At 54.6% G+C, this 278,037-nt stretch overlaps 7 protein-coding genes and 1 pseudogene across 20 annotated transcripts in view; 4 read left to right on the plus strand and 4 right to left on the minus strand.

Moving 5' to 3' along the window:
* Window positions 1–2,421: 2,421 nt before the first annotated feature.
* On the minus strand, window positions 2,422–120,087 carry Katnip (katanin interacting protein). 5 transcript variants are annotated; one of them, XM_070004277.1, is made up of 27 exons: window positions 120,002–120,043; window positions 95,006–95,061; window positions 76,206–76,282; window positions 68,310–68,479; window positions 66,386–66,483; window positions 59,933–60,064; window positions 49,315–49,585; window positions 47,622–47,753; window positions 39,589–39,761; window positions 38,589–38,674; window positions 36,811–36,913; window positions 32,311–32,526; window positions 30,919–31,056; window positions 24,951–25,818; window positions 19,574–20,326; window positions 18,522–18,733; window positions 17,274–17,352; window positions 14,238–14,415; window positions 10,669–10,834; window positions 9,198–9,355; window positions 8,394–8,458; window positions 7,404–7,514; window positions 6,709–6,848; window positions 5,577–5,678; window positions 4,115–4,272; window positions 3,933–4,021; window positions 2,422–3,831 (listed from the first exon to the last, which is right to left on the minus strand). In XM_070004277.1, the coding sequence occupies exons 1-27, from the start codon at window positions 120,006–120,008 to the stop codon at window positions 3,776–3,778; spliced, it is 4,794 nt and encodes a 1,597-aa protein (XP_069860378.1). In that variant the 5' UTR covers window positions 120,009–120,043; the 3' UTR covers window positions 2,422–3,775. The 5 variants fall into 5 exon arrangements, with proteins under 5 accessions (XP_069860378.1, XP_069860379.1, XP_069860380.1 ...); XM_070004278.1 differs by lacking the exon at window positions 95,006–95,061 and having other exon boundaries at window positions 120,002–120,087; XM_070004279.1 differs by lacking the exon at window positions 47,622–47,753.
* A 162-nt stretch (window positions 120,088–120,249) lies between these two features.
* Window positions 120,250–173,631, plus strand: Gtf3c1 (general transcription factor IIIC subunit 1). 4 transcript variants are annotated; one of them, XM_070004285.1, is made up of 37 exons: window positions 120,250–120,517; window positions 125,097–125,306; window positions 128,647–128,823; window positions 129,069–129,212; window positions 131,363–131,459; window positions 134,690–134,813; window positions 142,701–142,862; window positions 144,841–144,956; window positions 146,107–146,422; window positions 146,739–146,932; window positions 148,903–149,039; window positions 150,588–150,741; window positions 152,028–152,131; window positions 152,761–152,945; window positions 153,972–154,229; window positions 154,348–154,493; window positions 155,658–155,755; window positions 156,413–156,509; window positions 156,603–156,780; window positions 157,289–157,427; window positions 158,293–158,428; window positions 158,594–158,675; window positions 158,759–158,947; window positions 159,837–159,994; window positions 160,455–160,597; window positions 161,577–161,658; window positions 162,164–162,276; window positions 164,244–164,306; window positions 165,474–165,567; window positions 166,534–166,784; window positions 167,768–168,055; window positions 168,387–168,646; window positions 169,849–170,129; window positions 170,826–171,246; window positions 171,339–171,372; window positions 171,680–171,872; window positions 172,818–173,631. In XM_070004285.1, the coding sequence occupies exons 1-37, from the start codon at window positions 120,264–120,266 to the stop codon at window positions 173,028–173,030; spliced, it is 6,291 nt and encodes a 2,096-aa protein (XP_069860386.1). In that variant the 5' UTR covers window positions 120,250–120,263; the 3' UTR covers window positions 173,031–173,631. The 4 variants fall into 4 exon arrangements, with proteins under 4 accessions (XP_069860386.1, XP_069860387.1, XP_069860389.1 ...); XM_070004286.1 differs by having other exon boundaries at window positions 158,597–158,675; XM_070004288.1 differs by having other exon boundaries at window positions 158,597–158,675; window positions 166,612–166,784.
* A 929-nt stretch (window positions 173,632–174,560) lies between these two features.
* On the minus strand, window positions 174,561–188,078 carry Il21r (interleukin 21 receptor). Its single transcript, XM_070004289.1, has 9 exons — window positions 187,721–188,078; window positions 182,698–182,759; window positions 180,713–180,815; window positions 179,245–179,441; window positions 178,877–179,043; window positions 177,636–177,810; window positions 177,236–177,332; window positions 176,468–176,552; window positions 174,561–176,042 (listed from the first exon to the last, which is right to left on the minus strand). Exons 2-9 carry the CDS (start codon window positions 182,744–182,746, stop codon window positions 175,410–175,412), a joined length of 1,506 nt encoding a protein of 501 aa, XP_069860390.1. The 5' UTR covers window positions 182,747–182,759; window positions 187,721–188,078; the 3' UTR covers window positions 174,561–175,409.
* An 18,400-nt stretch (window positions 188,079–206,478) lies between these two features.
* On the minus strand, window positions 206,479–223,029 carry Il4r (interleukin 4 receptor). Its single transcript, XM_070004290.1, has 10 exons — window positions 222,945–223,029; window positions 215,986–216,058; window positions 215,622–215,760; window positions 214,798–214,949; window positions 213,138–213,289; window positions 211,713–211,869; window positions 210,374–210,473; window positions 209,948–210,026; window positions 209,025–209,074; window positions 206,479–208,650 (listed from the first exon to the last, which is right to left on the minus strand). Exons 2-10 carry the CDS (start codon window positions 216,038–216,040, stop codon window positions 207,717–207,719), a joined length of 1,818 nt encoding a protein of 605 aa, XP_069860391.1. The 5' UTR covers window positions 216,041–216,058; window positions 222,945–223,029; the 3' UTR covers window positions 206,479–207,716.
* On the plus strand, window positions 220,684–223,587 carry LOC138814875 (uncharacterized). Its single transcript, XM_070003967.1, has 3 exons — window positions 220,684–220,739; window positions 222,273–223,186; window positions 223,442–223,587. Exons 1-3 carry the CDS (start codon window positions 220,684–220,686, stop codon window positions 223,585–223,587), a joined length of 1,116 nt encoding a protein of 371 aa, XP_069860068.1.
* An 11,961-nt stretch (window positions 223,588–235,548) lies between these two features.
* LOC138814899 (DNA/RNA-binding protein KIN17 pseudogene) lies at window positions 235,549–236,707 on the plus strand (annotated as a pseudogene).
* Window positions 236,708–261,302: 24,595 nt separating this feature from the next.
* On the plus strand, window positions 261,303–272,970 carry Nsmce1 (NSE1 homolog, SMC5-SMC6 complex component). 4 transcript variants are annotated; one of them, XM_070004298.1, is made up of 10 exons: window positions 261,349–261,387; window positions 263,528–263,602; window positions 264,191–264,236; window positions 264,612–264,773; window positions 270,304–270,425; window positions 270,586–270,663; window positions 270,877–271,023; window positions 271,832–271,948; window positions 272,556–272,676; window positions 272,799–272,970. In XM_070004298.1, exons 2-10 carry the CDS (start codon window positions 263,531–263,533, stop codon window positions 272,876–272,878), a joined length of 945 nt encoding a protein of 314 aa, XP_069860399.1. In that variant the 5' UTR covers window positions 261,349–261,387; window positions 263,528–263,530; the 3' UTR covers window positions 272,879–272,970. The 4 variants fall into 4 exon arrangements, with proteins under 4 accessions (XP_069860396.1, XP_069860397.1, XP_069860399.1 ...); XM_070004295.1 differs by lacking the exon at window positions 263,528–263,602 and having other exon boundaries at window positions 261,303–261,387; XM_070004296.1 differs by lacking the exon at window positions 263,528–263,602 and having other exon boundaries at window positions 261,309–261,387; window positions 264,596–264,773.
* Window positions 272,971–274,086: 1,116 nt separating this feature from the next.
* Window positions 274,087–278,037, minus strand: part of Kdm8 (lysine demethylase 8) — a 7,311-nt gene continuing 3,360 nt past the window's right edge. For all 4 annotated transcript variants that reach the window (XM_070004291.1, XM_070004292.1, XM_070004294.1 and 1 more), the window contains exons 5-8: window positions 276,309–276,353; window positions 275,438–275,587; window positions 274,708–274,800; window positions 274,087–274,625 (exon numbers count right to left, since the gene is read on the minus strand). In XM_070004291.1, the coding sequence (XP_069860392.1) occupies window positions 274,461–274,625; window positions 274,708–274,800; window positions 275,438–275,587; window positions 276,309–276,353 (453 nt within the window). In that variant the 3' untranslated portion in view covers window positions 274,087–274,460. The remainder of the gene's footprint in view (window positions 274,626–274,707; window positions 274,801–275,437; window positions 275,588–276,308; window positions 276,354–278,037) is intronic.

Below are 278,037 nucleotides of genomic sequence, written 5' to 3' on the forward strand. Positions count from 1 at the left end.
GCAGTCACCCCGCAGCGCCCGGCCTGCCACCCGGTCCCAGCCACAAGCTGGTCTCCGGGTAATGGAAACGTCAGTGTGATTCATGGGTTTGTCTACAACAGCCAGGCTGGAAGACAGAGCCAGCAGGGAGCCTCGTCTGCAAAGAGGACACGGAACCATCGCTGGGGAGGGAGAGAAGCCGCCCAGAGCACCCTGAGCTGCCAAGAGGGGTGTGGGTTCAGACCTCCATTCAAGCTCTAGTTAATGGAGAGCCATGCATGCTTCTGGGGCCAGGCGGCTGCCTGGTACACACACAACCCCATACAAGAAGTTATCACTTCAGATTGGGTGAGTGCCCTGTAGATTAGGGCGGGAAGGGTGAAGCAGGTAAAATGTGTGGAGGCAAGGGCATGTGCAAAGGCCCTGGGGTTGGTAGTGGTTTGGTGTGGACCGTGCAACACTAAGCAGGAGAGTATGCTTGAAACCCTGGTGAGGATAGGAAGGCTTGGGGGAGGGGGGCTCTGCCGGCTAAGGAAAGGGGGGGGGCTCCTCATCTTGAGGGGTACTGGAAGCCTTGGGTAGAAGGGTTCTTAAAGGCAGACATTTGGGAAGGTCGGATGGAGAGGCCACTTGGAGGCCACAGAGGCCTTGTGGGACGCCGAGTGAATGACTGAAGTGTGGAAGAAATGCAGGGTGGGGGCCTACACGTGCACTGGAGGACAGGGACCCAGGCTCCACTGCCCGTGGGACAGAGGGCCACAGCAAAGCTGCTGATCCTGGGGAGAAGAGGCCCATCCCGTCCACCCGGGGCCAACGGCACACACGGACAGGAAGGTCCCCAGGGAGGCCCAGTGCCCCATCCCCTGGTCGCCTCTCAAGACACATTTCACGGGCCCGGCCCTGGCCCCGCTGATGGCTGTGGTTTGGCAGGGGCATGGCCACCTCTCGGGACAGCTGGGGTCCAGGGAACAGTAGAGGTAGTTTGTCCCATGAGCCAACTGGAGGCCTGGGGGAAGGAGGGAGAAATGAGGAGGGTGGTGTTTGGAATCCTAGGGACAAGGAATGAGGACATAGAGGAGGAGGAGTTTGCAGTGAAGGGGTGGGGCATTAACGTCTACTCAGCCAATGGGCAGCTCTAAAGCCAGTGCCCTTCACGGGCCAATCAGCCAGGGGGCGGGGCAGGGGCGGAGCCTGCCATGGTCACTTCCAGCCCCTGGGCAGCCCCGTCTTCCTGTCTCCGTGGGTGCCCCCAGAAAACAAGGGCCATTTTGAGGCTCTGCTTCTCCGAGGGCTGGGCGTCCTCCAGGATGCCCCTGCTACCTGGACAAGGAAGCCTGGGCCAGGGCACTATCCCAGGTCACATGTCCAGGAAGTGATGGAACCTACGCCTGCTGACGACCCCAGGACCATCGCACATCACCGCCAACACGCCAGGGAAGCCAGTGTGCCTTCCGCCATGGAGCTTGTGCGTGAGGTGAAGGCTGTTGGGTAGTGAGCCGGGCGTGACGACAAGATTGGTGTGCGATGCACCCCTGGGCTCAGGGGGGAAATCAGATTCTATCCTGAAAGCCGACAGCAGATGAAGACAGCCGATTATGAGCCCTAGGCATCGCCAGTGTGAAGAGCCGAGCCTGTGAGCCCCGCCTGGACGAGGGATGGCCTGGTACTTGTGCCCAGGAGGGACCTCCAGGCTCTCGGGCTATCTCTGCTTGGAGATGAACCCCCAGGCCTGTGCCCAGACAGCCACCTGCCCACCCTGCCCTGGGCACCCAGGGGAAGCCCCACCCGGCCCCCCCCCCCCCGGCGCTACCAGTGGGAGGGAGGCAGATGTCCAGGCTGGCCTGAGGGGCCACAGCAGGACGGCTGTCTGGCCAGGCTGCCTGCTCCCGGTGGTGCTGGGATCCTGCCGGGTGCTTGCCTGGGTTGAGCCAACTCTGAGACGTTCCATTTAGCATTGCAAACAGACCACCTGGGTGTCTGGCAGATGTGGGCTGGGACCGGGGGTCACTGGGGTAGTGGTACTCTAGTGACCCCTTGAAGGGCCTGTCTGCCCTGGGACCACGGCCTTCCGGGATAGCCTAGACCCCTGACATCGCTCAGCTGGCTCTGGTGGCCCCGGCTGAACCGGGTCCCCCTCCTCCCCTGCCCCACAGAAGCCCCTCGTCTCTGGCATGGGGTTGGTGGCAGTCTGTGACTCCCGCCTAAGACTTTGCTGCACCTTTTGTTGTTGTTGTTAAGTGCGTCCCTCAGCTCTTCAGCTCAAGGCTAGCGCTCTACTACTTGAGCCACAGCGCCACTTCCAGCTTTTTCTGCTTATGTGGTGTTGTGGAATCGAACTCAGGACCTTATGCATGCAAGGCAACTGCTCTACTACTGAGCCGCCTTCCCAGCCCCAGACTCTATTCTTAGTAACATTTTTTTTTTATTGATTTGCAAGAGGAAAAAAAAATAGAAATTTATTACAAAGTTATACCTGTCTAGTTCCCTTCCTTCCTCCTAGATTGTATGGTACCAGAGTTATTAGACACATCAACAGGGGTCCTGGATGTGTGTGAACCCCGATGGCTGCCCCACCCCCACCCCCCGTGAATCCAGCCGGGAGCCGAGGCCTTGGCCTTGCTGGGGCTCAGAGGCTCCCAGGAAAGCAGGCTCTGGATTTGGTCCTAGGAGCTGGTTTGATTGGCCTCTGGCTTTCTGGGAATGGCAGCAGCTCTCCAGGGCGCCCAGAGGAAGAGCTTGGTGGATCTGGGAGCTGAACAGAGGAGCTGGGGGGCCTCGATGGCTGCTGGATCGTCTCCCCCAAAACACAACTCCCGTCTCTGTTGTCGGCCCTGCCTTCTGGACAAAAAGCGCATTTGCATAGTGGCTCTACACTCGGGCCCCTTCACAAAGCCATCTCTGGGCTCTGGGTTGCGTAGAAACAAACGCACAGAGTACAGTACCCAGGCCGGGCTGCACCAGGCCGAGTGCCAGCCCGAAAACGGATTAGAAGTTGGAACAATAAATTACCCACCACTGGGAAACCAATTAGGTCCCTGATCCGAGCTTGTGACAGAGATGGAAATAGATGCGTTCCGGGCTCCCTTTGGCTAGGGGGGACTGCGGGGGTGGGGGGTGGGGTCCAGGGTACCTTTCCAGCTCACTGGGAGGAGGCGGAGCTTCAGGAGGGGGGAAGAGAGGGGCTGACCCTCACAAGGGAAAGGAAGGAGGAAGGGGTGCTAGGCTGGAGGGGTAGGGGAGTTGGGTCCCCCACCTAAGTTTGCTTCCTCTGCTCAGATCATGCACTTTTGGCCAACCTGGTCTTAGGCTTAGCAAGAGGTGAGAGGCCTTTATAAAACCAGCCCCTGCCCCCCCCCCCCGCCCCTCTCCCCAACAAGGCCTGGGCAGGACCAAGGGCAAGCCAGCGTGCCTTCGCAGTCCTGAGCTCAGGCCCAGAGGCCCCTCAGCCAGCAGGGGGTGTGGCCACCTCAGCCAATGAGGGCCAATGAGGGCCCAGCCTGCTGGTGGGAGTATAGCCTGGCCCCGCCTACTGGGCTTGCTCCGGGCCTGAGATGCTGCTGGACCAGGCCTACCTGCCTGGACCTAGGAGAGGTCCAGGGCCCAGTGTGCCCAGCTTCTGTGGCCAGCCCTGTCCTCCATGGGAGTCCTGTGGCTCCCACGGCTGTCGCCCCCCCCCTTCCGCCCCCATGTCCCTCTATGCCGAGTTCTCTTCCAGCCTCTGGGGTCCTGGCCAGCTGACACAGGTCTGAGACACACTGGGGTGGAGCCGGGCCAGGCTGGGGCCCACCGAGCACCTTCAGCACCGCCGCTGCCTGGCTGGCTCCTCGCTTATGCAGGTCTTGGGGCGCAGAGCTGAGGGAGAGGAACACAAAGGGCCCCGTTACCCAGCTGTGATGCCCCCTGGCGGGGAAACGCATGGGGGAGGGGGAGCACCACCGCGGGCGGTCGCTGACCTGGATCCGCGACGCCCGGCCTCCTCTTGGAGTTGGTGATGATCTGGTTCTCGTTCATCATCTGGACGTCCTGGTCCTCGCCCCAGTGGCTGTGGGGAGGAGGGGGCGGGAGGGACCATGAGACCCGGGGTGCGGCCGGGGTCCCCCCCACCGCCTCCTCCCGCGGGCAGGCCGGGGCGCACCTGAGGACGGGGTGTCTCTGGTGAGCGGCATCGGCGTCCTCGGTGAAGAGGATGGTGTGGTAGGGCACCGTGGGCTCGCAGGTGGGCAGGATGCCGCCCACCAGGTGGTTCACCATGGCCAGGACGCCGTTGTACACCAGCAAGTCGTCCACCAGGAGCTGGGTGGACACACGAGGCTCCAGATCCCGCGTCCACCCACCACCTGGGCAAGGCTGAGCCCTGCCTGTTCTAAGTGAAAGTTTCTCCTGTGGGAGTCAATGCCGGCAGCAAGTACAGACCTACTGTGTGCCTGGTCAACATGATCCCAGCAAGTACAGACCAGCTGTGTGCCTGGTCAACATGATCCCAGCAAGTACAGACCAGCTGTGTGCCTGGTCAACATGATCCCAGCAAGTACAGACCAGCTGTGTGCCTGGTCAACATGATCCCAGCAAGTACAGACCAGCTGTGTGCCTGGTCAACATGATCCCAGCAAGTACAGACCTACTGTGTGCCTGGTCAACATGATTCCAGCAAGTACAGACCTACTGTGTGCCTGGTCAACATGATCCCAGCAAGTACAGACCAGCTGTGTGCCTGGTCAACATGATCCCAGCAAGTACAGACCTACTGTGTGCCTGGTCAACATGATCCCAGCAAGTACAGACCAGCTGTGTGCCTGGTCAACATGATCCCAGCAAGTACAGACCTACTGTGTGCCTGGTCAACATGATCCCAGCAAGTACAGACCTACTGTGTGCCTGGTCAACATGATCCCAGCAAGTACAGACCTACTGTGTGCCTGGTCAACATGATCCCAGCAAGTACAGACCTACTGTGTGCCTGGTCAACATGATCCCAGCAAGTACAGCCCTACTGTGTGCCTGGTCAACATGATTCCAGCAAGTATGGACCTACTGTGTGCCTGCCTGCATGATATCTTCAGCAAGTACAGACCTACTGTGTGCCTGCCTGCATGATGATCCCAGCAGATATGGACCTACTGTGTGTCTGGCCAACATGATCGCAGCAAATATGGACCTACTCTGTGCCGGCCTGCACGATGACCCCAGCAAATATGGACCTACTGTGTGCTGGTCTGCATGAAGACCCTAGCAAGTACCCACCCACAAGCTGTGTGCCTGGCTTGCACAATGATCCCATTTATTACTAAAGGGAAAGATGTATGCTCTTAGCCAGGGCCACAAAGAAGAAACTGAGGCTGGAGGCAAACTGGGGTCTCTGTCCCCAAGCCCTGCTTTCCCAGTCACCTCCTGGAGCTGGAGGGAATGGGGAGCCACCAAAGGAAAGCCGAATTCAGGGGGACCCCGCAGCAGGCTCAGGTGGTCCAGATCTCCCCACGTCTGCCTAAGCACAAGACATGTGCAAGGTTACAGCAGAGGAAAGGAAATGGCGTCACAGCTGGCCGCCTCATTGCCAGCGAGCACCGTTACCTCTGGAGGCTCGGCTAGTGAGTACTCACACCAAATTCCTTCACCCCTCGGAGGGGGGTTTTCGCGTAATTCCACAGCTTGACCATGGACACCGTGGTGGGCAGGTCGAAGATGACGTAGACTCGGTTCACCTACGGGACAGCGCGGGTGAGGTGGGCGTGGAAGCAAGGGGGGGTGGAGCCCCGGGGCTGTCCCGGCGCTGCCTGCCGCAGCACTGCCCCATCAAGCCCACTGGGCCGCCGGCTGCCAGCCTGGAGCCCTGCGGCCTGGCGTCTCTAGCAAGCCCATCGGGAGTCAGGTCACGTGTGGCCGTGTTTGCAACAAACTGCTGAGCTGGCTCTCGCCGGGCGGCTTCCTTGGGTGGCTGGGGAGTTGGGGACATCTTGGCCAGTGGGCTCTGTGGGGTCCCCGACTCGAGTCAGGAGCCTGAGCCCCGGGGAAGTCTGCAGGGTCCTCCCCCCTTTTTGTCCCTTGGCTGAATCAGAGAAGCACGGTCTGGGTCCTAACTGACACCCCCCAAGGGAGGGCCGCTGATCAGGGCAGATCCCCACAGCCCCAAAGACCCTTCTCTCTCCGGCCCCAGACAGCCACCCTGGGCAGCTTAGAGAAACTTGGAAGCCGAAAGAAACTCTGGGCATCAGCAGGGGCCGTGGTCCTGGTCTGTGGCTTCCTTAGAGCCCTGGAGGCTGGGGGGGGGGTGGTAGGGGGAGGAGGGAGTCCGTGGGGGGGGGCGGGTTCAGGCTCATGGCCACCTGGAAGTCTGCCTCTGCCCTCAGATGCCACAGGCCTGGCAGTGAAGGCTGGAGGGACATGGCCAACCTGTGCCTATCCCGGCCTCCTCCATCCCCACCTCGGCCAGTCAGGCCCAGTGGTGGTGGGGGTCACCTCTCAGCTCATGGGGCATTCTTAGGGCCACGGGCTGGAGTGCAAGGAAACCGAGTCCGCAGCTGGATCAGCTGACCAGACCGATTTGGGGCTAGAGGGAAGGCAGGGCATCCATGCTGGGGCATTGGGGAAGGGCAGAAGTGGCCAGGGGACGGACAGGAGGAGGAGGGCAGGGCGGCTGGCCCACTGCGAGGGGCAGGCGGGGGGTGGGGGAGACAGGGCAATGGCAGTGTCTACCCCGTGCCGGGTGGGGGGGATGGCGGCACAGGCACCCACCAGGCCAGGCAGGACTGGTGCCAGCCACATGTGTCTGCCGTCGCTGGTGTCGTTCACGCCATCGATGAGCTTGTCTGGGGTGCGCACGTCCCCGTGCACGGCCTCCAGCACATTCACGCTGTCGGGGAACGCAGCGATGTCTGAGGGGCGCTAAGGTCACAGTGCAGAGCAGGGAGTGGGGGTCGCCACCAGGGCTGAGGGACCGGGGGGGGGGGGGGGGAGTTTCTGCACTGCAGATCTGGTGCTGGTGGCTCACGTCTGTAATCCTAGCCACTCAGGAGGCTGAGACCTGAAGGTCGTAGTTTGAAGCCAGCCCAGGGCAGACTCTCGTGGGCAATTAAACCACTCAAAAACCGGAAGTGGTGCTGTGGCTCAAATGGTAGAGCACTAGCCTTGAGCAGCTCAGACTGACTTAGATGAAGGCCATGACCCAAGGCAAGGGGCAGCCTGGCCCAGCAGGGGCCACCGGGCAGAGAAGCCCGTGGACCAGCCCTGGCTCAGAGCATGGCACAGAGCCGGCCCCCGGTAAGCATTCACCGTGCATCCATTCCAACCAGGTCTGAGTTGGACTGGAAGGGGAGAAACTGCCCTGGCTATTCACGGCCACAGGCGCCCTGAGCTCCAGTCCTTCCAGAGAAGCTGGACAGGGTGCGTCCAGCGCTGCCCTGCGGGCCAGGCTTCCGTGGGGAGGATACTGTTTTCCGACAGGGGGATTTTGTCTCCTCGCTCGTCGTACAGCTCCAGTCCGGTGAGGCCGATGTAGTAGGGGTCCCCCCAGCTGGTCAGAAGCCGGAACTGGAAGACGACTAGCCATGGGGTTAAGGAAGATAGTTAAGGACTAAGATAACAGGGATTTTTTTTCCCCCTCTTGTCAGCTTATAGGAATCAAAGAGGAACAATGGACCCAAGTCCATCAGAATGCGTACGATGCCCGCTTCTCTTTAATGTGAACTGGCCGATCGGAACCTTCCTCCAGCCCCGGGGCACGGGGTACAGGTTAAGACAGTGTCAGGCACGGGCAAACATGGGTGCCATGAGCCGAGCTGGCTGTGGGACTGGAGGTAGGGGGAGGGGAGTACACAGACTTGTGCCTCAGTTTCCCTGGCTGTGAAATGACAAGCAGCACAGCAGATCTTTCTCCCCCTTCTCTCTGGAGCCCAGTGTCGGGGAGGCCCCTGGGGGCCCATGCCAGCAGAGCGGGCCACGTTAGGGCCACCAGGCCAAGTCACAGCCAGGCCAGTCATTTCCAGGACAGCCAGCTGGGCCACGGGGGGCGGGCTCTCTAGGCAGGCCTGCCCTCCCAAGCTGGGAATGCTGGGAGCACGGGTCTAGGCCTCTGTAATTCCTTCTCCCTCCTTTCTTTTTGAGACAGGATCTGGCTAGTAGCCCAGGCTGGGCCCCCCTGGCTCTGTGCTCCGAACGCTGGGATTACCAGCGGGACCACTGTGCCCAGCCCCTGTACCCCATGTCCTCTGCTGTGACAGGGGAAAATGATAGACCCATGTACAGGCTGACAGGGTTCCGGGCGCCGCCAGGAGGGTGGAGAGCTGGTGGGTGCAGCCATGGTCCTGTGTGGCGGGTGTCTCGGAACCCTGAGTCTGTCTGTCTCTGCCTTAGTTTCCCTGCTGGACCCCTGGCTGCCCAGCGTCGGCTGCCTATGGACTGGCTGGCCACAGAGAGGATACAGCCACAGGGCATGAGCGGGGCCTCGTAGTCCATGCTGGAACGTTCCAGGCTTTTCCAGTCCAGCCTGGAAAGACAAATCGGCATGTGAAAAAAGCTTCCCGCAGCCGGGTACTGCCTAGACGCGTCTCGGCCACGAATGTTGAAGAAACCAGCCATCCTCCCACCCCGCCCACCAGGAAGGCCCAGCACCCTGGAGGGGGCCACAGCCAAGGCTCCCGGAGGCTGGGCCAGGAGTCGGAAAAGATCTAGAAGCTTCCCGGCGGGGACCCTTGCCTGCTTCAGAGCAACGCAGGGGACAGAACTTCCTGTCCTGTGTGGGTAAGGCCACTGGGCACAGAGTGGGCAAGTCACCTGCCCAAGGCCACAGAGCTGGCAGGGAGCAATAGTACTATGTGCCTGCTCTCTCTCCCTGGTCACCTCCATCCATCTGTGGCCCAGGTCTCCTGGATGCCAAGGCCAGTGTCACACCGGAGTGGCTGTTCGGAGGGCTGGGGAGGAGGCGGGCTGGTTTGTGTCGGAGCTGGCCTGGGGGCGCTGGATGTGGACGCACTGAGTGAATGTGACATTTACAAACTTACAAACTTCATGCAACAGCATGGAATCCCAGCGCACCAGACCACCGCATGGCTCTGGGTTTTTTTTTTTTTTCTCTTTTGAAGCTTTGTGGATCAGGAGCGAGGTGGCAGAGGAGGGGAGCCCTGGCCTGAACCAGTCAGCAGCTGCTTCTGAACGGCTGGGCTTTCCCAAACATCCGATCGGTCCTATCCAAACGCCACGGGGGCCGGGGGGAGGGGGCAGCTCACCTCCGGGCTGGTGGGGGCGGCAGGGGGGCCCGCAGGTGGTCCACAAAGAGGATTTCTTGTGCAAAATCAAAGTGGCAGTTGCCTGGCCCCTTCCGGATGAGGAATCCTTCGGGAGGGGAGACGCACAGGCCGTCCAGAAACACGTGGACAATCTTGGCCTGGCGGATGACGGACACAAGCGGCCTGAGCCGGGGAATGGCCGTGAAGCCCTGTCAGGGCGCCCTCAGCATTTCTGGGGTCTCCTGAGGGCAGAAGCCATCCCAGCCGGACTCGGGATCCACCAGCAAATCTCAAAGGCCCCATGGCAGTCTGGGGTGATGGCGTGGGGTGGGAAGTGGGGAGCAGGTAGACAGCCCTCGTCCCCCCCCCGCCCCGCCCCAGCATCTCCCTCCCTCCCGGGGTCCCTTCCACCAGCCAGCAGTGATGGCTGCGGCCCAGGCAGCCGCTGAGTTCCTGCCAGCAGCAGAGAGGAGGGGGCGCCCAGGACCCCGGCACCTCACAGGTGCCCCCCCCCCCGCACCCCGCAGCCCTGTCTCTGCTCATGCAGGCCCAGCGCTCGGGGAGCACATGGCTGGACACGGGTGGGGCAGCCCACGTCGGGTGTGGCTGTCTCTTGAGTCCTGGCCTCTGTGCCCCCTCCCCCCCGCCTCTTCCCCTGCCTAGGGAGCTACCAGGACACAGGCCTTGCAATTGCCAGGCTCACCTGGCACACCAGTCCCCAAACGCCATTCTGTGCCCCTCACAACACCCAGGGCACGCTGGTTCCCTGCCCATTCCTAGGGTTGAGAGAATCTTAGCCATGCGCCCCCAGAGCCTGGGGGGACGTGAGGGAGGTTAGGTAAACCTACCTCAAGAGTCCCAGGTCCTGCCTTTTGGGTTGTTTCTTTTTGTTTTTTTGTCAGTCGTGGGGCCTGAACTCTGGGCCTGGGCGCTGCCCCTGAGCTCTTCAGCTCAAGGCGAGCGCTCTACCACTTGAGCCACAGCGCCACTTCCGGTTTTCTGGTGGTTCATTGGAGATAGGAGTCTCACGGGCTTTCCTTACTCGGGCTGGCTTTGAACCGTGATCCTCAGATCTCAGCCTCCTGAGTAGCTAGGATTACAGGCTTGAGCCACGGGCGCCCGGCAGGTCCTGGCTTTTATCCCTATGTGGGGTCCCGTACCCAGAGTACTTTGGGGTGTGTGGGGGAGACCAGGGCCACCGGCCCGTCTTGCAGTGGCCAGGCCAGTCCCTAAGACCCTATGGGAGCCCGTGGGGGAGCTGCTGTGTGGCCCACAGAGGAAGCCCAGGTCTGGATCCCAGAGCTCAAGCTCCGGTTGACCAAGTCAACGCGGCGTGGCAGAGCTGCCAACCCTCCTGAGGTACCTGGCACCCCCGCACCCCTGCAGCCCTGCTCAGCTTTCCCCAGTGCTGCTGGCCATTCCCCGAGGCGCTTGCTGGAGCTGGGCCCTCTCTCCCCCACCGCCCACTCACCCCTCGATAGGTGTCTTCAGGAGATTTGTTGTAGTTCCAGAAACGCACGCCGGCGATGCTCTCGGCTCTGTCGAAGCGGATCGTGACCACGTGGTCCAGGCTGGGCGAGAAGGGGATCAGCCACATGTGCTCGTCCTCTGTGGTGACGTTGACGCTGTCGATCAGCCTGCAGGTGGCAGGGGAGGGTCAGGGTGGGGAGGGCCGCCATCCCAAAGACCCTCGCCTGGCCGCCAGGCCCCTTCAGAGCAGGTGACCGGGGCCAGCTCTGTGACACCAGAGGGCTCTTGCAGCAGGGAAAAACCAGGGTGACAATCCCCCTGCCCTGCCGAAGGTGCCTTGACAGAACAGTGACCCCACTTCTGGGGTGTTCTATTTCTCCTAAGGAAAATATACTCCATCCACTGGGAAGGCGCTCTGTACAAAGATACTTGTTACAGAACTGTTCGTACTGCAACAAACAAGCTCAAAAGGAAACAGAGACAGCAACATTTCTATTTTCTGGAATTCATTTTTTTTTGCTCTTTTCTTTTTATTATTCAAAAGTCCAATGTTTTTTTAAATCATCCATCCTCAATTTTTTGGAGTTCATTTCTTTAATAAGTATTATTTTAAATAATCAGATGCACATTGTGCCTCTGTGCTCCTCTCCTAAGAGCGTCCACCTCTGGTCTCACTGTGTGTGAATGCCTAGAGACCTGTACATTTATATTGGTATGGTTTTCTGTTTCTTTTGTCTTGTTTGTTCATTTATCTGTCTTTGACAGGGTAAGGGGGGGTGGCACAGAAATGGAGGGACGAAGGGTGAACAAATGCAGAAAGCGGTTCTCAATAGACACTATGTTGAAAAATGAACTATGCAACTTGTAGGTGGGGACGGGAGGGGGAAACACAGAGCGAGGGAACGGGTGACATTGCCCAAAAAGAAATGTACTCACTATCTGACTCACGTAACTGTAACCCTCTGTACATCACCTTTATAATAGCAATTTTAAAATGCATGGGGGGGGGGGGAAACCCAACCTCACAAAATGAAAAGCTAAAAGAGGGCTGGCAAGGTGGCTCAGTGGTAGAGCGCTTGCCTTGCATGCCTGAGGCCCTGGGTTTGATTCCTCAGCACCACATAAGCAAAAAGAAAAAAAGCCGGAAGTGGCGCTATGGCTCAAGTGGTAGAGCGCTAGCCTTGAGCTGAAGAGCTGAGGGACAGTGCCCAGGCCCAGAGTTCAGGCCCCATGACTGACAAAAAAGGAAAAAGAAAAGCAAAGCTAAAAGACCTCAAAGTGAACAATTTAGGGAAGAAAATCTGTCATTGACAGGGCAGGGCGGGCAGGGCGGACACGGGGGCAGGGGCACGGATGGAAGTGCATGGAGATGAGGACGGTACCAGGCAAGAGCGGGTGGAAGGGACTCAGGCCTGCACTGAGAGGCGAGTGGCCTCCCTTCTTCTTCCTGGTGGAACCGGAGCACCAGAGGAACGTGGCGGCTCTGGGCTGGGGACGGGTATAAGAGGAGGGCAGCCATGGCTGCAAATGGCCAGATCGAGGGGGTGGGGATCCTCAATGTGGGTATCACTGGACGCCCTAGCCAGTAGGAGAGAGCCACCCACAGCCTGACCTCTCATTACCTTAGCCCTGTCGGCCCACAGTACTCCATCTTTGTGGTCTCTTGTTCCCTGGGCTCCACCCACCTCAACTTCCTGCCCTAGCCTCCTTCCTCAGCCTCTCTGCCCTAGCCTCCTGCCTCAGCCTCCTTATGACTTCCCCGGATCGTCTAGCACACTCAGCCCCAAGGCCCCTCTTGGCTCTGCAGGGGCGGCTAGCGGTCAGCCTTCTGAACCTGCCCCCGCCCTGGATCCTGGCCACACTGGGACAGACCCAGGCTCAGGCTACTCCCCTGCTTCCTAGATCTGAAAATCAACTTTCTGGTTCTTTTACATCTTCAAATTGGGGGCTTGAAATAAATCTTACAATCTAAGTGTTCATCCAAGGAGGTAATGTTTTTTTTTTCTTCTTTTTCTTTCCTCTCTCTCTAAAAGGCTGTTATTAAATTGATGGATGGTGTGTCTCACAATTGCTGGCATCTTAAAACGGAGGAAGCTCGGCAGTCGGGGCCGGGTGTTTGTGGCGCTGAGCTAGCTAGCTGACTGGGGACAAAAGCAATTACCGTCCTGTCCTAGGGACGGGCCAGCTCGGCAGCACAGCTGTCGCCATTCCTCAGCCCTGCTGACCCACCAGGACATCCAAGAGACCTCCAGGCCCTGTCCTCCAACAGGCTGAGAAGCAGGGGCCGCACCAGGCCTGCCCCAGCGGCAGCGAACACACCGTGCCCAGGTCTGAGGCTCAAGAAACAGACTAGACGAGCCTGGAGCGCCCCCCCACCAGCCCCCGAGAAGAAAGCTGCCAAGACAGGTGTTTCTGCTTCCTCTTCCTCCCCCTCCTCTTTCTCCTCTTCCTCCTCCTCTCTTCCCACTCTTCCTCTTTCTTCTTCCCCCTTTTTCCTTCTCCTCCTCTTCCTCCTCCTTCTTCTTTTTCTTCTCTTCTTGCTCCTCTTCCTCCTCCTCCTGCTACTGCTTTCTTCTTCTCCTCCCCCTTCACTGCTCCTCCATCCCCCCTTCTTCTCCTCCTCTTTTGGTGCTAGCAGTGGGGCTTGAACTCAGGGCCTCAGGCTCTTACTTAACTTATTCTCTCAAGGCTGGCACCCTACCATTTGAGCCATAGCTCTACTTCGGGCTTTGTAGCAGTTTAATAGAGATAATTAAGCACTGCTGTGGCCCACCTGTTTGACTTGTACACAGAGAAAGGAAGTCACGGACAGGGCCTCGCCCTTCAGCAAATACACAAGATGAGAAAGAAGGGAGCCGGAGTGCCCCCGCCCTCCCCCACCGGCTCACAGCCCTGCGGCCCAGGATGGAGGAGCAGCGGGGAGCTGAGATCGGAGACTTGGGGTCAGCCCAGGAAGAAAAGTCTGTGAGACTCTATCTCTAATTAACCACCGAAGTGAAGCTGTGGCTCTAATGATAGCGTGCTAGCTAGCCTGGACAAAGAAAAAAACAACCAGAAAACCCTTAGATAGTGCCCAGGCCCTGAGTTCGAGCCTCAGGACCAACACACACATACACACACAGAAGACAGAAGACAGAGACAGGATTCTACCTCCCAGCCCTGTTCCCTGGCCGCGGGTCCCAGGTCCCTGTGCATGCGTGCTGTGGCCGAGGCTTGTCCCTCGTGGAACCTGACCCAGTCTTGGTTCACAGCACGTGGCAAAAGCCAGGGCGGTGCAGCCACGGCCGTGCGAGCCCTCCTTGGTGATCGCACTGGTGCCCGTGCAGGGGAGAGACCCAGGGGGCTCAGGGGCACACATGGGGAGCTGCGCACGACGCAGCCATTTCCAGCTGGCCCTGCTAGGCCCGGGCAGGGGATGGCCAGCATACCCAGCATGGCAGCCTGCCTGCCCCCTCCCACCCTGAGGCCCGGGCCTGGCTTGCCTCCCGCACTGCGTCCGGGACAGTGAAGTCTAAGCCGTAGGCCAGACGTAAACCCCTGTGCTGGAGCCGAGCCCTGACGCGCACTCACTTGTCCAGGGTCCGGGAGTCGTCCGTGTACTCGGGAAGGTCGTTGAGGTCTCTGGGGGAAGCGGACAGCTGGTGCGGGCGGATGGGCAGGGCCTGGCCGTCCCTACCCACCACTTCCAGGCCAGTGAGCCCCAGGTAGTGCAGGTCCCCCCAGGAGGCGGTGAAATTGAGCCGAAGGCCTGCAACCGGGAGCCGAGGAGACCGGTCAATCCCAGAGGCTCCAGGGAACTGAGTGAGGGGGAGGAGGGAGTTGGGGGGGAGGGACGCCTTGGGCTTCTCCACTGTCCTATGGGGAATCCAGGCTTGTTCACAGCCAAGGCTCAGGACATGCCACAGGCCGAATGGACCAGTGCTACTGAAGCTGCTCGTGGCCCAGGCTCAAGGGTCCTGGGACCCCATCCCATCTTAACACTGCACCTGGCTCCCATGTGGCCAACAGGCTCTCCTCAACCGGCTTCTGCCACCTATCCCAATGTCATGGCCACCAGGGGCCCTCTGGTCCACCCAGATCTTGTGTGTATGTGCTGGTGCGCGCACACACACAGTCACCCGTACTAGGGCTTTGAACTCAAAGCCTGGGCTCTGTCCCTGGGCTTTTGTGCTCAAGGCTGGCACTCTGCCACTTGAGCCACAGATCCACGTCAGACTTTTTGGTGGGTAACTGGAGATTGATATGGGTACTCTCCTGCCTGGGCTGACTTTGAACCCTGATCCTCAGATCTCAGCTCCCTGCCACCAGCACCTGGCTGGCTCTCCACCCAGATCTTTCTGCTCTAATTCCATTCCATCCATCCACAGTACCCGGCACATAATTGGGGCTCAGAGCCTCCAAAACACTGGACAAGGAAGGAAGGGAGGCGGTTCCACCAACCAGCCCTCAGTATGGGGACGTGAGGCTTCATTCCCCTGCACTCAGGGTAGGGGAAGCGGCTGTCAGAGCACTCTACCCTGCCCCCTGACCTCGCCCGGACTCCATCAGGGCCCACTCGGAGGTGACCTTCTTGGCCCTGAGGCCAACAGGCCAGATGACTCACTGGGCTGCCCGGAAAGCTCAGACTGGGTTGAATGTCTTGGCCAGGCCCAGCCACACCGAGCCCAGTGGCTCACGGGCACCCCCCCTCCCCTGGGCCTTTCCCAGCATCCATTTCGCGGCTCAGCCCTCGGCCATGCTGCCAAAGTCACCCTGAGCATCTCGGGGCGGCACACGCATCCCCAGGCACCAGCGGGGGGTGGGGGGGGAATAACACCCCTCACCCCGTGACATCGCTAATGCTGCTGCACACAGAGGTCCCTGTCTGGGCCACAGAGCCAGCCTTAGTCCACAGGCTAGAAGCAAACCTCAGGCCAGCAGGAGGCTATACTTTAGACTGTCCTACCTTTCTTTTCTCTTCTTTTTGTCCAACCTGGGGCTTGAACGTTGGGTCTGGGCGCTGTGTCTGAGCTTCTCTGGCTCAGGGCTAGGGCTCTACCACTTGAGCCATCGCTCCATTTCTGGCTTTAAATTTCATAATAGTTTATTGGAGACTAAGGGTCTCGTGGGCTTTCCTGCCCTGGCTGGCTTCGAACTGTGATCCTCAGATGGATCTCAGTCTCTGAGTAGCTAGGATTACAGGCATGACCCACTGGTGCCTGTCTTCTTTTCTTTCTTTTCTTTTCTTTTCTGGTGGTACTGGAGCTGGAAGTCCAGCTTGTTAGACAAGTGAACCATGTCCCCCCCCCTTCCCCGCTTCTTTTTGCTTTAGTTATTTTTCAGATAGGGTCTTGAACTTTTGCCTGGCCTGGCCTTGAGCCATGAGCTTCCTATCTTGCTTCCTGCGTAGCTGGGGACTATAGGCTGCATCACCATGTCCTGCCCAGGTAAAGAATGAGTTTAAGCAGGAGATGACTAAGCAGTGACTTACAAAGCTCAGCAGCCCAGCCTCTCCTGCCTGGCATAACGTACAGTTCCATCTAATCTGCTTCTGTGTTGGAAGGCGATTCTTTTCCTTTTGGAGCTGATTCCTCATTCCATATTCATTTTCCTCGGGTATCAATTAGTATTTATACAAATGGAAATTAATTTTGTTATTTCTCTCCTGTGTTTCAACCCCCTCAGCTCTTTTCCTATTCATCACGGCTGATATTTGCAAACTTCCAAAATTAGAGTCATCTGCAAATTAGCAAGTCAGAGATTCCTTTCAAAGCACAAATAGGCTTGGCCATCTCTCCTACCCGGTGCGCCCCAGCCCTGGCCCCACATCAAACCCTATCCGCTTGCATAGGCTGGAGAAGGAGGTGGAGAATTTGGGGTGCAGAGGGAGGGAGGCAAAAGTTCAGAGAGGAAGGATGCAAAATCTCAGGCCTCAAAACGTACAGAGAAGCTGGGTGCCGGTGGCTCATGCCTGTAATCCTAACTACTCAGGAGGCTGAGATCTGAGGATCGAGGTTCAAAGCCAGCCCAGGCAGGAAAAGTCTGAGAGACTCTTCTCTCCAATTAACCATCACAATTATGGAAGTGAAGGTTGGCTTACATGGTAGAACACTAGCCTTGAGAAGAAAAAACAAAAGCCAAAAGAAAGCACGCAGGCCCTGAGCTCAAGCCTAGTACTGGCCACACAGATGCACAGACACATCTATGCACAGACACATGTATGACAATAGAGCTGGGTGGAGATGCCTGCTAACTGATGAGAGGCTTGGAAATGGCTCGTCTTGCAGGGTAGAGGGCCCTGAGCTCTCTCAGAACCTGCTTTGAGAAAGGGGAGGGGCCATTTTGGTGGGAGACATCCAGAGGACAATCAGCACATGGAGGGGGCGGTGGCCACTCTGCCCGGCTGGCGCTCCTGGGCAGACTGTACCACCTGACCTCTCCCAGGGAACGCTCTGGCTCTGGGTCGGCCTCCAGCACTACCCTGGCTGGCAGGTGAGCCCAGCAGAGGCCTGACCCTCCTTGTGGCCTGGTGTCTCTGTGTAGGACCCAACCCACACAGCCACACACCCCTCAACCCAAAGTCAGTGTCTTCCCACTGGCCACCCCCAAGCCCCAGAGTGCACTCACAGATGCCATGGTAGATGCCAGGCTCCGGTGTGGTGACTTCGGGGCTGGGGGAGCTGGGGGGCAGCTCCAGCCCCAGGATCTGTATGGGGGGTGGGGGAAGAAACAAAGGAAAGGGGAGAGGTTTATATGTGTGTGTGTGTGCGCGTGCGTGCGTGTGTGTGTGTGTGTGTGTGTGTGTGTGTGTGTGTGTGTGTGTGTACTAGGGCTTGAACAGGACCTAGGAACTGTCCCTGAAGGTTTCTTTTTTTTTTTTTTTACTCAAGGCTGGTGCTCCTACTGCTTGAGTCACAGCTCTACTTCTGGCTTTTTGGTGGTTAATTGGAGATAAGAATCTCACAGACTTTTCCGTCCTGGCTGGCTTCAAACCATGATCTGGGATCTCAGTGTCCTGAGAGGCTAGGGTTACAGGTGTGAGCCACCAGTGCCTGAACACCTGAACTGCCAACATGCCTCCTCCCCATCCTTGCCTGCTTCCCTGGGCTCTGCTGCCCCGGGGGGATGAGCTCTGTGGGGTCCACTGGCTTCCTTCCCATGCTGTGGGCCTCTGTGGTCACGTCCTTCCCGTAGCCTGCCTTCCCTCCTACCCTCACCTCCCCTTTTACATTCCCTTCCTTCTCTGGAAACCAGCAGTGACACCTTTCTGGGTCACCAGTATTCAGAACCGGTGGCCTTGCTGATCTGTGCTTTGGTTTATCCTCCTCCCCCCCCCCCCCCCCGCCTTCCTTCTTGGCAGTGCTGGTGTTCAAACTCAGTACTGAGCCACATCCCCTTCCCGCCCCAACCACCCCCCCCCCGCAGTCCTTTTTTGGTGCAATTTTTCAGGCAGGGTCTCCTGCTTTTGCCCAGACAGCCTGGACTGTAAACCTCCTGATTTCTGCCTCTCAAGTCGCTGGGGTTACAGGTGTGAGCCATAGCAATAGGCCTTGAGCATTCAAGGTATTTCTAGTTTTTACATCAACTGACAATGAGGGATCTAACGCCACCCCATGCCTCCCTCCCCCCAAATCCAACCTTTAAATCATACAGACGATGGAAAAAGTTCATTTCTCTTGGCTTTGATAAAAATTTGAATACTTTGTTCACTTGGATTTTAAGAGAAATAATTAGAGAATGAAGTATGACATACGGGACCAACAATGAAGTAGAGAAGTGGGAAATGTGAAGCTGGCAGCCCCCGGGGCATCCTCTCTGTCCCCGCTCTGCTTCCCCTCCCCGCCCCCCCCCCCCCCCCCCCCGCTCCTGTCCTACCCGGTCGTCGGCGCTGGAGCCAGCCTGGGTGAAAGGCCGCTCCTGGCCCTCGCTGTCAGCCGTGCTAGGCCTCCTTGGGGCCTGACCGAGCTGCAGGCTGCACAGCCCGTCTGTGTCCACATCCACGTCAAACGTGTCATCGGAACAGAAGATGGCCTCCAGGATGTCCTCGTCGGTGGTGAATAAGATGGTGTCTCCAAAGTGCTCCGGGGCTGGGCATCACCGGAAAGATAGGAGGGTCAAGTCTGGCCCCGGGGCCCCGGATCTGAGCGTCCACGGCCACGCCCATCATCCACCCGTGGGCTAGGCCAGCCCAGTCACCAAACAGCCCGTGCTCCGGGTGTGAATCTGCTTTGTTCTCATGTGGGCAAATCCCTGCCGTCTGTCACCGAACAAGTGACAACTGTTGCTGCAGATACACATCTGATCTCTGTGGGTGCTTTTCCCCTGGTACCTGGCTGTGAGGGTATGATGCTTGCCCTTTCCCCAGGAGCAGGCTCTAGTGGCTGGCTTATGGGGGCGCATAGCCCTACTCTTTTTGCCTTAAGCAGGAAAAGAGCCTGCAATTTGGGGTCCAGAGCACCCCAGAATGAGGCTGAGATTGCACCTGCCTAACCAGGCCCAGGCTTCTTGTAAGAGTCCCCCCTCGAACGGCCCCTTGGCAAAGGTGGGCAAAGTCGATGGAGGTGGAGTGGGGCCGGCCCAGGGTGAGGGGACAGGCCGCAAGGGCGTGTTGTCCTAGCTCCTGGCCATCCCATCCATTGGGTTGGAGACCCACCCGGGGGACTCTTAGGAGCAAAACAACTCTCTTAGACTCTAGCCCCCCCCCACCCCATGAAGACAGGCAAGCAGCAAAGGGAAAAGCATGCAGTCAGCTCTGAACAGTCTCCCGCAGGTCATGGGGAGTGGGGGTGGGGGGACCGGGTAAAGTGAAGTGACCCTATCTGTCATGGGCCAGCCTGGGGGTTCATTCTTTTTCTTCTCATGAACTTCAGACAGAACATTCTCCTCTCCCCTCCTGCTCCCCCCTGACCCGCACACACACACCGTACCTCCAGTCAGGGTCCCTGAAGCCTTGGCAATCTCCCCTTCGAAGATGCGCTGCCCGTCTAGCAGCATGGTGATGTCTTTCACGCCTCGGAACGAGTGGATCCGGGACTTGTTGTAGTTCCAAATCCTGATCATGGCTACTTGGCAAGGGTGGGCAAAGTCGATGGAGATGGAGTGGGACCGGCCTGGCGTGAAGGGCGCCAGCCACACGTGCATGTCGTCCTGGGTCCTGTTCACCCCGTCCACCAGGTTGGCGACCACGCGGGGGTCCTTCCCGTAGGCCGGCAAGACGTTGATGTCAGGGGGCTCGGCGCGGATGTCGGCAACCTGCACCGGCTCCCCCTGGGAGCTGAAGATCTCTACCCCGTTCAGGCCCACGTAGTGTCTGTCGCCCCACGTGGAGGCGATGTGGATGACCAAGTGCTGGCCGTAGGGCAGGACGGGGATTTTGAAGTCGCCGTCGCCGCTGCCGCCTTTGGTCTCGGGGGAGCAGTCGCCCTGGCCCCTGCCTGGCCCTGGCTGTGGCTCCGGCCGTGGCTCCCCGTCCCTCCGTGGGGGCGGCTGGCCCTGCCGCCCGCCCGCCCTCTGCAGCTGGAGGAACTCGTCCAGGATGTCGCTCTGCTGCTCCGGCCGGGGGATGCGGCCCAGGTGGAAGCGGTCGAAGGCGCTGAGGGAGTCCCAGGACTCACGCAGCCAGTGTTCCTGCTCCCCACGCCACCGCAGGCGGGGCGGCGTGTGGGCTGCCCCGGGATCTTCTGAAGGGAGGAGATGGGGAGACAGTCTGTTAATGGCGTGCACGCATGCGTGCGCGCGCGCACACACACACACACACACACACACACACACAAAGTGGGATTCCTCATAGACCCTTAACCGGGGTCTTAAAAGCTGAGGCTACCATGGCCAGTTCCCTGCCCAAGAGGCCCCTCCTGGCATGTGAGGGCCAGAGGTGACAGTAGCTGGCTTTGTCTGGGACAGTCCCTGCACACAGCAGTGACCTGGTGCCCATAGCCTACGACTACGCTACTGGACACGTGCGTCGCCATGACGGGCTTTCTTGCCAGGCCTGGCTTTGAACCATGATCATCAGAGCTCAGTGTCCTGCGTAGCTAGGATTACAGGCGTGAGCCACAGGCACAGGCTGAACTTTGGACTTATTTATTTATTTGGTTGTAAGGCTTGAACTCGGAGCCTGGGCGCTGTCCCTGAGCTCTTTTGCTCAAGGATAGTGCTCTACCTTTTTGAGCCACAGCTCCCACTTCTGGTTTTCTGAGTGGCTAACTGGCGATAAGAGTCTCTTGGACTTTCTTGTCCCAGCCGGCTTCAAACTGCAATCCTCAGATCTCAGCCTCCTGAGTAGCTAGGATTATAGGTGGGAGCCACCGGCTCCCAGCTCTAGACTTTGAACTTTCTAAGGCAACTACCTTGCAAATCAGGAGAAATGGCAAGGTGTGAATCTGGAATGTTCCCCAAAGGCCCATGTGCTAAAGGCTGGGTCTCCTGCCCAGGACACCATGGGGAGGGGTGGGGCCTGCAGGAGGCCAGTGGAGCTGGATTGTGGGGGCCTTGGACAGGGACCCTGAATCAGGCCCATGCGCTTTCTCTCTCCATACCTCAGCCACCAGCAGCTTCCTCCACCCCCACAATCCCATCATGCCCTTCTGACTCGCCACAGGCCCAGACCAATGGGGGCCAACGACACACCTTCCTTCCTTTCTCCGTGATAAATCTTTCTTCCTTTGAAGTCGTTTACCTCGGGTCTTTTGTCACAATGATGGAAAGCTGGCACGGGAAGACTACTTGGTCGGGTTAGGGACTGGCTAATGGTCGTTCTGTTTAGACATTCCCATGGCCAGGCAAGTAACGAGTCAGCCACATGAGCGGCTGTGCTCAGGCTGCCCAGCCCCGGGCTCGGATGGTATCCCAAGGGCCTCATGGTAGAAGAAGGCTCACAAAAGAACAGTTGGGGCTGGCTGCTGCTAGTATAACCCCAACACTCCGGAGGCTGAGCAGGAGGATTGAGAGTTTGAGGCTAACCTGGGTTACATAGCAAGAACTTCTCCAAAAGACTAAGGGCTGGAGATATATTTCAGTCTAGCATGTGTAAGGCTCTGGGTTCCACCACCAGACACACACACACACACACACACACACACACACACACACACACACACACACACACACACACACACACACACACACACTCTAAAGGAAGGAAAAGCCAGACAGTGTAGCACATCCTAGCATGAGTGACACTCACGTGCATTAATAGTGATCCACAATGGAAGGACTTTTATTTCCTTCTTTATAATTCTATCTCCTATGTTCCTTGAACTCAGGGCCTCATGCTTGCTTGGCTTGCTTGCTTGCCTGGTACTCTACCGCTTGAGCCATCTCTCCAAATCCAGTTTTGATGGTTCATTGGAGATAAGAATCTCACAGATAAGGTGGCTCAGTGGTAGAGTGCTTGCCTTGCATGCCTGAGGCCCTGGGTTCGATTCCTCAGCACCACATAAGCAGAAAAAAAAAAAGCCGGAAGTGGCGCTGTGGCTCAAGTGGTAGAGCACTAGCCTTGAGCTGAAGAGCTGAGGGACAGCGCCCAGGCCCAGAGTTCAGGCCCCACAACTGGACCCCCCCCCCCTAAAAAAAAAAAAGAATCTCACAGACTTTCCTGCCCAGGCTGGTTCTGAAGTGAGATCTCAGCCTGGGGTAGCTAGAACACTATAGGCTCCCAGATTATTTATTACTTTTATAATCTGGGGGGCGGGGGGGGGGGGTGGGAGGGAGAAAGGTTAGTAAAAGAGTGAACAAGGCATGAATATCATGAGTTCAAGGCTAGCCTGGACTACATAGATAGATCTTGGAAGGAAGGAAGGAAGGAAGGAAGGAAGAAAGGAAGGGAGGAAGGAAGGAAGGAAGGGAGGAGGGAGGGAGGCAGGGAGGAAGGAGGGAAGAGGAGGGTAGGAGGAGGGAGAGAGACACAGAGGGGGGAGGGAGGGAGCAGGAGAGAGAGGTAAAAAAAACAAAGAGCAAGCCAGCGTGTACAGTACAGGCTGAGGGCTCTACCTGCTTGTGTCCCGAGGTACAGGGTACAGGCAAGCGCCCCCCCTCCCAGGCCCTGTGCTCACAAAGACTCTAAAAGTGGAGGTGTGAGCAAAGGCAGTGGCGGGACATGGCGGCTGAGTGACGGCCAACCACGATCTCAAAATGTCACTCTGGAAAAACAACAGCCGGTGCCCCCGACGCTCAGCTCTGTCATCACACACCGGTGCCCTGCACTCCGTTTCCTGCCTGTCTCCTCGGGGCCGGGCTCCATCCATCATCTCCTCGCTCGCCTCCCCCCACGCCGCCTCTCGCTCTGCCTGCAGACGGGCATAAATCTCTCCTGCCCAGAAGCGGAGGCAGAGGGGAAGGGAAGCTGATGTGGTCCCAGGACTCCTTCCAAAGGGGATTGCTCCCCAACCGCCCTTATCCCTGCCCCAGGCCCTCCCAGGAAAAGCCGTTCTTTTGTCTAACCCCCCCCCCACTCGGCTCCCCCTTCTCGATGTCCTGTGGGCGTCCCTCCTCTCAGGCGGGCCAGGGAGGGCGACTGGGGGACACAGCCCTCCCAGCGGAGCTTAGCGAGCAGCCCTCTTTAAACTGCCCAGCTATGCAGGCAGCAGTGGCACCCGCCTATAATCCTAGCTACTCAGGAGGCTGAGATCTAAGGATGGCGGTTCCAAACCAGCCCCAAGAAAAAAAAGCCATGAGACTGTTAACCTCAAATTAATCACCAAAAACAAAACAAAACAAAAGCTGGAAGGAGAGCTGTGTGGCTCAAGTGGTAGAATGTCAGTGGAAAATCTCAGGGACAGTGCCTAGGCCCCGGGTGCAAGCCCCAGTACTAGGACCAAAGATGGGGCCACTTTGCTCAACTCCAGCCAGATCCTTCTGGAAAATGGAGCCAGCAGGGGAACATGAACAAGAGGTGGAGACCTGGCATTATTCCCTCCGTTTTATTTTCTCTTTATTTTTGTAACAAGGGTTTACTATACAGCCCTGAGTGGTCTCCACCAATCACCCCCCTAGTCCTCCCGCTGGGCTGATATTTTGGCCACATGCGGGTACTTCTGGAATGTTCTGCATGGACACTGGTCCTCGGGTTCTCTTAAGGTCACAGTACAGTGAGACCTCAGAGCAGAGCTCAGGCAGTGTCCCCCAGTTCGTAGTTCATGCACCCATGGGAGGCGGGGGGGGGGTGGCGGGGGGAGGAATCACGCTACATGTTTCTTCAGGGCTGAGACTGGGATTTGCCTTCCGGGAGTGAGTAATTTGAATTTTCTAAGCAACTTTCCTTTTTAGCATGACTAGCTTAACAAGCATTAAATCTCAAGGGCTCCGCTCTTAATGTGTCATCGAGCCAGGCAGCAAAATGTCTGGAAAGAAATTAAAGCGAGACGACGTCTTTGAACTTGGGCGGGCAGGGAAGACACCGTAATCCGTTCATGGGGAGGCTTGGGGTCACCTGGCTGGCAGCAGGCAGGTGAGAGGTGACAGGCCCTGGGGAGTCCTGTGTGTGGTGGTGTGGCACCATGACGGTCACCTCAACCTCAGCTTCTGTCTCTGTAAAAGTGGGGGGGGGGTGCCACCAGCTCTGATGTCACCCAGGAAAAGCGCCACCGGCCTCTTCTTGGCACAGAACTTGATTAACAGCCTGCAGGCCACAAACCTAGCCAACATGGCTGCTTTGCCCATTGTCCTCCCCCACCCCAGCACAGAGTCCCCTCCCTGTGCTCCACCCTCCATGCTGAGTCTCTGAAGGAGGTGGGCAGAAGGTGCTCAGAGCCACAGGGACTTGCTCTTTGAGGAGAATGGGAGAGGAGGTGGGGGAGGAGAGGGGAGGGACAGAGAGGAGATGGGAATAAAAGAAGGAGGAGGAGAAAGAAGAAAAGAAAATGAAGGAGGAGGAGGAGGAGGAGGAAGAGAAGGAAGGAGAGGTAGAAGAAGGCTGGGGACAGAGAAAAAGAAGAGAAGAAAAAAGCCAGCCTGGCACACACCTGTAATCCTAGCTACTCAGGAGGCTAAGATCATAGTTCAAAGTCAATCTGGGCAGGAAAGTTTGTGAGACTCTTATCTCCCATAAGCCACCGAAAAGCCAGAAGTGGAGCTGTGGCTCAAGTGGCAGAGCAGTAACCCTAAGCACAAATGGTCAGGAACAGTTGCCCAGGCCCTGAGTTCAAGCCCTAGGACTGGCACTTACATGTGTGTATGCCTGCACACACGCACACACGCACGCGCGCACACACACACACACACAGAGTTCTAGAATAGCCCAGGTTATTGAATATTTTCACACCAATTGGGAGCATCTGGGCAGTGGCAGTGGGTCAGATTGCTTACCTCTGCTGGCTGTCTGGCTGTCACCATGACGACAGAGGACAGCATCCATCTTCGGGCCCCTCCTCCCACTGGCAGGGCGCTCCCTGTTGGGAGGTTGGTTAAAAATGTCTAAGTCGTCGCTGCAGACTTTGGGGGCTGCTCTGTGGGGACGCTCCCCAGCAATGGCATTCCAGCTGCTTGTCCTCCGGGGACCTTTGCCCTCGCCGGTCTCTCCAGGACCCTGGTCCATGACCTGGGCTGATGGGAGCCCGCCCTTCCCATCCGGCGGCTTCTCAAAGCTCAGCCAGGAGGGTTGGGGCTTGCATTTCTTACTCCCCGGTTGCCTGCCCTTGTCTGGAGAAGTCTGTAACCAGCATGGGGGGTTCCCAGGAGGCTCGGAGATCTTCCTGCCCGTGAGGGTTTCCAGCTGTTTGGCCAGAGAAGGCTCTTCTTCCGGGGCGGCCCCGCTCCCAGGTGGGGAGGAGGGAGGGATGCGGGGCTCACTGTCCATTGAAAGAGGGGGTCCCTGAGGTGCTCCGCCTTCCTCTAACTTGGAGGAACTGTCTTTCATGCAGTTAGTGGAATTCTCCGTGTCATCAAGGAAACTGGCTTGGGAAGAGATCTTCTCAACAGCCAGAGCTTCGGCGGGCTGTGAGCTACTGAGACCGGGGTCCTCGTCCCCGGTGGCTGGAGCCACTGCCAGGCGAGGGGCAGCCATGCTTCCTTCCCCGCCAGCACCCAGGGCCTTGTGGGTAATCTCCTCGCTGTGCAGGTGAGCAGCAATGGTGAGGCCGGAGGGGACCTCTCCCCTGCCTTTGTCTAGCTCACCATCGAAGATGCACCTGTGGTTGACGTACACCCTCACGTGCTTGGCCCCGATGTTAAGGTCCTGAAATCACAAAAAACGGAACGGAATGAGGATACCCTCCAGGGCAGCAGCCTCACAGGCTAAGTTTGGGGAAGAGAAGATCCCCGAAGCAAAGGTGAAGTACTAGAAGGGTGAGGTTCCAAACCAGGCAACTGGGGGCTCATGCCTAGAGTCCCAGCTCCTCAGGAGGCTTAGATCTGAGGATCACGGTTCGAAGCTACCCCAGGCAGGAAAGTCCATGAGGCTTTTGTCTCCCATTAACCACCAGAAAACTGAAAGTGGGACTGTGGCTCAAAGTGGTAGAGCACAGTAGTTCAGGGACAGCGCCCAGGCCCTGAGTTCAAGCCCTACAACTGACAAAAAAAGAAAAAGAAAGTGGAGCCTGAGACCAGGATGTGGTACGGGCCAAGGGAGAGAAAGGACACAGCTGGAGGAGCCACGTCCTCATGTGCTGGACACGGCTGCGGGTCCCCGGGGCCCTTCCTGCACCTCCCCACAGCCCTTTAAAGGCCCGGGGTAGTTGAAGGCTGTCCCTGGGGCACCAACCCCCCCATCCCGGCCACACAAGCTGCAGCAGACAAGAGACTGTCCAACCTCTGTCACCGAGATAGGGGAGAAGCCCGAGGGAGGGGGAGGGGATTGCCCCGGTGGTTCTAGGTTTTCCAGAAGATTCCATCAACATGGAGAGATGGAGAACACAGGCCCATCATGTGACCTATAGTGACCTCCACCAAAGCCCCCCCCCTACCCTGGCCAGCTCCCCTCCCCTCCCCCCATGGGCCCGTGTCATGGTACTCTTCATATTCTCTACTGTCACGGCTCACGTGAAAGCCAGATTGAGCCTCCTCTGGCCACCGGTCTCTTTCTGTCTAGGGAAGAGTTTTATCCTCCAGCTCGAATGCCAGACATAATGAACAGTATAATAAGCTAGTGTACAGAGATGAACGTTTGCATCCGGGCCACACCCAGGGAACCAGCTCCAAACTCCAGCCCAGCCCACCCAGAGCTTTCTCCCGCCCTCGCCAGCCCTCCTCTCCTCCCCTGGCTCAGTCCCCACCCCACTGGCCATCCTTACAGACCAGGTCAACCCTCATGGTCAATATTACAGACCGGGTGCATTTCCTAGAAGTTTTACATAGAAAGGGATCCTGGAGTGTGTGCGGGCTTCACCCAAGTCCTATGCATCAAGTTGTCTTCCCTTTTATTGTTGGGAAGCATTTGACTTTACAGAGGTGTCCCATGAGTTGCCCGTCACCCCTACAATAAAACTCAGGGAGTAGCTGTCCTATTGGGACCAGAAGCCACCTGACCAGGGGACGAGGAGCCAAGGTGATGGAGGGCCCTGTTTGTCGGGGCTGAGGCTGATTTATACTGCTGTCTGGCAGCATCACTAACAGAGCCCTCTTCTCGCCTGCATGCGTTTCCTGACGGGGACAATAAATGACAGAGTCTGTCAGAGAGCCACAGCCCGTGGGGAATGTTGGCTCGCCTGTCAGGCTGGGCAGCAGGCAGGCAGGATCTGAGCTGCCGACCGCTCCTCCTCCTTCTCCACTCTCCTGCTCTCTGTGTCTGCTTGCTCACTGCCACGGGCCTGGGCTTCCTGAGTGGTCTCAGCCCCTTCTGCTCTCTCACCTGCTGGGGTTCAGGCTGTCTCCTATGGCGCATGCTCACAGGATTCCTGGTTATCTAAATGTTCAGCCCTGACCCCTCCACCAGCCCCAGACACAGCCTGACTTCTCCTCCTGATACCTCACACTTCACGCAGCCTCAGTAGAAGAAATTGGGTTTTTTTTTTTTGTCAGTCATGGCGCTGGAATTCAGGGCCTGGATACTGTCTGAGCGTCTTTTGCTCAAGGCTAGAGCTCTACCGCTTTGAGCCATAGTACCATTTCTGGTTTTCTAGTGGTTAATTGGAGATAAGAGTCTCACAGGGACTTTCCTGCTAAGGTTGAACCTCGATCCTCAGACCTCAGTCTCCTGAGTAGTTAGGGTGACAGGTGTGAGCCACCAGCATCTGGCCCAGTTGGAATTGTTCACTGCTTTCCCCAGGCCTGGTCTGCTCCAGATGCCCAGTCCTGCACCTCCCCGAACCCTCTCTCAAGCCACTCAGCCACCAAGTCCTTGGGTTCGCTCCAAAGACAGCACTGCTTGGCCCCTCTGGCCTCCCCAGAATGCTCCCCCCACCCCAACCAGTCTCTCTGTTCCCACGTTACATTGTCCACACACACACCCTTGACACCCCCCGCCCCCCCCTCTTATTTTCTACACAGCAGCCAAAGTCTTTTTAAAAACAACGTTGCTAACCTAGCTACTCTGGAGGCTGAGATCTGGGGATTGCAGTTCAAAGGCAGGAAAGTTCCTGAGATGTATCTCCAATGAACTACCAGAAAGCCAGAGCGTAGAGCTGTAGCTCAAGTGGTACAGTGCCAAACTTGACCAAACCGCACTAGGCCCTGAGTTCAAGCCCTAGTACAGGAACAGGGGGAAAAAAAGTGCCACATTTCCTCTCAGGGCCTCTCTGCTCTCTCCCAGAGTGATCAGAAAGACAGTGAGTGGTCCATCCCTTCACCCCAAGTCACTCCTTTCCTTCTGTGGCTTTGGATCTGCTCTTGGCCTGGGGATCTGAGACCCCAGAGATGTCCACAGCCTCGTGCTCACCCCCAAGCCCTCCTGCACAAAGGTGAGTGCACACTAACTAAACCTCTAGATCACTGTGTTACAAGGTGTGCAGGACAACTTAGCATGAGAGCCGCCAAGCCTGCCACCATGGTGGGAGCTGGGCTTCAATCATCCAATTGCAGTGTGGCAGGCTACTATTTGCTGGGGGCCAGGCATGCCGATCCCAAAGCACTGGTGTGTGTGTGTGTGTGTGTGTGTGTGTGTGTGTGTGTGTGTGTGTGTGTGTGTGTGTGTGTGTGTGTGTGTGTGTGTGTGTGTGTGTGTGTGTGTGTGTGTGTGTGTGTGTGTGTGCGCGCGCGCACGCGCACACGCGCACTCAGTTTAGCAGAGCACAGGGTAAGCATGTGCTGGGAATTCATCAGGAAATAACTATTCAAGGCCAGCACAGGCAGCTGTCAGTGACTACTTCTGCAAAACCACCACCCGGTAAACATCTGGTGAGGCAGATTTGAAGAGGTGTCTGTGTGGGGGGGATAGCCTGCCCATCCAGCCCAGGTGTGAGGGATGTGTCTAGCTTCCCAATAAGACAGCTGGCCTCCAAAACATGTCTACTTCCTTTCCATGACCAGCTGGCCTCCCTCATCTGGCCTCTACAGCTGTCCTCTGGTGCCTAGTGCTCCCCTGAAAGTCTGGCTAGGAGGGGTCTGGGGTTGGGAGCTGAGGCAGGGGAGGGGGGAAAGGGGCTCCAAGACCATGCAGGGGGCCAGGGGAAGGGGAGATTACTGCCCTGCTGGGTAGCACTGAGATCAGAGGTATTTCTAGCATACCCCGCCTATGGGGAGATTTGGCCTGAAGATCACCCAGAGAGGGATTTCTGGTAAGGAATACATGTGTTTGGCACTTTTCTGAGGATTACAAGTTCAAATAGTAAAAGCCTGCATCACCCCACGCCATCCTGAAACAATCCTGCGAGGTAAATATTAAACCTGAGCCAGGCACCAGTGGCTCACGCCTGTCATCCTAGCTCCTCAGGAGGCTGAGACCTGGGGAGTGCAATCTGAAGCCAGCCTGGGCAGGAAAGTCCGTGAGACTCTGATCTCCAATAAACTACTCAGAAAAAGCCAGAATCAGTGGTGCTGTGGCTCAAGTGGTAGAGCGCTAGCCTTGAGCACAAAGAGGCTCAGGGATAGTGCTCAGGTCCTGAGGCCAAGCCCGAGGACCAGCAAAGTAACAAATAAAAAAGTAAGCCTGTGCCTTCTCTGTCACTCAGCTGGCTGACCTACTCAGGGTCAAATGGCCACCTGTGCCTGGGCATGGCTGGTCCCCGGTCTTGTCCCCGGGGTCTCTACCCTCTGGCTGCTTCATGGGGGGGAACCTGAAAGGTTCTGGTGTTTTTCCTGCCTCTCTCCTCCTCTTCCTCCAGAGCCAGATGTTGGCCAATCACAGTGAGCCTGGATGACCTAGAAGGAAGGTTCCAAGATCATCTGGGAGGTCTCACCTTTCCTGGGGAGCCCTTGTGGAGTTTTTTGGGGGGGATGGAATGAGATGTCTTCCTCTGTTACCTGTGCATACCCCGGGTCCACGCGGAGCACCCGCGGGGATTCGCACAGGCCTGGTCTGCAGGAGTTACCTGCAGTCACAAGGCCCACGCGTGGCATCGGGACCTCGCTCTGCTTCCCCAGGGCCCTGTTCCTGGGGCCGTTTACAATCCCCGGCCGCCTACATGAGGGGGAAAGCGCCCGGAAATGTTAACCGGACCCATTCCCAGCCTAAAAGTCTCCTCGCTTTCCGGCACCTTCTTTTCCTTCCTGCTTAAAGAAGGCTTGGTTGGATTATTTTTCCCATTTAACTTTTCCTTCCTCCGATTCCCATACACAAAACACTGTATTAACAAGCCGCGTCTACCGGGCTGAGCTATATTTCCTATAAACTCCACATTTTATCTCCTCCAAAACACACAGTAATAACGTTCTCTGGAGAATATTAAATCAAATCAACCTACAGCTGTATTTGCTTGCGCTTTTCTGCCCCCAGTAAATTGTGCCAACAGATGGCTGGGCCTTACGTAGGCAGTGGCTTGGTGGGGGAGGGGAAGGGGTAGGCCAATGTCCCCCACTGGCAATGTATCTTAGGCCTGGGATCCCCGCTCCCTCTCACATGAGCTCTTAGAAACTGCTTGGTATGCTGGATATTGTGGCTCACGCCTGTAATCCTAGCTACTTAAGAGGCTGAGATCTGAGGATCCCAGTTCAAAGCCCACACAGGCAGGAAAATCCCTAAGACTCTTATCTCCAAGGAACCAGCCAAGAGTCAGAAGTGGAGCTGTGGTTCAAGTGGAAGAGCACCAGCTTGGAGTGAAAATGCTAAGGGGGAGAGTATAAGGCCTTGAGTTCAAGCCTCAGAAAAAGGAAGAAAAAGAAAAGAAATCCTTGAGTGCTCATTGGCCAATCAATCAATCAATCAATCAATCAATCACTCACTCACTCCAAGCTGGCTACTCACCCCTTCAGCCACCCAGTAATTCCAGAGCTTCATCTCTGCCAGCCTGAAGTCTGGCAGCTGCAGCGTGTTGCGGATCACGAACCGGAGCTGGAGTGGCGGGTGGAAGTGGCATGTCCACACGGCAGGGTCCTTCTTGCTCTGCAAGGCCAGCGGGAGAGGGGAGCCATCAGACAACGCCACCGCCTCTTCCCACAGACAACCCGCAGGGACTCCTGTGTCGCGTCTCCGGGGCGGAGGACACTTCCAATCTCACCCATCTGGATGGCTCTTCTTGTCCCTGCATAAAGCTGCCACCCGGGCCCCAGGGTGATCTGCCAACCCATTGGAATTCAAAACGCAGCGGGCTTTATTTTAATCAACTTAATCAGCTTTGAGGAGATGGCTGGGGGCAGGAGGGACGCTGGGAGGGGGAAAGAGCGAGGAGAGGAGAGGAAGCAGACCTCGCCACGGCACCTGCTCTTGGATTAACCTGGCAACAAGAGCATTGGATTTCCTTTTGTCAAACCCTGTTGAATTTTTAAATTCTCCAACAGAAAAGGAACTGGCTCGGGCTTTGGCTGGGACTGGGGCCAGGGCACTCAGCCGTGGGATCTGTCTCGTTCCTTTCAGGATTTCAAGGCATGGAGGCACAGGATGGCAGCTCCCTGTCCAGGCTGGGAGCGGCCTGGGGCGGCCAGCTTTACCACTGGAAGCCAGGGACGGGGCAGGGGCCCTGCCGCATGTTTATGGGAGGCGGGTGGCATGAAGCCACATCGGGGACATCTTGGCTCAGATAACTTGATCTTCTCTCCCCTTGGATGCTTCTAGAAGCCAGCAAAACAAAACCCAAGCCGGGCCCTGGTGGCACATGCCTGTAATCTCGGGAGGCTGAGATCTGAGGACCGCAGTTCAAAGCCAGCCCGGGGCAGGAAAGCCTGTGAGACTCGTTTCTCCAATTAAACCACTGAAAAAGTCAGATGTGGAGGGATGGCTCCAGTGGCAGAGCACCCGTCTTGGGTGAAAAAGCCAAGTGAGAACACAAGGCCCTTAGTTGAAGCCCCAGTACGGGGGTCCCCCTTAGGTATAGAAAGGGCAGGAGGCAAACTCCTCTGGGCATGCACCCATGCCAGCCTCGGGGCTGTGACCACGCCCCTGCCCTTCTTTATCCTCAGAATAAGGGCACGAGGATCTGTGGAAAGCAGGTGGACAAAGGGGGCCATGGGGGCCTGGGGAAGAGTTTGGGGTGCATCAGAGGCTCCTGTGGGGGCACCACTCACTCTGGCACAGCTGGAAAGGAGGATGGTGACCCCTGGCCTCCTTCACCGCACCCCAGGGCAGACTCCACATGGACAGAGAAAGCTGCCCCGGCAACCCCAGCTCACAGCCCAACGGGGCAGGGCGCCTTCTACTCACAGCCAAGTTCCTGTTGACCAGGCAGCCCAGCTCTCCGGGTGATGCCGAGTTCCACACATCCACATCCTGAGGGGACACGTACAGCTTTGTGCGGCTCAGGTCGAAGAACTCGACCTCCGTGAGTCCCACCTGCGAGGCGCTGCCCCAGGTGGACAGGATCTCCAGGGTCACGTGGATGGCATCCTTCGTCTCTTCTCTATTCAAGCTCCCGGTGTCCTGAAGAGACAAATATGCCACGGGATGAAGAAGAGATGGGCCCCAGGTCAGCTCCCCCCCTCCTGGAGGCCCTGCACTGGCTTATTTCTCAGGCTTAGAATAGCACCTCCAACCAGGTATGGTAGCTCATGCCTCTAATCCCTGCTCCTTGGGAGATGGGGATCAGGAGCGTGGTTTGAGGCCCAGGCAAAACCAATCTCCAATAAAGCTGGGTATGTGGGGAGTGCACCTTCATCCCATTTATGTGGGAGGCAGACAGGAGGATGAAGGTCCCAGACCAAAAAGCAGGAGACCTTACCTTAAAAAATAACTCAAAGCTAGCTGGGCACTGGTGGCTCATGCCTGTAATCCTAGCGACTCAGGAGGCTGAGATCTGAGGACTGTGGTTCAAGGCTAGCCTGGGCAGGAAAGTCTGTGAGACTCTTATCTCCAATTAACACTAGAAAACCAGAAGTGGCGCTATGGCTCAAGTGGTGGAGGGCTAGCCTTCAGCTGAAGAGCTGAGGGACAGCACCCAGGCCCAGAGTTCAAGTCCCATGGCCCAGAGTTCAAGTCCCATGGCCCAGAGTTCAAGCCCCACAACCGACAAAACAACAACAACAATAAACCAAATAAAAACAAAAAGAGCTGGGGACATGGCTCCAATGGTAGAGCTCCTGTCTAGCAAGCCCCAAGGGCCTGAGTTCAACTCACAGAACCACCAAAACAGAAACCCCTTGCCACCTATGACTACTAAGAAGCCCGCATGGACTCCTAGTAAGGCACGGAAAGCCATCTTAGCCCGGGGCAGGTGGCTCACACCTGTAATCCTACCTACTAAGGAGGCTGAGATCCAAGGATGGAGGTTCAAAGTCAGCCTGGGAAGACCCATCTGAGGGACTCTTACCTACAATTAACCAGCAAAAATCTGGCAGTAGAGAGCTGTGGCTCAAGTAGTAGAATGCCAGCCTTGAGAAGAAAAAGCAAGCAAGGTCCTGAGTTCGAGTTCCAGTGCTAACATGTGTATACACAGACACAGACACAGACACAGACACACACACACACACTTTAATAAGTATATACGTAGTAGTGACTAGGCCAGGGGTGGAAGGGGGGCAGCTCAGTGTGAAGAGCTTTGCCTAGCACACGTAAAGCTCTGGGTTTCAACCTCATCACCACAACAAAATAAAAACACGAAAGCAAAGATCATCTGAGAAGCCTCAGGTCTGACCAGAGAGGCACCTGGCTTTGCATGCGCAACCAGCTGTCCCACAGCAGCTGCGGGGTTCTAGGCTGTGCAGTGCCCGCCCTGCCCCCCAACTCAAGGGTGAAGCCCTAATGTATGGAACACATAGAACTGTGTCGGGGGCGGGGGCAGGGCTTTTAACAGGGTGAATAAATTAAAATGAGGCCTTGGGGGTGGACCCCAGTCCAATCTCAATGGTGCTCCCTGTAAATGATTGCACCCACAGAGGCCCAGCAGGATGCTGGCCCAGGACCTGAGGGAAGACTAAGGGAAGGCACCATCCACCTACGGGGGGGAGGGGGGAGGCAGAAGCAAGCCCCGCCTACACCCGGAACTGGACAAATCAGCGGCTCTGGCTGTCTATGTATAGTAAGACAACTTGGCACCCTCCACCTGGTCAGGAAAATAAGGGCCATGGGCAACCATTTCCACCCTAAGCCAAAGATCAGCATTGAGGAGGTCCCTTGTGTGCCCAGCCCGTGCCCACCCCAAGGGGTCTGCTTCATCTCATGTTCTTCTTAGCCCTGTGTGTGTGTATACACGTGCGTGCGTGCACGCGAGCTAGACGAAGGCTTGTGTGTGCATGTGTGCACATGAGCTAGACGAAGGCTTGAACTCAGGGCCTAGGTACTATCCCTTAGCGCTTTTTTTGCTCAAGGCTGGCGCTCTACCACTTGAGTCACAGCTCCGCTTCCAGCTTTTTTTTTTTCTTCTGGTTAACTAGAGATTAGAGTCTCTTGGACTTTGCTGCCCGGGCTAGCTTTGAAACACGATTCTCAGATCTCAGCTGAGTAGCTGGGATTACAGACTTGAGCTACTGGCGCCTGGCTTCCCTGGCTGGCTTAGATGGCAGCCCCCTTCCCGGGGAAGGCTGTGCATCTGCCATCAGGAGCAGTGGGCCTGCGCCATGACTCCCTGTGACCCCTCGGGGCTGCGGGCGCAGGTCGCCACGAATCATTCCAAGATGGTGCATCCCTGAGTGACGGGGCCCTCTGTTAATTAGCATTGAAAATCTGCGCTGGTTTGTGAGCAGGAAGTCTGGAAAATGAACAGCAACTGTTCCCCACTTAGATTTTAATTAATAGCCAGCGAGACGCGTGATGGCTCCCGGCATGGGCCTGCCTGCTCCCGGCATGGGTCTGCCTGGGTGCGGGGCACAGATCTATGTGCCCATGTGTGCGTGGGGGGGGGGTGTAGGGGGGGAGGAGAGACAGGTGGAGGAGGGCAGAGCGGCTCCATGGTGCTCCCAGCAGGAGCACCGCATCCCTTTAGATCCCCTGGGCTCCCTCCTCCTCTGTCTGTCCCTCCTTCATTCCCTGGGCCTGCAGGACAAGGACAAATGTCCCCAGCACACACAGGCGGAGCGCTGGGGGGCTGGGAGTGGCTGCTGTTTGTCTAGGTCCGCTGGTGGGGGAGGGGAGAGGCCTGCAGAGGGGGTTCCTGGCCCGGCCACCCCCTGCTGTGCAGACTGCAAGTTTCTAAATGGAGCAAGTCCAGGAGTGGACTCACTGGAGAGCCATCAGCTCCTGGAACGCCGCGGTAGGATGGCGCCTTGGCGTGGCGCTGCTCTCTGACCAGGACCACCTGGCCATCTTCCAGGCAAGTCGCTCATCCCTTTTCTTTCCTCAGCCACCCTGACAGGGTGGCTCAGGGCTGGGCATGCCCCCCAGCTTGGAACAGGGTGCACCGACCAACGTGCCCAGGTAAGCTTTAACCTGTGGTCCTCCCAAACGCTGCCTGTCAAGTAGGTGGGATTACAGGCATGAGCTACCATACCTGGCCCCGTGGTTGTCATCGGGGGTAGTTCCTGTCCCAGCTCCAGGCACACCTTCACAGGCCGTACTAGGTCAATGACAATCAGTACCGCCATTTGCAGTGAGCTTTATTTGCTTCCTATCTGTCTAATCCTCTTAGCCATCGATCCTTTGTCCTCTAGTGTGGTGTGTGGAGGTGTGGCATTGTTCCCACACTAGCTTGGCTCTCTGGAGATTTGTGGGCGACTCCTACATTCCCCTGCATTCGGCCTTTCTGTACACACAGCTGTGCAGAGAATCAAGGCCCAGGCAGCAGGTCGCCGGCCCGGGACACCTACACCTTCCTAAGGCCTTCGGGTCCAGCCGTTCTGCTTCAAGTGCACTCTGTCCGGCTCTGCGGCTGTCCGACCCTGTGACGCTCGCCCAGCTTCCCTGCGACCTTGACAGCATTAGAGGTCATCGCCCAAAGTAACTTGCTAAGGCGGATGTCAGAGAGCACTAAAGCTGCTCTAGTCTTTCGTTCCTGCCTTCTTCCAACCCTCGTTCCTTCCCTCCCTCTCTTCTTCCTTAGTGGTTCTAGGATTTGAACTCAAGGCCTTGGACTTGCTAGGTGGGTAGATGCTCTACCACAAGGCACACCCCTAGCCCTTTTTTTCTTTGCCAGTCCTAGAGCTTGAACTCAGGGCCTGGACACTTGAGCCTCTCTGTGCTCAAGGTTAGCACTCTACCACTTGAGCCACGGCGCCACTTCCAGTTTTTTTCTGTTTATGTGGTACTGAGGAATCGAACCCAGGGCTTCATGCATGCAAGGCAAGCACTCTACCGTTTAAGCCACATTCCCAGCCTTCTTTGGTTATTTTTCCAACAAGGTCTCTTGATGTTTGTCTGAATTGCCCGTAAGACTGTGATACCTATGCTTCCCAAGCACTGGGACTACAGACCTGGACCGCCATGCCTGGCTTATTTGTTGACATAAGGGTCTTTTTTTTTTTTTTTTTTTTTTTTTGCCTGGGCTGATCTTGAGCCATGATCCTCCTGCTCTCCACTTCTTAGGTGGCTGTGATTATAGGTATGCACCACTGGCCCCACTCAGACATAATTTCTATTACTTGAAAGTGTGTGTTGGGTTTGTTTGGAGGGGTGGAGTATGGGTTTATGTACGCACTATTTATGTTTCCTCTGGTTCACACTGGCTGACTCTAGAAACTTCGGGCTCAAGCTTTCTTTCTCTGCGTCCATTACCCCAAATGAGGAGGCGGGGAGACTGCACCAAGGGGCCTGGGCGCCTCTGGGATTGGCCCTTACCTGTGGGACCAGTGCTTGCTTGTCTGTCGCTGCACCAGCCCTGGGCAGAGGGGCAGAGTCACTGTCAGCAGCCTGCAGGACTTCCAGAAGGTTCTGCGGTTGCCTGAAATGAGATTTGGTTTCAGCAAAAGGCAGCAGCAAACAACCCACAAAGGAGAACAACGTCTCCCAAGGTGACTGGCTGACTCTTCTCCGCTAGGAGAAGTGGCCATTACTGAGCGAGACCATGTCCTACACGCAGCTCTGAGCGGCCAGATACCCGGCCCCTAGCTTAAGAAACAGCTGCATGGCTGGGTATTGGTGGCTCACGCCTGGAATCCTGGCTACTCAGGAGGCTGAGACCCGAGGATCACGGTTGGAAACCAGCTTGGTAGGAAAGTCTGTGCGACTCTTATCTCCAGTGAACCACCCAAATGCCAGAAATGGAGCTGTGGCTCAAGTGGTAGAGCGCTAGCCTTGAGTAAAAAAGCTCAGGGACAGTGCCCAGGGCCTGAGATCAAGTCCCAGGACCAGCCCCCCAAAGTAAGCAATGAACAGCTGCATCATTAGAAGGAGATCAGAGCACCATGGAAGCAAGGTGACAAACTGATGCCTGCAGGCCAAACCCAGCCTGCAAGGATTGTTTCTGTAGGACCTGCCAGCTATGAACAGCTTTTGTTTGTTTTTGGTCAGTAGTGTGGCTTGAACTCTGGGCCTGGGAGCTGTCCCTCAGCTCTTCAGCTCAAGGCAAGCACTCTACCACTTGAGCCACAGTGCCACTTCTGGTTTTCCCCGTGGTTTATTGGAGGTAAGAGTGTCAGGGACTTTCCTGTCCGGGCTGGCTTTGGTCCGCGATCTTTCAGATCTCAGCCTCCTGAGTAGCTAGGATGACAGGCGTGAGCTAGCGGCACCTGCCTGGCTTTTACGTGTTTTACGGGGCTGTTAAAATCTACCCAGGGCCTGGGGATTGTGAGCCCTTATTTATGTCGGCAGCTGCGTGCGCGAGCGCGTGGTAAGTGCGATTTCCACTTGGGGGTCTGTGAGAATGTCTGGCTCTGCCTCGCGCCTACTTATGTTTTTGACACGTAGTAAACAGCGGGGGGGGGGGGGGGCCTCCGCTCAGGGCCAGTAAATTCCTCCTTCATGCTGAGGGAGAGCAGCTCCCTAACATTCTGGACCACCGCAGCCGCGGGTCAGGACTCTGGGTGACCAGCGTGCCGGCTGCACCGCGGCCCCCTTTCTCCCCCTCTGCCGGGCACTCTGCACCGTGCACAGCCTGCTCCGTTGTGCATGGCGGCCCCAGCAGTGCGCCTGCGTGCCCAGATGAGAGCGGGCCTACAGGCCCCAGCTGGTGCATCATTCTGAGGATGAACGTTCCCCGAAGATCTGGCAGGGGGTGGGGGGCGGTGTCTATCTTGATAAGGAGGCCTGGTGACCCCTCGGCCTGAGGTTGGACGTGAACGGGCCCGGGTGTTACGTCTGATCACACTACACTAGAGAAAAAATGAGTTTAAAGAACCGTTCGGGGCCACTGTGGCCCACGTCTGCTGGGGAGCCAGTTCACCACCCTGCCGTGGAAGCCTCGAGTGGGCTTGGGGGTCTTCCTGGGTGAGACCAAAATGAGGGGGCCACAGGCCATTTGCCTTAATGAAATCAAACACACACTCCTTGCTTTGGGGCTCAAGTCTGTGAGGGAGGGCAGGTCATGTGGAAAAGAGAAGCAAAGCAAAGGAGACCCCGGGTACTGCCTGCCCGCTGCCCTGCCCTGCTGCCCTCCCTGGGCTCCGAGGGGCGGGTACCTGCTTCCCAGGAGGCTGATGGCTTGGGCGCCTCCAGCTGCCCTGGCTGGCTCCTGGGCTGTGGTCATCGGCGTGGAGCGAGGCAGCTGAGAAGGAGAAAAAGCCTGTGAAACCTAGGTTAGCAGCCTGGGTGTTGTGGTACATGCTGCAGTCCCAGCGACTTGGGAAGACTGTGAGTCCAGAGCAGGCTACATGTAAATGTGAGACCCTAGCTTAAAAACAAAAACAAAACTTGGGGCTGGGAAGGTGGCTTGGTGGTAGAGTGCTTGCATTGCATGCATGAGGCCCTGGGTTCGATTCCTCAGCACCACATAAGCAGAAAAGGCCGGAAGTGGCGCTGTGGTTCGAGTGGTAGAGTGCTAGCCTTGAGCTGAAGAGCTGAGGGACGGTGTCCAGGCCCAGAGTTCAGGACCCACGACCGACAAAAACAAACAAAAAAAAACTAAAGCAAAAAGGGCTGGAGGCATGGCTCAAGGGGTAGAGCACCAGCCTTGAATAGAAAAGCCAAGCTGAATATGAGGCTCTGAGTTCAAATCCCAATACTGGGGTTTGAAAACAAAAACACAAGCAAAAAAAAAAAAAAAAAAAAAAAGTCTGTAACCTTGGACAAAGCACTCCAGCCCTGGTCTCTGCCTGCAAAAGGTACAGAAAGATCTAGACACACAGGGGCCCGAGGACCCACTGGGACCACATGAAGGGACGCACCCAGAGACAGCGGGGCTCTGTGCATGTGGCACTGGACTTTGGTTCATGCTGTTTGCTGATGGCGTCCAGCATCCTGGCCCATGGTCTGGATGCGAGGAGGGGACCAGACCTCCACTGCACGCTCTCAGGGGAAGATCTAGCAGCCCGGCTTTCTCTGTTCCTCCTAGGCCACATCTGGAGCGAGGGGCTCCAGGAACCAGGGAATCGGGCCAGGGCCTGGGCCTCAGGAGTGCAGAGCGGAACCTGGCCTTGCTCTTCCCCATCTTCCATGGCTCTGGGGCCTGGGTGCACGCACCTGCGGAGGGCTGCCGGGGGGCTCGGCCTTCCTGCCCAGGAAGGCCTGATGCAGGGCGGCGTTCTCCACCTGGATGGCTCTCAGCACGGCTGACGCCTCCTCCTGGCGGTCCTCCGCCGTGCACGTGGCTTTGCGGGTTGCTGACAGGGGCCTCTCCCGCCGGCTGCTGGGTCCTGGGGAAGCAAACAGCAGGAACTTCCCTTTGGAGAGTGTCCTCTAGCCCTGGACTGTGTGCGAAGACACAGCGCCCTCCAGAATGACTAGGTCAGGGCCGGAAAGACAGAGATCCTGGAGGACTGGTCTAGATGGAAGGAGACTGACGGGCCTGTGGGCCGTGCAGTGGATGCCCAGACCAGCACCCTGAGCTGTCAGGAGCCTTTCATGGGTGGGTGTGGGCGTTCAGAACTGTGGTTTAGCTACTAGGGAGGAAGAGATCCAGGGATCAAAGTTCAAGGTTAGCCAATGGCTGGGTTCTGCTGTGGGCAGCTGTCATCTCCAGAGACAAGGGACAGCACTATAGAAGGGTCACAGTGTGGCTTGTGTGGCAGCGGCAGGGCCCACATGTTAGGGGTGTGGCTCTGCTCCAGGGGTGTGGTTCCCACAGCAGGGCGTGGCTGGAGTGGCCAGGGTGTGGCCTGCCTAGGAAGTGGAGGTCCCCAGTTCAGTCCTCGGTACCCCAAAAAACAAGACAAAACAAAAAAAGGATGCGGTCGTAAGCTGGGCACTGATGGTGCACACTTGTCATCCTAGCTACTCAGCAGGCTGAGATCTGAGGATCGTGGGTCAAAGCCAACCTGGGTAGGAAAATGGTGAGACTCTGATCTCCAATGAACCACCGGAAAACCAGAAGTGGAGGTGTGGCTCAAGTGTAGAGAGCTCGCCTTGAGCAAAAGAGCTCAGGGACAGCGCTCAGGCTCTGAGTTCAAGCCCTATGACAGAATGTTGTTGTAGGTCACGGAGAAATTCCAGTAGTGTTGGTGCCTAGGTGACAATGCTGCATTAATGCTGAGCATCCCGAATTTCACCCGTGGACCGTGGCCCTGCAGAATGGCTGCCGTTCTTTGGCTCTGAGAACTGCTAGGGCCAGAGAGAAGAGAGCTGTGTGTACACGCACAGATGTGTGTCTATCAATGTGTATGTAAGCTACTCCCAACCAATATTACAAATATGACATCAAACTCGCACAGAACATACTTTCACATGAACATACGTTCACGTGGCTCTTGCAAGAATTCCGGCTCTGCCAGCTGCCCCTGCACCTTCGCACCCTCCCGCGTGCCCCACCTCCTCTCTAAGTGACTCTGTACCCCCCACGGGCGAATGCCAGGTAAACAGCTGCTCTGGATTCTGGAGGGAGAGGCCCCGAGCCACAGCACGGCCATGGCTGCCCAGGGGCAGGGCTGGGAAGTGACTCTGTCCAGCAGAGCCTGGCAAAGCCAACTACAGCCACTCAGATTCCCGTGGACAGTCCCGCACCGAGCTCGGCTTTGAACGGCGGCGTGGGAACAGCACTGTTCCCTCCTGCCTGCAATCCTAGCTACTCGGGAGGCTGAGATCGGAGGATCGTGGTTCTCTAACCCTGACTAAACAACAAAAAACCAGAAGAGGGGCTATGGCTCGAGTAGTAGAGTGCCGGCCTTGAGTAAAAAAAGCTCAGGGATGGCGCCTGGGTATGGAGTTCAAGCCCCAGTGCTGGCATCCTCCCTCCCTGGCCTCCAGGACTGGCTGGTAAAGGGAGGGGTGCAAGCTGAGGGCCGGGCCTGAGATGCTCCCGTGAGCACGGGGCTACTGAGGTGGGCACCGCCAGCCCAGGCCTGGCCCTCATTGACCTCACGCTCCTAGGCAGAGGGGGCCAGGCACGAGCACAGGGTAAAGCTGGCAGCAGAGTGGGGGGTGACAACAGGGGACACAGCCACCATTTGAGAAGAGGACGTGGGAGCGGAGGCCTACAGGCGTGGAGTCCTGTGAGTATCTGCCGCACCTGTCATCATCCCGTTTGTCAGACGGGAAGATGGGAAGTGACTTCCCTTGCAGACCTGGACCCGGGAGCACTTGTAAGCATGTAAAACACACATCTGCCCGGAGCAGCTGTACCCGGGCACGGCGGCCCCCGCAGAAGACAGCGGTGCCCAGCACCCTTGGCACTGCTCTAGTGAGGGAAGGAGGGAGGGAGGGAGGGGAGAAGGAGGGAGGGAGGCTCGGCGGCGCCAGGATGAGCAGAATGTGAAATTCATGAGCTCCTCTCCATTTCCCACGCATCACAACTGATCAAACCAGCTCCCCAAAAGAGCAACAAGCTGACCCTGGCCTTCTCCCCCCCCCCCGCTGATTTGCAGGGCGAGGGGCCTTTCTCCAGGGTAGGGGTACAGAGGTCCACAGCTGGGCAGAGAGACAGTGGCCCCGAGATGACCGGGGACGCCCTGGGCGCCCGAGGGGCGGGGGACGCTCTGTCCTTGGCCACGGGCCCTGCACTCAGCCCTTCTCAGCGAGGACCATGGACAAGCCACCTCCCCTGTCAGCATCTTTCTTGTGTGTGTGCCAGGGCGGCAGCGGCCCGGGGTTGGGGGTGGAGGGGGCTGCGTGTGCTGAGTTATAATATGCTAAGATGATGTGCTTCCAAATGAAATCACCCTTTCTCGGAGTGAAGGTCAGCTCTGCGGCTCAGGCCCCGTGCTGTCCCCGCTCCCAGATTCCCAGAAACAACCCCCCCCTTCCTTCACACATGGTCCACCCCACATGGCCATTCCCCACCCCCCACGCCCCCCTCCTGCAGTGCCTGTTCCTGCAAGGCGGCCTGTTAACTCTTTCTGACACCCTCGTACCTCACCCGGGGGCGAGCGCCAGGGAAAGCGGATTGATTTTCCCCGCAGATGGGCACAATGGCCGATTTATGCACGCGGTGAATTTGAGCCACCAGCCACCGCCAAATTGCACATTTTAATTTATCCCCGACTGCTCTTTTCTGGTTGTGAAGCATCCCTCTCTCATAACTGCACTGTGCTTTGCTTTCCTGGTGCTGGGCCTTCTCCTGTCTCACAGGCGAACAACAGGCCGATCGATCGGGGACATTTACCATGAATGCAACACGGGGTCACTAAGAAGATGAGGTCACAAACCCACGGGGTGAGCCGCCCCTCTCCCAAGCTGTGACTGCCAAAGCTCCAATTCAGAGTCCCAGAGTCTCCCCCACCCCCGGCCCCCTCTACCACCCCAGAGATCAAAACGGCCAATGTGAAATCTGAGTACTGGGGGGAAACCGCCTGTTGTATGTCTTTTATACTTTTCTTTTTTTTGGAGTGTGTGTGTGTGTGTGTGTGTGTGTGTGTGTGTGTGTGTGTGTGTGTGTGTGTGTGCTTTACTGGGGTGTGAACTCAGAGCCTCATACTTGCTAGGCAACCACAAGCTTCAAAACACAAAAACAAAAATGAAATCCAAAAAACTGGGATAAAATGAGGTTCCTGACATCTCCCGAAAAGCTGCCTGAAACTGGGCAGGGTAGCGCATGCCCGTAGTCCCAGCACTGGGAAGGCTGAGGCAGGATTGGGAGTTTTCGGGCCAGCTCGCTAGGGAACTGTCACCGTGGAGTCCGGTGTGAGGTTCATAAGGGCCGTGGGTGGCGCAGCCCCATCGTGGGCACAGGCCCTGCCCGTCGTGGGCAGGTGGCTGGCTTACTTGGCTCTTGCCATTGTTTGGGGTCTCTGTGCAGGCAGCTGCCTGTTAACCCTGACCTATGAAGCCAAGAGCAGCAGGAGCGGCTGGGGCTGCTCTGATCCCCACACCACACCGCGGGTGCTTCTTTGCCATGGTGGCCAGGGAGCTCATGGGCCATCTTCGCATAGGGAGGGATCGTCCTTTTCCCTCTGGGAAAGCCTCTCGGGCCACGGCCATGGAGGCGATGCCCGGCTGACAGCAGAGGGGCCTGCGGCTCCCCGAGCATCTCAGGGTCAGAAAAGTCAGGGAGCTTGTGAGATGCTGAAGATGCGCGTCACACCCCACTTCCAGGCCCACTTCCAGGCGTGGGGCTTCGATCCCGTCCTTGGTGTTTTCCTTGGCTTTGCTGATAATTCTCATGCAGGTCCAGATCTGAGAACCACCGGCCTTGAAGCGGCCTCCCAGCGACACTGCGCGTGCACTGGATCCCACCATGCCTGAGGCTGCATCGACAGTGCGGGGACTTCTGCGGTCCTGAGTGATCTGTGTCCTCTGTGACCTGAGCCCGTTCAAATTTCCATCACCAGCTGCTAGTGGACATTGACCGGTGCATTGGGAGACACTGGGTTTTGAGAGCATGCTGGCTGCGCTGCAGGAATGCTGATTCTGCCGCTGAGGGCCTAATTCCACTTCGCCACGCCACGAGTGTGCCTCTGTACCTAAGGATGGCAGCTTCCAGTCCATCATTCCCCCACAACCCCGAGTGCAGGCCTTCTGCATCACATACGGCCATCCCTCTCCCTGCCCCACACAACGCGGTCCCTCCCCAGAAGGAAGTTGCTCCAAAGGCTTGGGGACAAAGACTGGGCACCACAGGACATTGGATCTCGAGAGAGGACTGGGGATGGTGACATTCCCCTCCTCCCCCGCCCCAGGGAAAGTCGAGATCACAGCTCTGAGAAAGTAAAGGCGTCCAAGACTCTGAGGGGACCCCCTCAGGGGCTAGGGTCCCCTCCTCGTGGAGTGGGGGGGGGTGAACTCAACCAGATGCCAGATCCTCTGAGATTTGCCTAAGGACTAAATAAGAGGACCCCCACGAGCTGACAGGGGCGGGGGGAGTCCCCGAGTTCCAGGCCTCACTACTCACTCTCTTACACCTAAAAGTCTGAACCCTCCTCCCCCTGCCTCATCGTCTTCCTCCTCTCCCTCTTCCTCCTCCTGGGAAGCCAGAGGCACAAGGCGGCTCTCCCAGTCAGAAGTCCAGGTTGGGGGCTTATACTAACCCGCCAATAGCTAAGAGGCTTTTCCTCCATTTCCCCAGGCCTCCCCTCTCCTCCCGACTCTTCCTGCCTGGTTGGGGAGCGGGAGTCCAGCCTTTGGAGGAGGAGTCGGAGTCGGAGTCAGAGTCGGTGACTTTCTCTCCCCGACTTTGGCTCCTGTGGTGAAGCTCTCTGCTTCTTACCCTGTGTTCCATATTCTTCCTTGCAATTCTTTACTGGACTGAGACAGTGAACCTGAGCCCTAGGCGGTACCCATGGAGAGAAAGAGAGACAGAGACAGAGAGAGACAGAGAGGAGAGATGGAGTGATTGTAGGGGTCACACACACTTCACAGACGCTAGTGGAACTGCTGAGAAAGGGGGTGGGGGGAAGAACTCTTTGGAGAGTGCAGGTGACAGGTGACACTTGTGGAATGGCAGGTGGTCTCATTCACACGAATCCTTCTTTGGAGCGCAAGAAGGAAACCTAAACCAAATACTACACAACTCTGGCAGCAAGGTGTTAAAAAGGAAATAGGCCAGGTGCCAGCGGCTCATGCCTGTGATCCTAGCTTACTCGGGAGGCTGAGACCTGAGGATCGCAGTTTGAAGCCAGCCCTGCCAGGAAAGTCCATGAGACTCTCATCTCTAATAAACCACCAGAAAAGCAGAAGTGGCACTGTGGCTCCAAGTGGTAGAGTGCTAGCCTTGAGTCAAAGAGCTCAGGGTCAGCGCCTAGGCCCTGAGTTCAAGCCCAACAATCGGGGAGGAGGGTGGAGAGGGGGAGGAAGCAATAGGCAGGCAGTGGAGGGGAGAGGAGCAGGCAGGAGAGGGGAACCAGCACCTGACACTTCCCAGTGCCAGGGATTCTGGTGATGGCAGTTGTAGAGCTGGGAAATGAAGCAGACTTTGTCACAATCTCTGGGGTGAGGGGCACATGACTGTAATAATATAATAATGATGATGATGACGATGATAATAATAATTACAACGATGGAATGAAAACCCCTGGCAATGCATTTAAGTTGGGAGGGGGAAATGGGAGCTGTCTGGGAGATGGTAAATTTGTGAATCCCAAGGAGACTCCAATAAGCCCAACAGGCATGGTGTGGTCTCTGGTGACGACTAAAAGAATAATAAAAGAATGCATAACTAACAAGGAATAAACCACGGCCACTGGTGCAGAAGGAGGCAGGCAAGAGAGGGGGGCAGGAGGGAAGTGAACCAGGCGGGACGAACGCAAAGCAGACAGGAAGACAGTGGATGCACACGCAGAGAGAGAGAGATGGGCAATTACATTAAACGTAAATGGACTAAATGCTCCCGTGGAAAGCACACAGATTGTCAGAGGAGAAAAATAAAAGCCATTAGGCGCGGCTCACACAGTGACAGGCCTTACCAGAGAGAGATGAGAACTCCGCTTGATGTGAAAGTGAAAAGACAGGGGAAAAAGTAGTAGCACCAAGGAGAGCTGAGTTGCTCTGCCTCGAAGAGTACTAAGGCGGAAGCCATTCCAAAGTAGACTACACTTACGGAGGAGGGGAGGCGCCATGTGCCAGGTCTAATTGTGAGGGCATCAAACCCCACAGCCCTTCCCCCAGTACAAAGCAGGGTGTGAGCAGCCCCCCAGCCCAGCCCCCCATCTGCCCAGAGGAGAGTGTGGGCGGAGCTGTTCTCAGACATCTCAGGGCCCCAGTCCTCCAGTGCCTGGACCATCTCGGCTCCCTCCACACCGTGTCCCAACTTCAACTCACACTTCCCTCCAAACCAGACCCCTGACCCCAGGGAAACCCAGCCATGACCTGATTCTCCACCCTGGAGGGGCAAGGTTGCCCCTAGCCGAAGGAGACACTGCATCCGCTGCCCAGCCTTCAGGAAGGTCCAGGAGAGTCTCCAATTAACTATCTAAAAGCTGGGAGTGGAGCTGTGGCTCACGTGGTAGAGTGCTAGCTTTGAGTGAAAAAGCTCAGGGCTAGAGCTCAGGCCCTGAGTTCAAGTCCCAGGACTGGAACAGAAATAAAAGGAAAAATAAAAACCAAACAGACATTTCCTCTCAGGGCCTCTCCGCTCCCTCCCACTGTGATCAGAAAGATAGTGAGCGGTGAGTGGTTCATCCCTTTACCCCAAGTCACTCCTACCTTGCTGTGGCTTTTGTTTTTGTCGGTCTTGGGGCTTGAACTCTGGGCCTGATTGCTGTCCCTCAGCTCTTCAGCTCAAGGCTAGCACTCTACCAACTTGAGCCACTGCGCCACTTCCAGTTTCCTGAGTGGTTTATTGGAGATAAGAGTCTCATGGGCTTTCCTGCCCAGGCTGGCTTTGAACCACGATCCTCAGATCTCAGCCTCCTGAGCAGCTAGGATGACAGGCATAAGCCACCAGCACCCGGCAATGTTCTTCTTTTTTTCTTTTTTGTCAGTTGTGGGGCTTGAACTCTGGGCCTGGGCGCTGTCCCTCAGCTCTTCGGCTCAAGGCTAGGGCTCTAACACTTGAGCCACACCGCCACTTGCTATTTGCTGTGGGTTTTGATCCGCTCTTGGCACAGGGATTTGAGACCCCAGAGATGTCCACATCCTTGTGTGCCCCTTCTCCCCCCGCCGAGCCCTCCCACCCAAAGGTGAGTGAACACCAACACCTCTGTGACCTGCCAAGGTCATGACCTTGATCCACCTCCTCCCAGGCACCAGCCTGCTGCTTGACTGGTCTCACCAGGCACCGGCTCACAGGGACTGAACCACCCTGCCGGGCTGAGGCCCACAAGCCCTGTCCATGCACAGATCCCATACCTCCAGGACTGGCTGCCTTCCTGTCTCCTTGGTTAGTGACAGACTCAGGACCTGCGCCAGCCACACAACAAGCCAGAGTCCCCAGTGGCTGAGCCCTGGCTCTCCTGCCCCAGCCCAGAGGCTCCCCTCACCTGCCAGCTGGCCCTTCAGTCTCAGACTGGCGCTAACCAGGGGAGAGAGGAGAACTCTGACATACTATAATCACCTGGATCCAACTGTACCTGAAGGCCTTCCCACAATCTCCTTCTCTTTATACAGGCCAAGGAAGTGGGGCCTCCCACCACAGCACCCCATTGTGAGTCTCCAGCCCCAGATCAGCCCCCGCCCCCAACCATTCTTACTAGAGCTTGGCCTCTCCTGGTTGGGGAACACAGTGGGGGACTGTGCATTCCCGCTGGGCTCAGGTTTGCTAGGAACAAAGACCTCGGCATTGTCTTTCCGCTTGGCAGACAAATTCCTTTCCCTTTTATTACCTGGGGGGTGGGGGGGAAGGAGACAATTGTTTACATGTTAACCACGTGACTATTGTTCCTTCAGTCATTCATTCATTCAACAAACACTTACTGCCCTACTCCTTATCAGGGGCCTGGAATCCAGATTAGGGGAAAACTGAAGACCGTTGGACCGGTTTGCCCGCTGTGCCCCACGAGACGGTAAATAAAAATAAATGCCATCTGCAAGTGGATGTGTGGTTCAAGTGGTAGCGTCGTACCAGCCTTGAGTGGAAAAAGTCAAGCAAGAATGCAGGGCCCTGAGTTCAAGTCCCAGTACTAGCACAAAAATCCACAAACGAAATGAATGACATAGTCTAGAACACACCAAGGTGTTCATTTTTTGTACATTCTAAATAGGGCAAGTGTTAGAATGGGTGGGTTACAATCTGGTGGGCTAAATGGGGGGGGCGGGGTGCCACTCTGAGGAGCAGGGTAACCCAGGGCATCTGATTTTTATTTTTTTAGCTGTCCTGGGGCTTGAACTCAGGTCTGGGCACTGTCCCTGAGGTTCTTTTGCTCAAGGATAGCACTCTACCACTTGAGCCACAGCGCCACTATGGCTTTTTCTGTGTATGTGGTTCTGAGGAATAGAACCCAAGGCTTCATGCATGCTAGGCAAGCACTCTACCACTAAGCCATCTTCCCAGCTCAACTCAGAGCATCTGAAAGCACAGAGCAGTCAGATGGATTTGCTGCCTCCAGGCTCTCCCAGCCCAGCTGTGTCCAGAAGACTGTGATTTGAGATACACCCAGGCAAAAAAAAAAAAAAGCCCACGAGACCTCATCTTAACCAATATAAAGCTGGGCCTGGTGGTGTGTGCCTGTCATCCCAACCACACTGGAGGTGCAAGCAGGAGGACCCTGCTCAAGGCCACTCCAGGCAAAAAGTGAGACCTTATCTGAGAAAGAACCAGAGCACCGAGGACTTTTGTGCCCTTTATGGCTCAAGTGGCAGAGCACCTTCTGAGCAAGCACCAGGCCCCAAGTTTGAACCTTGGGTGCCACCAGTGTCTAGCCCTGATGCAGTCTTGAGAGGTGGGCCTGGGACTTTGGCTGGAACCGGGGAGGGTAGGGAAGGGAAACAGTCCCTTTGTGATGGGGTCCCACGGCCACCACCTCGGCCACCACCTCCCGACGAGGCCTCTCGGTGTTTGGATCTGATGCCAAGGAAAGCAGAGGCGGTGGGCAAGAAAGGTGGGGGAGGAGAGGGGAGGGGAGGGGAGAGGCAGGAGGGGAGGAGAGAAGAAGGTGGGGAGGGAAGGAGAGGGGAGTCTGGAGTGTCAGATACCAAAGCCAATCAACAGCCCTTGTAGCATCAGCCACCCTGCATTTGCCAACTGGCAACAGAGGCGGCACTGGGCAGCCCTGCAGGCCCTGGCACAAGATCGCCACCTGAAATTTCAGGGCCGCTGGGAAGCCTCTAGGTCTCGTGATCACAGACGCCTGGTGGACCCCTGTCCCTGACCAGAGCTGACACTGAACCCCCCCACACACACACAGACTGGGACGCCCCCTGATTAGCCACACAGCCGGAGCTCACTTATGGAGGGCGGGTTCGATTCCAGCACCACCAGTGTCTCGGCCCTGGGAAGCCATCCTTCCAGCTCCTGGTCCTCCAGATGGACTTCGGGGGCGGGGTCCCCACTGGACAGAGGGACATCATCTCCAGGCCAGGCCACGGGCTCTGGATCCTCAGGCTCCGTCTCTGAAGAAAGGACCTCTTCTTCGATCGAGTCGCCCTCATCGCTGGAGCGATCCTCGAGCTGCTGTGGGGGATCCAAGCCGCAGGCTTCCAGGCTTTTCCTCAGCTCCTGCCAAAGCCAAGGAGAGAGATGAAGCCTAACATATGATGCTTGATGGAAGAAAAACAAAAATTGATTTGGAAGTACATGAACGGAAAACCGATTCCCCACCAAAGGCACATTTAATGATGAAAAACATCTCCACCCATGAGCTGTCGTGTCTTTGAAGATGAGCAAGGGCAGGGCCGGGAAACGGGCTCAGCTCTGTGGGGGAGTGGTGGTGATGTGATAATTACGATGTTTGCATCCCCAAGATGTCTCTATGTGTGTGCGCATACGTGTGTATGCATGCCCAAGTGCATGTGTATGTCCACAGGTGTGTCTGTGTATATGCACGTGTATGTGTGTGTGGCCACATATGCTTCATGCATGTGTGTGTGTGTGTGTGTGTGTGTGTGTGTGTGTGTGTGCCTGTGGTTATGGGCATGCAACTGTACACAAGCAGGCACAAATATACATTTGTGGGTGAGTACACGCATGTGTGAGTTTCATATATATATATATATATATATATATATCTGTGTGTGTGTGTGTGAAACTGTCTGCATGTACGTATGTGAGAGACATTCTGGCTCTTGGGCTGTGAACACAGACAGTGGAGTCAGTCGCCTGCCAAGATTTTTCTGACTGAGTGAACCTGAAACAGGCCTGAGAGTGTGCAGGCCCGACAGGCCCCAGACCACATTTTGAATATGAAATCCCAAAGAAGCCAGGCACCACTGGCTCACACCTATAATTCTAGCTAGTCAGGAGGCTGAGAACTGAAAAATCGCAGTTCAAAGCAAGCCCAGTCCAAGACACTGTGATCTCCAATTAACCACCAAAAGATGGAAGTGGAGCTGTGGCTCAAAGTGGTAGAGCACTAACCTTGAACAAAAAAGCTTAGGGACAGCATCCAGGCCCTGAGTTCAAGCCTCAGGATGGACACATACACAAAAATAATTCCTACCTCTTCCTATTAGTTCATAATTTAAGAAGCTGCTGGGTATTTTCACAAAGACTACTTCTCATGAAAAGGAAATCTGAACTTCTCTAATTCCTTCTGTCTCAACTTGATTTCTTTTGCTTCTATTAATGTAAATTTAGAGGTATAACTGTATTTACAAAATACACATTAAAAAAAAACACCAAAAAACCAAGCCTAGGTTCCATATACCTAGTGCCTTCTTTTTTTTTTTTTAATAATTTTTTGTTGAGATTAAGTGATTACATAAATTTCACAGTATTGTAGGATAGTGATACTTAGTTAAAGTCACAAACACATTTTCACCTTCACAAGGCAAATTGTCATTTATCTAGGTCTATAAAGTTTGTGAATTCTATGAGCTTTGACAACACAGCTATTTCTTCTGCATCGGGTGATATGTACATTTCTTTCCTTTTGCTTAGTGTTAGCTGTTCCCTCTTTCCCTCTCATTCCCTCCCTCCCATCGCTGCCCTTGAGTTGCTTAGTTCATTTCTATCAACATCCAGTAGAGTTGATGGACCCCTCTGTTGTATTTTTCTCCCTGGTTAGTGTCTTCTTTACAAAGGAAAAGAATCTACTGGCTCACACAAGGTGAGTGAGACTTTGGGAACAGAGGCCCTGGAGATGCTCACGTGACAGAAAGCCATCTGTTCCAAGGGCAGAGGAGAAGAGCTGGGCAAAGAAGCAATATGAGAGAGAGAGAGAGAGAGAGAGAGAGAGAGAGAGAGAGAGAGAGAGAGAGAGAGAGAGAGAGAGAGAGAGAGAGAGAGGAGATACAGATACAGAGACAGACAGAGAAACAAAGACAGAGAGACAGAGAAACAGAAGCAGACAGACAGTTCTGTCTGCAAAGAGAAGGACCAGGAGTTGGTGGCTTTGAAACCAGTGCACCCCCCACTTCAAAGGGGCCCCACGCTGTGGGACCCACGGGGTGCTTGGATGTCATCTTCCAGAAATTTCTCTGAAAACTGACTTCACAAGGTTTGCTTTGAAACCTTGTTCTACGCCGTGTCAGTGTTTCAAACGCTAAGTGCACGTCGTCTCCACGTTGAAAACCCTCTATGGACGAGGGGGGGGCAGGCAGGTGGCTGGCCTGGATGCCACCTGTCCTCCCCCCCGCCCCCCCCCCCCCCGTCCACCTCCACATGGAGGGTGAGAACAAGGCTTAAGGAAATTGCTAGAAGAGCTGCTCCTGAAAAGCAGCCTAAGCGGAGACTGGATGGACAGGCGCTGCCTACCTGTCATCTGTGCTGCTGCCGGGCCCAGAACGGGCGATCAGCAAAAGCCAGGTGTTTGCGAACGCAGCTGTGCCATCCATTCTGAGACAGCCACCGAGTGCCAGCCTCTGTCACAACGGACAGAGGGCCTCGAACTAGAGGATGAGCTCCATGGCCAGCTGGCTAATTTTATTCTTATACTGGGGACTTGGGGGCTGAGCTTGCCAGGCAGCTGCTCTACCAGTTGAGCCACTCCACTTGCGCTGCTCACCCAAGGCCCAAGCTGTCATATGGGCACCAGGGTAGGAGGGAACCATCCCAGAGTTAGGGGGAAGCCCCCACCCCTGGAGGAGGGGCCGAGCCCCCCACCTACCCCGGGACAGGAAGAGGTCATGGGATTCCCCCCTCATGCAGAGTCAAGCAAGCAACTGAGACTCACCAAACACCCCGGGAAATCACCACCCTGAAATGTAGACACCAAATGTAACTGATTTAATTACAAGACAACTAATACCCAGTGAAAGAGAGTTTAGTAGAAGACAACTCGAGCACACAGAAAATGAACACCCTAGGGACGCAGGAGAGCGTCTATGACCTGTGAAAAAGGAACAGGAAAACTTTGTAGCGTGAACATTTGTACAAAAATAAATTAAGTAGCAGAGAGAGCCACAGGGTACGCAAACTGAGTCTAATAAGGGCATAGTACGAAAAAAAACAAATTATCTTAAAGACAAAAAGTCTGAAGGAAAAGCTAAGAGATGTAAAGTAGAGCTCCTGTCCAATAGGAGGATACACAGAAATGAAAACAGAAAATAGTAAGAATAACAAATGAAAGGTTTCCAGGGTTAAAGAAAGACCCAAGACCTAAAAGGTTCACCTACTCTCTTATCTCTTTTTCTGTTTGGTTTGGCGATATGGCTTTGCTATGGAACACTGGGTAGCCCTGACCTGACCATGTAGCCCTGGCTGGACTTGAACTTAAAATTCTCCTACCTCAGCCCTCTGAGTGCTAGGATTACAGGTGTGTGCCACCATGCCCGGCTGCCACCGATTTTTTAAAATTGGAATAAATGATACTGAGAGTGATACATTCATATCGGTAAAAGGTACACGCCATGGGAAAAGGATCATGACACTGTTATGCACAGAATGATGGAGATTTCAAACACACAGAGCAAAGCTAGAAAAATAAAAGGGAAATATAAGTTCCCAGAAATCAATCTAACCAAATAGAGAAAAAAGAAAAAAAGAAGTACAGACCTATTCCAGAAGTCACTAATGAGCATTTCCCAGCCAGACTCATTAAAAATGCAAATCCTGCCAGACTCTGGCAGGATTATGTCTGTAATCCTAGCTACTCAGGAGGCTGTGATCCAGAGGATCAAGGTATGAAGCTGGCCTGGGCAGAAACTAGGAAAAAATTCTAGGAAACTGCATGTCCAAAAAAATCAGTAAGAAGTCAGGCTATAAATGGTAGAGCACTAGCAAGTCAAATGAGCTGGAGGCCCAGAGTTAAAACCCTAGTGGGGGGGCGGCGGGGGGGGGGGGGAGGAGGGGGAAGAAATGTAAAGTCCTTCCTATCTCCTCTAGATCTAGTTCTGCACCTTGGGGTATGATATGAAAATCTGCACTTTTTGTTTTTCTTTTTGGCCAATCATGGGGCTTGAACTCAGGGCCTCAGCGCTGTCCCTGAGTTTCTGTTCTGCTTTTTTTTTTTTTTTTTGGGGGGGGGTCCGGTCGTGGGGCCTGAACTCTGGGCCTGGGTGCTGTCCCTCAGCTCTTCAGCTCAAGGCTAGCGCTCTACCACTTGAGCCACAGCGCCACTTACGGCTTTTTTCTTTTTGCTTATGTGGTGCTGAGGAATCGAACCCAGGGCCTCAGGCATGCAAGGCTAGCACTCTACCACTGAGCCACCTTCCCAGCCCTGTCCCTGAGTTTCTGTGCTCAAGGCTAGGGCTCTACCTCTTTTGAGCCACAGTTCCACTTCTGGCTTTTTTGGTGGCTAATTGGAGATAAGAGTCTCTCACAGATTTTCCTTCCCAGGTTGACCTCGAACCACGATCCTCTGATCTCAGCCTTCTGAGCTGCAGCCTCCTGCGTAGCTAGGACTACAGGTGTGAGCCACCAGTGCCTAGCAGGATTTGCACGCTTAATAAGCAGAACAGATTATTCTGATACAGGTTTAACAAGTTAAAGCCTGGCATGATGGATCACACCTGTAATCCCAGCTATGTGGGAAAGAGAGATTGGGAGGATCATAGTTTCAGAAGACCTTGGACATAAAATTGTTGGTGAGACGTCACCTCTATCAATGAGCTGAGCATGGTGGTGCACATCTGTAATCCTAGCTATGCAGGAGGCTGCAGGTAGGAAGATCACAGTCCGGACCTGGTCAGGCAAAACCATGAAACCTAAGATGGAAAGTAACTAAAGCACAAAAGGGCTGAAGGTATGGCTCAAGTAATAGAGCACCTGCCTAGCCAGCCCTGAGTTCAAACCCCAGCACTGCCAAAATGAAAACAGGACTGGCCGGGCACTGGTGGCTCACACCTGTAATTCTAGCTACTCAAGAGGCTCAGATCTGAGGATCACTCTTCAAAGTGGGTAGAAAAGTCTATGAGACTCTTACCTCCAATTAACCACTACTACCAAAAAAAAAAAAAAAAAAAAAAAAAGCCAGAAGTGGACCTGTGGCTCAAGGGGTAGAATGCTCCTCTTGAGTAAAAAGGCTCAGGGACAGTGCCCAGGCCCTGAGTTTAAGCCCCAGGACTGGTCTCTCCTCCCTCTCTCCCTCCCAGGCTGGGCTGAGACCAAGTGAGGACTTGCTTCTCCCCTGCCCGATCATGGATGTCAATATTCTTCAAACTAAACACCGAATGCCAGAAACCCTAGAGTCTCGGCCATTGCGTGCAAGTGCACACAAACTCTTTGTCGGCTTACTTGTCCTGACTCATGGTTGGGAAAACACTGACCCCGTAAATTACAACTTAGTGATGTGCTGAATGAAGGGGTGGCCAGGAGCCTTGCCTACCTCTTAGGCTGCCCTCCCCTGGGTATCTCCCCATCTGCCTCAGCCCCCCTCAACCCCCCAACCCCCCAGCTCCCTCCTCAGCCCACCTTCAACCCACCCCTTCCCTCCCTCATTCACATAATCCAGCCATTGTTCCTTTACTTGGATTGTGGCGGTGGAGAGCAAGATTCAACCCCGGCAGCCTAGTGACATACACAAAGTCTGGGGGTGACGGAGACCCCATCAGTTACGCACGCCCTCTGTTCCCATGGTGTGTGTGACACAGGAACAGGGCTTTCTAGTAACTCTTCCCAGCGGGAAGAGAAAATATTGAATCTACCAAATCCACTCTTCCTCCTCTCTTTCTCCCTCCTCCTCCTCCTCCTCCTCCTCCTCCTCCTCCTCCTCTTCCTCTTCTTCTCCTCTTTGGTACTGGGGCTTGAACTCAGGGCCTTGCACACTCACTTGGCTTTTTCGCTCCAGGCTAGTGCTCGACCACTTGAGCCTCACCTGCACTTTTGGCTTTTTAGTGGTTAACTGAACATAAGAGTCTCAGGAACTTGCCTGCCCGGGCTGGCTTCTAATCTCAATCCTCAGCTCTGAGCCTCCTGAGTAGCTAGGATTACAGGCATGAACTACCAGTGCCAGCCAGCCCCCCTCTTCTAGTGGGATGAGGAAATAGGCGCTAAAGGCTGATGGCTTCAGACCCCCAGTCCTTTGTGGAAAGGCCCAGAGACCACTCCTGGTTTAGCGAACCTCAGCCACTCTTTCAACTCCCGCCAGAGGCCGACAAGCTCCAGCCTCTTCAGAAGAGGGGATGTAGGTATTTGTAGGGCTGAGGATCGAACCCATGGCTTCACTGTCCGTGCTACGTTCCTGGTCCAGAATACGGAATATAAAACACCATGGGCAAGAGCAGTTTCCTACTCAAAATGAAACAGAGCAAGGATGAGGTGAGCAGAGCGAGGGGTGGGGTGATTGCTCCCCCCCATAGGAGCTGACCCCGCCCAGGAGTCGCAATCAGGCTGTGGCGGCCCCCCTCCCCCCCCCCGCCCGTGCTCCTCTCCCTCCCTCCCAGCATGCAACCTGGGTTTTCATGTCTTAACATGAAAGCCTTTGCTGCCTACCTCTATCTTCCCAAGTTTTGGGTTTTCTCTCTCAAATCTGACAAAGTAGGAAAAAACCACAGCTAAAGGGTTTATGTATTCATTTGCATTTATATAGTAATGTCTTTATAGATCACAACACAAATCCAATTTCTAGCTCTCAAAATTTCACCTCCTTAGTAAAAAATCCCTTTCTATGATAAGCTAAGTGAATAGATGTAGATATATTATCTATATATCTCTCTATATCCATTCCTTTATCTATTTTCGGTGCTGGGGATTGAACCCTGGGCCTTGGGAGCTGCACCTTGGGCAGACTATCTCAGCTTCTCCTGAGACCTGCCCCTGCCCCGCCCCAGGCTGCAGAATGTCTCTAACTCCCTAAGAATGTCTGTGTCCCCCACTCCTTCTGTATACCCTTTAATTCACCCCATCTCTTTCTTACGTCTTACAACCGCGTCATCGCCCTTTTCACTGTGGTTTTTGCTTCTGAAACTTCACTGAAGCCAGGTGTGGTGGCACACACCTGTAATCCCAACACTCCAGAGACTGAGGCTGGGAGGATCTCAAGTTCCAGGCCAGGTCGGACTACATAGTGAGATCCTGTCTCATACAAATAGAAAGTCCGTTGTGGGGGGGGGGGGGGAGGGGGTCCATAAATCGATAGAGGATAGAAAATAAAACATGTTGAAGTCTATGGGACATCAGTGTAGACTTGCAATCTACCTGAATCTGTATCTCACGACTACGATTATATTGGTGTCTTGCAGACTGGGACCGCTTCACTATTGATACTTAACATGGCGCATGCTCCAAGGACAGCGGCTATGACTGCGAGAGGACCCGTTGGTGGAACTGTCTAGTTGTAAAATGGCTCAAAACCCTAGGGTTTTCGGCAAGGAAAAATCCCTCATGTTTATGATGGTCCCAACTCCAATGCACTCTTGTCTTCCCATCTTTTCCTCCTCTTTCCCTTCTCCGCCTCGGCTCCTCACCCCAGGGCCTTTGCATCTGCCCCAGCTCCCTTTGTCTAGGGCACTTTGTACCACATGGCTGCCTCCTTCCCTCTTGTAAGGTCTACTTAACCAGGAACCCCACATCTGCCGCCCATGAGAAATAGCAGCCGCCGACCCTCTCCCTCCAGCCCTTACTCTGCAGTTTCCAGAAGCCCCCTTACCTCCCCCAAAGTAACTATCTCATGCTTTATCCTCCGCATCTGGTTCTGAAGTGTGGACCATACCTGTCCATGGAGACAGCAGTGGTCCTGTAAAAGGATGGACCCCTAAGGCTGGGAAGGTGGCTCGGTGGTAGAGTGCTTGCCTCGCATGCATAAGGCCCTGGGTTTGATTCCTCAACACCACAAAAACAGAAAAGGCTGGAAGTGGTACTGTGGCTTAAGTGGTAGAGTGCTAGCCTTGAGCTGAAGAGCTAAGGGACAGCGCGCCCAGGCCCAGAGTTCAAACTCCACAACCAACAACAAAAAAAAAGATGGTACCCCTAGCTAGGAGCTGGTACCTGTAAGCCTAGCTACTTGGAGGCTGAGATCTGAAGATCTTGGTTCAAAGTCAATCCAGACAGAAAAGTCTATGAGAGTCTTATCTCCAATTAACCAGCAAAATGCCAAAGTGGATCTGTGGGTCAAGTGGTAGAGTGCCAACCTTGAGTGAAAAATCTAAGGGGTAATGCCCAGGCCCTCAGTTGAAGCCCCAGGACCAGCACTCGAAAACAAATAAACAAACATGTGGACTCCAAAATTTCACGTTTGCAAAGAATCCCCCATCCCCAATTCAGACTGTTGCATGGACATCCTGATCGGCTAAGGTGATTCAGATGGTCACACAGGCATCCTGATGGGCTAAGGTGATTCAGATGGTCACACAGGCATCCTGATTGGCTAAGGTGATTCAGATGGTCACACAGGCATCCTGATTGGCTAAGGTGACTCAGATGGTCACACAGGCATCCTGATTGGCTAAGGTGATTCAGATGGTCACACAGGCATCCTGATTGGCTAAGGTGACTCAGATGGTCACACAGGCATCCTGATTGGCTAAGGTGATTCAGATGGTCACACAGGCATCCTGATTGGCTAATGCCAGCCTGCAGTTCACACCTTTGACGTGTGGTCTTTGAACTCGGAGCAACCAGGAAATGTCAGTTCACCGGGGAAGGGAGGAAGGGAGAGGCTGGTCAGTTTCAACAGTGAAGGTCAGGTTTACCCAGGCGCCTTTCTCTATTCTTTGCCTGTTCAGATCGCGTCTGGTAATGCGACTGCCTTTGCGGGGAAAGCTGGCATTGCCATTTCCCTCTTTCTTTTTGCAGGAAAATAACTCGAAGGGGAAATTGAGTGTGAAGCCTTGGGGAGAGCCCCTCAAGATGGGGAGAAAAGGGAGAGACAGAGAAACAATCAGGCGCTCGCGGTGGAGGAAATGAACCGCGCTGGAACCAGCAGCAGCTACGCTGGCCCTGGGCACGGGCAGGGAAGCTAATGGCTCTTAAAAGCCTGTGAGGGACGTGGCTGCCTGGTGTTGGAGGAGCTGGGCAGCCTGGGCAGGAAGAATTAAGTGTTCATTGAATAACGTGCCGGGTGCCTGATCAAAGGCAAACTAGCAGAGCCCCTGACTTGAAGGGCATCCTCACACACACACACACACACTGGGACACGGTGGAGGAACTGAACATGGCTGAAATCCAGCTAAAAGAAAGGAGAGGGTTTGTTTGGTAATGACAGCTCCAGCAGAGTCCTCCTTAGCAGATGTAAAATCGAATGAGCGGCACGGTAGTACATGCCTGTAATCCCGCTAATTCCCGAGATGGAGACTGGAGGGCTGTCAGTTTGAGGCCAGCCTGTGTTACACAGAGATCCTGACTCAATAACAAACAAAACAAGCAAACAAAAGCAAGCTCTCTGGGTATATGGAAGGCAATAAGACCTACCATTTTACCCAGTGTTCATTCTCTCCTATGGATGGCGTTTGGTTCACTGAAAGCAAGTATTACCAGGGCACTGGCGGATAATATCATAACCAGTATGTGAGGCACAGACACCCTTGCTCCTGACCTTCCCCCCTTGTGAGTAAAATGCACCCCAGAAAGGGAGGAATGAGGCCTTGGGTAGCACTTGCTCCTCCTTCCCAAGACACTGCTGTTTCATGAAGCAGTTTTCTGGCCAGAAGCCATGGTCAGGACCTCTGCCCTGTAGGCTCTGAGATCGAGGCTGGAACAAGGGCGGAGGAACTTAGCAACTTGACTTTGACCTGTTACTTCTCAAGAATTTTGCCTAGCTGGGCACCGATGACTCACACCTGTCATCCTAGCTACTCAGGAGGCTGAGATCTGAGGATCAAAGTTCAAAGCCAGCCCAGGCAGGAAAGTCTGTGAGACTCTTCAATAAACCACTCAGAAAACCAGAAGTGGAGCTGTGGCTCAAGTGGTAGAGCGATAGCCTTGAGCTGAAGAGGTGAGGGACAGCATCCAGGTTCAGAGTTCAAGCCCCACGACCAACAACAACAAACCAATACTTTGGTGGGGGGCGGGGGGGGATCGGGTAGGGGGAGGTGGGGGGGTAGATGGGAAGGGATGGGAAGGGAAAACAAAGAGGAGGCAGCAACGCTTGATAAGAAATGTACTCATTATCTTGCCCATGTAATTGTTAACTCCTCGGTATGATATTCTCACAATTAAAAAAAAAAAGCAATACCCTTATCAGCAAGCCCAGCTGCGTATGCATGCTTCTCACTGACGTCCACTGTGCTCAGCCTCACCTCAACCTCATTCTCCTTGTTCGCGCCATGCCTGCACCCTGATCTGTGAACAAGTCAGCCCTCTGCAAATGGCTGTTCCTTCTGCCTGGGATGCTTTCCCATGAATCCTTGCCACAATGCCCCTTCTTGTCCACCAGGCTTCTCCCTGACTAGGACAGCAGGTGCCTGGCACAGGCTCCGCTCTCTTCACATCAGGATTGAGAGATGAGCCGTGAGGGGTGGGTGAGGGGCAGCGTGGGTCAGGGCTGGCAAGGGCCCCCGGAGGGCCACAGCGCCCTGCAGCGGGTCCTACCTGTGGGTGGTCCCCTGAAGCCTCGTTGGCTTCGCCAGCCATTTCCCCACAGGGCTCAAAGTCTTCCAAGTAGTCCACAGGAGGCTCGATGTGGAGGCGCGAGCCGGCTTCTGTTCTGATCTGCACGGATTTCTGCACATAGGAGAGAGATTGGGGATGTTGGGCAGGGTGGAAACGCCCACCTTCCCACCTGACCACAGCTTTGTGGTCCCGGCCGCCCCAGGTAGCTTGCCAGCCTCGTGCAGTGACTCCCAGGTCTTTACTTTCCCTCTTTAGACTTGCACATATTAGAATTTTTTTTTTTTTTTGGTCGGTCATGGGGCTTGAACTCTGGGCCTGGCCGCTGTCCCTCAGCTCTTCAGTTCAAGGCGAACAACGCTCTACCACTTGAGCCACAGCACCACCTCCAGTTGTCTGAGTGGTTTATTAGGGATAAGAGTCTCACAGACGTTCCTGCCTGGGCTGGCTTTGAACCTCGATCCTCAGATCTCAGCCTCCTGAGTAGCTAGGCGTAAGCCATCGGTGCCTGGCTAACATATCAGAATTTCTACAAGTGTTAAACATCACACATACACACACACACACACACACACACACACACACACACACACACACACACACACACACACACACACACACACACACACACACACACACACACACACACACACACACGCCCTGTTGACCGAACTGATCCCAGATTTGGGCAACCCTGGCCTGCACATACACACACTGGATATCCTAAATCGTGCACAGCAGGGGACAAGTCTGGGAGGTTCTGGAGGCTCTCTTCTCCCTAGCGTTCCCAATCCGTGTCTGGGAAACACACGCATAGGCCTAGGAGGGGGTGGCAGGCCACCCCCCACTTCTCTCCATGATCCCTTCTCTAGTGTCCACTTTCCAGTTGGCCCAGTCTTTGCGGAGAACTTCAGAGCGGCGTTCTCACCAAAGGATACGGCGCCAGGCCACGGACACGGGAGGAAAAGCCCGTGGAGAGGCCACTTCGCCAGGCCCTGCCGACTCTTCTCGCTGCCTCGCTACTCTGCTCGCGCTTAGTGTTTGAGTGGGGTCCACACAGGGAAACAGCAGGGAACCCTACCCCTGGAGTTCACCACGAGCCCTGGATTTCCATGCCAGGCTCCTCCCCTCCCCAGCTGGGAGAGAGGGCAGAGAGGAGGAAGAGGCAAGTGGCAGACTGCTGGGCGTGGCCCAGGAAGAGGCTGAATCCTCACACCCAGCCCTTCAGGGGGGCAGGTTCTGACCAGGGCCCACAGACAAGCTGCGCTGGCCTCCCCTAGAACCCTGAGAGGTGAAGGAAGCTGGTCCCACCTCCGCTCTCATCATCGGCCAGCACACTTCACTGTCTGTCTAGCATGTAGTCCCTGGTGCCAGGAACGACACCCTGGTCCCATTTTGGGAAACCCTCCCGCCTGCCTCTAGTCCTCATGTCCTTGTGGTTCAGTGGAACTGAGTCCCTGCCAGGGAGAGATGGAGCGTGTGACCCAGGCGGGCCAATCAGAGCATGAGGCCCACCCCTGGCCTGCCATGATTGGATGAATGTTTCTAAGGTGGCAGAAGAGATGCAGGAGCAGGAGACAGAGGTGCTGGGGAATTGTGGTGGCCACGTGGCCCCCGTGGACACACAGCGCGTGCAGCTGAGAAGAGAGCGTGGTTTGGGTTCCCAGGCGAGCTGAGCCTGGCTGTAAGCTAACAAGTGGGAGGACTGGGGTGAATGGGCTCTGCTGGCCTTTGAATTGAATCTCAGAACGTCTGAAGGGCTCCAGCCTGGCACAGGGGAGCCCCCAGGTACAGCGCTCTCCTGCAGCTCACAGTAGCACAACGCTCATCTCACCAAGACCTCCAAGATGCCAACGCGGGGCCTCTCACGGGGTCAAGCAAGGCCTTCCCAAGCACTGGCTACAGGCTGGTCCTGTGCCCTCGTTCCCACGGTACCCACAGAGGAAGACGATGAAGCCACTGGGCACCACACGAACGCGGGCACCAAAGCACTGGTAATGCTGAGTGGGTGTCCACCCGCCCAAGAGGGGAATAAATAGGCCCTCCATCTGGCCTGCTCTCCCGCCCCCAGGCCCAGGGAGCCTCCTCTGCCCCCCCCCTCCCGCTGGGAGGAGATGGAGAGCAGCCCCGCCCACACCAAGGCTGGCAGGTTCCAGCCCAGCCCCCAGCCCCGCTCAGCACAGCACGGCACGGCTCCCTGCCTCCCACCTGCCCGCCCTTACACGGGAGGGGAGGGCGGCTGCCTCTCACTTGGCTCCTTTTTGTTTTGTTTCTTAACCAGGAGTGGGTGTCCCAAAGCGGTGCTCTTTCCATGCCCAGACCTGGGAAGACCTCCCCTCCAGCTGGATTTCAACTCCACGTTGTCACCTGCCAGCCCCCAGCCAGCTGATTTCATCAGCAGCCTACACTCCGCCCCGTCCACGCACGGCCAGAGTTATTTGTGTGTATCTGCCACCTCCCAGAATGCACGAGCCGCCTCGGCTGGCCGGGCCGGGTGTGCACTGCGTCTCTGGCTCCCTCTAGAGGTGGGTGAGCTCTGCTGGTTTCTGCAAAGGAAGGCAAGGGGTGGGGGGAGCAGCCTGGCCTTCCTGAAGGGCTCTCCCTGGACGAGTGAGGAGGAGGATGCAGAGGGGAACCCCCTGCTGCACAGACCCCGCTCAGGCCACCCAGGAAGCAGCTGCGTGGGGTGAGGGGGAGCTGAGCCCCAGCTTTCATAGGTAGTGAGCCTGCTGTGGGCTTCTTTCGGGATGGCTTCGGCCCACGGTCAACTGCGAGCAGGCCAATCCCTTCCCCGCCGATTTAATGCTGAGAGGCCGTGACGTTCATCAAACCTGACAGCATTTTGGTAAACGGCGGCTCTGTTGATTAGGCCGCTGTCCACCCAAGTATTACAAGGCTGAGGAAGCCATAAATCTTAATCCACTGATGGCGGCACAAAGATCTAAGGGCCAGGAGTGGGGGGAGGAGGGGGACAGTAGGAACAGACGCTGTAGATCTATCACCAGCAACCGCCCCGCGGCCGAGGCGGGCGGCACAGGCGCCCAGCGTCCACCGCCAACGGCCACCAGACCCCCAAGACAGACGGTTTAGGAGGGGTGTGGGGGGGTCATGACATGTCACCCACGAGTGGGTGGCTCTGTGATACCCTGGCCGAAGGAACTTCCATCCTGTGTGCCTGCGGCAGCCCCTTCCCCTTGAACGGTGGGTGCTGTACCCCCAAAGTGCTGCCTGCTTGCTGGGCGGGATGGTGACCCCACAGGAAGAGGAAGAGGGATTGTGTGGAGTCAGAGGACATGGCGGGGAGATGTAAGGTGGGGGGGGCAGGGAGAAGGATGAGGACAAGACTTTCTTCCTCTGTACCCCAGGGAGCCAGAGGTCTGTCTCAATGGACTTAGGACTTAATTCTACTGCGTGGGGCCAAAGGACACCATCTTGCCCCTCTCCGTTGTGAGAGTAATGGCAGTGTCGCTGACATGGTCTGCGCACTTGACCAGCAACTGAGAATCACAGTTCTCATGGTGGCTCCCACTGAAGGCAGGCTGCACGAGGGGCCCTGTTCAAGCACAGACACACGGAGGCAGGTGTGGGCACCTCCTCCAGGCTGGCTGCCACAACCCAGGCCCAGAGTTATGTAACAAGGGGAACTCAGAAGCTGGGCGCCGGTGGTTCACACCTGTAATCCTAGCTGCTCAGGAGGCTGAAATCTGAGGATCCTGGTTCAAAGCCAGACCAAGCAGGATTGTGCTAGCCTTGAGCACAGAGAGGCTTAGGGTCAGTGCCCAGGCCCAGAGATCAAGCCCCAGGACCAGGGGGAAAAAAAAAAAAAGCTCAGGAACAGTGTATAGGCCTTGACTTCAAGAAACCCCAGGAGAGGGCTGGGAAGGTGGTTCAGTGGTAGAGCAGTTGTCTTGCATGCATGAGGCCCTGGGTTCCATTCCTCAGCACCACATAAGCAAAAAGAAAAAATAAAAAAAAAAGAAAGAAACCCCAGGAGTTACACAAAGAAAATGGGGTGCGGAGGGAGGCTGAGAGATTCAAAATTCTTCTTTTTTGGGGGGGGGGTCCGGTCGTGGGGCCTGAACTCTGGGCCTGGGCGCTGTCCCTCAGCTCTTCAGCTCAAGGCTAGCGCTCTACCACTGAGCCACCTTCCCAGCCCCTCAAAATTCTCTTAGTACACTTTGGCCTGAGCCAACACTGAGGGAGTGAGGCCAGGTTTGGATGGGGATGGGTCCAGACAGGTGGGACCAGCGCCCCCCCTCCCCATTCCACTTCACCCCAGGCTGCCTCTGTTTGGCTGAGGCTGAGAAGCAAAGCACTAATTTGCTGATTTTTGGGGGTGGTGATCATGAGGCTTGAACCCAGAGCCTGAGCTCTTTTGCTCAAGGCTAGCACTCTACTACTTCGAGACACAGCTTCACTTCCTGATTTCTGGTGGTTCACTGGAGAAGTGTCATGGACTTTCCTGCCTGGGCTGGCTTTGAACCACAATCCTCAGATCTGAACTCTTGAGTAGGTAGGATTAAGATATAAGCCACTGGTATCTGGTGCTGATTTCCTTTCCTTCCTTCCTTCCTTCCTTCCTTCCTTCCTTCCTTCCTTCCTTCCTTCCTTCCTTCCTTCCTTCCTTTCTTTCAATTCTCTTTTCTTGGGATGAACTCAGAACCTGGGCACTGTCCCTGATCCTCTCTGTGCTCAAGACTAGTGCTATACCACTTGAGCCGCAGCTCCACTTTCTGGTTTTCTGGTGGTTCACTGGAGATAAGAGTCTTGCAGACCTTTCTGCCTGGGCTGGCTTCAAACCATGATCCTCAAGATCTCATCCTCCTGAGTAGCTAGGATTACAGGCGTGAACCTGGCAATGACAAGGTTTTGGGGTGTGTTTTTTTTTTGTTGTTGTTCTTTGTTTTCCAACATTAGGGATTGAAGCTGATTTCTTTTATGGTTCAGGCTCTGGGTGCAAATTTGGTTCCACCCAGTACATGCACCCCAGCCACAATGAGGGAGGAAAAGCGGGACAGCCAGGGGGAAGATGGTGGGCTTGTCAAGATGTCCCACGGGTACTAGGGTCTTCCTTGGAATGCCTGAGCTCCATCTTCCAAACTGTCCTGGGCAGCGGCTCTCCTGGCAGGCCACAGCCAAGCAGCCTTACTCCCTGGACGTTGTACCTGGACGCCCAGCTCCACACTCACGCCTTACCGCCAGCCCAAGCACTGTCTCTGAATGGTCTCAGTTGTTAGGCACCGAGTGACCCCTGACTGACGGGACTACAGAAGGGCAATGAGCACACGGGGCTTTGGGAAGCTAGGAAATTAGCCATGATTAGGCCCTGCAAAGTACAGAACCCCAGGAGAGACTGGGAGGGGATGCTAATTAATCTTAGGCTGAGTCTCTTCAGTTGTGTGGACTCTGAGACCAGCCGCTTAACGCAGAGACAGAAATGTAATTCTTGATCACAGAAGACATCAAAACAACCCAGAGATGCGTCTGTGGGAGCTGGGGAGGAAGGCCTCGCGGACGAGAGAGGAGCAGAGGCGGCCAAAGGCAGTGCTCTTCCTGTCCCTCTGTTCATCATGATGCCCGGGCTCCTCAGACATCCCTGAGTGCCAGCCTCAGTTCAAATCCCAGCCTTCCCTGCTTTCCTGAGGAGCCCTGGGGCCCCTGCCTCTCTGGCCTCGACTTCCCCAGCAGCACAATGAGGACTCATGGTGATCCCTGGATTCCTGCAATGGCAGGCTCACAAGGGCTCTACCAGCTGTGCCAAGGCCTGGGCCAAGGTGATGGACCCAGCTTCTGATCCTGCTAGCCACAGGTTCAATAACCATGGTCAAAACAACCCCTAGCTGGGCACCGGTGGCCCACACCTGTAATCCCAGCTACTCAGGAGGCAGAGATCTGGGGATCGTGGTTCAAAGCCAGCCCGGGCAGGAAAGTCTGTGAGACTCTTATCTTCAATAAACCATCAGAAAACCGGAAGTGGTGCTGTGGCTCAAGTGGTAGAACACTTGCCTTGAGCTGAAGAGCTCAGGGACAGAGCCCAGGTCCAGAGTTCAAGCCCCATGACAGACAAAAAAAAAAGAGCAGCTGACACCTGACCTCCTTCCTTCCCCTGAGGGGCCACCACCTCAGCTTCAGCCAAAGCCTGCACACTGTAGCCTTGGCAGCTAAGACCAGGGCTGGCACATAGTAGGTGCTCATTTAACACCTGCTGGAGGGGTGAGTCAGCCCACAGAGGCTGTGAGTCTGCCCCTCCGTGGCTCTCCAGTGGGGTCAGGCTGGCTCTGGGTCCCCCCGAGCAGCCGCACATACACAGAGGGCATCATGGTGGCCCAGGGACGCCCCACCCTCCACCCCCAGCCTACCCGGGCTCGTGTTCTGTCTCCCACATTCTAAAGTTCAAGCCAGGGCCGCGCCTGACTCTGTCCTGAGTGTCCAGACCTGGTGCCATCCTCGGCGCTGCACCTTGCTGGGCGCCGTCCTCGAACTGCGTCTTAACATCTCTTCTGCTTCTCCAAACAAGGGTCTGCGTCCATAATCTACGAGCAGAGGGCGGCTGGTGAAGCACAGTGACAGCCTCTCTGAAATCTACACCCGCCGCCAGGCCGCCATGCCCACGGCCTGGACACCCTCCCCCTCCACTCCCCCCCCTCCCCCCCCCCCCGCCCATGACAGCCACGGCAGCACACGCCAGCGAACAGCCAGAGCTGAGCCTGGTGACTCACGCCGACAATACCAGCCCTTGGGAGGTTGGGGCAGGCAGGAGGACCCCAAGTTCCAAGTCAGTCTGGGGGTAACTCAGGGAGAGGAAAGGAAGGAAGAAGGGAAGAGGGGAGGGAGGGAGTCAAATGCCCAGCAAAACGCCTGGAAGATGAGTGGGGGGGGGGCAGGCCTGTGGGAGCTGGGGATACTCTCTAGACACAGATGCGGTCCAGGGAAGTTCATCCATCTGTGTAGTAGAGACGGGGGGGGGCTGTGTTCGGGGGACCCATGTGTGGGGAGTCCTCTGATATGTTCCTCCCAACGACCCGCCTGTCCACGGTGAAAGGCAGGGGAGTCGTGGGCTTCCCTCTTTGCTCTGCCCGCTAGGAAGCTCTGTGTTCGTGTACCACAGCTCTCCCAGGAGAACGTCCAGGCCCCGCTTCCTGGAAACACAGCTGTGAAATACTGAGTTAGACTAACACTAATCAAGGTCACTGGAAGCCGTGTAGCATTTCCCTTTCTCCTCACCTTTCTTGTTTTCCCCCTTTGTGTCGGTCCTGAGACTTGAACTCAGGGCCTGGGTATTGTTCCTTTTTTTGTTTTTGTTTTTGCTCAACACTGGCATTCTAATGCTTGATTCAGAGCTCCTCTTCTGACTTGCTGCTTTTGGTGCTTAATTTGGTGGTGAATTTTCCGTCCTGGGGTTGGCCTCAAACTCCGATCCTCAGATCTCAGCCTCCTGAGCAGCTAGGATCACAGGCATTGGCCATTGGTGTCTGGCGTGACATTTCTTAGGTCGTTGAATCCTCTGTGGCCAGCCGGTCATTTTACAGAAGAGGAACCTGGGGATAGGAGATGTCCCCAGCAGCCTGAGATCTCAGAGCCAGACAGGGCAGAATGGGGCTCGGTGGAAGCTAGCTCTGTCTCTTTCCAGGCTGAGTAGCCCGAGCCACACCCTGGAGCGAAGCAGCCCTTGCCTGGAGGGGTCCTCTGATCCTCTACGGATGGGCTCCCTTGCTGATTCCATTTTAAAGAGAAGATGATGACGGAGGCCCAGAGGGACCAAAAAGCTTCCCCACAGTGAACAGTAAACTGGGTGGGGCCTGATTCCATCTGCCCTGCCTTCTCACTTGGCTGACGGCTGTCTTGGACCAGATAAAATCAAAGATGCTCTATTACACTCATGAGGGGTCCTGTGCTCTTACAAGGTGCATTTGAGCCGGTCAGAGAGGGAGAGGTGTGGATGAACAAAATGCCTGAATGAGTGGCGGGCTCAAGGATCTCCATCACTCGAGCTCCAGGAAAGGTCAATCTGGAATTTACTACTCTCTTGGCTTTTCCCAAGAGCAGAGAGGCCAAGACCAGTTTAAAAAAAAAGGAAGAAAAAGCTGGGAGCCGGTGGCTCTCACCTGTAATCCTAGCTACTCAGGAGGCTGAGATCTGAGGATCGTGATTCAAAGCCAGCCCAGGCAGGAAAGTTCCAAAGAACTCTTATCTCCAATTAACCACCAGAAAACCGGAAGTAGCACTGTGGCTCAAGTGGTAGAGTGCTAGCCTTGAGCAAAAGAAGCCCAGGGACAATACCCAGGCTCTGAGTTCAAGCCCCAGGACTTGCAATAATAATAACAACAACAGAGGCAGGCCTGGAGGGGGCTGGGCTCACCGAGTGCACCCTCAGCCTGCGAGGTGCTTCTGGAGAAGTCGGCGTGCACGACTTTGCGTGGGGATGGCCTCGGCTCAGAATTGGCCCCGTTGACGTAGACAGAGAAGCCCTGCTCCAGGTACTCCAGCCTGCGCTGCACGGGGTCCTTGGCCTTCAAATGCTTCAATATCCTGGAAGATAAGGGGCACCTCACTTCTGGTCACTGGAGTGCGGAGTCCCCGGCAGCTCCCCAGCCGGCCCTGAACAGCATCTCCAGTCAGAAGCCGGGTGCCTCGTGCCCCCCTGCTTGCCCACCCGGGCCCATGATGCTCATGGAGACGCTGGGGGTGAGGGGCGGGCTGAGCCGTTGCTGCCCAAGGGATATGAGCTGCGAAACTGAGCACACACTGTTCCTGCCCCGTGGGAGCTGAGGCAGGAAGGAGGCTGGAACGTTGTGCCGGTGTCTGACAGCCTGGGCTTTGTGACACGATCTCAATTTCATGCAATTTTTCCTCTGTGTGAACAGTGATGCTTTGATACACACCAAAACGTGGTCAAAAGCTTTGTAGCAGCCATTTCCAATAACACATCCACAGAACACAGCCACGCGTGGTGGCTGACACGTAGCTAATCCTAGTTACTCAGGGGGCTGCCATCTGAGGAGCAAAGTTCAAAGCCAGCCCAGGCAGGGAAGTCTACTAGTGAGACTCTTATCTTCAATCGATCAGCAAAAAGCCAGAAATGGAGCTGTGAGTCGAGAATGCCAGGGGCTGGGAATGTGGCTTGCTGGTAGAGTGCTTGCCCAGCATGCATGAAGCCCTAGGTTCAATTCCTCCGTATTACGTTAACAGAAAAACCCAGAAGTGGCGCTGTGACTCAGGTGGTAAGAGTTCTAGCCTTGAGCACAGAGAGACTCAGGACTTTTGGAAAAAAAAAAAAAAAGTGTCAGCCTTGAACACAAAAACTCAGATAGTGCTTAGGCCCTGAATTCAAACCACAAAAATCAATATGAGTCAAAGATCACAATGAAAGACCTGAATCTTTGAAACTACTACAGGAGAACAGAGAAAACACTTGACAATGCAAACACAGGCAATTCCTTCCTAAGAAAGACTCTAAATGCTCAGGCTATAACAGCAAAAAAAAAATTGATACATGGGACTATATCAAATTAAAAAGTGTCTGGGGTGGGAAGGTGGCTTAGTAGTACAGTGCTTGCCTAGCATTCATGAAGCCCTGGGTTCGATTCCTCAGTACCACACAAACAGAAAAAGTCAGAAGTGGCACTGTGGCTCAGGTGGTAGAGCGCTAGCTTTGAGCACAGAGAGGCTCAGGGACAGAGCCTAGGGCCTGAGTTCAAGCCCCAGGACTGGAAAAAAAAAGTGTCTGCATAGCAAAAGAAACAATTTCCAGAATCAAGAGACAATCCACAAATGGGAGAAAGTCTTTGTTCACCATTTATCTGACCAAGGATTCATAACCAAAGGATGGTGCTCCAAAAATTAAACACCAAAAGAACAAATAATCCAGTAATTACGTGGGCAAGCAAATTAAACAGATAGTTCTCAAAAGAAGGAGAACAAATGGCCAGTAAGTACATGAAGAAATGCTTAGCATCCTTAGCCATAAAGGACATGCACATCAATACCACATGAACCCTGACTCCATTCTACCTCCTCCCAGTCACAATGGCTGTCATTAAGAAAACAGGGCTGGGGCTGCAGCCCAAGTGGTAAGGCTCTGAGTTTAAATGAAGGAAGGAAAGAAGGAAGGAAGGAAGGAAGGAAGAAAGGAAGGAAGGAAGGAAGGAAGGAAGGAAGGAAGGAAGGGAGGGAGGGAGGGAGGAAGCGAGGGAGGGAGGAAGGGTGAGAGGGAGGGAGGGAAGAAGGGAAAAAAGAAAGAGAAAGGAAAAGAAACAAAGAAAGAGGGATGGAGAGAGGAAGAGAGAGAAACAGACAACTAATGCTCACATGGTGTGATTCAAATGGTGGAGCGCCTACCTAGCGTGCAAGGCCCTGGTTAAAGCTCAGTACTGCTTGCCGGGCGCTGGTGGCTCACGCCTGTCATCCTAGCTACACAGGAGGCTGAGTTCTGAGGATCGCAGTTCAAAGCCAGCCCAGGCAGGAAAGTCCATGAGACTTATCTCCAATGAAGCACCAGAAAACCGGAAGTGACACTGTGCTTCAAGTGGCAGAGCGCTCGCCCTGACCAACTACAACAACAAGAAAAGCTCACTACTGCCAACAGAATAAAGAAGAAGCAACAATGACAACAAAAGCAGTGAAAACCGGAACTACATGCATACATAAATCAGTATACGAGAGCGTGGCGGGCCCTGCTGAGAGCAGTGCTGCTCCAAGCTACGGAACCGAAAATGTGGTTCATATACACAATGGCATATTATTTGGCCATGAAGAAGAAGGGAGTTGTGTCACTGGCAGCAAAATGGCTGGCACTGGAAACCATCCGTTAAGTGACACAAGGTCAAAAGCTCAGAAGGACCAACGTCACCATGTGCTTTGCTCAAATGTGGAATCTTGCCCTGAAAAAAGATATGAGGGGATTATAAAATAGAGAGGGGAAATCAGGAGTGGGAGGGGAGGGAGGAGGAAATGAAAAGGGCAAATGAACTGAGAAATGGGATGGGGGTGGCGAGAGGGTGGCTAATTGGATCAGAGCACATTATATACAGGCTGTACAAAGCATACTGAAGTCCCTTTCTACAATTACTTTAAGCTCGTAATACATTAAAAAAAAAAAAACCCTCAACAATCAGATACCACAACACACTGGAAGAAAGTGAGGGTCCTACAGCCAGGAAAATAGAAGGCGGGACATCAGACAGGACTGTCATGATAAAAGAACCCCCCCCCACACACACACATACACACACACCACACCGGGCACCAGTGGCTCACGCCTGTAATCCTAGCTATTCAGGAGGCTGAAATCTGAGGATCACGGTTCAAAGCCAGCCCAGGCAGGAAAAGTCTGTGAGACTCTTATCTCCAATAAACCACTCAGAAAACTGTAAATGGCGCTGTGGTAGAGCGCTAGCCTGGAGCTGAAGAGCTCAGGGAGAGCATCCAGGCCCAGAGTTCAAGCCCCATGACTGACAAAAAAAAAAAAAAAGAACTCCTCCACCCCAGAAAGAGGAGGGATTGCTTGTGAGCACTTGGTGAGGGGCTGGGCAGGAAGGGTTGAAATGCAAAGGTAGGGTAAGTGCATGTGAAGGTGACGGAGGAAGAAAGGAAATGTGTTGGGAGGGGAGGCAGGGCTGCCCAGGTTGAGTGTCTTGGTTTATTTTTGATTGTTTGCTTCCTGGGTGAGACATCCATCTACTGCACAATCGTGGCAGGAACATTTATTATACACACTGCTTATCTTTGCCAGCGTTGGGAGCCTGTGAGATGCTGGATTGTTGAACAACAACAGAAAACACAAGTAACTAAGAGACCGTTTTCAGGCACGAGCCACGCTCAGGGGATGCTCTGGGGGGCAGGGAAGCCTGAGAAACCTGCTCAGCTGGGCAAGCAGCCTGCCTCAACTTCCCCTTCCAGAGATTGCCCAGTCTCCAGACATTTGAGGTGTGGGGCTGGCGCTGTGTGTGGCCCTCTACTTAAGCAGGGTGATAGATGCAAAGGTGGACTTAGGCGAGTGATAGACAAGGAGGTAATTATTCAGACTGTGAAAGGAATTGCTACAGGAACTCCCGCAGGGGAGCACATCCGGGTGCATTCTGGTGGAGGGGATCTGCAACACCTCCACTTAGTTCCAGCACTGTCTGAGACTGATGCGCACATGTGGCCCAGGGCCCTGTATGTGCTTGCTGGCTGACCCGCCTCCTTAGTCATGATGCTGTGATTTATCTGTTCCTCCGCCCTCCTTCTCCCATAGGAATCTGAGCCATGGACTAAAGGCGTCACCTGGCCACGGGCCCGACGAGGAGCGCTGTGTCCCTGTCTCGGAACAAGGTGGCCGAACAGGGACAGTGATGGGTCCCCTATCATCCACAGGCAGCTCAGTTACCTGAGTTCCCATGCTGACCCCAGCGGTCACCTGCGCCCAGCTCTCAAGGCTCAGCGGGGAGCAGGGCTGGTGAGTGGGAGGGCCTGGGAAACACCTTCTTCCTCCTCTCGGGCCATCAGAGCAGGGCCCAGCGTGAGGAGGTACTGAGCACAAAGGAGGTCCACCGTGGGACGGTGGCATGAGGGGACAGCCATGCTGTGTGAGCTGTGTGGCTTCTCCACCTTTGGCTACTTAAGGGTCTACCCCGCCAGGGCCTCTGTTTGTCCTGGGAGGGGCGGGGCTGGCAGGAGGAGGGGCCCGTGGCCCAGGGGTGGCCCACTGTGCCTTCAGGGGCCTGTGTCAGTTTGTCACGGTTGTCCAGCACCCAAGGAGAGGGAGAAGGGCGTGGCGGTGGCTGCCCCCTGGGCCTCCAGGCTGTGGGGCCGGGGCCTGCCGAGGGCGGAGGAGTGGAAGCCCGCAGCGGGCCAGCGCTGTCTTCTCAGTGGTCGCCCTGGAAGAATGGCTGCTCGGGCCGGGCTGGCGCTGGGTGGAGGGGGACTGGATACTGCGGATTCTGCTATTCCCCAGCATGTGTGAATCTAGCAGGTCCTTGAGCCCCTGGCAGACCCATTTCCTCTTCTGTGAAAGGAGGCTGGGATTGCCCGCACTGGATGGAACATGGCACTGGTCTTCCCTCCCTCCCTCCCTCCCTCCCTCCCTCCCTCCCTCCCTCCCTTCCTCCTTCCTTCCTTCCTCCCTTCCTTCCCTCCTTCCTTCCTTCCTTCCTTCCTTCCTTCCTTCCTTCCTTCCTTCCTTCCTTCCCTCCTTCCTTCCTTCCTTCCTTCCTCTCTCCCTCCCACCATCTCATCTTGGGGTAGTGGGTCCCCTTCTCTGTTCCTCCATGGCCCTTTCTCAAGGACTGAATGACAATGTGGTGACAGTCTGTGTCATCCTCCCCCACCCCCCCCCATCACGCAGCCGCGCTCTCTCATCTCTCCAGTCCGGCCACGTTGCCTGCTCCTCTGATCACTCCTCGGGAGTGATTACATCTTGCGTGGGCCCAGTGAGCAGAATCACTAAGAGTCAGTCTGGCTGGACGAGGCTCGGCAGCCCCTCCCCGGCACAGGGCGGCCTCGGGCCTCTTCTGCTAGAGCTATGGGGCCTCAGGCTCAGCCTGCCATACCCAACGGGTCAAAATGCAGCTGCTGAGGCTGGGGGGGGAGTCCCCCAGGAGCAGTGACATTTGGGGGACTGAATCCACTGCTCAGTTGGGGGGAGGCAGTACTGTGTCAGTCCCCAGACCGAGGGAGGGGCTGGCCCAGGATGGGGACAAAAGGGAGGACCAGGGAGCCTGCCTCAGCACTTGGGCTAGGATCCAGAAGGCACTGCGCTCTCCTTTGAGGGGAAGCTGGAAGGAGGGACTTCCTTTGACCACCTCAGCCACAGTGGGAGATGCACACACCTGAGAGCAACTCTCACAGGAAAACAGAGGGAAGAGATGGAGAAGGACTGATTTTAGTGACAGAACTTAAACACCTAGATCCAGCCATGCCTGAAGCCAGATTATATGAGTATCGTGTTGGGTTCCTTTCTCTTCTGCCTCTCTGTCTCTCTGTCTCTCTCTGTCTCTGTCTCTCTCTGTCTCTCTCTGTCTCTGTCTCTGTCTCCCTCTCTCTCTCATGAGATTCCCTTCGTGTTAAAAATAACAAAAACTACTCAGGAGGCTGAGATCTAAGAACCATGGTTCAAAGCCAGCTGGGCAGGAAAGTCATCCATGGGACTCTGATCTCCAAGGAGCCACCGGAAAGACCAAAGAGGAGCTGTGGCTCAAGTGGTAGAGCACCATCCTTGTACAAAAAACTAAGAGACAGTATCCAGGCCTTGAGTTCAAGCCAAAGGACTGGTGTGCATGCGTGCACGCACACACACATACACACACACAGAGAAATATTTTATGCCACTGCACCTGGTACATGACTGGCATGCTGCAAAAGACCCAACTTTTCCAACACAAGGGGACCACATTCCTCACAGGCCTCTAGGTAAGGAATTTCTCTCGCGCTCTCCTCTCTCATTTCCCCCCATCCATGGGCTCCGTCTTGGTACAGCGCCCCTCCCCCACCCCTCCACAACTGATGGCGACTCAGTTTTGATATATTTTTAATTGCCTTGGTGCTAGATAACCTTGTCTCTGGAAATCCTCATATATGCCATCAGCCGGTACCTCTTGGATCGCACGCGTATCGATCGTCCGATTAATGAGAAACAATTTGCTCGTAAGGAGCCGTGACACTCTCTCCCCTGACAAGTCGCATGGAGATATTAAACAATCATCCAGGTGTTCGATGGCACCATCAGCCTGCCAGCAATCGAATAAAAACATCCCCTTCCCCCCCTCTCCCTGCCCCCTGCGTTAATAAGGGTAAAAGCTCGCCGTGGGTCTAATGGGCTGGAGCTTTCGGGGATGGCTACTTTGATGGTCAGGAGCCAGGAGCCCCTGGGAAGTTGAGCACTGAGGAGGGGGCCTGGCCTGGGCTTCTGGCTCATCCTAGAGAGGGAAGGAGAGAGACCCCAAAGTTCTCCACTGAGACAGAAGACAGCCCATAGCAGTGTTTGAAAACCCAGCCATCAGGATCCCCCCGCTACCTCCCACCCCCCTGCAGTGTGCGTACCAGGCAAGGGCTGCATCCATCTACTCCCAAGGTCAGGGTGACCTTCCCCTGGGTGGCCAGCAAACCCCACCCACCCCTCCGCCCACAGATGGAAGCGAGGACCAAAAATCAGGGCCCAGCCCCCTCCCCAGCAGGGCACACCTGCTTTGCAGAGATGCAGGATGCTTCTGTCTGCCTTGGGCTTGAATTTGAATTCATTACCAATGTTTTCAAACTCACAAATCCAGACTTCTAGCTTCCCCGTGAGACCCTGGGGATTGGTGGGGGGTGAGGGGGCGCTCCACAAACAAACGCAAGCTAGTTTGAGCAGACATAGGAGGATAGGAAAATTCCAGGTGCCCTCTGTCCCCCGAGGCGGCTCTCTTCCTGGCCAGGCCCCTCCAGGCTTGAGTTTGCAAATGCAGCTTAGTGCAAGACTCCGGCCTGAAGAGAAAACCACAATGGAATTGGCAATGAGCTTGCTCAGACTGCTGAGGAATCCAACCCGGGCCTCAACGCTGGCCCCTCTCAAATCACACTGATGGCCCCACACTGCCCCAACGTAGCCCTCCAGAGGCCCAAGCAGCCCTACCCAACCTTCCGGTGACGCCCTGCCCAGGTGCAGACCCAAGTGTAATCGAACTCCACTCAGCATCCCTTGGCATGAAGATACTCAGGAGGCTCTGAGGATCGAGGTTCAAAGCCAGCCTGGGCAGGAAAATCTGTGAGACTCTTATCCAATAAACCACCAGAAAACCGTGAGTGGCGCTGTGGCTCAAGTGGTAGAGCGCTAGCCTTGAGCTGAAGAGTTGAGGGACAGCGCCCAGGCCCAGAGTTCAAGACCCATGACTGACAAAAAAGAAAAAGATTCAATGGGCTGGGTGCCAGTGGCCCACACCTGTAAGCCTAGCTACTCAGGAAGCTGAGATCTGGGGATCAATTCCAAACCAGTCCAGAAGACTCTTATTGCCAATGAACCACAAGAAAGCCGGAAGTGGAGCTGTGGCTCAAGTGGTAGAGCACCAGCTTTGAGTGAAAAAGCTCAGGGAGCAACACCCAGGCCCTAGCACGGACACAAAAAGTAAATAAATAAAGATCCAGATCCAATTTCACCAATGGATGGAGAACTAGGAGCAGAAAACACACTCTCCATTCCTCCGTGAATCAAAGCCTCCGTGCTGTTAATAAATGCAAGCAGATATTTATTTCTCTAATAACAAGGGCTGCGGGGGGGGGGGGGGGGAGGGCCTCCTCTTACCGGTTTCTCTGCTGAAGCAATATTAAATACTCATCATGTTTCTCATCAAAGTCTGTCACCATGTCCTTAGAGTACTCCTGCAATGAAGAAACAGAGCGGTGTGACAGCCGATCGCGGGTAGGCCTCTCTGAGAGCCAGGCGCCTGACTCACTGACACTGGAGGTCAGGAGGCGGAGGCCAACCTTGACGAAGGCCCGGTTCCCCGGGCGCATCCCTCTGGCGACCCAGCACCCCAGAGGCTGTCTGTGGCCCACTGGGGTTTGGAGACGCTGGGCTTTGCTACTCTAGGAGAGGTAGATCCCCAGCCTCGCTGCTGCTCTGGCCTCCCGTGGCTTGCAAGGGATCTGGGCCTCCATGAATGGCTCAGCGTTCGTTAATTATGGCTGGGCTTCGGAAGCAGAGGCACCCAGAGCCGGCTGTTCTAAAGCAGACCCCAGGGGTGCAGGTCCATTATAACCAACGCGGTCCTCACAGATCACATGACCCCAGGAGCGGAGGCCCTTGGGGGGGGTGATGCTGGGGAAGACACTCTGCACCTCCTCTTCTGTGCAGGGCCCTGCACTGCCCCTGGGGCTCCATCAGCCCCACCAAGCAGCTCCTCCTGCTGCCTGGTGAGTCCCTCGAGTGCCCCTTGGGCCACAGGAACTCAGCTTGGAAGCCGGATTTACACGGTGCTTTCCTGAGGCCAGGTGATGCATTGGTTTGTGGGGTGAAGAGGACTCAGGTGAGCCCTGGAGTTCGCACATTCTCTGGGGGAAAGAGCTGTCCTTTCCCACTGAAGGACTGGAGCAGAGGAGCTGGGGCTTGAACCTGCCTGGAATGAGGCTGCTGTTCCCAGATGGGTAGAGGGGGCTCCTGGCCACCATTCCACTTGCTGGATACCCCTGTGCCTGTATTAAGCAGACAACTGAGCTGTTGCTTTAGAAGTCTCCACTGAGCCTCTGACCTCTGTGGCCAAACGCATAACCTGACCATCAGAGATAACGCCTATTACAAGTGATTGGTTTCATGGAAACACAATGAACGTATAATAAACTGCACACATTTCAAGTGGCACATGTGCAGACCGGGAAAACAATGACGGCAACCCCACATACTCCTTAGGGCCCACCTCCTAAAATAAAAACCGAAGCTGGGAGCCAGTGGCTCACACCTGTAACCTAGCTACTCAGGAGACTTGAGATGCAGAAGATCGGGGTTTGAAACCATCCCGGGCAGAAATGTCCATGAGATTCCATCTCTAAACATCTAGCAAAAAGCTGGCTAGAAGTGGGACTCCAGTAGTAGAGCACCAGCTGAGCACATGCAAGGTTTTGAGTTCAAGTCCCCGTACAGCCACAAAACAAACTGAGTTAATGTGTTGCAATTTACTGTTTGCTAAATAACTTTTTTTTTTTTTGCCAAGGAATAGATCAGAGATACACAGCCCCTGGTCCTGGGTCACAAATCACAGCAAGTTAAAGATCTAGGACATCTGAGACAGAAATGCGATTGGAAAAGAGTCTGAACAATCACCATGGAGAAAAGAGAAGAACACTCTCCATCCCTTTCTTCTTTTCACTTTTCCAGTACCAGCATTTGAACTCAAGGCGTGATGCTAGCTTGGCCCTCTATTACTTGAGTCATGCCTCTAACCCAGCCTTTTGCTGGTTGTTGTTTTTTTCCGATCCTAGGGCTTGAACTCAGGGCTTGGGCTCTATCCCCTGAGCCTCTCTGTACTCAAGGCTAGTACTCTACCACTTGAGCCACAGCGTCACTTGCAGCTTTTTCTGTGTATGTGGTACTGAGGAATCGAACCCAGGGCTTCATGCATGCTAAGCAAGCACTCTACCACTAAGCCACATTCCCAGCCTTTGCTGGTTACTTTGAAGGAGTCGTGAGGACTTTTCTGCCTAGGCTGACTATGAACTGGATCCTTTGGATCTCAGCCTCCTGCATAGTGAGGACTTACATGCGTGAGCAACCAGAGCCCAGCTAGCCCTTCTTGCTAGGGAATCTAGCCAGCAGTAAGAAAGGATGAGATGATAGAATTATATAAAAAATGTTTTCTTTAAGAAAAAATAGATTAACAATAGCTAGCCCTACTCTTTTATTTCTCTGGCTTCCCGATCATCCCACAGAAGCTCACTAGCTCCCTGGGAACAGAGGACAGAGGCCTGACTCCCTTGACAGCCGCCCTTGGGAGAGTTAGCTTACAGGCTACCAGCTCCATTCCTCCCAGGGCAACAACACAGGGACCTGCGAAGCGTTTCCGTAGCATTTCCATAGACATTATTTGCTTTTGATCTTCACGGCAGCTCGTGGGCTGGTGATTATTATCCCATTTAAGATACAAGGAAACGCAGCCCAGGTATCTTTGCCTGGGCTCCACGGCGATTTTACATAACTATTTTGAAATATTAAGGTGACCGTTGATATATTATGCTAGGGAATGAAACATTTCATGGCACTTTGAGAAGATATATGGACTTCAAAGAAATTGAAGTTTGTGCAAGGTTGTGCTGGCTGTCACCTCCCATCCTCGGGAGAATGCGTCACGCTACGGGGAGGCAGCGTCGCCAGGAAGACCGGAGCAAGGTCATGAGGCAACCTAGCCCCTCCTTGGATTCCAATGGGATCTGCACATCAATCATCCAGAAACGGTGATGGCTCACGCCTGTCATCCCATCTCCTCAGGAGACTGAGATGTGAGGATCGTGGTTCAAAGCCGGCCCAGGTAAGAAGGTCCAGTGAAACTTTCATCTCCAATAAACCACCAAAAAAGCCAGAAGTAGAGCTGTGGCTCAAAGTGGTAGAGCACTGACCTTGAACCCAAAAGCTCAAAGGCACTGTCCAGGCTCTCAGTGCAAGCCCCAGGACTGGCCCCAAAACAAAAACAAACAAAAGTGAGTGCTGGTGTCTCATGTCCTAGATATGCAGGAGGCTGAGATGTGAGGATCTCAGTTTGAAGTCAGCTCAGGCAGAAAAGTCCCTGTAAGCCGGGCACCAGTGCCTCATGCCTGTAATCCTAGCTGCTCAGGCGGCTGGGATCTGAGGATGGCGGTTCAAAGCCAGCCTGGGCAGGAAAGTCCCTGAGACTCCTATCTCCAATAAACCACCAGAAAACCAGAAGTGGCAGTGTGGCTCAAGTGGTTGAGTGCTTGCCTTGAGCTGAAGAGCTCAGGAACAGTACCCAGGCCCAGAGTTCAAGACCCACGACCAACAACAACAACAAGAAGTCCCTGCAAGACTCTTATCTGCAATTAATCACCAGAAAACTGGAAGTAGCACTGTGGCTCAAAGTGGTAGAGCTCTAGCCTTGAGCAAAACAGCTCAGGGACAGCACCCAGGTCCTGAGTTCAAGTCCCACGACATGGTGAGATGTGGGCTTGGACTCTCTAGGACCAGGAGGACTGGTTTGTATCTCAGCTCCTGGCTGAGGCCCGTGGAGCAGTGCTGAAATGAGGGGGCCTCTCTCCCCAGGGGCTCTCAACCCTCCCCCCCAGAGCCTGAGCTGGGAACCTGCACAGCGAGCCCAGGCCTGGCTCTGGGCCACACCCTTGACTCTTCTTGTATCTCCCAGGTGGACTTCGGGTCCCCGCAGCCTTGGTTTGGAAGTGGTTTGTCGTCTGCAAAATTCATGTTGGCTAAGAGTGTAGAGCGGGGGCCGCTTTGCTCTTGAGGGAGTGGAGTGATCCTTGCAGGCAGTGAAGGATGGTTGGGTTGGTATCCCTGGGCTGGACTAATTACAGCCATCGTGGGTCAGCTTTGGTCTCCTCCCACGTGCTCCACTGCCCTGCCTCTTCCCAAAATGTGACTCATGACACTCCTTGCCCAAACTTGCCACCATGCTTGTGGACTTCTGGGGACCCAGTCTCCCAAGGGCCAAAGAAGCAACTTATTTTTTTTTTTTTTTTAATTGACAAATGACCCAGGCTCGGGCCTGCTGTGACAGTCACAGGAAACAGACTGAGGTAAGGTGAAATGTGGATGGGGCACAGTAACCAGCAGGGAGGACCAAGCCTCTCTCCAGCCTGCCCTGAGGACCACGTTCCTCCCTTGGCCGGGGGGGGGGGGGGGGGGGAGGGGGGGGAGGGGGGGAGGGGGGAGGGGGAGGGCACACAGCTCCTCTCCCTGCAGCCTCACTCACATCCCTGAGACTGGAGCTCAGTCTCCACACAGTCTTCGCTTACCCCCGGACCCCCAACACAGCAGCGGTTCATTCTGGAAAGCCTGCAATTAGTATTAAATTATATACGCCGCAGTGTATCATTAGGGGCTATCATTAGGGGCTATGTTGTTAGCACTTAACTACATAGCTAGGGCTCACTAATTAACTGCGGATTGGGAGCCGTGCGGGTGAGCCCCTGAACTCTGTTTACCACCTGTGGGCCTCAGTTTCCCCATCTGTGAAAAGGGAAGGTGAAGAAGGTGATTGTGCCTGCTGTGTGGCTAGCCCCTTCTACGCTTGCTCGGCTTCACCAATCGCTCTGCCCTGGGCCAGGGGGAGGGGAGAGGACCTGCGGATATCAACTTAGCTGGGCTGGAATTCGGAAGAAAAGACAAAGAAGGTGGGTGCCCGTGGCTCACGCCTGTCATCTAGCTACTCAGGAGGCTGAGGCAGGAGGATCATGGCTCAAAGCCAGCCTGGACAGGAAAGTCCATGAGACTCTTATCTCCGAAAAGCCAGAAGTGGAGCAGAAAGCTCAAGTGGTAGAGTGCCAACCTTGAGCAAAAAAGGTCAGGGACACTGCGCATGCCCTGAGCCCAAGCCCCAGTACAGGCATAACAATTAATTAATTGAAAATCCAGACGCGACCACAGCGCCCTCAGCCGTCACCCCCGTGCCGCCCAGCTCTGCCTCTGACCAAGGGACATTTTATGAGTATCAAGCACATGCTTGTTCTGGGTCTCAGGGATTCCGTGTGTCTTGTTCTCGGTTTCCAAAGTAACCCCAGGTTCTGGGAGCATTACCCCATCTTCTGGGGAGAAACTGAGGCAGCACAAGACTGAAAACAACTGCAACAACTTACTGAGGACCACCAAGCCTGCAGGGATGGACAGACAGGGGACATCTCCCTTGCTCCTCCTGTCAGCTCACAGTCTAGCTCTTTTATTCTGGTCATGGCACCTGGATTTCCCTTTGAGAAAGCACCTCTCCCCTCTCCATCCATCCATGTGGTGTGGGTATGGTGATGCATGCTGGTAATCCCAGGTACTCCACTGGGAGGTGGGAAGCAAGATCACAGTCTGAGAATGAGCCTGTGAAAAGTTAGTAAGAGACTCTATTGGAAAAAAAACTAAACTAAAGGCAAAAGGACAGGGGGCATGGCTCAAATGGCAGAGCACCCACTTAGGAAGTGAAAGGACCAAAGTTCAATCTCTAGCACCATTGAAAAAAAAGGGAGGGAGGGAGGGAGGGAGGGAGGAAGGAAGGAAGGAAGGAAGGAAAGAAGGAAGGAAGGAAGGAAGGAAGGAAGGAAGGAAGGAAGGAAGGAAGGAAGGAAGGAAGGAAGGAAAGGTGTTTTTCTACATTGCTGGACAGACAGGCGATTGTGCTGGCACAGTACTAGAAAGATAATCTGAGCTAGATCAACAGGGACTGGCAACGTCCCTGTTCCTCTTCCCCTGAATTTCCAAGAACTACCAAAGGAAAGAAGAAGTTTCTTCACATACCAAGCAAGAAGTATGTTTTTATCACCTCACTGGGCTCCTGGACTGTGCATGTCCTTAAACGATGTCGCATGGAGGATTCTACCCAACAGTGACACATGCACAGGCAGAAGGCTTGAGAGCAGTGAGGGCCAGACCAAACAGAAGCCAGACCCTTTAACAGTAACTAGCCCCTGGATCCGGCCATGCCTAAAACCAGTTTCATCTTGTATTTTTTTTCAGTTGCATGAACAATATACCTCTGTCTACAGAGCCAATCTGAACTCTGCGTGGTGTGTGCAGTTTCCAGCTAAGTTGGAGATAACTTAGCAAAGAGCTAACGCTCAGCTCTGTTTGAATCCAAAGTCTTCCAAGTCCAAAGGCTCAGATAAGCAGCTAATAGAGAAATAAGTGATACTTTAATAGCCTGCATATAGTGGTGCCAGAAAACAAAGTCAAGTTGTTGCACACACCTGGCAAATGTACTGTTACACCCAAGCTCCCAAATGAATACTTTTTTGTGTGTGTGTCTATTGTGGAGTTGAACTCAAGGCCTGGGCACTGCTCCTGAGCTGTTTTGTTCAAGGCTAGCACTCTACCACTTTGAGGCACAGCTCCACTTCCTGTTTTCTGGAGGTTAATTAGAGATAAGAGTCTCGTGGACTTCCCTGCCTGAGCTGGCTTTGAACTGTGATCCTTAGATCTCAGCCTCCTGAGTAGTCAGGATGACAGGCGTGAGCCACCAGCTCCCAGCTCCAATGGACATCCTTTTTTTCTTTTCTGTTGGTAATACTGGGGTTTGAACTCCGAGCACCTGCTTGAACTCAAGCACAAGGCTCTATCACCTGACCCACACCCACAAACCCCTCAAATAAGTGTTCTCATACCCACAATAAAGACAACCCACGGTATCTTATTCTTCCTTCAAAACCCAGCTAGCTGAGTGCAGCTCTGCTGTTTGTGCAGTGATTCCGTGCATTCCAGTGCTGGGTGCTAAGTCTTTTGTGCATATGGGATGAGGGCAGAAAGACAGTTCAGAGCCGACTCCCCACGCATTTGCTAACATCCCAGACAGACTCTCATCTTCAAAAGACAAACGACCAACGCTATATTCAAAGTTTACGTACTGCAAACTGAAGCCAAGCAACGCAGGACTTAATGCAATGCTGAGACTGCCCCCTAGAGGCCAAGTGGCGCACAGCAACCGCTGCAGAAGCATCTGGGCTTCTCATGCCCAGGATCCTGGGCAGGCGCAAAAGCAAAGCGGTAAGTGTGGGCACACGCCAGGTGACCAAGGGGGTGGAGTGGATTATTTCCCAAAAGTCTGAAGCGTTCAAGGCCGCCTTGCACGCTGCTGTGTCCAGCAGTGGCCCTGGCCCACACTTGGTTTCAGGGTTTGCAAATTCTGCCCAGAGCCAGCGCTTTCTCCTGAATTCCAAGCACCGCCTGTTATCTTTACAAACCCTTGGATTTTTCTTTTCCTTCCTTCCTTTCTTTCTCTCCTTCTCTCCTCTTCCTTCTTTCCTTCCTTCCTCCCTTCCTTTTTCTCTCTCTCTCTCTTTCTCTCTCTCTTTCTTTCTTTCCTTTCTTTTCTTTCTGCCAGTCCTGTGGCTTAAACTCAGGGTCTAGGCACTGTCCCTTGAGCTTCTTTTGCTCAAGGCTAGCACTCTACCACTTGAGCCACAGTGCCACTTCTGGCTTTTTTTTTTTTCCTGTGTATGTGGTACTGAGGAATGGAACCCAGGGCTTCATGCATGCTAGGCAAGCACTCTACCGCTAGGCCACATTCCCAGCCCACGTCCTTGGATTTTTCAAGGCATGCTTCATTGGGGGGAAAAAAATTAGGATTGCCTTTCATTCTCAGAAAAGTCTTCTTGTCAAAGGGCCACAAGCATTCTAAAGGACCTTCTAGGCTGGCAAATGCAAAAGGCTTTTTAGAATCTTGAAAGCTGGGCACTAATAGCTCACGCCTGTCATCCTAGCTATGCAGGAGGCGAAGATCTAAGGATCACAGTTCAAAGCCAGCCTAGGCATCAAAGTCCCCGAGAGTCTTATCTCCAATTAAACCCACTAAAAATTAAAAAAAAAAAAAAAGAACAACAAAACTAGAAGTGAATCTGTGGCTCCAATCGAAGAGCACTAGCCTTAAGCAGAAAAGCTCAGGAACAGCACCCAGGCCCTGAGTTCAAGCCTTAGTAGAGAGTGAACTGTCTCAGTGGGGAGGGCTGGGCTGGGCAGGGGGGAGGGAGATGAGGAGGGGACTGAAAGCCCTGTGTGGCCAGGCAAGCCAGAGGAAGCACTGGCTGATCTGGGAGCCTGGCACACACAGTGGTGCATTTTGTGCTACATGAATTCTATCTCAATAAAAATGCTGGAAGGAATGGGATGATAAAAAGCAAGCACTATATAAATATAACAGGCGTGGAAGGCTGGCGCGATGTAACACTTGCTCTGTAAAGGTTAGCGGCCATACGATGCTCACTGGGACATTTTGCTGCTGGAATTTGCATTCGGAGCCGACCCCAGCTCCCTGAACTAAGCCGGAAGCCGCTTGGCATCTAGGCAGGAGAAAGATGGCCTAACTTTCCCTTCTTCGATGTTGAGGATGGAATCCAGGCCCGGCACACAGCTGGGCCTGTGCCCAGCCATGGGAGCCATATCCCCGGCCCATGGCGGGGGGGGGGGGGGGGGGTGCTGAGCCGGCCTGTCTCCAGGGGAAACAGCTGGTGTGGATTCCAGCGAGTCTCCGAAGCGGAGTGGCTTTCACACTCTCCCAACAGGCAGCCGGCCGACGACAATCACAACCTGGGTTGTGCACCAACCCCTGAAAGCACAGTCGCGGGAGACAGGCCTTAAAGAATGGTGGCGGGCTGGTGGCAGGAGGAAGGATCTGGAATGTCGGGAAATAAGGGCCCTGGCAGTGGTCCACTGAGATCAAAACAGCGGTTCTATGTCACTTCCAGGGACTCTATTAATGCGGATGATCAGGCTGGTGGGGAGCTTAGGACAAACACGGAGGACAGGGAGCAGTGAACTTTGTGGTGCTCCGTCTGCAGGAGGGAGGAAGGGACTGGGGGGCTGCCCCCCATAGTCCATGTCTTCTCCAAATGTATGTCCACAACAGATGTCAAGTGCCATTGCTCACGCCTGTAAGCTTGGCCACTCAGGAGGCTGAGAGCTGAGGATCACAGTTCCAACACAACCAGGACAGGAATGTCTGTGAGACTCTTATCGCCAATAAACTACACACACACACACACAAAAAGGCCAGAAGTGGATTTGTGGTTCAAGTGGTAGAGCACTAGCCTTGTGCAAAAATAAATAAATAAAGTACAGCGGCACCCAGGCTCTGAGTTCAAGCCTCAAGAAGGCACCAAAAATAAACAATTGGAGCAAAAAGGGCTGGGGATGTGGCTCCAGTGGGAAAGCCCCTACCTAGCAAGTGAGAGGCTCTAAGTTCTTTTTTTTTTTTGGTCAGTTATGGGGCTTGAACTCTGGGCCTGGGTGCTGTCCCTGAGCTCTTCAGCTCAAGGTGAGTGCTCTACCACTTTAGCCACAGCGCCACTTCTGGTTTTCTAGTAGTTTATTGGAGATAAGAGTCTCATGGACTTTCCTGCCTGGGCTGGCTTTGAACTGTGATCCTCAGATCTCAGCCTCCTGAGCAGCTAGGATTACAGGCTCTAAGTTCAAAACCTAGTACTGCCAAAAGAGGAGAGGAGGAGGAGGAGGCGGGGGGGGGGGGGGAGAAGACAGTGTAAGGAAAGGTCTGGAAAGGTACAGCCAGCTAGGCTTCTCCAGCAGCAACAGTTACTCCAGGAAGCCACGCTGGGGCTCCGGGAGGGAGTGGATCGGTGAAAAGGGGGGTTTAGCCTTATCTAGAAGGCTAAAAATAGTTTTTAATCTCCTGGATTGCTTGCGTAGCTCATCACCCTCCCTCCTCCAGAGAGGTGGGAAGCGCCCAGGTTCCTGGTTCCAGGCCCCCTCGGCTTTCCCTGGCACTCCTACCTGACTTCAGCCCCCACTGGGTCTTCTCCAGCTTCCAGCACATTCCTCACACTTCCCGGCTTCATCACTGACAAACTTTCCCTCCTTTCTTGGTCCCCCCCTCTCCCACTTATACCCAATATCCAACCCAGCAACAAAGTTCCACACCTCACTGCTCTTCCAAACCCAGCCCATCACCTCTACCTGAGTCTGCGACGCCCCTGCGCCCCCCCCCCCATCGCTCACCACGTAATAGATGAATTATTATTCTGTGTGTGTAGGTACTGCTACTCAAGACTTGAACTCGGGGCCAGGGCACTATCCCTGAACGTCATAATTTTTTTATTTTTTTGCTCAAGACTAGTGCTCTGCTACTTGAGTCACAGCTCTGCTTCTGGCTTTTTGGTGGTTCATGGAGATAAGAGTCTCACAGACTTTCCTGCCCAGGCTAGTTTCGAACTGTGACCCTCAGCTCTCAGCTTCCTGAATAGCTAGGATCACAGGTGTGCTGGCTGAGGTACACGCTTTCCTTCCTACTTCCTCTCCCTTGAAGGGAAGTGTCCAAGCCCCTAGGAGCAGCCCCAGGCCTGGACTCCTCTGTCACCCCCCCCCCCCGGCCTTGCTGCCCACTCCCAGGGCTCTGCATAGCTTCTCACACGAATCCAGGGGTCTTCCTGAGTTCCTGCACTCTGCCACCCCTGCAGGCCTCGACCACGAGCACCCACACTCCATGGGGGTGACGTTCGGTCTGTCAGTCCTTGGTGGGGACTAGGGGCGGGCACACAGCAGGCAGGTGACAAGCCCAGTGAGTGGCCAGCCACGCCCACAGGCCCCTCTCCCCCACGGGTGCCCCTGGTATCTCAGGTCCCCACCCTGGCCAGGCTTCCGTGTCATCTGCTCCTGAGTCCTGGCCGGTGGGCTCTGGTCCCTGTCCCTGTCCCCCTGACCCCCTCCCCTTTCCCACTGTCACTGCTGGTCTCTCCATCAGGGGCTGTGGGCTGGCCTTTACTGTCCCTGTTTGCCAGTTAAGGATGCTGAGGCAGAGTCCTCCAACTCAAAGTGGCAGAGCTGGCACCCGTGCCCGGCTGGCCTGGACCCCAGCGTCTGCCCTGTGCTTTACAATGAGGTCTGTCCTCGAAGCTACGAGGGCAGGAGTCAGAGAACTCCAGGCGTCGTCTGCAGGGGTGTCAAGGACATAGGAACCCAATGGAGACCCCTGGAGGGGTGGGGGGGAGGGGGAGAGGTCCTCATGACATCAGAGGCTGTGTCCCTGCCACCCCAAGCAAAGCAGGGTGGGACAGACAGCCCCTACCCCGCCACTCTCTCCGTCCCCTCCTCTCCTCCTCTCCCCTCTCCCCTCTGTCTCCTCCGTTTCACTATGAGTCTAGAATGCCTAGCACTCCAGATACTTCTGTCTCTACTTCCCGAGGCTGAGACGGCCAGGCTGGCTCTGCTCTTGAAAGCAGGACGTGAGTCTGGGGGAGCACGTTCTGCCAGGTGAGCAGAGAAAGTGGGACAGCTGGCTGGTCGCATGTGAGCAGGCTACAGAAGCAGGAAACTATCAAGACAGACAGGGAAGAGCCTTCATCTGGTTCTTGGTTTTTGAGACAGGCTTGCTGTGTAGCCCAGACGGGCCTGGAACTCACGCTCCTCCTGCCTCAGCCTTCCCAGCGTTGGGATTACAGGCATGCACCACCACACCCGCCCCCTTCATCTGTTCTTGGCCCTGGGTGCCATCCTGGCTCTTGGCTCTGGAGAAGCAGCTCCCTCCCCTAGTCAGAGCCTTGAGCTGAAGTGACACAGGCGCCCTTCTGCTGCTGAGCTTATTTACTTCTTTAGCCAAGTCCTAATCTGTGCAGTGGCGCTATAAAAAATAAAAGTAGTATGTGAAAAATGCTTACCGCAGCGCCTGGCCCATGGTAAATAACACCCTCGCATAGTGGCTGATACTTTTATGATAATCCAGCCACAGGATAGGCCAGTGTGGGAAGTGGACATATCAGTACCACCCCACCCCCATCTCTTCCTCTCTGCCTGAGCTGGCATGCTGTGGGGTCAGTCTAGTCTCCATCCCAGGCCACAATTTTGTCAGTGGCTATTAAGAAGTTGTCTCTGATGTCTGTGAATGACATTGAGGTGGGACACACACACACACACACACACACACACACACACACACACACACACACACACACACACACACACACACACACACACACACACAAACTGGTGACGGAATCTAGGTTGAGAACTATTTTGACAGGCTAAAGATGGACCAGGGAAAGCCTGGTAGAATGTAACAAGCCAAGGTAATAATGGAGGGGCACTGGGGAAGGGGTACACGGTCACAGGGGGTGCCTGTCTGGATAAACCTCTCCCTGGGTGGAGGAACCTTCACTGGCTCCCGAAACCCCTGTCTCCTCTGCCTGAGAAAACCCAGGGAAGCCTGTAGGCGTGCACCCCAAATCTCTGCAAATAACAGGGAGCTCTGTGTGTGTGTGTGTATGTGTGTGAAAAGAGGTGGTTTAAAGGCATTTTCTAGGCAGGCGAGTTAAATGCTTTCGCCATTCTTTACAAAGTGAGCTCTTCAGCCAAGCACACCGTCAAGAGTGGACTGTTCAAACCTCCACTCCACTGCAAAAGATGAAACCCATTACCACGCAGGCTCGCCCAGAGGTGAAGAACAGGCCTGGAGATGACCTGCCTGGGGACACTTGCCTGGGGACACTCAGCCAGGATCAGGACTTCTGGAGCCCCCCAAGGTCCAGGATCCTCCAGGATCGAGTGGGATGGCTCAGCCTCCCCCTCCCCACTCCACCCCCACACCACACTGAATCCCCAGGCCCAGAGGAAGTCAAGAGATACTAGCTGCAATCTAGCACTGCTCCAGGCACTGTAATACACCACCACCTCCAAAGAGGGCGCTGTGGAGCCCACCGGGAGGGCAAGGGTGGGTCCAGGGGCACCTGGCTTGTGGGGGGGGGGGGGGGAGGAGAGGGGAAGGGGCAGATCTGATGTCTCAAAGCCCTTTAGGGCCCAGGAGAGATGAAGCTCCTCAGAGCTCAGGAGCCCCATGTCCCCGAGTGCTGGGTGTCCTGGTCACCTGTGTGGACACTTAGGGTGTTGTGCTGGGTGAATTCTCTGCCATCTTCCTTTTTTTTTTTTTTTAAAGCATGGTATGATAAATTTGCCTTCTAATGATTTTTGAGTAAACCACAATGACCACAATTTCAAAGTCATTAATAATTCATGACCGGGGGCCATAAACACTATATAATCTCTACAGGCAGGAACCATGAATACTTGTTAGAGACGACCTGAGAATATTTTTACCAGCTGAACTGAAAGTATTTACTGACTTCCAGCCGAGACCAGCACAGTTAGATTTTTCAGAAATGACCGTTAACCCTTCCCGTGCCTGTCCAAGCCACCTCTTCCAGGAAGTCCTTTCCCTCTCTCTCTCTCAAGTCCTTAGGTCTTGACCTGGGGATATATGATTGGGGTCTGGTGAGGTCTGGAGGGGTGGGGGAGGAGGGACCTTTGGTGCTGGGCAGGTTGGTCACTAATTAGATCTGTCTGTCTGTCTGTCTGTCTGTCTGTCTGTCTGTCTCTGAGTACTGGGGCTTGTACTCAGGGCCTGGGCACTGTCCTTTAACTTTTTATACTCAAGGCTGGCCCTCTACCACTTGAGCCACAGCTCCATTCCTGGCTTTTTGGTAGTTAATTGCAGATAAGAGTCTCATGGAGGGACTGGGAAGGTGGCTCAGTGGTAGAGCACTTGCCTTGCATGCATGAGGCCCTGGGTTCGATTCCTCAGCACCACATAAGCAAAAAGAAAAAAGCCGGAAGTGGCACTGTAGCTCAAGTGGTAGAGCGCTAGCCTTGAGCTGAAGAGCTGAGGGACAGCGCCCAGGCCCAGAGTTCAGGCCCCACGACCGGACCCCCCCCTAAAAAAAAAAAAAAGAGTCTCATGGACTTTCCTGCCTGGGTTGGCTTCAAACTTTGGATCCTCAAGTCTCAGCTTCCTGAGTAACTAGGATTACAGGTATGAGCCACAATGCCCAGTTGAGGGAGACTTCTCTACTTCTCTACTTACTTATTGGGGCTTGAACTGAGGGCCTAGATGCTGTTCCTGAAGGTTTTTGTTTTCATTTTTTGTTTTTTGGTTTTTTTTTAGCTGAAGGCTAGTACTCCACTTCTTACTTTCTTGGTAGTTAATTGTAGATAAGAGTTGCCTGGATTTGTCTTCCCCCGGGGACTTCAAACCACGGTTCCTCAGATCTCAGCTTCGCCAGTGGCTAGGATTACAAGTGTGAGCTACCAGACCTATTTAAGGCGAGGGAAGCGCTGTTTCCCACCGCACCCTGGTGTCTGGCCCCACCCTCGCTCTGCCATTAGTGGTTTGGACGGACGGACGGACGGAGCTGTTAGGAGAATTGTAACACGGGGGGTTGAAGCTGTTGCTGTGCACCTGCTACTATCAAGCAGGTGGGAGCCCAGGGGTGGCAAACTGGGGTGTCCCCTCTAAAGGAGACAGCTACACTAACAACAGCTCTGCTTGCTGCTGCCTCATCGGACAAGGACTGTTCTGTAGTTCTTGTCCTCAGAGAAGCCGGAAGCCCCTTTAGGGGCACACTGTTGAAGACCTGTAACAGGGTGTGGACTAGACACAATTTCTTTGGGACTTAATGTCATCAAGCAAGCTCTCGGGGCGCAGCACCCTACCCTGGCTCTGTCATCAGTTTCCCCCCCCCCCCCCAGGGAGGAGCTTACACAACCTCAACAGGGAAAAGCAGCAGAATGCAGGTCTAGTCAGCTCTGAAACCAGACCTCTGGTCTGTCCCCTGCCTTTCGTGGTGACACAGCCCGGCCTACACCTGACATCCTGTGTACAGCGCACAGTGCCAGCAAGAGAGATTTCAACAGGTGAGGGAGCCATGCCAGACAGAGGAGGAGAAGCAGTGAGGGGAGAAGGAGAAGGGGAGGGGGAGGGGGGCAAGGGAGGAGATCTGGGCAGCTTCCTTTGTTTTTCTAACCAAACCAAAGCCTGTAGGGAAAGCCTGTCTCAGAGGGCCTGCAGCCATCTTAAACATCTTTCAGGATTAACCCTGGGTATGGAGATAAACAGCTTTGCCCTTTGTTTTCCTGCTCCAAGCACTTTTTAGAAGAGGAATGATCTGAAATGCTCTCAGGCAACTGGCACTAGGGGAGTAGCTGGCAATGTGGAAATTAGGAGTCGTGTTGTCAAGGAGAGCCAGCCAGCAAGTGAGAGAGAGAGAGAGAGAGAGAGAGAGAGAGAGAGAGAGAGAGAGAGAGAGAGAGAGAGAGAGAGACAACAGAGACAGAGACACAGAGACACAGACAGAGAGACAGAGAGAGAGAAACAGAGACAGAGAGACAGAGACAGAGAGACAGGAGACAGGGAGAGAGAGAGAGAGGGAGAGAGAGAGCACACGCTTAAGTCCTTCATAACCTTGCTTTATTGTTTATTATTGTCTTTCTTTCCTTCCTTATTTCCTTTCTTCCTTTTTTCTCTTTCTCTCCCTCCTTCTTTCTTTCCTTTTTTTTATGCCAGTATTAGGGTTTAAATTCAAGGTGTGCATTTACTCAAATTGCTTGTTCATGGCTGGCACTCTACCACTTAAGACATGCCTCCAACCAGGTTTTTTGCAGGATGTTTTGGAGATAGAATCTCATGGACTTTGCTGCCCAGGCTTCAATCTTGGAGTTGGGAATGTGGCCTACTGGCAGAGTGCTTGCCTAGCATGCATGAAGCCCTGGGTTCCATTCCTCAGTACCACATACACAGAAAAAGCCAGAAGTAGCACTGTGGCTCAAGTAGTAGAGTGCTAGCCTTGAGCAAACGAAGCTCAGGGACAGTGCCCAGGCCCTGAGTTAAAGTTCCAGGACTGGCAAAAACAAAAACAAACCCACAATCTTCCAGATCTCAGCCTAAGTAGTGAGAATTATAGCCATGAGCCACCACCAGTGCCTGGGGAATTTATTTTATTTCTGAGTTAACTTTTGAACATGGATAGGTGGGATGCTGCAATTTTGTGTCCTAGCTTGGGGTGGGTGGACACAACGGGTCCAGGTCTGGATGCTTCTCTCTGCCCTTGGTCCTTATCCCAGGAAGAAGGCCTGGGCTCACCCTTACCTCCGTACAGGAAGACAGACCCCTGCTCTTGCCTTCTAGCCCGGCACTAGTAGCTCACACTTGTAATCCTAGCTACTCAGGAGGCTGAGATCTGAAGATCACGGTTCAAAGCCAGTCCGGGCAGGAAAGCCTATGAGACTCTTCTCGCCAATAAACCACCAGAAAAGCGGAAGTGGCGCTGTAGCTCAAGTGGTAGAACGCTTCCCTTGAGCTGAAGAGCTGAGGTGCAGCGCCCAAGCCTCATGACCGACAAAAAAAAAGTCCCTTCTAGAAGGAACTGCCATCTCCACCTAGTCTGCCCCCTCAGACCACCCGAGCCAAGCATGCCACAGCATGCCAGCCTTCATCCTAGGTAGATGGATGGAAACAGGAGGAAATTCAAACTGCCTGTGTGTCCAGCTGAGAAAGGAGACTAGAGGACAGGGTGACCATCACAGCCCAGCACCCAGGCCCAGCAGAGCACTGCCCCCCCTCATACTCTAAGCCGAGCTGCAGAGAGCCCCTCCAGGAAATGAGCTAAGGGATGGGGGAGAGAGAGCAGTCATGTGGCCATCTGGCCCAGCCTGGCCTGGGAAATGCCCTTTGTCACCTGGCAATTCACTGCGCCAGTGTGGAAGCCGTGACGCACTGGTGGGCACCTGCTAGGAGCCTCGTGCTTTCATTGGCCAGCCCCCACCCGCTACCCAGTTAAGACTCCACATTAACCTCCCCTGGGGGTGGGGCGTGGTCAGAGGACCCCCAGGTCACCTCTGGCCTCTGCTGCCACTTCTCAGCTCTCCCACTGAGAACAAGCTGTTTTCTTGGCCTAGAAAAAGTGACTCCTCATTCTTCCAAGGACACCTGCCCTAACCAGCTCCTTCCTTCTTCCTTTTCTTTCCGCTTTTTTTTCTTTGTCTCCCCCCCCCCCCCACTCCCGGTCCTAGAGCTTGAACTCCGGCTCTAGGCTCTGTCCCTCAGCCTCCCCGCGCTCAAAGCTAGCGCTCTACCACTTGAGCCACAGCGCCACTTGCAGCTTTTTCTCTGTCTGTGGTACTGAGGAATCGAACCCAGGGCTTCATGCATGCTAGGTAAGCACTCTACCACTGAGCCACATCCCCAGCCCCCCTTGTCTTTTCTACCTTCTTTCTCTCCTCCCTACCCCCCTCCCTCTTTCCCTTTTTTTTTCTTTGTTTTCAACTGGTCTCCCTATGTAGCCCAGATTAGCCTCAAACTTATGAGCTCTTACCTTGGTCTTCTGATTGCTGGGATTACAGGCATGCACCACCATGCACCTGGCTTGATACTGCTAGTGGAGTTGACTGACCTGCACCTTGCTTCCTGAGTCCATCTGTAAGGGCACTTCTCATGCTGTCCCAATGAGTTATAGCACCCAGAGTTCTCCCAGCCCTGCAGTCCCCAGAACACCTGGCCTTGCTCACCCCTTGGTGCTCAGCACAGATCAATGTACACCATGGGGTAGGTTTCAAGAATGGCTACAGCATTTTGAAGCTGTTCCCACCCATCAAGAAGTGAGGCCAGCCAGGTGCTGGTGGCGCACACCTGTAATCCTAGCTACTCAGGAAGCTGAGACCTGAGGATCAAGGTTCAAAGCCAGCCCAAGCAGGAAAGTCCATGAGATTTTTTTTTTTTTCCTCAGTTGTAGGGCTTGAACTCTGGGTCTGGGCACTGTCCCTGAGCTCTTCAGCTCAAGACGAGCTCTCTACCACTTGAGCCATAGTGCCACTTCCAGTTTTCTGGTAGTTAATTGGAGATAAGGGTCTCACAGACTTTCCTGTCTGGGCTGGTTTTTAACTGCAATCCTCAGATCTCAGCCTCCTGAGTAGCTAGGATTACAGGCGTGAGCCACCAGCACCCAGCTTCTAAGAGGTTCGTATCTCCAATTAACTAGCAAAAATCCGGAAGTGGAGCTGTGGCTTAAGTGGTAGCATCCAGCCTGGAGTGAAAAAAAAGCTAAGGGACAGTGCCCAAGCTCTAAATTCAAGCCCTAGGACTAGCACATGCATGCACACACACGCATACACACACACTGTGAGGTCTTGTACTGGGCATGGTGGCACACACCTGCCACCCCAGCCCTCAGGAGGTAGAGGTAGGAGGAATGCAAGTTCGGGGCCAGCCTTACCTGTAAGTCCCTATTGCCACAAAACCAAAAACAACCAAGAAACAAAAAGCCTTCTCCAAAACAAGTCCTGCCTACTGCCCTCCAACCCCACCCATTGTTTTCTTTCTTCTTCTTTTTATTTTGGCCAGTCCTGGGGCTTGAACTCAGGGCCTGAGCACTGTCCCCTGAGCTTCTTTTGCTCAGGGCTAACACTCTACTACTTGAGACACAGCATCACTCCGGCCTTTTCTTACGTGGTACGGAGGAATCGAACCCAGGGCTTCATGCGTGCTAGGCAAGCACTAAGCCACCTTCCTAGCTCCTCTTCCTTTTTTTTTAATTGTTCATTTTCTCCATCCCCTGAGCATGGGCTGGCCCTGATGATGGCTCGCATTGAGGCCCCAGGCCCCAGCTTGACAGATGCCCCTTCACTTGAGGCGGGAGGGACACTATGGAAGCTATGGACCTGCAGCTGGCTGTCTCCTACTCTTGGATGCTGGAACACAGCCTGGGTGAAATTGCCTTTCTTGCTGGAGGCTGAGCCCGCCCATGGAGGAGAAGCGGGGCGCCCCGGCGAATCCCCCAGCCAGCCCTAGGTGACACCAGTCAACTACAGATGTTACCAGGGGCCCAGATCACAGCAGCTGGTCCTGGCCCATCTGCAGGTGGAAGCCCCAGGAAGTCTAAATGGCTCCAGAAAGCAAGGGTCTGAATGCCCGGATGCTGGTTCAAGACACAGGGACACAAAGCTAACTTATCCACTCTGTTGGAGAGTGTTATTTACAAGTGACACTGGCCGGCAGGTCCTGCTGTCAGCTCTCTTCTGGTCTGAGAGGGGAAAAAGGAAGTCCTGGAATGCCCATTCACCAAGCTGAACCCCTCAAGTCCTTTCAAACAGAGTTGTTTCCCGCCCCCCAAGTCTGTTACCTCTTTTCTTTCCTGGGAGCAGGATCGGATTCTTTCCAGCTTCCTCAGGGTCTGACCTGTAGCAGTTCAAAACAGAATCAGAGCTTCAGGCTGTTTGGGAACAGGGAGTTGAGTGCTGCAAAAGCTTTTTATTTGCAAACTGAATAGACAGGACCAATCATAATCAAATAATTTTAAGAAAATGTAGCCTATTATTATAATGGGAAAAATGGCCCACTTTTGAAATAGACCATCGGCAAAGAAAATGGTAATTCACACACTCATGTTATTTGACTATAATGAACACAGCTTTGGCTTTTAATCTGCAACATTATCTACACTCTGAAAGGGCTGACGGACCACGATTCTCCCCGTTGAATTACATTTCTATTAAATTGTTTGGAATTAGACAAAATGCTTTCCACAAAAATGCCTTCCGCTGTGTGCATACACATAAACTTTAATGGGTGCCAAATGGGTGCAGGGGGCGTGGAACCCCCAAACTTCCCACACAGGTGATGCTACAGATGTGAACTAGCAGCAATCACCCCTGTTATAGAAAATGGGCAAATTGAGAGAGAATTGTTGTTTTCCTTGGCAAATCTAGCATTTGAAGGGAGACCTTGATTCTGCAGGGAGTCTTGTTTAACGTCACTGTCATGGAGGAGTTGAACCACAGTGCTTTGGTTTTAAGTTCTAAAACCAGGAGGCTGAGATTTGAGGTTCATGGATGGAAGCCAGCCCGGATAGACAAATACAAGAGACCCTTATCTCTAATTAGCCATCAGAATGCTGGAAGTGGAGGTGTGACTCAAATGGTAGAGCACCAGCCTTGAGTGGGAAAAAGCTAAGGGACAATGTTCAGGCCCTGAGTTCAAGCCCCAGTACTAGCACATCACACACACACACACACACACACACACACACACACACACACACACACACACACACACACACACACACACACACACACACACACACACAGACACACGATATAAAATGGAGTCACTGCATACTGTTACTCTCACTGTATCTTCTAAGCTGCCCAATGACACGCTCAGGGAGCCATTTGTGAGAATGCTACAGCACGTGGCCTGTGAGCAGGGAACACTCAGAGTCAGGAGCAGAAGGCAGCTTGCTGAAAGGCAGGTAGTGGGGACTGAGTCTCCCCAGGCAGGAACCTGAGCTCTCAGTCTGCTCAACAAGAGATGGACTTCCTCCTCCTGACCCAGAACCAGCTAATCAGAATGGCAGACCCCAGGAACACGGGGTGGGTTCTGGGAGGCAGAGCAGAGAGAGGGCGGGCAGGGCTAATCCCGGCTGAGTAGTCAGAGCTATTTGCTGGGGGGTTAGACTCCTGGATGGAGCAGGATGCCAGAAGGGATGGATGTGAAATTGACTTCATGTGATCCAGTGACAACCACTCACAACGGTACGTGTGTGCGTGCGTGCATGTGCACGTACACACGCACGCACCTGTGTTCTTTTCCACTTTAAAACACAGAACTGGAAGCAGAGCTGTGGTTCAAGTGGAAGAGTACCAGACTTGAATTAAAAAAAAAAAAAAAAAGCCAAGCCAAGAATCCAGGGCCCTGAGTTTAAACCCCTGTACTGGCACCAAAAATATTTTTTTGGGGAAAAAAAAAAAAAAGAACTGAAGATTTGGCTGGCTCAAGTGGTAGAATGTCAGCCTTGGCCCTGAGTTCAACCCCTAATACCAGCATACACACACACACACACACACACACACACACACACACACACACACACACACACACACACACACACACACACGGCAACCCCTAATACCAGCATACACACACACACACACACACACACACACACACACACACACACAAACACACACACACACACACAAGGCAAGCAGCCTAGGGTTTAAGGGTGAGAAAGAACCCAAGCCAATATGTCTCCCTGTGATGTGCAGTAGGTTTAAAACTTGCTCTAATGTGAAAGCTTATTAATTTAAACACACAAACAAAACCAACCAACCCGAAGAGCCAAAGTCGAGGGCTCGGGAGATCTGGTTGATGAAGTCCTTGTGATTCCCGATGCTTTAGGAGCAGGAGCTAGAAAACAGCTCTCCCATTCCAATCAACCCCACTCTGGCTGTTGGCCTGAGGAGTCAGAGTAGACCCAGAGGCTGGTTACAGACACGCACAGTGGAAGGGATTGAGAGGGGCTAGACCAGGCTACCTCCCCGGCAGGAGCAGCACTGGGGCAGGTGAGAGATGGTGGGGCCTGAGCTGCAGGGAGGGGAGGGCGCAGGAGGGAAGCAGAACCAGTCCAAGCGATGGCACCAATCTGGCAAGGCCCTTCCTTTGTTGGTGATGCCAACGGCTAGGGATCCAGTCCCAGGGGACAGCAGAGCAGCTGTGGTCCCTTGGGTAAGGCACAGAATCTCTCAGAAGGCCAGTTACCCCAGATGTTTTGTTTGAAATGAGTGTTCAGCCGTACACGGATGGTTTATGCTTGTAATCCTAGCTATTCGGGAGGCTAAGATCTGAGGGTCCAGGTTCAAAAACAGCCGTGCAGAAAAGTCTGTAAGACTCTTATCTCCAATTAACCTCAATAAAAAGAGCCACATGTGGAGCTATGGCTTCAAGTTGTACAGCACTAGCCTCGAGCAAAAAAAGCTAAGGGACAGCACTCAAGTTCTAAGTGAAAGCCTTGATCCAGGCGCGTGCGCACACGTGCGCGCACACACACACACACACACACACACACACACACACACACACACACACACACACACACACACCGTTTATCTGAATCATCTCAGTGTTTGTATCTCATATCCTAAAATTCCCTCACATGAAGACAGTAAAATAAACCATGAAGGTAGAACATTAAAAAAAAACACACTAACACACAGCCCACAGAGTTTAAACTACTGAAATTTGAAAGCAGATCTCTCTCCTGGAGCTAATTAGAAGTGTCTTTATTCATTAAATTGGAAAATAATTTGCTTATTTTCCAAGGAAGATAATTCGCTCTAATTATGAGCATTTGTTACCTTACCTCCCTAGGAGGCTGCTCAGCCCCAGCCTCATACCCTGGAGCCAAGACAGCTGCCTGCTGCCACGGGCAGGCATGTGTCTGGTGACTGCCCTTGGCCTCTGCACCTCTTCCTCCCTGTCTCTCATTTATCCTCACTACACCTCAGCGAGGGGAGTTGGAAGACGTCGACATTAGTATGGATACATGCTGTTCCTCTGCATTTTACAAGGTGACATGCTTGCCTCGGCTTTGAGGCCGTAAATAAGGCCTGATGCAAAGGCTTCTTGTGTATCTGCTTTAGAGAATGGAAATGTGTCTGGGCGGATGAAAAGAGTAGGGGATGCAACGGGCTTTTGTAACTTATACCACTGTTCTTCCATTGGTGATCACAAGGCTTTTCTTTTTGCCTTAGGTTTCTCCTCCGTGATTGGGGGTGACATTCCCATTTTTCTCTGCTCTGTGTAGATGATATTCATTGTTACAGCTTTGAGGGAGAGGAGACATGGATGTTAATTTCTGAGGCCAGCAGGCAAGGGAGAATCCTTGTCAAAACCACCCTTGACAAGGAGAATTAAATACCTATCAAGTACAGCATAGGACACGTCTATGACTATTGTAGACTAATGTGTGGATTCAAATCCTGGGCAAATGTAAATGTGGACTGTGTGCGCTGGTGGCTCACGCCTGTAATCCTCCCTATTGAAGTCTGAGGATCACAGTTCAAAGCCAGCCCGGGCAGGAAAGTCCAGGAGACTCTTATCTCCAATTAACTATCAAACAAACAAATGAACAATAACAACAACAACAAAAACAAAACCAGGGGCTGGGAAGGTGGCTCAGTGGTAGAGTGCTTGCCTTGCATGTATGAGGCCCTGGGTTCGATTCCTCAGCACCACATAAGCAGAAAAGGCCGGAAGTGGCGTTGTGGCTCAAGTGGTAGAGAGCTAGCCTTGAGCTGAAGAGCTGAGGGACAGTGCCCAGGCTCAGAGATCAGGCCCCACGACCAGCAAAAAACAAAACAAAAAACAAAACAAAACAACCCACCCTCCCCCCAGGAACTCAAGTGGTAAAGCACCAGCTTTGAGCACAAAAGCTCAGGAACGGTGCCCAGGCTTGAGCTCAAGCCCTAGAACTCGCATGTGTGCATGCCCACACGCACACACGTGCACACACACACACACACACACACACACAGAGTATGTGACACTCTTATCTCCAATAAACCAGCAAAAAGCCAGAAGCAGAGAAGCAGCTCAAGTGGTAGAGCACTATCCTTGAACAAAAAGGCTAAGCAAGAGTAGGAGACCCTGAGTTCAAGCCCCAGTCCTGGCACACACATACAAAAAGTATGTGCAGGGCCGAGAATGTGGCTTGGTGGTAGAGCGCTTGCCTAGCATGCAGGAAGCCCTGGGTTTGATTTCTCAGCACCACATAAACAGAAAAGGCCAGAACTGGCACTGTGGCTCAAGTCGTAAAGTGCTAGCCTTGAGAAAAGAAGCTCAGAGACAAAGACCAGGCCCTGAGTTCAAGCCCCAGGACTGGCAAAGAAAAAAAAAGAAAAAAGCATATGCAAAATACCATTTCAGGGTATTCTTAGTTATTCATATTGTAACAAAGGCACTATGAACTGTAACTAGGAGTCCAGGGACGCCTAGCCAGGGTTACTCTCATCAGTCTGCTTGCAGCACAAGCCCTCCTTCCCATGATGGGACAGTGTCTGCCAGGGTCAGAACCCCACCATAGAGCAAGGACTGAGCTCACATAAACAGGTCCCCAGGCTCTGTAGCCTCACTGGCCTGCAGTTGCTGCTGTTCTGCCCTTAGGTGGAGCTCTAGTCCACACTGCTGCTGTGGACCTAGAGCCACATAAAGGGAGAATTGGTAGGTGGGGGTTGGTGGCTCAGGGGAGGGGGGTTCCAGAGATATGGACCAGACATGCAGTGCTCTGTAAGTAACCCTTATTAGAACTCTTTTCCACTTTCAAGCTGGGCTTGAGTCTCTTTGGGCTATATATATGGTGTGTGGGCCACACCAGACGTGGGCCACAGACTAACCTGCTAGCTCTCGCTTTTTAATTTATTTTGTTCTTCGCACTAAAAATGGAATACTCTTGCTTTAGATGAACAGTATAGTTCTCATTGATCAAAAACAAACAAAAAATAGATGAGAAACAAATAAATCAAGGGTGAGCAATTAACCTGCTTGTTCCTGGTCACAAAAATGTACCTTGGAAGTATCAGGGCTCAAGAAGTGCCAAACTGCCACCATCACTATCATCACCACCACCATCATCACCATCATTACTATCTTGATTTTTGTTTTTTGTGGGTCCTGGGGCTTGAACTCAGGGACTGAACGCTGTCCCTGAGCTCTTTTTTGCTCAAGGCTAGTGCTCTACCATTTTCATCCACAGCGTCACTTCTGATTTTCTGGGAGTTAATTGGAGATAGGAAGTCTCACTGATTTTCTTGCCCCAGCTGGCTTTGAGCCACGATCTCAGATCTCAGCCTCCTAAGTGGCTAGGATTATAGGCATGAGCCACCAGTGCCTGGCTCTTTGATTTTGTTTTGAGAGGACTTTTAGGCTGTGTTGAGAGTTGCACGCAGGGCCTCGTATTTGCAAGGCAGATTCTCAACTACTTGAACCACAGCTCCATTCATCATCATTACTACCTTCTTCATTACCTTCACCACCACCACCATTACTACCATCACCACCACCATCACCTTCACCTTCATCATCACCAACACTATTATTATTACCATTGGCATCACCACTATTATCACCATCACCACCACCATCAGCTATCACCATCATCGCCATCACCCCAGTTGGCATTACTGATGGAGCTCACCTTCAGTCAAGGAGGGGCATGCTCTAGGCTCCAGGCTAAGTACATACAGCACCTCCCTCCTTCCCACTCCTCGATGCACTGAGGGTGCTCACACCCCCAGCCCCAGAAGTAAAAATGAAAACTTGCTAATGTCACCCAGCTGGTGGATCAGGGAGTGCTGACTGAGCCCCAGCAATGGGGCGCCAGAGACCAGCCCTCCAAACCACAGAGCATCGCTGTCCCGCAGCTAGCTCACTGAAGTCTAGTAGGAGAATAAAGGCAGATCAAGAATGTGCTGGAGCTGGGAGCCTGTGGTGCACACCTGTCATCCTAGTTACTCAGGAGGCTGAGATCCGAGGATCTCGGTTCAAAGCCAGCCTGGGTGGGAAAGTCCAGGAGACTCTTATCTCCAATAAACAGCAAAGAAAGAAAGAAAGAAAGAAAGAAAGAAAGAAAGAAAGAAAGAAAGAAAGAAAGAAAGAAAGAAAGAAAGAAAGAAAGAAAGAAAGAAAGAAAGAAAGAAAGAAAGAAGAAGAAAGAAAGGAAGAAAGAGAGAAAGAAAGAGAGAAAGAAAGAGAGAAAGAAAGAGAGAGAGAGAGAGAGAGAGAAAGAGAGAGAGAGAGAGAGAAAGAGAGAGAGAGAAAGAGAGAGAGAGAGAGAGAGAGAGAGAGAGAGAGAGAAAGAAGAGAGAAAGGAAGGAAGGAAGGAAGGAAGGAAGGAAGGAAGGCAGGCAGTCAAACAAACTGGAAGTGTGGCTCAAGTGATGGAGCACCAGCTGGGAATGAAAAGGTTAAGGGAGGGCTGGAGGCCCTAAGTTCGAGCCCCAGCATGGTGAAGGGCTGGGGGTGAATGTGCTGGAGACTATTTGCCTTTCAGAACTCTTTCTGGGATCTGTCTTTCACGGTGCTGTGAGCTCCAAGCCATGGATAAGGAGATTAGAAGAAAGGCTTCCCGGTGGCAGGCGGGGCCTGCCTGTCCGATGGCTTTATGAGGTGCCAGATGAGGGGAGGCAGGTTTCACTGGGGCCTCTCCCCTCGCCAGGCTTTGGAGCCCACGGGTAGCCAGGTGAAACCCACCCTGGCCCCCCATCCATCCCACGGGTGCAGGTCAAAGGACACCCTGGTTCCCCGTGGGGTAACTTATTTCTTCTGCTGTCTCAGTGTGAGGGCCCCTGGGGCACCTGCTTCTTCTACCTCCGCAAGGCAACGTCATTTCCACCTCATGTCCATGGCAGACATCCCACCTGCGCTGGCCACCAGCAGGGGTCTGCAGCCGCCCTGGCAGGGGCTGGGAGACAACACAGCTGTCAATGTCATTGCTGGGAGCCGCTGCACAGCTTCCGTGCCCAACCCCGCGCCTTCTCCTCATACTCTACACTTCATAGTGTTTCCTTTACTTATTTATTTATTCTTGTCAGTCCTGGGGCTTGAGCTCAGGGCCTGAGCACTGTCCCTGAGCTTCTCTTACTCAGGGCTAGCACTCTACCCCTCGAGTCACAGCACCACTCCCGGCTTTTTCTGTGTATGTGGAGAATCGAACCCAGGGCTTCATGCATGCAAGGCAAGCACTCTACCACTAAGCCACCTTCCCAGCCCTGTCTCCATTTTTTTAACTGTGTTTTTTTTTTTTTTCCTTTTCTTTTCTTTTTTGGTACTGGGGATCAAACCCAGGACGTTGCACTTGCTAGGCAAGAGCTTTGTTGCTATATCCCACTCCTAAATTGTTTTCATTTTTGAATGACTTATTTGGATCTATTTCTCACCCAAAAAACCAAAATGAGCAACATATTAACAGTTCCAAGGAAGCTGACACCAGTAGCTCATGCCAATAATCCTAACTACTCACAAGGCTGAGATCTTGAGGGTGATGTTGCAAAGGCAGCCTGGGCAGAGAAGTGAGTCTCCATCTCCAATTAACCAGCAAAAAGCTGGGCTAGAGGTATGGTTCAAGTGGTAGAATCCCAGCTTTGAATGGAAAAAGCTGAGGAACAACACCCAAGCCCTGAATTCAAGCTCCTGTACTACCACAATAAGCAACAACAACAACACAACGGGAGACGAGAAGAAACGCAATAAACTTTCCCCTCCCAGGCCTAGAGGGGACACAGACTGTCAACCCGAGGCGGAGTGACCTCTACCACCCGCGGGGCCTCCCAGAGTCTCCAGAAGAGACCGCGGGATATTTTCAGAAGACAATCATCACTTTTTAGAGAAATTGATCTGTAAAGGATGAGAGATAAGAATGGAGGACAAAATGTAGCGTCTGGAAATGGAAACAAGTTTCTGAGCGAGACCAGCAGCCTGCGGGTGAGCTGAGATTTTACTTAAGGGTGAAGGTTTTAAGAAATGTCTAGATAAGATAGAGAAGGCAAAGGAGACAGGAGGAAAGAGGAAAGCACAGCCGTGTCTGGACAAGTCATGGGAGAAGCATGTGTCCATCCTAACGCAGATCGCCTGCCAGCCTTCGGCAAAGTCTTCTGTGAATAGTATCTCCCACTTTCAATTGCAATGCTGCTGGCTCAGAGAAGTAAAGCAAGCTACCCAAGGCCACACAGCAAATAGGGGAAGGATTTGAGACAGCCTGGCTGCTATCCCGCTACTCAGGGTGCTTTACCCACTGCCTGCCTACCTGTGTACCCCTCTTCAAGGACAGGAGCACCCCCAAATCCACCTGTGGTGCTTGTATACATGCAGATCAAGTGTAGGGGGGAGGTGGCAGGGCGGGCTGCAGGGCTGCTACCTCACCTAAGGGCAACTTCAGTGTTCTGTTTTGTGCAACTTCAGTAATGTTTTGTACTGGTCCTTGAACTTCAAGGCCTGGGTGCTGTCCCTGGGCTTTTGTGCTTAAGGCTAGTGCTCTACCACCTGACTCGCAACTTTTTGCTGGTTAGCTGAAGAGCCTCATGGTCTTTTCTGCTCTGGTTGGCTTTCAACCATGATCTTAGCTCAGCCTCCTGAGCAGGGTTACAGGCGTGAGCCACTGGTGCCCAGCAGCTATGCGTATCTTGACAGCGTGGACCCCCTTCCAGTTGACTTAAGGACCTCCCATCAAAGTCACAGAAGTTCAATAGATAAAGAGCAAGGCTGAGAGGCAGGGAGAGGCTGGCTTACAGCTCAGCTCCCAGCCCGCCGCAGATGTGTCTCCAGGCAGGCCTGGGCCTGTAAGTTCCATTTACTGTGGGAAGCAGGGAACAGTGTTGCAGCCACACTCCCTTAGCACTGGCCATGGAATTCTAACTCCAGGGCCCAGTTTACAACTGTTACCCCCAGCAAACGCTTCGTGCAAAGGCCCCTTGCAGACCCAACAGCAGCTAGCAACTAGAAATGATTGTTTATAACTTGCTCACTGGTCCTTGCTTGGTTGAGAGAGAGAGAGAGAGAGAGAGAGAGAGAGAGAGAGAGAGAGAGAGAGAGAGAGAGAGAGAGAGAGTGCTGGTACTTGAACTTAGGGCCTGAGCATTGTCCTTTAGCTTTTTCCTTCAAGGCTGGTGCTCTAACATTTCAGCCATGGCTCCATTTCTGGCTTTTTGGTGGTTAACTGGAAGTAAGAGTCTCATGGGATTTCCTGCCCAGGCTGGCTTTGAACTATGACCCTAAGATCTCAGCCTCCTGAGCAGTGAGCCACTGGACTGCCCTACTTTTCTTCTTTCTTTTTTTTTTTTTGTCGGTTGTGGGCCTTGAACTCTGGGCCTGGGCGCTGTCCCTCAGCTCTTCAGCTCAAAGCTAGCACTCTACCACAGCGCCACTAGCTGAGCCACAGCACCACTTCTGGTTTTCTGGTGGTTTATTGGAGAAAAGAGTTTTATGGACTTTCCTGCCCGGGCTGGCTTTGAGCAGCGATCCTCAGATCTCAGCCTCCTGAGTAGCTAGGATTACAGGTGTGAGCTACCACCACCCTGCTTCTTTCTACTCTTTTCCAATAGCTGCCTTAACTGTCTGTCTGGTCTATCACCAGAACAATATTAGCCTGGATTTTTCCCAAGGTGACCAAATAGGAATTGGGGGTGTGACTCGATAGCATTCTGGTTGCCTAACATGTATGCACTAGGTTCCATCCTTAGCACTGAAAACAGACAGACAAAAACCATGGATGCCAAATGACAAAAGCCAGATGTGGTAGTGCATGCCTAGAATCTCAGCACTTCGCGGAGCTGAGGCTACCTAGCAAGATCCTGTCAATAAAACCCAGCCTAGCCGGCTAGATCCCCCAAACACATTCGAGTGTAGCAGAGAATCCAAGCCCTCAGGCTCTGCTATTATCTGGGCTCCACCCCACAGGCTTAGACTCCCCAGTCAGCTCCCTCTCCCTTCTCCTCTCCAGTCCCCTATCTGCCCCAGGGCCTAGGCAGGTTACATTCCCTCTTCCCAGAGCACTCCCATCTCCGAGAATTGCCAGACTCCTCCAATCAGCTCTCAGCTTACACAAACCTGCCTTTCCCCCCCACCCCCCAACTCACCCTCAGGCCCCGGACTTTAACCTTCTGCAGAGCGTTTATCTGACCATTTTCCCAGGAAAGTCTTTCTGTCCTATCTGCCCCCAGGCTGCTGTGTGGCTTCTTTACACCTGGGCGGGTGTAGAGAATGTAGCCCTGCGTGCAGAATGAGCCACAGACTCATCCCTGAATGGGCAAGCTGGAAGGGACCGCAGGCACAGCTATGAATGCAGTGAAGACGTCTTCCCCTCTGCCAGGCGCCGCGCCGTCCTCACCCCTTCCCCAGCTCTCTCTGGGATGGCAAAAGGAAATACAACGCGGTAAGTTTGATACTCCATTGGAGATAATTGGAAAATATTGATTCCTTTCCATTTGAAATAGTAAAGCGAAGTAAACGCCACGCTTCTGTAATCTAATCAGTGGCCTGGGTGACAACATACTTCCCTGCCCGAAATGGATGGGGAGCTATCTTCACATTCATCACCGAAGCTCCTCGACTCGCCCTGCCTCCCCCTCCCACCCCAGTGCACTACACAGCACACAGGAGGACTCTGTACTTGTGAAAACACACGTGCATCCAAGTTCAAGCACCTTTAGAGCATCTATATTGCCCCTTCCTCCCCCCCTCCCCCCAAGCCCCAACCATCTGCTGAGCTGCCTTGAAAAAATATGGGAAGTAGTACCAGAGAGCTTTCAGAGTTCTAAGGAAGTAGAGCTGGGTGTGGTAGCACGCGCCTAGACTTCTAGCGCTCAGGAGTTGAAGAGGTGGAGACCGGAGGTTCAAGGGCTGAGGTCAGTCAGTCTGGGTGAGAACTTGTCTCAAGAAAACAAAACAGGGCTGGGAAGGTGGCTCAGTGGTAGAGCACTTGCCTTGCATGCTTGAGGCCCTGGGTTTGATTCCTCAGCACCACATAAGAAAAAAGCCGGAAGTGGCACTGTGGCTCAAGTGGAGAGTGCTAGCCTTGAGCTGAAGAGCTGAGGGACAGTGCCCAGGCCCAGAGTTCAGACCCCACGACTGGACCCCCCCCCCAAAAAAAAAGAAAAAAAAGAAAAAGAAAACAAAACAAGGAGCCAGGCCAGTGATTCAAACCTGTAATTCTAGCTACTCAGAAGGCTGAGATCTGAAGATCTTGGTTCCAACCAGCCCAGGCAGGAAAGTGCATGAGACTCTCTAATTAACCAACAGAAAACCAGTAGTGGTGTTGTGGCTCAAAGTGGTAAAGTGCTAGCCTTGAGCTAAAAGAACTCAGGGGACCTGAGTTCAAGCCCCACAACTGACACCACCACCCGCCCGCCAAAAAAAAAATGGGAATGTGAGAGAGAGAGAGAGAGGAAGGAAGGAAGGAAGGAAGGAAGGAAGGAAGGAAGGAAGGAAGGAAGGCCAGGCAGGCCAGGCAGGCCAGGCAGGCCAAGGCATAAGTAGCTCACATCTATAATCCCACCCAGGAAGCTGAATCTGCGGATTGAGGTTTGAAGCCAGCCTGGGTAGGAAAGTCTGTGAGACTCTTATTTCCAATTAATCACAGAAAAAGGCAGAAGTGGATCTGTGGCTTGTGGCAGAGCACTAACCTTGAGAAAAAAAGCTCAGGGGCAGTGCCCAGGCCCTGAGTTCAAGCCCCAATACCAGCATACAAAAATAAGTCCAATTTGGGGCCTGGTGGAGTGCTTGTTTAGCAGGTGTAAGATCCTGAGTTCAAACCCTAGGACCAGGGCTGAGAAGGTGGCTCAGTGGTGCTTGCCTTGCATGCATGAGGCCCTGGGTTTGATTCCTCAGCACCACATAAGCAAAGAAAAAAGCCAGAAGTGGCGCTGTGGCTCAAGTGGAGAGTGCTAGCCTTGAGCTGAAGAGCTGAGGGACAGCGCCCAGGCCCAGAGTTCAGGCCCCATGACCGGACCAAAAAAAACCAAAGCAGTACCACCACCATAAAGGAAAACAAGGCAGCATTTGAAAACTGGGCATGTTGACACATGCCTATAATTCTAGCAACACAGGCAGGAAGAGCAAAGCCCCTGGCCAGCCCAAGTAGAGTTAGTTAAGACCATTTCTAAGCCAGGTGCCAGTGGCTCATGCCTGTAATCCTAGCTACTCAGGAGGCTGAGATCTGAGGATTTCAGTTCTAAGCCAGCCAGGGAAGGAAAGTTCCAGAGACTCTTATCTCCAATTAATCACAGAAAAAGCCAGAAATGGCACTGTGACTCAAGTGGTAGAGTACTAGCCTTGAGCAAAGGAGCTCAAGGTCAGTGCCCAGGCCCAGAGTTCAAGCCCCCCCCCCACTTTCCCCCAAAAAAGACTGTCTCTAAAAGCACAAACAAAAGGCTCTTGAATAGCAAAACCTGTGTTCCAGCCCTAGTACCACAAGAAGTCCGAATTTAACATTCCCACCCCCATCGCTGCCCAAGTCTAGTACGTCTACTCCCAACTTCTGTTCCCTGGCTCTCTGTGCAGAATCAGGAAGTGGGTTGGTGAACTGAGCCACAAGAGGAAACAGGGAGAGAGGGTGGTCCTTTACCCTGGGGTGTGTGCGTGCATGCATGTGTGTGTGCGTGTGTGTGCGTGTGTGTGTGTGTGTGTGTGAGTTCTAGGGTTTGAAACCAGAGCTTGGGTGCTGTCCCTTAGCTTTTTTGCTCAAGGCTGATACCTGATCATTTGAGCCACAGCTCCAGCTCTGGCTTTTTGCTGGTTAATTAGAGATGAGTCACTTGGACTCGTTTTGAGCCTCAGTCCTCGTATCTCAGCCTTCTGAGTGGCTATGATTACAGGCGCAAGTCACTGGCATGGGGCAAAGGGTCTCAGTTTTACAATGCAGAGTTCTGGATTCTTGTGAATGAGGGACAGATCTGACCATGCAGGGCCCTGCCTGGCCACCTTAGGAGACTCTGAGGGAAGCAGCCAGCCAGATGGCAGAGGCATCTCGCATACTGCCCACCTTTTCCAAGGGCCTCAGGTCAAGTCCAAATAGACAGAGAAGTTTCTCCCTATAGCAGAAATGAGATGGACGGTTCAGGTGTCTAGCTGAGAGCTGTCATCTTCATCCTTGTCATCATCACCACCACCACCACCGGAAACACATTAACTGCCTTCACTCAATGCCAGGTCCTGATCAAAGGGCTTTAGGCATCTAATTCTCACAGCTACCCACGTAGATAAAATTATCATTGTGTGTGTGTGTGTGTGTGTGTGTGTGTGTATGTGTGTGTGTGTGTGTTTGGATAGGGTCTCCCTAGGTAGCCCAAACTGGCCTAGAACTCTAGATCTTCCTAGCTCAGCCTCCAAAAATGGGATTCTAGGCATGAACTACAACATCTGGCTATCCATTTGCTAGACAGAGTAGGTCACGTGCCTTAAGAAATTGACAGTTGTTGGGAATGGAATCCTAGCTATTCTGGAGGCTGAGGTTCAAAGCCAGCCTGGGCAGGAAAATCCGTGGAGACTCTTATCTCCAATTAACCACCAGAAAACCAGCAGTGGAGCTATAGCTCAAAGTAGTAGAGTGCTAGCCTTGAGCAAAAGAGCTCAGGGACATCGCCTCGTTTAAGTTCCTGAGTTCAAGCCCTACAGCCAACAAAAGAAATTGACAATCCACAGATATCTTTCTGAAATTGAATATCCCTGTGTACATTTGGATGTGGAAAGGAGCAGCACCTGAAATAATTTTAGCCCAAGACATCATTTGTTATCTGGACCAGCAGTCCTCCAGATTTGTTACTCCTGCATGGGTTCCCTTCAAGGGGTCGAGGTACTTGAGGTTCCCCAAATGGGATCGTGTCCCCGATCTGCCAAGTGCTGCCAGCTCTAACCTGGGACTGTAGGTGGGTTTGCAAATGTATCTAAGTAGGTTGGGTTTCTTTCCTTCTCCCTTTATTTAACTCACTCCCTTCCTCACTTTCCTTCCTTCCTTCCTTCTTTTCTCTTTTTATTTTTTCTTTCTTTCTTTCTTTCTTTCCTTCCTTCCTTCCTTCCTTCCTTCCTTCCTTCCTTCCTTCCTTCCTTCCTTCCTTCCTTCCCTCCCTCCCTCCCTCCCTTCCTTTCTCATGGCTAGCCCTCTACCACTTGAGCTACACCTGCACTTCTGGCTTCTTGCTGGTTAACTGAGGATAAGAAGAGTCTCATGGACTTTTTTCCTCTATCCTCAGACCTCAGCTTCCTGAGTGATTAGGATTACAGGCATGAGCTACTAGCACCCAGCCTCTGGTTTTAGTGGGAAAACAAAGGAAACCCGCAAGCTCTTAGAATTTAGAACTGTGTGGCTGTCCCTGCAGGTGACCATTCTATCCCTTCCTCCCTGCCTGGCCCATCAAGGAGTGGAGGCCGGGAGCACGTCTGACTGCACAGGGATGGGTGTGCGGGGAAAGCAGGTGGTAGCTGGAAAGTCGGGGAGAGGCTGCAGTGGTCATACATGGAGCTCTGCCAAGGGTGTCACGTCTGGGCTGAGCTGTGTCTGAGAAAGGGAGGAAGTAAGCAAGGGGCTCTGGGAACGGCTCTGAGGCTTGGCCCCAAGAACCATTTCGGTCTACTTTATGGAGATTTGCCAATAATTTACCGGGAGACAAATAGGCTAATCTCTTTCCCGGTTAGAGTCAACCCAGAAACCATTTGTGTGCCAGGCCTTAGGCATGCAAAAGAAGGAGAGAAGCCAGGCCTTGGTGGCTCACACCTGCAAGCCTAACCACTCAAGAGGCTGAGATCTGGGGTGCTTGGTCCAAAGCCAGCTGGGGCAGGAAAATCCAGAGACTCTCATTTCCAAGAAACCACCCAAAAAAGCCCGAAGTGGACGTGTGGCTCAAGTGGTAGAGCACTAGCCTTGGGACAGCACACAGGCTCTGAGTTCAAGCCCCAGTACTGGCACACACCGTGCCAGTAGAGTGCCTTCACAGAGGGAGAAACGTACAGGCAGAGGCACAGCTGTTGCAGGGGTGGTACCTGTCACCCTGTCTATAGGCTGAAGTGACGTGAAAGGCCCCGGCTGGCAGAAAGCACAGCATGGGTGAGGCAGGGACATGGGGAAGAACAGGCTTTGGCCAAGCCAGATGGCTTGGGCAGGGTTGAAATCTCAGCTGCTGAGGGAGGCCAATACACTCAGTGCCAGACACAGGCCCTTGACGACGGGCCCAGAGCCCTGAGCAAGAAGAGGCCCAAATCACCATCACGGGCCCAAAGTCTGCTTAGTTCTATATGGCAACATGGCCAAAGATCTTATCGAGGAGCCTAAGCCTAGATTTCTTTGTGAAGTCAGTGGTCAGTGTGTGTGGGGGGGGGGGGGAGAGGAGGGGGGAAAGGAAGGGAGAGAGGGAGAAAGAGTGATTGAACTCACAGCTGGGCACTGATTCTTAGCTCTTCTGCTCAACGTTAGCCTTCTAAAACGTGAGCCATGTAATTCTGTCCTTTTGGTGGTTATCTGGGAATAAGAGTTCCACAGAATTTTCTGCCTGAGCTGGCTTCAAACTATGATCCTCAGATCTCAAGTCTCCTAAGTAGTTAAGGTTACAGTCATGAACCACTAGCCTTGAAGTCCCAGCTTTGTATATGGAAAGACTCATCTACAGACCAAACCCAAAATAAAACCTTAGGGCAGGGCAATAACAGTTTTATGAGGAGTCTGGGATTGGGGGACTGCTGCCCCAGAGCTGTTCAAGTCAGGGGGATCTGTCTGTGCACAGCTATTACAAATGCAAAGAGCCACAAGTGTTTGCACCCCATGAGACATGCGGCTCAAGACTTTTTTTTTTTTTTTTTTTTTGGTCCTGGGGCTTGAACTCAGGGCCTGGCACTATCCATGTCTTTTGCTCAAGGCTAGCCTCAACCACTTTGAGCCACAGCGCCACTTCTGGTTTTCTGGTGGTTCACTGGAGATAAGAATTTCATGGATTTTCCTACCCTGCCCGTGATCCTCAGATCTGACTCCTGGGAGGCTAGGATTACAGGCTTGAGCCAGCAAGGCCTGGCAAGACTTTCCTATTTAAAAAAAAAAAAAAATTATTGTAAAAATACTGTACAGAGGGGTTACAGTTACATGAGCAAGGTAATGAGTACATTTCCTATCAAGCATTGTTGCCTCCTCCTTTGTTTTTCCCTACCATCCCTTCCTTCCCACCTCCACAACTACACTCCCCCCCCCCCTTTGTTTTTCAACAGTGTCTTGTGCATCTCATTGTTACAATGGGTCAACCCTGTATCCCTATTTAAACATTTTGTTTTTTTCCCTTCAAGACTTTTCCTATTCTTGTAAAAGGAGCTCAGCAAACAGCCCCAAGCTCCTTCCAGCTGGCAGGACCCCCACCCCCCACCCCAGCCTTCTACTAAGGAATAGAGGCAAGCACAGGGCTTTAGCTCTGGGAGCCAAGGATGGGGGTTTGCTCATTCTGTCCTGGAACCTTTGACCTCTTCTTCCACAGCCCAATGGGAATGCCAGGCCTTAGGCTCACCCCCACCCATGGGGACAGCTAGCTCTGCTGTCTTTGAGCTGTGCTGGCTAAAATTAGCACCAGCACAGTGCCACGCTGGGCTGTCCTCATGGCAGCAGTTGGCAAACTGACTCTGTAAAGGGCCCAGCTGAAGTATTAGTGGCTTTGTGGGCCATGAGGTCTTTGCCAAGGTATGAGGGCAGCCCTTTCCTACAGGGATATGAATGGGCACAGCTGTGTTTCAATAAAACTTTATTTACAAAGGCAGGCAATGGGCCAGAGTGCTTTGGGAAAGAAATGACTTTTACAAATGTGATGGGAGTGTGTGTGTGTGTGTGTGTGTGTGTGTGTGTGTGTGTGCATGCGTGCATGTGTGTGTGTGTGTGGGTAGTGGTATACTGGTACTTGAACTCAGGGCCCGAGTGATGTCCCACAGTTTTTTCACTCAGGACCGGCACTCTACCGCTGGAGTCACAGCTTTACTTCGGACTTTGTGGTGTTTAATTGTAGAGAGAAGTGTTTCATGGAGTGTTCTGCCTGGGCTGGCTTCAATCAGCAATCCTCAGACCTCAGCCTCCTGACTTGCTAGGATTACAGGTGTGAGCCACGAGTCCCTGGCTTACAAATGTTTTCTTCTAGGTACTGCCATGTTGGGTTGGAGGCATTTATCTTTTTTTTTTGGGGGGGGGTCCAGTCGTGGGGCCTGAACTCTGGGCCTGGGCGCTGTCCCTCAGCTCTTCAGCTCAAGGCTAGCGCTCTACCACTTGAGCCACAGCACCACTTCCGGCTTTTTTTCTTTCTGCTTATGTGGTGCTGAGGAATCGAACCCAGGGCCTCAGGCATGCAAGGCAAGCGCTCTACCACTGAGCCACCTTCCCAGCCCAGAGGCATTTATCTTTACAGTCTGGTCTTATTACCAGACTATGGACGTTTTTCTGGAGGCTAGCCTCCCCCTATTTCAGATAGGATGACATTGTACAGAACAAATACAGTCCGTGGGAGTTTCAGAATCGCCCAAGTTAATATTAGAGCAGGATACAGAGGGAAGCTGGCTGGTGGGCTCTGCGGGGTGCTGCAAAGATACCACCCCTCTAGGCCAACCCCTTCCCTCCCAACAGCGGGGAATTATTCCCACACAGAATCCTGCTCCTGGGGTACCAGACTTTATTGAGGTTTTCCAGAAAACACCACAATCAGATATTTAGGAGAAATCTGCCAATGTTTCAGTTCCAACAACTAATTCAGAGATTAAAGAACTGATGTTATGAGCTAAATTAACTGTCTACAGGCTGATTTGACCAGGAAGTTGTTTTGGTTGCAACCTCTCATATGAAGAACTGATCTTCTTTTACATTTACTGTTACACCTATTTTTTTTTTTCAGATTTTCTTTTTTCAGTACTGGGGTTTGAACTCGGGATCTTCAGCTTGCTAGGCAAGTACTCTTATCATTTGAGCCATGCATGAACCTAGCCCTTTTCAGTTTAGTTTTTTTTTGAATAGGGTGGTTTTTTTACCCAGCCCAGCCAGGATCAACATCCTTCTATCAACTCTTGCACAGCTGGGATGGCAGGCACACACCACCATGTGGAGCTTTGCACTGGATGAAGTAGGGCCTTATGAACTTTTTCTTTTTCCTTTCTTTTGGTCAGCCTTGGGGCTTGAAATCTGGGCTTGGGTGCTGTCTGTGAGCTTTTCAAGCTCAAGGCTAGCACTCTACTACTTCAGCCACAGTGCCACTTTCAGCTTTCTGGTGGTTCAGTGGAGATGAGTCTCATGGGGACTTTCCTACCCTGGCTGGCTTTGAACCCGTGATCCTCAGATCTCAGCCTCCTGAGTAGCTAAGATTACAGGCCTGAGCCACTGATGGGCTTCAAGAACTTTTTCTTGTGACTAGCCTTGAAATCTCCTCTCAATTAGGGAGGTTGGATTATAGGCTTTTTTCTTTTTGCTTATGTGGTGCTGAGGAATCGAACCTAGGGCCCCATGCATGCAAGGCAAGCACTCTACCACTGAGCCACCTTCCCAGCCCCAGCCCTGGATTTTTTTAAACAGCTCTTCTCTCTCTCTCTCTCTGCTCTCTTCTCTCTTTTTCTTTCTTTCTCTTTCTTTTTTGCCAGTCCCGGGGCTTGAACTCAGCCTGGGCTCTGTCCCTCAGCTCTTCAGCTCAAAGCTAGCATTCTACCACTTGAGCCACAATGCCACTTCCAGCTGGCCTTTTCTGTTTATGTGGTGCTGAGGAATTGAACCCAGAAGAGCTGAGGAAGCAAGCCCAGGCCCAGAGTTCAGGCCCCATGACCGCAAAAAAATAAAAATAAATAAATAAAAAATAAAATAAAATAAAATAAAATAAAATAAAATAATGCGGAGTCCCTAAATAACATCCATATGGAAAAACAAGCACAGTACAGTGTGCAAAATTCCTGTCCACTACGGTGACAGTGTGAAATGCAAAGAAATAAACCAGATGGAAAAGAGGAAGGGTTGGAGGGACTGGGGGACAGTGAGGAAGGAAGGGAACAGAGGAAGGGAGGGAAGTAAGGTGGGAAGAGAGGCAAGAAGGAAGGAAGGGAGACAATAGAGGGAGGGAGGAAAGGAGGGAACAGAAGAGAGGGAGGAAGGTAAGAGGGAAGGAAGGAATTGGAGGAAGGAAGGAAAAAAGGGGAGAGGGAGGGAGGGAGGGAGGGAGGGAGGGAAGGAGGGAGGGAGGGAGGGAGGGAGGGAAGGAGGGAAGGAAGGAAGGAAGGAAGGAAGGAAGGAAGGAAGGAAGGAAGGAAGGAAAGAAAAAAAGGGAGGGAGGAAAGGAGGGAGGGAAGGGAAAGTGCCAACAAATAGAAGCTAAGATTCCAGGTTTTGTTTGCTTGCTAAATGCTTGGTGATTTTTCCAGTAAAAGAGCCAGGTGTCCCAGAGCCCAGGCAAACAGCACACAGGGCAGAAGAGGAAAGATGCACCGACAGCACACTAACAGCAAAGCCCTCGGGATCCTACCATGGTCTATTTTGCAGTTTGGAGTTATTTGGACAAGCCAGGCTAAATTTCATCTTGTCATTATTAATTCTTCCAGAAAGTTTGCTAAGCAAATGAACAGTATAAACGGGAAGTGTTGAATATTTGCTCTGGGGGCAGCAAAAGCAAGTGAACAATTTTTAAATTCCCTTCTAATTATACTGATGTGCTGAACTTTTGTCTAATTATTATGTTCCCCAAAACCTGAGTGGAATTTCTTTTCTAAACCATCTCCCTAGAGGGAACTTGACTTTAATGCAAAGGTGATCAATTCCATGGGCAGGTGCCTGCCTGTAAATAAAAAGGCAGATGTGGGCTTCATTCTAAACAAAGAGAGAGCAATTACCAAGATCCCAGTGCTGGTGACTCAGACCTATAATCTTAACTACTTAGGAGGTTGAGATCCGAAGATTATGTTTCAAACCCAGCCCAAGCAAGGAAGTGAGACACATCTCCAATTAACCACCAAAAAGCCAAAAGTGGAGCTGTGGCTCAAATGACAGAGCATCAGCCTTGAGTGAAAAAGCCAAACAAGGCCCCAAGTTCAATCCCCACTTCTCTCTCTCTGTCTCTCTGTCTCTCTCTCACACACACACACAAATACAGTTAGTTGCCTAGAGCTTTATCTGAAGTGACTTCTGTTCTACCAGCAGCTTGAGAAAAGGCTGCTGGTTTACAGGTATCCACACCCTCGCTACATTCTCCTGATTGCCAGACAGTGTACTAAACACTTTCAGCCATGACTTTAACAAAGCAGGCTTCACCATCTTTTATTGACAAGAAAACTGAGGCTCACAGATGAACCTCAAAGATTCCAATCTACAGCCCTTCTCCCAACCCAGGAGTGTTAATCGTACTGCTCCAGAGACTGCCAGGATGGGCCCCAAGTCAAAAAACCAAGAGAAAAGCTCTAGTGTTTGCAGAAGAAACCAGTTTGTCCAGTTTGGGGTCACTTGTTCCTACATGAGCTGAGGAAATGAGCCATTGCCCTAGTAAGGCAGCCTTGCTCTATTTAGTTGACTACAATCAAATTCATTAAGGCATATTTTGCTCTAACCAATAGATATGTCTCTATAAATATTTGAGAGAAATCACGGTGTGTGTCTTTTTGTTTGTTTTGGCCAATCCTGGGGCTTGAACTCAGGGCCTGGGCACTATCCCTAGTTCCTTTTGCTCAAGGCTAGCATTCTACCACTTGAGCCATAGCTCCACTTCTGGCTTTTCTGTTTATGTGGTACTGAAGAATTGAACCCAGGGCTTCATGCATGCTAGGTAAGCACTCTACCACTAGGCCACATTCCCAGCCTGGTTTTAAAATTTGGAATGGTATCAGGGCACTGGTGGTTCGTGCTTGTAATCCTAGCTACTCAAGTGGCTGAGATCTGAGGATGGAGGTTCAAAGCCAGCCAGGGCAGGAAAATTCATGAGACTCTAAATCTCCAATTAACAACCAGAAAACAAGTGGGCGCTGTGGTTCAAAGTGGTAGAGTTCTAGCCTTGATCAAAAGAGCTCAGAGACAGCACCCAGGCACTACATTCGAACCCCACAACTGACAAAAAATAAAATAAAATTGAATGGACAATGGGATTCCCTAAAGCTTAAATCTAATCTTAGGGTAAATAATGCTTTCTTAGACTAAAGGTTTCTTTTCACAACCAATTTGTGTTGTGTGTAGGCCTGCATGTGTGCATGCGCTGGTACTGGGGTTTGAACTCTGGGCCAAGGCTAGAGCCTCAGGCTGTCTTTTGGCTTCTTTGTTCAAGACTGGCTCTCTACCAATTGAGTTACACCTCCACTTCCAGCTCCTTGGTGGTTAAATGGGGTAAGTCTCATGGACATTCCTTACTGGGATGGCTTCAAATATCCTTAGATATCAGCCTTTGGAGTAGCCTCCTTTTGTAACCAATCTGAAAACAAAGAGATTCTTTCACGAGACTGTATCATGCTTTCAGTACAGAGATGGTCAGCAGCCGGATGGAACAACACAGGCTTCCTGGAGGTAGTCTGCAGCCCGATTTCTGAGGGTGTTTTGCCTCCAGTCTTGTTTTTTGCTGGTTAATTGGAGACAGAATCTCTCAGATTTAGCCATCTGAGTAGCTAGCATTACAGGCATGAGTCAATAACATCCAGCCTTAGGTATTGAAATTTTTGAAAAATCTCAACCTATAATTATATATTTTTTCAAAGTATTTTTACTTACATGAACTACAAGTGATGAGTGATAGATACTCAGTTAGGTATTTGGTGGGTATTTTCTTAAATGAAGAGAGCCTGTCGATTCAAGAAAATATTGACAATACTGACAGTATTTGTTGCTAATGATTAAAAGATGTTTTCAAGCGAAAATAGTGGAAAACTTAATTCTACTACTTTAATAGTTTCCCCGATCTTAAGTTCTTTTTAAAAATCCAAATAGGTAATGATGTTAACTGGGCCACTGACATTAGGTAATAACTCTTCCAATGGCACCTCTTGATGGATTTGTGTAACTTATTGATTTCACATTTTCCAATTGACCTATGGCTACTATAGCCAGTCAAAAGGCAGGAAACACCAAAGGAATTCCTCTGTGTGAGGCCAAATCTTCATAACCTATGAGCTCACAAAAAGCTGGCACTAGAGCAGGGAAGGTGGCTCAGTGGTAGTGTGCTCGCCTTGCATGCATGAGGCCCTGGTTCAATTCCTCAGCACCACATAAACAGAAAAAGTCAGAAGTGGCACTGTAGCTCAAGTGATGGAGCGCTAGCCTTGAGCTGAAGAGGGCCCAGGCCCATGAATGACAAAAAAAAAAAAACCACCACCAACCACAAAAACAAAAACCCAAAAAGCTGGCATGCCAAAATGAGACTCAAGCTGTTTTCTATTATGAAGAACATGGAAGAGATTTAAGAAAGCAAAAAAAAAAGCTTTTTTTTTTTTTTGGTTGGTTGTGGGCCTTGAACTCTTAGCCTGGGCACTGTTCTTCAGCTCTTCAGCTCCAGGTTAGTGCTCTACCACTTAAGCTACAACTCCACTTCTGGTTTTCTGAGTGGTTTATTGGAGATAAGTCTCACAGGGACTTTCCTGCCCAGGCTGGCTTTGAACTGCCATCCTCAGATCTCAGCCTCCTGAGAAGCTAGGATTACAGGTGTGAACCACCAGAGCCTAGCTAGCAATACCACTCTTGCAGTGGGAAATATATCCATTAAAATATTTATATTCAGAAGTAAATGGGTCTGTTATTTTTTTTTAATAAATTAACTGTTTAAAGACTTTCTCAGTGTTGGTGTTTTTTTTTTTCTTCTGGTAGTAGTTGAGTCTGAACTCAGGGCTTTCTACTAGCTCAGCTTGCTGACTGACTGACTACCACTTGAGTCATACTTCCAGTTTTTTTTTACTGTTTTTGTCGGGTGGGGGTGTGGGACTTGAACTCTGGGCCTGAGTGCTGTCCCTGAGCTCTTCAGCGCCAGGCTAGCACTCTACTACTTGAGCCACAGCGCCACTTCTGGTTTTCTGGAAGTAAGAATCTCATGGATGTTCTTGCCTGGGCTGGCTTTGAACTCAGATCTCCGCCTCCTGAGTAGCTAGGATTACAGGCATGAACCACCAGCACCTGGCTTTACTGGTTATTTTAAAGACAGAGTCTCACAGACTCTTCTTCCCTATTGGCTTCAAACTTCAATCCTCTGGTTATAAACCTTCAGACCAGTAAGGATTATGAGTGGGGCACAGCTCAGGGTTTATTTCTGATAAACATAGCTGGAACACACACAAAGCTCTGTGTGTGTGTGTGTGTGTGTGTGTGTGTGTGTGTGAGAGAGAGAGAGAGAGAGAGAGAGAGAGAGAGAGAGAGAGAGAGAGAGAAAGAAAGAAAGAAAGAAAGAAAGAATGTGCCCCCAGCTCAATAAAGCTCTTTTAAGCGTGGAAGAGCTAAAGATGACTGCAGGCTTAAAAAGTTTAAGAACTGTTGTTTGATAGCTACTTTACATTGACCTTTCCACAGGGTAAAATGCCAAAAGCCATTTGTGTAGTGTCTCCAAGTACAGAGGGCAAAGGTGCCTTTTAAGCACAAGACACAATGGTCAACAAAAAACACTGGGGGTGGGGAACAAGTAAGTGCCTATACTTCCAGCTACTCAGGAGGTGGCGGGAAAAGGGAGAAAGATCAAAACCAGAGGCCCTCCCAGGCAGAATCACTAAAACCCTATCAAAAGGAAAGAAAAAAAAGAGGGAGAGAGAGAAACTAGCACAGCAAAAGTGACTAGGGAATGGCTAAAGTGACAGAGCTCTTGCCTAACAAGTGAGAGGCTCTGGGTTTAAACCCCAGTACCTTTCGAAAGAAATCCAATCCCTCATCCCCAACACCCCCACCACCACACACACACACTCCATTTATGGGAATATAAGAGCCAAAAGTGAAATTTGGAAAAAGGTCTGGATTCTATCACAGACTATACCAGTCTCTGGACATTAGCCTTTCCATTTGCAAAGGGAGAGATCAGAGAAGCCATTCGACATCAATGATGTGTTCTAATGGGGGGGGGGGGGGGGGAGGTCCCTCCGTGGCGGCCCAAGACGACCACTGGCTGCAGGTTGATTGGCTGCAGTTGATCGTTTTGAGAAATGCTCCAAGGAGACGATTGGCTGGAACTTGAAAAGGGAGCATCTCCTCTTTCAGATGGGGTGGGGACTGACTTTCAGCCGCGGCCTCCTTAGACCTGACCCCGCAGACGGAGTGCATCAGCAAGCTCGGGGAGAAAGGGCCCCCTCCACCATTCCTCTCGTCATCTAGGGGCATCTGGGCTCCTCGAGTCATTCTGCCATTCTGCTGCTGGCTTGTTGGCGGGGGAATCTGGGCAAGACACTTAACTCCAAGGAATCGGTTTCCTTCACTGTAAAACAACGTAACGGTGCCCCTCAAAAGTACTCAGGAGAGTTGCCCGGGTGTGGGCCGGGGCGCGCCCCGAGTTCCCGGCCCGGAGCCAGACTCTCTCTAGACGCGGGTTACTGACCGCCAAAGCACCCGGGGGAGAAGAGAGCGTTTTCTGAGCTCCCCGAGTCCCCAGGTCCCCGCTTCTGCCTGTTCCGCAGAACCCATCACTGAACGTGCGTCCAGAACCGGGGTCCCCCGCGACCTCGGCCGGGCAGGGAGGCCGGTCCGCGGCCGCCCCTCCACGCCTCCGCTCCCCGTCCGACACGCCCAGCCCGCCCTTTCCCTCACGCCGGACACCACCACGCGGCCGACGGCCATCCGAGAGGCCTACGGCCTGGCATCCCGCCTCGGGAGGACTCCAGACGGACGAGAGGATAACCGCCCGACCTCCCGGTGGGGCCCGAGGACACTCACCGTCCATCCCTACAGGTGGCGGTTCCGGGTGCTCGGACCGGAAGTGGCTCCTACAATGTTTGCAGTTCCCCTGGTTACAGCGGGACTCCCCACCAATGGCGGCCGAGGTCCAACTCACGGATCCCGCCCCTACGCGCGTGACGTCACCTCGGCGCGCGACTCCTCCTCCTAGTCTGCGTCCGACCCGCCTCCCCGCGCCGCCGATCGTTCTGCGCAGGCGCCCTGAGTCGGGAGAGGGTAGTTCTCGGGCGGCGAGGCGCGCATGCGCCCCGGGGCTCTGCCAACTGAGGCAGCCATGGACGCGCTGGAGTCGTTGTTGGACGAGGTGGCCCTGGAGGGACTCGATGGCTTATGTCTGCCCGCTCTGTGGAGTCGTCTGGAGACCCGGGTGCCCCCCTTCCCACTCATTCTGGAGCCGTACACGCAGGAGTTCCTGTGGCGGGCCCTGGCCACGCACCCGGGCATCAGCTTCTACGAGGAGCCTCGCGAGCGACCCGACCTGCAGCTCCAGGACCGGTCAGCCTCCAGGCCGGGGGCCCGGGCCTCGGGGGCCGGGGGGCCGGCGGGGAGCGCGGGGGGGGGGGGCCCGCGGGGCGCGGGGGCCGCCGGGCACGCGGGTCTGGAGCCTCCCGGGGCTGGCAAGGCCCGGGAATCTGCTCCGGTAGGGCTTGGTGTCCCATTACGCCCGGTGCGGTGGGGCTCGGGACGGAGCGGGACTGGGGCCCTGGGCGGGGCGTGGGGGCGGGGGGGGGTGCTGGAGCCCCCAGAGTCTTTCCTTTACATCCGAGCAGGAAGGCCCGATCAGGGATCAGGGGTTGGGAGCGCCCTCAAAGCTTTGTGAGGCATTCGGGGGGTCGAGTCTGGAGTAGAAAGCTGAAGCAGCGAAATCTGCATGGCTGCAGGTTTTTACAGCCTCGGGTTTTTAGCTGCTGGGCTGCAGGCGGTGCTGACAATGAGCTGCTGTTCTGAGAGCTGGACTGACCGAGCTCACCTGATCCGCACCATGCATGACTCTGTGAGGACAAAAAAAAAGGAACTGTTTTCTTTTTCAAGACAGAGGAAGAAACTAAGCCACCGACAGAGCCCGAGGTTTTGGTAGTTTGTTTTTTTTTTTTTTGCATGATATTAAGCTTGAACTAGTGTTCCACACGAGCTAAGTGAACACTGTACCACTTGACCTACATCCCCTAACCCTTAAAAAATTTTTTTTCTTAAATTCAGGACCTGGGCACTGTCCCCATAGCGTTTCCCACTTAAAGGTTAGTAGTAGTGCTCTACCATTTGAACCACAACTCCGCTTCTGGCTTTTTGCTAGTTATTAATTGGAGATGAGTCTCATGGACTTTTCCTGCATAGGCTGGCTTTAAACCTCGATCCTCAGATTTCAGCCTTGTGAAGTAGCTGAGATTTATAGGCGTGAACTGTTAACACCAGTCTCCCCCTCCCCCCCTTTGGTGCGGGGGGGGGGGGGGGGTGGGGGCGTCATGGGGCATGAACTCAGTCTGGGCACTGTCCCTGAGTGTTTTTGTTCAAGGCTAGCACTCTACCAGTTTGATCCACAGTGCTACTTCTGGTTTTTGGGTTGTTACTTCCTACGAGTCTCATAGACTTTCCTGCCTGGTCTCTCCTTAGACCACAATCCTCAGATTTCAGCACCCTTAAAAATTAATGTGTACCCAGCTTTTTTTTTTTTTTAATTAATGTGTGCAGGTTCTGGAGCTTGAACTCAGTGCCTGGGCTATGTCCCTGAGCTTTGTTGTTGTTGTTGTTTTGTTTTGTTTATTTTTATCTGTCATGGGGCTTAAACTCTGGGCCTAGGCAGGCCCTGTCCCTCAGCTCTTCAAGGCAAGCGCTCTACCACTTGAGCCACAGTGCCACTTCTGGTTTTCTGGTGGTTTATTGGAGATAAGAGTCTCACAGACTTTTCCTGCCCAGGCTGGCTTTGAACCATGATCCTCAGATCTCAGCCTCCTGAGTAGCTAGGATTACAGGCATGAGCCACCTGCACCTGGCTTGTTTTATTTATTTTTTTGTCAGTCGTGGAGCCTGAACTTTGGGCCTGGGCACTGTCCCTCAGCTCTTCAGCTCAAGGCTAGTGGTCTACCACTTGAACCACAGCACCACTTCTGGCTTTTTCTGCTTATGTGATGCTGAGGAATTGAAGCCAGGGCCTCTTGCAGGCAAGACAAACACTCTACCACTGAGCCACTTTCCCAGCCCTGTCTTTGAGCTCTTTTTGCTCAGGGCTAGTGCTGTCTACTTCCAGCTCTTTGATGGTTATTTAGAGATAAGAATTTCATGGACTTTCCTGCCTGGGCTGGCTTTGAACTGTGATTCCCTGATCTTAGCCTCCTGAGTATATAAGATTATAGGTGTGAGACACTGACACCTGGCAGAATTTTTATTTTTATTTTCATGGGGCTTGAACTCTGGGCCTGGGCACTGTCCCTGAACTCTTCAGCTCAAGGCTAGCGCTCTACCACTTGAACCACAGCGCCACTTCTGGTTTTCTGGTGGTTCATTGGAGATATGAGTCTAACAGAGTATTCTGCCTGGGCTGACTTTGAACTGCAATCCTCAGATCTCAGCCTCCTGAGTAGCTAGAATTACAGGTGTGAGCCACCAGTACCCAGTTCAGAATTTTTTATTTTGAGACAGTCTTGTTATGTTAGTCAAGACTGGCCTGCAACTCTCAATCCTCCTGCTTCAGCCTCCCGAGTAGCAGGGATTACAGGAGTGTAGTACCACTCCAGGCAAGTGTTCTTAAGCCATATTGTAAAGGTCTCAGGGGAGGGTCCCTGAGTTAATAATATCCAGGAAAGGGATGGGAAGGTGGCTCAGTGGTAGAGCACTCGCCTTGCATGCCTGAGGTCCTGGGTTCGATTCCTCAGCACCACATAAGCAAAAAGAACAAAGCCGGAAGTGGTGCTGTGGCTCAAGTGGTAGAGCGCTAGCCTTGAGCTGAAGAGCTGAGGGGCAGCGCCCAGGCCCAGAGTTCAGGCCCCACAACTGGACCCAAAAAAAACCTTAAACGTTGGATAAAGATTATTCCAAACAAAACAGCAAACATGAAAGAGAAAAGAAATCAGCTGAATTTGGCTTTAGCATGTAGAATCAGAAGTAGAGAACGAGGAATATTAGTTGCCACTGAAACATAAGTGTCATTTCTTAAGTGGAGCAAGGTTTTTTACAACAGCCTGTTGAGAGGGGTATTATCTCATTTTTATGGAGAGAGAATTCAGGGTGGGGGGCAGGCATGATAAGGCGACACGCTTAAGGCCATCAACTAGCAAGAATAGATTGCAGAATTGGAGCTTAAGAGATCTGGATCCAGAATCCACTTTTAATCATTTCACAGAGAGGTAATCAGTGATCATTTTTTTCCTCTCGGGGTGTTTGCCCTTTATTACAAAGCCCCAGGAGGGGGGCCCAGTCTGGAATGAGAAGATGCTGGGAGATTTGTGGGAAACCAGTCTAGTTAGTTTGAATGTGGAAATGAAGAGAAGGGTTGGAGACATTAGGTAAGACAGCCAAGAGGGATTGGTAACTGGTGGGAAGTGAAGTGGGAGGAAAGGTAGGGATCTAAGCTCATGCCCCAGGTGTTCGTGGCTTGGGCAGCAGGTGAGAGTACTCATTCCCTTCTCTGAGGCTGAGGAAACTGGAGCCTTGTGGAGCTGAGGGAGATGCTAAAAGAACTTTGAGACTCATTGACTCTGAGCTTCCTTTAGGTTGGCCAAGTTAAGATTGTTTAGTAAACATCTGGCTTCCTGGGAAGGAGGCTGGCTGGAGGGAGGGACTGAGCTAGACCTCTCTGAGTCATCCAGAGAACTTGGTCATTAAGGCGGCTGGCCTTGATCCTCCCTCAGAGAGAGTGCTTTGTGATTGGAGGGCTCCAGGCTCCTCCCGGGCCACTGCACCTGCATTTCCAGGCTGGAGAGAGAAGGCAGAGTCTTCAACCCACTACTAAAGCGCCTTGACATGGCTAGGAAGGTGGCTTAGTGGTAGAGTGCTTGCCTAGCATGCATGAAGCCCTGGGTTTGATTTCTCAGTACTACATACACAGAAAAAGCTGGAAGTGGTGCTGTGGCTCAAGTGGTAGAGTGCTAGCCTTGAGTAAAAAAGAAGCTCAGGGACAGCACCCAGCTCTGAGTTCAAGCCCTAGGACTGGCAAAACAAAAAACAAAAAAAACTGACAGGCTATGTGAATGGAGGGATGAATAGTGCAGTGAATCGTCCCAGAAAGACTAGAAAGAAAGCTTGAAAGGGCTGTCAGATAAGCCTGAGTATTGATGGTGCGTGGTGGAAGAGCTTGGCATTGAGGAAAATCATACAAGCTCAGGATGGCATATGGAGTACAGTCAGGGGGCTTGGTTTCTTTGTGAGTGTGTGTTTGTGTGCACATGTACGTATATCGTGTGTGTATGTAGCATGCATGCTGGTAGTTGAGCCGTGAGCTCTCACCTAGCGTTTCTTGGTCAAGGCTGCCACTCTACCTTTTCACACACACCTCCACATCTGGAATGTTGCTGATTGACTAGAAATAAGAGTCTCATCTACTTTCCTGTGTAGACCAGCTTCTAGGGTCCAACCTTGGTCCTCAGATCTCAGCCTTCTAAGTGACTAGGGTTACAGGCATGAGTCACCAGTGCCCGGCTTCTGCCTGGCATTTAGGAAAGTAAACAGGACTGAGGACTCACGTGAGAGCTGTCCATGACCATGATAAGGGAAGCCATTCAAATGAACAAGGGTGCCAGCAAGCTACCTACACAGAGATGGAAAGATGTCAGCTTAGAGGGAGAAAGTCTTGATACTGCAAGTTCAAGTTCCCTCCAAACTCAGGCATCTGGGGCCTGGGCCCACATGGGGAAAGAAACCAAAAGGTCATGGCCCAGGCCAGTCAGATAGTTTGGGTCGAGTATCCAGTTCTCAAGGTGTTTTAGAGGATTATGGGAAGGGCAGGAACCCACTTGCCCACCTGTCCTGGTAGGACATGAAGTCAGAGCAGACCAACCTCTTCTCTGTGGTCTCTGCTGGGGTCAGCATTATTTCTGGAGCTGGGGGGGGGAGGTGTTTCATGTGCACGCTCTGCCCCTAGGTATGAAGAAATTGATCTGGAGACTGGGATTCTGGAGTCCAGGCGGGACCCGGTGCCTCTGGAGGATGTCTATCCCATCCATATGATCCTGGAGAACAAGGACGGCATCCAGGGCTCATGCCGCTACTTCAAGGAGAGAAAGAACATCACCAGCAGCATCAGGACCAAGACGCTGCAACCCCGTTGTACCATGGCCGAAGCCTTTGACAGGTAATGGAGTTGCGCCCTCAGAAACTGCCCTGGGGAAGTCTGGGGTATATCCTGGGCCTCCTTCGCTCCCTCCACCCCGTGGGCTGCCCCTGTCCTTCATGCCTGCAGTCCTGCGCATTTGGGGATGGTGGACAAGCCAGCATTTACACAGGGCCTTTGGCTCTCTCTGTAGTCAAGCCCGCTTCTCCCCAGCTGTCCTGTGAGCTCTCAGGCAGAGAGCCTCTCCCAGCAGAGGCCAATTCAAATTGTGATTTTCCTCAAGTCCCCAGCCCGGTTATACCCCTTCTTCCTGCTTAAAAGGATGTGGAGAGCTGCCAGTGTGAGCCCCCTGCAGTACCCCTTTGTCTTCCAGTGCAGTATTGCCATATGTCCCTTCTCAGGAAACAAGAAATGGTAGCCCCCCCCCCCGAGGCTTGATCTAGATGCTTCCATTTCCTTCTCCAGAAGCCCAGTTCCCCACCCCATGTTCTTTCTCACCTCTGACCTTCACTCCTTTAAAAAAAAATCTTTTAAAATTGTTATTATAAAGATGATATATAGGCTGGGTGCCAGTGGCTCATGCCTGTAATCTTAGCTACTCAGGAGGCTGAAATCTGAGGATCGTGATTCAAAGCCAGCCTGGGCAGGAAAGTCCATGAGACTTTTTTTTTTTCCGGTCGGTCATGGGGCTTGAATTCCAGGCCTGGGCGCTGTCCCTGAGCTCTTCAGCTCAAGGTTAGCGCCCTACCACTTGAGCCACAGTGCCACTTCTGGTTTTCCGAGTGGTTTATTGGTGATAAGAGTCTCATGGATTTTCCTGGGCTGGCTTCGAACTGCAATCCTTAGATATCAGCCTTCTGAGTAACTAGGATCACAGGCATGAGCTACTGCCTCCCAGCCCTGTGTTTGCTTTTAATTGTAACTCACTGCTAATACTTAGATACATGGAGTTCCAGTTTCTCTTCAAAATAGCAAGAACAGCTACACTAGTATGGCTGATTTTTTCTTAGCATATGTAAGGCACGCAGATACAGTGTATTCTAGCCAGTGCCCCCTTCCCCACCGTTGTCCCCTACCCGCTCCTGGGCCTCCTGTTCCCAGGGCTCTGTGGACTCTGCAGATGAGCCTGAGCTGGACACCTAAGCTTGTGTTCAGGTCTGCTCCCTGGCCCTGGCCCTGGCCACCTTGGGCCTCCCAGCGTGCCTGTTCCCTACCATGCTTCAGCAGCACTCAGTACCCCCTTGTTTCTGAGGACAAAGGCCTGTGTGGGGTGCTTTTCCTTCTGCTCAGAATGCCCAGTCACAACCTCCTCCTCCCAGCTTTACCTTGACTGCCACCCAGGCACCAGCCACCCCTCTTTTTAGGCCACGCAGGAGCGTGCCTCAGTGACTTCCGACCTGGGCGCTGAGCATTTAGGCCTGGCAGGTGGCGTTGCTTGGCACTAGAATGCTTTCAAGTGTTTGCGCTCTGCACCCACTCCTCCTAGGCCACACAGGGAGCGGGCTGTGTGTGGCAGATGGCAGTTTAATCTGCACGCAGCTCTGGCCTCCAGCCGGAAGCTGCAGCCAGGGGGCCAGGAGTCTCACCAACAGAACAGATCTGTGACAGTTTAAAGCACCCAGCTAGGAAGTGCTCTGGACCTCTTTAAGGCATAATTTCTGCTAACACAGCCAGTAGGATTTAGAACTAATCTTTTGTGCAAAGCCTGGTCATTATCAATTAAGTGAAAGTTAGACTTCAGTCCACTGATGACCACAGTGTAGTGTGGGTTGGATTTTTGTTTGTTTGTGTGTTTTGTTTTGTTTATAGTACTGGAATTTGAACAAGCACTATACCACTGAGCCATGCTCCAGACTTGCTTTTTGTTGGTCATATTTGAGATAGAGTCTAGCTCCCTTGTCTGGCACATACCTGGACCTTGAACCACTTAATTTATTAGGCCTTCTGTTGTTGCTTGGAGTGATAAGTGTGTGCCAGCCAGCCCCGCTTCCTCTGTGGAGATAAGAGTCCTGGAGCACTTTCTGCCTGGGCTGGCCGGGAAACTCAATCCGCCCCATCTCAGCTTACCATGAAACTTGAGGTTGATAAGCACATCTTGGTACCCAGCTATGGACTGAGAAGAGGGTCCCCTAAACTTTTTTTTTTTTTTTTTTTTGTCGGTCGTGGGGCTTGAACTCTGGGCCTGGGCACTGTCCCTCAGCTCTTCAGCTCAAGGCAAGCGCTCTACCACTTGAGCTACAGCGCCACTTCCGGTTTTCTGGTGGTTTATTGGAGATAGGAGTCTCACGGTCTCTCCTGCCCGGGCTGGCTTTGAACCGCGATCCTCAGATCTCAGCCTCCTGAGTAGCTAGGATTACAGGCGTGAGCCACCAGCGCCCGGCTTCCCCTAAACTTTTGTGCTGAGGCTAGCCTTGAACATGCTCATCCCAATGTGCTAGGGGTATAGGATGGGCCACCGGCTCCAGTTCGGTGTTGTAGACCCTGAGGTTGGTTTTGATCAAAGCAGCTTAGCTCACTAGCAAAGTTCATTCACTTAACACAGGAATCTAGGCACTAAGGGTCTCTGCCTGCTCATGTTTGAGTGAGGGGGAACAGAGAAGTGTCCAAAAAACAAAACTTCCGTTCTAGGAGTGCTAAGTGACAGGGTAGGAGCGGTTAGAACGCTGGTTAGTATTTTTCTGGAAGTTGGCCACTGAGCTGTGACCTGAAAGATAAGGAACATTTCTTAGAAGGTCCAGGAGGAAAGCAGCTGGCAGAGAGCCTGGGCAGCAGCCCCACAGCTCTGCAGCGTGTTTAGAAAGAAGAGGGCCGTGTGGGTGTGCTGGCGGGGGAGGCAGGGAGGCCCCGTCTGGGACGGGCTCGCCGACCATGGGGAGCGCCTGGCCTGGTTCTGACACTGAAATTTTACTTAGTTAATTTGGGGGGATTGTGAACCTCTCAGAAGCAAGAGGAAATGATGACTCGTGTTTCCGTTTGCTGGTAGTTGAGTGTGTGTGTGTGTGTGTGTGTGTGTGTGTGTGTGTGTGTGTGTGTGTGTGTGTGTGTGTGTGTGTGTGTGTGTGTGTGTGTGTGTGTGTGTGTGTGTGTGTGTGTGTGTGTGTGTGTGTGTGTGTGTGTTAATTCAGGGCCTTGAGCTCTTGCTTAGCTTTTCTGTTCAAGGCTGGTGCTCTCCCATACCTCCACGTGTGGCGTTTTGCTGGTTAGCTAGAGATTAGAGTCCCTCAGCTTTGTCTGTCCAGGCTGCCTTTGAACCTCCTTTCTCAGGTCTCAGCTTCCTGAGCAGCCAGATTGCAGGGGTGAGCCACCAGTGCCGGCTCCTTGGCACTTTTAACTTCTGCTCGCGGCTGTTTCTGACTTGTAGGTGGGGCAAGAAGCTGATCATTGTCGCCTCCCAGGACATGCGCTACAGAGCTCTGATAGGCATGGAGGGGGACCCCGACCTCAAGCTCCCCGACTTCTCCTACTGCATTTTGGAGCGGTTAGGCCGGTCCAGGTGGCAAGGCGAGCTGCAGCGAGACCTTCACACCTCTGCTTTTAAGTAAGCCAGGAGAGTCTTCTCCACTTTGAATTTGAGGCATGGCCTGTACCCCACGTACAGGGGCCAGCTGCCTTGTCTTCCCTGAGCATGGCTTTGTGCTCCAAGGCTGTCATCTCCCGACGACACCTCGCAGCCTGGCTGGGTGGGAGGCATGTGGCTCTGCCTTAGGTCCAAGTGAGAGCCCTTGTCCTTGCTGGAGGTCAGCGAGCAGCTGCATAGAAGGGCCCAACCGCTCTTCCCCGCAGGGTGGATGCTGGAAAGCTTCATTATCACCGGAAAATTCTCAACAAAAACGGACTGATCACCATGCAGTCGCACGTGATCCGATTGCCCACCGGAGCCCAGCAGCACTCCATCCTCCTCCTCCTGAACCGGTTCCACGTGGACAGGTATGGGCAGGCGCAGAGAGCAGAGCACTGGGCTGCTTTCCCACACTGCGCGTTCTAACAGCCTGAAACGCAAGTTAGAAAATGACCGTAGCTTTTAAAAAGACTGGATTCCCCCACTCACCCTGGGGCTTAAACTCAGGGCAGGGCCTGGGCACTGTCCCTGAGCCTCTCTGTGCTCAAGGCTCTACCACTTGGAGTCATAGCTTCACTTCCCCATTTCTGGTGGTTAATTGGAGATAAGAGTCTCATGGGACTTTCCTGCCCGGACTGGCTTAGAACCTTGATCCTCAGATCGCAGCCTCCTGAGTAGCTAGGATTATAGGCATGAGCCACAGTACCCAGCTTGAATTTTTTTTTTTAGTCGGTCCTGGGTCTTGAACTCTGGGCCTGGGCGCTGTCCCTCAGCTCTTCAGCTCAAGGCTGGCACTCTCCTACTTGAGCCACAGTGCCACTTCGGCTTTTTCTGTTTATGTGGTGCTGAGGAATCAAACCCAGGGCCTCAGGGCATGCTAAGCAAGCACTCTACCACTGAGCCACCTTTCCAGCCCTTGAATTTGTTTGTTTATTTGTTTTGGTCTGTTGTGGGGCCTGAACTCTGGGGGTGGGCACTGTCCTTCAGCTCAAGGCTAGCATTCTACCACTTGAATCACAGTGCCACTTCTGGCTTTTTCTGTTTATGTGGTGCTGAGGAATCGAACCCAGGGTCTCGTGCATGCAAGGCAAGCACTCTACCACTGAGCCACCTTCCCAGCCCCTTGATTTTTTTTTTTTTTTTTTTTTTTGTCGGTCATGGGTCTTGAACTCTGGGCCTGGGTGCTGTCCCTCAGCTCTTCAGCTCAAGGCGAGCACTCTACCGCTTGAGCCACAGTGCCACTTCCGGTTTTCTGGTGGTTTATTGGAGATAAGAGTCTCACGGACTTTTCCTGCCCGGGCTGGCTTTGAATCGCAATCCTCAGATCTCAGCCTCCTCAGTAACTAGGATTACAGGCATGAGCCACCGGCGCCTGGCTTTGAATTTGTTTTTAAATGATGAAAATATGCCCCAGCTTGATAAGCAGGACCATATCCTGCACATATGAGAATTGAGACTCTGCCTCAAAAATAGCCCAAAAAAGCTGGAGGCATGGTTCAAGTGATAGTACCTGCCTAGCAAGCATAAAGGCCTGAATCCCCAGTACCACCAAAAATAAAGAAAAAGAAAAGCAGCCCCGGGAGATGGTGATTAAGCTCTATGTCCTCTGTGCCTGACCACTAGCCCCCCATGGAAGGCTATGGGCAGTGATGAAGTTTCCACCACCCATTCCCTTGGGTGTGGCTCGACTCAAAGAAAATGCTGGACACCCAGGGATGGGCTGGCTACTGACTGCAGATGTCTAGGAGTAAAAGTCATCTTCCAGCTGAGCTGTCAGATGTCCTGTGGTCCTCACTGAAGACTGTCCAAGTACCCTAAGTTTCTAATTCCATCTTTTGTTTTTGTTTTTTGTGCCCATCCTAGGGCTTGAACTCAGGGCCTGAATGCTGTCTCTGTGCTAAAAGCTCAAGGCTCACCACTATTGAGCCACAGTGCCACTTCTTGTTTTCTCTTCTGGTTTTCTCTTGGTTAGTTAGAGATGAGAGTCTCACAGGCTTCCCTGGGGCTGGTTTTAAACTGCAATCCTCAGATCTCAGCCCCCTGAGTAGCTAGGATTACCGGTGTGAGCCACCAACTATGTGATCATTTAATTAAAGTTTTACTGGTGAAAACTCTGAAAACTCAAACAGGAGCACTGGTGGCTCACACCGGTAATCCTAGCTACTCAGGAGGTTGAGATCTGAGGATCGCTGTTTAATGCCAGATAGGAAAGTTCGCAAAACCCTTATCTCTAATTCACTAATGCCAGATAGGAAAGTTCGCAAAACCCTTATCTCTAATTCACTACCAGAAAATCAGAAGTGGTGCTGTGGCTCAAAGTGGAAAAGCACTAGCCTTGAGTTGAACTCAGGGACAGCGCCCAGACCCAGAGTTTAGGCCCCACAACCTACCAAAAACCACACACAGACACACACACAGACACACACAGACACACACACACACAGACACACACACACACACACACACACACACGTTTTTTAGTGGTCCTCTGAACTCTGACTGCACTGGCTCATTGCAGGAGGAGCAAGTATGACATTCTCATGGAGAAGCTGTCCATGATGCTGAGCACCCGCAGCAACCAGATGGAGACACTGGGCAAGCTACGGGAGGAGCTGGTAAGCCACCTTCCCTTCCCCTCCCCTTCTGTCCCCCACTGAGTGCTGGCTGGGTGTGGGCTGCATGCTCATGGGGCGCAGCCTGTCGGGCTGGAATCCAGCACAGTGAGCACCAAGGCAGTGATGGAGCGATGTGTAGACAGCACTGCTCTACACAGTTCTCAGTGATCATTGGGGCACAACCAGCATCATAAGATCTGTAGGCTAGCCATAGCACTTTCAGCTTAAAATTGGAAGTCAGGTTTCCTGGGTACTTGTAATTGTTCCCCAAAAGGACGTGGTCTGTGACTCTAGTCCTCTTGTGTCACCTGTGCCACACAGGTGGAGTGGTAGTCTCCATCTTCTTAGCTGGGGGGAGGGGAGGGGTCTGAGGCAGCAGATTTCGGTGTGGCGTTGATCAGTGTTTTCCTGGTCATTCAGACATTCCCTATACTGAGATGGCCTGTGGAGATCTGGACTCTCAGCTCCCCCTGAAGTCAGAGGCCCCAGGCCTGGTCCTGCAATCCCACATGATAACAGTTAGCTGTATTTCTTGCACACTGAGCAGCCCCTCTCCGCTCCCACTTCCGGTCTCAGACAGTGAGCAGAGTCAGTGCCCTGCTCATCCCTGTGCTCTCCCTGCTGTTTGGGTAGGAGAGTGTGTCTCCCGTGTCTCAGTCTCTATTGAATGTGGAAAATGGAAGGTCTGAGTAGAAATGCAGAAACTTGTGGCCCCTTTTACATGTCTGCTTTGTGTGGTCTATGTGGATTTTGGAAGATCAGGCTTCTGCTCTGCAGAGTCCCTTGGGGCCAGGGCCCCGGCTGGGGCCCGGGTCAGGGCCAGCCTGCACTTTGATCAGCCATGTGGATTGTGTATGCTCCAAGGCCACTATTCCGTTTATTCATTCAGCAGATGGTGCGGTGGGTTCTGATTAAGTTAGAACTGTGTTCTGCAGGAAGGTGACAGAACTGGGGGCCGGGGGGAGGGGGCAGGTCCCACAGTCACCGTCACTGGGTGAGCTGAGAGCAGTGGGGACATGGCAGCAGTGGCGGTACAGCCAGGAAGGAAGGTGGGGCTGGGCTGAGGAGCTGGGACGGGAGCCTGGGCACCACCGTCTCGACAGTGCCCACGGTGGTGTGTGCGCAGAGAAGCTACAGGTGCCTGTGGTGGGCCAGGTCTGGTGCCATCTGCCTAGGGCTGGGTGTAGTGGATGGGCGTCCACAGGGCTTTCCCTGGTGCTGGGGGCACAGCTAGATTAACTGTAGGTGCCATGTGCAAGCCGGTGGTTCCAATGAGCCAGCTGGGACTCATCTGTATTTTTGGATATCCATATGTTCTGCTGCCCAGCAGCAAGAGTGCCAGCCCATCTGAGCATTGATCACAGATGGGTGCCAGCGACAGCCCAGAGCCGCTGGCTGCTGTCTCTCCCCCAGCGTGAGAACAGACCTTGAACACTGAGCAGTGTACTTACTCCAGGGCCAGAACCAGGCTTGCCGCTTCCTGCAGCTTTGTAGCCAGGGGTGTGGCAGGAAGCTTGGAGGAATAGGTACCTGGGGTGACCCCCCCTCCCCTCCCCCTGCTGCAGGGGCGTGGTCTTCTGTCTGCTGCCTGGTGCCCAGAGCAGCTAGCTGCCTTCCTCACAGTGCTGGTGGTTAGACCAGCCTGGTTTAGGGGCCAGGGTCTGGCTTCTCTTTGCAGGAAAATGTGTTCTTTTCACTGGCAGCAAGGAAGTTCCTTTAGAAAGGTCACCTGTGGGCCATGGAGGCTGCCTTCCGGTGGCCCCGCAGCAAGGACCTCCACAGGGCCTCGGCTACGTCAGCCTGGCAGCAGTGGAATGATAACACGCATTCCTTCTGCACCACATTCTAAACAAGCTTATCAGTGATTTTAAAAATCTTTTGTTCCTCTCTGTACCAGTGCCTGTCAGATACCAGGATACAAAACAGTGCAGCAAACTAATTTATGTTCATTAAAATAGCAAAAGGGGATATTTATTAAGTTGCAGCCAGATTAAAGTATATAAACTGAGCAAAGAGAAATGAGCCATATTAAAGAGCAGCCATATGCAGACTTACCTACCATTTGGCCCAAATTTAGCCCTTTTTCACTCACCTGGGCTGCAATGGTTTGAGTGACTCAGAATGTGTGTGTGTGTGTGTGTGTGTGTGTTTGTTTAATAATCCATGTCACGGTTAAAAAACAATATAAGAGGTCTGTGGTAAAACATCTTCTTGCTCTCTTACTTTCCTCAACCCCACCCTATATATACTTTAAGGGTCTCTTTCCCCCTCAATAGCCAGGATGATTTCATTTAGGTATAATGCCTATAATTCAGCTAACTCAGGAGTCGAGATGGTGATTGGATTGTGGTTCAAGGCCAGCCTAGGCAAAAAGTTGATGAGACCTTGGTGGTCTGGGCCTGTGATCCTAGCTATGTAAGGAAGCACAGTAGGAGGATCATAGTCCAAGGCCAGGCTCAAGCAAAAGCAGTTGGAGATGTGGCTTAAGTGGTAGAGCACTTGCCCAGTCAAGGGACAGACCCTGAGTTCAAATCCCAATACCAGGAAAAGAAAAAGGCAGGGTTATTTCTATGCTGGTCTGGATTTTTTGGGTGTGTGATTTGTGGGATTGAACTCAGGGCCTCGGCTGTGTCCCTAAGCTCTTTGATTCAAGGCTAGCACTCTATCACTTTGAGATATAGCTCCACTTGTGGTCTTCTGATGGTTAATTGAAGATAAGAATCTCGCAGATGGGCTGGGAAAGTGGCTCAGTGGTAGAGTGCTTGCCTTGCATGCATGAGGCCCTGGGTTCAATGCCTCAGTACCACATAAACAGAAAAAGCCAGAAGTGGTGCTGTGGCTCAAGTGGTAGAGAGCTAGCCTTGAGCTGAAGAGCTGAGGGACAGCGCCCAGGCCCAGAGTTCAGACTCCACGGCAGACAAAAAAAAAGGAAGGAAGGAAGGAAGGAAAGAAAGAAAGAAAAAGAAAGGAATCTCACAGATTTTCCTGCCGCAGCTGGCATTGAACCGTGATTCTTAGATCTCAGCCTCTTGAGTAGCTAGGATTACAGGTGTGAGCCTCCAGCACCTGGCCTGGTCTGGCTCTTGTTCTGTGTCCCTGACAACATAGCATGACCTTCTTTGCTCCTGACACCGTGTGTTTCCTCAACAGATTCAGGCCTGAACCTGTGCTCCCTTGGCTTTCAGTTTCGCAGCCTGCTTGATGGTGGCTGTTACCTTGTGTCTTGGCAGGGGCTGTGTGAAAGGACATTTAAACGTCTCTACCAGTACATGCTGAATGCTGGGCTGGCCAAGGTGGTGTCTTTGCCCTTACAGGAGATTCACCCTGAATGTGGACCGTGTAAGACCAAAAAAGGTAAAGACAGAGCCTCGCCCCTCCTCCACCCCACCCCCCCCACGTGGGCCAGTGGTTTCCCCTTGTCTCCTCTTCCGTCAGGCTGGGCCTTGCACACACTTTCTCATCTCTACACTCAGGGTCTGGCTAGGGACCTTCTGTCATTACCTGTCAACATCCCTGTGTGTGACTCAAACCAGCATCTCAAACCTCCCCCCTTCCACCAAGCCACCACCTGCCTCGGTCAGCACAGTCGTGTGTCACGCGCACAAAGGTGTGACCACCACGCAGAGCCAGATGATAAAGGTCGATCATGTGGCCTTGTGGTGCAGCCTGGGATGCTGTAAACACAGACGAGCTGTCGCGGGTTACCAGGACACCCTGAGGACAGCACACTTTATGTACCTAGAAGGAACAGCGCCTGAAATGAGCATAAACATGTAGCAGGTGCATCAACCAGTAACTCATTGTTTGCCACGATCAGGTGTTGTGCACTGTGTAAATGTTACATGCCTGGGCACACCGTAGGTGTGTTGGAGATGTGGGAGAAATGTGCTGTGGTGCTCCCAGGACAGGGTACCCTAACACAGGGTGTTTCTGGCTCTGTGAGAACCCTGGTGTCTGCACCCACCTTCGCCAGAATCTCCTGGGCGGTGCACAAGCGTGTGTATTGTGTGCCACAGGATCTCCTCTGGTAACCAGACAAGCCAGGAATACGGTTGTTGGTGTTTCACACATGAGCGAATTGAACTTAGAAGGTGCAGAGTAACTTGTGTTACCAGCGAGCAGCTGGTGTGCGCAGAGGGAGCGTCGGGGTCCACTAGCGACTTTAGGCAACAGGCTATAATTTCAAAGCCATCCCTAGTCCTAGATTACCCCCCCATCCCCTCGGTTTTTCCTAGTTGTCTTCCCCGATTAACCAAAACCATCTTTAACAGCCGAGAGTCACAGCCCCGTGAGTACAGTTCAGTAGACAGCACGTCTTTTTCTCCATTCTGCCTGGAGATCGGAGATGAGGTATACAGAGGGGACAGGAAATGGGAGCAGAGGGCCGTTGGCAACCTGGGGCTGCTCAGAGCAGACAGACAGATGGCTGTGGACTGAGCAGACCAGGAAGGCCAGATGTGAGAGGTGAGGGCCAAGAACCAACACCTCCAAATTCAAACTGAGGAGTTGGGGTATCACTGAGGCAAGAGTACGGGGGGGGGCTTTGAGGCCAGAAGAGTGGGTAACAGTCTTCTGGGGGAGCAATTGGTCCCCCTCCTACGGTGCCCAGCCAGATAAGAAGCCCCTTCCCCAAAATGAATGGCTTGAAACTGACAGCTGACTCCTGGTGGACCTGGAGCCAGGAGGTCCTGACCTAGAATTCTAGCACCGTCACTTCCCAGGCCCGGGGCGGGGGGCTCTACCCCTCAGATGCCTTCCTGGCTTCTGAGCAGCCACAAATGAGGACGTGCAGGCCAAGTGTAGCTCTGTGGTTTGTTTGGTTCACAGCATGCTATTGCTGAATTCGTTGCTGGCACTTAAAAAAAATCAGTCATTTTCACTGGAGTCTGACTTTCTGTCCAGGTGTAAAAGTCAAAGTAGGCGACAGTGACGTGTGTCCTTGAGTGGCGGCCAGCTGGGCAGGTGTTCATCTGTGCACCTTGCCTGGGGCTGGGAAGATGGGACTTCCTGGAAGAAGGCTCGTAGAGTGGTGACTTTGGCTCCTGCATGGGGTGAAGAGGCAGGCACCCCCAGACCACTCAGGACATTTAAGTTACATGTCATACCTGTGTGTGCTGAGGGCCCCTCCCCCAGTTTGTTCATAAGAACCACATCTCTTTCCTGCCATGGCCCCTGCACTACACACTCATCCTTTCCCCCCCTCGCCCCCCTCTCCTGCTCAGGCTCAAACCCAGGGCGCCACCCCTTCCCTCCTGTCCTGAAGTGTTTTCTGTCTCAGTCACGTGCCTTGACCTGCTAGGTCAGGAGCTCCTTGAGCTGTGGCCACGCCCCCTGCTTATGATATTCTTAGTGTTTAGAACTGAGTGGGCGCTGAGTACCTACCTGTTTAGAGAATCAGTTTAACCCAGGCCACTTTGTTCCTTTACTTGTGCAGACTAGGGGGTGCTGTGCCTTCTATACTTTGTGAAATTAATGTTAACATCTTCCCTCTAAGCCAAGGCGCCATGGACCAGAGAAGGCGTTACTCTGTGAATTCACAGGTGTCCCTGGGTGTGTAGGAATTCCAGTTTGTATGTAAGGTGTATTTTACATGCATATTTCACTGCACAGAAAACCGCAGTGACCTATTTAGGAAAAAGCAAAATACCCTTAGTATCTTGTTCAGATGCCCTGAATTGCACTTTTTTACAAATTTGAGTGATTTTTTTTCAGTGTTTACCAGCCATCCTGCATTTATTAAATCGTTCTGAGACAAAGAATGAAGAGATGGGAGGTAAACTGTTAGCCTCTCCCAACTCCTTCACTGCTGAAGCATGCCAGTGGAGTTGCTAGTTCAGTGTGTCAGGGTGTATTCAGCACTGAATGGCGTGGCTGGGGGGTTGAATGAGGGACCCCTCCTATACCCAACAGCCCTTCAGAGATAAACAAGCCAACTGCCAGTGGCTCCTACCTATAATCCTAGCTACTTAGGAGGCTGAGCTCCTGTCAGAAGCCAGCCGAGGCAGCTAAATCCATCAGACTTTTACTTCCAATTAACTTGCAGAAAACCTGAAGTGGAGATGTGTCTCAATTGGTAGAGTACCAGCCTCGAGCAAAAAACTTAAGGGACAGCCAGGTGCTGGTGGCTCATGCCTATAATCCTGACTACTCAGGAAGCTGAGCTCCGAGGATCACGGTTTGAAGCCAGCCTTGAAGCCAACCCAAGGAAAGAAAGTCCTTGAGATTCTTATCTCCATTTAATCACCAAAAAGCCAAAGTAGAGATGTGGCTCAAGTAGTAGAGTGCTGACCTTGAGCAAATAAAGCTCAGGGACAGTGCCCAGCCTTAGGACTTGTAAAAAAAAAAGGGGGGGGGTGGGAGTAGTTGGAAGGGTGGGGAAGGGAGGGATGGTAGGGGAAAAACAAAGGAGGAGGTAATAATGCTCAATAGGAAATGTACTCATTACCTTACTCATGGAACTGTAACCCCTCTGTACAGTATTTTTACAATTAAAAAAAAACATAAAATAAAGAAAAACAAAACAAAAAACAAAAAGAGGAAGGAAGGAAGGACCGCACCCTGTCCCTGAGTTCAAGCCCCAGTACTGGGGGCAAGGGGGAAGGACAGATTCAGCAAGATTGCAGGACATAAGATCTATACGTAAAAAACACCAAAATCAACCTGAATTTCTATATATTGATAATAATCTGAAGATCAAATTGAGAAAGCATTTCTGTTTATGGCAACATGAGAATAAAATTAACAAAAAAGTGCAAACTATACTTTGAAAATATAAACCTCTGCCCAGTGAGGTTTTAGATTAAATGAATGGGAGAGTATCACATATGCCTGGATTGAGAGACTTCACATTATTAAGGTAATACTCTTCCCCAGACTAGTCTGATTTCACAGTGGTGTCTGATTTCCAGCCAACATGGGGTAAATTGACACCAGTCCTAAACTTGGAAGGAATTGCCAGGGAGCCAAAACAATCTGGAGAAAAGAGCTTGCAAGAGCACTGGCCCACAACAGAATTGAAGGCCTGGAACAAACACACACAAGCTTGCTCACAGGAGGCCCACAAGGCCAGTCCTGATGTCTGTACTTGCAGGCCAGGCCAGGTTGGCTAAAGAAATAAATCTAAGCTGAGTCCAAGTACTGGGGAGGGGTGTTGGGCCTCCAGGCCTGTGAACACACTAAGATTCCTGACACCTATACACTTAATGTGTGAATGGTGTGATAGGTTAATTAAACCTCAAGTTTAAGTTTTGGAAAAAAAAAAAAAACTGAACCAGGAGACAAAACAGTGCAGAAAACTAATTTCTGATCATTAAAATAGCAAAAGACGATATTTATTCAATTGCAGTCAGATTAAAGTATATAAACTATGAGCAAAGAGAAATGAGCCATAGTAAGAGCAGCCATATGCAATACAATCAGGTGTCAGAGCTTCAGAACCAAAGAACTGCAATTAAAAAAAGAACGAAGCCAGGGAAACAAAAACTAAGGGCAAATGTAAACATAGAATAGAACGAGATTGTGAGAAATTTTAATAGTGTGGAAAATTAACAGCACGGGGAAAGTTATTAAAACAGTTAAAAGTATGCAAAACTGATTAAAGGGCACCAAGTAAAAATGAAAAGCAATCACGATTGTTAATAACTAAGCCACATGAGTAAAAGAAGCAAGGACATTTTAATATAGCAAGACTGCTATGAGCAAAACTTAGATCTCAGAAGCGGGGGTCAGATTTACCGGAGTGTAAATTCCTGCACGGGAGAAACTTCTCTAGGGGCAGGAGCCACTCTAGAGGAGGCTCCTGTATTTTCTGGAACAATTCTTTCTCCTCCGGTACAGCTTCCCCTCAGGCAGTGCCCCATCCGCCTCCCTCAGGAAGCATACTCATCCGAAGTCCATCCAGGCTGGGCTGTGCAAGAGTGTCCTTGGGTGAAGGCTCCCGAGAACCCCACTTGGGGCGGACGCTATTTGGGGCCGGTGTCTGAGCATGCGCTGGGGGAGGAGGGCAGGGGACTTCCTCTCAGCCCCTTTCTAGGGCTTTGCTCACCAACTGCTTAGTGAACGTGGGACATCCACACCAGGGGACCAGCTGGGGAGCAGGAGTGGAGGCCGGCCGGCCTCAGCCTGCTGCATGGGCGCGGGGTATGGAGGCCGCCATCTGCGCTGGGTGTTTAATGAGATTTGGGAACTGTTGACCAGGAGCAGCACACAGGTTTCCTAACCTATGTCCTATGACTTCCTGACTTCCAACCCCCCTGGGCTTGTCCTAAGACAAGGAAAGAGGCAAGGACCAGGCAGGCTGATACCCTGTTATTTTCCCACTTGTGGCTAGCCTTGGGGGAGGGGAAGGTTAAAAACTTAGCATTCCTTTTCTCTCTCTCCCCCCCCCCCCCCATTTGTCTGCTAGGAGACTGGGCCTCAGTCTCGTCTGAGGTTGCAGAGCCAGTCATGTGGTGTGGAATCTGAGTCGCCGCTGCAGACTGCTGTCTGGGCGACTAGGAGAAAAGGCAGGGGTTGCTAGCACCTGGGGCCTGAGCAAGGGACAGGGGGGAAAGGCAGCTGAGGACAGATCCTGGGGTGCCAGCATCCCCTCTTCCTGCCTAGCCGTTCTCCATGTTCACTGCAGGCACAGCTTGCAAAATCCAACTACAGCGTGCTCTGCCTGGACAGACCTGCACTCCGCTGCCCCTTCGCCAGGCCCTGTCCCGTTCCATGCTCTGCCTTCACTCAGCCTGGCATGTCTGTCCTCGTCTTCCTAATGTGCCTCCTGCGTGTGTCCTTGCCCATCCAGGCAAATTGCCACTCCCTTCTCCTTCCCCCAGCACCAGCTTGGGTCCAGTGCATGCTGGGAGTGGAAGCCGGTGGCATGTATCGGGGTGTGGATGTCCGCAGAGCCCTCCGTGTCTTCCAGGGTTAGCAGTGCCAAGGCTGAGGCTCAGGGAGGAAAGGAGCGTCTCCCTTTGGTGGAGCCACAGCTCAAACCCAGGCTTGAAAACCAGGCCCATGGCCGTGCCAGTTCCTCCCGACTCGACCAGGCAGCTTTCTGAGGTCCAGAATAAATGTTTGTGGAATCGAATGGATCTGGAGTCCCCAAGCAATCGGGCGACCTTTTCAGCCCTGTTGACAGGGTTTGACATTTGATCCTCAGCTGTGTTTTTCTAGTTGTCATGGGAACGATAGTGATGGTAGATACAGTAGCAAGTGTTAATTGACCACTGTTCAATGGCGGACAGTCTAGGTGATCTCTGAAGCTGGTGGGAGGAAACGGAGTCACAGAGAGCAGACATCATCCAGCCAGGGTTAGATAGTGGATTCCAGAGCCCACGCTCCTCCCCATTCCTGCCCTGCTCTGAAATTCCCTCGCCAGGCCCCTCAAAAACCACCTAAGCACACTTCTTTTGTTTTCTTTTGGGGGCCTTGCTTGGTGATGGGCCCAGGGCCCCCAGCACCGTGGGCCAGTGCCGTCCCACTGAGCCCTGGAAATCTGAATCCTGAGGCTAGGACTGTGGCATGGCTGGCCGGGTGGATGGTAGAGAATTGGGCTGTGCTGTGAGCCACAGACAGAACTACACAGCTCCTAACACGGCCCAGTCCTTGGCGAAGGTGCTCTGTCCTCCTGAAGCAGCGCTGCCTCCCTAGGCCGAGCCTCCGGGCTGCCTGGGAAGTCCAGCCCAGCACTGCCCGTGCAGAGCAGCGGGCCAGCCTCTCCCCGGTGCTGGGACTGGTGGTTCTGCTAAGAGCGGCTGTCACGGGCCAGGGCCGGCAGCTACTCAGGGTGGTGAGACCTGGAGGGTTACACTGTAAATCCATCCCGGGCAGAAAAATCCACGAGACCCCCATCTCCAACCAGCTAGCAAGCAGTTTTGGGTTGGAGCAGGCAAGCCGAAGGGAGTTCAAGGTCCTGAGTTCAATGCCCCAGTACCTCACTGCCTTCCTGGCTCAGTGCTAGTCTGCCTTTGCATAGCTCGGTTACTCACCACGCACCCGAGCAAGTCTGTCCCTCAGCATCCATAAGTTGAGAGTGTGGCTCGCTGGGGGGACCTGCCCGCCTCAGGCTGTGAGGTTTTCTGGGTTCTGGTCCACAGCCTCAGAACAGACCCCAGCCCTGGGGGGTTGTTCCCCAGCCTCTTCCTGATTCTGGAAGCTGCGGGACTCAACTGTGGTTCTGTCTCACCTCTACCTTCAGGCTTGTAGATGCCACCCAGACTCTGAATCTCCCGCCCGTAAGGACTGGGCCTCCCAGGCCAGCCAGAACCATCTCCTCACTTCACAGTCCTTCACGCCGGAGCAGGACCCACAAATCCCTAACTTAAGCATGCCTGCAAAGTCACTTAGATGCCACCTAGATAGTGTGGTCACTACTGGGGGGTGGAGGACATCGCTCTGCTTCCCATGGTGCTGTGGGACGTAGAATGTCTCAGCCCTGCCCTGCCCTCCTGAGTGCCTTCCACTGCCCCTCATGAGCTGGTTAAGTGTCACTGCCTAGGCCCTCGTTGCTGATCTCTGTCACTCATTGAGCGTCTGCCATAAAAGTGCCATCAGGGGCCCCTCAGCCCTGGCGGCCTTTGGCTCTTCTAGTTATTTTTATGAGACAAAATCCCATTCAGGATCACTCCAATGGTCCCAGAATGTACTAGAAGGGTTGGAGTAGGGGATCCGTGCTGCTCTCCCTTCCCCCTTATCGGGAGTCAGCCAGTTCTGCCAGTGCCACTCTTGAGTGCCCCCTGCTGGCTTGGGGACAAAAGTGAGGAGGGACAGGTCCTGACCCATAGCGGCTCTCTGCAGGAAGTGGCCTAGTGGGCCACTTCCTCTCTCCTGTCCACATTCCTTGTTGTGTTCTTCTATTTTGAATGCCAGCACTGGGGCTTGAACTCAGGACCTTACAACTCTCACTTTTCACTGGCATTTCACTTAAGGTTAATACTACCTCGGGCTTTTTGCTGGTTAATTGGAGATAGGAGTCTCATGGACTTTCCTGCCCAGGCTGGCTTTGAATCGCAATTCTCAGATGTCAGCTTCCTGAGTAGCTGGGATTATGAATGTGAGCCATCAGCTCCCTGCTCATTTTCACGTCTTTATTTACCCACTTTGTTACCAAAAAGTGCCCCAGTGGAGTAAGTTCTCAGGTTTGTGAACCTTGGGGGGGGGGGAGTAGGGAGGCTTAGGCTGGGATCTTCCAGGGCCATTCCTGTCCCTCACCACTGGCCATTTCCATACGACACGACCAATGTGCTGTGTTCCCAGGGACGGACGTCATGGTGCGGTGCCTCAGGCTGCGGAAGGAGTTCAAGCGGAAGGTGGACGATGACCACGATGATGACGATGACGAGGAGGTCATCTCCAAGGGCGTGCCCCCGGTGGACATCGTGTTTGAGCGGGACATGCTCACACAGACCTACGAGCTCAGTGAGTCCTGAGCGTGTTGCTTGGGAACGCAACACCACTCCCAAGGCCACTGCCTTCCAGGGGCTTTGGCTTTGGGACTGGCCTGTGGCCACCTTGGCCCGGTAACTTTAGCAAGGTCTCTCATCTGTAAAGCAGGCGTATTCTTGGAGGTTCTTAGACAGGTGGGAAGCATTAGTGCCTAGAGAGGCGCCCATGTGAAGGGGTTTAGTAGGGGATGCCTTTCATGGCCTTCCATATCCTGTATAGACAGGGCTGGGGATGGAGAAGGCTTCCCAGCTCCAGGAGAGAAATAGTGCTTGACCAGCTATCCCTAATTCGCCCAAGTGTACATCTGAACTTAGCCACGCTAGCACATTGTGAGCACAAACAATAGGAGACTAAAATGTCTAGAGCCGTGCCTAGTGTGTAGAAAGCACCCAGAAGACTCACTCTTTGTCCTAGCCCATGTTCTGGGACTTCAACAAAGTGCCTGAAACTGAGTAATGTATAAAGAAAAGATGTTTGTGCTGGTCCTGGGGCTTGAACCTCGGGTCCTGAGCACTGTCCTTGAGCTTTTGTGCTCAGGGCTAATACTCTGCCATTTTGAGCCACAGCTCCACTTCTGGCTGTTTAGTAGTTATTTGAAGACAGTCTCGTGGATTTTTCTGCCCCAGCTGACTTTGAACTGTGACCCTCAGATCTCAGCCTCCTGAGTGGCTAGTATTACAGGCGTGAGCTACAGACGCCTGGCAAGGAGTTTATCTGGACTTGGCGTTCTAGAGGCTTAGGTTGGGTGCTGGCACTGGCTTCTGGTCACGGCCTTGTCTTGTGCCCCTTGGTGGAGGAAAAGCAGGAGGGCAGCCAACACATGAAAAAGTGGCCACACAAAGGGCATCCGAGGGCTTGGCAAAACCTGCTCTGGAAGTAACTAAGCCTCCACCCTTATCCCAGAGCTCCCAGCAGCCTTACATCGAGGAGTCAGACTCCACTGGGGAGCCATCTCCGGTCTCCTAGAGTTCCTGCTAGGTGAGGTGAATGGCTTTGTCCCTTAGAGGTAGTTGGGACGACAGCAGTGAGAAACAACGGGGCCTGCCACTGAAAGCGATGGCAGCGAGGCGCCCGCCAGTCCTTCCCTTAAGCTGATTGGCATCCATTTCCTTTCTCGTCCCTGCCCATGGGGCAGGACAGTGTCTGGAGCCCCAGTGCCTGTGTATCCACACGGGCGTGTAGAGAGTGCACACCTGTGCAGGGAAGGCCAACGCACAAGGATCGCGTCTCCAGGACAAGTTTCTCAGCTAATTATTTTGATTCTTTTTAAAAGGGTCACTTTTGCTGGGTGCCAGTAGCTCACGCCTGTCATCCTAGCTACAGAGGAGGCTGGGATCTGAGGATCGCAGTTCAAAGCCAGCCCAGAAAGTCCAGAGACTCGTATCTCCAGTTCACCACCCCAAAACCAGAAGTGGAGCCATGGCTTAAAGTGGTAGAGCACTAGCCTTGAGCAAAAGAGCTCAGGGATAGCACCCAGGCCCTAAATTCAATCCCCATGACCAACAAAAGAAGAAAGAAGGGGCTGGGAAGGTGGCTCAGTGGTAGAGTGCTTGCCTTGCATGCATGAGGCCCTGAGTTTGATTCCTCAGCACCACATACACAGAAAAAGCTGGTAGTGGGCGCTGTGGCTCAAGTGGTAGAGCGCTAGCCTTGAGCTGAAGAGTTGAGGGACAGCACCCAGGCCCAGAGTTCAGGCCCAACAACCAGACTCCCCCCCCCCCCCCAAAAAAAAAGAAAAGCGGTGGAGGGGGAGTGTGTCACCTTGATGTGTGTGGAAAACAGATGGGAAAGTCATCTTCCCATGCATGATGAAGTGCTAGTCATGGGTGGGTGGTCACTGGTACCTAGGTAGGAGCATGGAGACCAGACAGTGAGGAGGAGAGAGGCCTGGTAGGCAGGGGGCAGGGCCTGGGCCCGACTGGGTGGGGCTCAAGTGTGTTGTTCCTCCCAGTTGAGCGCAGAGGCACGAAAGGAATTTCCCAGGCTGAGATCCGAGTGGCCATGAACGTGGGGAAGCTGGAAGCCAGAATGCTGTGTCGACTTCTTCAGAGGTTCAAGGTTGTCAAGGTAATGTCCCGAGCCTTCCCCTTTGTACCAGAGGCAAACCGCGGGCTGCCTGCCCGTGCTGTCGCCACTCACTGGGGCTCTTGTTGGCTTTTGCTTTTGAAAAAGTGAGAGTGTGCTGGGTGCTGATGGCTCACACCTGCAATCCTAGCTATTCAGGAGGCTGAGATCTGAGGACCGCAGTTCCAAGCCAATCCTGGCAGGAAAGTCTGTGAGGCCCAATAACTACTGATAAACTACCCAAAAAGCCGGAAATGTTGCTGTGGCACAAGTGCTAGAGTGCTAGTCTTGAGCGAAAGAGCTCAGGGACAGTGCCCAGGCCCTGAGTTCAAGCCCCAGGACTGGCCAAAAAAAAAAAAACAAAGAAGTGAAGGAGTTCTTAGCAGTGAAAAGTCAGAAGTCACCCTCGTGGGGGAGCAGTCGGCCCACCCTCTCACGTGATTGCCTGACACATAGACACCCCTAGCAATGTGGTGTGCCTGGTGCGCCCTTCGCCATCTCAGCCCTGATGGTTGTGTTAGCTTTTCACAACCATAATGAAATCCTGAGGTTCTACTCCATGATCGAGTAGCCCGCATTGCCTTGGGCCCCTGGTTAGGGGAGCACATGGCGGAGCAAACGGCCCCTTACATCACGAGCCAGGAAGGGGAGAGGAGAGGTGATCAGTCCCGGAGTCCCCTTGAAAGAGCACACACCACGGGGACCTCAGCCCCTCCCACTAGGCCACACCTCAAGATGCTGACACCCTGGGGAGCTCACTTCTGCCACCTGGACCTTCTGGGGCCAGGCATGCAAACCTCAGCAGGCCGCACCCACTCCTGCTGTGCGTTTTGGACGTTTTGTGGGAAGGCGGGATCATAGTTGACCCAATGACAGCAGGCACTTAGCACCATCCCTGGCTGCAGGGGGGTGGGGGGAGCAGGGGAGGGACACACGTGAGACCTGGAAAGCCCATGGAAAGTGAAGCTGGACCCTGCCTCCCAGCCCTGCCTCCCAGGGTGCTCCACGGATGTCCGAGCCGGGCCCGCTGCAAGATCCTGGCGGCCTCAGCACACATACTCAAGGTCACAGTTGAGGAAAGTGTCCTGGCAGGAAAAGGGCCACCAGCCTTGAGGGTGCTGAGCATTCCTCTCCCCCCCCCCCCCCACCCCAGGGCTTCATGGAAGACGAGGGCCGGCAGCGGACCACCAAGTACATCACGTGCGCGTTCGCTGAGGAGAGTGACCTGAGCCGCCAGTACGCGCGGGAGAAGGCCCGCGGCGAGCTGCTCACCACGGTGAGCCTGGCCTCGGTGCTGGAGGACGCGCTGCTGCCCGAGCCCGAAGGAGAGGACGCCTTCCTCTCCGAGTCGGACAGCGAGGAGGAGCGCCACACCACCAAGCGCAAGGGCCGCGCGCCCCGGGGCCAGGCCAGGGCGTCCGCGGACGCGGGGCCTGGCTCTCAGCCCCACCACTCCACACCAGGCAAAGGTAGGGCGCGTGCGTGCGCATGGGGACCCCCGGGCCCGACCCACATCCCATAGGGGAGCTGTGGAGAGCCTGGTCCTGCGATCCCCATCCTCCCTGCGAGTGCCGTGTGTTGAAGGAACTTGCATGAGCTCCCTCTGTCCCCTAGATGACTAGCGATCTGCTTCAGGGTTTGCATTTAGAAAGCGTGGGTTGTTGGGGCTGGTCTTGCCGGGAGGTGTATGTGCTGAGTGGTGTGGTGAGGTCTCGCCACAGGCCGCAGTGAGCCCTCCCAGCCTCCCCCCAGACCACCCCCTCCTCCGATTTGCCCTCCTCGCAGGTGGATGGAAGGCCGGAAACATGAACGCGATGAAGGCCCAGCCATCTTCTTCCCTGGGGGCAGCTGAGGAGAAGGGGGCCAGAGACGGCCTCGGGGACACCAGCAGCTCCTCGGACCTCGTGTCCTTCGGCTCTCACTGCGTGGAGAGCAATGGCGGGGACATCGCTGTGATCGAGGAGGTCCGGCTAGATAAGGTCAGTGGTCATGGGGAGCGGATGCGAGGGCCACGAGGACAGTGGCAGCCAGTAATAAGAGTGCCAGGGGCCTGGGAAGGTGGCTCAGTGGTAGAACGCTTGCCTTGCATGCATGAGGCCCTGGGTTCGATTCTTCAGCACCCCATAAGCAGAAAAAGCCAGAAGTGGTGCTATGGCTCAAGTGGTAGAGCGCTTCGCCTTGTGCTGAAGAACTGAGGGACAGCGCCCAGGCCCAGAGTTCAGGCCCCACGTGCCTACTCCATGCCCGGCACCGGACAGTCCCAAGCCTCCCCTGCCCTGCCTGAACCCTGCACAGATTGGCCCTGGTCTCCCAACACCACTCATTGCCCGCACACGCCTTTTCCAGAGTGGCCGCGGTGCATAGATTGGTGACGTGCCCCTCCTCCTCCCTCCTCGAATTTGATGGTCCCTGCTGAGGGAGGGCCTACAAGGGTGGTGAGCGGATACAGAGCAGGACATTGAGGCAAGATCTCGCTTTGTTGCTCAGGCTGGCCTTGAACTCCTGAGCCCAAGCCATCCTCATGCCTCAGCCCCGCCAGGTGGTGTGCATCACCATGCCCCCAGGGTGCTGTTACCCATCTCCCAGTAGTGAGCCATCTGGCTGAGGATGTCAGCTCTGCCAGGGTTAGGAACCTGCTTCAGGTGGGCGTTGGTGCCTCACACTTGTAATTCAAGCTACTCAGGAGGCTGAGAGCTGAGGTTCGTAGTTCAAAGCCAGCCCAGGTAGAAAAGTCACCATGAGATTTTTTTTTTTTTTTGGTCAGTCATGGGGCTTGAATTCTGGGCCTGGGCGCTGTCCCTCAGCTCTTCAGTTCAATGCTAGCGCTCTGCCTCTTGAGCGACAGTGCAACTTCTGGTTTTCTGGTGGTTTATTGGAGATAGGAGTTTCACAGTCTTTCCTGCCCGGGCTGGCTTTGAACCGCGATCCTCAGATCTCAGCCTCCTGAGTAGCTAGGATTACAGGCGTGAGCCACCGGCGCCCGGCTTCGTCATGAGAGTTTTATCTCCAGTTAACCACTCAAAAACTGGAAATGGTGCTGTGGCTTAGGTGGTAGACCCCTAGTCTTGAGCACAGAGAGACTCAGGGCAAGTGTCCAGGCCCTGAGTTCAAGCCCTACACCGACAGAAAAAGAAAGAAACCTGCTTCAGGTGCAAGGCCATTATAAACATATTAAAATACACGTATAGAAGCAGGAAACAGTTAGTTCTGTTCAGACACTATCGAATGTCCAGTGACATGTAGGCAGAGCAGCCCTGCCACGTGGAGAGTGAGCCGCTTTGCACAGGAGAGCCTTTCCTGGTACAGGGGTCATGACCCTGGGTGCCTAGCACAGAGCTCGGCCCCTGCTGCAATGACCCCTGTGTTGAGGCCCCACGGCCCCAAAAGAGAGCTGTAGCCCCTGAGGAGTTGTCATTTTCCCAGAGTGCCTCCCGTGGGCAGAAGTCAAGCTGCTCGGAGTTCCGCCAGTCAGACTCTCCTTTCCATTCGGGTCTCACTGGGGGCAGATGCCACAGGGTTGCGCTCCTGAGGACGGGAAGGAGGCATTTAGGGGCCATGGGCTTCTGGGCAGAGGTCACAGGTCCTTCCACCTCCACTGGGCCCCAGACTTGTGCCCCCCCCCCCCCCCCCCGGGGAACCCAATCTGGACTCCTCCCCCTTCCCCCTCCCCTCGGGCCCTGTTGCCCTGGCCGGCAAGGCGGGGCTTGCTGGGAGATGAGAACAGAATTAGGAAGCTTGAGGGTGCTGGTCTCCCATCCACAGGGACAGCTGAGCCCAGGAACAGCACCGGCTGCTGGCCCCCCCTCACCTGAGAGCCCAGAAAAGGGCTGGGGGGACGGGATCCTATCCACTGCTGACCTGGCTTCTTGAGCTGGAGGGGAGCACACCCCTCGGGTGGGTGGTGCCCGAGCCTGGCTGAGCCCCCCACCCCTGCCTCTGGCTCCTGCAGGAGATCAGCAGTTCCCAGAAGAGCGGCAGGCACGGCGGGGGCCAGGACAACTCCCACAAGACCTACCGCCTGCTGAAGCGCCGCAACCTGATCATCGAGGCCGTCACCAACCTCCGCCTCATCGAGAGCCTCTTCACGTGAGCCTCTCCCCGGTCCCTCGCCGGCCGCTGCCGTGTGCCTTCTGCTCTCCTTGTGGGGTTGCAGGGCTTGCATGGTGGGGTAGCCACTTCAGGGCTCAGCACGCCTGCTGTGCAGCCACTGGCTGAGGGAGAAGCAGCCGTGCCCTGCAGTCAGGGATGTGGGGGTTTTGCTTTGTCTGTGGCCAGAGTGTGTGAGGGGCAGGGCCCCGTGCAGGTCCCCTGTCACTATGGTCCCCTCCTCTGTGTGGTGGTAGCTGACCTAGGTGTTCCTGATTGCCCTTTTTGTTTTGGGGTAGTTTTTTTGGTCAGGCATGGAGATTGAACTCAGGGCCTGGGCGCCGTCCCTGAGCTGCTTTTACTCAAAGCTAGCACTCTACCACTTGAGCCACAGAATCACTTCTAGCTTTTTCTGAGTAGTTTATTGGTGATACCAATCTCATGGACTTTGCTGACCGGGCTGGCTTCAAACTTCAATCCTCAAATCTCAGCCTCCTGAGGAGCTAGGATTATAGGCGTGAACCACCAGCACCCGTTTTGAGTGTGTGTAGTACTAAGGTTTGAACTCAGGACATGAAGCCTGCTGGTAGGCAGGTGCTGTATCACTTGAGCCATGCCCACAGCCCCTTTGTGCTTTAGTGATTTTTGTGATAGGGACTTGTTTTTTATCCAGGCTGGCCTGAACTCTGATCCTCCTATTTATATCTTCTGCATAAATGGGATGGCAGGCATGCACCACAGCTAGTCTTTTCTATTTTCCTTTTTTTCTCTTTGTTTTCTGCACTGCTGGAGTTCCAACTCAAGGCCTCCTGCTTGCCAGGAAAGCATTCTTTTCACTGAGCCACGTTGCCAGTTGTGATGGTCGTGGGGCTTGAACTCTGGGCCTGGGCGCTGTCCCTGTGCTCTTCAGCTCAAGGTGAGCGCTCTACCTCTTGAGCCACCAGCACCACTTCCAGTTTTCTAGTGCTTTATTGGAGATCAGAGTCTCATGGACTTTTCTGCCTGGGCTGACTTTGAACTGTGATCCTCAGACCTCAGCCTCCTGAGTAGCTAGGATTACAGGTGTGAGCCACCTGGGCTGGCCTGAAACCACCATATTGATCTCAGCCTTCTGTGTGGCTAGGATGACAGACACGAGCCACGATGCCTGTCCCTAATGTCCCCTTTGGCCCTAGCGTTTTGTGATTGGTGGTCTAGCTATGCCATAGTGACCCGGTAAGATCCAGAGAAGGGGAGACATGGGGAGGACCGAGGCTCAGGGCGAGGAGGCGGTAGTTACCCGGGACACCCTTGGCTGGAGTGACAGTCCCCTCCACGCCACTCGTGTTCTTCCTGCCACCACAAATCGGGGTTTCTGCTTGCTGGTGAGGGGGCTTGCCTTCCACTTCCTTGCTCAGCCTAGGAGAGAGATCTTCCTGGATGCTCTAAGGCGTCAGCCCCTGCAGGGTGTGGGAAACCCCCGTGATTCTGCTCTGGTGTGCACCTGCTCTGACTGCGTGGCCTTCCGCGTGGAGAGGGGGAGAACGGCCCGCTTACTTTGTAACGCAGGATTCAGAAAATGATCATGGACCAGGAGAAGCAGGAGGGCGTGGCCACCAAGTGCTGTAAGAAGTCCATCGTGCGCCTGGTGAGGAACCTGTCTGAGGAGGGGCTCCTGAGGCTCTACCGGACCACTGTGGTCCAGGACGGCATCAAGAAGAAGGTAGCCTTGGGTCTTGTTCTCGTTTTCTAATTAATTCATTGCCTCCTGTGAGTCTTTGAGTGAAAATTCTTTTATTCTACTAGGGGTTTTTTTTGTTGTTGTTGTTCTATTTTAATTTTAGTTGCCTAGTTAATTATTCTAGATTTTTCTGGGGCATATCCATTATAAATATGCGTTAAAAGAATCACAGAAAACATAGGCTTTAATGTTATGTTAGCTGCCTGAAAAAAAAAAAAAACCCTGAAGCATCTGTTACACCCTCTCAACCTTGGAGAGAAAAAAAGCTTTGGCTTTCATCATTTAATCTTTAGTTGTATTGTATCTATGTCGCTAATTATGTAATTGTGTCAATATTCTGTTGACAGAAGACAACTTACTTCCCAAAACAATGCAGTGTGTATTTGTTAAATATTGAGTTATAAGTACAGTGCAGCTCCAATGTCATTCCTTCAATTGTTCTTTCCCATCTTGCTATGGATTTTTTTTTTTTTTGCTCATTTTTTGCTCAAGGCTAACACTCTACCACTTGGGGCCACAGTTCCACTTCTGCTTTTCTAACTGGAGATAAGAGTCTTGGAACTTTCCTGCCCAGGCTGGCTTTGAACCACAAGCCTCAGATCTCGGCCTCCTGAGTAGCTAGGATGACAGGTGTGAGCCACCAGCACAATGGTTATTTTAAAAAGAAACCACTTTGCCTTATTTTCTGGCTCCAATAATATTTCTACATCAGAGTAATATAAAAATGAAGTAAAATTTTACTTCAAAAACAAAAAAGGAAGAAGGTGGTAGTGGGCCTAGCTCCCCAGACCCACTCATTTGTCTCCATCCCATAGCCTTAGTTCCTGAGGGAAAGCCAAATCAGAAGCAACTCCTCTTAGAGGAGTTTGTTTAGGGCCCCGCCATTCAGGGGAAAAGAGAGCGCCAGGGAAGGCAGCCACCTGCCTCGCGACTCAAGGCACAGGAGAGGCAGGCACAGGATTTAGCAGAGCAGGTACGGGTACAGCTCCAGGCAGAAGGGATGCCCCGCAGGCAATGATGAAGGCCTAGCCAGGGTACCGTAGGCGGACAGCTGTGTCCAGAGCTTGACCCTGTGATCTCCTGAACAGTTGTGGTATAGCACCTATAGACTGTGGAGAGCCCACGTTTGGCTTGCTTCTTGGGATTGCCTGCTGGAGATGTTGGACACACAGCATTGTTCTGCTAAGGAATTTGCTATAGACACAAGTTGGCTTCTTCAGCCCTGCCCTCCCCGGCTCCGCCCTCCCTCATGTCTCTCCGCTCTGTAGGTGGACCTGGTTGTACACCCGTCCATGGATCAGAACGACCCTCTGGTCAGAAGTGCCATCGAGCAGGTCCGATTCCGCATCTCCAACTCAAGCACCGCCAACAGGTAAGGGCCTGCCACACCCAGGGGTTGCCCTAGCAACTCACCGCTCCTGCTAAACCCTCCCACCATCAATGGCCTTGGGTTCAAGCACGTAGCATGGTCCCCCAGCCCGAGGGTCCCTCAGGCCCTAGATCTTAGGACGTGATGTGTGTCTTCACCCTAGGCCCCTGTCCCAGGTAGGGGCATCTCTGTTCAGTCTCATCATAGCACTGAGCGGCTCTTCTCCCTGAGCTTCAGGCATCGGGTACAGGCTGAGGGAAAACTCAGACATGGGAGAAATTCTCAGCAGACCAGAGGTGGCCCATGGTAGCTGAGCTGCAAGCTGGAATTGGTGGTATCTGCATGTCCTGCCACAGTGATTGAACCAGTTGCCCAAGTTCCTGGTTGCTGTCGTGTGTAACGGCAGAGACCCAGGACTCTATGCTTCTACCTCAGGTGGCTTCTACCTGCAGGCAGGCATGTGCTCACGGGGACCCCCACCCCCCATGTCTCAGTCACCCAGAGAAAATGGTATTAGTTTGCATCATTAGTCTGCGCCCATGATGAGTGAGTGTGAACAATGCCAGGCCCCACAAGCTTGGTCTGACCCACCATTCCCCCAGCCCTTGAGTTTCCTCATGACCCATTTGCAGGGTGAAGGTGCCCCAACCCCCAGCACCCCAAGAGGAGATTGAAGAAGAAAGTCACGAGGCAGAGGGCCCAAGCGGCCCAGGAGACTCTTACCTAACCAGCCCCTCCAAGGCTGACAGCGCTCGGGCAAAGAAGGCCGAGGAGAAAATGGGCGTGCCTCCACTTAAAAATTACAAGCCCGTTGTAGGTAAGGAGCGATGGCTTGCATTTATTTGTCTTGGATCTGGCTTCTCTGAACTCGCGGGTGTGGTCCGTTCTGTGTTCCCCACCAAGCTCTGTCAGTTCTGAATTACCAGCTGGCCCCTTACAGGGTGTTCACATAATCTCTGTCACCCTTGTGTCCCTGTCTGCAAGATGGAGACTGTTCTTGTCTGGTGTACTGTACCAGGTTGGTGGGAGGCCCGGCTGAGACAATGCGCGACCCCAGCCCAAGGACTTTGCGCTCAGGATGAGTTGCTTCTCCTCAGTACACTTAGTTGGGACACTCCACAAGCCACAGGCACTCCCTCCGTCACTACGTGCCTGTGTGCTTTTCCTGGCTCTCACAGGGCCACCGCTTCCCCAGCAAGCTGCTCCAGCAGCTGGCCAGGGCTCTGTAGTCAGGGTGCTGTTGGGGAAGGAGGGCTGCCTTGATACCACAGGGCCCCAACCTCCACCAGCCGTGTCTGGCGTGGGGCATGGCAGGCGTGGGTTCCAAGCCACAGCAGCCGTGTGCGTGGTTTCCCTCCACGGGCGCCCCTTGGGCAGCACTGCCCTGGCACAGGTCAGACGGCGTCAGGCACCAGCCGCGTGGTGTGCACTCGAGCGGGCAGGGCCAGCAGGCGTCTCCCCTCCCCGCGGGACACCCGGCCTCTGCTGCTAGGGAGTCAGGGTCCTTCTGGAGCAACAAAGAAATGAAGAAGAGGTTGGGAATAGTTCGCCCAGGCCTCATCAAGTCACAAGTCTTCATCTGGTGGCCCTCTGTGATGCCTACTTTCTCCATCCCCCCCAGCCCCCCTTGCTTTCGATCCTGCCTTTCAGGCCAGTGTCCTCCCCAGGGAGGTCTTTCCCCACCTCTAGGACTCCAGCCTCCTCCTTCCTTTCGGTATTTCTGTGCTTGTTTCCCACCAGGGAGGGAACATGTTTGCCATCTCTTGGGCAGTGGTTTGAGGTGAATTGAGCTGAATTTTATCGGCGATTTCTCAAGCCCCCACCCACCCCCTTTCTCCTTCAGTTCCAGGGCTTGGGCGGTCCCTTGGGTTTCTGCCCAAAATGCCTCGGCTGCGGGTGATCCACACGTTCCTGTGGTACCTGATCTACGGGCACCCAGCCAGCCACTCGGTGGAGAAGATGGGCTTTAGCAGCGAGAGGAGGGCAGGCAAAGCAGGAGCCCAGCGCTCCTCCCTGGGAAGTGACTGGGAGGCCTCAGAAGCCAAGGACCGCCTCGAAGGCATTGCCCGGGAGACTGAAGTGGAGCGCACCCCGGAGACAGGTGGGGAGGCTCCCAGAGCACTTCCTGACCCGGCTTCCCATCTGATGGCTGGAGACAGCCTCACACTTATAAGTGGATCCCGTCCGCCGAGAGTGACTCCCTCTGCTTTCCTTCCTAGTGTACGTGGATGACGCCTCATGGATGCGCTACGTCCCTCCCATCCCAATTCACAGAGACTTTGGCTTTGGCTGGGCTCTCGTCAGTGACATTCTTCTCTGCCTGCCCCTCTCCATCTTCGTCCAGATTGTGCAAGTCAGCTACAAGGTACCGTAACAATGGGGGATGCACTCAGCTGGTGAAGGGGAAGAACTGGAGCAGCAGGGATGGGTGGGTGGGTGGATGGATGATGGGTAGATGGATTGGTGGATAAATGGATGGATGCATGGATGGATGGGTAGATGGGCAGGTGGATGGGTAGGTAGGTGGGTGAGGTGGGTGGGTGGATTGGTAGAAGAATGGTAAGATGAAAAGTATTTCCAAGATACTTTTCTACTAGATAGATTAGAGTAGAAATAGATAATAGGATGGATGGATGAATGGATGGATGGATGGTCAGTGGCTTGTTCTTCTAAATGGATCTGTCTTTAGATAGGCAGAAAGATAATTGCAGTGTAACAACAAAACATGGCTTTAGAAATTCAGTATAATAGAGACTAGCTATAGCCATATCACTTCTAGAGGGAATCATTGCTCATGTTTTTGATACATTTTCTTCTAGTCTTTTTTTTTTTTTTTAACTGTGCTATGTGTGATCTCTCTTTTTTGTATTTTTTTTTTTTGGGGGGGGGGGTCCGGTTGTGGGGCCTGAACTCTGGGCCTGTGCGCTGTCCCTCAGCTCTTCAGCTCAAGGCTAGCACTCTACCACTTGAGCCACAGCACCACTTCCGGCTTTTTTTCTTTTTGTATATGTGGTGCTGAGGAATCGAACCCAGGGCCTCATGCATCATGCATGCAAGGCAAGCATTTTGCCACTGGGCCATCTTCCCAGCTCTGTGATCTCTTGTTTTAAAAAAGGAGTTGGGATGCTTACTTTCATTAACTGTTCTTTCCATGGAACATTGTTAAACTTTTCACATCACTAGAATTTTTAATTTGATGTTAAGTAGTTCATTGTATTCGTTCTTAAGCATGTCCCATAACTAACACCGACTTCTGTTTTTTGGCATCTAAAACTGGTTTCTTTGCTGATGACATGTGGTAGACAGACATGCAGACAGCTGCAGAATCCCTATTTTGTGTAAATCTCCACTGTTTGCCTCCTGATGTCCCCAGAGCACAAGGATGCTGTCTGTCACCCACGCGACGTGACCAGTGGCTGCCAGGGCAGAGAGGCAGGAGGCGTGGGGGGGGGGGGGGTCAGTCATTCCCCTGAGGCTTGCAGCTGCCCCTGGCCTCGTGCCAGGCTCACCCTCCCGATGGCCTCTGTAGGTGGAAAACCTTGAGGAGTACCTGAACGACCCTCTGAAGAAACACACGCTCATCCGCTGCCTCCCCAGGTCCATCCGGCAGCAGCTCCTATACAAGAGGTGAGGCCTGGGACCCCACAGCTCACGTCCCAGCCAGCCCTGGGAGACAGGGCCCTGAACCCTCCCCCCCATCCCCATCCCCACCCCCTCCCCCCAAGAGGAAGAGGTGCCACCTTCTTGGTTGGAAAGCCTCAAGGTTTTCCATTAACTGAACCACCAAAGAAATAGGAGCTGGAAGTGGCGCCTGTGGCTCAAGTGGTAGAGCGCTAGCCTTGAGCAGAAGAGCTGAGGGACAGCGCCCAGGCCCAGAGTTCAAGCCCCACGACGAAAGAAAGAAAGGAAGGAAGGAAGGGAAGGAGGGATGGAGGGAGGGAAGAAGGGAGGGAAGGAGAAAGAGAAAGAAAAGAAATAGGAGCTGCCGGTACATTTTAAGTGAAAGTCAAGTCAAATTTTACTGCTAGGGACCACAACTACTGGAGTATTGTATTTCGGGTTTTGATTCCTTCTGTTGCATTTGCTGTCCAAATCAAGCCCAGTTGTGGGTCAGCCTTCCCTTGCCCCGCTTAGGGGTAGGAAGGGAGGCGGCCAGGCCTTTCCCAGTACCAGCTGGAGGCAGCCCAGCTAGGGAAGAGAAGTACGCATGCGCCTGCTGAGAACCCACCCCCTGCCAATGGCTGCATTCCGGGCGGTGAATCTCCCCTCTCTGTTCTGTTGCAGGCGGTACATCTTCTCGGTGGTGGAGAACCTTCAGAGGCTGTGCTACATGGGGCTTCTGCAGTTTGGCCCCACAGAAAAGTTCCAGGACAAAGACCAGGTAATGTCCCCCCGGTACCAACCCAAGAATCCTGGTGACCAAGCAGCCGGGATGCTGACCCCCACGCCTCTCTCCCGTGGGGATCTCCTGCAGGTGTTCGTGTTCCTGAAGAAGAATGCGGTCATCATCGACACCACCATCTGTGACCCGCATTACAACATGGCCCACAGCACACGGCCCTTCGAGAGGCGTCTGTACGTGCTGGACTCGATGCAGGACGTGGAGAGTTACTGGTTTGACCTGCAGTGTGTGTGCCTCAACACCCCACTAGGTGCGTCCCTCCCCTCCCTCTGTAATCAGCCTTCAGAGCCCGAAGAGGCTCGATGGTTTTTAGGCTGCTCCCTGGGGCCAGCTTTGAAGTGGGGGCGCTGTGTCTTCACCTCAGTGGGTTTAAGTGTAGCTTATGGGCAAGAAATAGGATTTTCTTTCTTGCGGAGTAATTAAAAATGACTTGTCCTTACGTAGGCGCACACCCTGTACGCACTTAGGGAATTTCCCACCCGCTGCTCCCGGGGCCTCGTAGGGGCTGAGGAGCCAGTGTGCTGCCCACCCCACTGCCCCGCCACACCCCGCCCCCTGCTGGCCCCAAGGGCAGGACTTCCTGCTGCTTGTCGCAGCTGCACCCACCCACAGCTTCCAGGAGGAAGGTGGCTTTTCCCCAGAAACCAGCCCACCTTGCCCTTCACAGACTCTGCTCAGCAAACCCCCTCTTTTGGGGTTCACTCACTGGTGGTTTAGCATCCTTCCCTTTGCCCCCCGTCTTCCTCTTGCTTTTCCAGGCGTGGTGCGCTGCCCCTGCGTCCAGAAGAGCAGCCAGGGGCAGGGCGAGGAGCAGGGAGGCAGCCTGCCGAAGGAGCAGGAAAACGCCATCGACAAGCACAACCTGGAGCGCAAGTGTGCCATGCTGGAGTACACCACGTGCGTGCCCTTCCCCCGCGCTGTCCCCAAGCCCCGGCAGCCATGCCCGGTGGCCTTATGCCATCGGAGCCCAGGGTCAAGGCCCTGCAGAAGCAGCCGTTGGTGACTCCTGAACACATGTAGCACTGAGCACACTTATTCATTAGCCTCCATATTTTTCCTGAGTTGTGTGTGCATGCGTACTGGAACTCAGGTCCTGGGCACTGTCCCTAAGCTTTCTCTGCTCCAGGCTGGCGCTCTACCACTGGATTTTTGTTAGGTAATTAGAAAATAAGTCTCTAGGACTTTTCTTGCCTAGGCTACCTCTGAACTTCAATGTTCAGATCTCAGCCTCCTGGGTAGCTAGGATTATGGGCATGGAGCACCAGCGTCCAGCTCACATATGGTTGCTTTTTATTTATTTTTTAAGATTTATGTGGTACTGTGCAGTTGAACCCAGGGCTTCATGCTTCATGCATGCTAGGCAAGCACTCTACCACTAAACCACATTCCCAGCCCCATATATTGTGTATTCTACCTGTTGGAACTTAGAAGTTGGTAATCGTATGTAACTGTGTGGATTGTGTGTGTGTGTGTGTGTGTGTGTGCGCGTGCGTGCGTGCTGGTACTGGGGCTTGAACTCAGGGAGTCTTGCCCTCATTTGACATTTTTGCTTAAGGCTAATTCTGCCACTTTCCCCAAAGCTCGGCTTCCATCTTTGACTTCGGGGAAAGTGACCATCTGCCAACACTAAAGCCCTTCACTTCTATCTGTTGGGTGCTTTATGGGGGAGGTAAACTCTGGGCACACACACAGAGTATCCCCCACCCCGCGCCCCCCACATATACTATAGTCTCTTGGTTTACACTTCCGTTTCCTGTCTCAGCGGGAGCCGAGAGGTTGTGGATGAAGGTGTGGTGCCCGGTGACGGGCTGGGAGCCGCTGGCCTCGATTCTAGTTTCTATGCCCACCTCAAGCGCAACTGGATCTGGACCAGCTACATCATCAACAAAGCCAGAAAGGTGGGTGGGCTCTGGGCAGGAAGGGGGGGGGAGTCCCCCTGCCGCGCATGCCCTCCCACACACCCCACCCCCGTTTCACTGCTCCCGAGTGGGCACACAGAGCCCCAGCAGGGCTGGACAGGCTGCCGGGGCCCCGGTGACTTCAGTGCCGTGCTTGTCTCTCAGGAGAACATCGTCGCCGAGAGCGGGTTCACCGTGAGGCTGCAGACCTTCCTGTCCAGGCGCCCCATCCCGCTGGCTGCCGGAGGTGGGTGCTGAGCCTGGGGCCGGCGGGGCACGCTGAGCCTCACCGCTCCATCCTGAGGCCGCTGTGTCTTACGTGCTTTCCAGGCACAGGCCGGCTGCCCGTCTGGGGAGACGCGAAGACAAGCATGGACTTCTATGCCGAGCGGGAGGAGCTGTTGCAGCTGGAGCAGGAGCCGCTGCTGGGCCGCAACCACCGCGTGCAGGGCGGCCGGAGCCAGAAGCGGCGGCGGCTGAAGAAGGATCCCGGGAAGAGGACGAAGAGGAGCAAGAAAGGTCCTGCAGAATCCTTGCTGCTTCTGGGCTTCAGGATGGCGTGTCAGGGCTGTGCAGGGGCCGCAGCACATGCGGGCTCTGCCCCAGACCCGGAGGGCTGCGCACAGACTCCCCGTGTGTGCCCTGCCTCGGGCCCCGTGTGCCTTCCCTTAGCTACCCCCCAAAAGTCCTCCCCCCTGACTGAACCGTGTTCGGCTTTGGGAGTCCTCAGATCCACACAGCCCTCGGGGCATCCTCTGGTTCTTACTGGGACAAGAAGTGTCAGCGTTTAGGCCCACTTGCCTGGTCCATGTATTGTAAAACAGCACGTAGGCAGGGCCTGCCTTCAGTGGCTTGTTCTGAGGGTGCTCCATGGGGGGCGGGGGGCGGGGGGAACCTCTCAGTTTGCTGGATTGTGGTAATCTGGAAGGGTAAGGCCCCCTCAGAGGACTCGCCATCCAAGGGGAGCAAGCACAAGCCAAGATCAGCAGACGAATAACAAGGGGCTACCTTCCGCTTGCCCAGCCCGTCACCTGGAAGTGTAGCCAGAGGAAGATGCCTGGGGTAATGAGGAGGGCCAAGTCTTATGTGGGCACCATGAAAATGTGGAGCCTCTTTTTTTTTTTTTCCCTTTCCCCCCAGTTCTGGGGCTTGAACTCAGGGCCTGGGCGCTGTCCCTGAGTTTCTTTTGCTCAAGGCTAGTACTCTTATCACTTGAGCCACAGCACCACATCCAGCCTTTTCTGTGTATGTGGTGCTGAGGACTCGAACCCAGAGCTTCATGCATGCTAGGCAAGCGCTCCACCACTGAGCCCCCTGCCCAACCCCTGTGGAGACTTGAATGGCAGCTCCCCACCCGTCACCTGAGGCGCCCTCTCCCCCCCACCCCCCCCCCCCCCGCGGTTCCTAGGGGAGCTCCCAGAACCTGCAGACAAACGGCTGCGCTACCACGACGAGGCCGACCAGAGCGCCCTGCAGAGGATGACACGGCTGCGTGTGTCCTGGTCCACGCAGGAGGACGGGCTGCTCATGCTGTGCCGCATCGCCAGCAACGTCCTCAACGCCAAGGTGACGTCACCACGGCCAGACTCTTCCCATCTGCCCCGCTCCCCCGGGGCTGGCTGGCGACACTGCCTGGCCTGGCTTGTTGGGTGTCTCCCCCTTTTACTCCCTGCCTGTGTCCCAGGGGACCCCCCCCCATCCCCACGCCAGGCCCGTCCTCCACACCCCCACCGGCATCCCTAAAGCTCCTCATCAGCTCCTTTGTCCTTCGGCTTGGTGCTGCCCCGTCGTGTCCATGTGCAGCGGCGCGGTGCTCTCGGCCCGCGGTGGGCCCAGGCCCCTTGCCTGTGCGCTGGTACCAGCAGAGCTGGTGTGTGACCCGTCTCCATGTTGGCCACAGCGGCCAGTGAGGGTCCCAGCTGCAGGCTCGTCAGTCCCACCCGAGGGACATGTGTTCTCCCCAAACCTTGGCCGCGGCTCAGTCCCCCTGCGGGCACTGAATTCCCATCTCTGCTCTTGGGTGCAGGTGAAGGGCCCCTTCGTCACGTGGCAGGTGGTGCGGGACATTCTGCACTCCACCTTCGAGGAGTCTCTGGATAAGACGTCTCACTCCGTTGGCCGGAGAGCCCGCTACATAGTCAAAAACCCCCAAGCCTATCTCAACTACAAGTAAGCGGAAGGGGGGGTTCTGGGTTATCCCTAGGCTTCTAGGTCATTCTCTCCAGCCGTGCGCATGTCTCAGCTGGGGGGAGCCAGCGTTCCAGGGCTCTATCCAGGTGTGGATCTGCCAGCCGCTTGCCCTTGGCTTTCCCCAGGCCCGGTGTGCACTGGGCAGGTGCTTTCCCACACGCGCTTTTAAGTGCTGTCACCCACTGAGTGGTCTCGGAGTCCACCACGGAAGGGGATGGAGGCCAGTTTGCCTTCAGAAGCTTCCACTGCAGCTCCTGTGCTGGCTGTGAGCAGCCCATCTGTAGCTCATTCACAAGAAACTAGGGCCTGGGTCATGGATCCCATCCCCAGCAGAACTGTGTCCCCCCACGGAGCTGAGTGTCCCGAAGCCACAGCCCGTGGCTGGGCTGTTAGCAGCAGGGTCACCCCTCTGCCCTCTGCACAAGTGAGAGGGGTGGGGACAGGAAAACCACCCCCAGAGAGCCTGACACTCCTAGGGCCTGGGCGCTGGACTGCCTGCAGTTAGCTATGCCGTGGCTGAGCGGCCTTGACACTTCATGCCGGGACTAGCTCCTTGCCTCTGCGCGCTAGATGCCAGCGTGACAGCTAGACAGTGACACCTGGGGGGCGGAATCTTGATCAGCAGGCCTTTTGCCATGTCTCCCTCCCTCTGGAGTCTTCCCTGGAGGACCTTCCCAATCCAGACTTTGTCCCGAAAAAGAAGCAGGTCTGGATAAGAGAGGGTGTGACGCTATGCAGCGAGTTCTGAAACCTGGGCTGCCTGGCCCAGGCTGTGAAGTAAGTGACAGCCACCCAGCCAGGGCCAGCATCTCAGACACCGGGGACCTGTGGGTGGATGTTGAAAGGGCAGTGGAGTGGACAGCTGTGGCTTTGGGCCACCAGTTCCAGACACGTGCTGCTGGCCAACCCCTGGACACGGGCCCAGATCCAGACTTGCTTCTCCCCTGTCTTTGCACAGGGTCTGCCTGGCCGAGGTGTACCAGGACAAAGCTCTTGTTGGAGACTTCATGAACCGAAGGTGTGACTACGAAGACCCAAAGGTGGGTCCCGGGAGGCAGCGAGGCCAGCCTGCTTTATGCCTGGTAGCCGGTGCTGGCCTGGTCTCCTCACTGCTCTGCCAGCCCCACAAGCTCCTTTGGGAAATGAGCTTGTCAGCCCTTTTTCCCTGAACTCCATTTTGTCAAGAATACAGGGCAGCTCTTTAGACGTGAAGCCATCCAGACTTCCCCGGGGTGCTGCTTTGGTGTTTTGAGGATGGCTGGTGGGGAGGGAGCGGGAGAGGAAGGCTGGTTTGGGGCCTGCAGGTGAGAGGGGCTGGAGGAGGAAGAGGCCACCTGCCAGCTCCTAGTGCTGGCACACTGCGGGCACAGAGCGGGACGTGTGGGGCAGGGAGAGCGGGCATCAGCATGCCTGCTGGGCTCCTGGCAGGGTGCTGAGCGTCTGCCACCTCCCCTATGGACGTGGGAGGGAGGTTGTCACAAGTTGTGTCTTGATGCATCTGTGTGGAGGGGAAGGGCTCTCACATCGCTCCCCACTTTGCCAAAGGTTTGTGCCGACGAGTTTAAAGAATTTGTGGAGAAGCTGAAGGAGAAGTTCAGTTCGGCACTGAAGAACACGAACCTGGAGATCCCCGACACGCTGCGTGAGCTGTTCTCCAGGTGAGCTCTGGCAGAGAGGCAGCGGGGCTTCGCACGTGAGGCGTGGGGGTGGGGGCGGGGAAGAGAGCGTGGTGAGGAGCTCCTTGCTCGAGCGTAGCTGAAGCCACAGGCACAGGAGGAGCTGGCACTCAGCCACGCGCAGCAGCACGCACGCGCCCCGGGGCTGGACCCGAGCCGCTCCACACCAGAGCTCTGCACTGTCCAGCTCAGCCACTCAGCCTAAGAACTCACTTGGAGCTGGGCGCTGGTGGCTCACACCTGTCATCCTAGCTACCCAGGAGCCTGAGGTCTGAGGATCATGGTTCAAAGCCAGTCCAGGTAGGAAAGTCCATGAGACTCTTAGCTACAATTAACCACCAAAAAACCAGAAGTGGCACTGTGGCTCAAGTGGTAGAGTGCTAGCCTTGAGCTGAAGCGCTGAGGGAAAGTGCCCAGGCCCAGAGTTCAGGCCCCAAGACCCAAAACAAAAAAGAACTCACTTGGCTTTCAACACAGAACCCAGTGAAACAGTGCAGTCCTCTGTAAGTTCTGCAAACAAGGCCTGTAGGCTGGACATGGGCGCCCTTCTCACCATCCACATGGAGAGGGGCCTCCTGGACAGTGTTCATTGGGCAGCTCCTGCTCGTGAATTGATGATGCCTTTGCTTACTGCATGCCCATTGGCTGTTACCCTTCCACCTGCCCAGCAGGTCATTCCCATGGTCCGAGCGCCAGGCCCAGGTAGTGATCTTGGACTCCGCTGCCTTTAGCCCTCTGCTGGGCTTTGCTTTATTTCTGCAGTAAACTGTTTCCTAGAATCCCACGTGGCACAGTTATGTTCAGTTTTAAGCGTGTCTCTGGCCTGTTGGCCTGCTTGTCATTTATGTCCCCACATTTGCAGTGAAGTAGGTCCAGCTTCTCATCCCGGAAGGCAGCAGTAACAGTAAAGCCTCTAACAGGCAGGCGCTCCTGATCCATCTTGAGGATTGAACACGTGGCACTTGAGAGTTTAACTAACACTGGCTTTGGCCCTGAGCCTTCTGGCAGGCCAGGCAGACTAGAAAAGAGTTCCCTACTTTCCCACCTCAGCTAAAAGTACTTTGCACACTTCTCTGAAAAGGGGCTTCTTCTTGGCACTGCGTTTCAGGAGGGAATATCTTACAAATGACCATGTTCTTAAAATGGCCACTGTTTATACATACTTGCTTGGGATGAACCTAGTACAATGACCCTTATGGAGCTCACTGAAGTAGAGTAGTCACTATTCTACCACCGAATGCAGCAACTCTCCCTTGGGCTTTTCATTCATTCGGTAATTCAGTACCGGGGCTGGATGCCCCGGTTTCAAGCGCTGTACCACTGAGTCACATCCCAGCCCTTGGTTTTTGGAGGCAGGGTCTTACTCTTTAGCCCAGGCCGGCCTTCTAAATCTCCCTGTTCAGCCACCCCCCCCCCCAAGTGCTGGAGCTACAGGCATGTGTCACTGTGTCCAACTTACTTGTTATGTTTTTGTGGCATACGTTTATGGTGTGTGATGGTTTGATACATACAGTGTTGTTGTTAACTGGTCACTGGGCAATATAAGATCACTGGAACTTGAGATTCTGTTCCTTTATCTCTTTCTCAGTCCCAGCTGCCTTCTGCTTGGTTTCTCTTAGATTAGCCTTCTCAGAATCCTTTTGGAATCTTCCAGGCTCCTCTGGTGTCTCGTTTTCTAATCACAGTGGGCCCAGTTCCACATCCTGCTCTGTTCGCTAGGAGCTGGGTCCGGGTCAGCCCGTTGCCTCTGGGTTAGCCAACTTCTCTACCCTGCTCCTTCAGACAGGCGCACTGGACGCGCACAGCGTGGCACAGTGTGGTTGAGTTAAATGTGCAGTGTTTGGCTTTGGGTGAGCATGGTGTTTCCCCGCCCCTTCTCAGCAGTAAGTGGCCATCTCAGGAGCATCAGCCGGGCCATCGGCACTGCTGTGCTCTCCTGTCCCCCGCAGGTACCGAGTGTTGGCAATCGGGGATGAGAAAGATCGCATCAGGAAGGAGGATGTCCTTCACAGGTGAGGGGCACGTGCCTTTCCCGCAGCTGCACCCGGCCAGGCGAGGGGAGGCGGCGCTCAGGTCCAGACCACACCTGACTGTGTAAATGAAAGGTTCATTGGAACGCAGGTCATGCCCATTCTGTGTATCCTCCCCCAAGCTGCCTGTGTGCTATGGCGTGCATGGTGCATCATCTCAGGAATCTATAGAGCCCAAAAGACTACGGCATGGCTTATGGCCCTGTACAGAAAAGGCTTGCCAGCCCCTGGGCTCCCCTCACGCTGCCTTAAGGTGGCCTGGGGGGGGGACATTTGAGCTTCCTCCCCCCTTTTTCTCTACACATTGCTTTTAGCTCTGTAATTCATTGAGAGACTACTGTCTTTGGAGACAAACTCACTTTAACAAGAGGGAAATCCAGTGCCATTTGTCTGCTGTCATAGTCTACCGCAGCCCACTGTCTGTAGCCAGTTTTAGCTATGGCATCCATTGCCCACTGGGGCAAACCCTTCTTCCCCCAGAGAAACTTGTTAGTGAGTCCTAACAGTGCCTGGTGATTAGGTTTGTTTGGTATGGCTTTGTCACTGGCTTTGGTGCTCCTGTCACTTGGAGGAGATTGGGCCTCTTTTTAAAACTGGGAATGGTCTGGAACCTCCAAAGTCAAACATGGCCTTGAGGACAGGCCGAAAGAGGCCCCTCCAGCCCCCGTGCAGCCCCACCTCAGCTCTTGCTGCCCGGCCCGGCCCTGCCCCTTGGTGCCCAGCGCCACCCCACCCCATGCTGCCCGGCCCTGCCCCTTGGGGCCTGGCCCCACCCCACCCCATGCTGCCTGGCCCCACCCCACCCCATGCTGCCCGGCCCCGCCCCTTGGGGCCTGGCCCCACCCCACCCCATGCTGCCCGGCCCCGCCCCTTGGGGCCTGGCCCCACCCCACCCATGCTGCCCGGCCCCGCCCCTTGGGGCCTGGCCCCACCACACCCCATGCTGCCCGGCCCCGCCCCTTGGGGCCTGGCCCCACCCCACCCCATGCTGCCTGGCCCCACCCCACCCCATGCTGCCTGGCCCCACCCCACCCCATGCTGCCCGGCCCCGCCCCTTGGGGCCTGGCCCCACCCCACCCCATGCTGCCCAGCCCCGCCCCTTGGGGCCTGGCCCCACCCCACCCCATGCAGCCCTGCTGTCTCTTCCAGTGTGGACGACATTCACTTACTGGTGCTGCAGAACCTGATCCAGAGCACGCTGTCCCTGTCCAACAGCCAGATGAAGTCCTGCCAGTCCTTCCAGGTGGGTCCTGGCCGTGCCTGCGCCACCCGGGCCTGGCGGCTTGAGCTCTCATCTCCCGGGAGGTTCTGTTTGCTCATTTGCGGTGCTGATGGAACCCAGGGTCTTGTATACACTAGGCAAATGTTCTTACCACAGGGCTAGGCCCATGTCTTTTCTCTCCTTTTGCTTTCTTTTCTTTCATGCCTGGCCTGGGGCTTGAGTCAGGGGACACAGACTGCAGGCCAAACCGACAGCTAAGGCTGGGGGAGGTGACGGAAGAGTGACGGCAGGCATCGCCCTATGTTGACTCCCATAGGCTCTGCCCAAAGAGATAGACTTGGAGCGGGCGCTGGGGGCTCGTTCTTGTAATCCTGGCTCCTCGGAGGCTGAGATCTGAGAGGATGTTAAGCCAGCCTGGGCAGACAAATCCCAGACCTTTTTTTTGACAATTGTGGGGCTTGAACTCAGGGCCTGGACTCTCTACCTGGGCTTTTTTGCTCAAGGGGAGCATTCTACCACTTGGAGTCACAGCTCCACTTCCCGTTTGCTGGTGGTGCATTGGACATGACTCTCACAAACGGCGATCCTCAGATCTCAGCCTCCTGGATAGCACCTGGCTTCTGAGAGACTTTTTATCTCCAGTTAGCCAGCAAAAAAAAAAAAAAAAAAGCCAGAAGTAGAGATGTGGCTCCAGCCTTAAGCGGAAAAAGATAAGGAAAAGCACAAGGCCCTGAGTTCCATCCCCAGTATATACACACACACACACACACACACACACACACACACACACACACACACACACACACACACACACACACACACACACACACACACACACACACACACACGAGAGGCTTTGATGTTAGCTGCCCCTTTTTGCAGTCTGGTAGGCGGGGCATGGGAGAAGTGCCATCTGAGAGCCAGCCCCTCTAGGTTCACTCCACACTGTGCTCCGCCTCCCCGCCCATGGCCTGTCTGTCCACCCAGGTCCCGGGACTGATTCCTAGTGCTTCCATGCATCCTGGGCCTCGGCGCCTCCCTCACCCGCCTAGTGCCTTATTGCAGACCTTCCACCTCTACCGGAAGTACCGGGAGCCCGTGCTTGTCAAGGCCTTTGTGGATTGCCAGAAGAGGGGCCTGGTCAACCGGCGCCGGGTCAATCACCTGATGGGCCCCAAGAAAAACCGGGCCTTGCCCTTTGTGCCCATGTCCTACCAGCTGTCACAGTCCTACTACAGGTGAGCTCCCCGCCGGTCCCCGGGCAGGGCAGCCCTGGCCCTCGGCCTCGCCCCGGGAGCCCGGTGCACCCTGGGAAGGAGGGAGAAGGTCAGGCAGGGCAGCCATGGCCATCGGCCTCACCCCGGGAGCCCAGTGCACCCTGGGAAGGAGGGAGAAAGTCAGGCAGGGCGGCCATGGCCATCGGCCTCACCCGATGAGCACGGTGCACCCTGGGAAGGAGGGAGGAGGCCAGGCAGGGCGGCCATGGCTGTCAGCCTCACCCCAGGAGTACAGTGCATCCCAGAACGGAGGAGGTTAGGGCCCGCAGGGTTTGGGGTTAGGGTGTCGCCCTGTTAGAGTTTGTCTTCCTCTGGCCACGTGGGAATAGAGTTGGTTCCAAGCTTCTCAGTGGTCCAGGGGGGAGCCCCTCCAGGTCGGGGTGGGACCCCAAGTTCCTTCCTCAGGACACTCACGCGCTGGCCCAGGGAGGCGGGGGCATGGTGGCTCACCTCACAGTCCTCGGCCAGCCAGAGCAGCACTTTCCGAGCTCCTCCACGAAGCCCCCAGCAGCCTCAGGCTGGCCCAGCCGCCCTCCAAGACGGGCACACAGCCCCCGTGGCTCCGTTCAGTTCCTGTGCCCCTTGGCCTTGCTGGACATATTTGTGGGTGCAGCAGCGCCATCTGACCTTGAGCCGCTTTCTGGGCTTTGGGGGCCAGAGTTCCCGGGTCAGAGGATGGGGTGCGCTCTGGAGTTGTCCCAGGCCACGGGGGGGGGGGGGACACTTCTGACCAGGCTGGCCACTGCACAGCACATGCGAGGTGAGGCACGGGCTCGGGCTAGGCGAAGAGACAGAGCTGCTGTGGGAGTGGCCCTGGGACTGCAGGAGAAGGACAGACACCCGGCTCCACAGCCTCCACCTGGGAGGAGGAAGGGCAGCTTGCCCCGGTCCTCACGGCCGCCAGGGCCCAAGGCTGCTAGTCCTTCTTGCTCTTGTACCTGCAGGCTCTTCACCTGGCGCTTTCCTGGAGCACTGTGCACCGAGTCCTTCCATTTCTTCCACCGGGTCCTGGCCGCCGGCAAGCTGGACCAGCCTGACTATTTTGCCTTCAAAGACCAGGATGGCAGCGAGCCCGTCGACCACGTGGTGCCCTTCGCCCTGGACGGGCCCGGAGGCCACTGCGTGACAGCCCTGGTCCTCTTCTCCCTGGGCCTGCTCTCTGTGGACGTCCGGATCCCAGAGCAGATCGTGGTGGTGGACAGTTTGGTGACAGAGAGTGAGGACATGAAGAGGTGAGCCGGGGGCCCGGCGTGGCCGCTGGGCCGGCGTCCGGGCCGTGGGGCCTGGCACCCCTGGCTTGGTTCCTTTGCCCAGCCAGCTCGTGTTTCTTCATTCCACACACGCGTGCTGAGTTCTGTTTTGCCTCTCAGTCTGTGTGGGAGGAGCTGGGGGCCTTGGGGAGCTTGTAAGGATTGGGGGAGCCAGGCTGCCCCCGCAGGCCTGCTGACACCTCCCGCGAAGAGGACCTAGAAAGCCGGGCCCGGCGGGGAGCATGGCTGGCCGCGTGGGAAATGCCAGGGCCACCCCTGCGTCCGGCCAGCAAGCTCTGCTCCTCTGCCACAGCCTGGCGAAGGACGGGGGCTTGGATGACGACGAGGATGAGGAGGAAGACTTGGACGACGGCTCGGGAACCAAGCGCCAGGGCGCGGAGGTGAAGGCCGGGCAGGCCTCGCACACCAAGTACCTGCTGATGCGGGGCTGCTGCGCGCCCGGCAGCATCAGCACGCGCAGCCTCAACCCCAACGACAGCGTGGTGGTGAACTCGTGCCAGGTGAAGATGCGGCTCCGCAGCACCCCGGTGCCCGCCCGCCTCGGGCCTCTCGGTGAGTGGCCGCCTCCGGCTGGGGTGTCCCCCGACTTCCCCGCTACTAGCCAGCCGCACGCAGCCACCTAGAGATGGGGACCCCGCCCCGCAGTGCGCGGCCCCCTCCCCAGCCGCCCGCGGAGCCTTTCCCAGATGACAGTCAGTGCTGTCCACTTCCTGCAGGTAACCCCTCTTTTCTAGCTTGGGAGGTCACCTCAGAACCCCGCGTTTGGCACTTCCCGACTTTTGCCGGCGCTGGGCCCTGGGCGCCTTGTTGACGGGTAAAAAAGCGACCTCCCCCCCTCTTCCTTCACACTCAGCTCTGGAAACACTAAGTTCTTGAACCTCTGTTTCCTGTGCTCAGCTTGAGGCCTGTCCCCTTTCCCTCCTCATCTGGGCCCCTGGCTGGCCGGCCTCCATGCCTGTATGGTCCAAGCTGAGGATGTTTGCTCTCAATGTGTTGCCATAGTCAAAATTCTATGCTTGCCGGGTGCCCGTGGCTCACGCCTGTCATCCTAGCCACTCAGGAGGCTGAGATCTGAGGATCACAGTTCAAAGCCAGACCAGACAGGAAAGCCTGTGAAACCCTTATCTCCAATTAACCACCAGAAAACCAGAAGTGGCGCTGTGGCTCAAAGTGGTGGAGCACCAGCCCTGATCCACAAAGCTCAGGGACAATGCCCAAGCTCCACGTTCAAGCCCCTGACTGTCACACAAGAAAATTCCGGGGCTGGGAATGTGGCTTAGTGGTAGAGTGCTTGCCTAGCATGCATGAAGCCCTGGGTTCCATTCCACATAAAACAGGAAAAGCCAGAAGTGATGGTGTGGCTCAAGTGGTAGAGTGCTAGCCTTGAGCAAATGAAGCTCAGGCACAGTGCCCAAGCCCTGAGTTCAAGCCCCAGGACTGGCAAACGAAAAATAACACACACACATACACACACACAAAATCCTACACTTATATCTAGAGTTTTTGGACCCTGCACAAATGTAATCAGCACCTCTAGACCTGTGGTCTAGCTGAGTTGCGTTTCACAGGGGCCCACGGAGGCAGAAGCTGGAATGTACTGGAAGGAGCTGCGCTCGCTCCGCAGGGAGCCGGGCTGGCCTGGGGAAAAAAGGGAGGGGATCCGTGCACCCAGCGGCAGCGTTGTGCGTGCGCCGGTCTGGAAAGCAGGGTTTCCCAGGCTGGCTCCGTTATCCCCCTGATCAATATCCCCGCAGCCATGCCTCTGGAAGAGCTCCCCACCGGAACCTCCTGCCTCCCGGACACCTTCACCCGGCTGGCGTGCCCCCCAGAGCAGGCCTCCAGCGTGGAGGACTTTGCCCACCAGATGGCGCTGGCGGGGTACAGCTCGGAGGACGTGTGCGCCGCCCTGGAGATCCGCAGCACGGTGGCCGCCGCGGGCGCCTTCGGGGTGGACAGGGACAGGCTGAGCCGAAGCTTCGCCGCCTTGCAGAGGCCCGGCGGCCAGCGCACCAAGACCTTCCCAGACTACGTCCAGGTAGGCCCCGCCGCAGGCGGGCGCGGCAGGGTCAGGAGGTCAAGTGGCCAACGTTGAAAATCGAGGACTTCTCCCCACACCCCGCTTCCCCTGCGCATCAGCATTGGCTGAGTCCAGCCGCTGCCCTGCCCTCCCCTCCTCACCCCTGCCGGCCCCCTGCACAGTGCCCCGCCCACCTGCCCCCTCCAGCCCAGGGACCCTGAGCCCCAAGAATGGTGTACCGTTTGTGCCCTGGCCTGGCCTGTCGCCCTGCGCTGTGTTCGACAGCTGCTGGGGATCGGGCTGGGGGTCAGCATCCACGTGGCCTTCCTGTGGGACAGGACAGACCTGTGGCCTCTGAGGGGACCGTGTGTCCCAGGCTATCCCCTGGGCCCTCAGTGCCAGGAGGTGACGCAGAGCCACAGCCATGGTGGCAGAGCCCAGACCCCACCGCCAAGGCCAGGCCAGGCCAGAGCCGGACTCGTGGGGTCCCCAGGTCTGCCCTGGACAGGGTCAGGACAAGGGAGTGGCGCGTGGCTGAGCATGAGGGAGTGCCCGACCCTTGTGGACAGGACAGCGCCAAATCCAGAGAGGGACTTGGTGCTTGGGGTCAGGTCCCGTGGGAGGCACAGTGACGGTCTAAGAGCGGCCTGGTGGGGAGACGTGGAGACGCGTGGGGTCCCGCCAGCGATGGCCCCGCGTCCCGCTCTCCCCCAGGAGCTCCTGGAGCAGCAGCAGGTGCTGGAGGTGGGCGGGAACACGGTGCGCCTGGTGGCCGCGGCCCACGCCGACCCCTGGCTGCTGCACTCGGTGCGGCCCAGAGACGAGGAGGAGCAAGCCACGCCGAGGAAGCAGGCGCAGCCCCCCGAGAGCCCGGGCCCTGCGCACAGCCCCCCCGGTGGCAAGCGGCGTGCCCATCTGGACGGCCAGAGCGGTGACCCCTGCGCCCGGGACGCCCGGAGCCCCCCTGCCAAGAGGCCCACGCTCCAGGACGTGCGTCTGGCCTCGGCTCCTGAGAACACGGGGGCAGGCGTCCCCGGGCAGGAGGGCCCAGAAGCTGCCAGCGCCCCCAGCGCCGCAGGCCCCGAGCCGCTGAGCTGTCCCGTCCACCCTCCGGAGGATGCTGGAGGCCCCCGAGGTACCCGGGACGCCCCGCCGGCCCCGCCCCCAGGCCTCCGGGCCACGCCCGCAACCCCGCCGCCCTCACCGCCCTCTCCCCTGCTCCCCCAGGGCCCGCCAAGAGCTGCACGGCCGCACAGGAACGGTAGGTGGGGATTCCTTCCCGGGCCTGCGGATAAGCGGGGACCCTGGGTTCCCCGACACAGGAGGGCTCGCCCTCGCCCACCCCTCCCGGGCGCTCAGAGTCCACCAGCTCCGGGTGCAGCTGCCACCTGCCCGGAGCCCGCATGTCAGCAGCGGCTCTGTGCAGCGTGGTGCGCATGCGCCCAGTGGGCGGGGGGGGGCACCAGGACCCCGGTCCTCCGTCCTGTCCCCTGCGGGGGCCCCCAGCCCCCCCAAGCCCTGCCTGCGGCTGAGCGCACGCCCCCGGCCGGCCCGCCCCTCTCCCGCAGAAGGCACGAGAACATCTGCTTCGTCAGCCGCCCGTGGCGCGGCGTGGACGGCCACCTGAACGTGCCGGTGTGCAAGGGCATGATGGAGGCCATGCTGTACCACATCATGAGCCGGCCCGGCGTCCCCGAGAGCGGCCTGATGGAGTACTACGAGGGCGTGCTGCAGCCCGTGGCCGTGCTGGAGCTGCTCCAGGTGGGCGGGGCCTGGGCGGGGCCTGGGCGGGGGGCGGGGCCTACGAGGGCGTGCTGCAGCCCGTGGCCGTGCTGGAGCTGCTCCAGGTGGGGGCGGGGCCTGGACGGGGGGCGGGGCCTACGAGGGCGTGCTGCAGCCCGTGGCCGTGCTGGAGCTGCTCCAGGTGGGCGGGGCCGGGGGCGGGGCCTGGCCGGGGGCGGGGACTACGAGGGCGTGCTGCAGCCTGTGGCTGTGCTGGAGCTGCTCCAGGTGGGCGGGGCCGGGGGCGGGGCCTGGCCGGGGGCTGGGACTACGAGGGCGTGCTGCAGCCTGTGGCCGTGCTGGAGCTGCTCCAGGTGGGCGGGGCCTGGGCGGGGGCGGGGCCTACGAGGGTGTGCTGCAGCCCGTGGCCGTGCTGGAGCTGCTCCAGGTGGGCGGGGCCGGGGGCGGGGCCTGGCCGGGGGCTGGGACTACGAGGGCGTGCTGCAGCCTGTGGCTGTGCTGGAGCTGCTCCAGGTGGGCGGGGGCGGGGCCTGGGCGGGGGGCTGGGACTACGAGGGCGTGCTGCAGCCTGTGGCTGTGCTGGAGCTGCTCCAGGTGGGCGGGGCCTGGGCGGGGGGCTGGGACTACGAGGGCGTGCTGCAGCCTGTGGCTGTGCTGGAGCTGCTCCAGGTGGGCAGGGGCGGGGGGCGGGGCCTACGAGGGTGTGCTGCAGCCCGTGGCCGTGCTGGAGCTGCTCCAGGTGGGGGGCGGGGCCTGGGCAGGGGGCGGGGCCTACAAGGGTGTGCTGCAGCCGTGGCCGCGCTGGAGCTGCTCCAGGTGGGGGCGGGGCCTGGGCAGGGGGCGGGGCCTGGGCAGGGGGCGGGGCCTACGAGGGCGTGCTGCAGCCGTGGCTGCGCTGGAGCTGCTCCAGGTGGCGGCGGGGCCGGGCCGGGGGCTGCCGGGCTCACGCATCCTCCTCCGCAGAGCCTCGAGTCCCTGGGCTGCATACGGAGACGGGTGCTGCGCAAGCCGGCGACGGCCGTGTCGCTCTTCTCGAGGCCCGTCGGGGAGCAGGTGCAGGAGGCCCCCGGGCCCGGGGACTGCGCGGCCTTCTACGAGCCCACGCTGGACTGCACCATCCGGCTGGGCCGCGTGTTCCCCCGCGACGTCAACTGGAACAAGTGGAGCCACTTTTAGAAACTCCGGAGCGGGGCGCGCGGGGCGCCGGACCCCCGGGCTCGGGTGGCTGGGACCCCCCCCTCCCTCCGCAGAGGGGGTCCCTGACCCACCGGGGGGTGTGCCCAGCGCACAGACTCCGCGTGCCACCAACGGAGGGCCCTGGGGACGAGCGGCGGGGCCCGGGACCCCACCCCGGCCCGGCGGGGCGCCTCCCTCTACCCGCGCCCAGCAGGGAGCTCTGCGGGCCGGGGGATCGTTTGGTTTAGTGTGTTCTTTTCCTTGTTTAGAGGTCAGTCCCCTAGCATGTTTGTATTTATTTTTAATTCAGAGGCACGTAGTGTATTTCCTGAGCCATCGTGGGCGCCCGGGGTCGCGAGGGCCCCCGCATGGCTGCTGACCGCCGCGTCCCGGCACAGGGCCCCCGGGCCCCGGCCCCACCCGCCGGGCCCACCCCCCGGGCCCCACCCCCCGGGCCCCGGCCCCACCCGCCGGCCCCACCCGCCGGGCCCACCCGCCGGGCTCCTGCAGTTCTCGTCAGTTCGTGTTTAAATTTTTAGTTCATTCCCAACATGTTAAAAATGTAGAGTTTTTACATCTTGAAAAAGCAATCCGAATGCTATCTTTTGAAAAATGGAAAGTTCTGGTAACAGGGGACTTGCGCTCTGTAGGACGCCCAGAAGTGTGGGGCCGAGTTCCCCCCTCCCGCCTCGTATGGTGTAGGGGTCCCCACCAGCACCCCCAGCTCCCTGCGCACGGGTCTTGTTCTGTGTGTGTGTGTGTCCATGTGTGCACACACGTGTGTGGGGTTTGAACCCAGGGCCTGGGCGCTGTCCCTGAGCTTCTTCACTCAAGGCTGGCGCTCTACCGCTGAGCCCCAGCTCCACTTTCTCGCCTTTGCTGCCCAGGCTGGCCTCAGTCCTCGTGTGATCTCAGATCCCGGCCTCCTGAGTGGCTGGGATTGCAGGCGTGGGCCACCCGCCCGGCTGGGATCGCATCGCAGTGAGCCCAGACAGGGCTCAGGAGCCAGCGCCCGCGTCCCTCCGCCCCTCACCCGCGGGAGCCTGGCAGCGCCTGCCTCGCCTGCCTCCCCTCGCGGGGCAGCGCCGTCCGCGGGCCCCGGCCCCGGCCCCGGCCTCCAACGCTGCTCCCAGATCGGGTTCTGTCTTCGGGGCCCGGACCCACTGTGCGCGTGCGTGCGTGCGCGAGCTGCCCCGCGTCGTGGACGCTCCCAGTGCCCTCCCCGCCCCCCGCCTGCTGGACAGCCGGAGCCCAGAGGCCCTGCAGCTCCCGCGCCGGGCAGCAGGGGGCAGCCGCGGCCCGTGTGGAGGGGTGAGCCCGGCGGCCGGGCCCTCGCCGCGGAGGAGCACCCCAGGGCGCTGCCCTGGGAGTCGGGGGGCTGGGAAGGGGCCCACCGTGGACCTGGCAGCCTGGGGCTCCCCTTGGGAGGAACACACAGCCAGCGTGCGCCACCGCTGCAAACTAGGCTTTATTGAGGGCCTACTAAGCGGACACGGGCCCCGCCCCGCCCCGCCCCGCCTGCGCCCCCGGCCTCCGGTCCACGCCGAGCTTCCCACACATGCCTCTGCCCCACTGGGAAAAACACCAGTGCTCTAGAACTTTCCCTCCAGGGGGGTCTCCGGCACCCCCCCTTTCCAGGGGCAGCCGGGCACTCCCTTTCGGGCCCCAGGTGCCCCCCATGACCCAGGGCCAACCTGTGCCTGGGGCGGGGCCTCCAGGGGAAAATGGCAATGGCGGCTCAGGCCTGCGATCCCAGCTCTGAGACCCTAAACCGCCCCTGAGCCGCCAGCAGCGGCCCTAGAGAGCGCTGGCCTGGAGGGGAGCGGCCAGAGCGCGTGAGCCCCGGGCTCCAGCCCGGCCCCGGCCCGTGCCGCCCCGGCGCCCCGCTCCTCTGCGTGGGCTGCCCCCCCCAGCCAGGGAAGGCCCCGGCGGGGCCGTGGGGCCTCCGGGGGCCAAGGCCGAGTGACGGGGGGAACCCCCAGAGCCCCCCGCCGGTGCCCGCTGCCCGCGGGGTGGCTTCCTCCCCTGCCCACCTGCACCTGCTCTCCGCAGACCTCAGACAGGCCGGAAGCCGATGCGCCCCGGGGGGCCAGCTGGGGGCCGTGGACTGCGCAGGGGTGGGGGTGGGGGCTCCCCGAGTTCTTCAGAGCTGGCTATGACGCCCCCATATCCAGAGAAATGACGGCACCGGAAGGTGAGGGGCTTAGCCCAGAAGGCCTCCGGGCTGGCATCGGACCTGTGTCCCTGGGTCCCCTAACTTGTCCCAGCTCCTGGCCGCCGTGGCTGGCTCTGCTCCACCCCTTCCTCCCCTGGGGCAGAACTGAAGGACCTGGGCTCCGTCCCAGCCTCCGGCACGTGCAAAGGTCCTGGGGCCCCTGCTCAAGCATGCACACACCAGCTCTGGCCCGATGAACTGGCCAGCTCTTGAGGGCAGCCATCCTGGCTGGGTGGCCTGGGGTCCCTGCCCGCGGGGGGGGACCCCACGATCACCCACTGGCGGATGTAGCTTCTGGGGGGGCCCTCCTCCCGGACGCCCACGAAGTCACTCTCCACGGGGCTGCCGCAGTCCGAGCCCGCGAAGCCGCTGTCGAACGTGTCCATGTCCAGGCCGGCCGGGGGGGAGTCCGCCTCGCTGTCGGAGGGCCAGGGCGGCCCCGCGGCCCAGCGCCCCTCACCCGGGGGCGGCCCCGGCCCGCCCAGCCCGGGGCCGCGCGCGGAGACGCAGCCGCAGGGGAGGGGCGCGGCCGGGTAGCCGTCGTCGCTGCGGGGCCGGGCGCGCGGGCCGTCGGCGCCCGTCACCGTCACCGTGTCGATGGACACCAGGCCGTAGGGCCGCTCCCCGTCCTCGCCGGCCGCGCCCCCCTCCGGGGCCCCGTCGCGCCCCGGCGGCCCCGGCGGCGTCTCGGGCGGACTCCGGGCCCGGCCCGCGGGCTGAAGCTGCAGCGCCGAGGGCGCCGGACCCCCGGACCCCAGCTCCAGGCTGGAGGCCGTGAAGGAGGCCCCCACCCACTTCTGCGAGGGAGAAAGAGGGCGGCGTCACGGAGGGGCAGCCTCCCCTCCCCGGGCGGTGTGTGTGACACGGCGCCTCCCTTCGCTGTGTGGCCTTGAGTTAGCTGCTTGCCCTCTCTGTGTCTGGGGGGTAGACACGCCTGCGTCGCTGTGAGAAGGGGCAGGCAGGCCGTAGGGGCTCTGTTGAGAACTCGGGGTGCCCCCCACCCCCTCACCACATCCTCTGGCCGGGCAGGTGGCACAGCCCCCCCCATCCAGGAATCCCCCGGAAACCCCGCAGGGTCTGACCGAGTCTGAGGCCAGCTCCCCCCCCAACCCCCAGGCAACTTTCTCTGAACCTGGGGAAACTGAGGCTGGGTCCTCAGAGCGGGGTGAGGAGGGGCAGGGCAGAGAGGCACGGAGGGCCGCTCGGGGTATTAGGAGCTCACCTTGAAGTCCCCGCTGTGGCTCTCATACAGAGGCCCGAAGAAGTACCTAGGGCTGGGCACCGGCGCCCACAGCCTCTTCCACAGCCTGAGGGGGCGGAGGTCAGAGGTCAGGGAGCCTGGCACCTCCCACCTGTGTCCCGAGGGACGCTCCATGCGGCCCAGACCCCCCCCTCTCCCACCCTGGGCCTCAGTTTCCGCATCTGTTAAATGGGAGCCGCGTGTCTCCCTCCCCATCATGGGGTCCTGCGGAACTCTGGGCCAACGCTGCCCCTTCTGAGCCTCAGTTTCCTACACTACAGGCAGAGCTGGCTCAATGAGCCGGGGAGGGTTACGTGGGGATGGGGGGGCAGGGGAGGACTCAGCACCCAGCACCGTACCTGCAGAGACTCTACCTGAGCACCCCAGGCTCTCCGCCCTGTCTGCCTTGGCGTTGGTGGAGAGGATCAGAAGGAATGGTGGGTGGGCGCCCCGTATTTCTAATTACACCCTTTCAATGGCAAGGAACCCCCACACATGAAACGGACGCGAGCCAAGCCTGTGGTTAGCGCCAGAGGTGCAGGAAGGGGCCGATCGCATCACCCCCTGCACCCCCACTGGACAAAGTCCGAGCTGACCGATCGGTGGAAAGAGCAGGAGCATCTCGGCGCTGTGTGACTCTGGGGACGCTCCCTGACCACTCTGTGCCCGGGGGCATGGAGACGGATCGAGTTCCATTGCCATCACCGACCCATGCTGAGCCCTTGGCGCCCCTCTGAGCCCCAGCCGTACCTCCAGGGCAGACGGGTCTTCAGGCCCAGGAAGACGAGGCCAGTGGCCAAGACCGCTAGAAGCAGCAGCAGCAGAAGTTCCCAGTTGGCCTCAGGCCCTGCCGAGACACAAAGCGTGGGTCTGTCCGGTGGTCGCGGCCTCCCCCCGGGCCTGGGGTGGGCAGGGAGGGTGGGGGGGGCGGTCAGGGCCTCCGCGGGGCGGGGGACGGGTCAGACCCCGCCAGGCCCCAGCGCCGAGGCCGCGCTCTGACGCTATTGGTGGGCTCTCTGGGAGGAGGCGGGGCTTGGCGGGAGGAGGCGAGGTCATTGGAGGGGAGGTGGGCGCGCCGCCTCCGCTCTGTCTCCCTCCTTACATCCTGTCCACCCTGGCCCTCACACCCCCTCCCCGGCCTCACACCTACCCCCGGGCGGGACCTGGAAGGCGGCCGGCTCGCTCCACTCGCTCCACGTGCCCTGGAAGAGGCCGGGCTGGGCGGCGGCGCGCACGCGCAGCTCGTAGCGCCGGCCTGGGCGGAGCCGCCCCGGGGGCAGCGACGCGCTGCGGGCGTCCACCGACACCAGCGCCGTCACCGCGCGCTGCGGGCGGAGGGCGGGGGGCGCCGGTCAGGGGCGGCCGGCGGGGCCCGGCCTCCTCCGCCGCCATCCCCGGGCCCGCGTCCCGCCCGCAGCCTCCGGGGGGGGGGACACTTAGCCAGGGAGACCTCTGAGTCCCCCCTGCCTGGGCAGGCCTTCGGTGGAAATAACCCTGGACCTATGATTACTTTTCTGGTCTATTTTGCCTGGAGGTCCCGGGATTTGAACTCAGGTTCACCGGGCTAGGCAGACACGGGAGCCACGCCCACTACCCCGTAAGCCCCGCCCCTAGTGCTCGAGCCCCACCCCTGCCATGTAGGACACAACCACCGGCACCACGCCCCCTACCGCTGGGCCACGCCCACCGACACCCGTGCCACGCCCCTACATCAGTGAACCTCGTCCGTGACCATTTGGGCCACGCCCCTCCCCGCGAGCCACGCCCACCGACACCCTGCCACGCCCCTACCGCTAGGCCACGCCCACCGACACCCGAGCCACGCCCCTACAACAGTGAACCTCGTCCATGACCATTTGGGCCACGCCCTTCTCTGCGAGCCACGCCCACCGACACCCGAGCCACGCCCCTACATCAGTGAACCTCGTCCGTGACCATTTGGGCCACGCCCCTCCCCGCGAGCCACGCCCACCGACACCCTGCCACGCCCCTACCGCTAGGCCACGCCCACCGACACCCGAGCCACGCCCCTACAACAGTGAACCTCGTCCATGACCATTTGGGCCACGCCCTTCTCTGCGAGCCACGCCCACCGACACCCGTGCCACGCCCCTACATCAGTGAACCTCGTCCATGACCATTTGGGCCACGCCCCTCCCTGCTAGCCACGCCCCCACCTCGTGAACCACGCCCAATACCCCTCGGACCAACTCCTATTACAACCCAAGACACGCCCCCCGCAGGACCACGCCCCCCACGGGGAGCCACGCCCCCACCGCCTGAGCCACGCCCCACCCCCTGCACCCGGAACTCCCAACCAGGCCTGTCCTGAGCGAGGGGGAAGGTTCCAGAAACTCCCCGCGCGGTGACTGTGGGAGGGGGGCCCCTCACCCGGGCCCCGGCGCCCTCGCGCTCGCGGAGCTGCAGCTGGTACTGCAGGCGGTGCCGCAGCGGGTGGTAGGCCGCGCCGCCGTCGTCGTAGTCCGAGCGCCAGCTGACGTTGCCGAGTCCCGAGGGGGCGGCGGCCGCCGTGACGTGGTACGGGGGGGCGGGCTTGACTGCGGGGACAGGGGCCGCCCCCACGCAGTGACGTCAGCCCCGCCCACCGTGGGCGCCCAATCCCCGCCCTCCGCCCTTCACGCCCCTCCCAGGCCCGCCTCCCCGCCCCGCCCCTCTCCCAGGAGCAACCCTTCACACTTGAGTAAGAGCTAGCGCATCTGAAAGCAAAAGAGCCGGGCCCGGGGGTACGGGGTGCTCACTGCTGTAGGCCAGCACAAAGCTGCCGCACTCCTGGGAGCTGCCGGACTGGTCGGTCGCGTTGACACTAAAGATGTCGTCGGCCATGAACTGGGAGACGTTCATGCGGCAGGTGTACTGCGCGTGCGTGGCGTTGCGGCTGGTCCTGCGGAGGCTGCAGGAGGTGACTTTGTCCTCCAGTTCTCCATACGGGTCCAGCCTTGAGGAGGGAGCGATGGTCACTGCTAGAGGCCGGGTGGGTGAGGCCTGGGCGCCAGCGCTCCCTTTCCTGGGCCGGCACCCCCTTCCCCTGCAGGGAACTTCCAGGGGAGCTGGTGGGATGGGGTTGGGGGGCCAAGGGTCTGACTTTTCAAACTGCCGCTGGGCAGAAGCAAAGGGACTTTGAGGTATCTGTAGGAGTTCACCACATAGTCACTACATCCTCCCCGCTTAGTGTCTGAACACAGCCATCCTGCAGGACCAGGGTAGATGGGTGGACGGGACTCCCTTCTCTGCCCCATTACTGGACTGGACATTGCTATGTGTGGCCCAGCACCCGTGGCTCACGCCTGGAATCTTAGCTACTTAGGAGGCTAAGATCTGAGGATGGCAGTTGGAGGCCAGCACAACAATGGAGCTGTGATACAAATGGAAGAGCAACTCGCTTTGAGCGGAAAAACTCAGGGACAGCATCAGGCCCGGAGTTCAAGCTCCAGGACCAGCGCAGACAAGTGGGGTGCGGGAGCAGATATCTGCTGAATGAATAACGTCCGGCCTCCAGGTTGACCACAGGCTGCACGGAGAGGCCCTGCCCTGGCCAAAGCCTGGGACTTTAAGGCCCCCCCCTGCTGAGCCCCTCAAACCTTCCAGCTCCGTTTCTTTCCTTCTTTTGCCAGTCCTGGGCTTGAACTCAGGACCCGGATGCTGTCTCTGAGCTCTTTTGCTCCAGGCTAGTGCGCTACCCCTTCAGGTTTCCTGGTGGCTAATTGGAGCTCAGAGTCTCCTGAGCCCGGGGCCGGTGGCTCAGGCCCATCATCCTAGCTGCTCAGGAGGCTGAGATCTGAGGATCACGGTTCAAAGCCAGCCTGGGTAAGAAAGTCCATGAGACTCTTATCTGCACTTAATTACCTGGAAAGCCGGAAGTGGCGCTGAGGCTTAAGTGGTAGCGCGCTGGCCTTGAGCGAAAGGGGCTCAGGCAGCATCCAGGCCTAGAGTTCAAACCCCGGGACTGGCCAAAAAAAGTCTCACGGACTTTCCTGCCAGGGCTGGCCTCAAACCGCGATCCTCGCATCTCAGCCTCCTGAGTGGCTGGGACGGCAGGCGGAAGCCTTTGGTGCCCTTAGTAGCTCAAGAAGCGGTCACTGTGCTGTTTATCTTACTGAATTCCCCTCTGGGCGCACAGTAGGCTCAGCTCAGCCTGGGCTCAGCCCCTCCCCGGTCCCCCCAGGCCCCCGAGGTGGGGTGGGAGGTGGGGGGTCCCTGGCCACCTACCAGGTGAGGGTGAGGGGGTGGGGGTGGGGCGTCCACGTTTCCAAGACACAGGTGATGGTCTGCAGGTAGTCGGTATAGCAGGAGAGATCCGAGCAGCCCCAGCCTGGGGGGGGGGGGGAAAGGCTCTGGTGGGGGGGCTCCAGGGGTGCTGTGCATCTGGGGCCCTTTAAGACAGAGTCCCAGGGCTCAGGGATTCTTGTTTATTTTAGTTGGTCCTGGGGCTTGAACTCAGGGCCTGGGCGCTGTCCCTCAGCTCTTCAGCTCAAGGCAAGCGCTCTACCACTGGAGCCACAGCGCCACTTCCGGTTTTCTAGTGGTTTATTGGAGATAAGAGTCTCAAGGACTTTCTTGCCCAGGCTGGCTTTGAACCGTGATCCTCAGATCTCGGCCTCCCGAGTAGCTAGGATGACAGGCCTGAGCCACCGGCGCCTGGCTTGGCTTGGGGCTTCTGGTCACCTAGACTTTGCTTGTGCAAATGTCCTGGGGTCATTCCTACTGTGAACCAGAGTGACCAAGCTGTCTCCTCACAAGTACCCCACCCCCCAGCACTCTGAGCGTATCTCCCTCAGGACACCCCAGTCCTGAGTCCCCAGAGACAGGAGGGGTCCCCACCAAGAGCCTTGCTGAGGATGGGGGAGGCGGGGGAGAGGTCAAGGCCAGTCCTGCAGGAGTCTGACTGCAGGTCTGCATGACCCTGACCAGCCGCTCCCCCCCCAGCACTTCCAGTCCCCCTCCGTCGGGATCACGTGTGGAGCTCTCCTGCCCTTTACTAGAAGCCTGTTCCCTTTTTCTCCTCCACTGGATTCGTTTTTGGTGGCTTTGGCTTCAGTTTCACTGAAGGATGACCACAGAGATGGCTGGTGCTGTGGCTTCCTCCGTGTCACCCTGAGACCTAACCTGGCTTCTCAGCCCGGCCCCCCCCCCCCATGAGGCCTACAGACCTCTGCTCTGCGGGAAATGCCCAGACTCATGGGGCCGTGGCAGACATTACTAATCAATGGCAGCACTCTCTCCCCGGGGCCATCATGGACTCCTCCTCCACGCAGCGCCTGGCAGCTTGCATGGCTGGCTGTGAGTGGGCTCTAGGAGGGACTTCCTCCTAGGGGCTCCTCACCAGGCCCAAGGCCAAGGGGCAGAGCCCGTCTCCAAAGGCAACTTCTCCTTCTCCTTCTTCTCTCCTCCTCCTCCTTCTCCTCCTCCTCCTCCTCCTCCTCCTCCTCCTCCTCCTCCTCCTCCTCCTCCTCCTCCTCCTCCTCCTCCTTCCTCTTCTTCTGCCCGCCCCCTCTTCCCCCCTTCTCCTCCTCTTCCTCCCAGTATCATGATTCGAACCCAAGGCCTTGCGCTTGGTGCTCTACCCCCTGACCCATGCCTCCAGCCTGGCTCTCGGCTGGTTAATTGGAGATGAGAGTCTTTGCAGAGTGTTCTGCCCAGGCTGCTCGGTTGGACTGCGATCCTCCAGATCTCAGTCTCTGAGTGGCTAGGCTCCATGTCCCTGTCTGTGAAGGCCGGGGTGGGGGGGGTGGGGAGGGATGAGGGAGAGCCCTGCCCCCCCCCCGTTCCTGAAAGGGAAAGGGAAAGGTGAAAGCCCAGCTTGCTTCCCAGGGACCCGTTTGGGGCTCTGGGTCTCTTGGTGAAATCCAGAGCGGGCGCTGAGTCAGTGGGCAGAGCCCCGGGCTCCCCCTTGTGCAGCGTGGGTGCCGGGCTGTGGGAAGGCCTCCGGGCCGCCCGTCCCGCCCCCGGGGCCGCGAGCCCCTGCCTCAGCCATGCTGGGCCTTCCAGGGGCTGCCTGCCAGACCCGCCAATGCCTTTGTCATCTCTTGGCTCCCCCCCACCCCCCCAGTGGCTGCGGAGAGAGGATGCTCCAGGAAAGCCGGGATAGGAGGAGGAAGAGAGGTTAGACCAAAGGCAGAACTTCCCGCCCCCCCCTGTGTCCGTGAGCTATAGAATCAGCTTGCGTGGCCTGGCCTGGCTGGGTAGTTACTTACCAGTCTGCAGCATCAGCAGGAGCAGGAGGGCGGCCCAGCCCAGAGGCATGCTGTGTCCAGACCTGAGGGAGGGGGGGAGGGAGGGGGAGGGGGAGGGAGGGGGTGAGCTGGCCGGCCTCCTCCTGAGGACCTCCTCCCTCCCGGCCTCCCTGGCAGACTCCCTGTCATCCTGAATCTGTGTCAAGAGCTGGGGGGGGAGGCGGAGGGGAGGTGAACCCCCCACAAAGTCAGACCCCCCAAGATGTGATCACCCCTGGGTGCGGGGGGTGCGGGATCAGGGAAAGGCAACCACGTCAGGGACGGCGCTCAGGCCCCAAGTTCAAGCCCCGGGGGGGGGGGCCCAGGCCCACGCGGGGGAGAGAAACACCCGGACCCCAGGGAGGAGGGACACTGTGGGGCCTGGGGCGCTGGCCGGGGTCCCACGGGCCCCTCCCACGCGTGTGCACACACGCACACACGCACACACATGCACACACACACGCGCACACACATGCACACACACACATGCACACACACACAGGCATGCATACACATGCACACACGCATGCACACACACACATGCACACATGCACACACACACATGCACACATGCACACACACACACGCACACATGCACACACACACACAGCTCTTGGCCGTTGGTTCCCCTGCAGCCCCCCCTCCAAGCCCCCCTCCAAGCAGGGGGGGAATGTTGGACATTGGGGAGTGTGTGTACCCCGCCCCCTCCCCGTGACCCCGTGGGGTGGAAAGTGAAAGGTCAGGGCACAGTAAGAGCAAAACATGCCCTCTCGGCGGGGTGGTCACCAGCAGAACTGTCAAGATTTTGGGACTTCCCAAAAGGGAACCCGGCGCCTGGCCAGGGCTCCGGTTCCTCCTGCTCCTCCCAACTGCGGCCAGGGACCCCCCTCACCCCCCACCGGCCCGTGGGACCCCAGTCCTTCCGTGGGGTGCAGGATCGTGGGCTGCTTGCAGCTCCCCCGCACACCTGCTCCCCCACCTTCCACCACCACAACTCTCTCCGCGCAGCCTGGCCCGTCAGACTCCTACTTGGCCTTCAAAACCCAACTCAAATGTCAACAGAGGTCAACGTCTGACCTCTCCGGAGAGCCTGAGTCAGCCGGCCCTCCGCCCTCCACATGCCGAGCAAGCATCCGCGGGCCGGGGACTGCGTGGCACTGAGCTCCCAGGAGCTCAACACACGGTCATGGCCGTGACTAAACGAGTGCCAAGCGTCTCCCCACTGCTGACTTGTGAAGATGACCTCAAGGATGAAGGCCCAGGCGGGCTGGGGACCCCCGAGCCTAAACCCGGGTCTCTTTTCTTCTTCCTTCTACCCAGTGCACTTATGTGGTCGGAGAGAACAAAGGTCGATGCTCCATCTCTTTCCCTGCCACAGGACTTTTGCACATTCCCCCTGCCTGTCTGCAGTGCCCTTTCCTCGGCTGCTTTACATTCTCATCATCCCAGCCTCCGTGCTTTGCTCTCAAAGATGCTGGGCGGTCTTCTCTGTGGTCCTCCAGGCCAGCTCCCTCCTTCCTCTCCCCCCACAGCATCTGCCCCCCGAGGGCTGCTCTGCGCGTGTCCCCTGTCTCTGTCCTGGCTTCCCTGCTTTGTTCACCCGCGCTGTTACTGCAGCACAGAACCACATCCAGAACACGCTGTGTGTTTAACACGTCACTAAAGGAGAGCGAGGACTGAGTGAATGATGAATAAGTGCATAAACGAATGAACAAGGGGATGAATAAGTGGGTGAATCAACGAATGGGTGAACAAATGAATGAGTGAATGAACAAGTGAATGAATGAGGGAATAAATGAATCAGAGAATGAGTGAAGGTCAATGAGCAAGTAAACGCATGAGTGATTGAATGAATGAGTGAATGAGTGAGTAAATGACTACATGAATGAGTGAGTGAATGAATGAATGAACGAATGAGTTAGTGAGTGGATGAATGAATGACTAGATGAATGAGTGAACAAGTAAGAAAATGAATAAGTAAATGAGTGAGAGAATGAATGGGTAAATGAATAAGTGAATGAGTGAATGAATGTGTATGTACATGAATAAGTAAATGAGTGGTAATGAATGAGTGAGTGAATGAATGAGTGACTAAGTGGGTAATGGAGTGAATGAATGAATAAGTGAATGAGTAGTAATAGAATGAAAGAGTGAATGAATGACTAAGTGGGCAATGAAGGAGTGAATGACTAAGGGAATGAGTGAAAGTAAATGAGTGAATGAATGAGTGAATGAATGGGTGAATGAACAAAAAATGAGTGAATAAGTAAGTGAGCTGGGAGGGAGGGGTCACAGGGGTGGAGGCCTGGCCTGTCAGTCACGCTCCGTCTCCAGGAAGTCTCCGCCCTCCACCCCCTCCCCCTCTGGCCCCCTTGGCACCCAGCCTGATTGACGGGGGACTTTCAGATCAGAGGGGCCGGTTCCCCGTTGCTGGCCCCTTCCTCACAGCCAGGACCCCTGGGTGGAGGTGTGTGTGGGGGGAAACAGCCTGAGCCTCACTGACCCGGAGGGGCCCAGCCCAGCCTCCACTGGCCCGGCCTGGGATGGGGAGGCAGAGGCCGGAGGCCCGGCCATGGAGGCTGCCTTCAGCGGGGTCCCCCAGTGCTGGGCAGGCACGGGGCGGGTTAGGCAGGGCCCGAGGACCGGGGTGCAGCTTAGCAGGTGCAAATTGAGCACATTTGTCTGCCCAGGCCCCCACGGCGGGACAGCAAGTCTACACACCCTCCCTCCTGGCCTGTGCGGGTCACCAGGGGAGGGGAGGCTGGGCGCACACCACGGGCACAGTGCGCAAGCCCAGCCCCGGCTCCACCCCAAGCCAGGCAGCGGCAGCCCACGCCTGCCATCCCAGCTCCTCAAGAGGCTCAGATCTGAGGATCGGGGTTCAAAACCAGCCGGGGCAGGACAATTCGTGAGACTCTCATCACCAATGAACCACCAGAAAACCGGAAGTGGCGCTGTGGCTCAAGGGGGTAGAGCGCTCAGCTTGGGCTGAAGAGCTTAAGGGACTGTGCCCAGGCCTCGAGTTCAAGCCCCAGGACTGACAAAAATGAAAAACAGAGGCTCAGAGAGGTCAGGAGCTTTATCTTGGTCACACAGCAAGGAAGGAGCAGGCCCCAGTGAGACGCACACTGGTGGTTTTGCGGTCCTTCCTGGAGACGAGCTAGGTATCGGGTCCCCAGGGGGGTCTGCGGGGAGGGCTGGATCTGGGGAGCAGGTGGCCCTGGGTGCGTGTCGGGGCTCACGAGGTCCTGCCCAGCCCCTGAGCCCTGGGCTCCGCGTTTCACATTGACTCAGAGCGCTCATCTGAACCGTTCTGTAAAGTCCCATTCGCCTGGAACCAGCACGGGGCGGGGGGGGGCGCTGACACCTGGGGGTTTCTGGCCACCCCCACTCCCAGAGAAGTGTGTGGGAAGGGGGGAGAGCGGGGTGCACAGACCCCCTCCCTTAGGCACAAGCTCCTCCCGGGCCCTTCCGAGTGGCCTCCACTGAGCCAAATGGAGCCTCAGAGAGCCTGCAGAGCCCCAGGACCACGAGGCATCGGGGCTGATAGTAGATGCTCAATTAAACTCCGTCTGTCCAGCGGGAGCCCGGGGTGAGAGCAGGAAGTCCACGCTTGCGTTTGTGGCTCTGGAAGGGCCCTGGTCCCTTCCTGTCCTGACGGTTCCCGGCCCCCCCTCTCCACCAGCCCCCCGGGGTCTGGATGCCGGCACTCTGATGCCCACCCCCCCAGTGGTAATGGCTGCCACTGCCCTGCTCCTTCCCAGAAGTGTCCCACGGGTACCCTCCATCCCTTTGCAGGTTGCCTGGCTGTCTCAGCCTACGCCTGGATCCCCGAATCAGCCCCGCCGCGGCGGGTCGCCCTTCGCCAGGGGCAGGTTGGTGTTTTCCTCCACTGAGTCTCAGTCTTGCCATCTATGAAATGGACGGCCCCAGCCATCAGCCTGGCACACCAAGGGTTCGGGGAGACCCGAGGGTCTGGGGTCACAGTGGTGGGGGAACCGGAGCCCTGGGGCTGGGGACAGCACCCCTCCACCTCTGCTGCTCCCGGAGTCTGGGCCTCCTCCGACTCATGCCTGTAATCCCAGCTGCTCGGGAGGCTGAGATCTGAGGATCGCGGTTAGAGGCCAGCCCCCAGGGAAGCCAAATCCATGCGACTCTTCTCTCTAATGAACCATCAACAACAACCACCAAAAAAAAAAAACCCCAGCTGAACATGGGCCTGTGGTTCAAGTGGCAGAGCGCCAGCCTGGAGCGGAGAAAAAAACAAATAGCTCAGGGAGAGCGCCCAGGCCCTGAGTTCAAAGCCACTGTCCCGGCACACATTACACCCACTGTTCTTGCCGGGAAAGTCGAGGAAGCCAGGGTGCGCTCCGAGACCCTTCCCACCCCACGCTGCCCAACGCCCCCCAGGGTTGGCCTTGAACAAGTCCCAAATTCTTAGTCGGGCCCCCCCAGCCTCCCATACACTGCTTTTCTTCCTCTGTCCTGCACTAACCTCCCTGTCCACCTCCCCTCCACGCCGGGAGCTCCCCCTCTTTCTGTCTGACTCGTGGAAAGGCTGACACGGAGTGGGGTCACTGAGCTGTCCCCCCCCAGTCCCCCCACACCCTGCTTGGATCCCTTCTCCCAGCGTCCCTCTCCTTGTCTGTGAAGCGGGCACACCAGCCCCTCTCCTGGAAAATCCAGTGAAATCAAAACCCAGAAGCCAGCCGGGCGTGGTGGCTCCCGCCTGTCATCCAAGCGACTCAGGAGGCTGAGCTCGGAGGACCGTGGTTCAAAGCCAGCCTGGGCTGGAAAAGTCTGTGCGATGCTTCTCTCCCATCAACTACCCTCCAGCAAGAAATGGAGCTGTGGCTCAGGAACAGCACCCAGGCCCTGAGTTCAAGTCCTGGGACGGGCACACACACACTCACAGAAACATCCAGAAGCTGGCACCACTCTGCTGCCCTCCACCCGCCCCGAACACACAGACACGCACAGTAGAGGCTGGAGATCCCGGCGTTACCTGCTGCTCAGGAATCCATTCCGGGGCCTGGGGTGGCCCGGGGGCCTTTGGGGGCTCAGCTGGGCTGGGTGGGAAGCCGGGAGCCAGCGTGGACGGCCCGGCCTGTGTCCCAGCCACGCGCGTCCACGGGGCGGGCGGGGGGCAGCGACACTCACTTCTGGGCAGAAGGGGCCGCGGGGGGACAGACAGACAGACACAGACAGACCGAAGATAGACACAGACGCAGACAGAAGACGAGACACAGACAGGAAGCTGTGGGGCAGGGACGGACAGACGGCCGCGTGGCTGTCAGTCTGGCCGGGCAGCAGCTGGCTGCGGAACCACCTGCAGCCTCCAACCTGCAGAAGCAGCTGCTGCCATTCTGACGGGAGGAGGGCGGGGGCAGGGGGAGGGAGGGGGGAGGGAGGGAGAGGGAGGAGGGGGAGCAGGAGCTGGGGGAGGAGGAGGAGGATGTGGTGAGCAGGCCCCGCCCCGCCCCGCCCCAGCTTCCCCTGGGTGAGTGAACAGGGGCCAGCGAAGGTCACCCAAGACGCCATTTAGGACCCTTGGGGTGACACCTGCTCCCCCACAGACCTCAGAGCAAGGACCCGTGACATCAGCAGGGTGGCACGGGGGGTAGAAACAGAGGCTCTGAGAGGTGATCAAGTCCCCTGCACCCCCTGTGAGCTCAGAGACAGAGGAGCCTGAGGAGACCCCACGAGGGGGGCCCCCCTCAACCCCCAGGCCCCTCCGGGTCCCGCCTCAGCTCCAGGTCTGCGGGGGGGGGGTCAGGGCCAGCCAGAGCCCCAGGGTGCCCCATGGGTCCCCTCTCTGAGCACCTCCCCTTTGCCATTCTGAGAATTGGGGGACAGTGTGCTAAAAGGATGGGGTCCCCCCCCCACAAACCATGAGGAGGGGGGGAGTTGCTCAGGACAGAGGCTAATACATTTTCTAGAGAGTTTTGTCCTGGGGTAAACGAGGCATCCGATAGCTCAGACATTCAGAAAACCAGGGGACAAACTTCAAGTGGCCAGCAGCCTGGTGACACCCCGTTTTAGGCCAAGCTCCTGGGGCGCAGACAAGAGAACTTTACACACGGGAAGACGCAGCCGGGGAGGAGAGGAGGCGTCAAGCTGGGGCTCGAACCCCCACCCGAGTCTGGTTTGTAAGCACAGAGCAGGCTGGAGAAAGGGGTGCGGGGCCACGGGCGGGCCCTGGTGGGGAAGGGGTGTCTGTCTAGCCGCCCATGTTTCTCAGCTCGGCTCAGTTCGGCTCACACACCCCACCTGCCCGGCTGACTCATTTGATAAATGACTTGCAGCTGGCCACGGGGCCGCCCGGAGGAAAAGAGAAAGTCCCTGTGGTGTCTTTCCTGTTCTCTGTTTCCTGTTTTCCTGGCTGTGCTGAGGAACTGGGTGCAGATTCTGCTCCCCACCCCCCAGTGAATGGTGGGGGGCCCTGCGTCCCCAAGCAACCCAGCGGCTCCTCCAACCCCCCCCCCCCCCGCACCAGAAGGAGGCAGATTTCCTTTCTTTTCCTTCTGGACTTACTTCAAAGTGAATCTTGTAGCCTGTGGCTCACACCTGTAATCCCAGCTGCTCAGGAGGCAAGATGTGAAGACCAAGGTTCAAAGCCAGCCCCGGCAGGAAAGTCTCTGAGGCCCCATGAACCACCGAAAAGTCTGACGTGACACTGTGACTCAAGTGGTACAGCACTAGCCTTAGGCCCCGAAGCTCCAGGGGCAGAATGAGGCCCTGAGTTCAAGCCCCACAACCAGCACAATTCTTGTAATATGCTCTAGAACTGAGGGACAGTAGACAGATCAAGAGAAGGAATGGTAAGAAGAGGGGGTGTATGCAAACCTTCTCCCTCCATACCAGGGTGTGAAGGATTTTATTTTCTAAATATCTATCTATCTATCTATCTATCTATCTATCTATCTATCTATCTATCTATCTCTATCTATCTATCTATCTATCTATCTATCTATCTATCTATCTATCTATCTATCTATGTGCCAGTCCTGGGGTTTGGTCTTGGAGCCTGGGCATTGTCCCAGAGATTTTGTGCTCAAGGCTAGCACTCTACCACTTGAGCCACAGCACCACTTCCAGCTTTTTCTGTGCATGTGGTCCTGAGGAATCGAACCCAGGGCCTCATGCATGCTAGGCAAGCACTCTACCATTGAGCCGCGTTCCCAGCCTTGGGAAGGACTTTAGACACAGGGTCTCACCTCAGTATCAAGGGCAACTCCAGAATCACAGCTGTCACTGTCTTCATTACTGTCCCTGGGTTGCCAGGGATGACACCAAGGCTCAGGGAGGTTAAATGACTTGGCCAAGGTCACACCGCAAGGCGAGTGCCAGAGTTGAGATTCGAACTTGGTCGTTTGGGCTCCACAGGCCACATACACGGAAACATACACAGAGTGACAGCCCTCTGGGAGCCCATTCCTCATGCAGAAAGATAGACAGACAGGTGGACAGACAGCGGTAACAGACAGACAGGCAGACCAAGGTACCAGAGGAACGAAATGCACGTGGTAGTAGTGTTCTGAAACCCCAGGATGGGTTGAGGTTCTGACGGGAGCAGTCATGAGAACAAGGTGGTCGGCAGAAGGATCTGCAAGTGCAAAGGCACTGTGGTCCTGGGGTCTTGAAATGTGGGGAACTGAGGGGTGGCAGACAGTGTGCAAGCAGGACGTGGCATCACGCGAGTCACGTGAGCACCTGCAGACAGCCAAGTGGTCCCCTGGGGAGAATAAAATCCAGACAGCCCCTCCCTCCCTTCCTCCCTCCCTCCCTCGCTTCCCCTTTGGTATTTTTATTTACAGTTCAACCAGGGAACAGCAATTAGGCAACTGTGAGCTCCTGGAGCTTGAATCCCTCCCTGGGCCTTTTCACTCAAAGGCTGGTGCTCTACCGCGTGAGCCACACTTCCATTTCCAGCTTTTGGGTGGTTCACTGGAGAGAAGAGTCTCTCATGTACTTCTCTGCCTGGGCTAGCTTTGAACCTCAGTCTTCACAACCCAGCCCGAGTAGCTACTCAGTAGCTAGGATTACAGGGGTAAGCCACCATGCCTGGTTGGCATTGACTGTTTGAAGGTGGATTTTAACCTAGATACTGCTTCCTGTAGGAAGTGTGCTGTGATTTCCCCCCAAATGGAGCAGGCCATGCTATCACCCAGCATGACAGGGCCACACCACGTTGCTCTTGATTGTACAGGTGACCTTAAGTTCTGTGTGAGTAGGGACCGATTTAGTACCCCCCCACTTCCAGGTCGAAAGCTATAGGCTGAGGGCCAGGCTCACGCCTGTAATCCTAGCTATGCAGGAGGCTGAGATGTGAGGATCAAGGTTTGAAGCCGGCCCACCCAGATAGAATCCTCACGAGACTCTTATTTCACAAAAATAAAAATAAGCCAGAAGTGGAACTGTGGCTCAAGTGGTAGAACATCAGCCTTGAGCAAAAGAAAAGCAGCTCAGGGACAGTGTGCCCAGGCCCTGAGTTCAAGCTCCAAGACCGGCACACACACACACACACACACACACACACACACACACACACACACACACACACACACACACACACACACACACACACACACACACACACACAGGGCTAGGCTTGGGCAACATGGTTCACACCGTCAGTGGATGGATGTCCAATTAAGTGACCTCCAGGTTCACGCCCTGTTCCCGCTCCTCCCAGGTCCTCGGGGAGTGACCTCCTCCTGTACTTGTCTCCTTCCATTGAGGACCCTGCCATTGATCCCCTGGGTCCACCATCTAAGTGACAGCCGCCACCTACCTGAGTCTGTGGACGGGTGTCCTCACCCATGGGTGCTCCCAGGGCCCCGATCCCTGGGCCCAGGGTCTCCAGTCCCCTCCTCTCCCCCCTCCAACCTCACATTCATGGCTTCCTGGCAGCTGAGCAACCAGCAGAGACTCCCTTCCTCAAAGAGCGAGCAAAGCGCCGCCGGGGTTTCTCCGTGTACAGAAAGGTCACATTTCAGCATTGGCACCCCCACTGCCAATCCCCAGACATTTACTGACAGTTCATGCTGTGGGGGTGGGGAGGGGTCAGCCAGGCCGGGTCCCACAAAAGGTCACAGCTAAGAGTGGGGGCTCTTCTTCCACCCTCCTCCCACAAGCCTGGGCCTGACCAGACCCAAATAGCTCCCCTGAGAGCCCCCAGCACCCCATCTTTCCCCACAGACCCCAGCGGGACAGGGCTGGGGGGGGCTTGCCTGGACCTAACCAGGCCTGGGGTTGCGTTTGGAGGTGTGGTGTTCACTGAGCCCCCTATCTTCTGTTATCCTTGAGGTGTTGGAGCCCCGCCCCGCTGGCTGGTGGGGAGTCCAGGCTCTGAGGATCCCACAGAGAAGCAGTCATCACACCCGGGGGCAGACAACACCAGAGCCAGTGTCATGGGAACCAGCGCCAGCAGCCAGCGCCTAAGGAAATGGCAGGGCCCACACGCTGGCCTGCCCGGTGACAGTCCCAGGCGGGCCTCTTCCCTCCCTCCCTCCCTCCCTCCCTCCCTCTCTCTTTCTTTCTTTCTTTCGCCAGTCCTGGGCTTGAACTCAGGACCTGGGCACTGTGCCTGAGCTTCTTTTGCTCAAGGCTAGCACTCTACCACTTGAACCACAGTGCCACTTCCAGCTTTTTCTGTGTATGTGGTACTGAGGAATGAAACCCAGGGCTTCATGCATGCTAGACGAGCACTCTACCACTAAGCCACATTCCCAGCCCCCTCCCCCTCCTCCTCCTCCTCCTCCTGCTCCTCCTCCTGCTCCTCCTCCTGCTCCTCCTCCTCCTCCTCCCTCCCCTCCTCTTCCTGCTCCTCCTCCTCCTCCTTCCCCTCCTCCTCCTCCTCCTCTTCCTCCCTCCCTCCCTCTTTCTCTGTCTCTCTTTCTCTCTTTCAGACTCTCATTCAGAATCTGAATGCTGTCCCTTCATTTTTTTTCATTCAAGGCTGGGGCACTACTTGAAGCACAGCTCTCCTTCCAGCTTTTTGGTGGGCTGGCTTGGAACTATGATCCTCAGATCCCTTCCTCCTGAGGAGCTAGGCTGCCCAGGGTGAACCCCCAGAGCGCCAGGGAAGGAGCCGGCATGGCTCTCCCCATCACCCCCCAGGCCCCCCCACCCCTGTGAACTACTGGGGGCACACCACCTTGCTGTCCCCTCCTATCTCCAGGGCCACTGCGGGCCAGGGGTGTCAGCAGGCCCACCCCAGCAGTCTCCCCACCACACTACCAAGGTCAGCCCGGGGAAATTCGACGGGGTAACCAGCTATGGCGTGCAACTGACAGCTCAGCCGTGGGTTGGCTGAAATGTCAGCCTGTGGGAAGGGCCCGCCCTCCTCTCCCCCACCCCCGCGGCCTTTCACACCTGGTCAACAGGACTGTCCACCGTGGGCATGTTGCAGTCAGTCCACAAACACGTCAGGGTCTTGGTTGGGCCCAGAGACAAGAGGCTACAAGAGGCTGGAGGGAGCCCTTGATGAACGTTTTGTTTAGGCCAGATGCTGGGGGACCAGAAGAAAGGAGAAACCTCAGCCCCCAACTTCAGCAAGTCTAGTTTAGCAGATACACACTCGCAGTGATTTCCTGTCACTCTGAAATAGTCCATTGTTAAAAATAACAACACTAGGGCTGGAAAGGTGGCTCAGTGGTAGAGCGCTTGCCTTGCATGCCTGAGGCCCTGGGTTCGATTCCTCAGCACCACATAAGCAAAAAAGAAAAAAAAAACGGAAGTGGCACTGTGGCTCAAGTGGTAGAGCACTAGCCTTGAGCTGAAGAGCTGAGGGACAGTGCCCAGGCCCAGAGTTCAGGCCCCATGACCAGACCCCCCCAAAAAAATAACACTAGCAGGGTGCCAGGGGCTCATGCCTGTCATCTAGCTACTCAGGAGGCTGAGATCTGAGGATCACAGTTTAAAGCCAGCCTGGGCAGGAAAGTCCGTGAGACCTTTATCTCCAATGAACCATCAGAAAAACCAAAAGTGGCACTGTGGCTCCAAGTGGTAGAGTGCTAGCCTTGAGCTGAAAAGCTCAGGAACAGCGCCCAGGCCCAGAGTTCAAATCCCACAACCGACAAAAAAAAAAAAAAAAACCCACAACAAAACAAACAAAAACAACTGAGAGGTGGAATCACAGCCCAAGTGGTAGAGCATTAGCCTGGAGCAAAAAAGTTCAGAGACAACACCCAGGTCCTGAGTTCAAGCCCCAGGCCTGGCAAAAAGCAAAACAACAACAAAAAAGAATTAATTACTTTATTGTTTTAAACAGGAAGTCTCAGGCTTGGATGAGCCAAGGGGTCACATGGTTCCTTCCGAAAGCTCCATCATTCGAGGTCTGCTGGCTTCTATTTTGGCTTTGACTGAATGAACCTCAAGCTGCTTCTCATGACTCCACCGTGGTACAAGGAAAAGCTCTTATTGGTCAGTTGTAAGTACCTGACTATTCCTGAACCAATCAGTAGGCAGTCTGGGAAAGGTGTGCTCTGATTGGCTGAGCCTGTGTCCAGTGCCCTGGATCGCTGAGAATGAAATCAGTTCCACAGAAGCCAGGTGCCCTGATGTCCACCCCCCACCTGACCCCAAGATGACGCATAAGGCCAAGGGTGTTGAACTCCTCAGGAGGAGGGGCCTGGGTGGGCGGAAGAAGCACAAAGCCCTCTGGGGAGGACCGGAGCTTGGGGGGAAAGTGGGGGAGCAGGCTGGGTCGCGGTGTCTGGGGACGGCTGGCTCCCAGGACACACTAGCATTTCCCATGGACGTGGTGCCGGCAACTTGAGCCTTTCCAGCACCGTTTTCCCCCTTCCCCCTCATGTACGTCCCTTTTATTTAGTTAACTTTTTTTCCTGTTCTTGGGTTTGAACTCAGGGCCCGAGCACTGTCCCTGAGCTTCTTTTGCTCAAAGCTAGCACTCTACCACTTGAGCCACAGCGCCACTTCCAGCTTTTTCTGTGTATGTGGTACTGAGGAATCAAACCCAGGGCTTCATGCATGCAAGGCAAGCACTCTACCACTAAGCCACCTTCCCAGTCCTCCTTTTATTTAACTATGATTATTTTCCGGCAATGCTGTCCCTATCACAGATGGAAAGCTACCATTCTTTATGATAATCAAGAGCGAACCTGAAAGCACTCAGTGAAACCAAAACTCAGCTGTCTCCAGCTGGTCACACATCACCCACCACCCACCTGCAGGCCCAAAGGGGAACCAGCTTCCAGGAGCTGGGCCTGGACCTTGCATCCCAAGTTCAGCTTGACGGTCGGGGAAGTATGGAGAGGAGAAGCAGAGTTCTCCAGGGCAGGGGTGGTGGCTGAGCATCAGGAGAGATAGAAAGGGGAATAGCAGTGAGCATGAACACATGTGAACACGTGTGTGCACGTGGGTTCCACACATACCCTTGGAACCAACTGCCTGTGGCCTGAAGAACCTTTTGAAAAACATTGTATCAACGGGCATTGGTGGTTTACGCCTGTCATCCTAGCTACTCAGGAGGCTGAGATCTGAGGATCATGGTTCAAAGCCAGCCTGGGTTGGAAAGTCAGTGAGACTCTCATCCAATTAACCAGCCCCAAGAGTCTGAAGTGGAACTGTGTGGCTCATGTGGTATGTGAGCCTTGAGCAAAGAATGAAGCTCAGAAACAGACTCTGAGTTCAAGCCCCAGAACTAGTGCACATGCGTGCAACGCCCCCCACCCCATTGTATCTTGTTATTCTGGATGACCATGTTTTACACCATATTGGGCACTGTAAGTTGTTGGAGATCGCTTACTTGCACAGAACCAAGTTCTTTGTAAATGCAGTAGGACTTCATACAAGGAAGGGGCTTGAATTTTTTTTGTTGTTGTTGGTTGTGGGGTTTGAACTCTGGGCCTGGGCACTGTGCCTCAGCTCTTCAGCTCAAGCTAAGTGTTCTACCACTTGAGCCAAGAGCCACATCCAGTTTTCTGGTGGTTTATTGGAGATGAGTTTCATGGACTTTCCTGCCCGGGGCTGGCTTTGAATCATGATCCTCAGATCTTAGCCTCCTGAGTGTGTGTGTATGTGGGGGGAGGATTACAGGCTTGAATTTTTGTGGATCTGATTATGTACTATGGTCTGGGAACCCATACCCCTTCACGATGCTGATGGTCAACTGTGAATGGTGAAAGAAATAGGGTATGAAATTTCAGAGGGTCTAGTGGTGCAGCTCAGTGGGAGAATCTTACTTGACAGGTGCAAAGGTCCTGGGATCCATTCCTAGTACTGCAAAGAAGAAAACAAAAAAGGCAGACATTCTGCATGTAACCAACAGAAGGAGCTGCAGCAACAAACACTGGACGAGGCCACCGGGTCGCTTCTGGTCTTGCATTTCTGCTGTTCAGTTGTGTCCTTCTCACAACAAAATTAACTTTCAACGGGGGACCTCATTTATTCACTTGAAGCCTGATTTATTCCCTCCCCAGTATACTGGCCTCCCCCGGCCAGTGTCCCATGAAGAATGAGGTCAGTAAACATCTGGTGCATCCACCATGCAAGGTGCGGATCCCAGGTTAAGGCATAAATTCACTTGTTTAATTCACAGCACAGCCCCACAGCTTCATGACACTCAACAGAGAGTCGCGGGCTGGCCAAGGACCAACCACACAGCCAGACCTAGAGAAACCCGGTCTCTGCCTATTGCTGGAGGTGGGGTCTTTGAGAGGGCAGGGATGATGGAGGGTGGGCATCAGGTGGGCAGGGGGCTTCTACTGGAGTTTTCTGGGCTGGATCTGGAGCCCGGGAGCAGGTGTGTGTGGGGGGGAGGAGGGGGGACAGAGGCCGGCATAAGCCACCAGGGGGCACCGGGGACCAGGCAATGGACCTAGGCTTGACTGATCCAGGGCAACTGGGTGTCCACCTGCCGACTGCCATGGTGTCCTTGGTCCCCAATAGCACGGGGGACCCGGTGCTTGTCTGCTTCTTTACCTCTTGCCCCCAGGGGAAACTGAGGCCGGGAGCAGCGAGTGGCCGGCCCGGCGAGGCCGGCAGCCGCGGGGCGCTGGGGCGCCAAGCCCTGGCTGGGTTTTTCGGAGGTGGGTGGGCAGGTGTTGTTTTTCTCGCTCTCGCGGTGAATGAAGCGCCTTCGTGGGAAAAGGCGCTCAGAGAGGCTCTGCAGCCGGATGTGCGCGGAGGAACTCGTTCGGGAACCGCCCACGATGGGCCCCGGCCGCGGCGGGGGCGGAGCGGGGAGCGTTCCGGGAAAGAGGGGGGGCTCGGTTTCCTCCCCGAGCACCCCGCGCGCGGCGGCGCGGGCGCGTGGGTACGCCCGGCGCGCAGGGGCATCCACCGGCCCGTGGCGCCCCTGGCTTGGCAGGAAGCCTGACTGGGAGGCCCGGAATGTGGGGAGAGGGAACCTCAAAATCGACGCGGGGCGCAGGCCACGGCCAGGGCGCGGCGCCCAGGGCGGGCGTGTGGTCCAGCGCCGCGGGGGCTGCTGGGAAACTCCCACCTGCAGCATCTCCTGGCGTGGTCCTGGGGGCTGCGGCCAGCGGGGGGCGTGGCCGGGGGCGTGGCCGGGGGCGTGGCCGGGGTGGGACGGAGAGGCCACGCGACCGCCTTGGGAAGGGGCGGGGGAAGGAAACTAGTTCCCCTGGGCTTCTTTTTCCTTTTCACTTCCCAGATTTCCCGCCCCCTTCCCTTTCGCCTCTAAGCTGGGACAGGTGATTAAAGCGTGCACGTTAATGACTTCCTGTGAACTAGTTCAGACTACAGTGTAAAAACTTTACCAGCCTCATGTGAAGGGCTAGAGTTGCCTTTACTGGTGTGTGTATGTGTGTGTGTGTGTGTGTGTGTGTGTGTGTGTGTGTGTGTGTGTTCTTGGGCAAGCTACTTTATTTTCTATTAGCCTAAAATGAATCATACAGCGGGGGTTTCATGATGCTATTTACAAGCATATACTCATCCTCTGATGAAGTTCACTGTGATACTGGGTCCTGAGCCCTCCTCTGCCTCCCCCTATTCTGACAGTTCTTCCATTATGCCCTTTTTACACATACACAGTGCACTTCTGGTCTTACACACCCCTCCCCCTCGCCCTCCCCTTCTTCCCCTTCCTCCTCTACAACAGTCCAGCCTCCATGGGAGACATTCCTGCCATGACCTGTCCCCTCTGGAAGTCAGACTGGAGTTGAGCCTCCAAACTCATGGAGGCTGGAGACTTAACCCTACCTCGGTGCTCAGAGGGGAGGGCTTGGGAGGTGATAGAGATCGGGTGATGATGTCACCAGCGGAGGGGGGACCCACAGCCCTGGCTTGACAGGAGAGGGCAGACACACGGACACGCTCATACTAGGGCTCTCCCCAGAGGGGTACTCCCCCCCTAGTGGGAATTCCACTAACAAGGCCCACACTACGTGTGGCCCCTTCACTTTGGACCAGACAGGTGAGCCCACACCAACCTCTTCTCCTTATAACTCACCCAGGGTGTGTGATTGAGGAACAGGCAACAGAATATAGGCCAAGATGACTTCTAGCAGAGTTCTCTTCCAGTCCTGCCCCTCCCCTCTCCTTCACCTTCTTTCCCTCCTCCTCACTTTTAATCTCCCCCTCCTCCCTCTTCTCCTCCTCCCTCCCCCTTTGGATTCCCTTCCTGCAGATGGGAAATGAAACTTGGGTTCATGCTCATAGTTCATATGCTCATAATGTTTATTACATGTTTATTACTGTGCCCATTATTAAAATAACCAAAGAAAAATCCATTTAAAAACTGCCCAACTGTCAGTCCAGGCAGTATGGACGTTTCAGCTTGATTGGTTCATGGTAGAGCATAAATATGTGGGCATCTGAAGCAATTCCTTACAGACCCAGCTTGGGTCTCCTCCAGTGTCTTCTCTTGGAATTGTACCTGATTTTGTTACCAGTTTTCATCCGAATCCACTGGGGAATGGGGCGATTTTGCTTTTGTTTCTTGGCCAGAAACCGCTTGATTCTGAAAGTCTTATGAGAAGACACGATGAGAAGCTCTGGAAGGCACAGTAACCACGATGGCGAACAAAAGCTGAAGAGAGTCTGAGAACTTTGTGTCTGTCCGGGAGAGGTGGCCCGCTAACACGGGGATGCGTTGTGACGGGCCATGCCGATAGCTTGCTGGTCCCCACAAAGGTGGAGGCTGGCTGGGCGCAGGCTTTGGCTCCTGCTGGGAGGCTACATCTCCGCAGGAGGTAAGTGTGAACAAGGCGCACACAAGGAACACACGTCCGGAGAACAGGCTTAAGCAGGTCTCGTTGATTTCTGCACAACCCTGAGTCCTTCCCGGCCAATCACTTAGCAGGAAGTTAATGTACGGCACTTGTGGTGGGCACTGACTGGTGACCGGCGCTGATTGGTCGCCCGGGGGCAGGTAGGGAGCGTGGCCGGCTCATGGCTAGCCTGTGGGTCACGTCTCCATGAGCAGGAAGTGTGCTTCAACTGCTACTCTGGCTGACTCAACCAGATCTGACCGGCTCTACCCACAAATTCCCCCTTTTCTTTTAAAAGGACAGTCATTATGGTGACCCGTTGTTGGAGGCGTCTTTGTTGGGAGTGCAAGCACTTAATAATTCCCAGAAGAATAACTCTAGGGCTGGGAAGGTGGCTCAGTGGTAGAGCGCTTGCCTTGCATGCCTGAGGCCCTGGGTTCGATTCCTCAGCACCACATAAGCAAAAAGAAAAAAACCTGGAAGTGGCACTGTAGCTCAAGTGGTAGAGCGCTAGCCTTGAGCTGAAGAGCTGAGGGACAGCGCCCAGGCCCAGAGTTCAGGCCCTAGGACTGGACCAAAAACAAAAAAACAAAACAGAAAAATAACCCTAATAGCACAAGGCCTCCCCAGATGACCAGAGGGGATGCTGAAAACCATTGCTGTAACTATTGAAGCACATCTTTTAAAAAGGAGGCAGCAGGAATAACTGCATGCTGGTCTGGTTTAGGCGGGTAACATCATGCAGCAGGTGGTGGGTGAAGTTTAAGTACTTAAGGGACCAAAGGCCTTGATGTAGTCACTAAGTTTAGTGACATTGGGTGCGGGAGTGGAAAGCTGACAGAAGTAGTCATAGTATTACATAGTCCTCCCTGTTGTAATCGAAGAAACGTAATCTCTTCTTGGAGCAAATCTATTTGCTGTTGGAGCACAAGGAGGCCTCCCTTAAGATGATTGGCAACTTGCAAATGTTGTAATTCTATGGATGACAGTTGAGGGATGAGCTGGTTTATCTGATGCATGGTGGACACGCTTTGGGACAACAATATAGCGGCGGTGGTAGCAGAAGCCACTGTAGCGATGATCGCTGACAGGATCGCAATGATCAATCCTACTGCTCTTTTAGGGTGCGGACGAATCAATTGAACCTGGGAAAACTGAGAGTCATTAGTAGCCAGAACAATAAATGGGGAAACGCGTACCAAACCTGCAAAGGGATATGAGTCATTGGGCTGCCAGTGATTGCTGAGACTGCAGGTGTCGGAGGAGTTGTCTCCTAGATAAAAAAAGAACAGGGCTCTAACCACTACCATTCCTGACCCCTGGTCACATGCAGATCAGTTACAGTGACGAGTGTTGGCCAATAGGAAAGGGGACAAATCCAGGCAGGAATGTGATGAACAAACGATTGGCATGAGGGGTCCTAGGTCTCCCAATCGTCCCCCTGAAGAGTCATAAAACTCCTTTAGATTTTGAGGTTTGGGATCTTTTTCAGATTGGTTGTATATAGCCAGGTAGAGGGACAACGCGAGGTCCTCAAATACTCTGCCTTGCCAGGAACTGGCACAAAGGCTAATCACTAATTCCTCAAGAGGAGTGGAAACATTGCCAAAGCTATTGATCTCCCTGCATGGACACAACTGCGTATGAAAAGGTATGTCAGTAGCCTGATTGCAATTTTTTCCAGTGGGACAAATGGGGTAGGGTCTTGAGTAGTTCCACCATCCCGACCCATGTGTCACTGTTGTGAGGGGGATGGTACAGCCATCAAACTGTTTTATCGTCTCATTTGAAAAACAGAAAGAGATGGCTCCTTCCATCCAAAAGTAAGGTTTGTTTGTTGGTGCCATAGGGCATCTGCCAAGAAAGGAAAGCCAACAGTGCCATTGGAAGAAAGCATTTGAAGGACGATGGTGGTGTCTTCCCCTACCATCATCAAGATCTGGGGGCTGGGCACTGAAGTTATCTTACCCTGCCCTGCAGCGATTGAGAATTGGCTGTAATAATGGCACACATTCGGAGGAATAGAGTACCATGGTCCGGGTTAGAGTCTGGGGCCATAGCCTGGGCTTGTTCTACCAATCCCTTTAGGTCTCCCCAAGTGATGGCATGGGCTTTAGCTGGAGGTCTGCGTCTCCTCCTCCTCGGGCTGTTCAAGCGTAGTTGACGCATCTCGTTTGTAGGTGGTGACGGTCGGTCGGACATCTCGAGCTGGGATCCAAACAGGTTTATCACTTGTGTCTGGAAAGATACAAGCAAATCCTCTTCCTTGCACCATTAGGGGAGCAGGGCCCTCCCATTTTCTTGTGATGGGGTCCCTCCATCTAACCAAAGGGACCGGCATAGGTGTTTTCAAGAGTCCCCAATGCAGGGTCACGGGGGACCCGCGTGTGGTGGGTGTAAATGTTAAAAAGTTTTTTACTATAAGGCAATAATTTAATTGTGTTTGGGGATCTTTAAGCCCTAGCCCCTCCAGTTCCCCCTTTTCTTTTAAAAGAAGGGTCTTGATTTCTTTATGACTGCGCTCAACAATGGCTTGGCCTTGTGGGTTATATGGAATACCTGTCTGGTGTTCCAAAGGGTACAAAATTCACGAAAATGTTTGGAGGTGTAAGCAGGGCCATTGTCTGTTTTAAGGGTCCAAGGAACGCCCATAATTGTAATGGCATGTAGAAGTGACGTAATAGCGTGTCTTGTTTCACCTGTTAAGGCTAAGGCTGTTATAAAGCCTGAGAATGTATCTATGCATACATGGACATATTTTTGTTTGCCAAATTGGGGGATATGGGTTATGTCCATTTGCCATGTGCCATTGGGCCTAAGGCCTCGCGGATTTGTTCCCATGGGTTGAAGCGGTCCTAAGGGTAAAAGAGGTGCACAGGTGGAGCAGGACCAAATAATGTGCTTGCATTGTTGGTGTGTCAAATCAGGAAATAACTGTTTGATAGTAGCTGCCGATAAATGAAAGCGACCATGTAATATTCAGGCCTGGTCCATGGACATATTGGTAATACAGTTGGTGTGATAGCATGATCAATGGCTTTATTACCAGCAGCTGTGGGTCCGGGGAGGTTAGTATGAGATCTAATGTGTTGAATGTGCCAGGGTTGGGCACGATTGTCTAGTACAGTTTGTAGTTTACAAATTATCTGCGTTACATCATGACCATCATCTCTTAATAAGGCTCCAGGAAGAACGGCAACAGTTTGTACAGCATATAAACTATCAGAGAAAATATTAAGAGGTTCTCTGGGAAAAGATGTAAGGGCGAGTAAAATGGCCAGTAACTCAGCAGCTTGAATGGTCAGGGAATGTTGTTGAAGCATGTATTTTTTTTGGGGGGGGGGTCCGGTCGTGGGGCCTGAACTCTGGGTCTGGGTGCTGTCCCTCAGCTCTTCAGCTCAAGGCTAGCGTTCTACCACTTGAGCCACAGCGCCACTTCTGGCTTTTTTCTTTTTGCTTATGTGGTGCTGAGGAATCGAACCTAGGGCTTCATGCATGCAAGGCAAGCGCTCTACCACTGAGCCATCTTCCCAGCCCATGAAGCATGTATTTTTTAGTATTGGCATTGCAAAATCCATGAACAATTTTGCTAGCATTGGTAAAAAGCACAACGGCTTGAGGGATAGGTTGCCCCTTGGGACAGGTACAACATTTCCATGAAAGTGGGAGTTCTTGAGAAACTTTTAAAACGGGGTTTGGGGGCATATGATTATCAATGTTAAAATAGTAGTGGATGACTTGTAAGGCTAATCCCTCTTTGGTTGTCAGGAAATCAAAGATTGTTTTTCCAATGGGCCAAATAAGATGGTCGGGGAATCGGCCATAAGTTTGAAGGCATCATTCCGTGCTTTTGATGGCCAAGTTGCATAGCATGGTAACGGGTGTGCTAATTTTTGGGAAGTGGCAAGGTGTACCCATTATAACATACCATGGATTTGCGTCAGCGCCGCCATTAGGCCATTATTATTTAATATAATCAGGGTGATTTCTTGGGTGGTATCTAAAAACACCAAGAGGGTTGACCATAATCCATCAGCAACTTGTTGTGAAACTTGTTGAGCATCAGGGGAAAGTATATGAAGGGAAGTTGGGTCAGAGGGTCCCTGAAGCAATTGAAATAAAGATCAGAGCTGTTGGGTAGGGAGACGCATAAAATCGTGTACCCAATTGATATGTCCACATAATTGTTGTAATTCAGTTGAAGTATATTGGGACTTAATGACAATACTAGGCCAATTTGGGGTAATTGTTTGATTTAGATGGTTTCCAAGATAGGCGTAAGGGGCTTTGAGTTGAATTTTTTCAGGGGCAATATGGAGGCCTAGCATTGTAAGGTTTTCCTTGAGTTGTGTTAAACAGGCTTGCATGGTTGTAGCATCTTTATGTGCTATTAAAATGTAATCCATGTAATGGACACAAAAGCATTTTGAAAGCAAAGGCCTAATAGCATGGGCAACATACATCTGACATAGTGTAGGGCTATTTTTCATTTCTTGAGGGAGAACTTTCCATTGATATAGACGAGTAGGTAGTTGACAGTTAGGTTCCCATACTGAGAAGGCAAAATATTCCTTATCTTTGGGATGTAGGGGGATGGAAGAAAAGCAGTCCTTGGTGTCAATAATGGCAATGTGTCCATCTTTGGGTATTGCAGAAGGGTGTGGAAGTCCGGGTTGAAGCGTTCCCATCTTTTTCATATGACTGTTTATGGAACGTAGGTCATGGAGAAGTCTCCATGTCCCTTGAGCCCTTTTTTGGATAATAAAAATGGGAGAATTGTGGGGGCTGGTGCTAGGTTCTATGTGTCCCTTTTTAGTTGCTCCTCCACTAGAGCCTGGAGATGAGGGAGCTTTTCAGAGGAAATAGGCGACTGTTCGACCCAAATGGGTTTGGTGGTGTCCCATTGGAGTGGAAATGGCTCTGGTCAAGCAACAGTGGCCATTAGAATTGGGGCACTGTGGGTGATTAATGGCTCGATCGGTTATGATGTCTTCATAAAAGTCCCTATCATCCGTTGTTAGCACAGTACCCATATTAGTGAGGACATCTCTTCCCCAAAGACTGCATGGAAGGCCAGGGGCGACAAGAGGTTTAAAAGCCCCGGTGGCCCCATCACAGTCTTCCCATCTTACAGGCCATTGGACCTGGAGGGAAGCTGTTTTTCCACTGACACCTTGCAGGCAGGGGCCAGGAATTCGGTTCCACCCCAACCCTTCGACTTCCTCCTTCCTAAGGACTGTACAGTCAGCCCCGTATCAATGATGTCCTTAAATTTTGTTCCATTAACCTTAAGTTCCATTCTAGCTTTTCCACTTTGGATAGGAATAGTCCATAATACCTGGGGTGGTGGCTGTTGCCTTTGTCCTCTTGGGGTTGGGGCTGAAGACTGCCCTTTATTTAGTTTAAAGGCTGAGTCTTTTTTGGGGGGGGGTCCGGTCATGGGGCCTGAACTCTAGGCCTGGGCGCTGTCCCTCAGCTCTTCAGCTCAAGGCTAGCACTCTACCACTTGAGCCACAGCGCCACTTCCGGCTTTTTTCTTTTTGCTTATGTGGTGCTGAGGAATCAAACCCAGGGCCTCAGGCATGCAAGGCAAGCGCTCTACCACTGAGCCACCTTCCCAGCCCCTAAAGGCTGAGTCTTAGAACGGCATTCAGAGGCCCAATGAAAACCCTTTTTGCATTTAGGACATACGGTTGGGGGTTGCTTTCTTTTGGGTGAGCCCCGGAGTGATGGGCAATTCTTTTCAACATGACCGTCCCCACCACATCCCCAACAAGGTCGGTTTCCTGTCGTGCCATTAGGGGGCGCGTGAGCGCTGGGGGCCATAGAGGGAAAGCCTGTGCAAGGGTAGTCATAGCATGAGCTGATGTCCCCAAATCTTTGGTGGATCCAGTCAGTGATCTCCCCATTTCGTTCAGGGGCAATGGCTTTTCTGCATTCCTGTGTGGCTCCTTTCCATATTAGGGTCTTGGTTAGTGCATCTTGGGCTCCAGCGTGGGATACCTTTCGGGCCACTGCTTCTTGAACCCAGGCAACGAAGTCAGTGAAAGGCTCATTGTTGTATGAAGGTTTTTAGTTGTTTGTTCCCTTCTTTAGAAGGGACTGAGGAGACAGCTTGCAAGGCACAGAGGCGTACTTGGTCAAAGTACTGCAGGGGCCCCGCTGCTTGTGCGGTGGGTGACGCATAAGCTCCCTCAGGGTCCCCCATGTTGGCATGGTGCCCCCCAGCAGCGACATTTCGTGCGCTTTGTCGTGGAAGTCCCCCGATGATACTGCCGGGCGCATGAAGCTCTTCCAGTCACGGGGGCAGTTAAGAGCGCTGCTGGGGGTGCCGAGCACCTGCCGAGCGTGCGGGGTGCAGCCCGTCTTCCCTGACAGCGGTCGGTACTGCTCAAGCACTTTGGGGTCATGGGGGCGCCACGGGTGGGGCCGTGCGGCGGTTCCGTGGACGTCCACCGGGAACACGAACTGGGGGTCGTCCTTAGGCTTGGCCGCCATTGCCGCGGTGGTTGGGGGGCCGCAAACAACTGTTGAATTACAGGGGCAACAACGGGTTCTCCTTGGACAAAGTGGGATATGTCTGCCCAAGTGCCCCGAGGGGAGTTCGCAGGCTGGCCCGCGCGGTGGGGCGGACGTCCCGGCCGGCCGGCGCGGGGAGGCCGGCCCGGGCCCCGCGAGGGCGGGCGTGGTCGGTCACCCGCGATCTCGCTGGGATGGTTGGCTGCGCTCCGCCACCGCGGCGAGGCGTCGGTCGCCCGCAGCTTCCCCTTCTTGTCTCCCGATGGACAGGCGCGAATGGCCAAGGCGGTGGGGTGGGCCCCGCGGACTGTCTGGATCCCAGATGGCCCCGGAGTCGATCCGGGGCACAGTCCGCTCAGTTTCCCCTATGAAAGCAGCTTCCTTTTCTGACACTTGTATCCGCGACTGTGGAGCAGGGGGGGGAGGTTGCCCACGGAGCGCTTCCCTTGCGCCAGACCGTCCGTCTGCCGAGAGCGCGCGGGCCCCGCGCTGGGCGCCACGGTGCGGACGCACACGCGCACTAGGGACACGCACCGCACCCGGAGCGCAAGGGGGGATTTTATAGCCCCAGCGTTCCCCACCTCCTGAGTCCTTCCCGGCCAATCGCTCAGCGGGGAGTTGACCCCAGGCACTTGTGACGGGCGCTGATTGGTCGCCCGGGGGCAGGTAGGGCGCTGATTGGTCGCCCGGGGGCAGGTAGGGCGCGTGGCCGGCTCGTGGCTGGCAGGCCAGGCAGCCGTGCGTGCCCGCGGGTCACGTCTCCAGGAGCAGGAAGTGTGCTTCCACGGCTGCTCTAGCTGACTCACCCAGCTCTGACCGGCTCTACCCACCTCCTGCAGGGTGAACCCCGGGCGGGGGGGCGGGGGGCGGGTCCCTGCCGCAAGGCTGAGGAGTCCCGGTCAGGCTGCAGAAACCCCAGGACGAGGCCAACGGAGAGAACCCCCCCAGCATGTCTCACTGTGTCTCTGTTATAAGTGAGGAAATCAGGCTCAGACAGGGTGATGGGCAGGCAACCACAGAAGTGGCCTGGATTCAGTCCTAAAGGTCTGGGCGAATTTGGTGACCATGGAGGTCAACAGATTTATTATAGATATATAAATATATACATATTATACATAAAATATATACATAGATAATATACATATATATGACTATAGTCAGTCTTGGGGCTTGGACTCAGGGCCTGGGCGCTGTCCTTGAGCTTTTTCTGCTCAAGGCTAGTACTGTACCACTTGAACCACCGCACCATTTCTGGCTTTTTCTGTTTATGTGGAATTGAACCCAGGGCTTCAGGCATGCTAGGCAGGCCCTCTACCACTAAGCCACATTCCCAGCCCCAAGACTAGATTTTTAAGGGGATTTTTCTTCTAAGGCCCCAGGCTGGTCTTGAACTAATGATCTTCCTGACTCAGCTTTCCTAGCTGGGATTATATATGCAAGGGCTGCTGTGCAGTTTAAGATTCTGAAAACATCCTTTAAGGAAATGCCAAGGAAGTTTCTGGCAGCCAACCATTTCCCGCTGTGAATCAACTCACTCCCAGTGAGCCACTGATTCAGGATGGAAATCAGAGCAGCAAGGATTTTAGCAGCTGTCATGTGGAACTTCAGGCCTCATACTGCAAGGTGTGAGGACTCCCTGTCAGAGGAGCACTTCCAGTGGCTCCAGTTCCTTTCATTGGCGTCTGTGATTGGGGAGCTCAGGAAAGAGGTTGGTTCCTATCAGACAAGGCTTCCTGGCGGGTGGGACTAAGATGGTTTCAAGTCTCTGGTCCCCATCAAGCGTGGAATAATCTCCCTGGCTCACTTTCTTTTCCCTCCCTCCCTCTTTGCAGGTCCTGAGGCTTGAACTCAGGACCTGGATGCTGTTCCTGAGCTCCATTTGCTCAAGGCTAGCGCTCTACCCCTTGAGCCACAGCGCCACTTCTGGATTTTCTGACCCATGGGAGCCAGGAGTCTCATGGATGTTCCTGCCCCACTGTGGTTTCGAACGGTGATCCTCAGATCTCAACCTCCTGAGTAGCCAGGATGACAGGCGTGAGCCCCGAGGCCTCCCACGAGGAGCGTGCTCGTTTAATCGGGCAGGGGAAAGAGACAGAGAGCCTTTATTGGTACAGCTTCCGCTCCGCCAGGCGTCGTCCCTGCGGGCTGGCCGCTTCCAGCGTGTCGGGGCCGTGTCAGCCACCTGAGCTGTGGCCGCGGCCTTGCCCGGCTCCGCGGCAGCTCCGGCCGTGGGGGCCGGGGCCAAGGCTGGGGAAGGGGTCCGTCCTGCCCCGCGGGCCGGGGCTAGGCCACGGCCACGCACGGGGCGGCCCCGCAGGCCAGGCCCGGCCCCCGGGGAGGCCCGGTGGGGCTCGGGGCGCGGGCGGGGGCGGGCCTGCAGGCCGGCGGGGCCTTGGGGTCGGGGCCGGCGTCCCCGGAGCAGCAGGCGCAGCAGGGCCGGGCGGCGCCGGGGCCCGGGGCGCGCTCGGCGGGGCCGCGGCGCTGCTTCAGGCGGCCGCACTGGTGGCAGGTGAGCGCCGCGTAGGCCAGGCCGCCGCCCAGCTCGTCCGCGCCGGCGCCGGCGGGGGGCTCGGGGCGGCCGGGGGGGCGGCACGGCCGGTAGCCCGGATCCACGGCGTCCGCGGGGGCCCCCGGCAGGGCCTTGTACCCCGCGCCCGGCTCGAGCGCGGGCTTCAAGTGCCGGTAGGCGGCGGGCGGGGCGTCCGCCGTCTGCAGGAGGCGCTGGCGCAGGACGTGCTCCCAGCCCCCGGGCTCGGCCGGCGCGCAGCCCTCGCCGAAGCGGCGGTAGGCCGGGTTGTCCGCCACGGCGGCCGCGGGCTCCGGGGCGCGCGCCCAGCCGGCCGGAGGCCCGGGGGACGCCGCGGGCCCCGCCTCCGCGCCCAGCAGGTCCAGGAACAGGCTCTCGGCCAGCCGGGCCACCACGCCGCCCGCGAAGGCGCCCGCGCTGCCCTCGGCCGGCGCGCCCGCGGGCCCGGCCTCCTCCTCCTGCTGCTCCTCCTGCTCCTGCTCCACCGCCGCCCGCGCCGCCGGGGCCTCGCACAGCTCCACGCACCGCACCACGCTGATGCTCTCCGGCCACAGGATCATCTTGTGCAGCTCCACGGGGGGCCACGCCAGCCGGGCCTGGCTCCGCGACGCCTTGGGGACACTCCGCGTCTTCCCGCCGCCGTGCTCCAGCAGGCACGGCAGGAGCTTGGCCAGGCAGCTCCTCCAGCGGCTGCCAACGCAGGGCCCGAAATCACTACGGCGCCAGACTCCTATCCGCCCTTCAGAACCCGGCCGGCCGGGGAGCGCCCTCACTGCTCTCTGGATTTTTCTCAGAGGCGGACTCCGAGGGCAGGGATAGAGCCAGCCCCGCACGATGCTGCGAGCCTACCCCACCGCACACATCCTTCCTCAGGATGGAGTGGGGCTCTTGTTTTTATCGGTCTTGGGCCTGGGCGCTGTCCCCCGCCTGCGCCCAGCATCTGCCGGGCGCGCCCCTCCCGCACCCCTTCCCCGCCCTCCCCCCAGCCCAGAGAGATCAGTGGCGTCCGTGATGGGGCGGCCCACCCCCAGGGTGCACGGGCGCCCTCAGGGCCCGGTACCTACGGGCGCTCAGGTGCTTCCTGCCCTGGCGTCGGCTTCTCCCACGGCGACACCTGAACAGAGACAGCTGTGAGACCCACAGCGGCTGAGGACCAAACCCGCGGCGGCGGCCCCCGGCAGCGGGGATGGCCCCCGGCAGCGGGGATGGCCCCCGGCAGCGGGGATGGCCCCCGGCAGCGGGGATGGCCCCCTGATGGCCCCCCGGCAGCGGGGATGGCCCCCGGCAGCGGGGATGGCCCCCCGGCAGCAGTGGTCCAAGGACTCTGAACTCCTCCCACACTTGGTTGTCTGTCGTGGGGCTTGAACTCCAGGCCCAGGCGCTGTCCCCGAGCGCTCTTTGCTCAAGGCAAGCTTCTACCACTTTGAGCACAGCACCACTTTGGGTTTTTTGGGGGTTAGTCTCATGGACGTTGCTGCCCAGGCTGGCTTTGAACCACCCGCCTCAGATCCCAGCCTCCAAGTATCTCAGAGGACAGGCCTGCAGCACCAGCGCCAGGCTTTCCTCCCAATCTTAACCCAGCCCAGGAACCATGGCTGTGCCAGGCCAGGCCAAGGGCCGGAGCCACGGATGAATGAGGCCCCCTCCCGCGCAGCCCCACTCACAGGGCCAGCCTACAGGGGCAGGAGCTGGGGATGGATGATGGGCATTGGAGCCCCGGGGCTGTATGTTACACACCAACAACTGTTACCCAAGTGCACCGGGACTTTTTGGGCATCGTCTCTATCGGCTTCCACACAATGGGGAGACACTAGCACAAGCACCAGCCACCCCCCGAGGGGTCCCCTAGTTGATTCCTGGACATGGCAGAGCCAAGAGCCAGGGTGCCGTCCCGGGGGAAACTCAGCACGAGCCAGGGGGCTCCTGCCCGCTCGGACGGCTGGAGTGTGCTCGGGACCGCAGCCATGGATGCACCGTGCCGGCCTACCTGGGAATCCTGGATGACGACGGCCAGCAGGGTACTGCGCCCGGGGTTGGGGATCTGGTCCCACCACAGCTGCTTAATCCTGCCCAGCCAGGAGAGGGGCTGCGTTAGCCGTAGGCTGGCGCCCGCTCGCTACCCCATCAGTCAGCATGGCTGGCAACGCGCGTCTGTGGATGCCACAGCCAATCCAGCTCTACGCCCAACAAGGGGCAGCCACAGTGCCCGGAAACATTGGTCCCCTGCACCGCGGTACTCAGCACAGCACCCTGCCACACCAGTCACTTCCCTGTACCCAGGGTACTGAGCCCAAATCCCTTCCACAAAGCATGCCAGTGACTGGGGACCCCACGCGGGGTCCTGTTGGCCTTGTTCCCCCCTCTAACCCATGCCAGATGGGCAGCAGCTGCTGAGCCAGGGGCCAGCACTCACTTGATGACACTGAAGTAGCAGACCAGGCACACGAGCAGGATGAAGGTGCAGGCGATGCCCACGCCCAGGGCCAGCTGCTGCTCCAGGGCCAGCTGGGAGTCTGCCAGGGGAAGGAGAGGCCTCAGCTGCCCTGGGGCGGGGCTAGGCTGGGCATCCGGGCCAGGCACCCACTGCCCTCTGGCCTCACCTTCCCCCTCCCACCGAGCCCTCCTCAGGGCACAGCTGGAACGCAGTGCATTCCGGGAGCTCAAGTTCAAGGTCAGCTGAGACCCTAGATCAGTTGATTACCTTCTCTGTGCCCTGGAAACCTCAGCTTTATTATGGAGTTAGGAACGCTGCCCCTCCCAGGCTGGCCAGGCCACAGGGCATTACTGATGGAGCCGTGCACACAGGGCATCATCTGCCACCATGTGTGCCTTCCCCCCCATCCTGAACCAGGCCTGGGACTTGAACTCAGGACCTGGGCAATGCCCTTAAGAGTTTTTCACACAAGGTTGGTACTCAACCATTTGGGCCACAGCTCCAGTACTGGCATGTGCACGTGCACGCGTGTGCACGCACGTGTGTGTGTGAGAGACAGAGTGTGAGTGTGTCATGGGGCTTAAAAACTGAGGGCCTGGGTGCTGTCCCTGTTTTTTTGCTCAAGATTAGTGCTCTACCATTTGAGCCACAGCTCCACTTCAGCTCTTTGGTGGTTAATGAGAAGATACCAGTCTCACTTTCTTGCCAGGGCTGGCTTTGAACTGTGATCCTCAGATCTCAACCTCCTGAGTAGCTAGGGTGACCGGCATGAGCCCCCATGCCCAGCTATCTTTTTCATGTTTACTCTTTACAGTATAGGGGTTTGAACTCAGGACCTCCCACTTGCCTGGCAGACTCTACTACTTGAACCAAGTCCCCAGCCTTTTTTTGGGGGGGTCCGGTTGTGGGGCCTGAACTCGGCCTGGGCGCTGTCCCTCAGCTCTTCAGCTCAAGGCTAGCGCTCTACCACTTGAGCCACAGCACCACTTCCGGCTTTTTTCTTTTTTGTCTATGTGGTGCTGGGGAATCGAACCCAGGGCCTCATGCCTGCAAGGCAAGCGCTCTACCACTGAGCCACCTTCCCAGCCCCCCAGCCTTTTTATTTTTTGGATAGGGGTCTGGGTTCTTCTCCCAGTGCCAGTGTGGACTGTAATCCTCTTCCTTTTGCCTCCCACGGTTGCTGGGATTACAGGCGTGTGCTACTATACCATGTTCATGGGGAATTCTAAGAACTCAGAGGTGCCGCCCGCGGCGGCGTGTGGCTGCGCAGTAGGCGTGGGGTGCAGAGGTCGCGTGGCCCGGGGCCCCTGGTACTCACGGTTGTGCCACGTGACGCTGGGGCTCCACTCGCTCCAGCTGCTGTGCAGGTTCTGGGCCAGGGCCCTCACCCGTGCCCTGTAGGCGAGTCCGGGTTGCAGGATGCTGGCTGCCAGGTGGAGGACAGGCTCCGTGTAGGTCACATTATAGACTTGACACTGGTGGAGGAGAGGGGGGGCATCTGTGTACCAGCTGCGGGGTCTGGGCACCACGCCCTGCCTAGCTGCTGCCCCAGGATGCTGGAGGGGGCCCTCACGGGGGGGGGGGGGGGAGCTGAGGCGCAGGCCTGCCTCTGTGCTCGCTCTCACGCCTTGTTGAACTCAGGGCCTCACACTGGCCTAGAAGCTGCTCCGCCTCTGGCCCAGCCCTTTTTTTATTTTTTGCTTTTTGTGATGTTTTTAGGCCCCCGCCTAGCTGGGATTTCAGGCACGTGTCTGGCTCGTGGACTGAGCTGTGGTCTCTACATCACATCTGCCGTCACATGAGGCACAAGGAGCAACACCGGCGCCGCCCATCCCCTAACCTTCCCAACACTGAGGGTTTGTTTTGCCAGTCCTGGGGCTTGAACTCAGGGCCTGGGAACTGTCCCTGACCTTCTTTTGCTCAAGGCTAGTACTCTACCATTTGAGCCACATTCCCAGTCTTGTCTATTTGTGGTTGTTGTTCATGGGGCTTGAACTCAGGGCCTGGTGCTATCCCTGAGCTCTTTTTACTCAAGGCTAGCCTCTGCTGCTTTAAGCCACAGTGCTAATTTCAGCTCTTTGGTGGTTAGTTGGAGATAAGAATCTCATAGACTATCCTGCCTGGGCTGGCTTTGAACCATGACCCTCAGATCTCAGCCTCCTCAATAGCTGAGATTATAGGTGTGAGCCACTGGTGCCCGACTTTTCTTTACTTTCTTTGAGTCAAGGTCTCTCTCTGTAGCCAGGATAGTCCTGAACTCTCACTACTCTCCTGTCAGCCTCCTAGGTGCAGGGATTACAAGCACATGCTACCACACCTGGCATCTTTTGAATCTTCAATGTTTCGCAGAGGCCCAGGTGTTGGCTTAGTCCTTTGGGGAGGGGGTGGGACTTGTAGGTGGTGGCCCAGGGTGGGGTCTTCCACCACTGGGGTTGTGCCCTCGGAGGGGGTCGCTGGCCCCCAGCCTCCTGCCCAATCCTCTCCCTGCTTCCTGGTTGCCATGAGAGGAACAGCTCCACCGCAGCCCCTGTTTTATGCCCTGAGCCGAAGGGGCCGAGTGGCTGGCCAGGGGCCCAGGAACCAACACAAACCTCTTCTGCCATGCTGTTTGTGTCAGGCATTTTGCCACAGCCAGAGCGCTAACCGACTCTGTCTAACACAGGAAAGGGGGCTGTGCAAGAGGCAGGACTTCCCTGGGTGGTCACCCCTGCTCCCGGGCAGCCCGAGCCCCAGCCTCGCTCACCTGCGCCGGGTCATCCGCTTGGGAGACGTTGACCTGGTAGGTGAGCTCATTGTGCAGTAAGTTTCCAGGAGGGTAGGGATTGCTCCACGCCACGACCCACATGTGGGAGATGTTGGCAGACACGGTGATGTTCTCTGGGGCCCGGGGTTTCACTGTGGGGAGGAGCTATCACTCTAGTGGAGGGAACCCATGCTGCACCCAGCCAACAGGCTCCCAGGCCTTCCAGAATGTTCAGTCAGGTCTCCACAAAACACACAGGTACAGAGCCATGACCGAATCCCACCTGGGGCTTTACCCTGTGCCAGGAGAGGGGTGTGCAGTGGGTCCCCAACCCCCAGCTAGGCCCTGGCTATTATCTCATGAAATCCATCGTGTGTGTGTGTGTGTGTGTGTGTGTGTGTGTGTATGTGCGCGTGCACATGTTGCCAGTCCTGAGGCTTGAACTTGAGGCCTGGATTGAGTCCCTGAGCTTTTGTGCTTAAGGCTGTTGCTCAGCCACTTGAGCCACAGCTCTGCTTCTGGATTTTTGCTACTTAGAGATCAGAGTCTCACAGACTTTCCTGCCTCCCAGCTCCCCCCAGGCCACCAGCCCCCCCAGGCCTCCCAGCGCCCCCAGGCCTCCCAGCCCCCCCAGGCCTCCCAGCTCCCCCAGGCCCCCCCAGGCCTCCCAGCTCCCCCAGGCCCCCCCAGGCCTCCCAGCTCCCCCAGGCCCCCCCCCGACCCCCCCAGGCCTCCCAGCCCCCCCAGGCCTCCCAGCCCCCCCAGGCCTCCCAGCTCCCCTCCCAGCCCCCCCAGGCCTCCCAGCTCCCCCCAGGCCTCCCAGCTCCCCCCAGGCCTCCCAGCCCCCCCAGGCCTCCCAGCTCCCCTCCCAGCTCCTCCAGGCCTCCCAGCTCCCCCAGGCCTCCCAGCTCCCCCAGGCCTCCCAGCTCCCCTCCCAGCCCCCCCAGGCCTCCCAGCTCCCCCAGGCCCCCCCAGGCCTCCCAGCTCCCCCAGGCCCCCCCAGGCCTCCCAGCTCCCCCAGGCCCCCCCCCCCGACCCCCCCAGGCCTCCCAGCCCCCCCAGGCCTCCCAGCCCCCCCAGGCCTCCCAGCTCCCCTCCCAGCCCCCCCAGGCCTCCCAGCTCCCCCCAGGCCTCCCAGCTCCCCCCAGGCCTCCCAGCCCCCCCAGGCCTCCCAGCTCCCCTCCCAGCTCCTCCAGGCCTCCCAGCTCCCCCAGGCCTCCCAGCTCCCCCAGGCCTCCCAGCTCCCCTCCCAGCCCCCCCAGGCCTCCCAGCTCCCCCAGGCCTCCCAGCTCCCCCAGGCCTCCCAGCTCCCCCAGGCCTCCCAGCCCCCCCAGGCCTCCCAGCTCCCCCAGGCCTCCCAGCTCCCCTCCCAGCTCCTCCAGGCCTCCCAGCTCCCCCAGGCCTCCCAGCTCCCCCAGGCCTCCCAGCCCCCCCAGGCCTCCCAGCCCCCCCAGGCCTCCCAGCTCCCCTCCCAGCTCCCCCAGGCCTCCCAGCTCCCCCAGGCCTCCCAGCTCCCCTCCCACCTCCTCCAGGCCTCCCAGCTCCCCCAGGCCTCCCAGCTCCCCCAGGCCTCCCAGCTCCCCTCCCAGCCCCCCCAGGCCTCCCAGCTCCCCCAGGCCCCCCGCCCCCCCCCCCCGCCCCCGGCCCGGCCGGCGCTCACCGTGGTTGCTGGGGGTGAAGGAGCCCCCCCACAGCAGCCGCCGCCCGGCCCACAGGTCCAGCCGGTAGGTGTCCCCGACGATCAGGTCGTCCGTGAGCAGGAGGCACGCGCACGCGGCGTCGGCCGTGTTGTGGGGGACACAGCTGCGGTTCCTGCCGCGGGACGCGGAGGGCTGCGGAGGGCGCCGCGGGACGCTCTGCCCTTCCCGGCCCTCACCGTGAGCTTTAACCCCACGGGCCCAGAGACCGTCAAGCTGGGGGGCGGCGGGCGCAGCCGCGTGGCCCAGAAGCCTCTGCGAGCCGCGTGCGAGCCACGTGCTCTGCGCCGCGGGGCGGGGCCGAGGCTGGGCTGGAACGCAGCCCCCATCAGCCTCTGCGAGCCACGTGCCCTGCGCCGCGGGGCGGGGCCGAGGCTGGGCTGGAACGCAGCCCCCATCAGCCTCTGCGAGCCACGTGCCCTGCGCCGCGGGGCGGGGCCGAGGCTGGGCTGGAACGCAGCCCCCATCAGCCTCTGCGAGCCACGTGCCCTGCGCCGCGGGGCGGGGCCGAGGCTGGGCTGGAACGCAGCCCCCATCAGCCTCTGCGAGCCACGTGTGAACCACGTGCTGTGCACCGCGGGGCGGGGCCGAGGCTGGGCTGGAACGCAGCCCCCATCAGCCTCTGCGAGCCACGTGCCCTGCGCCGTGGGGCGGGGCCGAGGCTCGGCTGGAACGCAGCCCCCATCAGCCTCTGCGAGCCGAGCCACGTGCGAGCCGCGCGCGTGCGTGCATGCGTGCGGGGCGGGGCCGAGGAGCGCGGGGCGGGGCCCGGACCCTCCCCACTTACTCAAAATGCAGGAAGCTGAGCCAGTAGGCCAGGCGGAGCCGGGCGGTGCAGTTGAGAGGGCGGTCCAGCCTCCACTCGCAGGTGGACGCGCTGAGGTAGTCGGAGGAGCAGGAGGGCGGGTGCAGGACGCGGACGCCGCCTGCGGGGGGGGGGGGCGGGCTGAGCCTCGGCGGGGGGGGGGGGCGGTGCTGGTGCGCACGCGCACGGGGCCGGCTAGACACCCCCCCCCCGGCTGCCCCCAGGCCGCGGCTGCGGATCTCAGCCCCCCCCTCGTGGCGCGTCCCCGCCTCGCCCTTCCGCGCCCCCCCCCCCCAGCAGCCGGCGACCCCAGGACCTTGGCACGGCCCCCGTGTCAGCGACTCACCGGAGCCTGCGGCCCACACCAGGACCAGGCAGCTCAGCGGGAGCAGCGCCCCCATGGGGAGACTCGGAGGCACCTGCAGAGAGACAGCGGGTGGGTTCGGCCTGCCCCGTCTCCTGCTGGGGCCAGGCCGCCCCGGGGATCACTTCTGCACAGAGCTTCTCGGGTCTCCACACAGCAGTGTGGCTAGAGCACCAATGGCTATTCGATCTCAGGGTGCAGATAGCAAACGCAGCAAGACCTGATCGTGCACCGGTCTCCAACCTCTCTACACCAGAAGACAGAGCAGCTGCGGCTGGTGGCTCCGCCTGTCATCCCAGCTGCTCAGGAGGCCGAGGATTCAAAGCCAGCCTGAGCAGGAAGGTCTGGGAGACTCTTATCTCCAATGAACCACCAAAAAGCTGGAAGTGGAGCCGTGGATCAATCGGTACAACACCAGCCTTGAGCACAAAGGCCCAGGGACAGCACCGGGGCCCTAAGTTCAAGCGCCAAGACCAGCAAGACAAAGACAAAACCGGGGGAGTAAGCAGCCGGGGTCAACGGCCCAGCTACTGCTGAGCATGCACCCGGTCCCGCTGCCAGCAAGAGAGGAAGAAGCCAAAGGTGAGGGGAAAGGGAACCACGTGCCCCACCGAGTGCGTGGCCTCAATAAGTAAAGGGTTCTCACAAACAAATAACACACCTTGAGGAAACACAGGCCATCACACAGCCAGGACTGTGCCCAAGCCATCTCAGCTCCAGAATCAACTTCCCTAACCCCTGCCAGGGCCTGAGCGTGGAAGCGAGCGCGGGCAGCGTTGCACTGATCTGTAAGATGTCTTTACATAGGAAGGCCCTCTGCCCGGCACGGATAGTCCCACTGCCTTCCTATGGTTTTGCCTTGGGGGGGGGGGGGCGGCGAGTGGTGGCAGTGGAGGTGGGGGGGGATCTTGGAGCAGAGCCATTGGAGGCCTGCACAGCAGCTGTCCGGTCCTCCTGGCGCTCTGCCCTTCCTCTTGCACGCCTGCAGGACGGCCGTGCAGGCGGGACTGGCGAGCGGCCAGAAAAACAACGCTGCCAGCTGCATTTCCCAGAAATGGACAGACACGGGAGCGGCCTCACCCCGCCCGCTGAAGCCGGCCAGGCTGGGGCCCCCAAAATGTCCCAGTCCTGCCTGCTCACCCCTACCCGGCCCAGCCCGGACCCCCAGCTGCTCAGGAGGCAGAGACAGGAGGATCTCAGTCCAAGGCTGGGCCTCTCTGAAAAAGAACGAAAGCAAACAGGGCTAAGGGCAACCACCCAGAAAAACGCAAGGCCCCGAGTTCAAACTCCCACAGCACCTAACACACAAAAAAGGCTGCTGCAGGAGTCCCAGGCGACCCTGGCACTCAGTGCAGGGCCGGGGTGCTCAGAGGGGCGGTGTGAAGGCAGTGCCCATAGGGGTGGGTGTGGGGTGGTGAGCACCAAGGCCTTCAGTCATTCAGCCGACTCCTCCGGGCCCCCAGATACTGCACCCATCCTCAGAAGATTCCAGATGCCTGAGGGCAGGGGGATGGAGCCTGAGGATCCCGGTCCACCTGTCTGCCCTGCGCCTGTCCGGCAGTGGGCTGCGCATCCAGGTGGCATGTTTATTGTCCAACACCCCAGCCGGCCTCGGACGCCAGCGCGTAGCCCGGCCCCAGGGAGTTACAGCTGGCCCCAATTGCCTACGAATATGGGAGGAAGGGGGGGAACACTCAGGCTCCAGTCTGGAATGTTCCACCACTTGCTACTGGGTAAACACTGGCCAGGGTCCAGATCTGGGCTGGGACCAGGCCGGGGCCCGCAGCTGGCACCCGGGTGGATTTCGTCTCCCTGTGGCTGCAGTCCTGGGCCCCTACGTGACCTCCCTGGGTCCCACCCTTCCTCAGCTGAAGGCAGCTTCCATCCCTGCCTCAGTTTACCCAGGTGTCAGTTTACCCTGACACCCATAGGGTGTGTATGGGGGGGGGGGAGACTCTTATAGGTGTGCAGCCAGCATCACCCTAGTTCCAGGAACGGAGAACCAGAGGAACAGAGAGGTTCAGAAAGCTGTCTAGGGATGCACAGCCCATCATCCATATGGCTGGGATTCAAATCCAGGCCTCTGACTGGGGCTGTTGGTCCAGAGGCTGGCACAGTAGAAGCAGGAAGCCGGCTCTGGGGCTGCCGGCCTCGGACTTTGGCCCCTGGCACCAGTGCCACCAGCATGTGGGCACAGATAAGGCGCCAGGCCCCGCCCCGTCTGTGGGACAGGGCTGTCACCTCACTTGGGTCCCCGCCAGCCGCACCCCCCCTTTCCCCGCCCTGCAAGCTGGAGGCCTCGCAGAACCTCAGGCTCACCCCTGCCTACCGACCTCCCTGCGCTCACACCTCCCCCACGATGCTGAGCAGAGAAGATTCCAGACATCCCGCCAGCCCTGCTGCCCCCTCCCGCCCTGCCCCACAGTGCCCAGACATGTCACACACCGCCCGGCTCCCTCCCGGCTCGATCTTTTACCATCCTCAGCCTGCCTTCGCACAGCCTTCCTGTCCAACCCGCCGCTTCCTCAGCCCGGCTCCCAACTCATACATGGCCTCCTCCCTCCCCAGACCTGAAGAGCCGAAGGGGCGCTCGTTATTTCTGGCCCCAGGATGTGCCCACCTTCCCTGTGGTGCTGTCCCACCTCAGGGCCTTTGCATGCGCCACTCTCACCATCTAGATAGAAGGCTGGTTGGATTTATTTACATGACTTGGCCACACCCCCAGCCCCAACGCGCATACAAATGGTCATAAAGCCCAGATGGGCATTGGTGGGTCATCTGCTAGCCTCATGGATGAAGTTGGGGCCTACACAGGGACCCTGTCTTGCTCAGTGACCTTACAGAGCAGCGTAGTCTGAGTGGACTAGGGTCAAAGCAAAGTCTTACAACTTTAGGGACAAGCAAAGGAATGCAATAACTGTGAGATTAATCAAGAAAAATGCAAATGAAGACCACAGTTTATAACATAAGGCAGAATTGAAGACATCTATATTAAAAGTGATAGAAGCTAGGCGCTGGTGGCTCACACCTGCCATTCCAGCTACTCAGGAGGCTGAGATCCGAGGATCATGGCTCAAAGCCAGCTGGGGCAGCAAAGTCCATGGATCCTTATCTCCAACTGACCACTAGAAAATTGGAAGCGGTGCTGTGGCTTCAAGTGGTAGCAAAGCGAGCAAAAGAGAACCCAGGGACAGCGCCCAGGCCCTGAGTTCAATCCATGACTTACAAAAAGAAGCTCACGCCTGTAATCCTAGCTACTCAGGAGGCTGAGAGCTGAGAATCACGGTTCAAAGCCAGCCCCGGCAGGAAAGTCTGTGAGACTCTTATCTCCAATAAACCACTCAGAAAACCAGAAGTGATGCTGTGGCTCAAACAGTAGAGCGCTCCCCTTGAGCTGAAGGACAGACACAGAGACAGCACCCAAGCCCAGAGTTCAAGCCCCATGACCAACCAAAAAAGTAAATAAAAATGCAGAGAGCCAGCTAAGGAATAGTGCTCAGCCTCTTGAGTTCAAGCCCCAGGATCAGCGCACGCGTGCGCACACACACACACACACACACACACCACAAAGGCAAAAAAAAAAAAAAAACCTCATAACTTAAAAAAGTTACACCTACTGTGAAATATTTTTAAAGTACTCCAATACTCTTGCAACAACTCTTGAGAAACCAAGGGAAAATTATCAACGATGCATTTGGTAGCAAATGACTGCCACAAGAACCAAAGGTGCCAAAGCAGTATCCAAAAGGAAAAATCATAGCCAGTTCGCCGAAGTCCGTTTATTGGAAAACAGACAAGACCCAAATATTTGTGAGCTTCGAGCCAAGACGTCTCAGCATGGAAGCCACAGTTTGCTTCTGTTCCATGGTTCTGGCTCATGCGCTCTGTGTGAACAGCAGTAGGAACCCCTACCCCCCAGTATGACTGTATGAACAGAGGTGTGAACTCCACAACCAAGGCGGCGACCCTGGCCTTCCATCTGATGGGAAGGCTTCAAGAGAGGTTGCAGGATTCATGGGGAACTCTGACCTGTGGACTCCCCAGATGACCTCAGTCAGAGACAATATCTGAACACACCATGGTGGTGTAAGTCTGTGAAACGCCCAGCAGAAGTGGAGAGAGATAGTTGCCCCTTCCAAGAGACAGAAAATGGAAGTTCAGGAATGCTACTTTGGCTAAAGCTCAGGGAAGTTCGTCCTGCAGCGAGAGCAGCTTGGGGACGCTTCTGGACCTGCCCCAGGAAGCCAGATGGTAGGAGGTTGGAGGCCGAAGCAACGATCGCTGGAAAGACGCCCAGCCCAGCACCCCAGTGACTCTTCTCCCCGGAGAAGTTTCATTTCCTCTTTTGAAAGAGGCAGAGCACATATGTGTGTGCGTACACACACACACACACACACACACACACACACATGGTGACTCCAGGAAAACCTCAGGCCACCTCCTAGTTCTCCAAAATGATTCCTGGGGACAAACGGGACCCCCCTCATTTCTAACCAAGAGTAACATTCCCTACAAGGGCTCTTTGGCAAGCCAAGAAGCTCAGAACTGGGGTTCAAGACACAAGATTCACAGCCCTGGAGAGGAAGCAGTGTATCTCCAATCCTCCACTTGCAGCCTCAGTTTCCCCTTGGGCCACCCCCGAACCTGCTTGGTGGGAGAGGGGGAACAGCCACGGTGAAGATGGCTGAAAGAACCTTTGGGCAGACAGCCCGCGTCACCGCTCAGGCGGAGGACAGGTAAACTGAGTCTCCTCCACGGGACACGCGGAGATGACAGGGAACGCACCTCTATTCACAAAAAGGCTGGTGAGACTCCCTCTCAACCAGCCAGCTGAGCTGGGTGCGCGAGCCTGTCATCCCAGCAGTGAGGGAGGCAGAGACAGGAGGATCCCAATCCGAGGCTAGCTGGGGGCAGCAATCAGGAGGCCACTAATGGGGGAAAAAACCCCACCGAAAGCCATGGAAGGGCCACAGGGGGTGTGCGTGTCCCCAGGGGCAGAGCACCTGCCTGGCAAAGTGTAAGGTTCTGAGTTCAAAACTTCGTCGTGTCGGGACACACTGGCATTCAATCATTTATATATCTATATCTATATCTTACCTCTCTCTCTACAGATATATCCCGCATTCCATTTGGGAAATGCAAGTGGTAGGTCCCCACCCCCCCCACCCACCCCACCCCCACCCCAGCACCCCCCACCCCAGCACACCCCACCCCCACCCCCCACCGCAGCACACCCCACCCTACCCCACCCCAGTACCCCCCACCCCAGCACCCCCCACCCCACCCCAGCACCCCCCCACCCCAGCACCCCCCCACCCCACCCCAGCATCCCCCACCCACCCCAGCACCCCCCCACCCCACCCCAGCACCCCCCCACCCCAGCACCCCCACCCCAGCACCCCCACCCCACCCCAGCACCCCCCCACCCCAGCACACCCCACCCCAGCACCCCCCACCCCAGCACCCCCCACCCCACCCCAGCACCCCCCCACCCCACCCCAGAACCCCCCACCCCAGCACCCCCACACCCCACCCCAGCACCCCCCCACCCCAGCACCCCCACACCCCACCCCAGCACATCCCCACCCCAGCACACCCCCCACCCCACCCCAGCACACCCCCACCCCACCCCAGCACCCCCCCACCCCACCCCAGAACCCCCCACCCCAGCACCCCCACACCCCACCCCAGCACCCCCCCACCCCAGCACCCCCACACCCCACCCCAGCACATCCCCACCCCAGCACACCCCCCACCCCACCCCAGCACACCCCCACCCCACCCCAGCACACCCCCACCCCCACCCCAGCACCCCCACCCCAGCACACCCCCACCCCCACCCCCACCCCAGCACACCCCCACCCCAGCACACCCCCACCCCAGCACCCCCACCCCAGCACCCCCCCACCCCAGCACCCCCACACCCCAGCACCCCCACACCCCACCCCAGCACCCCCACCCCCACCCCAGCACCCCCACCCCCACCCCAGCACCCCCACACCCCAGCACACCCCCACCCCACCCCAGCACCCCCCCACCCCAGCACCCCCCCACCCCAGCACCCCCACCCCCACCCCAGCACCCCCACCCCAGCACCCCCACCCCAGCACCCCCCACCCCAGCACCCCCACCCCCACCCCAGCACCCCCCACCCCAGCACCCCCCACCCCAGCACCCCCCACCCCAGCACCCCCACATCCCAGCACCCCCACCCCCACCCCAGCACCCCCACACCCCAGCACCCCCACACCCCAGCACCCCCACCCCAGCACCCCAGCACCCCCACCCCAGCACCCCACCCCAGCACCCCGCCCCGGCCCCTGGAGGCCCCTCTCTGCTCAGTCTTCTGGAAACGGGCCAGGCCTGGAAGGGGCCCCGCGATCGGCCGTGCAGCTTCCGTCCGTGAGTCCGTCCGTCGGTGGGTCGGCGGGTCCCGGCCGGCCGCGGCAGAGGCCTGCGGTCAGGGCCCTCCGGGAAGCGGAGCGCACGGCGGGGCTTTCCCCTGCCGCTCCCCGCGTCCGGCCCTCGGGCCCCGGCACCCCGGCCCCCAGCCTCAGGGTCCCCAGGAGTCGCCAGGAGGGCGGCGGCGTCCCGGGATACTGGGGTCCCCAGGGCCGGGGGGGGCCGCACCGGGCGCGTCCGGGTCCCGGCCAGGACCTCCGCTTCCCGGGGGCCCCGAGCCGGACGCTGCGCCTTCGGAAATCCCCGGGGCGAGCCCGGGCGTCCGGGAGGCTCCGCACGGCGTGCCCCGCGCCCCGCGCCCCGGCCCCGCGGCCCCCCACCCCCCACCCCACCCCGCCCGGCCCGCGGGAGCCCCGGCGAGGTGCGCGGATCCCGGCCCCGGCGGTCCCCGGTCACCCCGGACGACCCCGAGAGCTCCGCGGCCTCCCCCCACGAGCCCGGGGCGACGAGCCCACGACCCCCCGCCCCGCGGACCCTACCTGCGGGATCCGGCCCCATCCGCCCGCGACGGGCCCGACCCGAAGGGGACCCGGCTGCCGACAGCCCCGGGGCTTTCCTGCCGCGGCCCCGCCCTCCGCCCGCCGGCCCCGCCCCCGCCCGCCGGCCCCGCCCCCCGCCCGCCGGCCACGCCCCGCCGGCCCCGCCCCCGCCCGCCGGCCACGCCCTCCGCCCGCCGGCCACGCCCTCCGGCCGCTCATTTGCATGCGCCGTCCCAGCGCCAGTAGTTTTGCATGCGTTATCTCTTTCCCTCTTCCGACGGGACCCGCCCTGGTGGCTTTGATTTGCATGCCCCGCCCTCACCCCACCGCGAGCGCGCGGCCACGCCCCCTCGTTTGCATACAGCCTCCCGGCTTACCTGAGTACTGGAGTACTGTGGTCTTCCAGGGTGACTCCTCCAGTCACCCCACTTCCTGCAGAGGGGTCCTTGCCAGCCCGCCTGGGAGGGCCGCGCCCCTTGGGTGTCCTTGTCCACAAGTGTGGGCTGTGGCCGGCCCACCCTCGGCTGCCATCAGGCTCCAGGGCGCCCCTCGTCCTAGGCCAGGCCTGGAGGAAAGTGACTCCACCGTCACCCACTTTACACATGGGGAAACTGAGGCAGGTGCTCAGAACAAGAGCCCCTAAGCAGAAAGCACAACAGAGAGATCGTTGAGGCCAATGGGACAGAAGGACAGGAGAGGCTGCCCTGGAGATGGGCCCAGGAGAAACCTGGAAAGGATTTGGAAGGGGCAGGGAGAGAGGGAGAGGGAGAGGGAAAGAGATGGAGACACAGAGAGACAGAAAGAGAGAGAGGGAGAATGAGAGAATGAGAGAACTTTGGGGAAAAAAGACTGGCAAGTGCAAAGGCCCTGGGGAGGAGGCAGAAGCTGACACAGGATGGGGAAAGGCTGTGTGAGTGTGAAAAACGTGGCTCATTCACCACTGATTCACCAGGGCCCGCATGTGCTAGCCGATGCCCAGGGGGGCCAGGGCCTGGTCTATGTGGAGATCAAGAAGCTTGCACCTTATGAGAACTCTCCAAACCCTATCACACACACACACACACACACACACTGACATGATGGAGATTTGAACAATTCAACCCTGAAATTTCCGTGTATAAAGATGAAGACAGGGCTGGGAATGTGGCTTAGTGGTAGAGCGCTTGCCTAGCATGCATGAAGCCCTGGGTTCAATTCCTCAGTACCACATACACAGAAAAAGCCAGAAGTGGTGCTGTGGCTCATGTGGTAGAGTGCTAGCTTGAGCAAAAAGAAGCTCAGGGACAGTGCCCAAGCCCTGGGTTCAAGTCCAGGACTGGCAAAACAAACAAACAAACAAACAAAACAAAGATGAAGACATTCTTTGCCCTGACCTGTGCCAGTTTCTGTCCAATGTCACCTGAAGAGACCAGCCAGTCTCTCCTGTGCATTCTTTGGTAAATGAAAACTCCATCAGAACACTCCCCCAGACCCCCTAACTGGCTCCACTCTGTTATTTGCTGTCTTTAAAAGCATCTCTTCCTTGCTCACTTGCCACCAACACTCGTCTGCCTGACCATGCTTGCTCCTGCTGGGCTGTGTGACTTTGGCTTCATAGACCACCCTCTCTGTACCTCAGTCCCCTTGCCTGTGAAATGGCAATATGAGAGGGCGAACTGGGGAGTTCCGTGCAGGAAGCCCTCAGAACAGTACTTGGCATGTGTTCAGTGGTCAGAAGTCTTCATTGGAGAAGGTTGGTGGTGAAAGCCGGATGAGTATTGCTCTGACAAGACAGGATCTGAGAAGGGCGGGGAGAGGGGAGGCGGAGGGGGGAGGGCAGGAGTTCCAGGAATTCTTCCTGTGCTTTGTGCAACATTCCTGTAAGTCTGAGGTTAGAGTGCACGGGGCCTGTGGTCCCGAGGCCGGAGGCCCAAGGCCGATGGGGAACTGGAAGTGCATGGCTCAGCAGGCCAGCGCTCACCAGTGGTTCACTCCGCCAGCTGTTGGAAGGGGTCTCCAAATAACACAGTCTCCATCTTCCACCCATGGTGCATCAGTATATGAGAAGCACAGCCCATGTTAACGCACAGCATTGCTTTGACGGGGGCCTAGGCCCTGGCCCTGAGCCTCTTCGCTCAAGGCTAGTGCTCTATGACACAGCTCCACTTCTGGCTTTTTGGTGGGAGAAGAGAGGTCAGGAGAGAGGAGGGGAAGAGCAGAAATTTGAGGAACCAAAGAGAGAGACAGAGACAGACATAGAGAGAGGTCCTTCATAGCCATTTTTTTCTCCATTCCACACTCTGCTTTACCTCCCTTCTACAGACATGGCAGGCACGGGTCCCAGAAATGTGTCCCTGAACCACGGCCTGGCCTCAAGGACTTGTCTTCTAAACAACAGCGCATGGCAGGAAAAATCATGGCTTTATCTTCCAAGGCTGAGCTGCAAAGGAGATTGCTTCTACCTGGTGGAGGCGGGGGAGGGGGGGGGGCTGAGGCCCCGCGGTTGGGGGGGACACCTAGGCCCAGGCCCAGGCCCAGGGTACTTTTGGGTGGCTCCGGCCCCCAGTTCCGGGTGACCCCCGCTGACACCCCAGCACATGGAGATGGATGGAGCCCATTGAACTCTGACCACACTGCAAGATAATCAGCAAAATGAATGATGCAGTTGCCTCTCGCCTGGCGCCAGCCAGAGTGCAGACTGAACTGAGACAAGCCGGCCCCATCCACCATCCACATCAACATCAGTGTGTTTGGAAATAGTTTGGTGTGTGTGTGTGTGTGTGTGTGTGTGTGTGTGTGTGTGTGTGTGTGTGTGTGTACACGCACCGTGTGTTGAATGACTGGGATATCCATAATGTTCATACCCATAATATTCCCCCACCCAGTGTCCCTTGCCAACGCTCAAGCCAGTCATAGTAACCCCATCCCAGAGATTTGAGGTTCCCAAGTGCTGGGGACGCAGCTCTGTCAAGGTGAGACAAATGGAACCAAGAATCTAGAACATGTGTCAGGGGGAGAACTTTCTAGAAACAAAAGCCCACTTGTCTCTGAGCAGCTGATGGCAAGGGGAGGATGCTCAGTTGTGGCTGACTGTACACCCCGCATCCTAGGAGCTTAGGCTCCTGTTGATTGAAGTTCTTTCTTCTTGTGCTGGTCCTAGGGCTTGAACTCATAGCCTGGGTGCTGTCCTTCGGCTTTTTTGTTTTTTTGGCTCAAGGCTGGTGCTCTACCACTTGAGCCACATTGCCACTTCCTACTTTTTCTGAGGCGTTTATTGGAGATCAGAGTCTCACAGACCTTCCTGCCCAGGCTGGCTTTGAACCACAATCCTCAGATCTCAGCCTCCTGAGTAGCCAGGATGACAGGCGTGAGCAGCTGCGGTCACTGGCCCTTTTTTGTTTATGAGCTACCTGTCTCTGGTATTTCTGTTGCAGTAGCTGACTAACACAACAGGCATTTCAACACCCTTTTCCTGGCATTGAGGCTCTTTCCCATTATTCTTCAGTCTAAACAATACCTTGTCTGCACTTGTTTATTTCCTCAAGGAAAATCTTGAGGGCCCAAATGAAGAGCAGGGCCCCGACATATCAAAACCCTCTGCATTTTCCCTTCTCTTGCTCTCATATTTGTCCGTTCTGTTCCCCGCTCCTCCCCCTACCATGTACAGAGCTGTTGTATCACACATTTATTTCAGTAAAATGCATAGGTGGTCAAACACAGGTGACCTGCTGGGTGCTGGTGGCTCACGCTTGTCATCCTAGTTATTTAGGAGGCTGAGGTCTGAAGATTGTGGTTCAAAGCCAGCCCAGACAGGAAAGTTCGTGAGACTCTTATCTCTAATGGACCACCAGAAAACCGGAAGTGGTGCTGTGGCTCAAAGTGGTAGAGCTCTAGCTCAGGGACAGCGTTCAGGCCCAGAGTTCAAGTCCCAGGACCAACACCACCCACAAAACAAAAAGTCAGCTACACAAGACCATAAAGCAAGTGGGGATGGAGCCTGGGGAAATAAGCAGGCTGGTTTATTTATAACCTTCCCGCCCAGGACCCTGAGGGCCATGGGTTCAGTTGGTATCCACTGATGTCTATGATGGGCTGTTTTCTCCTAGGAACAGGAAGAAGTAGAGGTGACAGTCAGTCATGGAGGAGCATGAAGGGACACTGGTGTGAGAACAGAAGCGTGAGGCCAGAGAAGGTGTTTTACGAAAAGGGCTAACTAAGAAGGCACTTGACAGATGAGTAGGAGTTCTCTAGTTTGGAGGAGGGAGCAACCCAGAAGCGAGAGCAAAGGGACTGGGGGTGAGGAATTTGCTATGAGCTGTCAGGGAGGACAAGTGACAGAGAATCATTTTTTTGGGGGGGGGTCCGGTCGTGGGGCCTGAACTCTGGGCCTGGGCGCTGTCCCTCAGCTCTTCAGCTCAAGGCTAGTGCTCTACCACTTGAGCCACAGCGCCACTTCTGGCTTTTTTTTTCCTGCTTATGTGGTGCTGAGGAATCAAACCCAGGGCCTCATGCATGCAAGGCAAGTGCTCTGAGCCACCTTCCCAGCCCCATAAGGTCATTTTTAATCAGTAGCTTCCAAATCCTTTTGGTTTTAATCCACGGTAAGAAATGCATTTCGGGAATTGGAGACCTGGCTTATTCGGCAGAGTGCAAGCCAGTGAGTGAAATCATTAGGTAGTGACTTAGAGTTCCAGTCTCTACGCCCCCCCCCCCCCCGCCATTAAAAGAAACAGAAAAGAAGAAGAAATACACTGGTGGCTCATGCCTGTAATCCTAGCTACTCAGGAGGCTGAGAACTGAGGATTGGGGTTTGAAGCCAGCTGGGGCAGAGAAGTCCCTGTGAGACTCATCTCCAATTAGCTACTCAAAACAACAACAACAACAACAAACAACAAACAACAAAAAACTCAGAAGTGATGCTGTGGCTCAAGTGGTAGAGGGCTAGCCTTGAGCACAAAGAGGTTCAGAGACAGTGCTCAGGCCCTGAGTTCAAGTTCCACAACTGACAAAAAACAAAGCCAGCCTAGCTAGAGAAATCCAAGACACCCTAATCTCCAGTCAACCAGCAAAATTGGACCTTTGGCTCAAGTGGTAGAGCACCAGCCTTGAGCAGAAAAAGTCAAGAGAGAGTATGAAGCCTGTTAGTGAAATGAGCTCCCTTTCCATAGCTTAGCATGATCCTTCCCCTCCCCACAGCTCAGAATGCTCCCTTCCTAAGGCAACCCCAGGCCCATGTAGTAAAGGCAGTAAATAATCGGCCTCTGCCTTGGGATGGCACTTCTCTGGGGCAGCTACCACCATCTAAGGCAACAAGAGCCCTTTAGAGTGACTTTCAGGTCCGGGCAGCTGCAGGGCCCCTTGTCTACTATTTGCTCAGCAGCCATAAATCCTAGTCTGCCATGAGGAAGCCCCTGGCCCACAAGTCCACACCGGGGTCTCTGCCTCCTAGCCCCTTCTAGCCCTTCCTAAACCTCCTAAGTTATTTGGTCACCTCAGACAATAGCTGGTGCTGCTTCTCACTTCTCCCTTGTGAGAAGGAGTCTTGCTGGTCCCTTTCCCAGCAATAAACCTTTCTTTGTTCTCTGTACCTGGATGTCTGCATGGTTTTCTGGCAAAGTCCAAATAATCTAACAAAGCCTTGAGTTGAAATTTCAGTACCAGCACACGCACACACACACACACCTAAAAAGAAATACACTTCATATTTTGGCACAGGTCAATCTCTGTCTGACACACACACACACACACACACACACACACACACACACTATACCATCTAACACCTGTCACCTGTACACCAGAGACAAGGCAATCATTCAGCCTGCACTAATTAGGCTTTTCATATTCGTGATTCTGCTATTTTCTATCCAAAATGCCGGCCAGGAGTGGAATAAACTGGTCAGGAACTGTATATGTCACATGATTTCATGTAGATAAAACCCCACAACAAGCAAAACTCACTGACAGTAAAGGAAGGGAGATGGCTGGATGTGGACAGGGCAGACAAATGCTGACTTCCAGAAATGATAGGACAGATGCCGTGCCACATATTTCCATGTTCATGTCCTGTGTCCCGTCTCCTGGCTCGCTTCCAGTCATCATGGCTCTCCATTGGAGCTGAATTGGCTTGTTGGTATTGTTTTTGTTCTTTCTTTCCTCTCTGGCCAGTCTCCTAGCTACATTAAATGTATTTGCATGCTGAAGGCCTTTGTTACAACGGGCTGCCTGAACACTGCTACTATGTAATAAAGACTCTAAGATTCCATCTTTCCAAATGGAGCTTTGCTTATAATTTATCTTATAAGAGATGGGGGCTCATCTGGGATCCCAGTGCCAAGGAGGGCATCTGGGTTCCTTGAAGCCCCTGGCGGATGGCCTCAGCAGCTGGCTGCCAGCGGACGGAAACCCCTCCAGGGGAGATGTGCTTCCTGAGAAGTTCAAGGGCCCTCTGACAACCAGTTTGTCGATGCTGGACATGTCATCTGAACATCTTTCTGGAGTCAGTTAGAAATCTTCTGGAAGTAAGACTGTGTTTCTCTGTCCTGTGTTATGTTTATCTTTTGCTGAAACCTGGAGACTGGTCCATCTGGAAATTGAAGCGGTAAGGGGAGAAGATGTGTTCGAGACCCACCCTTCTTGCTCACACTGACGAGGTAGAGAGGTTCTGGTGGCACTGAGTTGGGAGTGGCTCACTTGGCAGATTCTCTTACTGTGGGGAGTTTTGCAGCCTCCAGTGGGAAGATCTGTGGATCGAGTCCTGCCAAGAGTGCTCTCATACAGTAGAGAGTTCTGGATAGGGTTGTGTTGGGGGAGTCTCATTCGTGGTGGGAGAGGCTGTGTCTGTTTTGGTCTTGAGTCTTGTTGTGTTTGGTCTTGTGTTTGGTTTCTATGGGGGAAATCAGAGCCTGCTCTGTGGTGCCTTCTGCAGAAAGGCAGTTAGGAGTGTGCAGGCAGCTGAGGGCCTGGTTCAAACCAACTAGCTAATGTTAGCCGATTAAAAATGGTTAAGCGCTCCTGGCTAAAACTGGCCGAAAGACAGTCAGGCCACCAGGTGGGCTAAGAATCTCCCACTGAAGGCATCCCAAAGGTCAATTGATAATGACATGCTCTAGTCAAAATTGGGCCAAAGATGAGAGTCATGTACTGGGTGGGCTGAATTTAGCTCCAGGAAACCCCCACCCAGCATTCCTCAGCAGGAAAGTATTCGATATGCTAATTGTAAGGTAAATTAAATAGGTAGCTTTACAGGCAGGAAGAGAGGTTTATTTTATTACTGACCTGCTGCCCCGCCATGCATAGTGGAGACCACGTGGCTGAAAAGGGTCACTGACATCCCACCTGGGAAGTAAGTGGGAAAGTAAGTAGGGAAGGGGTGGGGAGAAGGTACAGCCAGGTGTGGCCACGGGCCTAGGACCTTCCAAAGGTCTGATGTGAGGGGTGATGGAGATGTGACCTTGGAGGAGGGGGAGGTGACTGCTCCCAGGCATGCCAGGTACCTAGGTGATACAGGGACTGGTGGGAAACTTAGCCTTCTCAGAACAGACCTTACACTAATATGCCTCGCTAGAGCTAGAGCTAGCAAGACCTGGAGTCATGGGGCTGGAAAACGCGAACGTGATTTGTTTAAAATTTTGTCTTACATCTTGGTCATCTGCAAGAGTAAGATTGGCTAAAAGGCCCTCTTGCCACTAAAAATTCAGGAAAATATATGGCTGGTATTCATTTTGCTTTAAGATCTTTGCGCCTAAAAGTGTTGTATGCACGAACATGTTCAAGATAAAAACTCAGCATGCTGAGCTGGGGCACTGGTGGCTCATGCCTGTCATCCTAGCTGGTCAGGAGGCTGAGATCTGAGGAACATGGTTTAAAGCCATCCCAAGCAGGAAAGTCTGAGGGACTTTTATCTCCACTTAACAACCAGAAAAAAGGAAGTGGTGCTGTAGGTCAAGTAATAGAGCACTTGCCTTGAGATGAAGAGCTCAGGTTCAGTGGCCAGGCCCAGAGTTCAAGCCCCATGACCAACAAAAAACAAAACAAAACAAAACAAAAAACTCAGGGGCTGGGAAGGTAGCTCAATGGTAGAGTGCTTGCCTTGCATGCATGAGGCCCTGGGTTCGATTCCTCAGCAACACATAAGCAGAAATATCTGGAAGTGGCTCTGTGGCTCAAGTGGTAGAGCGCTAGCCTTGAGCTGAAGAGTGCCCAGGCCCAGAATTCAGACCCCACAACTGACAACACACACACACACACACACACACACACACACACACACACACACACACACACACGAAACAAAATACAAAACAAAAAACCCCCAAAACTCAGCATGCTGTTTAAATTTAAACTCCAAGGAAAGTCAGCAAGAAGTTTGGGCATCACCAGATTATTACATAGTTTTAAAGACAAATTGTAGTTAAAAGGTTTTGTAAGGATTCTTTAATTTGCAAATCAAAAAAATCTGATATTCTAATACATAAAGCTGTTTATACTGTAATCAAGTTAACTGACTTAGCAAAAAGGCATTGCAAACTTAAAACTTATTTCCTTCCACTACTAAGATTTGGGGATAAATGTCAAATTTAAAAGTAAAGGTCATTTACCACTGTTAAAGTCATTGCCTGTTCTGGCTGACTGAACCACGGCTCTGGATTTGATTTCAGTCAAAGATAAGAGAAAAGGACAGGGAAAAAACTTAGAAAGGGCCCGTGTATCTATCTTCGGGGTGAGATCTGGGAAGGGTGCAGCTCAGCTGTTCCACACATGGGAACAGGTCCTGGGGGGAGTCCACACATGGAGGGACAGGGTGGAAGAGTATAAGCTGGCACAAGGGCCATCTAACCCTAAGGACGTGGATAGGTGGTATACTCCCATTCCATAGAGGCTTATCTTTATCTTGACTCTTTTCCTTACAGGTGGATGTAAGGTAAGTGAAATGGGTAGGTTTAATTAGGTAGCCGATGAAGAGAACACCATGCAGTATTCAGGCAGGAAAAGAAGTGTATTTACCAAGCTGCTGTCCAGCTGTGCATGGTGGAGAGTGTGCATGGCCAAGGGTTGACCCATCCCTGGACCAGGACTTATCTAGGGCAGGGGCAGGAAGAGGTGTGGCCAGGTGGGGGAAAGCTGTGGCCACACTGGATGTGGATGTGACTTCAGGGCCTGGGACATTTCCCCCCCTTCCCATGGGAGGCATGACGGACTGGCTCAGGATGTGGCCTTGGAGGAGGGGAGGTGACTGCTTCCTGGTGTGCCAGTTACCTGGGTAATGCAGGTACTGGGTGGAGGCTTATGAGGAGGTAGGGAGGCCAAGGCCCCACATGGCCCGGGGCAGACCTTACAGTGGACAGTGAAAACCTGATAGTAAAAAAGTGTGAAATAATTGGAAGTTCTAAAACTGCCCCTTGGGATGCATTAAAAATTGGAAGAGCTTTAGAAGAGGTCAAAGCTATGTACATATATGACCATATAACCTGATGCTAAGTGAAATGAACCCCAAGATAGAAATGTACTTATAATGAATGAGGTGATTTTTTTTCTTTGTATGTTCTTCCCCCATGGTACCACCCCTGCTGTCAAGTGTATTTGATTCCGGTGTCCTGCATCTTGTATATACATTTTTCTAATTTGGTGAGGGGAAGGGAAATAACAAAATGCTGAAATAAGAGTACAGGATGACCCATTGTAACAATGAGATGTACAAGACAGTATGTTGAAAGTGAACTTTACAATTTTGTGGAGGGAGGTGGGGAGGAAGGGAGGAGGGAGGAGTGGGGGAGGTGGGAAGGAAAGGGATGGTAGGGGAAAAATAAAGGAGGGTGTAACAATGCTCTATAGGAAAGGGACTCATTACCTTGCTCATGTAACTGTCACCCCTCTGTACAGTATCTTTAAGATAAAAAAATATATATTAAGAAAAAAATGGAAAAGTCTTAAAGGAGTTTAAAAAGAGTTTATGTAATTTGATTTGATTTCTATGCTATTTTGCACTTGGATCTGTTTTTCAAAAAGCAAAGATGGCTGGGTGCTGGTGGCTCATGCTTGTAATCCTAGCTACTCAGCAGGGTGAGATTTGAGGATTACAGTTCAAAGCCAGCCCAGGCAGGGAAGTCCATGAGACTCTTATAATAAACCACTCAGAAAACCGGAAGTGGTGCTGTGGCTCAAGTGGTAGAGCAATAGCCTTGAGCTGAAGAGCTGAGGGACGGCATCCAGGCCCAGAGTTCAAGACCCATGACTGACAAAAAAAAAAAAGAAAGCAAAGATGCTAAGCTGGATTCTTGGTATAGTGCTAGTACTTATAATTCTTACATTAAAGAAAATCTTCTATTTGAGCTAAAAAAATTTCCTAAAGATGACAGACTACAGAAAAAAAAATGGCCATTTTAAACTGATGGCCAAAAGGTAATGGATGTGTTATCCAGTATATCAAAGGGTCATTTAAATGCAAAACAAGGTGGCTTTGGAAAAAGGGATTAAAAAATGGTGCCCTCTTTGTAAAAATTTGGGAAGTAGTGGAGAGTGGCTGGCTTCCTAGACAAAAGGAGTTTAAAAATAAAATTGTCCTAAATGTTTGTACATTTATCCCAGCATGTAGAAAGGAACTCCTGGGACCCTGGCAATGGTGGAGCATCCAGAGACAGTTACAATCCACTGTTCAGATGACAGAGATGGTGTCAGATCCTTGAGTCACTCATGCTTGGCCCTTCAAAAATTGATCAGAGTCTGGAGTTCATGGAAAGATAGTTTGTAAGCATGCCTTTCTAATGCCCATGTCTGCCTACTTGGTAACTGCAGGAACTTGCCAGTCATCTGTGATAGTGGGTAGTAACAAGCTAAGGTTGTCAAATGGGAGGATAGTTTAAATCCCAACCCACCAGTGTCTGCTCAAAGGCCTAATTGACAGTGACTTTTGGGCTGGCACCAGCCACATAAATTCACTTGTTTAGGAAAGGAAAATTTGTGGACCTGAGATTGTCTCCCTATTGAGATCTGTCTAAATGCCTGCACAGGTAACTTAGGCATTGTTAGGGTCACTAGAGATTAGCTTTCCTCAGCCAGCCAGAAAAATGCTTTTGCAAACCAGAGTGCTAGACAGGCTATGCTGCTGTAGCCCAAGAAAAGGTCTGTGCAGTTGATAAAAGTTAAATGTTGCATATAATTTTCAGTTTGGAGTAAAATATTGTTCTTAATGACATCTCATCCTGGCAACCTCTTGGTAAAATAGGCTAAGGTTGCAGATTTTTGGCTGGCCTCTGGGTCAGCCTGAAGAAGCTACAGAAGATAGATATTTGCCCATCATCCCACCCTCCATTAAGATCAAGGGACCAGAGTCATTTTTTAAAATGGGGCAGGATAAGGCCTGGTGCTGGTGGCTCACGCCTGTAATCCTAGCTACTCAGGAGGCTGAGGATTGCAGTTCAAAGCCAGCCCAGGCAGGAAAGTCCATGAGACTCTTATCTGCAATAAACCACCAGAAAACCAGAAGTGGTGCTGTGGCTCAAATGGTAGAGTGCTAGCCTTGAGCTGAAGAGCTGAAGGACAGTGCACAGGCCAAAAGTTCAAGCCCCATGACTGACCAAAAAAATGAGGCAGGCTAAATTAAAGGAAGAGGCAGGGGAGACAGTGGTAACAAGTGTGCAAGTGTGGAGACTAAGGCTTGGAAACAATCAGGAAATGAATTCCATTCATTTTTGCCTCCCTTGTAAAGTCTGTGTCCAGCAATGGCAAGGTTGTCCCCTTGAACGTGGCCCTAGCAATGGCTGTATGCCCTGTTCCACTTTAATCCCTTGTGGGATTACAGCATGTGCAGTGAAAATCAGTTTCTCTAGAGCTGCAAAGTCTTGGCCTGAGTCAGAGAGCCTGGAAAAGCTGCTCCAAGCCCACAATGCCTCAAGACAGGCATTGTTAGGTAAGTTAAATAGGTAGTTGAAGAGAATACCATGAGCTGTTCAGGCAGGAAGAAAACTTTATTGTATTATCGAAATGCTGCCCCACCATACATGGTGGAGAAGCACATGGCCAGAGAGGGGAGCCGAAGTATCACCTGGGTTTAAGTAGGGAAGGAGTGGGGAGAAATGCATCCAGGTGAGGGAAGGTGTAGCCACATGGGGGGTCAGGGGGAATGTGACCTCAGGGCCTTAGATGAGAGGTTTGATGGGGGCCAGCTCAAGAATATGACCTTAGAGGGGGAGGTGGCTGCCTCCAGGTGTGTAGTTACCTAGGAGACACAGGTACTGGGAGGAGACTTAGCCAAGAGGTAGGGAGGCCAGGACCTTCATGGCCTGGGGCATACCTTACAGGCAGGTTTCCCCCTTTCTCCAGTATTTGATACAGACAATCCAATTAATTATGTGGGAGGGGTTTGAAGCACCTCTTTTCATTCCCTGCCCATATAATCCAATCAACCATGTGATTCTCCACCTAAAATATCTTGTAACCACTCTGGTTTTACTGTGGCACTCATTATCTCTGACTGGCACCATCCTACTTGTTTCTCTTAGGCCTGCATCTAGTCTTACCAGTCTTTAAGCCATGCTAACATTGTCTGACTACTACAATATCTGATTTAAAACCCACTTCATCCTGAAGGTGGTTGGTAGCTGTGGTGGTTGCTGCGGTGGTTGTGATGGGGAAGTCAGAGTTTCTAACTCCCAAAGCCATTGTCAACAGAATCAAATCCAAAGGACTTGTGCTGGTATTGCCAGATGTGCCAGAAACGGGACGATAATGGCTTCAAGTGTCATTGTCTGTCTGCATCTCATGAGAGACAACTGTTGCTGGCTTCAGAAAATCCTCAACCCTTTATGGATTGTTTTTCAGAGGCATTTAGAAACGACTTTCTAGAACTTCTCAGGAGGTGCTTTGGTACCAGGAGAGTGCACTACAACATCATCTACAACGAGTATGTCAGGCACCGTGGGCACATCCACATGAATGCCACTCAGTGGGAAACGCTGACCGACTTTACCAAGTGGCTGGGCAGGGAAGGCTTGTGCAAAGTGGATGAGACCCTGAGAGGCTGGTACATTCAGTACATAGACAGGGACCCAGAGACCATTCGGTGGCCACTGGAGCTAGAGAAGCAGCAGAAGCAGGACCTCAATGATGAAGAAAAATCTACTAAGCTTATTGAAGAGCAAGTGAGACGAGGTTTGGAAGGGAAAGAGCAGGAGACCCCTGTTTTCTTGGAATTCAGCAGAGAAAACGATGACGAGAAAGTCACATTTCGTCTGAATAAAGGAGCGTGCAGTTCAGCAGGAATATCTTCCAAATCAAGTTCCTTGGGGCTAAGTGCCCTGAAAATATTGGGGAGTGCAGCATCTGTCAAGTGAAAAGCCTCTTCCCAGAGCTCAGTGCTGGCTAAAGAAAAAGAGGAAAAAGAAATCTGCACTGGATGAAATCAGGGAGATTGAAGAGAAGAACGTCTTGAACTGACCACCGGCTGCAGCCTGAAATCACTGTAAAGATTATAACCAAAAAAACTCGGAGATAAATATCATAAGGAAAAGGGTATTTTGAAGGAAGTAATTGACAAGTATACAGCTGTTGTAAAGATGATTGATTCTGGAGATAAGCTGAAACTTGGACCAGACTCATTTAGAGACAGTCATTCCGGCACCAGGAAAAAGAATTCTCATTTTAAATGGAGGCTACAGAGGCAATGAAGCCACTCTGGAAACTATCAAAGAGAAGACCTTTCAGCCACCATCACCATCAAAACTGGGCCTTTAAGAGGACAAAGAGTTGAAGGAATTTGATATGAAGACATATCTAAACTTGCCTAATTGAAAATGTGTGAACAATACACCAAAATGACTCTAAAGCATCAAATTGACATTTGCCAAAGCATTGTGAGACTCTACTTTATTAAGGTTATTTCTTTTGTATAAAACAAATGGTTTCTTGCTGGGCGCCAGTGGCTCACACCTGTAATCCTAGCTGCTCAAGAGGCCGAGTGAGATCTGAGGATCATGTTTCAAAGCCAGCTTGGAGGAAAGTCCGTGAAACTCTTATCTCCAATAAACCACCAGAAAACCAGAAGTGGCGCTGTAGCTCAAGTGGTATAGTGCTAGCCTTGAGCTGAAGAGCTGAGGGACGGTGCTCAGGCCCAGAGTTCAAGCCCCATGACCGACACACAAAATGGTTTTATTTAAATATTACTGTATACAGAAAATTTTAATTATGTGCCCTGAAGTACCACAACTATAATTTTTGTCCTTGTTGCTTTTCTTTTCTCTCCTTCTTTTCTTTCCTTTTCTTTTCTTTTCTTTTCTTTTTTTCTTTTTTTTTTTTTTTTTTTTTTTTTGTCATTTGTGGAGCCTGAATTCTGGGCCTGGACGCTGTCCCTGAGCTCTTCAGCGCAGTGCTCTACCACTTGAGCCACAGTGCCATCTCTGGCTTTTTCTGCTTATGTGAGGAATCAGACCCAGGGCCTCATCCATGCAAGGCAAGCGCTCTACCACTGAGCCACCTTCCCAGCCTCCTTGTTGCTTTTCTTTGTAATAATTCCTTGATGATTTTTTTAATCTTCATTAAAGAATGTTGTAAAGTGGCTTATGTAAAAAAAGAAAAAGATGGCCAGGCGCCAGTGGCTCACACCTGTCATCCTAGCTACTCAGGAGGCTGAGATCTGAGGATCACGTTCAAAGTCAGCCTGGGCAGGAAAGTCCAGGAGACTCATCTCCAATAAACCACCAGAAAATGGAAGTGGCGCTGTGGCTCAAGTGGTAGCATGCTAGCCTTGAGCTGAAGAGCTGAGGGACAGCACTCAGGCCCAGAGTTCAAGTCCCATGACCGACAAAAAAAAAAAATGAAAGGAAAAGAAAAAGAAATGAAAGAACATCCAGGTGCTGGTGGCTCCATCTTATAGTTCTAGCTACTCAGGAGGCTGAGATCTGAGGATGGAGGTTCAATAGCCAGCCAAGCAGAAACATTGGTGAGACTGTTATCTCCAATGAGCCATCCAAAAGCCAGAAGCAGCACTGTGGTTCAAGTGGTAGAGGGCTAGCCTTGAGCAAAAGAGCTTAGGGACAGTGTCCAGGCCTTGAGTTCAAGCCCCAGGACTAACACACACACACACACACACACACACACACACACACACACACACACACACACAGAGGAACTAAAAGAAAGCCGTTTAGAAGAGGAAATGTTCTGTATCTTGATTTGGGCCAAGGTTACACGGGCACATGCACTTGTCAGAAATAAATGTACAAAAATAAATACCCACGAAGGGCCTCTTTGGGGGGGGGCATGGTGGATGTTCTATATCTTGATAGGATTTGCATTGCACAGGTGAAGACATTTTGTCAGAACTCACCAAAAGGTTTATCTGTGTTGCATTGTATGTAAATTTTTCTATTAAAAGAAAAAGAAAAGCTAGGTACCGGTAGCCCATGCCTGTAATCCTAGCTATTCAAGAGACTGAGATCTGAGGATTGCAGTTTGAAGCCAAACCAAGCAGGAAAGTTTGTGAGACTCTTCTCTTCAATTAACTTGTAGAATGATAGCTTTGAGCAAAAAGCTCAGGGAGGGGCTGGGAAGGTGGCTTGGTGGTAGAGTGCTTGCCTTGCATGCATGAGGCCTTGGGTTCGATTCCTCAGGACTACATAAGCAGAAAAAGCCAAAAGTGGTACTGTGGCTCAAGTGGTAGAACACTAGCCTTGAGCTGAAGAGCTCAGGGACAGCGGCCAGGCCCACAACTGATGGGAAAAAAAGTGCTAAGGAACAGTGCCCTGGTCCTGAGTTCAAGCACAGGACCTGCACAAAAACAGACAAAAAGCCAATGAAATAATTAGAATGATTTCAATTAAAAACTACTGACAAAAGCAGGTAGTGACTCAGTTCAAAATAACTGGAATGCCTGCACATTACTTACAGGAATGCAAAATAACATGGCTGTTTGGTAAATGTGGGTTTCCCCGCCCCCCCTTCCTTCCTTTCTTCTCCTCCTCCCCACCCAGTACTGCTGTCCACAGTGCTGGCACTAGTTTACATTCCCACCAACAGTGCAGTGGGGTTCCTTTTCCCCCAATCCCCACCAACATGTGTTGTTCCAATTCAATTCACAATATTGGCTAATCTAACTGGGATGAGATGGAGTCTCAGAGTTGTTTTGATTTGCATTTCCTTGATGGCCGGGAATGATGAGCTTGTTTGCTTTTCTTTCTTGCCACGCCGACCCCAGTAGAGTCTGCTTAGCATGGGAAACCATCTATCAGACCATGATAGGGGCTTCAGAGACCTATCTCTGAGTTTTGGGACTTCACCAAAGTCTACCTCAGAGAATGGGGCTTTACAGAAACCTATCTCCAAGTTTTGGGACTTCACCGAAGTCTACCTCGGAGAATAGGGCTTCTAAGAGGCCTACTCCTGGAAAAAGGCTGGCAAACCCCTGGGAAAAGATGTGTTTCTGTCTTTCTTCCCTCATAAGAGTGCCTGTTAATCTTTTACTGCTTCTACTGCTTTTTGTACTTGCTCATTGTCAACGTTCCCTTATTCAAAGCTCTCTCTTAAGAGTGTTGACGACTCCAATATCTGATGAGTGTCTTAAAAATATGACTAACTCACCAGAGTTAAGTGCTAACCTGAAACCCCTCTTATGGAGGCTAGGAGACAAGTTATAAGTAAATATAAAAGTATTGGGGGTTTCACAAAGTCACTTCAGCAGAAGGAATTATTTGTAAGGGATTTACAAGAAGCTATAGGCTCAGCTAAAACAGAAAGAATGTATGGCAATTGCTGAGATAATTATTTAGGAGAGAGAATTTCCTGCTATTTACTAAGAGAATTGCTAGGTCTCCTTAAAGTTTACTATTAAAGAAGAGACAGGAAAGATCTTATGGGAAAGTTAAGGCCTCTATAAAAATAGGTAATGGTTAATTGGTGACAAACATCGAAACCCAAACCCATTGTATTCCTTAGAGATAAGCCGAAGACAAATGCCTATCAGGTGCCCAGCTGGTGACCACCCAAGAAAGAAGCCATGCAGCAAGATTGTGTAACCTTTTGCCCTTTCTCATGAGACTTCTGTTATAAAAGGTTGCTATCCTCTGCATTAAATCGCACTCAGCACTCAGCATCCACTCCTCTTGTGTGTGAGTTGTCTGTTTGCCATCTCCCCACCTATTCCAGGTTCCTCCCTTAGGTGTCCTCCGTCGCCCCGACAGAACCCGGTCCGCGGCAGGTGGCGCCCAACGTGGGGCTCAGAGCGGGGCACGAAGCAGTTTCTTCAGTCAAGGAACCTTGGGAGGTAAGCATCTCTCTCTCTCTCTTTCTTTTCTTTTCACCTGGAATAGTAGTCAGAAGCTCGTTGGGGTGCTGCAGGCCCCTCAGTTGTGACTGAGAAAGATAACGAGTAAATCATGGGGAGTTCATCTTCTAAAAATAAGGATAGTTTGTCTCTATTTTAAAACATATGCTAAAAGCACGAGGCACTAAAGCCTCCACAGCAGGAGTGGGAGAACAAACTAATCCTTGGTTCCCACAGGAAAAAGGGAACCATTGAAAAAGTGAATGTAAATCTAAGTTCCATAAAGAGGGAACTCCTCCTTCCAGAGGAAACAAAAAACGGGCAGAGGGGCAACCAGCCCCTCCCCAAGAGAATAAGAAACAATTAGATCATTTGATACAACTTTCATATTTCAGGAATGGTGAAAGCCTGCAGGTGTGGTCTTGGGGCTGGCGGAGAGTCTTGGCGGACGCGCTATAAGACTGCCAGCAGGGCCAGTGGGAGACGTCCCCTGGACCCCTGGGTGGGGCTGTCCTCGAGATCGGGTAGAGGGGGTTCTAGTCCCCTGGTAAGTGGTGAGATGTCATCCCATTCACTGAGACCTGATTTTGTCTTTGTGGCCACTTGTTTGTCTTGTTTAGTGTGTGTGTTCGTTTTATGTCTTCTGAGGTAGGGAAGATTTGGGTGAGTGTGACAGGCTCACTCAGCAGACTCTGGATTCAGCTTGCTGAATGAGAACAGCACAGAGATCCAAAAGACTAATTAGTGAATTGCCTTGCTAACAAGCAAGCTCTGGGAAAATGAAGCCCAACAAAGGTATCTAGTTTAAAAGGAATACTGTCTTAAATTTTTGTTTAAAAACTTTAAAAGGTGTATGTACAACTGATTTTGATTTTTGCACGCTTTAAGATCTGTGTAAGTGTTTTGTGTGTGTCTGTGAACGTGTTCAAAGATAAGAATTGTCAGCATGCTGTAACAATTGGGTGAGTTTAAATTTAAAATTCAAAAGGTTATGAGGTTTGATGGGGCTGGGAAGGTGGCTCAGTGGTAGAGCACTTGCCTTGCATTCATGAGGCTCTGGGTTCGATTCCTCAGCACCACATAAGCAAAAGAAAAAAAAAAAGCCGGAAGTGGTGCTGTGGTGCTGTGGCCCCACGACCGGACCCCCCCCCCAAAAAAAAAAAGAAAAAAAAAAAGAAAAAAAAAAAGAAAACAAAAGGTTATGAGGTTTGGACATTACCAAAATTTAAAAAAAAAAAAAAAAACTTCACATTGTTTTAAATGGCTTTTTAAAGATTCTTTAACTTACAAATTAGAAAATCTGGTATTTTAAAGACTAATGTTTTAAAATGCATAAGACTGTTTATACTGTAATCAAGTTATCTGGCTTAACAAAAATGCATTGGCTGTTTGCGATCTAATTCCCTTGGCTAAAATTTGGGATAAATATTAAAATTTTAAATGTAAAGGTTAGTTTAACACTGTCAAAGATGTTACCTGTTCTGTCTATCTAAAACTGTATTTCATTTGAGAACCAAGAGAAGAGACGGGGAAAAACTTAGAAACCAACAGAAGACCTATCTTTAGGGGTAAGGGGTGAACAAGCAGAAGTGCAGTTCAGCTGGTCATGCAGTGGGACAGGCCCTGGGAGGAGTCCACGCATGGTGAGGCAAACTGGCACAAACGCAGTTCATCTAACCCTAAAGAGTCAGATTGAGTGTGTGGCCATTCCATAGGAGGGGCCAAGTGGCCCATCATTGTTCTGTCTCTTTTCCCTGCAGATAGACACTGAAAACATGATGGTTAAAATGAGTGGTGTGATGATCTGATTAGTACTGGAAAAACTTCCCCTTGGATGTGTTAACATTAAAATTAGGAAGGCCTTAAAAAGAGGGCAAAAAGTTATTTCTATAATATGGCTTACTTTCAATTATGTTCTACAATTAGGATGTTTTTAAAAGTTATAAAGGTGTTAAGTCTAGCTTCGTGATATAGTAAAGGTGACTGTAATTCTTGCATTAAGGAAAAATTGTCATTTGAGTTAAAAAATCTTAATGTGTATCTGTTTTAAAACAAGCAACCAAGAGGCAATGAGTGACACTTGGCCTCAAGATTTCAAGGGATCTTTTCATATGCAAATAAAAACTAAAGTATAAAATATTAAAGGTGATTAATAAGAGGTTTAAAAAAATTAGGAATGGATTTTTGGATATAAAGTTTAAATGTAAAATTGTTCTTAACATTGGCCTCAATGTGCACAAAGAAAAAAATTAGGATTACCAAAATAATTGCTATTCTAGTTTGCTCTTATAGGTTGTTTTTTAAGTTTCCAGCAAAGACCAGAGCAAAGCACAGAGGATTCTTACAAGTTGTCAGATGTAACTTTGACTCTTAATAAGTTTCAGGTAAGAGCATGCTTAAAAGCTACTTCTTTGTTGACCACCTTGTTGCTTTCAATTGGAGTAAAATGGCCTTTTGTAAGACTCACTGATCTGCAAACTGGTTCAAAGCCAGCCCGGGCACAGAAAAGTCCCTGTGAGACTGTCACCTCTATTCAGCCAGCAGAGTACTAGCCCTGGACTAAAGAGTCGGGGGACAGTACTCAAGCCCCAAGCTCGAGACTCACAGTGGCAGAGTACTAGCCCTGGACTGAAGAGTTAGGGGACAGCATTCAAGCCCCGAGTCTGGGACTCAAAGCGGCAGAGTGCTAGCCTTAAGCTGTAGAGCTGAGGGACAGTGCTCAGGCCCCAAGTTTGAGTCCAGCAACCAGCTAAGGAAAATGCCAATGAGGCATTTATCCCAATGTGAAGAAGACACTCCTGGGACAAAAGCAATGGAAGAGCATCCAGAGGCAGTAAAGCCACTGCTTGGATGGCAGAAATGTCAGATCCTAGAGTCATTTGTGCGTGGCCCTTCAAAACTGGTCAGAGCCGGGAGGTCATAGGAAGATAGTTTGAAAGCATGCCTAATGTTCATGACTACCTTGTAAGGGACAGGAACTTGCCAGACCTCTGTGATAGTAAAAAGCTAATGTTATAAAATGTGGGGGATAGTTTAAATCTCAACCCCTTTATGTGCCAAAAGCTCTAATTGGCAGTAACTATTGAGCTGACACTAGTTACATGAAATTCATCTGCCCAGGAAAAAGTTTGTAAACCTGAGAGAGTGTTTCTATTGATATCTGTCTAAAGGCCTGCAAAGGTAACTTAGGCATTATTTGGGATCATTAGAGATCACATTCCTAAGCCATCTAGAAAGATGCTTTTACAAACCAGAGTACTAAACAAGCTACACTGCTGTAGCCGGAGAAAAGGTCTGTGCAGTTGTCAAAAGTTAAATATTGTTCTTAATGACATCTAACCCTGATAGCCTCTTTGTAAAATAGGCTAAGGTTATAGGTTCCTGGCTAGGTAAGATCAACGCCCCTAAAGTCAGCTTGAAGAAGTTACAGAAGATTGACCTTCGCCCTTCTACCCCCATTTTAAGATCAAGGGTCCAGAGTCAGAAATTTTGGAGAAATGAGGCAAAATAGATAAAATAAAATAAAAAAAAAAAAGAAGAAGGCATAAAAAATAGTGTTAACTGTTGTAGGTGTTCAAGGTGTGGAAACTGCATCTGTCAGAGATGATTACAAGACTAAGATTTACAAAAATATCTGGTTAGTAAAAAAGGTTGTGGTTTTAGTAAATTGTCCTGAGCTATTGTTTAAAGATCTTAAAAACCAGCAGGATCAAAGCCTGCCAAGCCTATACAATGTATCCTTAACCAGTCTGTATAGGAATTTACAGCCCAACATGAGGTGTGACAGTCCCTTGGAGCCACTGAGAGACCTGGCTGTTGCGGTTGCTGCTGCTGCTGCTGTTGCTGCATACCCTAATGGGTAAAGTTCAACGACGGCCTGACAGCCACCTGGAAAAACTCCTGCCTGATTCCATCACCTGAGTCTGCTTCCTGGTTGACTGCTGCTAAATCTAAAATCTTGTGGGACATTCTTTTGGAAGATATCCAGAAATCCTCTCTCTTCCCACAGTGGATATTGGGGACATGGATATCACTGGCTTGCTTGTCTTAGGCACTTCAGTGCATAGTGACTGAAAATCCACTCTAGGGTCTCAGCCTAGTTTGACTCTGATATGGTAATAACCTGAGTGTGTTATCAATGGAGGTAATACTCTTAGCCTTAAAATCTAGCAAGCTTCTGCATCACAGTGGTGCCTTAAGGCTGTTCTAAGATAAAGGTTCCGCAAGCTAAAGGAAAATTGGGCAGTTTTAAACTCCAGCCACAAAGATGCTCAAGGGATTGTAAAGAAAGAGGGTGGTAAAGAAAGCCTTGGGAAAGGAATTGTAAAGAAAGAAGGAAGTAAAGAAAGCCTTGGAAAAAAAATTGGGGAAATTTGAAAAGTAAGGATTGTCTTTAAGACAAACCTCAGAAAGTTTAAGTATGTCGCAAATGGTATGAGTATGTCTTAAAATTGGAGCTTACAAGTACAGCTGGCATAAAATTGAGTTAACTGATACACGGAGTCAGGACTGGTGAAAAAAAAAAAAAAAAAAAAAAAGGGGCAAATGCCACGCCGACCCCAGTAGAGTCTGCTTAGCATGGGAAACCATCTATCAGACCATGATAGGGGCTTCAGAGACCTATCTCTGAGTTTTGGGACTTCACCAAAGTCTACCTCAGAGAATGGGGCTTTACAGAAACCTATCTCCAAGTTTTGGGACTTCACCGAAGTCTACCTCGGAGAATAGGGCTTCTAAGAGGCCTACTCCTGGAAAAAGGCTGGCAAACCCCTGGGAAAAGATGTGTTTCTGTCTTTCTTCCCTCATAAGAGTGCCTGTTAATCTTTTACTGCTTCTACTGCTTTTTGTACTTGCTCATTGTCAACGTTCCCTTATTCAAAGCTCTCTCTTAAGAGTGTTGACGACTCCAATATCTGATGAGTGTCTTAAAAATATGACTAACTCACCAGAGTTAAGTGCTAACCTGAAACCCCTCTTATGGAGGCTAGGAGACAAGTTATAAGTAAATATAAAAGTATTGGGGGTTTCACAAAGTCACTTCAGCAGAAGGAATTATTTGTAAGGGATTTACAAGAAGCTATAGGCTCAGCTAAAACAGAAAGAATGTATGGCAATTGCTGAGATAATTATTTAGGAGAGAGAATTTCCTGCTATTTACTAAGAGAATTGCTAGGTCTCCTTAAAGTTTACTATTAAAGAAGAGACAGGAAAGATCTTATGGGAAAGTTAAGGCCTCTATAAAAATAGGTAATGGTTAATTGGTGACAAACATCGAAACCCAAACCCATTGTATTCCTTAGAGATAAGCCGAAGACAAATGCCTATCAGGTGCCCAGCTGGTGACCACCCAAGAAAGAAGCCATGCAGCAAGATTGTGTAACCTTTTGCCCTTTCTCATGAGACTTCTGTTATAAAAGGTTGCTATCCTCTGCATTAAATCGCACTCAGCACTCAGCATCCACTCCTCTTGTGTGTGAGTTGTCTGTTTGCCATCTCCCCACCTATTCCAGGTTCCTCCCTTAGGTGTCCTCCGTCGCCCCGACAGAACCCGGTCCGCGGCACTTTCTTTCGGTCTTTCTTTCTTCCTTTCTTTCGGTCTTTCTTTCTTTCTTTTGGTCTTTCTTTTGGTCTTTCTTTCTCTCCTCTCTCTTTCTTTTTTTGTTGGTCGTGGGGCCTGAACTCTGGGCCTGGGTGCCATCCCTGAGCTCTTCAGCTCAAGGCTAGCACTCTACCACTTGAGCCTCAGCCCCGTTTCTGGCTTTTTCTGCTTATGTGGTGCTGAGGAATCGAACCCAGGGCTCATGCATGCAAGGCAAGCACTCTACCACTGAGCCACCTTCCCAGCCCCTCTTCGTGAGTTTCTTTGCCATTCTTACCTCTTCTTCTGAGAAGTCTCTCCTTAGCTCTTTTGACCATTTAATGATTGGTTTATTAGCTTTGGGAAGGGTTAGTTTTTGAGCTCCTTGTATATTTTGGATATTAGGTTTGTGTTGGATGCTGGTAAAGATCTTCTCCCTGTCTGTTGGTTGTCTTTCTAGTTTAGTGTCTATGTGAATAAACTTTGAATTGGATTTGTAATCCCATGTAATCCTATCTGCTGTGCCCTTGTACTGAGTGAATGTATATATACATACTTATATATATATATGTGTGTGTGTATGTATGTGATATATATGTATACAGATACATATATATGCAGTTAAATCTGCTCCCTTCCAACTCAGAAGTGTGTTTATCCCAGAGAAATGAAAACTTATACTTCTTACCCCAACATCTATCTGTGAATAGGTACTGTTTCCATCTTCATAATTACTAACAGACAGAAACATTTGTGAGGTCCATTGGTTAGCCAGTGTCTACAGCACACGGGAAGGCTGCCCAGGATAGGAGGGAAGGATCTCACAGCCCAGCACGCATCATGCCTGAGTCTGACATGCTTTAAGCCTTATGCATTATGCAAGAAGCCAGACTCCAGATACAAAAGACATAGGAATCTATTTATATGACAAAGTATAGGGACAGAAAATAGACCAGTGGTTGTCAAAGGTCAAGGGTGAGAAGAAAGGTCAGTGGCAAAGGGCATGGGAGAAGCTTGGGACTGAATAGTCTGCATTGCTTGGTGTACTGGCAACTTAATTGTGCTTGCCAACACTCTTGCCCCTGCCTGGAACTGGAGGCTAACAGGTAGGGTGCAGATCACGAACAGAGCACTTGTCTAGAGTAGACAAGGCCATAGCGTCCACCCCCAACACCTCCAAAACCACAGGGCTGGACCCCACAAATGCTCAATTGTACTTATGAAAATCATACTTTTAAATAATTTAAACAGCCGTAGTAACCGTACCATGTAGATGGTGAAATTATATTCATCATAAAATTCTTCCACTTTTTTGGTATGTTGGAAGATATTTATAATCAGCTGTTTGGGGGGAAATAATGAAAAGATGTTGAGTGGTTGATAAAATGTAAGTTGCTGGGCACTAGTCTGTAATTGTAGCTACTTTGAAGGCTGAGATCTGAGGATCATGATTCAAAGGCAGACTCTATTTCCAATGACCCACCAAAAAACAACCAGAAGTGGAGCTGTGGCTCAAGTAGTAGAGCACTAGCCTTGAGCACAAAAGCTCATGGGCAGCATCTAGGACCTGAGTTCAAGCCCCAGCACACACACACACACACACACACACACACACACACACACACACACACACGGATGATTAATGTTAAATAATATATAGTAAAGAAAGCATTGCAAAGGGAACAAGGAAACTGGTTGGGGAATGCTATGTTTTAATTCTTTATTTATTTGTTGGTTGTGGAACTTGAACTCAGGGCCTGGGCACTGTCCCTGAGCTATTTTGCTCAAGGCTAGCACTCTATCACTTTGAGTGACAGCTTCAATTCTGGTTTTCCGGTGGTTCATTGGAGATAAGAGTCTCAGGGACTTTCCTGCCAAGGCTGGCTTGGAACCACGATCCTCAGTTTTCAGCCTCCTGCCAGCCTCCTGCGTAGACAGGATTACAGGCATGAGTCACCCACACCCTGTGGGTTCTGCTTTTGAAATGTGTGGTCTTCCTTGCCCCAGGATGAAAATATTTCCTCTCCTGACTTCTGAGCCATTTCTCCCTTGTTATAAATTCAGCTGCGAGAAGGAGAAGGGCTGGTTTCTTTGCCTGGTGAACTCCTCTTCATCCTTCATTACCCTGCTCTGATGACCCTTTGCCCTTATGGGGGCTTTCCCTGAATTCCTTCTCTGAGAACACGGGCAGTGGTGATGTTGTCTGCCTTTCCACCAACCTGCGCTTGCAACAATAATGTGGGGCTGGATTTCTCCCGAAATGTGCGACATGTAGTAAGAATTTGTCATTTCAGATAAAGTGAAGTTTGAGGCCAAGCAAGTTATACTGTCCCAGACTTGGCTACAGGACTATATCACAGTGGTTTGCTGGGGTCTGCCTGCCTGACTCTCTGGGCTTCTAGCAGGATCCAGGGGCCATCAGAAACAGCCCGACTCTGGTGGTGCTGGGCAGTTCTGATTATTCATCTGCAGTAGGCACCCTGCCCATATTAGTCCTGCTTTGCTGGGGTCGGGGGGAGGAAGATTCCCCGAACACTCTTCCAAACACTGTTCTCCAGTGGCTCATTGCCAGGTTGGTTTTCCTAGAAACGGAGTCCTGTTACCCTGGCTGGCCCTGGGGAGGGGCGGGGAGGCAGAGGCCCTTGGGTTTTCCTGGGGCACACCCTAATGCTGGGGATTAGCGCTGACCTCACTGGGTTTGGCTGCATCTCCCTGCCTGGGCCTTCCTCTGAACTCTGGTCTTTTGAGGCCAAGGAGGACGGGCTTCATCGAACTTGATCTCCTAAGGCTCACCCAACTCTGGGCCCTTTCTCACTGGGGTCAAGGGCAAGATTGTTAGCACCTGTCCATACCTCCATTTCCTGGCCTATAAAATGAAGTGGGGGAAACGAGCCTGTTCTTGAATAATTGCACCACTGGCCATGTGTACACACACACACACACGCAACACACTAGCATTGCCCAGAGCATGTGCACACAGAGCACACGTCCGCACCACGCATGTGTACCGCACAGTGCATGCCCGCCCAAAACAGCACTGCGCATGCGCGCACCCAGAACGGGTCCACAAGACTGCCATCTGCACTGCACAGCGCATGCGCCAAAGGGGGGGGAAAACCCATCACTGCGCATGCGCACACCTGGTGGTTCTCTGGTTCTTGTCTTCCCATTACCTCCATTTGAGGTCTCAGGTGGTGGTTGAGCAGCATCGCAGGTGAAGGGAAAGGCCAGATGGCTCACCTTCCCAGCCTCCTTTGCCAGCCAGGCTTAGGTAAATGGGATCTTGGAAGGAAACTTCTGGGAAAGATTTTCCTCTTGAATAAAAAGAGAAAGCGAGATTTGGGACACTGTCATGAGAGCAGGAGAAACTTGGCGCTGTTGACGTCCCCCCTGCAGCAGGAGTGCGGGGTGAACAAAGCTCCCCCTCACAAGGGGCCTTGGTGACTGTGTTGTTCAAGTTCTGCCCTAACCCTGAGATGCCTTATCTGGGAACACTGTGTTGTTAGATATGGAGTGGCTTTATGAGAAAGGCTGTGTGTGTGTGTGTGTGTGTGTGTGTGTGTGTGTGTGTGTGTGTGTGCCAGTACTGAGTCTTAAACTCAGGGCCACGCAACTTCTTGGGCTTCTTTGCTTATGGCTGGGGCTCTACGATCTGAGGCACACTTCTGGCCCTGCTTTCTGGCTGGTTATATTGGAAGATGGAATCTCTCAGACTCTTTGGCCAAAGGTAGCCTCAGACCACGACCCCCAGGTCTCAGTCTCCTGAGTAGTTAGAATTCCAAGCGTGAGCCAGTGGTTCCTGGTAAGACTCTATGGGAGAGGGAAGAGCGCCCAGGCCCAGAGTTCAAGCTCCATGACAGCAAAAAAGAAAAGAAAGACTCTATGGGATATTTAATATTTCATGGAATAGTCTGGTTTCAGCAGCTGTAAGTATTCACCTGTGTAGAATATTGTGAAAACCTGCAGTCAGAAAGTATTAGGGCCAGGGTAGAATCTTAGTCTCTTGAGGAACAGGTAACCCTGGTGAGAGGGCTCTCGGTGAATCCATTTTCCTCTCAGATTGCTGGCTGCCTACCAAGCCAAAGACAGCAACACACCTTTTCCTGTTAGCATGTGTTTGGCCTCATGAGTTCTGCTGCTGACATATAGAGAAGAGGATAAACACTTGTAAAAGAAAGCACCAGAGCCAGGTGCCGGTGGCTCACGCCTATCATGCTAGCTACTCAGGAGGCTGAGATTTGGGGATTGCAGTTCAAAGCCAGCCCAGGCAGGAAAGTCTGTGAGATTCTTACCTCCAATGAACCACCAGAAAAACTGGAAGTGGTGCTGTGGCTCAAGTGGTAGAGTGCTAGCCTTGAACAAAAAAACTCAGGGACAGCACTCAGGTCCTGAGTTCAAGCCCCACAACCTACCAAAAAGAAAGAAAGAAAAAAAAAGAAGAGAGAGAGACAGAGAGACAGAGAGAGAGAACAGGAAGCAAGCAAGCACCAGGCTGGTGGTATGACTCAGTGGGTGAATGCTTGGGGAAATGAAGAATGAAATTCTCAGGCCAACTTTCCATTCAGTCTGCACTCTTTAGCCTGGCTCATTAATCCTTGGGCACCTATGGGTAACGTGGTCATGTGATCACTTTGGTTTCGGTCTGCTGTTGGCTGGCAGAGGGCACGCTGTGTATAGCCAGTTATTCGTCAGCATTGCTAACTTGGTTTTGGTCTATGATGAGCTGTCTTGTGCTGGAGACTCTAGCCTCGTGTGGTACTGAGAAATGGGGTGGGGGATGGGCTCTGCTTCTTCTGTTTCAGGTTAATTCTGTGGGCTACAAAACATTTCGTGGGAAAGACCAACGTATGGTGTACTTTTACCACAAGAACCACTGGTCCCTGGGGTAACTGGCATGGTCCTTTTGTACCTTTATACAGCGCTCCGTACTTTTGGCTCTATGGGTCAAAATAAGCTAAAAAGTGAGGGGTGTATTGTCTTCTCACATGCCTGTCATCCTAGCTACTCAAGAGGCTGAGATCTGAGGATCACAGTTCAAAGCCAGCCTGGGCAGAAATCTGTCCATGCGACTCTTATCTCCAATTAACCACCAGAAAACCAGAAGTGGAGCTGTGGTTCTAGTGGTAGAAAATCAGCCTTGAGTGAAAAAGCTAAGGGACAGCACCCAGGCCTTAAGTTAAAGCCCGAGTACGTGTGTGTGTGTATGTCTGTGCACACATATGCCTGTGCACACGTGCACACACACACATTTAATTCTGATTGCTTTTCCCTTACCTCTCCACTCACCATTTTGTGTGTGTGTGTGTGTGTGTGTGTGTGTGTGTGTGTGTGTGTGTGTGTGTGTGTCAGTCCTAGGGTTTGAACTCAGAGCCTGGGTGCTGTCCCTGAGCTTTTTTTTTGGTCCGATCGTGGGGCCTGAACTCTGGGCCTGGGCGCTGTCCCTCAGCCCTTCAGCTCAAGGCTAGCACTCTACCACTTGAGCCACAGTACCACTTCCGGCTTTTTTTTTCCTGCTTATGTGGTGCTGAGGAATCGAACCCAGGGCCTCACGCATGCAAGGCAAGTGCTCTACCACTGAGCCACCTTCCCAACCCTCCCTGAGCTTTTGTGCTCAAGGTTATTGCTCTACCACTTGAGCCACACGTCCACACCTGGTGTTTTGGTAATTAATTGGAGATAAGAGTCTCACAGACTTCCCTTCCTTAGTTGGCTTTGAATAGTGATGCTCAGATCTTAGCCTCTTTGTCTAGCTTGGATTACAGTCGTGAGCCACCAGTCCCTGACTCCTTCTAATGGCAATGGCCAGGAGGTATTTAAGTCTGTGAGTGTTTTTCCCTAGATCTTCCTTCTCCTGCCCAGCTCCTCCCAGAGGGCTCCTCTCAGAGCATCTGGATGCAGGCTTTTCCAAGCCTTTGTCCAGGGGAGGGTTTGGTGGTTGATTTTCAGTGTCGGCTTTGTAGGGTCATTGATCTCTAGCTCTGCTCCTGTCCTTTCTCTCAGGCTCAGATGTGCCTCCTAAGCTTCCCTTGGGGGTGCCTACATCTAGCATTTTTTTTGACCCCTTAAACCTCAAAACAGGTTCCGGTGGCTCACGCCTGTTATCCTAGCTATTCAGGAGAGGTATGCCTGAAGATCCCATGATCTCAGTTTAAAGCCAGCCTGAGCAGGAAAGGCTGTGAGACACTTATCTCCAAGGAACCACCAGAAAACTGGAAGTGGCACCTGTGGCTCAAAGTGGTAGAGCACTGGCCTTGAGTGAAAGAGCTCAGGGACAGCAGCCAGGCCCTGAGTTCGAGCCCCATGACTGACAAAACTCAACACACATACCCTGTCAGGGGGTGTGGCCTGGCAGTGGTAGGGGGCCTGGTGGGGTGTGGCCTGGGAGAGGAAGCCATCACTCAACACACACACACCCTGTCAGGGGGTGTGGCCTGGCCGGGTAGGGGTCTTGTGGGGGTGTGGCCTGGGGGGAGGAAGCTGTCACTGGGCATGCGCCTTTATGGTGATGCTCTGTTCCCAGACTCTTTCTCTGAGTCTCTCAGCTTCCTGGCTGCCGTGAGGTGTGCAGCTCTGTTGTTACCTGCAACCTGGACCACTCAACCGGAGCTGAAGAAATGAGAAAAGTCAGAGAGAGAAAGAGAGGAAAGAAAGCAGGGACCAGGGGATTGAGTGCTCACCAGCTTTTGAACTCCAGGTTTTCATAAGCAAGCTTCTTTATTAGGTTTAGGATGGGGAAGGGTTACCATGGGTGAATGCAGAAAACAAGGCATCCATCTGGTTATTTATAATCATAGAGAGAAAACATACATACACACACACACACACACACACACACACACAGAGACACAGAGAAGAGAGAGAGAGAGAGAGAGAGAGAGAGAGAGAGAGAGAGAGAGAGAGAGAGAGAGAGAGAGAGAGAGAGAGAGAGAGAGAGAGAGAGAGAGGGAGGGAGGGAGGGAGGGAATGAATGGCTCTGTTACTGTTTTGGGGGTGAAGACTACAGCCCAGGCATAATGAAGACATGTTTTCCAGTTTTTAGCCTTCCAAGTACTGATTGGGCAGCCTTCCAACCTCTTAACCCTTTTCTGGTCTCACAGCTCAGCTTTAGAGTTTCCTGTCCAGTTCCCCTTTTCCTCACCCAGTGCTCCATGATGCTTTGCCCCATCCTGGCTCAGACACAACAGAATCAAGGGATTGTGCGCTGAAACCTCAAACCCTGAGCAGAAAGAAACCTTTCTTCTCAGAGGAGAAACAGCGGCTCATACCTGTAATCCTAGCTACTCAGGAGGTTGAGATCTGAGGGTCACGGTTCAAAGCCAGCCTGCACAGGAAAGTCTGTGAGACTCTTATCTCCAGTAAATTACTCAGAAAAACCTGGAAGTGGTGCTGTGGATCAAGTGGTAGAGTGCTAGCCTTGAACACAAAGAGGCTCAGGGATAGCATCCAGGTCACAAGTTCAAGCCCCAGGATGGGGGGGGGGGAAAGATGGCTTAGTGATAGAGTGCTTGCCTAGCATGCATGATGCCCTGGGTTTGATTCCTCTACACCACATAAACAGAAAATGCTGGTAGAGTGGTAGAGTGCTAGCCTTTAGCAGAAGAAGCTCAGACACAGTGCCCAGGCCCTGAGTCCTAGCCCCAGGACTTGCAAAAAAAAAAAAAGGAGGTAACCTTTCTTCTCTGAAGTTGTTGGTCTCAGGTGTTTTGTCACAGTAATGTAAAGGTGACCAATACATGTGGCTTAAAGACTCAAGAGACTAAACCTCTGTTCATGTGCTTCTCCGTCTTAGGAGGTGAAGGCCCAAGAGCCCAGAGAAATGCTGGTGTTAAAGCCAAGCTGGAAAGTCTGCAGCTCTGAGGTCCAAGATCAGGAGACCTGGGAGTATGCACCAGCTCCAGGACAGAGGTTGATTCATCTTTTCTCTGTTTCCATTCCATGCAGGCCCTCGGGTGATTGGATGTGTCCCACCATATTGAAGATGTGTCTCCTGTATCCATCCTACTCCGACTGCAACTTAGTCCTCCCCAGAAACAGGCTCATTGGCAAATCCAGTCCCATTCATACCAGAAATGAATGCTCACACTCACTCACTTACCCAGACTCCTCTGTGGCTGATTGATTCAGTTCTGGTCAATAAGAAATAGCCTGGGGAAGGGTAAAACTCTTGGTGGCTCATGCCTGTAATCCTAGCTTCTTAGGAGGTTGACATCTGGGGGCAGGGAATGTGGCTTACTGGTAGAGTGCTTGCCCAGCATGCATGAGGCCCTGAGTTTGATCACATAAATGTAATATTGATAAAAATAAAAGGAAAATAACAATTAAAATTATTTAAAAAAAAAGAAGGTTGAGATCTGAGGATCAAGGTTCAAAGCCAGCTGGCCAGGGAAGTTTGTGAGATTCATATCTCCAATTAACCACCAAAAAGCTGGAATCAGAGCTGTGGCTCAAGTGGTAGAGCTCCAGACTTGAGCAAGGAAGGCTTAAGGATAGTGCCCAGCTCCTGAGTTCAAACCCCAGTACACACACACACACACACACACACACACACACACACACGCGTACACAAAAGAATGTTAGATGTGCAGTAGGTGAATGAATCTCAAACGTTCCCTGGAGACTTTATTAAACAGGAGGGTCTTAGATTCACCTGCTAGAGGTCTGAAGCCACCAGCCCAGTGATGACATTGGCAAGATCATGTTCAGAAAACTCTCCTGTGAGCCGGGCGCCGGTGGCTCACACCTGTAATCCTAGCTACTCAGGAGACTGAGATCTGAGGATTGTGGTTCAAAGCCAGCCTGGGCAGAAAAATCCATGAGACTCTTATCTCTAATAAACCACCAGAAAACCGGAAGTGGCACTGTGGATCAAGTGGTAGAGTGCTTACCTTGAGCTGAAGAGCACAGGGACAGCGCTCAAGCCCAGAGTTCAAGCCCCACAATCAACAAAAGAAAAAAAAAAACAACTCTCGTGTGATAAGAACAGCCACCGTGATTCAGAATCTCTTCCTTCCAAGCCTGATGGTTTTGATTAGCTTGCTCTGAATTCAGTCATGGATGGATTTGCTTTAACTTGGTCAGGAAATCACTATCATCTTGTATCTTATCTGGAGATCTTTTCCCTGGCAAGTTTGCTGTCACTTTGAGAGTCAAGAGCTAAGAAATCCTCAAAGCAGGGGCCTGAGAAGAGAGAGAGAGCAGGTACAGCAACTGCTACCTAAATTTCCCTGCTCTGATGGACTTGTTACTCACAGCAGTTAGTTTTTGGACACTTGTCTTTTCTCTCTCTCTCTCTCTCTTTTTTTTCCTGTCAGTCGTGGGGCTTGAACTCTGGGCCTGGGCGCTGTCCCTCAGTTCTTCAGCTCAAGGTGAGCACTCTATACCTGAGCCACATGCAACTTCTGGTTTTCTAGTGGTTTATTGAACATAAGAGTCTCATGGACTTTCCCTGCCCGGGCTGGCTTTGAACTGTAATCCTCAGGTCTCAGCATTCTCAGTAGCTAAGATTACAGGTGTGAGCCACCACTGCCCGGAGTGACACTTTCCTATCAAGGCTAGCCATTGGTTTGCTCAGATGATCTGGCATAAAAAGAAGACAATGGATCAGATGTCTACGGTCACAGCTATTCAGTAGGCTGAGAAGAGGGAGGTTCATTAAGCCCAGGAGTTCAGAGCCAGCCTGAACTGGTGACAAAACCAAATCTATCTGTTAAAAAAAAAAAAGGCGGGGGGGGGTTTGGGTCACTGGGAATGTGTCTTAGTGGTACAGTGCTTGCCTAGCATGCATGAAGCCCTGGGTTCAATTCTTCAGTACCACAGAAAATGTCAGGAGTAGTACTGTGGCTCAAGTAGTAGAGTGCTGAGAGCAAAAGAAGATCAAGGACAGTGCCCAGGCCCTGAGTTCAAGCCCCAGGACTGGCAAAACACCCAAACACACACACACACCCCATTACCACCACCACCACCAACAACAACCACAACAATAAAAACAGCAACAACAACAACAATGAAAACAAGATCTGATGATCGTGGTTCAAAGCCAGCCTGGGCAGGAAAGTATAGGAGATGCTTATCTCCAATTAACCACCAGAAAACCAGAAGTGGCGCTGGTGCTCAAAGTGGTAGAGTGCTAGCCTTGAGCAAAAGAGCCCGGGGATAGCCCAAGCCCTGAGTTCAAACCCCATGACCAACAAAAAGCAAAAACCCCAAACAAAAAACTCCTGGTAGTCCTGGGGCAGGACCTATATTATAGTTTGGGTCTGTAACGTACCTCTGAAGTCTCAGCTGTTAAAGTTGTGTTCCCAGAGCAGTGCTACAGGGAGGTTGTGGAACCTTTAGAGGTGGAGCCTGGTGAGAGGTCTTTAGGTCATTGGGATATGCTACCAAAGGAGAATGGCTTCCACTTTCTCTCTCTCTTCCTTACTGATCTGGTGAACAGCTCTGGTCCCTGTGCCCTTCACCCACAGGAGCCAAAATGAATCATGTTTTCTTCGTAAGTTGATGGTGTCAGGTGTTTGTCCTAGTCACAGGAAGCTGGCTAGCACACACTTTGATGGAAGGAAGGAAGCACAAAACCACTGTGAGCTGAAGATGGGTAAGTATATATATTTAGAATTATTAATATGGAAATAGTCCAAACCTTAAGAAATGATAGTGTTTGCTGGGATAATTTAGTTATATGGAAACTTTGCTTAGAATAATATTCGATGATGGTAGATAAACATGGTTGTAACCACATCCAAATTATACATTTGTCCATATAAATATGTATGTGCATATATATATATTTAAATTTAATAAAATTAATTTTTTGTGCCAGTCATGTGGCTTGAAACCAAGTGCCTGGGTGCTGTCTCTGAGCTTTTTTTGCTCAAGGCTAGTACTTTTCTGAGTAGTTTATTCGAGGTAAGAGCCTCATGGATTTTCGTGCCTGGCCTGGCTTTGAACCGCAATCCTCAGATCTCAGCCTCCTGAGTAGCTAGGATTACAGGCGTGAGCCAACAGTATCCAGCTTGTGTGTGTGTGTGTGTGTGTGTGTGTGTGTGTGTGTGTCTGACTATGCTTCAATAGGATCAACTTTCTTATATCTTGAATCTTCATTATCCCAGGCTCAATTGTTCTAAAAAATTGTTTTTGATTATATGTAAAGTAAAACATGGTCTTGAAGCAAAGTGAAGAAACAAGAAAGAGCCTGGTGACTCATATCTGTAATCCTCGCCTCTCAGGAGGCTGAGATCTAGAGAATAGATATTTGAAGTCAGCCCAGACAAGAAAATCTGTGAGACTCTTACCTCCAATGAACCACCAAAAAGCCAGCAGTGGCGCTGTGGCTCAAATGAGAGTGCCAGCCTTGAGCAAAAAAGTTCAGGGCCCTGAGTTCAAGCCCTAGGACTGGCACCAAATTAAAAAAAAAAAAACTGAAGGAAAACTCTTTAGGAAATGGAAATGTTCTGTGTCTTGATTTGGGCTAAACACCCATGAGGGGCTCCCGAGGGGCAGGGGGGCGGGAAACCGATGTTTCTACATTGATGGGATTTGCATTGTGTTCTGTATCTTGATGGGATTTGCATTGCACAGGTGAAGGCATTTTGACAAAACTCACCAAAAGGTATCATTAAGATCTGTATGTTTCATTGTATGAGCCTGGAGACTCATAGCTGTAATCCTAGCCTCTTAGGAGGTAAGATCTAGAGGATACTTGTTTGTAGTCAGTCCAGACTGGAAGAGCCATGAGACTCTTATCTCCAATGAACCACCAAAAAAGCCAGAAGTGGAGCTGTGACTCAAGTGGTAGAGTATCAGCCTTGAGCTAAAAACCAAACCAAAAACGACGATGATGATGATGATGACGACAACAAGAACAAAGCAACCTCAGGGACAGTGCTTAGGTTCAATCCCTAGAATCAGCATGATAAAATTTTACGCAAATATTATATGAAATGTGCTTTTGTGGTTTCAGTTTAAAACTACAAGTTGGATATCTCAGTTTTCTTATTTATTTTTTTTTCCTTCAGAGACTGGCAAGGTTGCAGAATGTCTCTGGCATACAAGAGAGTTCCTCCACCCAGATGCCTATCAATGAGATTGGTACATGTGATTTCTCAAGTTTAGAAACACCAGCTCATCCTCCAGGGTGGCTACAACACACACACACACACACACACACACATTGGAATGTAAAACTTTTTTCACCTGTGGAAATCATTTCTTTTTCTTTTGGGGAAGGATTGGTTGGCACTTCCATTATTTTTTTTTTCTTTTTCTTTTGTGGGGCTTGAATTCAGGGCCTGAGCACTGTCCCTCAGCTCTTCAGCTCAAGAATAGCTCTCTACAATTTGAGCCACAGTGCCACTTCCAGTTTTCTGATGGTTAATTGGAGATAAGAGTCTCACGGACTTTGCTGCCTGGGCTGGCTTCGAACTGTGATCCTTAGATCTCACCCGCCTGAGTAGCTAGAAGTATAGGTGTGAGCCACCAACGCCAAGTCCCCTGACTTTTTTTTTTTTTTTTTTTTTTTGCTGGACCAGGGGCTTGAACTCAGATCCTAGGTGTTGTCTTTGAGCTACTGTGTTCAAGGCTAGTGCTCTACCACTTGAGCCACAGTTCTACTTCTGCCTTTTTTTTGCTGGCTCTTTGGAGATAAAGTCTCACAGGTTTTTCTGCCCAGGCTGGCTTTGAAATGTGATGCTCAGATCTCAGTCTCTTGAGTAGCTAGGCTGACAAGTGTGAGCCACCTGCTTTCTTCCTTTCGTTTTTATTTCCAACTAACAGGTACTAAAAAGAAAGGTGATTTCTTTAAGTCTTCATATGCATTGTGCAATGTCTGGTTCAACTTATCCTCTTAAATTTATAGTGTTTGTTTTTGGTTTATTTTTTATAACTTTATTATTTTTTTAAAAACTATAAGTGTAAAAACAACAAAAACAGAAAAGCTTTGCACTTCCTGCCCCTTTCCTCAGAAGCAGGGCAGTTACTAATTTAAGGTATAGCCTTTGGTGTGGCCTGGCTGCTTTTGGTGTCTCTGTTGTTGCATTTTTTTTTTTTAAATTGTACTGCCTTGTGGTTCAAGAATGTGGTCTAGTTTCTTTGGAATGTACTGAAGGCTTCCTTTGAGGCCCCTCCATTCTGTCTATTCCAAGAATGTGTGATAAGAAGAGCTTTCAAGGTTGTGCTTCTACACTGCAAGCCTCCCTCACTTCCTCTCTGACCCCTTCTAGTGGGCTTTGTTCCTCCGCTTCCCTCAGCCTCCTCTCCAGCCAAGGCCTGGGCTGCCTCTCTTCTGCATCACACAGGGTAGGCTGTCAGAAGGACAGAGTGAAATGTCTTGGGGCAGTCAGCCCAAGGCCTGGCACACAGAAGGCTCCAATGAATGTTCCCTGAGCTCACAGGGAGTGTGCTGGCATTGGAGTGGAGGTCATGCTACACAGCCTGAGGGGTTCCATCTTACCTTTTGATTTCCAATCTCTTGTTATTTTGGTATTCCTCCTAACCTAAATCACTGAATCCACTTTCCTGGGGCTTCCGTTCTTGAGTCTCAGAACTCAGGGTTTCACTTTTTTCATTTAAGGCTGGCACTCTACCACTTCACACACACACACACACACACACACACACACACACACCTTCCAGCTTTTTGCTGTTTCATTGGAGAGAACAGTCTTAGGGACTTTCTTTTCTGACTGGCCTGGAACCTCTACCCTCAGATCTCAGTCCTCTGAGTAGCTAGGATGATGTGAGCCACGCTCTGGGGGACTAGGATTATTCTCCGCCTTCTGTAACTCAACAGAGGAGGAAAGGAGGCTGAGGTCATGTAGGTTTCTCAAGCCTGTAGGGGTGGGGAGGCCGAGGACGGAGGGGAGCTACCTTCACACAGATACGTCGGAGCACCGGAGTCATCTGCTCCCTTGCTGGGCTGCACACCGGGCCATTTCTGGTTTGGAACATACTTGAAGCCACCGCCATTAGAAGCCTCCTTTGACTTGACCACAATTCTTCAGTGTGTGTGTGTGTGTGTGTGATGGTCCTGAGTGTGTGTGTGTGATGGTCCTAAGTGTGTGTGTGTGTGATGGTCCTGAGTGTGTGTGTGTGTGATGGTCCTGAGTGTGTGTGTGTGTGATGGTCCTGAGTGTGTGTGTGTGTGATGGTCCTGAGTGTGTGTGTGTGTGATGGTCCTGAGTGTGTGTGTGTGATGGTCCTGAGTGTGTGTGTGTGATGGTCCTGAGTGTGTGTGTGATGGTCCTGAGTGTGTGTGTGTGTGATGGTCCTGAGTGTGTGTGTGTGATGGTCCTGTGTGTGTGTGATGGTCCTGAGTGTGTGTGTGTGTGATGGTCCTGAGTGTGTGTGTGTGTGATGGTCCTGAGTGTGTGTGTGTGATGGTCCTGAGTGTGTGTGTGATGGTCCTGAGTGTGTGTGTGTGTGATGGTCCTGAGTGTGTGTGTGTGTGATGGTCCTGTGTGTGTGTGATGGTCCTGAGTGTGTGTGTGTGATGGTCCTGAGTGTGTGTGTGTGATGGTCCTGAGTGTGTGTGATGGTCCTGAGTGTGTGTGATGGTCCTGAGTGTGTGTGTGTGATGGTCCTGAGTGTGTGTGTGTGTGATGGTCCTGTGTGTGTGTGATGGTCCTGAGTGTGTGTGTGTGATGGTCCTGAGTGTGTGTGTGTGTGATGGTCCTGAGTGTGTGTGTGTGTGATGGTCCTGTGTGTGTGTGTGTGATGGTCCTGAGTGTGTGTGTGATGGTCCTGAGTGTGTGTGTGTGTGATGGTCCTGAGTGTGTGTGTGTGTGATGGTCCTGTGTGTGTGTGATGGTCCTGAGTGTGTGTGTGTGATGGTCCTGAGTGTGTGTGTGTGATGGTCCTGAGTGTGTGTGATGGTCCTGAGTGTGTGTGTGTGATGGTCCTGAGTGTGTGTGTGTGTGATGGTCCTGTGTGTGTGTGATGGTCCTGAGTGTGTGTGTGTGATGGTCCTGAGTGTGTGTGTGTGATGGTCCTGAGTGTGTGTGTGTGTGATGGTCCTGTGTGTGTGTGTGATGGTCCTGAGTGTGTGTGTGTGTGTGTGTGAGATGGTCCTGAGGCCGGAGCTCGCGTGCCCAAGGCGGGCGCTTTACCCCTCGAGCCACAGCTCCACTCTGGCCTTGTGGTGGCCCACTGGAGATCAGAGTCTCCCAGACTTTTCCGCCCCGGCTGGCTTCGAACCGCGATCCTCAGCTCTCAGGCTCCGGGGTCGCCACCTTCGCGCACCGAGGAGCCGGGTCGCAGGCTGCCGAGGGGAAACCGAGGCCGGGGGCAGGGCGGCGGCGTGCGGCTGCCGGGGCTGAAGCCCGGGATGCACGCGCGGTCGCCCCCGTTTCCGGTCCGGGCAGCACGCGGGCGGCCGCGCAGCTCTTCCCGCAAGTTCCGCGAAACGCGCGGGAAACAGCGCCCCTGGCAACTCCGCCTCCAGACCCCCGCGTCGCCATGACAACGGCGCGGGCGGGTGGGAAAAGGAATTGCGTCATGCAGGGGGGGGTGGGACTATTCGTCTAGACGTTGACCAATTAGATGCACCGCGTGTGCACCCGCCCCGCCCCCGAAGGAGGGTCTGAGGGCGACTTCCGGGAACAACCGCCTGCGCTGCCTGGGGCTTCCCGGCGCCGTGGAGGGTAACGGGAGCGGGTTCGGGGGGGTTGGGGCGACGGGGCCGGCAGGGACGGGGCGAGGCCCCCCGGGAGGAGGACGGGGGCGGGTGAGGCCGGCCTTGGCGGCGAGGCTCCCACGGGGAGGCCGCCCCGGCTGCTGTGACGGAGTAGTGTGGAGCTGCGGGTTGTTGGGACTTCTCCATGCTGATCGGGGAAACTGAGGCCCGCGGAGGCCGCGGCCTGGACCTCGGCACGCATTGGGTCCTGGAGTCGTTATTCACCCCCTGTCTCCCCCTCCAGGGACCCGGGAGTTTCCAAACTGATCTCAAAAAATTGGGAGCAAGTTTCCAAACCAATTCTGTGTCTGAGATGATGTGAATTTCATCCTCACGGGGGAGGGGGGTGGGGGGGTAGGGGTGGGGTAGGGGTGGAGTGGGGGGGGGTGATCAAAACTTGATGGTTCTTTTTTCTTTTGCTGGCCCTGGGTTGGTGATGGCCTTGAGAACAGGAAGTGTGACTTTGGCTGGCTCTATCATTGACTATGTCCTCAGATCCCTTCTTTCTAAAATGGGGGTCCTTGTTGCTTTCCCAGCCACGTTCAGTGGGGTGAGGGAAGCTGCAGGTCATTCACGGGCCCGCGTGAGGGGTGTGTGCTGGGTTTATTACACATGGGTTACTTGAGTAGGTAAGAGATGCCTGTTGGGGAACCCCTCTCATTCAGTCTTCTCTTCAGGAGTACTCTGCTTTCCCTCCTCTGCCAACCAAATGGCTGCATTTCAAACCTGTCTACATTCTCCCCCTTAACATTTATGCTAGCTGATTCTTTGCACATCTTTCCATCTTTACGTTTTTATTTATTGGGGTTTGAACTCAGGGCCTTGTGTTTACTAGATAAGAGCTCTACCACTTGAGTCACGCCTCCAGCCCTTCTCGCTTTTATTTTTCAAGTAGAATCTCTTTTCTTTCCTGACCAGACTGAACCTTGAACTTCCTACTTAAACTTCCTGTGTAGATGGATACAGGTGTAGGTACTACCTGCCTAGATTGAGATCTCATGGCTTTTGTTTTGAAGTGTAGCTGGAGATAAGAATCCAAAGTACTTTCCTGCCCAACTTCCAACTCCATTAGATCTCAGCCTCCCGAGTAGCTGGGATTATAGGCGTGAGCCACTGGTGCTCAAGAATTTTTGTTGTTGGTAATGGTACTGGAGCTTGGAATCAAGGCCTGAGTGCTGTTCCTTAGCTTTTGTCTCAAGGCTGGCACTCTACCACTTGAGTAAAAGCTTCACTTCTGGATTTTTGTTGGTTAATTGGATATGAGTGTTGCAGACTTTTCTTCCTGGACTGGTTTCAAACTTTGATCCTCTGGACTCAGCCTAAATCCAGAGCCCAGAACTAACCATCATCCCTGAAAGTAACCATATCTCTGTTGTGGTTGTCTTTGGTGGTCTGTCCTTTTCCATGACCTTGATGGATAGCTTTAAGTGTCTCCTGCTGGAGATCTGAAGGGAATCAGGGCTGCCGTGGTCCTCGTTTGTCCCCATGGTCAGACCACAGTGACAACCACTCCATGGTCCCATAGTAGATGACTTTCTACAATAGAAATTGGTCAGTGTCACCTTCCTGTCTGGAAGCCTTGGTTTCAGAATTTGTAGGATAAAATTCATATTCCAGACTGGAGCATGTTGTGCACTTGTTCCCTGGCAGACAGAAGGGTTGCTCAGCACAGCCAGGCCTTTGACCAATTGACAGGACCCCCACTGTCAAGCGGCTGGCTGCCTGTGGGGCAGAGGAAGAGGAGGCCTGAGCCCAACCTCTGTGGTTTGGGTGACTGGCCAGTACCATCCCTGGGGGCCACAAAGAGCAGAAGTGGAGGCGGAAGGGTAGAGGATGCTGGAAGGAGAGGCTGAGTCTTACCCAGAATTTGTTTTTTGTACAGGTGGAGATATTCTGGAACTGTCTAGCAGGCATTGGGAGCAACTGACCACTGCTAGCTGGTGGCAGGGGTGGGGGAGGTAGAGGTGGGGAAAGAGGGCACTGAGGAGAGGCTTTCCCATGTCCCATGTGCCTGCTGGGGTCTGGCAGCCTTAGACATTGAATTTACTTCAGCTTTCTGCTCAGTCTTTCTGCACTATGCTTCAGGTAACTAACACATTGCTTTTCAGATCATGGAGTCTCCTGAAGTGAAGGTTAGCACCTCAGCATCCCCGGCCCCACTGCAGCCAGAAGCTCCTGGAAAGGTGCCGGGGCCCAGGGATCCCTTCCTTTTTTTTTTTTTGGTGCTGGTCCCTGAGGTAGAGCTTGGGCACTATCTCTGAGCTGAGCATTGCTAACACCACTTGAGCCACAGCTCCACTTCTGGCTTTTCTTTTCATTTTCATTTTTGGTGGTTCATTGGAGATAGAAGTCTCATGAACTTTCCTACCCAGGCTGGTGTTGAACAGTGATCCTCAGATCTCAGCTTCCTGAGTAGCTGGGGTTACAGGCGTGATCCTCTGGCACCTGGCCCAGGATCCCTATTTTTAACATGCAAGTGAGGAAACCATTAAGATGACGCAGGTCTGGGAAGCCCCGGTGTGCGCCCTGTGGCTAGCTCCACACCACACTCGGTTCCCGCGGCAGGACCAGGTGTTTAGATCAGAGCATGCGCTGTACGTTTATCAGCCCCCATCTCTGTGGTCTGGAACGATAATGGTGTTATTAGAGAGCAGGCACTATGAAGACAGTACGCAGGCTCCCTGCGAGGTGCGAGCGCTCTGGGGAGAGAAGAAGAATCCTGAGTACGGCCTAGCAGTTGGTAAGCAGCCAACGCGGTTGTGATTTTTCAGGGAGAACACGAGGCCCCCGCTCAGTCTGCCCAAGGCCATAGCCCGGGTAAGTGACGCGGAGACTGGTGAAGGCCTTTGCCCTGCCCGCCCGCCCGCCCCCACGCCTGCCCCTGGGTCAGCCAGGGAGGGTGCGCCCCGTGCCTCCAGCTCCCGTGCCTCCAGCTCCCGTGTCTCCAGCTCCCGTGTCTCCAGCTCCCGTGTCTCCAGCTCCCGTGTCTGTCTCCAGCTCCCGTGTCTGTCTCCAGCTCCCGTGTCTGTCTCCAGCTCCCGTGTCTCCAGCTCCCGTGTCTGTCTCCAGCTCCCGTGTCTCCAGCTCCCGTGTCTGTCTCCAGCTCCCGTGTCTGTCTCCAGCTCCCGTGTCTGTCTCCAGCTCCCGTGTCCTCCAGCTCCCGTGTCTGTCTCCAGCTCCTGTGTCTTCCAGCTCCCGTGGCCATGCAGGGCGGCGCGCGGCGCGCGGGCGTCCCGGGCGACAGCGTCATGACGGACGTGCACCGGCGCTTCCTGCAGCTGCTGATGACCCACGGCGTGCTGGAGGAGGGGGACGTGCGGCGCCTGCAGAAGCACTGCTACCAGGTCCACGACCGTGAGTGCCGCCCCAGCCCCCCGCGGCCTTCCCGCGCCCACCCCCTGCCCGCGTAGGCCACACTCAGCCCCGTAGACGGCAACTTGGACTTGGCCCGGAAGCTGGGAGGTGGTGGTTCGGTTGCGAGCCTGCGGAGGGGCGGGGTCGCCGCTGATTGGCCAGGGCAGTAGAGCCTGGGCGGGCTTGCGAATGAAACCGGAAGTCGGAGTTCCCGGGCGCTCGTCCTTGCTCTGAGCACGAGGCCTGGGGAGTGAGCATCGAGGATCGGGGACTCGGCCCCGCTGCGTCGTCTTTGCTAGTTCTGATGCGGGGCAGGGGAAGTGGCAGGTTCTTGCTCTATAGTTTTGCCTTTCTCTTTGTACTTTTTTTTCAAAAGAAAACTGTAGAACAAAAACAGGCAAGGTGAGCCGAGTCGACAGTGGTGAGGAAGGGGATGTGGGAGTCTGGGGAGTCTGCAGGACAGGGGCGGAGTGGAGCAGGGCTGAGGGCGAGGAGGAGGGCAGCGTGGAGCCGAGAAGCACTGGTTCCTTGATGATAAAGAAGGGTCCCAGTGCCCTGCGCAGTCAGATCCATGGAGAATGGGCGTGCACCATGCAGGACCGGGTTAGGGATTTGGGGGGTCCTGCGCAGAGAAGCCCAGCACCCTGTGTTTACTGGGATGCACCCCACCTTGGGAAGGTCCAGACAGGATGTGATGTATGGGGGGAAAGGCGGAAGCCTGTCCATGTAATGCGCAGGCCTCTGAGGTTTGCAGTGTCATTGGTGCGGCCTGGCAGAGCTGGCTGGCTATAGATAACGGAGCTGTGGCTGCCTGCTGCCTTTGTTCTGAGTGTGACCATGAGTCCTGTCCACCTTGCCGCTCTTGTCTTTGAAGAGTCACTCAGTGGTCTCCAGACACTGGGGGAAGACTCTTATCTAGGGTGTGGGTTATCTGTACTATGGGTTCACCAGCTTCCTTTTAGTTTGTCTTGTAAGTGATTGTGGGCTTCCAGGTTGATGGGAAGTTTTACAGTTCAGTACCTGGAGTCAGAATGAAAGTGTTTTTGCCTCTTTTTAACCTTTGAAGCTGTTATGATCTTATTTAGGAAAGTCCTGTAGACCGTGTCTAGGAGCACTCCTTGCCTGTGGACAGTCCAAGGCCACCAGGGGGACTGGTAGCTCCAGATAGCACATGGTACAGATAGCCGCTGTGTCTTCCTGGGGTTGCTGTACCCATGCACCGGCGATAAGAGATGGACACAGCTGCCAGGCAGTGACAGATGTGTGGACTCCGTAGTGCTGTAATGCTCTGCCCCTCACTGATTGACTGTGGGAAGCCATACCCAAACACAGTGGGAGTGTCACACGTTGGATTAAGACATTTCAAACTCTGGAAGCGCAGTGATATAAGCCAGAAGCGGTGCTGCGTGCCTGGAGTTCCAGCAGTATGCCTGGAGGCTGAAGCAGTTTGTTTGAGCTCAAGGCCAGCCTGGCAACATAGCAAAACCCTTTTGTTGTTGTTGTTGTTGTTGTCAGTTGTGGGTCTTGAATTTAGGTTTTGGGTGCTGTCCCTGAGCTCTTTCACTGAAGACTAGCATTCATCACTTTGAGCCATAGCTCGACTTCCGGTTTTCTAGTGGTTAGTTGGAGATAAGAATCTCACAGAGAGGGCTCGGGAGGTGGCTCAGTGGTAGAGCGCTTGCCTTGCATGCCTGAGGCCCTGGGTTCGATTCCTCAGCACCACATAAGCAAAAAGAAAAAAGCTGGAAGTGGCGCTGTGGCTCAAGTGGTAGAGCGCTAGCCTTGAGCTGAAGAGCTGAGGGACAGCGCCCAGGCCCAGAGTTCAGGCCCCACGACAGACTTGTCCCCCCCAAAAAAAGAATCTCACAGACTTTCCTGCCCAGGCTGGCTTCAAATTGTGATCCTCCTCCTGAGTACCTAGTATGAGAGTTGTGAGCCATCAGTGCCCAGCTAAGATCTTTTAAAGAAAATGGATTACAGGCTTATGACGGTCATCCCAGGTACTGGAGAGGCTGAGGTAAAGATGAAGATTCAAGTCAGCTTAGGTAGGAAAGTCTGTGAGACTATCTCCAATTAACCAGCAAAACTGGAAGTAGAACTGTGGCTCAAGTGGTAAAGCACCATCCTTGAGCACCATCCTTCAGCGCTAGGGGCCCTGAATTCAAGCCTCAGAAGCAGCGTGTGTGTGCGCACACACACACACACACACACACACACACACACACACATGACAAGAAAACACTTTTTTTTTTGGTTGGTCATGGGGCTTGAACTTTGGGCTTGGATGCTGTCCCTGCACTCTTTAGCTCAAGGCAAGCGCGCTACCGTTTGAACCACAGCACCACTTCCAGTTTTCTAGTAGTTTATTGGAGATAAGAGTCTCATGGACTTTCCTGCCCGGACTGGCTTTAAACCACGATCCTCACATGTCAGCCTCCTGAGTAGCTAGGATTACAGGTGTGAACCACTGGTACCCGGCTCACTTTTTAGAATGAAAAGAAACATAATCGTAGGGAAAATATTTGCAAATCGTGTCCATGATAAATGGCTCATATCCAAACATAGAGCACTCTAAGAACACAACAAGAAGAAAACATTCAACCTGATTTTAAAAAATAGAGGAGGTTGGGTGGGGGGAGGGGGGAGGCGGGGAAGGGAAGTGAAGGGTAAACAAAGGAGGAGGCTGCAATGCTTGGTAAGAAAAGTATGCATTATCCTGCCCATGTAATTGTACCCCCTCTGTACAGTATGTTCCCAAATAAAATAAAATACAATTAAAAAAAAAATAGAGGAGGTTTGAGGAGATAATTCCAGCAAGTTTTTGCAGATCGCACATAAGCAATGAAAATCTTCCTTAATGTTACGCGTTAAGGCAATGCAAATGAGCAGCACAGGGCATTGAGTAGCTGGCTTCACCCAGGCTGCGATGGAGGGGTGGGAGGGGGCGCAGAGCCTGGGAGGCCAGCTCACACTCGGGGTACAGGGTGGTGTGTGGGCTCAGAAGAGGACTAGGGCCACTGGACAGCACAGATGTAGCCAGCTGGAGTGATCTCTAGGACAGGAGAGGGGCATACGACTGGGCACCAGCCCCGATCTGGGTCCTGATAAAGTACAGGAGGAGCCAGATGCCTAGGCTGACTTGGTCAGCACCGGGCAGCTCTGTCCTGGTGTCTGGCTGGAGGTGCAGGCTGGTTTGGGAGCAAGACAGAGAAGGCTCAGGTGTGGTGGTCCTTTGCAGGGTTGGAGCTTGCTGGTTGGAGGTGGGCCTGCCTACTGCTTTCTAGAAGCTGCCATTACGGGGGAAGCCAGCCCCTGGAGTCTGGGCCACGTTTGCTAGAGCTGCGTGCGACCTTCCTTGAGGTGCAGTGGTAGGATAAGCGTGGTCATCTGCTCCCTCCAGCTGCTCCAGGCCCTGCAGCGGGAGAGCTGTACACTGCTTTAAACCCCCCGTGGAGCCCTCATGGGAGGCCTTTGGTGGGCAGCGAGGTTTCCCAGAGCAGCGGTGCCATGCAGGGCCTGTGCAGCTGCAGTGGGCAGTACCTGTGCTCTGACCAGGAGATGGCACTTGCGCAGGGCGCCAGCCACCTCCGTCTCCCCTGCACAGCTCCCATTGGCCTCAGGAGGGCACCAGAGGGGTGGTCAGGGGTCACGGAGCCCTTCGGGAGGCTGGGGTACGGGTCACCTCCTCTATGATCACTGGTCATGTGTTGGGTCAAAGGGGAGTGCATACCAGCCATGCCAGTAGCTGGGATTTGCTGAGAACAGCTGACCTGTTCCCTGATGATTCAGGGGGACGTGGCTCCGTGAGCCAGTCAGCAGGACTGGTGATGGGCAGGGCTGGACACAGGGTTACTGCACACCCACGAGTGGCATGTGCCCCCCCCAACAGTGCTGCCCCGAGTGCCCTCTCCCTGCCTTGGTGTCTGTGTGCTTGGGAGTGCCATTTGTGGAGAGGCTTCTCCTCCCTGCCCCAGTCCCTCTGTCCTCGCTTCCGTCCTTCCTGATCCCCCACCCCCTGCGGGCCGAGCTGGCCAGTCAGCCCCGCATGATGGAAAATCCACTGTCCAAAGAGGGGAGAGGGCCGTGGGGGCCCCGTACCCATCAGCCAGTGTGGTGCAGGTGAGCTGATCTGCCTCTCACCACGGCACGCTGCCCACTTCTCAGACACGACCGCCTGTCCACGGAAGCCTTCCTGGTCACTGTCCAACTCATGGCCACGTGCCAGCTGCTGGCCCAGACTGTTCCTGGCGATCCTGTGATCTTGGGCGAGCCCCGCCCCTTCCTGCCCCAGTGTGCTGAGAAAGAGCCGAACGCCTTCCCAGCTTGTCTGAGGGTGGCTAGAACCCATGCCCTGCCCCGCCCCTAGCCACCAGCCTCTGGCCTTTGCCAGTTCAAGAGCACCATTCCCCCAGGCGTCTGCTGAGAGCTGGAGCTGACAGGACCCCGGGGCTCCCTGCGCCCTCTGCTCCCAGACCACCCAGGGACCTGCTCTTCAGTCCAGCCCAGGGCCTGGCTGGCTCCCTCCCTCCATGGCTCTCCATCTCAACTGGGCCCTGTACCCCTAGATGAGAGGGCTGAAGCCCCATGAGTTAGCCCATGGTGGTGTTCTTGTTTTCTGCCTAAAAATAACACTTTCCATCTTGGGTGACTGCTTTAGAACAAAACAGTTGGGCAGCGCCCAGGCAGCAGACTTCCTGACTGAGTGCCAGATGCTCACGTGTGCAGTGAAGCCCCCGGGCAGCCTTGGGGCATGGGCCCCCCCGATGTGGCAAGATTAAGTAACATTGGTATTTAAGACAAAAGGAGAAAATACATCCTCAGTAGAAGGAGCAGCGTGTTGAAGTGAACTGGAGAAAAGGCCTGGCTGAGGCCCATCCTTAACGGCCCAGTCCATCCATCACATGCTTCAGCCCAAGGGATGGAGCACGGCCCCTCCCCCTCCCCGCCTCCCCTCCCCCCTCCTCTCCCCGGAGTGTTTGCTGGGGACAAAGCTGCAGGTGCAGAGGTGATGGTCCTGGCATCCAGTGTGTGGAATGAGCCTGGGCTTGCTCTGCAGGAGCCTGTGTGGCACGTTCCCAGGACTGGGGATCTGGAGTCAGGCAGGCCCAGGCTCGGTGTCCAAGTTAGGGAAACTCCAAGCAAGTTATTTTATCTCCCTGCGCCTGTTGTGTATAGACAGGACGTTAATAACTCACCCTCAGAAGCACAGCCTTGGTCTTTGTGCGTGAGGGAGTAGGGCCAGAGCAGTGTAGCCAGAACGAGGCTGGGACTCCTGGAAGGGTGTGGACACGTGAGGTCGGAGGTGCGCAGGCAGAGGGGGCTCATCCAGGGCCGCACAGGTGGTCCCGCCCCCCCCCCCCTTTCAGGGGTCCCCTGGGCCCTCTGTGTCCCTCCATCCTCAGTAGGCCTCAGATCGTCTCTGAACATGGCAGGGCAGCCCGGGGCCCTGGTGGGGCTGGGTGGCCGTGGAGTGGCAGTGACCCAGCCTGGCCTCTGTGCTGAGGCTCCCATTGTGCCTGTTTATTTCCAGGCAACGCTCCCGTGGAGAAGCTGGAGGATTTCATCAACACCATCAACAGCGTCCTGGAGTCCTTGTACATAGAGATCAAGAAAGGCGTCACCGAAGATGACGGGAGGCCCATTTATGCGCTGGTAAGGGTGAGGCAGCGCCCTCCAGTGGTGTGCTCGGGCGCTACAGCTGAGCTGCTGGATGGAGGCCTCTTGTGCTTGGGGTGGGGTTGGGGGAGTCTGTATGAGAATTAACTCTTCACGAAGGGCCCACCCTGAGCACTGTGAGCACTTCACTTTTTAGGTCAATCTTGCTACAACTTCTGTTTCCAAAATGGCCACCGATTTTGCTGAGAATGAGCTGGATCTCTTTAGGAAGGCCGTAAGTATAGGAACTCCTGTTGCCCACTGGCCGGGGGGCCATGAGAACAGGAACCCGCAGGTGCCCGGTGCCCCTCGTGGGAGCGGAGGTGCTGGGGACGCTGGGGACGGGCGGAGGAGCGGCCGAGTCCCGTCGGCATGGGCAGCCCCGTGCCGGCTGCCCCGCTTCGCCGACCCCTGTCACGAGCCACGCACCCACCACCCCCTCTTCCAGCTGGAGCTGATCATTGACTCAGAAAGCGGCTTTGCTTCTTCCACCAACATTTTGAACCTGGTGGATCAGCTGAAAGGTAAGAAGATGAGGAAGAAGGAGGCGGAGCAGGTGCTACAGAAGTTTGTGCAGAACAAGTGGCTGATTGAGGTATGTGCTCTGGAGCCAGGCTCACTTCGCAGCCCTCTCCCCCACGTTTTGTGCAGCTGACCCCTGTGGGTGGGTCCCTTACCTGCTGTGAGGCCCTCAGTGGCCCTGAGACGACTTGGGTCCCAGATGCCACCGGCATTAGTGGCTCAGCTGACAGCTCCCCCAGGCTTTTGGGTTCCAGGGTTTATGAACTGAGCACTCACGGCAGGGCACCTAGTTATGAGTGTGGATCCAGTGCCTGACCTGGGTGTGTGCACACGTCACTGGGCTTGTGGGAGGAGAGAGGAGAGGAGCAGGAAGGAGAGTCACCTCCTGGGGTCATTCCCCCCCGGGTAAGGGGCTGGCGTCTCCAGCTCTGGTGAGCAGGACAGAAACACAGGGTCACTGGGGGGGGGGGTGCTGGCTCCTGGGAGAGCCCTGCCCAGTGTGGGAGAGGCTTTTGGTCCGTTCCCAGCATGGCCTCTTCCAGCTGCCCCCTGGCCTAGGTGGCTCCCTCACAGTCCCACGCTGCTTTTGTGCCCAGTGCTGCCCAGGAGGTTGGGTGCAGCGGGTGTGGGGGTTCCCGGGGGGGCTGCCTCCTTGCCCAGGCCCTGTGCAGATGGAGATGTCCCATCACAGAAGGCACAGCCAGGGGCTGAGATCTGGAAGCAGGGCATCCCCAGCTGCCGTCTCGGGCTCTGCCTCAGTTTCTCTCGTTTGTTGTCTGGGGCTGTGGTAGAGCGCACACTCGTGTGTTTTGGGTGTGGGGCTGGGGACTGGCGGGGAGCGTGGCGCTGAACACGGGGCATGGCTGGTTCTGCGCCCACAGAAGGAAGGCGAGTTCACCCTGCACAGCCGCGCCATCCTGGAGATGGAGCAGTACATCCGCGAGACGCACCCCGACGCCGTGAAGACCTGCAACATCTGCCGCGGCCTCCTCATCCAGGTGCCTGCGGGGGCGGGGCCTCCTCCCGGTGCCCCAGAGGGCAGAGGGCAAAGGGCAGAGGGCACTGCCCCTCTCCACAGGCTCCCACAGATCTTGCAGCACATAACTTGTTACCTAGGCGTTCTTGTGGATGTCTTCCTGGGTCCACTGGTGTTTTTGTCACGCCCCTCTGCCATGCTTTGAGGGGTCACAGCCATCCGGCTGGAGCTGGGCATTTATGGTTGTTTTTTTTTGCCAGGCCTGGGCTTGAACTCAGGGCCTGGGCACTGTCCCTTAGCTTCTTTTGCTCAAGGCTAGCACTCTACCACTTGAGCCACAGTGCCACTTCTGGCCTTTTCTGTGTATGTGGTACTGAGGAATGGAACCCAGGGCTTCATGCATGCTGGGCAAGCACTCTGCCACTGAGCCACAGTCCCAGCCCTACGTTTCCTTCTTTTAACAACTTACTTCATAACCACCCCAGTGCGTCTCCAGCACGGTGCGCGCAGGCCAGGCGGCCTGGGATCGTGTGCGGGGAGGTCTCGCTATGGCGTGGGACGCTTCCGGGAGCTGCTCCGAGGTGTGCCGGGTGGGAGGTGCGTGTCAGCTAGTCGTCCTCTCGTTGCAGGGCCAAAGCTGCGAGACGTGCGGCATCAGGATGCACTTGCCGTGCGTGGCCAAGTACTTCCAGTCCACTGCCGAGCCTCGCTGCCCCCACTGCAATGACTACTGGCCCCACGAGATACCAGGTGCGCGGCCCAGGGCCACGGGGCAGGGGGCGCCGGCGAGGGCCGGGGTCTTGAGCCTGAAATGCTGCAGAAACTCGAGTGCCTGCCCCTCACGGTGCCTGTTCCGCCTGCTCTGTCCACAGAAGTCTTCGACCCCGAGAAGGAGAGGGACGCGGGGGTCTCCAGGACCAGCAGGAAGTCCCTGCGGGCCAGGCAGCACTAGCCGCCCTGGGCCTCTCTGCCCGCCAAGCACCACCTTTGCTCTCTGTGTTCCTGTGGACTCTGGAATAAACCCGCCCTGTGGGGTTGCTGCGCCTGCGCTGCTGCCGTGGGAGACTTGTGCCAGGGATGGGCCTGGTTCTGAAGCCTGCCCTGTCCTGCCCCACCCGGGGGCCTTTCCCTGCTGTACCATCAGGACTTGACTGGCTCAGGGCTGGAGGCATGGCTCACCGGGCAAGGCCCCGAGTTCAAATCCCACATACTTCCCAAAAAGAAAAAGGGCTTGATCAACCGCTGGTCTGTAGTTGGAGCCCTGGCCTCCGCCTCCTAGCGCGTCAGGTTCTTCCCTGAGGGCCATCTTGTCCCTTGGTGTGGAAGCACGGTCTCCTGGCTGCTCCAGCCGGGGGCTGTGTTGCCCCCCTGCCTCTTCCTCCTGCTGTCACCACATTGTCACCCCCCTTCCCACACAGCAGCCTCGGGCTGCTGCTCTGTACTGACCCCCTTGGCAGCCTCTAGCTTTGTCCCCATTACCCCATCCAGTGCCATCTCCTGTCTTGTGGCCCGGCGCTGGCATTTCTGGCACCGTCTTGGTGGCACTGGACGGGCCCTACCTGGTTCAGTCCTGCCCGGTGGCTGGCACAGGGCCGCAGCACGGAGCAGGCCTCGCGCTGCTGGCCGAGCCTGGCCACCCAGACCTGCCCCAGGCAGAGATCGCAGCCACCAGGCCCTGGGTGTGGAGCTTCAGAGCTGTCCCATGCAGCCAGGCCTGCTGTTCCTCCACAGCCCAGTGGCAGCAGCCTGGGCACAATGCAGGGCACCTCAAAGGCTGGGGGAGAGGGGCTGCCGCTCACATCCTTCAGCTGGGAAAGTGCCTGGTGCGCCCTCGGCAGGCTGGGAGGTGAACTGCAGCCAGGCAGCCACGGCCCCCTCTATCAACTACAGAAGGTAGTGTATAGCTCCTGGCGCAAGCAGCCGCCCTCCCCCATGGCCTGGGTTCCTGGCTGTGTGCAGGCCCTGCGTAGCTCACCCTGCCGCTCCCCAGCCCTCAGTGCAGACTGCAGCCTTGAGGCCTGCCCACCTTCTCCTGGCCGCCTCCATAGTTCCCACGCCTGGCCCTGGCTGTGTGTGGTGTCTATCTGGGTGGGTTGCACATATTCCCGTACCAGGATGAGCCCCCAGCTTTCCTCCCCCCCCCCCCACTACCCTGTCATAGGCAGCAGGAGGTAGGTTCAACAAATGACTTTAAATCACATCCTATCTGTTCTGAAATTCACGCAGAAATAGACAAAAAATATTACAGCAGATGTAACATCTAGTCGTCCTGTGATCTCGCGTGGCTGGCAGCCACACCTGCGCCACACGGCAGCTCAGCCATGAGGCTGTTAGAGCCCAGTGGCACAGGGCACTGCACGCAGGGCTGCCCGCCGTGCTGGGCCTCGGCTGTCACCGCCTGAGTCGGCCACCTGGCGCATCTTGGGGGGGAGGGGTCCTGATTGTGCACCCCTCTGAATGTCCGTGTCCCCCAGAGCTGGGACTTCCCCAGTGCCCAGGCTCTGTCCTGCCGCTCCAGCTGTTCGCTTGTCTAGCTAGGACCACCAGAAGCTGACGGAGAAACTCAGGTCGAGAGCGCGCACGTAGTGCCAGTGTTTGGCAGGGATGAAGAGGATCTCCCCGGGAGACAGGATGCAGGACAGGAAGGGGGCCTCGGCAAACTTGGGGAACCTCTCCAGGTCCGGGTTCTCCACATCCACCTGCAGAGCGCACAGGGAGTTGTCTAGCCAGCCCGCACCGGGGCTGGCGGGGAGGCGTGTGCCCCCCGGCCCGCGTGCGCACCTGGCTGGTGTTGTGAAGAAGGTGCGTCTCGTGGGGGTACAGCGCCTCGGAGTCCCGCGGGGTGTACAGCCGGATGTACTTCCTTCCCATCACCTGCGGGCGGGGCTGTCAGTGGCCTGGTGCCCTGCCGCACCTCCCCACATGCTCGCGGCGCCCCTGGAACCTCAGTGCCAGCCACATCCTCACCCCGCAGCGTAGAGGGGAACAGGCTCACGCCGGCCATCCGCCTCCTGGCTACCACGCTGGCCTGTGTGAGCCACCTCGTAGGGCTCTTCAGTCAGGGGCTGGTGGCTCACGCCTGTCATCCTAGCTACTCAGGAAGCTGAGATGTGAAGAGCATGGTTTGAAGCCAGCCTGGGCAGGAAAGTGTGTGAGACTCTTCTTCAGAAAATGCTAGCCCTCACTTGAAAAGCTCTGTCAGGGCCAGTGCCCAGGGCCTGAGACCCCCGTCCCAGAATCCAAGCAAGGGTGATCTGGAAACAGTCCTGACTGGACAGTCCTGGCCATTTCCAGCCACATCTCAGGGCCTCTTATTTCTCTCACAGACAGGGTCTCACCACGTAGCCCTGGCTGGCCTGGAATCCCCAGTCCTGCCGCCTCAGCCTCCTGAGTGCTGGGATTACAGGCGCGTGCTACTCTTCTTTGAAGACACTTGGGGTTTGTCAGAGTGGGCCTGTGGCCAGGCCTTTGGCTGGGCGGTAGAAGCCAGTGCTCTGGTGGCAAGTCCCACCTGGGTGAGGAAGTTCTGCTGGGGGTCCTGGTGGAGGGGGGACACGGTTCCCCGGGGGCCAAACCAGGCGTTGACAGTGATCTCGTCCTCCTCCCCGTCCCCCAGGCAGCAGTAGTCGGGGATACCGATGTCCTGCTTCAGCTCTGGGACCTGTGGGCATTGGAGCCATGGGGAGGGCTGAGGCTAGGCAGGCTCAGCCGGCTGGACAGACAGCCGCACACACACAAAGCCTGCACTGTTTCCGTGTGTGTGTGTGCGTGTGTGCAGAGAGAGAGAGAGAGAGAGGACACTGGAGACACTAACTCCTCAGGGCCTGGGCGCTGTCTCTGAGCTTCTGTGCTCAGGGCTAGTGTGGCGCAGGTTTGGGGAGTCTAAGCTAAGGAGATGGGGTCCCCCACGGGGAAAGCCACTGAGAGGTTCTTGGGGACCAGTTTGGAGGGAACTTTAGTTTCCTGGCTCTCAGAAAATTCTGTGACACCGCTGTAGAAACCCCCAGGCTGCATAACTGCTCTGTTCTAGAACATTCCTTCTCTTCTGAATGACTCACTGGATCCCAGGGGCCTGGCCTGTGCCTCTGGGCACACTGGAACCTCTTTATCTCTATGCAGTGGGAGGGAAAAGGGGGGGCAGGATGCGCATGTCCCGATGTGGGGTGACCCCCATCCCGGCCTCTGGCACAGCCCAGCTGGGCCTGGACCCTGGGCAGAGCGGGGAGAGAGGGCCCCGAGCCCAGGGCCAGCAGTGGACACAGTGGCTGAGTGACACACCGTGGCCCTGCCCCTCTGACCGGGGCCCCACTCAGGGCCCACGTCTGCGTGGAGAGGGGAGGAGGGCGGTCAAAGGGCACAGGCGGGGGTCACAGGTCACTCACCTGCTCAAAGAGCTGGTGCTGAGCGAGGTAGCCGACGTCTGTGGTCTGAGAGAGAAGCAGGTGTCAGGAGGCTGGCTGGGTGTTGGGGCTCCCGCTGGCTGCCATTCAGGGGGGTTCTGTGTCCCAGGCCTGGCCCCTCTGCCACCCATGGATGGGCTGCACCCTGTGCTACTCAGCCACTTGGTCTGGCCTGGGACTGGAAGGCGGGAGGCCCAGGCCTGCCGTGCACGCCCCCCCCCCCCCCCCCCCCCCCGCCATGTGGAGCCCGTGTGGCCCAGAGCGCTACCTCCAGGTCAGCTGAGGCAATGAACACAGGCCAGAGCTTTCGCCTCTTCTCCTACTTGCAAGCGTTTAAACATTGTGGCGAAACATCCAGCATATAAAATGTATCTATCTATTCATGTATTTGGGGCTGGTCCTGGGGCTTGAACTCAGGGCCTGGGTGCTGTCCCCGAGCACTCAAGGCTAGTGCTCTCCTACTTTGAGCCACAGCGCCCCTTTTGGCTTTTTGGTAGTCAACTGGAGATGAGTCGCACAGATGTTCCTGCCTGGGCGGGCTTCAAATGGTGACCCTCAGATCTCGGCCTCCTGAGCAGCTGGGATTATAGGCGTGAGCCACTGTCGCCTGGCCACATGTACCTCTGTAACAGTCCTTTCCAAGTTCGGTGGCGTCAAGAACTCTCACATGGGTAAAACCACGCTTTCCATCTTCCAAACTAGAAACTGCTGCCCTGTCCCCAGCAGTGACTCCATTACTTCCCCAGCACCCTGCTACCAACCTTGTCTTATTTTCTTCAATAAAAATGGGATTCGACACAGCCTGTAATCCTAGCTACTAGAAAGGCTGAGATCTGAGGATCGCAGTTCAAAGCCAGCCTGGGCAGGAAAGTCCATGAGACTCTTACTGCCGATGAACTACCAGAAAATCAGAAGTGGCGCTGTGGCTCGAGTGGTAGAGCACTAGCCTTGAGCTTCTAGAAAAGCTCAGGGTTAGCCCCTAGGCCCCGAGTTCAAGGCCCAAGTCCTCCATCCCTTTTTTATTTTGATCAGTCGTGGGCCTTGAACTCGGGGCCTAGGGGTTAACCCTGAGCTTTTCTAGAAGCTCAAGGCTAGTGCTCTACCACTTGCTTGAGTTCAATCCTCAGACCTGTCAGAAGTTCAAGCTAAACCAGCCCTCACATGCCTGTGCTTGGGATACTTGGGGGGGGGGGGTGGGTGTATAAAACCTCATGTTGCAAGGACCCCCAGATCATGGTGGGTGTCCTCTGCTCTAAGGATCTGTGCCTACGACAGGCTCCCTTCTTCTCAACCTATGACATGACTCATGGACACAGGTCCGGGCTCTACACCCTGACACCCCGGCCACCGCCCTCACCGCCAGGAGGCCTGCAAGAACACATGCTCGAAGCCCGTCTGGAATCCCTTAGAATTAACATGGGGTTGCTGTGTAAGCCAACAGCCAGCCAGCTCCCGCACACCTGCAACCCTGCACACGGGAGAGCGGGGCTCAAGCGGCAGTCCCCACACCAACCAAAGAGTGTGGCTCACAGGAGCGAGGGACATCAGCAAGGGTGGGGAGGACATTCTAGAACTGGGTAATGATGATGATTGTGCAATCTTATGGATGGACTGAAACCCACTGAATCGGATCCAACCCAAGGGTGGAGAGGTGCTGAACCAAGTCCTAAAGGTGCTGAACCAAGTCCTTCCTGGCTCTGGAACTCAGGGA

Source organism: Dipodomys merriami, unplaced genomic scaffold (assembly GCF_024711535.1).
Source record: "Dipodomys merriami isolate MVZ:Mamm:240054 unplaced genomic scaffold, mDipMer1.0.p SCAF_62, whole genome shotgun sequence".
Lineage (NCBI taxonomy): Eukaryota > Metazoa > Chordata > Mammalia > Rodentia > Heteromyidae > Dipodomys > Dipodomys merriami.

Excerpts from the sequence above, each read along its gene's own strand:
- Nsmce1 (XM_070004298.1), top strand. The coding sequence starts at position 263,531 with ATGGAGTCTCCTGAAGTGAAGGTTAGCACCTCAGCATCCCCGGCCCCA. Across the intron at positions 264,237-264,611 it reads TGCCCAAGGCCATAGCCCGG|CTCCCGTGGCCATGCAGGGC; the intron begins GTAAGTGACGCG and ends TGTGTCTTCCAG. Across the intron at positions 271,024-271,831 it reads AGAACAAGTGGCTGATTGAG|AAGGAAGGCGAGTTCACCCT; the intron begins GTATGTGCTCTG and ends CTGCGCCCACAG.
- Gtf3c1 (XM_070004285.1), top strand. The coding sequence starts at position 120,264 with ATGCGCCCCGGGGCTCTGCCAACTGAGGCAGCCATGGACGCGCTGGAG. Across the intron at positions 131,460-134,689 it reads GCAAGCTACGGGAGGAGCTG|GGGCTGTGTGAAAGGACATT; the intron begins GTAAGCCACCTT and ends GTGTCTTGGCAG. Across the intron at positions 156,781-157,288 it reads GTGCCTCAACACCCCACTAG|GCGTGGTGCGCTGCCCCTGC; the intron begins GTGCGTCCCTCC and ends TTGCTTTTCCAG.
- Il4r (XM_070004290.1), bottom strand. The coding sequence starts at position 216,040 with ATGGGGGCGCTGCTCCCGCTGAGCTGCCTGGTCCTGGTGTGGGCCGCA. Across the intron at positions 211,870-213,137 it reads AAGCGGATGACCCGGCGCAG|TGTCAAGTCTATAATGTGAC; the intron begins GTGAGCGAGGCT and ends CTCCTCCACCAG. Across the intron at positions 210,474-211,712 it reads CAGCGTCACGTGGCACAACC|ACTCCCAGCTGGCCCTGGAG; the intron begins GTGAGTACCAGG and ends TTCCCCTGGCAG.
- LOC138814875 (XM_070003967.1), top strand. The coding sequence starts at position 220,684 with ATGGCTGAAAGAACCTTTGGGCAGACAGCCCGCGTCACCGCTCAGGCG. Across the intron at positions 220,740-222,272 it reads ACCGCTCAGGCGGAGGACAG|CACCCCAGCACCCCCACCCC; the intron begins GTAAACTGAGTC and ends CCCCCACCCCAG. Across the intron at positions 223,187-223,441 it reads CATGCGCCGTCCCAGCGCCA|TGTGGGCTGTGGCCGGCCCA; the intron begins GTAGTTTTGCAT and ends CTTGTCCACAAG.
- Il21r (XM_070004289.1), bottom strand. The coding sequence starts at position 182,746 with ATGCCTCTGGGCTGGGCCGCCCTCCTGCTCCTGCTGATGCTGCAGACT. Across the intron at positions 180,816-182,697 it reads CCTGCTGATGCTGCAGACTG|GCTGGGGCTGCTCGGATCTC; the intron begins GTAAGTAACTAC and ends CCCCCCCCCCAG. Across the intron at positions 176,043-176,467 it reads GCCACAGCGGGGACTTCAAG|AAGTGGGTGGGGGCCTCCTT; the intron begins GTGAGCTCCTAA and ends TCTCCCTCGCAG.
- Katnip (XM_070004277.1), bottom strand. Across the intron at positions 9,356-10,668 it reads CTGAAGACACCTATCGAGGG|GCCAAGATTGTCCACGTGTT; the intron begins GTGAGTGGGCGG and ends GTCATCCGCCAG. Across the intron at positions 6,849-7,403 it reads AATCCCCCTGTCGGAAAACA|ACATCGCTGCGTTCCCCGAC; the intron begins GTATCCTCCCCA and ends AGCGCCCCTCAG.